Source organism: Coturnix japonica, chromosome 1 (genome assembly GCF_054131305.1).
Source record: "Coturnix japonica strain WE chromosome 1, WE-NBRP24, whole genome shotgun sequence".
Lineage (NCBI taxonomy): Eukaryota > Metazoa > Chordata > Aves > Galliformes > Phasianidae > Coturnix > Coturnix japonica.
In genome coordinates this window covers 165,743,256-166,029,915 of record NC_140663.1, presented here as the reverse complement: position 1 = coordinate 166,029,915, position 286,660 = coordinate 165,743,256, and the positions used below count along the sequence as shown (strand labels likewise).

Here is a 286,660-nt window from a genome sequence, read left to right as displayed (position 1 = left end):
CTTCACCAAAACCCAGAGTCCATTGGCTGAACAAGTTTACTAAGTACCAACTACAGTAGCACAGACATCTGGTTTTGTTTCATCCTTCCTTATTTTATTACCCATGCCAGTACCAGAACATACACATGCTCTGTATTCACCAAGTCAAATTAATTTAATACCTCCTCTAAAGACTTTACAGTTTTTCCACACGTGGTTTCTTTAGAATGAATCAATGTGTTTGCTCAGTGATTTTAACAGCTGTAATAATATTGCATTAATTTGGCATCCTTATTTTATAAGCTCAGTAGGTGTGAGCTGATTGTAAGATACAGAGGTTAGAATTTCCCAGAAAGTTTTTCTTGGAAAAGTTGTGGATTTTTATTTTATTTGATTTTTTAATTTTCTTTTGGAGTAATTGCATCTTTCAGCAACTCTCAATACTGTTTCTTTTTCTCCTTTACTTTGGAAAAGGAAAAAAAATCCCAGAATTACTCACACATATCAGAAAAAAAAAAAAAAAAAAAAAGCAATATATATATTGGACAGGAGAAAAAAAAATAATCAATATTCTTTAGGCAGACAAATACAGAAAAAACTTTTTTTTTTTTTTTTTTTTTTTTTTTCCTTTCATTCAGCAATGTTAAGATATTTTTATTCTTTGTTTCCTTGGCCATGGTAATTATTTCAAATTACACTTCTGCTCAAAGAAAACCAGAAAATTTGAAGGATGATTTATTCTATTTTAAATGCAGGTTTGATTGGATGGATCTAAGGACTGTGCGTATGTCTCCAGAACATCTTCCTGGAGAGAAGACAAAGAGTGATTAAGGTGGAAGAGGTGCTCATGGTAAGGAAAGGAAAGCTGTTATACCAAAATTGTTGGCTTCTTTGCACTGCTGTTGCAGATACTGTCCTTGAACATGAATTTAAGGGAAAAAGATGCCACTGCTATAATTCTGTACAAGTGGAAAAAAGAGTGCTATATGATGCAACTGATGATGTATTTCCTTGGGATATAAGTGCCACCAGTGCAGAGGGTTTTTCTGCATAGCTTTGGGATCTGACTGATGGTATCTAAAGCCATAAGTTCTTGGATTTTATTAAAGATGCTGTACCTTTCCATCCACATTAACAGAAAATAGTTCAAATACTAAAACACCTCGTTTAATGTTTGGAAATTCTTCATCACTTGACATATTTCAGGAAAGTTTGGACCCACATTTTAAAAACGTTAGTCAACTATAAGGCCTTTTGAATGGAAAATAAGAACTACTGGAGATGTTAGTAGTCTCTGAGATGCAAGAGGTGAAAAGAAATAATGGAATAGCATCTAAATGCAGATATGTTAGTAAACAGCTCCTTTCTTAAGAAATATTGGTATATTTACTTCTACTTAGTGTTCAGTAGTGCTCAGTTATCATCAGTAAGTGTTCTACTCTGCAGAAACAACTTCTCCATACAGAGTTAGAACTTATGTACAGCACTTGTAGTTCTAGCTCATATAGAATTATACCAGAGACCCTCAGGAAACTGGTATATTGCCATGAATTAGCAAATTCCAGACTACGTGGCTAAAAGGTAGCTTAGGAGTAGATAGAATTTGGCTTAATTTGCTGTTGTGATTACCAAATTCAGCCTCATCTTTCAGATGTCTCTCTATCTCCAGCTACCCGATATATATAAACTGACAGTCTTCCAACATGGGTCATTCTGTGATTCTTTGGTTCTGTGGCAGCTAACTTCAGAGATTCTCATCCTCAGTACTGTGTCTGCATTGCAGTGACCAAACCTTATGTTGTAAGTTCCATATAGATTATGCATATAATATAGATTATGCCATACTGTCAGAAAAAGTTTGGATGTCAAGCATGGATTCATCTCTTCTGACTTCAGAATGAAACATCTCACTCCTCGAAAATACTTGTTTCTCTTAGCTGGTGCTAGCATGTATATGTGCTACTGGAATGATCTAGCTCAAGATTATTCACTACAGAGAGCCTAGGGCAGAAAGGAGTTATGGCTGAGAAAGTGTCTTCTTCCATATTTCTATCTGAACATGTAATATAAGAGGGATATACATAAAAGGCTAACTTTGTAGATCTTTCATCCAGCAAGTAGAAAAACAGTTTTACTCTATGGAGAATCTGTTGAAAGAAGCCCATAGGAAATCTGCACTTTATTTACTGCAACCATGACCTCTGCCTTGCTCATAGTAAACCCACAGCTATGAGACTGTAGGCTGTATGTAACAGGACCAATAGTAGAAAACAGTCAAAGCACTTCATGTCTACTGAGCCATTTGCAGCCACTACACACCCATGCAGCACTTCAGAACTATGTTGGCTGAGTCTTCAAATATTTAGTAACATGTTGTGTCCAACACTTGTTTACATACCTATGGGTACCACATATCTATATATGGATTCATAGATAAGCCTCTGCTCTTTAATACATACATACATACAATGCTTATGTTCATCTGTGTGTGAATGTATGCATGCCTAAAAATATTCTGTGTAAGTTTAGTGGGCCAGCTCTCTAAGATAATCTTGTATCTGCTCATCCTTCCACTAGACCAATGTATTTCACATCTGTTTTGAATGAGTAGTAGCAGTCTCCAAACCATATCCTGCTTTATCTTTCCTTCTCTGTTGTGGTCTTGTGGCTTCCTATGAGACACTCTTATGCTGTCTCTTGTGAAATGATCGCAGCAGCTGCCACTCTGATTGAAGTTTTTGTTGAAGCAATATAAATTCTCAGACTACCAAGAATGAAATTAAATGGGTACTAATTAAATGCTCATAAAATTAAAAGGAAAGAGAAGAACATGAAGCATTTTGTTTTGGCCTTACTGGAAGCTGCTACACTAGAATCTGTGAGCTTGACGTTAGCAGAAGTTTGAGAGAGATGGGTGGACGTTCAGGCTATGGACAGTAATTTAAAACATTATACAGAATATAAGTATTTAAAGTATATAAAGCATTCCCAGGCACAAAGTCTGTTCTGCTTTGTTGCTGGAGCATCTTCTGGGTGGTTCCATTTTATCTCACCCTTCTGAATGACTCCCGGGATCTATTCAGGATATGTCATGACCCAAGGAGTATTTTCAGCAACTGGTTTGGATGTATCCAACCTACTCTGGACAGTGAGCAAGTTAAACAGTGCGGGCATGAGCAATTTTAAACTTGTTGGCCTCCATGTCCCAAGCATATCTCATTTCCTGCCACAGAGGTAGCCTTAGGTTTCAGTCTCCATCTGAAAAGCTGTCTCATGCACTTCAGTTTTGTAGCTCATCGTATCACTCCTATGGTTTCATTTTGATTTAATCATATAGGTTACATCTGTAGCTGAAGATTACTCCCCGGCACCGAATAATGCATAATGCATGATGCTTCTGGTCCGTCAGGTGTCTTCACAGGCAATACCTCCTCCATGAGACTCAGAACGAGAGACCAAATGATAGTAAAAGCTGTTAGTTCTTTAAATTCTCCTTTCTTAAGATCTAGGCAATGACTCAGAGGCCACAAAAGACACAGCAACCAGTTTTGAGATCTCGGGCCTTTTTCAGTTTTCTGATGAGAAGAAGAAATAAAAAGGTGAAATTACACTGAATTTCAGAAAGTTTTCTGTGTTTTCTGAAATAGTTTTTCATGGCACTATGGCATTTCAAAAAGACATTTTGCTGACACTGCTTTTTGTGCCTAGGCAGCTGGAAGGCCAGCTGGTCTAAAGAAGTGACTGTCCTGATCTACACTGCACTGGTGTGGCCTCACCTTGAGTACTGTGTGCAGTTTCGGGCACCACAACACACACAAAAAAAAGGTACAGAACTATTAGAGAGGATTCAGACAAGGGCTACAGAGACAGGGAAGGGTCTGGAGGGGAAGACATACAAAGATCAGGTGAGGCACCTAGATGTACTCAGCCCAGAGCTAAGTAACAATATGTTATTGGACACAGTATATTATGCTTGGATGCCTTTCATATTGTCCTCTGGCAAACAAAGTTCAAAAGGAGACTGCTGTTTGTAAATAGGGTCTATCAAAGCAGAGGGGGCAGTGGAATGGTCAAGGCCTGGAGTGTGTCCAAATTCATGAGTTGCAACAGTGAAAAATATTATATATTAAATAATTATAAAAACAAAAAGACAAAGAAAAATAAAACCAACAACAAAAATACCATAACAAAAAAATACCCACATGTACTTCCATCACATGCAAACAGTTCTATTTCTTACCACTTGACAGCTGGAGTTCACGATTCTGAGTTTACACAGACTTATAGAGAAGTTAAACATTTCCCAAATGCTAAAATATCTCAGAAAAACAAAATTAGTGATCATACCTAGAAACTCAGAAGAGATACTTGAAATCTGTTTTGTCCCTGGGGATGCTTTCACCTGACCTGGAGCCAGGCAGATGAAAGCTGGGACTTTGGAACAGATTGGGAAAAAGACCAGATTTTGAAGAGCCTGAAATGTCGATAAACTGTACTGACTTCTGAATCATGTCCAGACTTCAATCTGTCCAGGGGAAAACAGTACCAGGAACCAAGGCAATAATGTAATGGCATATATTAATGTTTCTGTGACGCTGAATAATTTACTCAAGAATAGATAAGGGACCACTACGATCCACGCATATTTCTGGAGGCTTTTCCTCTAACACTACAAGCAGATAAATGCTTCAGAACTCATCTGTCTGGTGATTTCACATTGAGGGGATGCTAAACTCCACCATGCCATACTCTCATTCCTTGTCCTCAAAAGAATGGGGGAAGAAAATACGGGGGAAAAAAGGCTCATGGATTGAGATAAGGATGGGGTTATTTCTGTCACAGGCAAAACAGCACAGGGAGACTAATTTATTGCTAACAGACTGGAGCACTGTGAACAAAAAGCACTCTACAAACACTTTCCCATGTGGTAAATCCTAAGAGCTCCTGTCATGAATCAGGATCCATTCTGAAAGATGCTTTAAAAAACATTGTAAAAGCCCAAAGGAATGAGGTGGTTTCATGGCCTTTCCTACAGTCTTATGCTGTTACAGTGGAGTCTTCAGGGAAAACCAATAGTTTCTACTGCTGAAAGTTAAAAATCAATGGTTAGATGTGTAGTACTTTACTTCAGCTTTTAACTACATTGATGAATTTGTGGGGATGAATGTGATGTGTTTTATAATGTGACATCTAGTGGTGGTGTTGTGTAATAGCAATGAGATAGCCGGTGAAAATGTTGCTGATAAGCATGTAGTAACAGCATTTCATTTAGTGACATCCAACCTATGTTTTTAAATGTTTTCCCAAGTCTTCATAACATATTGCAAAGTACTTGGTGGTACAGTAGCAAGCGTGTTTCTCACTAAAACAGAAGAAAAATCTGAATTTACACTCTGCCTTTTATTATAATAGATCCTTTCTGTAATTTCAACTACTGGTACCTTACTGCAAAACTGCACTATGGATTTTTTGGGCTAAATTCAGAATGAAGGTAAGAGATCTGAGTCCTCAAAATAATGCCTGCTCATTTCCAATGCCTGAAAATCCAGAACTCAGAGCTTCTAGGAAAAAAAGCTGGTAGTTTGCTGTCAGGAACCTCATGTCATGGTCTCTGGTGCATGGCCATAGTGATGTGGGCCGGTTTCCACTGCCCCTGGACAATAAGCATGCCTACATGTCTCTAGCTGTCTTGTCAGGGGGAGCAGCAAACAGCCAGGGAATGCGAGAGGGATATATGAAAACCCAGATAGGTTTTGAATGCAGGTTCTGGCTCATCACTGCTCTTCAGCTCTGTTCCTTTTTGTGTAAAACTAAACTCAATCCTTTGATATTTTTTCAGCAGGATTGTTGAATTCAGCTCGCATTGTAACACTTGGATATAGACAGGGCGCTCTGCATTGTTCATAGGACTTTAATTTCTTACATGACCTTTCAAAGTGAAGCCCTGAAATGAAGCTGTAAGATTTTGGATAGCTGCAGACCAACTCTGCACCAACAGCTACATCTCTGACTGCACTCAGCCATCAGTTCCACTGACTTCTTCCTGCACAAATTTGTTTTACCTGTTTAGCACCTGAGTTACTCTAGATATTTACCCCTGCCATAGACCTTACAGTTATATTTCTGATGAAAGGAATGATTTTGCAATTTCTAAGCAAAAAGTATTAAATGGAGGCTTATATATGATGTCAGTGTAGGTGATTGTGGTTACCACCAGCAAACATTAACACAGTTTTGTCAGGGAGACTTGCCCAGACCGTGTACTCATCTGCTTGCCTTGAACACCACAAACGTATTCCAGCACAATCCCAGTCATGCATAATTGCAGTTCTATAACAGTTGCTGATAGAAACATTACCAGATGGCTCAATTCATCTACTCTATAACTCCCTGCTGTTAGCTACCCACAGGCAAAGCATTCAGTAGGAGACTTGGGAACTGATTTCTGGTGCTGAAGCGCTTTCCTCTGGCCATATCATTGGATAGTACCCAAAGGACCATTCTTTGGTTTGAATCCTGATCTCTGTCAGTAAATGGGCAGCTGTGACAAATTGTCCTCCACCAGTAGTCTGATTTCTGTGGCCCCAAACTGCTCTGCAAACTGAAACTATGCATGGCAAGTGAGGATGAGAAAAAGACTGACTTCAAAACTGCACTGGTACTCTGAAACAAAATGCTAACGCAGATTCAGCCTTTCTAGGCTGAATCCTAGCTGTCCTAGTTTATTAAAATCCCTGGTCTCCTGTCACTAGTAGATGCTGTAAGAGATAGAATCCTTCTTTTGTTCCTTAGTATCACCATTCTTAGTTAATGTTCAGAGTGAGTGTGTCATGAGTGTGTCATTTCTTTTAAAGCAAATGTGTTCTGTCACCTGCATAACACACAACTGCTTTGGGTGGTCACAAATATCCATAAATCATATAGAATGATAGAATGGCCTGGGTTGAAAAGGACCACAATGATCATCTGGTTGCAACCCCCTGCTATGTGCAGGGTCACCAACCACCAGACCAGGCTGCCCAGAGCCACATCCAGCCTGGCCCTGAATACTTCCTGTACTGGGGTCCCAGGCCTGGATGCAGTACTGCAGACGGGGCCACACAAGAGCTGAGCAGAGTGGGACAATCACCTCCTTCAATGAAACATAATAAAAAATAAATAAAATAATGTCTGCTGTGTTTTCTGTTCTACAATTAGCATTTTATTTAGTCTTTTTCCCTTCATTAGCAATAGTTCTCAAAATTGTGACTTTCAATAATCTGCATATGAGGATCACTTGTGCAAATCCAGAGGCAGAGATAGAAAGGTCAGTGTGGTGTGGGGTTAAGCTACGGGGATGAGAACTGACGGGACTATACAGGAAATGAGAATGGTGAGATCCAGTCTTGTTTCATGCACAACTGAATAATCAACACTGTTAAATTGTGGGATTTTATCTATTTTCCACACGCTTCTGTGAGTTAATTCAGTCCCACGAGTCCATTTGGTATTTGTTTTCCAGCTGCTTTCACTCACCCTTCTGGTAGAAATTAACCCTCATGTTTAGCCTTGAATTAAACTTATTTTCTTTATATGAAGGTTTCTGCAGAATTTGTTAACTTCATTTGGAATGTAACATGTAACATACTTTGATGCTTGTCTAACCTGGCAAAAGAACCTGTTTGGTTGTAATGGCTTGTGAACACAAGGACTCTGACAGAGCAAAAGGTTTCAAAATAGTGTTACTTATAGATATCTTTGAATTTGATATGAATTTTCTCTAGTTAAAGCCTATTTTCTTGCTGCACTGTGATCCTGGAAAAGAAGGTAGGGTTTATAACTCCTGGAAATGAAAAGGGTTTCTTTAATTATAACCACTCTGTTTCTATATTCTAAGCTCGTTAAAGCAGACAACCAGGTGATGTTTATGTATGTCTGTACACAAACACTGTACTTGTTAACCCAGTTAACAACTTGTTCCAGACCAGAGCAGATGCCAGAAGATCTGTCACCACTGGGTGGCAGCTGTGCACCTCCTGTCCCAGCCCTTGAGGGACCTCTGCGCTGGTGAGGGCCCACAGCTCTGTGTGGTCTCCTACCACCGTCCCTCACAACTGCTTTAATTAAAGGAGGTAAGCAGACCAGGGAAAAGTCTCACAGCCAGAACCACAGAATCCACATCACAAATCTTCAGGTCCTGTTTATGAAGTAGGAGTACCAGACACACTTGGCTGTACCACTGAGATGGCTGTTGTTAAGAGTGGTCTTTCTGCAGAGGTCTCTGTCCCTGTTTGTAACCCTCAGGGATGTGTTTAGCCCTGTTTTAGGCACCTGAACATGGTGCAACCCATCTGTGTTTCCTGCTGATCTCTTATCTTGGTACCTGCAATGGCAGCACTGAGCACCAGTGCTGTGCCTTGGATGTAGTTCTGATACAATGAAGGTTAAGAGTTCAGAAGGGTTAATGTAATTAAACTGTTCCAAGTGTCTATTGGTTCCCAGTGCTTAAATACTGGCCACGAACCCTCCTATTCTGTTATAACAGTTTGGGCAACTAACAGCAAGAGGCATGAAATTACCACTGAATGCACATCCAGGTAGCAATATTTTTCTTCAGAGACTAGCTCCAACGCATATGTTTTTGTTTTTTTTCTCCTTTTAAGATCCTGCAGTATCAGTTTTCTTGAGGCTTTAGGAAAACAGGGGTATCTGTGTTGCCCAGAAGTGCTGCAGGTGGCAGCACTGAAAAGGGAAGAGGAAGAATTGGGTTTGTAAGCTCTGCTCTTGTCAGTATTCAACTGCACATAGAATCACAGAATCACAAGGTTGGAAAGGACCTACAAGATCATCTAGTCCAACTGTCCTCCCTTTACCATACCTACAGAAAACCCCTAAATCATGTCTCCTAGCTCCTTATCCAGTGGCTTCTTGAACACTGCTAGGGATGGCTACTGCACCACCTCCCTGGGCAGGCTATTCCAGTGCCTGACCACTCTCTGAGAGAAGCATAGCCCTCACCCTGCTCTGGTAGCTAAAGCACTTTATAATGAATACTAGAAATCCACGTGCTCACAGTCAGAGGAATGAGCAGGAGCTCTTCATGTTAACCCACCACAGACAGTATATTTTGTGTGTTTCAGGAATATATTGCATCAGGATACTTACATTTCTCACTTCCTAATCCAGTCTCATAGAATCATAGAATGGCTTATGTTGAAAGAGACCTTAAAGATCACCAAGCTCCAACCCTCTGCCGTGGGGGGCAGATCATCAGACCACTAGATTTTTGCTTGCCTTGTTTGCTCTTCCAAAATCCTCTGGTCAACAGTAGGAGGAATATAATGTTACAAAACCAAATGGAAATGTGCCATGGAAAGCAAGAAGGATGTTCAGTGAAAACACTGACTGAATTATTCCAGCTGACCAGATGGGATCTTGTCCTGTGTGTGCTGAGCCGCTCCCACAGTAACTGTTGAGTGTGCCCACCAACGACTGGATTGAGTCGTTGAAGTTCCTGGGGGTTTTGTGGGAAATGGCAGCTGATTAGAGGAGAAAAACTCTTCTACTAGATGAGGAAAGGATGATAACTGATTCCTTGTTTGGGTTGTAGGGCCAGCTGGCCAATCAGCTCGTGGGTAACCACACAGCATTACGAGCCTGGTAACCTACATGTGGGATGAGGATGTGATAAGGAATTATACACATTATGAGGAGTTATAGGTGGTGTAAGATAATGGTGTTGGCAGCTCACAAGGACTGTGGGAAGGCACAATGAGGTACAAGACATAATCCCATGTTAGCCAAGCTCCTGACAGAGACTGGGGGAGAAGGACAACCTCACTGGATTTCTACTGTGATGTTCCTGTTCCAATTCCACCACAGAAGCAATACATGAAGAGGATAATCAGAGCAATCATGCCACTATCTCTAAGCAAAAGTCCAGCCCTTTTGTGTCAGGTGTGACTTTTCAGACCTTCTTTGTGAATGCAGGAAGAGCAGTACTCATTGCTTTATTTATTTTTGCAGATGACCTATGAACATGCACCCTACGCTGCTTTAACACAATGCCTAAGCTGCCAGTCAGAGAACCTTAACAGCATTTCAAAGTTAAAAATTAACTTTCCTGAAGACAAGAGTTATTCAAGTTGTGAAACAATGAAACACATGACAAAACAAGGGAGTACAGAACAGCTATGATGTTTATGTATTTGAAGTAGAGGAACTTGGCCATGTATTATGAAACACTGAGTAACCTTAATGACTCAGTGATTAAACTTTTCTTGCAGCTAAGATTACAATTGTGTTACACACCAAGCAGAGTGTATGAATAAACTTGCCTCTGGGTATAAATATTTGGGTGTAACTGGCTCAGTACCTCCTTCGAAGCCACTCCACTGGCAGTGTTGGTCCAAGTATATGCCTTCAACTTTATCATTGACTTTCAGTGATAAAAGAAGTGGTGTGTCTCACCAACAGGTGAGCATAAGAAAAGATAAAAATTGGAAGCCCTTCTGTTTGGGGTCCCATAAAAAGTAAAAAATTGCTCAGCAATGACAATGTACATTTCAACAAACTTCAGCTGTCTGAAAACTTGTTACTCTAGGTTAGTTGACTGGCTGCCCTCTGAAAATAGATGTTTCCTCCAGGAAGTGGAGGTACTGATTTGTCCTAACAGTCTTTGTATGAGATAAGTAACACTGTGGAGAACTTCCCTCTTCTTTTGATCTTCCCTAACTCACGTAGACTATGAATACAGAGAGACAGAAAGCTGAAGTTGTCAGATGAATCTCTCTCAAATGTCTGTTGATCCATTCCAGTTGAAATTTTGTTAGGGTTCTAGTGTGTGCTACTGTTCACCATGATTACTTCTGTACATCAGTGAGATAGCATATCTGATCCTACATTATGTTTTCCCATTGGGAACCAAGCCAGACGGTTTCATAGCAATTGCAGCAACGTAAAGACAACATCCTTTAGACCAAAACAAGCACTTAAGGTCTGGGTTGGAACCATTACATTGTTGCATCTAGCATGGTAGAAGCACATAGCAAAAACAAACTTTTTATTTAAACATGCAACAAGTGTTTAAAATGGCCAGACACAGGAGAACTACGGAGCTCGGCAAGTCAGTATCGGTGACACCTGGTTCTCGGATATTCCCAGCTGCGCACATGATATGACAGACATTTGGCAGTGTGCTCTGGGCCTCTTTCCAGAATTAAATGTAAAGGAAATGCTTGAAGAAGTTACAGCTGTCGTTTTATAGGTTTTTCTTGGTTTTGTGAGGGATCTGCCCTGAGTGCAGTGGAAGCACACAGTAAATGTCAGATGTATTTCTACTTGGAGCACAGATTTTGTACTATTAGAGCAAAGGTAGCGCAGTACAGAATGACAGAAGAATGTATTTCTTAAATAGGATTTGATTAGGATATCTTTTGTAGGCTTACAAAGGTTTGTGAATCGATCCTAAGTGGCTGCTGATGAAATAACTGTTATGCTAGAAAGACAGACTGGGGTGAGTAAATGTATTTGGACAATGTGGCAGGGAAATGGCTTTGGTGGCAATGATTCTGATTTTGTGTGAAAGGTGCAAAGTTGCTATAGTCAAAGAGGTACAGGACAATATGACAGGAGATGAGGCAGCAGAATAAGTGAGTAACAAAAAGGCTGGGTCATGAAGATGTCTGGGGAGAAAAGAAAGAAAATACAAATTTTCCATGTTGGAAGAATATTTTACAACTTTAATAGTCATGTTAATATGAAGTATTTCACTCTACCTTAGAAAGACAAAATGCCTTCAACTTACAGAGCTGAAAATACATCAGACTTAAAATGATTTATTGCCAAAATATTTGACCCCTTCGTCCCATATCATAAAATGATAAATTATGTTGGACATTTTGCACCTAATCAGGGGGAAAATTACCAGCTGGCACGCTGGTTCATTTAAATAGTAGACACACATGAAAACTAGTCCAGCTATTTCTTCCATATAACAGTGCATAAATGAACAACTGTAGAGAAATCTAGAATGACTTTTTTTTTTTTTTTCTTTTTCATTTGCTGTGTATAACAAAGATTGATGGTATTAGCAGTTAAACCAGCTGTTACTCTTTGTTTCGCTGATAACTCTTTTAGCAGTAGGGTCAAACTTCAACTGCCTTGATCCATGGAAGAAGTAGAATAATCCTAGGAATGAAAAATAAATTGTTACATTATGCAAACCAGAAGTAGTTTCATTATAACAAACTGGGAAATGCTATCTTTGTGCACACAGGAGAGCATCTGTTGAGTTCTGTCTCTTGCAAAATTCAGAAGTACGGCATCTGCAATAACTCCTGACCTTATACTCCTAAGAAGTAAACTGATCTTAATTAAAAGCTCATTTCACAGAATCACAGAATCAGTGGCGTTAGAAGGGACCTCAAGAGATCGTCTAACCCCCCTGCTAAAACAGGTACCCAAACTTCCTGTACCTTTATGTTGGAAAACAGCATCAATCCTCTGGCTAATTCCTGGAAAGTCATTGACTGTCCTCCTTGGGTAACCCTTCTCCATGGACTGGGTGTTTTCATCATACCTACATCATATAAGCAGAGACATGGAATTTTACAGAATTTAGACACCAGTTCTGTAAAGGATGAAACAGACTTTGTGTGCTATTCACTGTCTGTATAGAGTTAGCTGCACAAATTACATGAATTTTAAATTGCTCTTGGACTATGATATAATACTTTATTGCTTTATCAGCAGATAGATTGAAATGGAAGACAGGAAAATGAAGTTGTTCCTAATCGAGACAGGGCAATTTTTATAAGATGACTGAATTCGAGAACTGAAAGGAGGAACCAAGATTCCTGAAGATTTGAGGAAACAAATTTGAGGAATTTGAAGGAAAAAATAATCTAAGCAAGCAAGCCTTTGTTTTTCTTCTCCTTGAATACAAGTAATAATTGTCACGGGATCTTGAGACTCAGAGAATGAGTGTTCCTAGGTAAGATAACTTTTCTATTGTGGTTTTCTTATTTTCTTATCTTGTGACCAAGGCAGTAAAATATCAGTGCAAGATATTGTAAACATTCTTTCCAAAACTATCCAAAACAAAGGACAGGAAACCACATACAGCCAAAAATTCAGCTGATAAATTATGTCTCACCGTGGAGCCCCACAGTTAGTCATAACAAAGTAAATTTGACCCATGTATGCTCCTGGTTGCCTGAAGAAGCCTTTGCAGCAGTCGCCCTTGCATGAAGAAGGAATCTGATAGCTTCTTGAAGCTGATTTTATTTCTATTTGCCTGGTGGTCAAGAATTGACAATCATGTGTACAGAGAGTGATTAGGATTTTACTGACTCACAGAATGGCTCAGGTCAGAAGGAACCTCAAAGATAATGAATTTCCAACCTTCCCAACCACAGGCAGGGACACCAACCTCCACATCTGATACTAGATGTAAAAGAAGTGTGCTGTAAATCTAATGCTAACCAGTCAAACAAGGGAAAATGAACTGTCATTTGTATCTTTCTAAAAGAGGTAAAGTAATCTAGGACTTTTCAGAACCAAAATCAGAGGAATTCTGATCAGGCAGCTTTCCTCTGAAGTAGGTTACCTCTTGATTCTTTATTTTCCAGAGATAATTTTGTCTACTTTATTTGTAAATACAGTCTACATGTGGTTGTTTGTTTGTTTTTTTTTTTTTTGTTTTGTTTTTTTTTTTTTGTTTTTTTTTGTTTTGGTTTTTTTGTTTTTAGCTTCCATTTATAACACATCAAAATGATTCTATGATCCTGGGTGCCTGTTTCAGCACACTGTTAAGCTCTCAAAAGTGGGAGCTTTATTCTTTTCCCTGCAGGAAGAAGTTATCTACAGATCTAATTTCTCTTTCATCATACAGATGATTTCAATAGTGTAATTATGTTGGAATTAATCATAAGAAAGTATTTGTCTATTTTTCTTACCTCCAGTACTTGTCACCTGTGAAGAAGTCTGTCTTCCCTGTATTTTTGTTACAAACAGCCGCGTCGATTTTCTTAACACCTTTAGGGAAGCCTAGTGTGTTGATGTTCTTTGGATAACCAAGCAGCACCTTATATCCGCTGACAACCCAGAAGTTATTGCCTATTGAAAGAAATAATTCTACACTTCTACTCTAGATTTTGAGAAACTAAATTAATAATAATAATAATAATAATAATAATAATAATAATAATAATAATAGAATCCCTCAGTGTACATTGCAGGAAAACTTGATGAAACCCTCCCAACCTCCCTTTTTATGCTAATAAGGTTTTCAAATTCAAGCATAGCTACCACTGTCCCTCATATTTTCCCTCAAAATTAAAGGTAAGAAAAATTTAAAGAAACTCTCATAATTCACCTTTGAAAAACAAGATCTGATCTTTCATGTTCTCATACGCAGCTTGAATACCAGATGGCAGAGATGGCCAGAAGGCAGAAATTAATTCAAGTTCAACTTCTGAGTTATCAGGATAGGCTCGCCATAAGCGTCTGATTTAAATATGAAACAGGTTTAGTAGTAAATAATAAACCACTGATGTTTCTATGCATGCACAAGAATGTGAACAACATTGTAACTTACAAGTTCCTTCATGTCAGTGGCACTACCTGGCTTGGTGTGTCAGAAAGGAAAATTCCCTTGTTTGGGATATGAGTTTTTTGTGATTCTGATTTACTTCTGGAATTACCCTTCTCATTAGTATTGTTTGATTTATGATATCACCTATAAGAAGCTGACAAATGCAGGTTGATATTGTATTGTACAATGTGAGAGGCACTGGGTCTCACACAAGCTGGCTTTTCTCTGTGTGCCCAGATACAAGGCTTGTATAGGTAGCTAGAAGAGGTAGTGGTCCAACTATATTGTAGAATGTACTTATCCCTTAAGAAATGGTTGCAGCAGAAATTCCTTTCACTGCTTGGTGTAACTGTCTGTACATTTGGAAGGAAATCTATTAGGATCAAGATGTTTTCTGAAACAAACAAGTGGGCTACTTTGTTCAAGGATCCTGCAAAAAGATTGGCGTAATTCCTATCTATCTACTAGCAGTCTTCACTTCAATATACTGTTAATTCTGAATTCTACCCATTTGTGTCATTATAAATCCCATAAGTATAGTCATGGTATCCATGTAGGCACTCAGTCTGTATAGAAAACAAACATGAGAACATAAACTCTGCAGAGACAAAAGCCGCATCAGTTTTTACCTTCCCTTTAGAAATATGACTTCTCGTCGGAGAGTAGTTACAGCATCAAAAGATATCTGGGGGCCACAGGCGTTAGGTAATGTAGGGGTGGTTGGCCTTTTACTTGGGGTTTTTGTTGCAGAACCTAGAGGGATGTTTTAGGAAACACAGAATTTGTAGAAACATTGAGCTTTCCATATATAAATGAATTTTGATATTATGTGAATACAATAATTTTATGTTGAAAAGTTGTGAAAGAAATTATTCCCCTGTTGATTAGTTTTGTTTTTATTTTTGTTTTTGTTTTTTAGGAAGTGGATTTTACTTACCATAAATAGACTGAATGCCATGTATGTCATCTGGAGAGAGAGGAAATTCACTGGGGCTGATATAGGCGTAATTAGGGAACATCAAGGCCCTCTGGTCATTAGAATGGGAGAGACCCAGTGCATGGCCAACCTCATGAGCAGCAACCAGGAACAAATTGAATCCTTAAGAAATGGATAGAGAGATTGGTCTGATTTTGAACTACAAATCACTAATGCATTTTGAACACAACGCAGCTATTGCTGAGATTTTCACATTAAAATTCACTAGGGTATGCATATACAAGTACGTGTACCTATACATATATTTGTGTGTATATTTTATATGTGTGCATACATTTTATATGTAGGTAGGTTTCACTCTTCCACCATTCAGAGGGAGAGACTCTTGGCTCTCTTTCTGGCTGTTCTTTCTATTAGCTGCTGAAAGTATGTGTGTGGCATGAATGGACGTCTGGAGATGAGTGTGGGTGCAGCCCTGAGGAGTGGCCTGGCAGGGTTTCCCAGCTGAGCTTGAGCAGATTAGATCATGAGTCAGGTCAAACTGACTGCACTCCAGGGAATGAGGAGGGTGCTCAGCTGGGACACCAAAGTGTAATTGTGTGTCACTTTCCTACATGTGAGAAACAAAGCTGAGGTCATGAACAGACAAAGAAAAACATTCAGTTTTACCTGAATGATTTACCTTCTTATCTAAGAGTTTTAAGCATACAGCTTCTTTATAGCCTTGCCAAATAAAATATCTTTAAAAAATTATGCATATGCATGCTTATTACTAGTGAAATATTAACACAATAAGCAGATAAGAATGGGACTTCTTTCAACGTGCACTTAATTACTTGAATTCCTCCAAGTAATACGCCTTTCTGAATTTGGGAAGAAAAATCATCTGCCCTGCTGCCTGGGAGCCAGCAACATAACAGTGGAGATCACAAGCCTGTGGCAGAGCAGAGGACTGGTCATCGATTGCCCAAGACAGGCAGGCTGAAGCCAATATTTCCATTTCTCAAAAAGACAAGCAGATCCTGAAGTTTCCACATACATTTCCTGTTCTTCCTTCTCATGAGCTTTCCGAGCTGGCCAACAAATTCTGGAGCACATTATTACTGGTGCTGTGCTGCTGAGGAATAGCAGCAAAACTGGGGCTGACCCATTTATTCCCATGAATTTTGTCCATGTGACAAGCCCACCCACCATGCCTCAGCTCTTTTCTGCCGCAATGAGCCCACATCTCTCCTCGTGCAGTGCTCTTGCAACACCTTCCTGTTTGTTAGTTCTTTGTATTTCCTGCAACATGACCCCAAGTCTATTGCAGTTCTCCTTTGCTGTTTCCCATCCCCAAAATAAGATGAGAAAAGAGTGTAAAATAAAAGACAGCAGTGTGCCCATACACTGACAGGGCTGTCAGAGGCAGCAGGTGCTGTATGGCCTGCTGGGCACAGAACAGGCAGGACCCAAGAGGAGGGTTGAACCCCTGGTGTTCCTCTTTCATCAGGCCTGGTGGCACACATTAGCAGTCATTTCCTCACTCTGTACCTCAGCCCATGGGTGGTCCAAACAGTATGTTCTGATCCCCAGCTGTGGCAGGAACCTGAAATTGCTGGGAGAACACTTAAACACATTGACCCATCCTAGACTGAATACAAAGTAAAGCTATGACAAACTACTGAGGAACATATTTAGTGTTACTGCTGAGGACGGGCAGTGTGTGGTGATGAAAGCTTGGAGTCAATATGTGCACTGGGAGGTGAGACAGAGCCAGCTTTCAGCATGGATTGTGGTAATATGGTCTAGAGTAGATCAGGCTGGTTTTCACATCAGTAGCATGTAACACCCTCCAACTGCTAGTGTTCTGTCTCACTTTATCCTTTGCCTAATAAAATCAGAAAGCAATTTACTATTTGCATAGCATTTCATAAACCTTTTGTTACCCACCATCTGAGCCCATGGTCCAATCTTCATCCTCATCAAAGTGAACATCACCTCCAAAACCACTGCCAGGTGGGAAGGCATGAGCGAGGACACCAAGGGGGCCATCAAAATAGCGAGGGCAATGTCCATGAACTAAGTAGAGTCATAGAATTGTGGAATCATTAAGGCTGGAAAAGACCTCTAAGATCATTCAGTCCAAGCATCAACCCACCATACTCACTAAACCATGTTGCCCAGTGCTATATCTCCACTTTTCTTGGTCACCTCCAGGGACAGTGACTCCACCCTGGACAGCCCATTCCAGTGCCTCACCACTGTTTCTGAGAAGATATTTTTCCTGATAAACAACCTGAATCTCTTCTGATGAAACTTAAGGCCATTACCTCTTGTTCTTTGATATTGTCCCATAATATGATATTGAAATAACTTTGAGTTTATGTCATGACTTCAGGAAAATCTTTAGATTAGTCTTACCATCGATTTTTAGTCATTGAATTACCTTTTGTCCCAAAAGCAACCATTATATCTGCTATTCCCTCTTGGACGCGAGTAAAAATCAGTGGGGTGACAGTACTCCACACTTTAAATGCCTTCTGGATTGCTTTATCCACATCTTCTTTGCTCATATCTGGTGTGTAGTTCACAGTTCTACAGTTATGAGGGTTCAAGCAATAATACTTAGTGCTTGCATAAAGAATTTCTCTGATATTTTTAAGATGATAAACAGAGATACATAAGAAGCAATTTACACTGTAACCCAATAGCTCCCCAAACTCATCTGGAACTAAATGAGTTTAAGGGATGTGATGACTGTCCAATATGTCTTTTTCAGAAAAATGTGTACACGGTAACAGTTTTTCTCAAAATGGACCTTATCCAGGGATCGGTCTCTTGAGCATAAAGAAAATTGTTTCCTTGTGACTATGTTATCAGTCACAGCTGATTTTTAAGATGGAGTGGGGGGGGGGGGGGGGGGGAGGGCTTGTGTTGGGTACAACTGATATTTCTATTTGGCTCACAACATACATATTAGGGATGATACATAACAGGCAAGATTCTGTAGCTGACTCATAAAATGTAAAATACCCAGCTTGACTCTCAGAGATTGCTCTCAGGGATACGCTCAGCTAACAGCTGGAGAAAGAAAAATGTTTTTGTCTTCCCAGATGGAAACTGTTGCTATGGAAGTTATATTTAAATATATCAAAAGTGGATACCCACAAGACCACAATTTAAGCTCAGAAAATTAATTATGGAAATACTACCTGTATGTCAGATTGGTTTTTTTCCATCCAGGCAGAGTAACACCATAGAGACCTACATCAGGAATGCCACACCTAGGTTTCTTCATCATTTCTAATGTCTCGGTGTCTGGTTTTCCTGTCACTTTCAAACCAAAAAATCTTTGCATTTTCTGGAGTTTCTCAGCTGTAGATTCAACATTTGTTTTCCATCCACGCTGATTCGAGTCTGTCTCAATGGTATAGAATTTACTTAAGTAATCCTAATGAAAAAGCAAAGTGAACACATTTCATGTTTTGATCCGTTTCTTAAATAAATACCTTAGTACTGACATTGTCTGTGTATTGTGCTAGCAGAATCATCTGACTTTGATTTCAGAGGAAAGCAGATGTTTTCCTGAGGAACATGGCTAAACAGAAACAGGATTCTTATTTACTTGACATTTCAAGTTTTTACTGATTATACTACTTAAATAAAGTTTGGACCACAGAGTTCTGTATAACAGCAGTTTCTCAGAAAGACAACAAACTGCTGAGCAGCAGGAACAAGCAGATTAAATCTAAGAGAAGAGGCTATAGACTCAGATACAGACAATAAAGTTACCTCCATGAGCTTTGTATCTTCTTTGTTGTCTTTCTCGGGGTGGACAGGAAGAGCATTAGAAACAACTGCATATGTTAAGAGAAGCAGCAAATTACTCCTCATTCTTACACTCCTTTCCATCCTCATACGAAGTGTGCATCGTTTCTCAGATTGCAGTTGTATGGTTATAGAGTGAATTGTAGAGTCAGCTGTAAAATGACTCAAAATTTGCCATGCCCTGATTACATCCAGACATCCTATAACACTCTGCTGGCTGACACAGGAACAGTTTATTAAAGCCATCCGATTTCACAGACATCTGAACTCAGTTAGTGTTTGAATACTTCTAAGTAGCCTGGCTGCCATTTAGAACCTGACACTTAATTTTAAATATTTTACACTGAATTTTAGAGAACCCGAGCAATTTCATGATGATACAGTGGTGGACAATGGTTGTCTCAGCCCAGCTGTGTGAAATGAGGCTTCCAAATGTAGAGGGACTCGTGTCCACTCTCAGTCTGGAGAACAGAAGTCATACACCAGATATGAATCCCATACTAAAAATTAAAATTTGGGGATGAATGCAGAGGTACAGAATTTACTTTTTGGATTATGTGAGAATGACTGTTTTGGAAACTGGAGGAAAAGTTCAACTCCAGGATGTCTGTACGCAAAATTTCTTTCCCCATAAATCCAGCCCATAGAATGTGAATGATCTTATACTTTTCTTTCTTCTTTCTTTCCTTCCTTCCTATTTATCCATCAACCATCTGTTTATCTTTCTATCCATGCATCAGTCATCTACTTATCTATTAATCCATCTATTTATCTATCTTCCTTTTCATCAAGAAAGACTACTTCAGTTTAACCACAAAAACCGCAGGGGATACGATTATTTCCTGTCTTAAGTAGTTCAGAGTAAAGGAAGTTTGAAGTCACACAAACTGTGACAAATTATAGGATTTCATACTGTGCTGGCCAAGCACCTTCCTCTTTCACCAACAGGAATGGGAGCTGAAGGTGTTCAGCACCTCTGAGGAGCTCTGGCAGTATTTGCTCAAAATTTATGAAAGAGCTGTAAGAAATGTTGGACTGTGGCTTTTAAAGGAAATCCTTGTTTCCATGATGTTGGTTTATTGCTGCCACTTTTCTCCAGCTGGAGGCGTTAATGACAAACTTTCTATCCCAAATTTCACAATACATCCTTGTTTGTTAAGCTTTCTTTTTAATAGCATTTCTCAGTTATAATAACAAAAACCTCCACCTCTCTTAATTTGTCATTACAGTCATTTTCTTGTGATAAGGTAAAAGATCCAAAGGACCAGGATACCATTCAATTCTCTTACTGGGGTACAAACTAGGGCAACAAATTTTCTGAGACAGGGAGTATGACTGAACTGATACAAAAAATGACGTGCATTTATTCAGAAATGGAGAATGTTTTTTTGAGCTCTGTTTTACATTTTAAAACTGAAATGTTTGGTTGTCTCAATAGCTTTAAGACTAGAAGGCGTTGCTCTCTGATTACATACATAGCATAGGGTATAAAATACAAACCCCAGTTAAGTGGCTTTTGCACTGTGCACAATTCTTGGTGAAATGCGAAGATTCTTTTCAAAAGTGTTTTGTCTGATTTGAATATAATTTTGTAAAAAATCAAGGCAACACTGTGAGGAGGTTTGGTTTTTTCCTTCTGTTGTTGCTTGCTGCATAGCAGTGAAAGGACAAAGACAACAGAAGCAGCTGGGTAAAGACTAGTTGCACCTAACTTTATGCATTTGTTAGTTGAGCATCTGTGTGTAGAAAATGGAGAAATATGTCTCTCTGGAAAGTAACTCAACCAGCTATCTTAGGATAGGATGAATTGTCTCGATAGGTACCCTATTTTTGCCTTTAGCGAGAGTAGAGATTAAACAACTGATTTAGAATATATCTCTAGTTTCAAGCTACATTCCTTTTTGCTTAAAAGAGACTTGTATGCCAGCTTGTGGAGTCCTACATTACTCAAATCTGGTGTAAGGTTTTTGCTTCTTGACCGCTTGCACAACACAGCAGCCAGTTCCCACTGCTCATGGGAGGGAGGCACAAGTGGAGTTTCTCACAGACAGTGTTTCACAAATACATCTGTACCAAGCCTCGAGGCCTGAGAAAAGAAGTAGCTGTAGGGCAGCTGCTGGTTGCAGTTTCCTTCTTATCTTTAGCATCGGTTAAAGGATGCTGATCTACCTCGTGACTTCCTTTGTAGTCTTAGAATAGGTTTTATCCAAATTGCTGTAAGGTGACCCAAGTTTTAGGAAGTCACTGTCTTTCCTCACCACATCAGCAGTGCCAAGTGACACTACAAAGAGCTATAGCAATCTTCAGTACTTCTGCAGCATGGTCATCTTAACATGATACCATCAGGGATTCAGCTCTCCAGACTGTTCTCTCTACTGGTGTCTATATGTGATTTAACTGTCTAGATTTGTGTGATATCAACAGAAATCTAACCAGTACGGTCAAATGGCATTTATTCTGACCACATGTAGGATGTGAACTTAGGATGATCTGTGCAGTTTCCAGGAGCTCACCAAATGTCTTGACCAAAACCTTTGACTACCATGTGTCATGGTTTTGTAATTTTGTAATTTTGCTATCAGTATTCCACATAATAACATCATGTAAAGCATGGATACTTTTATTGAATGTGCAGTTCACAGAAGAAGACTACATATCCCAGAGAACATCACGGTCAAGGATAAGTCACGGGACCAGGACGCTGTATAATCTTCTTCCCAGGCTGGAGTGCTCGCTTTCTCGGACTTCTCAGAGAGTGGGAAGTGTTCCAGCCGTGTTGCCTAGAGTTCACAGTAGGCCTCTTGGTTTTCAGGGACTCTCTCTGTTTCGTTCAATTTATTAGCCTCAATTATATTATATTGTGTTATCTTGTATTCTGATATCATATTTAGTAAAATAAGTTTTTCCTCCTTAGATTGCCGCTGTTTTTATCCCATTTCCCTTTTTCCCCCTCCTTTCTGGGCCCTAGGGTGGGGGGGCCCTACGGGGTGGCTTCCCCCTGTCACGGGCATAGGTAAATCTAGGTAACCCGTGACACATGAGAGTGTATGGCTGAGATCACATGAAAACACTTTTGCTGCATTTCAGCTGCCTAAACAGGGTCATAAATTATCTTTTCTCCCTTTCTTTCCTTTAAAACATACCTACCTCCTTACCCTTTGTCTCATGTTAAACATTTTTTTCTGTTCCATATTTACCCTTAATTTTTATTTCTAGAGGGGTATTAGTGGTTGGGACCACTCCCATTAGTGGAGTGCTACCTTGGAGGGCTACAAACTCTTCGGGAAGGATAGGCAAGGAAGGAGGATTGGCAGTGTGGCTCTCTATGTTAGAGAGTGCTTTGATGTTACTGATCTTGTGGCTGGGGATGATAAGGTTGTGGCTGGGGATGATAAGGTTGAATCCTTTTGGGTAAAAATCACGGGAAGGGCTGACAAGGCAGACATCATGATGGGCGTTTGCTATAGACCGCCAAACAAGGATGAAGAGACAGATGAGGTGTTCTACGATTAGCTGTTGGAAGCTGCATGATTGCCAGCCCTTGTCCTCATGGGGGATTTCAGCTTCCCTGACATATGCTGGGAGAATAGCACAGTGCAGAAGCAGCAGTCTAGGAGGTTTCTGGAGTGTATGGAAGATAATTTTCTGAGGAAGCTGGTAAGAAAGCCTGCAAGAAGAGCTGCCCCGCTAGACCTGCTGTTCACAAACAGAGAAGGTCTGGTGGGAGATGTGCAGGTTGGGGGCTGTCTTGGACAGAGTGACCATGAAATGGTAGAGTTCTCAATTCTTGTTGGAGCCAGGAGGTGTAGCAGCAAGGCCACTACCTTGGATTCTGGAGGGCGGACTTTGAATTGTTCAGAAGACAGGGGAGTCCCCTGGGGTTCAGTCTTAGAGAGTAAAGGGGTCCAAGATGGTTGGTTGCTCTTCAAGAACAAAGTCTTAAAGGCACAGGAACAGGTGGTCCCCCTGTGCTGCAAAATGAGCCAGCAGGGAAGACCAGCGTGGATGAATAGGGAGCTATTCTTGAGGCTCTGGGAGAAAAAAAGAGAATCTACTTCCTGTAATAGAAGGGACAGGCAACTCAGAAAGAGTACAGAGAAGTTGTTAAGATGCGTAGAGAGAAAATCAGAAAGGCAAAAGCCTAGCTTGAAGTCAACCAGGCTGCTGGGGTAAAAGGGAACAATAAACTCTTTTACAAATCCATCAACAGTAAGAGGAGGACTAAGGAGAGTCTCCAGTCTTTACTGGATGAGGCAGGGAATGTGTTCACTGAGGATAAGGAAAAGGCAGAGGTTCTGAATGTCTTCTTTGCATCTGTCTTTAAAGATCAGACCAGTTATCCTCAGGGTACTCCACTCTCTGACCTGGTAGTCTTGGCTGGTGATAGGACTAGAGGAAATGGCTTCAAGCTACACCAGTGGAGGTTCAGGCTGGACGTTTGGAAATATTACTCTGAAAGTGTGGTCAGGCAGTGGAATGGGCTGCCCAGGGAGGTGGTGGAGTCACTGACCCTGGAGGTGTTCAAGACGTTTGGATGTTGTGTTGAGGGACATGGATTAGTGAGAACTATTGGTGATGGGTGGATGGTTGGACTGGGTGATCTTGCGGTCTTTTCCAACCTTGGTGATTCTGTGATTCTGTGGTTCTGCTGTAACTCGGAGGATCTGTTCACATCTGAAGGGAATATATAGCCCAATTTTCGATTTTTTAATTTAATCTTGGTCTAGAAAGAAGTATTATCTTTCCTTCCAATCTTCTGCTGATACGCCTGGAGACAATCTCCAGTAAAGCCACACAATCAATTTAGATTTATGTACTTTTGAAACAATTGTTGGATTAATTATCCAACAGTTCGAGCTTATGCAAGAAAAAAAAATTAAAAAGGATTGCCACTGATGTTTTGAATTAACCAACTGGTACCTGAATGACTCTGAGAGAACAAGATTCATAGAAATTAACTTAATTAAATTTTTTTACTTACTATAATTTAATTACTATTCTTTTTTTGTGCATGACATTCCTTATAAAACCTAATCTCCATTTTTCAGTTATGCAGTTTTTTATCTTTTAACACTATTTAGACTAATTTGTACTCTTGAATTTAATGGAGGTGAGAATTACTAAACCTGTTCTTTATTTACAAAGGATGTAATTTAACAGACTTCCAGTACAGACAGATAAGTAATAAAAAAAATTATGAGGTTATATGAACTTTTCTCGGAATCCTATTATTTCTTTTGCAGTAACCCAGAATCCTCCTCTGAAGGTTTTTGGCTACTGTATTGCACCATGCAGAAGAAGTATGAGAAAATTAGCTTTGTTATCTCCACATGGCTTTTAAAGTTATCATCTGAGCTACAAAAATAAAGTGAATAACCCATCAAAGACCATTTTAATTGAGGATATTTGAAGAAAACTGTGGTAAAGCTGGATGCAAAGCTGTATTTTTAGTGAATTTCTTGTTTGGCCAAGGACTGTAGTTTTTAAAGTGAGCTTCATCCTTTATTCCAGTGAAATTAGGAAGGATTTAGTAGCTACTGAAATGGTAAGCAATTGACAGAGCCATGAATGAGGAGGCTTCTTAACCACCCTTTGTATAATGTGACCTATCAGATCAGGGTAGAGGTTTCAGCAGTCTCCTGTGCAATATTACAGTTTTCAGTTTTAAATTTGGCTTTTAAATTTAAAGTCATTAGGGGAAAAAATGCCTGTGTTTGCAAAGACCTGTGCTCTGGAGGAAAGGCTCAGACTGGAAGGTGTGGAAGAAAAGAGAGAGGAAAAAGGGGAAGTGGGATTTATGGACTGAAGTTCATGAGTCCCAGCTGTCCTAATTACCCATAATATTTTCACCAGAGCTTTTGTGGAGCAATGGAGCTCAGAGCCTGCTAGTTGCTCCTCTGCCTCACTTGGGAAGATTTGCCTTTTCATGCCAGAGTAAAATTTTTAGTGTTGAAACTAGAGTTTGCTCTTGAATATTAGTGCAAATAAGGAAGCAAGGACAAAAAGATACAACAAATGCAATTTATTAGGAATATTTAATGCAGCAGGTAAAAGTGTAATAAGTTATATAAACACATTTTTTATTACAGTTAATAATTATTAAAAATATACTTCTGTGGAATCTAGGCAGAAATCCATTCTGACCTTTTAGTCAAGAAATGCTGAAAAATTCAGCATGTAAAAAATATACATATAAAATATACACATAAAAATATACAGTGTGCACGTGGAAAAGAAAAACAATCATTGCAATTAACAATTAAACCAGCTAATGCTCTTCATTTGATTGACAATCCGTTTGGCACGAGGATCAAACTGGAACTGAGTTGTTCCATGGAAGAAGTAGACATAGCCTGGAAACAAAATTAAATCCAATTATATTTCATAGATTACTTCTTTTTAGCATTCTGGGGTAAAAAATCAGCAAAACCACTCCATGCATACTTGCTATTTTTCATTTCCATCTCAGCTGCTTTGTTTCAGGGCTAATAACAGGTTTTTGAAAATAAACGATTCTGTCTTTAGAAGGCCAGATATTTGAATAAACTCAGGTTAAAGATATTTTTACGTACCATCTTTCTGGAAAACAGCATCAACTCTGCCAATTTTTCCAAAGTCCTGGATTATTTTCCTGGGATAGCCATGATCCATGGATTTTTTGTTTTCATCATATCTGAGCACACAAGAAAGCCATAATTACCACTTGTAGTGAAGCAGATAGATAGTATTTTAAAACTTCAAAGCAAATTCATACACGTATGCAACTCTGCTCTTAGACTGAAGTCTCATAAGGATAAACTAAAATAGATTTTGATTTTTTCCTGTTATGCAGTAAGGTACTGATGAGTGTTTGGAAACCCTTCTTTCTCAAGGATCCTGGGAATGGAGCCCAGGAACATACTAATGATTTTCAGGCTGAGCTAACACCTTGGCCATCATTGCATCTAAAATGTGTTTCTATGTCTTGCTGCTGGATATCCCATTTAGTCTAAAATCCTAGCATAGGAGGGCAATAGAAAAGCTGTAGCACAGACCTGAAATGTAATTGTGTTACTGTCAATCACGTACTTCTGAAACAAAATTACTCTCTGAAATTTCTCATGAGCTACACTTAAGTTACAAACGATGATAACTGTACAACAGCTGATGATCCACAGCTTGATTATTCAAAGGAAAATTCAGTTACAACACTTCTAATAAATAGTTCATTTTTGCTTGAAATGTGACTGAAAAGTGTACACTATCATAACATTACACAGAAAAGCAATGCTACTTTGATTAAAAAGTGAATAATTTTGCTGTATAATAGCTGTTTCAATGGACAGATACTTCATCTGGTAGCAAGTAATTGTGTTGTCACTACAGGAATGTAATGAATGGCAAACAAAGCTTTAGAAGTATTGACATTTGATAGCAAATGCTTTAGTTCTTTAAACTTTAAGACAAACCTGCTTGAATTTCCAGAGTATACTTGAACATCGTAGCTTACTTTTTATTAATTATATGAATTTTCAGATAGAAGTCAAAATATTCTTTCTGATAAATATTAAACCTTACCTCCAGTATCTGTCAGCTACAAAGAAATATGTTTTTCCTGTGGTCTCATCACTGTAAGCTGCATTAACTCTTTTAACAGTCTTTGGGAATCCCAAACGATAGATTGGTTTGGGATAGCCATATGCGATGTCATATCCTCTGACAACCCAGTATTTATCCTCTGAAAAATATAAGCATGTCTCATTTAATTGCATTTTATATGGTAAGCACTTAAATTGAGGTTCATTATATAATTTCTAAAGAATACATTTTGAAATATATTTCCAGAATTTTTCTTTTAATAGTCTAATAAATAATCCTCTTGCTCTGTTTTAAACTAGGCTTCAGACTTTTTTGGTTAGGAATCCTATTAGACCATCTTGTAACAATATATTCCAAGCTGACAGTGGGAAGAGTAACAATGATGTGCAAATTCCTCTATCTACCAGCTGAATTACTTGATAGAACTTAGCAAAAAATCTTCTGCATAAGTGAAACGCTATTATCTAAAGAGAACTAGATCTGAAGAAGGGAAGCTATTTTCATGCCTTCTTTTTCAGAGCACTAAATAAAGCAGAATGAGAATGTTTTTTAGGATTATGGTCTCTGGAGATCTCTTCCAGAATTATAGCTCTGTCAGGCACAGGTTCAATGCTTTGCAGCTTTGTAAGAGACCCTGTTTCTCTGAGCTGTGTTAAAGAACCACATTTAGCCTCTGAAATTGCATAGTTTGCAAAGGTTGTGGGAGGAACTGATCAGAAAAAGTAAAGGATTTCAGATGCCATTACCTTTAAAGAGCAAAATTTCATCTCTTTCAATGTTCTCATAAGCAGCTTGAATTCCTGATGGCAAATTTGGCCAGAACAGTGAGATAAAATTGAGCTCTGTCTCTGACCTCTCAGGATGTTTGCGCAGCATGTATCTGGTTTGAACAAAATTTATAGATTAAAATAGTTCCACTCTTCACAGATGTCAGACAATGATTATAGCTCCTGGAGTATAACAGGAGAGAGATGAGTACCTACACTTAGCGATGTATTCTGTCTAATGTCATTATCACCCTCTGGGTATGCATCCCACTCCAGTGAATGTAAAAGAAGTCTAGAGTGGTTGAAATCTGAGCTTCAGTGCCTCTATACCAAAAATCAGGCAAGATAAATATAAGTCCTTCTGTTTCTCTGTAGGACAGAAAGGCTGATCATTGGTGTCAGTGAGCACCTAGTATGCCTTTCTATGTACTAGTACGTTCAGTTGTGGCTTTGCTCTTTTATGTGTGCAGTAGTAGGCTTACACTGTGGGACACATGAGCACACCATCAAGGAATAGATGAATACTGTTGCTTTGCTATTAGTTGAATCTAGTTCAGAGCCAAGTCTAGCACAGCAATGACCACAATGGCATAATAGTTAGAAAAAAAGGCTACCGTTCTTGATCTCCTTCACTTCTCTTGTCAATTATGACTCTTGATATTAATGAGTTAAGAATGCTGTCTTGGATAAATAGATACATAATGGTTTTATACCCTTTCTCTTCGTACTACATTTCAAAATGATAATTTTCCCTCATGGATTACTTTTTTTTTTAAAGCTATTGGATACTTTTAAGAGATGATGTATGTGCTTATTGGTATTACCTGCCCTTAAAGAACATCATTTCTCCACGCAAAGTTGTAATGGCATCAAATGTCAAGTTAGGGTCACAAGCTTGTGGGGTTGTGGGCCCTGTAGGCTGCACAGCATCATTAGACTGTCCTAAACAAAGAAAAATCAAATAAAAATCTTTCAGTTTGTATTTAGGGAAATACACAATAAAGGCAGCGTTCAGAAGGTGTCCATGGTTGTTGAGGATCTTTAAAGAAAATGAAAGGGCATATCATTCTAAACTGAATGTCTGTCACAAAAACCCAAACTTTTAATATCGTTAAGGGAGTTGAGTTCATCTTTTCCAAGGTTTTTTCCAGGGCAGGTCTTTAGCTGAAGGCAGCCTCCAGGTTTTTCCTTATTCTGTTATCCATTATTTATAACACTTAGACTTTTCATGTAGGTGAAATAAACATATTTTAAAATATATTATTATCACTGTTAGCCAGCCTTCAAATAGAAATATTAAACAAAAAAATATTTATTTCTTACCATAAATGGCTTGAATGCCATCAATGTCATCCTGAGGAAGACGGAATTCTTTGGGGTCTGTGTAGGCATAATTTGGATACATCAGTGCTCCAGGATCATTTGAATGGGACAGACCCAGTGAATGGCCAAGCTCATGGGCAACAACAATGAACAAGTTGTAGCCTGTGCAATAAATAGGAAACAGATAAAGTCTGTTTTTGTATTTACCACAAAATTTACTACATTATTTATAATGGAAAAGAGTTTTATGCAATTTACCACAACGTGTTACAGCTACAAGATAAGTTGTAAGTAATTCGACCCACGTTATAATTAAAAAAATGTTGTAGCAGAAGATCTATATGAGTGTTTGACGAACATTGGACATTCTAATTATGATCTCTTTATCCTATCTCCAGTATTGTTGTATCTTAAACACAATCCTTATTTCTCCTGCTATTGCATAAACTGCTCAGGATCAAAAATCATTCCAATGATTTTGAAAGTTCAGTGATTCAGCAGAACACTGTTTCACAACGCGAGATTTGATGGCATTCGAATTGACTAGTTTGAAACACTGAAGTGCTAAGTGAAGAAAGATTTCTACCAATGAATCACAGGCAAAAAAAAAATAAAAAAAGAAATTAAAACGACAAGCTGTGCCACCCTTACACACTTTTTATCTGCAATTAGTCCTGTGAGCTTACTACCTCATGAGAAAAATTGTACAAGGTAAAACTGTGTAAATTGATTCGATCTTAGCCTTTACCTCTTCCATCTTTTGTCCAGGCTTCCTCGTCATCGAGATGCACATCTCCACCAAGACCTTCTCCTGGTTGAAAAGCATGAGCCAGCTGCCCATCAGGGCCATCAAAAGGAGAGTTGTCTTTGTGATCTAAAATGAAGAGTAAAAAATCACTTAGAATCCCAAGTTATTTCTATGATTTCAGCTGTCTACTCAATATGTAAAGATATCAGTTTTACCTCTATATTCGAACGAGATCATTATGTCTGCTATTTTGTCCTTAGTCTTTTGAAATGTCAATGGTGTCACACTGCTCCAGACATTCAGAGCTTTTTGAATTGCTGCATCTACATCAGTTTGTCTCATCTTTCTGGTGTAATTCACAATCCTTCAAATGAAAATGAACACATTACATAATGCTAAAAATACAGAGCTTCAATTGAAAAATATTCATTTGTACAAAAGTAATATCTATTAAGTATTTATTTCATAAGTACAAATCAATAATGACTTAACTTTAGGTAATGCCTTCCAGAATGCTTATTTCTTTCTAGAAATCAGTTATCATTTTGCATGTCATTCTGCATAGGTCATAATCTACCTCAGGACCCCAAAACTGAAATGCTAGGTTTACATCTACATGAAGCAGATTAGGAAATGTTACCTGTATGTCAGATTATTTTTCTTCCATTTTGGATTCCCTGTTGTGAAGACGTATTGCTCTACATCAGGAACACCACACCTGGGTTTATTCATCATCTCCAAAGTGTCATGATCAGGTTTCCCAGTCACTTGTAGTCCAAAGAATTCCTGCATTTCTTTGAGCTTTTCAGCAAGATGATTTTTACCTCCCTTCCTTAAATGAGGCCGATGATCTTTTTCAAGATTGTAGAAATTCTGTAGATAAGTCTGAACCAGAATTTTTATAAAGAAGAGTATTCTGATGTATCAGTATTGTCATCAGTCACATTTATATTTCCTAAGTTATCTTGAACTGTTCTATCATGAAGCCTTGTGTCTATCAAGGGCTAGAGCCACCTATTTTTTTCAAAAATCAGTGTGAAAAGGTAGATATGATTTACAGTTTTCACAGTTAACTAGATTTCTTTCTTCACTGATGGACTATATGGAGACCATGTATTAGAAATCGAATATTTGCTATTAATAATTAATTCCCCATTTATTTATTATAACCTGTTATTTTAGTAGCAGACCTTTTAAAGGAAGCTTATAACTTCACATGTCTCATTCAAGGAAATAGAAATTGGCAGTGAAGCTCCAGACACAGGACTCCTGACAAAGTCAGTGAATAGAGTAGAGCCAGCACTTGGCAAATCATGACATTTATTTTTAGCTATGAAATGTGACTTGACAAAACCGGGTATTCCTATTAAATTTCATCAACTTTTTTTCTCCAGTGCTCAAATATCTATATAATTGTTGCATTTCTTGAAGAATTAAAAAAAAACAAACCACAAACAAAACATCCCATAAAAGATCAATTCAACCAAATATTGAAATACATACATGATTCAAATGAGTTTCTTTCCCTATGTTACCAAGGCTGATCATGTCACAGTTTTCAGAGCACGTTTGAAATATAGCTTGTTCCTGATTTTGACTAATTCTGCACAGCCTTGTGACTAGAACTTATGTTTCTGTATTATTTTTAACATCTTACTGACAACATCAGATTTAAGCTATGCAATTTTAGATAAGTAAGCAACTTCATGAAAATTCTCACAAAAAGTTCAGATTAATAGGAAAAGCTTTCTCTTCAAGCCTCTGCAAAATGAAATGCCTTTATTTTCAAGTAACATTTGCTCAAAATAATTCTAGTTATCTCTCAGACTAATTTCTGTTTCATTTAGAAATGAAGTAGAAAATATTTACCTCCACAAGATCTATATTTTTTCCTTCATCTTCTTTTTCAGGATCCACAGGGAAAGCAGAGGAGATCCCCACATACAGCAACAGGAGAAGAGAAAGGACCTTCATTCTTGTCAAAGCTTCTCTGCTTCAGCTACACTGTGAAGTCTTGACCTATTGAACACGTTTCTCAGCTCTGTTTATATAGCTAAATTGTAAATCAGTGACAGTCTGACTCATGCTGCATAATATCCTCTGATTAGTAAAAATGATGCATAAATGTTTCGTCATTAGGGAGTGATGAAATGAGTTTAACTAATGTTACCATTCCTTTTTTTTTTTTTTCTGTCGTTCTTTTTTTTTTTTTTTTTTTTTTTTCCTGAGCCTTCTGTTTTGGGCAATTTCACCATGCTTTTAATAAATAAGGGGAAACTCTTCAGATAAAAGGTAGAATTGCATTTCAAATGTATAAAATATATATGAAATGTATATATGAAATTTGTGGATAAAGTTCTTGATATACTGGAGCAATAATATGAAATAACAATAACATAATATTGCACTGTACTATAATCAGTAACGATGTATGTTTTCTTAAAATACATATAGTCAAAGTAAGTATCAGTAACATATAAAAGAAAATGCAAAGAACTGATCTGGGAATAATTAGAGTCATAAATCCAGGAGAGCTGCCATGAGGTAATTAGCAGTTCTGTCTGAAACAACCCTCTGCTTTTCCTAAAATGGAGAGCTAAAATGGTTCGTTTTTGACTGATATTAAAAAAATCAGGTTACCAGGATGCATAAGGTATGTTTCCCTATGTATGATGAATAGAATACTGTTTATGCTCTTGCCAAAAGTAGTGCAGTGGGGTGTCTGGACCCATGCACAGAGATGAGCTTTGATTAGGAAGACTGCACAAAAATCAAAAGAAGCATTTGTGTATTTTGAAAATAAATATTGTAAACTATACTGTAACACTGTTCCCTGTTTAATTAAGGTGAGATAGGTGTTGTTAAATAAATGAAGAACTGCTCCTAAAAGACAGACTATGAATGTTTACCAAGACTCTACAGTGGCCTTAAACAGGAGTGATTATATGTAGACACAAGGTTTGGGATTTAGCTGAGTATTTGTGCAATTTCAGATCTTCTAGGAAATCCCACCTGACCTCCAGCTACCCTGCAAGGATGTAGGTCTCCATACTTCCCAAGTTGTGGCAATAAGCCTCAGGTGTGTGTCTCAGGTATGGCCAAATGAATGATCCTCTGATGTAGAATCAACTTCGTTTTGATGCACAGATATCTCTATATGTAATGTAGAATTACCTCCCTTTTTGAAAATTGATTCTAGGGAGTCATTCTATTGACCACATGGAATGGATTTTAAGATCAACAGAAGCTGACTATATTGGCTAAGTTTTTGTGGAGATAAGAGAATTTTACTCATGTGGGGTATGTGGGCACCTATAGTATAGACTCCCAATTTGAGGAAAGCATTTCTAACTGCAAGGACAGCTAAGTACCAAAGTAGATTGCCTGAATGGGCTGCAAGCTTGCTACTGCTAGGAGTTGTAAGGCTGAATTTGGTGTTGCTCTCCATGCCAGAGACACTGCAGAAACCTCTGTAGGTTTCTCCCAGTACAGTTTTCTGTGTGTCATTCAATGTCATAAAATGGAAAAATAAAGACTGGAGTGAGATGGGAAAAGGCAAATATGTACCACTCTCCTTTATTTCTGATACCTTGTGAGGGTTTGATCTGAAGAGATATAATGCAGGTTGAAAATTTTATTGTTCTAGAATGATTGAATTACAGAATACCCCAAACTGGAAAAGACTCACAAGGATCACTGAGTTCAGCTCCAAAGAAGTTGAAAGTACCCTTCAGGAAGTACTCAAAGTAGTTTCTCAAGTATCAAGGCAATATGTCTACTATATAATTCTACTATCACAATGGTGCAGCATTTAGCAGAGCAAATACTAATCCTGGATAAGAACATTTCTTTATACTTTCTAATGCTCATCATATATTTTTGTGGAGTTATTGAATAAAAATAATACCAAACATTTCAAAGCAATAACACAGTGCTGGTCACTGAAATAACTAGGAAGATGATTCTGGAAAACAGCTTTTACAGGCATAAGAGGCATGTTTAAACACATACAAACAAAGAAGGCATGCAGATTAATTGGAAGGATCCAGGGGCTGCAATGGGAACATCAGGAAATCACAAGTTACAGATTGTACTGGAAGGTTCTTCTGCCATGCACATTTCTGCAAAAGGTCTTTTGCCAAATTTTAACGTGACCAGAGGATAGTGAGTCAGGCAGAGGGTGGGAGGGGACATCTGGTTATCTTCCTGGAAACTTTAAATAACTTATTTTTTAGGACAGCCAGTGACAGAATTAGGGAGTCCTGGATTCCAGCACTGGCTGTGGGAGCCACTTATGTGCTCACATAGTCATCGAATGAAAATCATAAACAACATCAGGAAGAGGAAGCAGAAGCAGTGTCTTCCCTCTGTCTAGGGAATTTCCATCATGTTGGGCCACAAAGTCATGCCCCATTTCACCATCTGCATTGGCGTCCCACTGCGTGTCCTATGGCACATCCCCTTCTTTCAGTCATCTGTTCTTCCCATCACACAGCAGTTAGCATCTCGCCATACTATCCTTTTCAAGGAAATTTGAAAGTGCCAAAATGAATTTACTGAGTGCTAACTGGTGTCTACACAGTCCCTCAATTTGCTTGTGGGCCCATTTGTGTTAGACTGAATGACTAAAGGCTCATGGAATCATTGGATATCCCAAGTTGGAAAGGGACCCATGAGGATCATAAAGTCTAACTCCTGGCTCCACACAGGGACACCCAATAAACAAACCCAATGTCTGATGTCTTTATATAACCAATGGAGAGAGAGGAATCTGGCACTTACCTAACTGTAACTGTTGGTGAGAGTCAGCCCTTGCCCAGACAACAAGCATCCATACTATACTCAGTTTACCTTGAATCACCCACCAGGTGCTGGACCCATCTGTTTAGCACAGATAAACCCAAATGTGATGTCTAAGAAAGGGAGGAGTGATGCTGTTGTGAATAAAAGGCCATTGTTTTCAGGAGGGGTTTCCATTCTTCCCCCAGGCAGTACAGCCTTATGACTCTGTATTAGCAATAACTGTACTTAATATTCATGCACTTTTTTCTTGACAAAACAGCACCTTTTTTGCTTGTCATGAGTCAGGAGACCTCTAAGTATTCCTTTTCTAGGCACCCTACTCACTCATTCTACTAATTAATTCCACATAGGAGTACAAGCATTGCATGGGCCTGTCTAGCACATTGATCTTCCAGGTTTATCCACTTTTCAGCACTGACTGAAAATGATCTTTAGGCAGAAGGATAAAAGAACAAGTATTTTCCCAGGATTGTTTTTAAGCCTCCAACAGTTTTCTGTCCCAGTGATTTCCACTGACCTTGTGTACAACTTACCTATAGCTTAAATGCGATTCCTCAGGATAATGCCCTTTTTCCCCATTTATATACGAAACATTTTAAAATCCTCTAATGGCTTTAACTCTTGTCTTGCTAAGGTGAAACTTCAATGTTCACTACTGACTAAACAATGAAAAAATAAACTCACTGTGTGAATCATAGTGGGGTTTCCCTAAATCAAAGTCCCTCACAACAGAATTACTATAGAAAAAGGAACTTTGATTGGTAGTTCCATATTTTGAACATTGCAAAAAGGAAATAATTCATAGCTCACAGTTCAAAGAATTGTTTGTTAACATAATTTGTCACATTTATACTTGCCATTTTTTCCCCATTAACAGGTGGCACTAAAAAGTACAGTCGTCATTCTTCCAGGAAGTACTTCTCTGTCCTTTCTGCGCTGTTATGCATACCCTAATCTCTTCACATGTTTCCAATATATTTCAAGGGAACAAAATAAAAATCATTTTACACAGCCAGAATGTTATTCTGAAACAAGTTCTTGTCCTTGGAGGATGTCACTTTTTCTGGGAAGACTGAAATATCAGGGATATAAATCACATCATTGTGTAGCGCAGTACAGCTGGTTGCCAGATATTTTCCTCAAGTTAGAAAATTAATTAGGACTTTTCTCTTAGTGAGCCATGTACATTTTAATACTGATACGAAAAAGCCGAAGGCAACCATCCAACTCATTTGTTTTGAAGTTTGCACAATCTTGTGATTTACAATCAGCCAATATTGTACATGCCCCAAGAGTGTATCAGTCATGCCATTTTTGTACCAGGATGTTGGGCTAGTCAGTGGCTGGAGTACAAGCGTATAGTTCAAACCACACTGAAGTCCAAAGGCCACTGAGATAAGGCTCAGGGTATTAGGTCCTGAATCAGCTCAAATTATGCTACTGTAGAAGAGCAATTCAGTGTGGTGGCTCATCAACTGGGGTAGTGTCTGAGTTACACCTCAGTGACTTGCACAACTGTCAGACAGGGCATCATCATTGAAATCAGTAGCACTTCAAGTAGATGGGAAGGAGTGCCACTTTTCATGCCAAGTACCTGTTTCCCAAACACATTGGAAATCTAATCAGATTCTTCCGCCCTGCAGGAATTGCTGCCGGGGCTAAGAAGCTGTTCTGTCCTGTCCTGGGCAGGATTTCCCTGCTGGCAGGCAGGTCTTGGGATGCCTTCAGAACTGACCTCACCAGCTTGAAATCCTTCACCTCTAAACATTGCAAGTGTCTTAGAAGACGTAAAGTTGTGAAAGTTAGCCTGAAAGAGACAAAAATAAGAGATAAAATTCCCTCCACTAATCTGAATATTCAATCTGCACATACCTAGTGGCTCTGCCCCATTTGGGATGTACTGGAATTGCTACAGGCTCATAGACTCCTGTCTGGAGGCATGGCACTAATGTTAAAGCATCCCACTGTGAGCTACCGCTAGTGAACATGCAGGGTCAGTTGTTATGCTGACAGGGAGCAAGGGATTGTTTTCAGTCAGCACCATTTTTATCATCTTTGTCTATTTTACTTATGTGGTACTTTGGGGTCATCTAGTTATGAATTTCCAAGTCATTGCACAGTGAGGTTTTGTTCACTACCACACCTTAGCTATTTTGATAATACATAATCATATCAAGAACAGTATCAAAGGAGATTTGTGCCTACCGGTGAGGATGACTTTGTTAAACCAAGAAAACCAATACAAGGTATGAAAAATAGCCCCCTGAACAAACTGTTTTTCTTGGAGCACATACTGTTGGGCCTTCCAGGTTGGGCATCCTGGATTATGTTTGATCAAAGTAATAGGTAGTAGGTAATAGTCTCGTGCGGGTTGGAAGGGACCTTAGAGATCATCGAGTCCAACCCCCGGGATTTGAGCCTCTGTGCTGCAGAGCGGCACTTCTACCACTTGCGCCACAGGGGGATTCGAACACTCGGGCCCTGGTGTTGCAACGCGGCATTCCTACCACTGAGCCACCGGGGCACACAGTACTATGGAGTCCTTGGTGAACAGAAAACAGATACATTCAAATATAGAAAAAAATATCTTCCAGAACAAGACAGCGACAACAAAAACAAATGAAATGTTTGGAGAAAAATACACTATTAAAGAAAATGAATTCAGTAGGAGAAAGAATCAGTTGATAGTTTTGTTCCTTGGGAAGAGAATTTCATCTTTGGCCAATCTTGATGCAAACAGGCTGGAAATCTGGCATACATAGAAATACACAAGAAACTGAGGTAAGGATTTACTGAAACCCTTGGTCCAAGTGTGCCACAAACAATGAATGTATCAGCTAGGAGTCTGGGTCTCAAAGTATACCTCAGAGAGTACAACATCTGAAACACAGGTCAATAATCTTTGGTGAAAAATTCTGTTTTCACAAAAATAATGAGGCTGACTTGCCAGTAGTGCTTGAGATTTTCAAACTAAGGATTGGGAAGAAAAATAAGACACCAACATACTACAGTTAAACTAATAAACAAACAAACACCAAACACTGAAATTATTTAAAGACAGATAATAGTGGAGTCAGTGAAACTCTACTTCTGCCATGTATCAATTTCCTAAGCAGTAATTTGCATGATCCTCTGTGCATGTAATAGGTAAAAAGGAAGCCCCATAAATCATCAAAAAAAAAGAAACAGGAAATATTTAGGAGTCAGAACAATCATGACAGTTCTATGACAGGCCTGCATTGCTTTAAGAATTACAATCTCACATGAAAGAGAATATTTCAAAAACATCTAAAAAATCAGAGCCAGAAGCCATTATCACAGTTAAAGTAACATGACCTAGTGAAGTTAGCCCCAGTGGCAGTGGTATGGAGTGCACAGCTAGGAAGAGAGTGGTAGGGAGAGCTGAAGGAAATCACTGAAATCCAGAGGCAGAGAATTCATCGAGAAAATAAAAACATATAAAATATGAGCCAAACCATCCATGCATATTTTTGGCTTTTCCTATTGTAGCTGATGAACTGATTAAGACATTAAAATATCTTGTGGTTACAGGACCGCTCAGAAAACTGCACCAGAAACATGAAGAAAAAACAGAATTAAGAACAGCATGAGTCAAATAACAAGGAACAAGCTGTCATCACTGAAAGATTTCTTATTCAATTCCAACTAACATTAAAGTTAGAAGTTTTGAACCTATTTCTCTGACTTTGTCAATGTCAGACACCAATTAGACCTATTCATTTCTTATTTTTGGAGGTGATACAACTCAAATGCAGGTATGGCAGCATCATTTGCACTGTTTGCTTCAGGAAAAAATAGCAGTTCTTTTCTCCTGCAAGACTGAGTGTGTCTTACTGTGTTTCGGACTTTGATGAAATGCAGACTAAAGGCTTATAGTCTAAATTCCCTCTGGAGCGTTCCATTTGAACAGTGGCCCTGCTACTAGGGGCTTTAAAAATACGTGAGCCATTCTGATGTTAATTATGTACACATATATACATATCAGTATGCTAAACATTGTTCTTCAGTTATTTACAGAAGCACAGAATGAATATGCAGGGCATGACGTATGATGTCTGAGTCTGAAGCACTTATATGTTCCATATAATTATAAAAGAAATAGTGTTTACAGTGCAAAAACACCGCATTCTTTCCTACACCAGTGTAGATTTCCTTTTCTTAACAAGGAAACCAGAAGTCTGTCGTTAGCAGGCGTGTTACTCTCTTCTTATGGGGGTCAAACTCAAATTGCTTTCTTCCTTGAAAGAAATAAAGGCATTCTAGGGGAAAAAAAAAAAAAAGGGAGGCAGGTTAATTGCATTATTGTAGCTGTAAAGCTTAATACACTTTAACAACAGCTGGAAAGAGTTCCAGAAACTTTGCATATTTTGCATACACTCACACTGCCAACATGCCAACAGTATATGCTCCCAGGGATAATGTTTGCAAAGTGGTGCAATGCAGCTTGGGATCACTGCTCTTCAGTCTGTCCCATCATCTCTCTATTGAAATCACATCCTCTGTCATGCAGGAGAAGCTAGTGCTAATTATTATTCTCAAGGTAATGACATGTCAGGATGTGATAGCCTTGCTCACAGCAGGTAGACCTTATGCTGCTGAGACCTCAGTGTCTTAACTGGTACTCCTTATGACATGAGGTACATATCAACATGAATGCAGATATTTCAGTCTGTCTGTTAGGGATGGGTATTTCAACTGTGAAGCAATTTTCAACCCTACATCAAATGTTATTTTTCAGGGGGGAAAAGTGAAGCATGCAAGAGCTACATGACTGTTCTGGGATATCAGGGGTCAGCCTCAGGGCTGCAAGGAGCCTGCAGAAGAGCCTCTATCTGTCCAAGCACTTTCAGTCCTATGAACCCAAGAGTCCCTGGGTCCTTTAATTCAGGTTCACTTGTGAACAGAGACTCACTTTCATGTTGAAAAACAGCATCAACTTTCGCATTAATTCCTGGAAACGCATCTTTTATCAGTCTTGGCTTCCTGTCCATGGACTGATTTCTTTTATCATAGCTGAGAAAAACAAGAAACAACCTGATGTCAATTAAAAGTGCAAACAATTATGATTACTTCAACCCACGTCACTACTTCCTACCCAGGGAGCCAAGTTCACTGAGGACTTTCAACAGTATTCAGATAACCTTGAAATCGGAGGTTCATAAACAATTATTTACTCTATGGCCACACAGGAAGAATTACTTCTGTTTACATCATCTCAAAATGTGACTAAGAATACTTAATATTTAAGCCATCGTCACAAATCTGCCCTTTTTTGTATTGTTTTATTGTTAAGAAACTGTAGATAAGTGCTAGATGGAAAATCTTATTTCAAACGTAAGTTACGTTTGTAAGATTATTAAGAGATTGTTTTTGTGTTCCTTCTCTGTAAGAAATTTTTATTAGAAAAAATCTGATTTTTTCTTAAGTTATAAGATATTTTAAGTTATTTTACCTAAACTACCTACAGCAGGCTTTGAATTTTAAGTGAAATTCAACTTGTCTGTCAATGCTGGAATACTACAGCATACTTAATAACAGGGTTGAAAGCATTTTATTTCTGATTCGTTTATTCAGCAAGAGCAGATACATCAAACAGTATCAGGAAAATGACTCAAATGAAGCTATTCAGGCTGAGATTTTTAGTGAAAATGTGGAATTGTAACCTCCTGCTCAAATCAGTGGTTTGTAGCTGGTTAGTCACTCTGGGATGCACTCTGTATGTATGATGTACATGGAAGACAGATGTTGTGTCATTCACCTTCAAAAGCTGAGGTTACCTGCTGCTTCTGATATAGGAGCATCTCCTTCAGCTGTTAGAAATATAGGACTGCAACACAGATCTGAGCAGCTGAAGACCATTAGTCTGCAGCTTCATGAGCTTTCTGTTGGTAACTGGCAAGAGGGGGGAATTCTCCTTCTTAACCTACAGGAGTGGCTTTGATAATAAGACACATGTCATTATTGTTCTGTCAGATTCCATGACATGATTTCTGGAGCTGTAAGATGGCTTTTTTTCCAAGGCAAGTAAATTTATATAAATAAATGAATACATAACATGATTAAATAGCTAAAGCACTTGAAAGCTAAAAAACATTGTTTCATTTCTCTTGCAAATATTTCTGATCCATTTTAGGAAAGTAATAGATAGTATCACCTCCAAAATTTGTTCTCTGTGAAGTAATATGCTTTCCCCTTATTTCTGTCATAAAAAGCAGCATCAATTTTGACAACATCCTTTGAAAATCCAAGGATTTGGAGTTTTTGTGGGTATCCTGGTGATACGGTTTCTCCTCTCACAACCCAGAATTCATTCCCTATTAAGAAAAGTCAATGAAAACGTGTTATCAGGATCTTCTAGGAATTATGTAAACCTTTTCATGAAAGCTTATCTTTTAATGAAAAAAAATAACCAATACAGAGAGATAATACTGATAACTTGAAAATATTTTACATATTGTTCTGCAATCCAAAAAACTCAAGAATTGTAAAGTGCACCATATTTTACAAGAATGAAAACTTCAGTCTCCTTCTCTATTCATCTTAGTTTTTCACGAGCTGGAAGCAGACATGCTATCATTTTTAAATTCAATACTTATATCTCCAGGGAAAAAAAAAAAAAAAAAAGAAAAAGACACATAACTAATCTTGGTTAATGTTCTTGTTATCTGTGTGACTGAATTACAACAATTCATTGGACTAAATTAAAATTCGTGGAGTGCTACAGACAAGAGTGTGTTTTTCAATCCAGACATGATTTCTTAAGCTACTAGGAGAGACAGCATTGGAATGTAGAATACATTTTACCTTTAAAGAGGAGAATTTTGTCTTCCTCAGGAATCTCATATGCAGCGTCAACACCAGATGGCAGCCGTGGCCAGAGTAAAGATACCAAATCAAAATCAACTTCTCTGACTGCAGGATGCTTGCGCCAAAAATGCCTGATGTAAATATAGCACAGGCTTTGTATACAATCAAACATTTATACACACTAATGAAACCACATCATGGCAATCAGGACAGGATTTAGCTGACTAAATGCAGTTGTGTCTCCTGTGTTAGTCACCCTAAACTGCTTCTAACAGTGGTGGAAAGAATGTCATTTCCATGGTGAGGATTCCTTTCTTCTTGATGCAGACATCCAAAAGAGGTCAGATTAACCGTTCCTCTAAAACAGACATTATTTTCCCATTATGGAGAAGATGACTAGAGGGACCCAGTTCATGTCTAAAAGGCAGTTTGGAGTACAGTTCCGGGAACAAATCTCTACTCCAGGATTATCGGCACCAGCTGAGAGAAATGATTGCAAATATCTTCTGCAAAATAACACAGTTTCTGGGTTTGTGAACTCAAATCCTTGAAGTTAAATCTCCCTTTAATGCTGACTTTGAGGGGAGCCTGAAGCAAGGGGAAGCACAGCCCTACCTCTTGCAAAGGAAAGGAATCACCTTGCTTGTGGTAGCAGTGATAATGGGAGGACAGTTGGACTAGATAATCTTGTAGGTCCTCTCCAGCCTTGTGACTCTATGATTCTATGACCCCTTCTCTCAACTTTTTGGGCTGACATGCCTTTGAAGATGGGCAACTTACCTGACCTTAGCACTGAATTAATTACCTTTGCCTTTTATTATTGTACTAAGTCACCAGTGCAGGGACTCTACAAAAAGGTGTAATGTCAGGACTGGTAGAACCTCAGATATTTCAATGCAAGGATAGAATGAAGCTGCTGACAGTATCAGAGCTGGCAGTGCCTTTCTCTGATACTGAATGAATTGGATGACAACTATGGAGACTTGCTCCAGCCTAAAATAAAAGCTCCCAGTAGTTTCATAACAGACATTTTTTGCTCATCCTGTTCATCCTATTTCATCTTCCTTCTCTTCTTGTTTCTCCACCACTTTCTTCCTTTTTGCCTCCAATCTCTTACTCAGAATTCTTGTTCTTCACTAGAATTTTAATATTTTGATGTGGGAGAGGTTTCTAATTCTTGAGGATAATTCTTTGGTTGTTTAAATCAATGAGTAATCTTGAAACACTGGCAAACCCAAATAAGATTCACCAATTCTAGCTTTTATTATAGATTCCACTATTAAAGATTATTGAAGAGGTGAAAGAATTACCAGCAGAGGGTAAAGTAAGACTTAAAAGTTAACAGTTAATACAACCTTCTGTAATAAGTAAGAATACTGTGCATGTTTCAATTGCAACAGCCAGAATCAATGCCTCCCGCTCTTTGGACTGTGAATTGCAGCTTGCAGCCACTCAGGTGGATTTTTCTGCAAATAGTAAATGATTCTAATCCACAAATATCCCCTGTGAGATCTAGGCACATCTCTTCAGCTGTATGGTATTGCCCAAATGGTAAAGTACTGACAAGACCATGATCAGCATCACTGAGGTATTACAAGCTGTGGTTCGTGCAACAGTTCTCAAATTAGCCCTTTACCTGAAAGCTCAGATATCAATTTTACCTTAACTCCTTTCAAGTCACAGTGAGAAATCCTAGCATAAGAATGTTCTGGATAAAGTTGTTTCTTCTGTGCTGTAGGGCATAATTTATAAATGATACATGGCTATTTTGGTTTCTGAAAGCTGACTTACTTGTCTTTAAAGAATATTATCTCCCCACGGAAAGTGGTGACAGCATCAAAAGTCACATCAGGGCCACAGGAGTTTGGCAGAACAGGTTCTTTTGACTCAGTTTGGTCTTTTATCTCAGCAGAATCTCTTTGGTAATTCGAGGTGTTAGAAGGTCCTAAAAGAATCAGTTAATGGAAACATTAAAATGCAAATTTGTTCACATAAATCCAGTACCCAAAGTTACTGAAAGGTATTCCAAAGGGTTTGAAATTGCAAACTGATAAATACTTTTAAATACAGTAGCTGATAAATAATTGGGAATTACCATAGAGGGACTGAATGCCATTAATATCATCTTGATGAAGAGGGAAGACTGAAGGGTCAAATTTCCTATAAATTGGGTACATTAGAGCATTGGGGTCTTTGGAATGGAAAAGTCCAAGTGAATGTCCAAACTCATGGGCAGCCACATAGAACAAGTTTGCACCTGAAAACAAGAAACAAAAAGTATAAAAGGAGATACATTTCTTTTCATTTATAACTCAAAACGTGCAGGCTTTAAGAACTGCTGTCAGAACTGCTTGCCTGCAAAAGCTGGAAAAATCAGTTGGAAACAAAATTCATGTCAGAAAGAATCGTAATGAAATTGTTAGAGTAGAACCCGAGGAAGCAGTACTGCAGAAGTTAGCATGGAAGAAGAACCCTAGAACCATACATGTGACATAAATGTGTGGGGAGAGGGTGGAGGGTTGGGGAGAAGTTCTCTGAGTTCCCCCCCGAGTAAATCTCCACCCAGACCAGGGCAAAAGTTGTACTGATGCCATAACTTTTTAAATCAGAATGCTCAGGGACTGAGCTGAGGGACAGAAAGCAGCTGCTCAATCATCACCTTCAGATCAGCCCCATTTTAAAGCACTTGAGCGGAATGGAGAGACAGACTTTGTGTTCTTGATTTCATGTACACCCTCCTTCTGGTTGGGCTATGAGAACTGAATTTCTCACCTTCTGTGCTTTTGGTCCAGGTTTCATCCTCATCAAAGTGTGCATCTCCACCAAAGTCCTTACCAGGTGCATAGGCATGAGCAACAGACCCTCCTGGTCCATCAAAAGGGATGAAATCGTTGTGACCTGAGGAGTGAGTCCCACAGACAGCTGACTGAAGGCTACAGCAGGTGAGGTAACAGGCTTCAGTTATGCACAGAGCTTTCTAGTCTGCTGATTTCATAAACTTTCGAGATTCCTTTCTAAAGTTTACCAAAAGATCAATTTTCCAAGGTGAAAACGGATGTCTCAGGAATGAAATCTTGGCCTCCTCAAGAGATGGTTGGACATTTATGTATTTACTCCATGAGGGAAGAGGAGGGGGGACATGGTTTTTCTTGAAATACATTCTCTTATTTGCTCTTAAATTAAAATTTTCTCAAGCTCTGTGCCAGCAGCCCTCAGCTGGTTGCCACCTGACCCTGATCTAAGCAGTAACTGAAGAGCTGATGGCAGAAAGAAGGTTGTAGGGAGACTGTAATCCCTACTCTGGAGAACCCTTGAAGGTCAACTCCAGAGCAGGACTTATGAGCATAGACTTAATGGTTATATGCAGTGCCTAGATGTATGAATAGGTACATTTGGGTGGGAAGAGAAGAGCTGACTAGGAAGCATGTGTGCACAGCTGTACATGAAAGGAGAGAAGGTAAACATTCCCTGAGGGCAGTGCCAAAAATACAAGCCTTGAGTATGTCTAGAACTTACTTAACTCACATAAAGCCCATGACTAATCCTGGCAGTGTACTAGAGCTACCCATGCCATGGTGCTCTGAGTATGATTATACTCCACAAGTCCTGAGCCTCCTATGGTTCATGCATGCATTGGCATCATATGCTAGGTATAGATTCAGTGAACTACAGTAACTCACTACATTTACTTTCTCCCTCCTTCTTCTCATCTCCCCCAGACACCTTCAAGAATCATCACTATGACAACTTGGGCAAAGTCTGTGTTTTTCTGTGCACTACATGAGAATAAATCAGAATTATTTCAGGTGAACTGCCTCACACTGGCAGTAGTTGGGAATAATTCATTATGATTATGTAGACTTTTACCTCTGGTTGCAAAGGAGATCATTATGTCTGCATCGCCTCTGTCCTTCTTGACGAATTTCAGTGGGGTCACACGGCTCCAAATGCTGAATGCTTTCTTGATGGCTGCATTGACATCTGCTGGGCGTAAGTCTGGTGTGTAGTTTAATATCCTTTAAAATACAAAATAGAAAAACAACTGCATTCAACTTAGCTACAAAACATGCTGTCTTTACATTAAGGATTCCATTATAATTACCTGTATGTCAGAACTTGTTTTGCCCATTTTGGCTCTCCTGCAAAGGTGGAGAACCCAGCTACATCAGGGAATCCACAGCGATGTTTCTGCACTAGGTCCAAAATGCTGGAATCTGGTCTTCCTGTCACCTCCATCCCAAAGAATTCCTGCATTTCTTTTATTTTTTTGGCCATAGCACTGTTACTTTTCCAAATTAAAGATTCTCCATCTTTCTCAAAGCCGTAGTAATTTTCCAAGTACTTCTAATGGAAACAAAATATTTTAGGACAGCCATATAGACAGACAATATATTAATACTGCTTCAGACCTGTTTGATAATTTTTTTGATATTTTATGTTCCTTGAGAACATGGATAACAGAGCTTGTTAAAGACTGTATGGATGTCTTTCTCTTCATGAGTTCTTTTCAGAAATGCTTTGTGTTTTACTCAGAATACATTCTAATTCGTTATTTGTCTAATAAATTGAATCTTATCTGGTAGTGTTCCCTCTACCTCCCCTGTGCTCCAGGGTTACCTACAGTCCTTTAAAGCCAGCAGTGAAAAAACTGAAACATATGACCAACTACCAAATTTAAGTAGCAGTATCCAACACACCCATAATTTGGAAAAAAATGAAATCTACATCTTATGAAAAACTGCATCTCATAATACCAGAACTCACATAAATAACTACATTTCCACCTGACTACAAATCAAGCGTACACTGACTCAGTTGTTTCATTATTTGTAGAATCAATTAATCACCGATGTAGTGAATGCATCATCCATTTACATGGTTCTCTGCAAAAAATAAAGATGAGTCAAGATTAAAGAAACTTTTGCTATCACAGTACACAATGGAGGTCCACTATGAGAAATAACTTGTTATTCATTCCAATGGAATGTGCAGTATGTAAAGCATTGTAGAGTAGCTCCACAGTTGCTATATACTAGCGTTATTCCAGATACTATAATGGATGATCGATAGTTTCTAGAGACCTCAGCCCCAAAGGTGTACCATCCTCACCTGGATAAGCTGCATGCTTTCTTCTTTCTTTTGCCTTGTGTGTGCAGGAAAAGCATGAGAAAGTGCTGCGTATAATAGCAGGAGAAATTGAAGGTTCTTCATTGTTTTTTTTCTCTTTTCCCTAGGAAATGTTTCTTTGGAGTATGTCGCACACCTGCTTCACCATTATATAGTTCTCATTTGCTTTACGAAGCTTCCAGTCACTCACTGCTTCTCACAACCTTCAGTTAGCAACAGAATATATGCAAAACAATAGTTTTAATATAAAAGGTTGGCACTGTCTTCCATCTAGTTCCACCCTCTTGGAGGTTTCGCAACAAGGAAATATTATTAATGAGGTGATAATAGACATGTAGATCTTTATAACAAGATCATTAATCTTTTAGTTGTTAAACTGTAGCCTTTCTTTCCAAAACCTTAATGCATGTCACTTCTACATTTTCCATCTAAAGTTCTCATTGGAAAGTTCCAACTGAGTTGTTGAAGCACATAAACAAAGAACAAACACAATGTTACACAACTGTAGATAGCAAATTTTTATTTGTTTAATTTTATTTATTTATAAACTTTTCACGTTGTCTGTATAGGAGAATGTAATTTTGGAGATTATTGTAGTACCATCATTTCCCCCTGGGGAAGTCTTTCAGAATTAGAAGTTTAGTGCTGTAATGCACTGTTTACAGAAGCAGTGCTTTGTGCAGTTTTTCTTTGATATATTTCTCACCTGGATTGAACTTCTGTTTGTCTGCAAGAAAACATGAAACCCCCACAAGGAAATGAAAATACCTTTTTCAGCATAATCAAGGTAAAAAATCAGGCTAACGTCTGTATGCCACTGTTCTCAGGAGTGTTCAGCATCAGAACGTTGCCAGATGACTTCCTATTTCATAGTCTCTTACCTGTCCACTGATTTTCAGATTTAAAAAGCACTGAGGTTTTGTAGTGTGAGCTCTCTGATGTTTTTTTCCCTTCAGAGGAGGATTTTCTCTGTTCTCTGTGCCTCCTACTGCTGGTAAGAAAGGATGAAACTCAAATGTGTCCATTTCCTCCATGTGGAAAAAATGGCACCCATTACAATCATCAACACTTGAAATATGCTAATGCAGACCAAAAAGTAGATGTGAGCACAGTGGGGTGGGGGTGGCATGTTTCAGCAGCAGTGACGTGAAAGACAAGCTACATTCTGGACAGCTACGCAGATAGTTAATGAGCGTGGCATGCGGGCTCTTCTTCATTGCTGGTGAAAGTGCATGGCTAATGGTGGTGACTGTGCTGAAAAGCAGTGTTTTGTAGCTAAGAATTTTACTCTATCAAATAGTGTTATTACATTCTTTGTATGTGTTGCAATTTCCATGAAAAAAAAAAAATAGGAGACATAATTTTCAGAGCAACCTATGTGTTTCCAGCATTTACTGAACTCATCTTTTCCTGCAGGGCATTGTGAAAAGCATTTTGAAGAACAGAATGCAAGGTCTTCAGATGGAATGCAGACCGGTCCTGGACTAGCTGGTGGAGCTCAGCAGCGGAGGCTGGTTGCCAAGAGCTGAATTCCTCCTCTGAGAGCAAACACCTAACTGAAACATTTACATCAGGGGCAAAAACCTCCTCCTCAGTCCTGGTAGGAGATGGACATACTCAGGGAATTATGCTGAACAGGGATAACTGAGCTGTTTTCAGGAAGAGAACCACAAGAGAGCTCATATGGGCAGCTTTTGATAACTCTGCTCATATTCTGCTAGGTGTGTCACACTGGGTGGGTGAGATGAATCTATAAACTGAATGTGATGTTCTCCCCATGCAGCTTACACACCCACAGTATCACTTGTAGAAATAACTTCTAGTACTTGCAAACTAACCCACTGAAACATTACAACTTTTTTCACTTCCCACACGCGACACAACTTCTCACCAAGTGTTCAGTGTGTCTCTATGTGTACGGTGTCTCCGTGGTTCTAGTGCACAGAAGTTACTTTCTGACCTGTAAAACTTGGTACACAAATACTCCAAATACTCCTCACTATTCTTTCTATCTAATGGGATGGCCACTAGAGGAGGTTGAGATGATATAGAGGGATATTTGTGAAATTTATGTGATCTTCTGATTGGCATCTTTCTTAAATGCATCCTGTTGCTACTCTGACAACACTTTCCCACTGTTCACCATTGCCCAAAAGAGATCAATCACCAAATTGAACATCTTTCAATTATCTAGAATAGGTCTTATGAAGAAAAATCCACACTACTCTCCTTTGAAGTTGTCTTTTGAGGAGATTTCATCCAGAAGTAGTACAAAATATAAAGAAAATAATGTGTTCTAGCTTGAAGAAGTGAGTGTGAAAGTTATGTTCTCTTCCTTTCAGCCCTTCAAAAAGGACAATCTTTCAAGACTTGCCCTTTCTTCCCCTCTTTCACAGTCAATTTTCTGCCTAGTATGGTTCTGAGCAGCCTCAGCCTGTGCTGCTGTTGAGCAGTGCTTACTTCCTGCCTAGTTCTGCTGCAAACCCTATGACGTCTCAAAAATAAAATATTATTGATAAAGATGAATGTGAGAACAGCTGCTTTTTGTTTTTTTATTTTACAGTCACCTGTTTCCATCACAGTAATGCTAACTCAACAGCAGGACTCCTCTTACCAACGCCAGCTTTCACACCGGTCACCCTTCCTGTCCAGTGTTGAGTCAGTGCCTACTTACAGCTTAATTCATCTTCATTTTCTCCATGATTGTAGCAGTGCTGTCTGACTGTGAGTGGACACTTGCTTTATATGGAAAACCTCCCCAGGAAGATCTTAAATCCTAGCCACAGAGAACAGCATTAGACAGATATTTCCATAATCTCTTCTACAACCACAACAACACTGTTGAAAATCGTACTTCCTCAAGAAGAGGAAGTGCAGTTCTGCCGTGGGAAGATCCTTGTCACAACATCTCCAAAGATTTCTGTGTGACACAGTCTTTCTCCTTCCCCAAAAGCAACATATGATGACTACTGCTGGTAGCACTAAACCAATCCTCCAGCTGTAGACTGAGTGCCTGTGAGAGAGCTGCCTGATGTCTGGATCTGGAGCCTGCTGCTTTGCTGTAGCATTTACAACTTGTGACATTTTTGTGTCAGCATGCATGGTTATTAGATCATCCACCTAATACTCTTTAAGAGCCTTATAAAGCTGTCAATAAAGTCATTAAGACATTTTTGTATGAGTTTTGATGTACAATAGGTTGTGTTTGGGATGATAGTTGTACTGTCAAGAATTTAAGAGGTGATGTTTCCATGCACCTCTACTTTTACATGCCTGGTCTCAGATTCCAGAGTAAGTCCACACACTTAGAAATTCTTATTGAAGTTATATTTATGAGCAAATTTCATATGCTGGTATTTAATGCCCTTTATTCCAGCAACCGTTTATGAGTTATAAAGAAATCATAGCAACAAGAAACTTCCACTTGCTCACTAAGTGCCAACAAGCAGCTCCAGCACTCCTGTTTCCAAAACAACTGGAGTTACTTACTGTTATATCATTTTCCAGGAATTTTCTTGCTTTTCTCAATTCATTTTTTTGGCCAAAATTTAGGACATGGAGAAAGCAGAAGTGCAAATGGAAAGTCCACGGTTAACACTACTCACCAGCTCCTCAGTAAGGGTAAAATTTATTCTTTGTCTTTCTTCCATTTATGGTTCTGATGAGATGAAAAAACAGAGAACTTTCTGGATTATTATTTACAGCAAGGTAACTACCATTCATTTTTCAGATGCAAGCAGTTTAAGCTAGCTAACAAACATCTGGGGGTGAGGCCAATATTTTACTTTCAGTTAGCTGTCTTGTTGGGGTGATAACAGTACCAGTCTTATCTTAAAGAAAAGCATTTTCTTATGCCATATATTATATATATATACAACGTCAATGGCAAGTCATCAACACTATCAGTGTTCTGTGCCTCCATTGCTGATGTGTTCTTTTAGGTTTCCCTTTTACCGTTTTCAATACTCAGCCAACAAATAAGGCCTAAAGGCCTGATTCCTGAAGGTAAACCCGGGCATGCAAGTAGGTGTCCCATTAGGATATCAAAGTGTGTAGGCACTTTCAAAATGAAAGGAAGTTAACTCCACTCTATGCACAAGAAGCACTCACAGAGCCCTGCTTCACCCTGGAGGTACCTAATGTCCTTGGACAGAAATTCTTCTGTGTAGGCTACATATGCAGCACAGACATTTAAGGATGGTAATGGGAGATGTTGAGGCAACACCAGCTGCACTGTGTCTCTGCCCTCCCTGGGCTCCTGCCAGGTGAGCTCACCCACTTGTCAGCTCATGACTTCACTCTGGTGCACCACAGCCCTTGTGGCAATGCTGAGACAGTCAGTCCCTAACAGGCTTCTAAAGCAGGCTGAGGTTAACAGCTCAGATTCTCCCCTAGCTCATTTTATCATCCTGTTTCAGTAATGCTCACTTAGCATCACACATTGCTCACACAGGGAGCAGAACATGGCAGATAAGAGATTTTGAACAGCAGCAACTGGATTACTGACCTCATCAGCCATTCCCATCCACTCCTGCTGCCTTTGCAGAGAAAAAGAAATGGTTCAGAAGAGTTGACTTCCTCACACAATCACACTATCAGATCAGTGCTGTAGGAGATGAGATCAAATCCGTTCAAGAGGAAGATGAATATTAGCCAAGCTTACAGTTGAACAGGTATTCTAGCCACTGAGATATCACTCAGTAGCAATGCATATGCTTTGACAAAGCAGAGCTCAGAGATTATATATATAAGGAAAGTTATATAACTGAGGCCTTTAGCATGGCTCTGCTTAATGTGTGCCAGGGGCATCCTTCAGCAAGCTGGATTTTCACAGCTCTTTTCAATGATGCAGAGGAATCAGGCTGACCTGATGGCTCTTCACACAGTGCAGACTCAGGACAAGAGGGGAAAATGGTGCAACCGCACTGGCTTTTGACTGGCTGATTGAACAGCCTGGCACCTGGCTAGTTTGTACTAGCAGAGGGTGTGTTATGACTCTGCTCACTCTGTAGCATTGCAGTCTGACTTTTGACTGTTTTATTTGTACATACACTGCAAATTAATCACAGCACTTGTTAATGGGTGTTAGTGTATTTGCCAAGGGAATGCATGTCACGACATGATGGACTGCATAGTGGATGAGACTACAAGGAGGTTCATGCTGCAACCCAAATGAGACAAGAAGAGGAAGTGTGCGTGCTTTTGTTATTGCCTTACTGCTCTTCTTCCAGAGGAGTCATCTCCAGTGGTTACATGAAAATCCTGTTTTTTGTCTTATAACTTCATCTTTTTTGCAAAGGGATGTGGTTCTTGCAGTAGTTCCTGCCCAGCACTGGGAGCATGGCACATGGTTGCAACTCAGTAGGAATAATCCCCTTGCTCTCTGGTGGTTACCCTGTGACCATGCTACCATCACTTCTCATCCTGTCTGCAGGCTGTCTCTATCCCCACATGAGTTACTCAGCTCTTCTCTACAGTCACTTTAATCCTGCCATACCAATCTCCCAACTCTGCCCACCCCAAAGCGGCACAAAACTATGTGTCCTCTTAACCCATTGTCATGTTTCCCCTTCACCAGTAGGGATCCATCTCCTTTCCTGCCCTCACCCCTCTTCCTTCATGCCGTGAGGGCAAGGTAGGTGAGGACATAGCTACCAGACCCCTTATCTATGCTGCCATTCAAATTCTCCTGTAGGATCTGTTTCTACTTCATCTGTCCTCTCACAGCTTTCCTGAGTGCAGTCCTTTCCCCAGACTGCCCCTCAGGTCATTTCTCACTGTGCCTCAAATCAGCCCAGAAGCTTCAGATTCTCTTTAACTTCCCTGAGCACTTTTGAAAATGGCAATGGGATGCTGGCTCCATTCAGGCTTGTTTGCAGTTACCCTGGGAGCACTGTCACTAGAGAAGTGAACCAGAATGAACAAGCATTGCTATTCTCCAGCAAAATACTTTTATTACTCAAAACAAGTTTGATTAATAAATACTTGGAAAAATAAATTAAAACTGTACATTAAGTTTTACATTATTAAAATTTTAAATTAGATTCTTCATAGACCGTAATTGCAGACAATAACATTTGAATGATGCTGGTTATAGCCAAGGAACATGAGAGGAACATTTCTGGAGCAAATGCAAACTACCATTATTGTTGGAGATTTCTAGCAATCAAACCAGCTGTTGCTCTTCATTTTACGGACAAATTTCTTGTTCTTGATGTCAACCTCATACTGGTTTGATCCATGGAAAAAGTAGAAATGTCCTGGAATTAGAAGGACAAAGCAATAGCAAATTAATATATAATTTTTGCTTACTTATTTTCTATTTTCCTGGGTGATTAAAAAAAAATGTTTCATATTTGAAACACACATACAGTTTTTTTTTTTTTTCATTGTTTTCATCAGTTAATGGTCTTGTATTTTGCTTTCACTTTCATTTTAATTTACTTACCGTTGTTTTGAAGGGCAGCATCAACAGTGTGGCCAATTCCGTGGAAGTCAGCTGCTATTTTCCTTGGATATCCTCTTTCCATTGATTGGGTATTTTCATCAAAACTGCATAAAGAAATTAATGAAAAGAAGAAAGAATGTAATATTTAATGATAAAACCAGGTGATTTTTTTTTATTAAATAAACCTACTCTGATAGGGAATTAATCAAACACATCTCTATAGGGAACTCACTGAACTGTATAAACCCTGTGTAAAATTGATATCTTTACTGTCATGAGCAAGGCTGTTTTCAGAGCATCAGCTCTATTCCCTGAGCTTGATAACAAGGCTGGACAGTGCCTGTGCTGAGCAATAAGCTTAACTCTTTATTTAAATTGATTAATTCACTTTGACAGTATCCAACCTATGAACTGACTTCATGTTTGGATGTCAGTTTTGGTGTAACAGGATAAGATTTTCCCAGTTGTATTATTAGGGTAAATATTACTGCTTCACTGAACTGTTTATTTAAAAGTTCAATATTTTGATCTCCTTTCAGAGCTTTCTTGATAGGTCCTTCACTTAAAAATCTCAGAGGTGTTTCTGCCCCGTAAGCAATCCTGAATGAAAGAAAGTAGAATGAAGGAATTAGCCTTACCTCCAGTACTTGTTGCCTACAAAGATATAGGTTTTCTTGGTATTTTGATCATGAACAGCAGCATCTATTTTCCTAACGCTTCTGGGAAAGCCCAGGTTCTGAATAGGTTTGGGGAAACCTGGCTCTATTTTGTAGCCGCTGACAGCCCAGTACTGGTTATCTATCAAGAAAAACAGAAAATATTAGTAGGGATCCATGAAGAGGCTGAACTTTTCATCAAAGCCCCAGAACTTTCCACCAAAGCTTTCTGTGTGGTAAAGATCCCTAAGTAGAGCATATATATGGATGAGAAGATGTCCCTTTAGAACACACACAACTTTGATATATTCAAATACTGGACGTTGGGTTTTTCAGTTTTAACATTCATTGTGATATTACAATACTCAATAAAGTTCAGTGTGCTTTTTAGGCATATTTGGAACCTTTAATAACAATGCAGGTAATGAGTTTTATCTCAGTTCTGATCTCTCTCTCCAGCAAGAGTAACATCATATTGTAAAGTACTGCTGGGATCAGCATTAATTGATGACAATAATAGCATTTTGAAAGTTAAAATGGGTTTAAATATTAAGAATATATGCTGTCGTTATTATGTTCCTTCCATTATTATCAGATAACATATGCAAACATATACAGGCTAGTAGTTCTACCATGGCTTTATTAATTCTTAATAAGGACAGATGCAAATGTAAGAGAAATACCTTTAAAAAAGATCACTCGATCCTTCTTGTCAATCTCATAAGCAGCGTCAAATCCAGCTGCCAGTGATGGCCAGAATGTGGAGATGGTGTCATGCTCGATTTCTGAGAAGTAGGGACTTTTGCGCCAGACGTAGCTGATAGAAACAAAATCAGCAGTTTTTCAGTGTTCATATTTCACTATGAGATCATTGGCACAAAAATATACTTAAAATGCTACTGTTCGGATGCTGAAGCCAGTTCTCAATACTGGACAAAGCCATCACCCCTTCTTGTATGGAGTGCTTTACTTAGACCTGCTGTCTTGTAGACATTTTCCCTTTACTACTGGTTACTCTAGTAACACAGAATGGTTGAGATTGAAGGAATCTCTGCAGGTGATCTTGCACAACACCTTTGCTCAAGCAGTGCCATTTAGAGCTAATTGCCTATGGACTACTCCACCAAGGCTCTGATGGCTTGCCCATCAACATGTGATGCCTGTGCTAATGCTGATGACTAGAGCTTTGTCTTCTCTGTGTATCACATGGGCTGGCACAGCTCTGATCTTAATTTCAATTTGGTTACAAAGATTCACTATACATCCTTGGAAAATATATTAAAACTCAAAGTAAGGAGGAATTCTTTCTTCCTTTCCTTTCCTATGTTTTTACGTTACAGTTCTTCATCACATGCTTTAGAAGATGAATCAGGCCCACTTCATCAGGGGAAGTTTATTCAATTGAAACACAGTCACCAACCCAAGAAGTGAATGAAGCCCTAGGCCTGACATGCTGTCCCCTTTCTCCAGAGTGGAAGCACACTGCCAACCCCTGTTACAGTGCTCAGTGTCACAACATACAGAAAAAGCAAGGCCATCTAATGGCAGGGACTCTCAATGAGCAGGTCTGGGCACTAGTTTACTGTGCACCCCTTGGTCAGAGTGCTGCCAAAAGACACCAGTGGCACTTCCCACAGCTCCATGACCCACACCTGGACTGGTGTGATGAGGAAAGTGCTGTGTATAAACTAGCTGCAGGCTGAGGAGTGATGCTGAGATTATTCAGCCTTGCACAACTGTAACAGTGATGATGGATGATGGCTTGCAAGAGTTTACTCACCTGTCAGTAAACCATGTTACTCACCCAGCTCTTGCTGGACTAGTAAAAATTAGCAAAGCTGCCTTACTACTTTCAGAAAGAAATATTTTCCCAAAGGAAAATAACCAAAGGAAGATGAATTACTTGAAATGAACATTATGTTCTACCTTTGTGAGCCTCAGAAGCAGGTGCTGGTAGAAATGAAATCACTTACCTGCCTTTGAAGAACAGAATTTCCCCACGGAGAGTAGTGATAGCATCAAAAGTCAAATGAGGGTCACAGTCCTCTGGTCTTTCTGTGGGTGCCATTTCTGTTGGTTCTTCCCAGGGTGAAATTTGAGTTGGTGCTTCTGTAGGTGCCATTTCCGTTGGTTCTTGTGGGGGAAATGCTTTTGTTGGAAATAGAGGGGATTCCCTCGGTTGTCCTTTGGGAAACAGATAAATGTGAAATTGGATGGTGAAATAGAGTTTTGCATTGCAGAGCTTCAGAGTGTACCCTACTGAGACTAATGCACAGTTGAGTTTATAAATCAGCTAGTAAGCTAATGCCAGTGGAAACTGTGCAACTTAAGTTGGCCATCTGTGTTGATAACTATTATAACAGTCTCTTGCATGGTTTTACTTTGACAAGTTATTGCTAGCTCAAACTGCATTTGCTCAGGGATTAATGTAGAGCAAAACCAATTTCAAGTAGCAGTTGTGCATATGAACATCCCTTTATGGATGGCAAGAGAGTTAATACTGCACTTATAGGCTGTAATTATTTCTTCTAGTAGCTTTGAAGAAAGCTTAAACATTTTGTTTTACTGGCATGGACACAGCCCCACGGATTTCACATTGCAAATATTGACTTTTAGCCACAAAGAGTCAGAGATTTGCACAAAATGTAATCGGGAAATTAAACCTCAATATCCTTCCTGCAGTAGAAATAAATACTTTTTAGCTGTTGAGAGAAATTCATTGTAAATGCTTATCCATTGACCAACAAAAATTATGCCTCTTGCTTACCATAGAGGGCCTGAATGCCATTGATATCATCCTGATGAAGCCTGTAGTTTCTTGTATCCTTGGCCATATATATGGGATACATCAAGGCACCAAAGACATTGGAATGACCAAGACCCAGTGAGTGACCCAACTCATGAGCAGCAACAAGAAATAAATTGTACCCTAGAAAAAAATCCAGCACAGATAACAAACACTAAACAAAATTTCTTCATGACAGTGGGATACACATTCTAACTTCTCATTCGTGGTGTTGATAGAACAGGACATTTTAACTGTCCCAGTTAAGAGATTCTCTAAAATCTTGGAAAAGAAATGAGTTTCCAATTATGAATGTTTGTTGCTCACAGGGGAGCCAGTTGGGGAACATGGCCTTCTCATGCTGCAGTAACGTTCTTGCCAGCAAAGAATCAAAGACTTTTAATGTTAACAAGGACTGAAAATTGGATGAGAATGTTTCAATAATGTGGTCATATTTTAGGCATTGTAAGGTGCATGGAATTCAGTTGGTGACTACTGCAGGAAGGCCAGTAGCATGTGAGCTCTGATATCACCCCTGAACATTGCTGGACACCAGAAAATCTCAAAATTATGCTTACCAACAAATCTGTGGCCCTTTTATTCCTTTGCAGAATTTAAAGGTTTAAATAATTTTATCTTTTTTAAATTGAGAGCTCACTATTACAAATTTTAAGGTCATTCCTGATGGCCAAAATTTCCTGCCTTGCAATGTAATGATAATCCAATTACTGTTGCATGTTAATCTCGTTTTATTCACAAGTGCTGCAGTTATAGTTTATGAATTAACTTCAGAGAACTGTCATGACTGCAGCACAGGTCAGAATATGCACAATCATTTTACTAAGTTACACTGACATTTCACATCTCAGCAAATGTGGGAATTTCTGCCATAGTACCTTTTATTTCGCCGTGTCTTCAAGACAAACACTATCTAATAAAAGACAAGCAATGCAATTTTTAAGGCAACTTACCACTATAGGTGGTAAACTTGGTCCAGTTTTCATCTTCATCAAAGTGGGCATCTCCTCCTATCCCACTGTTGGGGGGATAGGCATGAGCCAGCGTTCCTCCTGGACCATCAAAGGGATAGAAGTCACGATGAACTAAAATAAAAAAAGTAAAAGCAAGTGAAATTTTCCATCAGCTCGTCAAGAAAAAGTGACAATTAGTTATCATTCCCCAGCAAGGGGGGCCCTTACATCCAGAAGCAAAGGAGATCATTATGTCTGCTTCACCACTGTAGAGCCTGGTGAACCTCAAAGGGGTGACGCTGCTCCAGAGCTGGAAGGCTCTTGCAATCGCTTCGTCCACATCAGCTTGCAGCATGTCAGGAGTGTAATTCCAAATCCTGTAAAACAAAACAGAAGGAATTAAAAGCAACCAGAACTATGTCTAGGGCACACAGTACCGAGGTCAAATTTTTAAGCACTGATTGTTATTATTTGTTTGTTGGGTTGTTTATTTTCCAGTTATCTGCTTATGTAATAGGGATTTCAAAGTTTTCTTTCAGAGCTTTCAGAAATCCCAACCGTTACTCTCAGTTGCAACCCTTCCATCCACTAATTAAATTATTTAGTAAGCTCTTAATAAACCAATGTCGCTACTATTCTTGTCTCTTTTATCAGTATTTGGAAGTCTAATGTAAAAGCCACAAATGTTCCCCATGTTCTTGGCCGTGCCACCCTGAATGAGGTTCTTGCAAGAATGCAAGAGTAAATAGTAAAGAACCTGCTGGCATAAATAACCTGACAGACACAAAACTGATGTACAGGGAAACAAGCTTTAATGTATGTTACCTATATGTCACATCTTCCTTATTCCACCTAGGGTTCTGTGGGAAGGTGGTGTATGAGCGGACGTCTGGGATTCCACATCTGGGCTGCTTCATCATGTCCATCGTCTTACGGTTCAGCTCCCCGGTCACCTCCAGCCCAAAGAACGACTGCATTTCTCGGATTTTGTCAGCCATGTGGTTGAGATTCGTTGATTTAAATAGAGAACTTTTATCTTCCTTAAAATCATAGAAGTTTTCCAGATATTTCTGTTGGGAAGAAAATGCAACAGTTTAGAACATAAATATTTCTTTTCAAAGGCAAAGAGTTGTTAGTGAAATATTCCACATCATTAACACAGCATCATTATATTCATTTTTTCTCAGTAAATCATTTTCTATGTTTTGTCTATAGAATTTACCCGAGCAAATTGCATATCTTCATTTTCAGTTTCTGGAGCCACTGGCAAAGCATAAGAGCATGAAATGCACAGTAACCCCAGGAAAGCAAGCATCTTCAGTTCCATCTCTGCCTCTCTGTCCTTGGACAGAGCCCTCTCAAGAAGACCTCTCAACCACTTCTTCTGTCCAAGGCTTACTGGTGCTTCTCTATTTATATCAGTTGCCTGCTGGCTAAAGTCAACAGCTGCATGACTCAGTTAATAACATCCTCTGATTTCCCACAGAAACACAGAAAACAAATTTCATTTTAGAAGCAGGCTAACACATGACCGTTTACCTTCCCTGAAAACCCATGATTTTGCAATCACATTACCGGACAGTAATCTTTGTGCCCCGTCATTCCTAAGCTGGACCGGTATTTTAAGTCTGCAAGTATCTAACTCTATAACTGATCACCTGGATAAAAGGTACCTCGTTTGTCAGAGGTGCTGAAGGGACCTGGTCTTTGTGAGGAACAGCAGTCTGTGATTCCTTGGGGCACCTGGCAGACCTACAATAAACAGCTTTCACCTTTCACAAGGTGGGACTTGTGCCATACCTCAGCACCTCAGGAATGAACTCCTTCCTTCAGTCTGATAGTTTCAATGATATAGACCATAAAACAAATAATCCATTTATTTTCACCTCTTGAGCAGCCCAAGAACCCCAGAGCAGTAGCAGAACCACCATCTGTGCTGCTGCCTCTCCCATAGAATCACAGATTTATGGCTGTATCTTCTTTTTCTCCCGTATTTCCCCCCTGGAAACCCACACACAACACTGTAAAGATCTCAGTAAAGCAGCCCAGATCGTATCTGGGTCTACACAGAACATCAGCCAAAGGTATTTTCACAGCTAAAGAAGTTAGAAATTGCCTTAGAGACATTTGGGGGTATAGAGTCTTCCAAAAATTTTTTAATGCATCTCCAAAATTAGGTGGAAGATGACAATGATTTTAGTTGTAGATTTCAAGTTCTCAGATTTGCTGGAAGTTCTACTCCCCCCCCCCCACCCCCCCAATTCCTTTTCTGAATGTGCTGCATTATGCTTTTTACAGCTGCTGCAGAACAGCCATCTCACAACAACTTCTTTCTCACTGTCTTTTGAAGCAGAAGTCGCATGTGTTGACTTTTAGTGCCCAAATGTAAGTTCAAAAGGAGAAAACTCACCTAAAAATAATCTGCTTGGTTTTGATCATGAGAAAAAGAAGGTAAAAAAAACCCCAACAAAAACACTTTTCCAGCAAAAACAAATTTATTGGAAGCTTCAAAAAACAACCCTGGCACCACAGCAGCTGAGCTCTGCAGTCTGCAAGGTGGCCTGGGGAAAGGGCATGGTCTCCTTCCAAAGGCAACTGGAGCTGAGCTGCTGGGCTGGAGAAGGTTGCACTGTGTGCCTGACCCAGGTCACAGCCCAGGTCCTGAACTACTGAGCCAAGGTACCGATGTTTGTGTCTGAGGCTGCAGTGGGATGAGGGTGGCTCTGCCAAGAGCTCACCACTGTTGTAAAGGAGTGCTCCTGCTCTTCCCGTCCTGGCCAGCATTCCTGCTTTTTCCCCGTGCCCTCTAATATCAAGTGAACCCTCAGGGCATCTGGTTCAAGGGGCTGAAGCCACAGAAATGCACCCCACAAAAATGAACTGTAATTGTTTTCTTCTGGTTCCCTATGGCATGAGCAGAGCACCAGTACAAAGGAGGAGTGTGACAGCACAGATGGGAATAGGAGTCAGCCAGGCATGAAGATGGGATACTGGGCCCTCTCCTTTTGGCAGCAGCAAAGTAAACATTTGCCTGTTTGTCATGGGGCAGCACCCCAAACTGCATTTGTAGCGTGTGGTGTTTGTATTTCTGAAAAGAAATTCAGATGTGAAGCATGAACATTTAAAATACAATGTTTGTATCTCTCTCTACTTAGTAGCAGCAGTTAGCATATGGAAGTTATCCTCTTTGATTTCAGCTACATCTTTTGTCAATGTTCTGCTTGCTGCACGCGAGAGATCTGAGATGAAGCAGTTAGATGGAGCAAACCCAGTTGGTAAACCTTTTAGCAAACCCTCTCTAAGATTCAGAAAACTGTGACTTCTTGCTGACTTTTGCAGAGCTGCCGATAGGTTGATTTGCTACAGCTCCTCCTGTTGTGCTGTTTCCATGTCTATGCTGACACTTATGGAACGGCAGTTGAGTGCTGGGGAAGGGCTGGCTGTTGCCTTCTCAGTGTGTTTGGCAGCACAAGTGGGGAAAATTCACAGTGAGGCATCCTGCATGACTGAGGCGTGTGAGCAAGCCTTTGCTTTTCCCCTGCGTGCAGATCCAGGAAAGGACTTGCCTTCTTTCTGCTGGCCGCAAAGACTTTTGTAGCTTTTAGCGGTCAAATGTAGGAGTGCTCTTTAGGTACCACATAATGTGAGCAGGAACGGTTTTCTGGCTTTAATCAAAGGTTTAGTATGCTTGACAATCATACGGCCAGTGGACATGGGGGAGATCCATCAACAAAGGCACATCTGCAATTTACATGGGGTGATCTGAATAAATGACTTCCCATAGTGCTTTCTGCCTTGCATAGGTTGTTGTGTACCCAGAAGTACTTTACTCTTGACAAGAGCTTTTTCATGCCCTGAACCTACAGGTAAAACCCAACGAGTCACGGATCTTGCCCTCCGCCCTCAAAGGCAGATTCCCTTGGTGAGCCTGGGGGTGGCTGTTGCCCACTGACTGCCCTGGAGATCACACAGTGGTGATGCTTACACAGCAGCAAAGCATCCAGGATGAATTCAGCAACACTGTTCATTTCTTCCCTCACCCCATCTGCTCTCAGACTCATACGTCCCCTATCACCAGCGCGTGCCTTAATCACTGCATTAAGGGACTTGTGTGGGTACTTTCCCAGGAAGACCACTGCAGCGGGACTGAGCATTTGCCACCACAGAACCACCACTGCTTGTTCTCTGACAGCATAATTCACATCATCTTATGAGGGCCAGCCCAAGTGCTAGGATTTCAGTAGATCTGTCAAAATTTTAGCTGGGAATTTTGCCACTTATTTTTATGTGGTCGAAATTCCACTCAGAGGTGTCAGGCCAGTTTTGTTTGGCAGTTTTTACTTGTGGAAAGAAGTGGAAGCACACATAAAGTACTCATACAAACAGTTGCCATTAACTGTATAAACAATGGCTCATTAAGTCAAAGGAAGCTTGAAGAAACTAGACATATATACCCTATGATTTCACCTCTTAAATTTATTGAAGGAACTGTAGATACCTTTTCTCCCATCTCTTCCTCCCTCATAGTGCTTCTAAACTCTCCCCAGCTACTGCCAAAGAAGCGGGATAGATTATGAAGTCTTGGATGTATTCAGGCATAAAAGAAAGATTTTCCTTCTTTCAGGATGCTGCTTTTTTCCACTTGATGAAATCTGCAAGATAAATTTACAGGAGAGGTTCTGAGGTTTGAGGAGCAGTAACTTAGCAGTAAATGACAAAAGCCCTTTGTATCATTATATGAGCCAATTTTGGCTGGATAACAACTTGAAAAAAGCAAGGAAGTGATTGGGGTTGGTACACAAACAGAAAATTCAACAGAACCTTGCATGTTCATTTGGATATTCTCAAAGAATAATTGCTTGTGTTGTGAATGAGGTTCAGTAAATTAGCATTACAGAAATGGAATACATTCGGAATAACTCTAGGGTGTTACGCTCTACCCTCTGGCTTTTCTAACTTACCTGTTGGGTTTGTGTTATTTTACTTTTTAAAACAGTTTGGGGAATTTCATTTTAGGAATCACTGGGATTTCTACCTTTGTCACAAGGAAATAGGTTTGCTATTAAAAGTCAATGAAATCAAAGAATATTGACTGAAAAGTGAAACACTTTTTTTCTGGATGACAGTATTCTGAGACTATTGAAAATAAGCCTGAAGTAACTATTGAGTTGAAGAGCACAGTTTTGTCTGGTACTTGTTTGTCTCCTATACTTCTGTTCATTAGTGGAGATTTTTAATCCTAGTTTTATTATATAAAACTGCTGCTAATAAACTCATTTTTTTCTACTTCAGCTGGGCATTTTTTCCAGATTTCCTTGCAAACTGAGAGGCAGCATGTAAAGATAAGCACAGTGTCTGACTTTAATTAACTAGGAATTCAGATATTTTTTTTTGTATTGGCATACTGTCCTTCAGTATTACCTACAATAACAATACTGGAATCATTTACGCATTTCTATTTAACTGATTTATATAAACAAGTTTCATAAGCTGCATGTCATTTCCTCCCACTGAATTCTGGCTTATTTTCTTATGAAGATGTTCATGAAGTGATTGGGATTAGCTGATCATTAAACAAGAAGTTCAGAATGCCGCATAATTTTGAAGTTTGCAGTAAAGAAACTGGAATACCAAATCTTGAAATTTAGCACCTTTTATGTGACCTCTCATTTCATAATTGGCAGTTTACTGGGGCTACAATCTGAAGTTAAATGTGGCCTTGAGCAATGGGTGAGGCAGGAAGCACTGTGGTTGTGAGGCACAATTAATTCACTGTTTCCTCTTTACCATCCTGGCAGCTACTAGCTTCAGACTATGCCAGTGTCCCAACATGGCAAGCCGTGGAAGAAACTGAAATGTGGTCATGATCCAACTTTTCATACTGAAAAGGTCGATAAATGTGCACCCCTTTCCTCTCCCACTGCACTCACTTTCATGGATAAGGACCCAGCTTGTTTGATTCTTATTCCATTATTAAGTCCATCAACAAGTTACCACGCCTTTAGGGTGGCAGCTAGGGTGATGATCATTTAGCCCCTAGAAAGTATACGGAAGCTTCTTGGTTTTGTAGGACAGAAAAAAAGTCTATATATATCATCATACGTCTTAACTACAGCTTAAGTATTTGACTTGTTTCATTAGGTCATTAATATTATGCTGCTATTTCATTGTAATGCACATCATTACCATGAAGTGATTAAGAAGAGGTAGAGAAGAGGAAGTGGTGAAGAACTTAGTCCTTCCGAGATTCTCTAACAAGTTCTAAGTTCTTTTTTTGTGCTGACAGGAAAAAGCATACGGCTTTGATAATTTGACTTAGATATACAGCAAAGATACTATACCATACTGAGGCTCAAGACACCTCTTTCAGAAGTCTGAACTTTCTGACTCCTTTGGACATGAACAGAGAGAGCAGGGATGTACACTGGGAAGCTGCTTGCCATTCTGATGGTGTATGTAATTGCTACCATTTGAAAATTTAGGCAACCAGCTGTTGGCAATCTTGGTCTTCAGTTCATGTTGTGTTTTAATAGTGGAAGCTTATAAAATATTTGCTATCCTTCATGTGTAGATCACATGAGAGACATGGTTTCTGAATCAGTACTTCTAAAGAAGAAAATCTTTTGGATACAGATGACCTGCAGTAGGTTCAACATATTTAGGTATTCAGGTACAGAGACTCGAATAACCATTTTAAACACCAAGTAATGTACTTGGCCAGTGACTGATGCAGCCTTAAGCTCTATGTGACTATGATGGTAGCAGTCCATTTTTTGAGGTGTATGACATTAATAAACTTGGAATTCTTTAACATCTTTGTATTTTCCTGTAATTTTTTTTTTTAATTATTATTATTTTTAATCTATATGACCACCACTTTTTGTAGTGATCTACAATGAAACTTAGACAGCCAGTATGACTTGACTAAGGAAAAACAGTGTCTGAAAACTTTGTTGGCCTTTACAACTTGATTATATCAAAGGAACACAAGGGTGCTCTGAATGAAGCATGCCAGGGAGGCATCAGCTATAACGCAGTGGGACTGGTGAGCTGCAGTTTCTTCAGCTGGCACTACCAGTTCAAGACCCAATCTTGCATGTGCAGTAATAAGAATTAACAGTTTGGTTTTTTTGTTTTTTTTTTTCCCAGGTATTAAATTATTTTTTCATGCTAACTTTCAGGCTCGTGACTTGTTTGGAAGGGATTATCCGGTGCTTTATTTACTTATAGTAGCCTACAGCTAATTGAAAAAGTATGAAGCAAGCTCATCAGGATGTTGCTTCACTATAGTTTTGTAAGATTTGATCACAGTATTTTCTCATCAAAATCTTTTAGGGATGATGCTTCAGATATTAAATACCTCACTCATAATTAAGCTCTGATTAAACAGTCTTAACTTTTATTTGATTCTGAAGCCCTCTGCTTCTCCTTTGAGCTGAAAGAAAAGCCTAGAAGTTTGACAATAAATTTTGTTCTATCTCTTGTATGTAGTAAATGAATGCCTGCAACAAAAAAAAGTAATTGGATTAGTTTAATAGTATTAAAAATATCACATGTCCACAGGAAATAAGTCATGATCTATCTTATTTACATATTTTGCATAATTTTTCACATTGTTGATGTTTATTGAAGGATTTGATGATCTTTGGATTTACAGTGCAAAGCATGGGTTTATAACTGTCTCAGGCAGTACAGGAATATCCTGTAAAATATACTTTCCTTTGGACTATTTGTGTGAACTTTAGATTCACTCAGAGAAGGTCTCTGGAGCACAATTTGATATGTTGCTATATTGGTATACCATCTTATTACTGACTTACACAAAGGAATTGAAATATATTTGAAGCCAAAAGTAAATGGAAATGGATTACTTTGATAAAAGTTACTACATTAATTATAGGTAGAAATAATGACATTGTGTTCAAGAAACATTTAGATTTTGTACTGAGGGACATGGTTTAGTATAAAATATTGGTGATAGGTGGACAGTTGGACTGGATCGTCTTGGACGTCTTTTCCAACCTTGGTGACTCTATAATTCTATGATTCTTTGATCCACTAGAGCAGGGGAGCAATGTATAAACCTTAGTGCTTGTGGTTTCGTCTATAATAGGTAGCAGAAAGAACTTAATCTGCGTAGAGAAAGGCAGACTGTGAAGAAGATACCCACTTACATAGCATGGCTTATTCTGTCTCTCCTAAATCTTCCTCAAAAAATTTAATGGGATTGCTGGATGTTCAACTGACTTTGGAGAGGAGATAATTTTGATATTTTCCAGATGAAGGGAGCAGTAGGAGGAGATTCCTCCAATACAGTAGTAGAACCTGAAGGGAGAACACAAGGGGATATCTACATGCACTCAAACTCCTTTAGAGGACTAAGACATTGTCATTACAGCCGTGCATTAGTGCTAAAAACTCAGAAGGTTAAGGATGGAATTAACCTAAAAGCTATTATTTCTGTAAAGACTATTTTGTCAGTAGTTTAGTGCCCATTGCTGTAATAAGAGGAATCTAGGGAGAGCAATTTAATGAAACTGTCTGATTTAACTCCTTTAACAAGGAACTAAACAACTCTTGGTTTCTTCAGCTTTTCCATTATGGTGTAGAGAAATCCTTCAGCAAGAGGCAACATTTTAGTGCAGCTGAACAAATATTTCTGTATTTTTCCTCTTAGTAAAAGTGCCAAAACCAACTGGCTGTCGTGTTAACTACTGAATCGTTGGCATGGAGAATGGCAAACACGGACAGTAGCATGTTCTGCTTACAAGCACTTTAGGGGAGACTCAATCTGCTGAATTAAAATTAATGATTTTTTATTGTTACAAGAAAAGGCAAAGACTGTTGGATGGTGCTGTTTAACAAAGATATTTGCATAAACAACAAAGATATATGCAGAAAGTGCAATGGGATTTTCATCATCCTATGACATCTAATTCCCGTGACAGTAAAAGAAACCTATTTAGTTAATTTCTCTGGGAAGTTTTCGAGAAAAAATCTCCACTATAACCATGGCTACTGAACTGGGCAGAGTATGCCAACACAGCAGTCATTTCAGGATTAGAAAACTTATGCTTAGCAGGAAAATGAGCTTGACTCAGTAATTCATATCAGTTTTCTTCAAGTTATTTCTTTCTTAAGAGCATCAAAATGATGCGTGACTCAAGTGTTTACAGATTATTTAGCAGAATGATTCAATTATTGGTGTCTGCTTGAGGCTTAATTCTTGAGCAAAGAGTGCTGGAAGTATTTGCATTTCACTGCAGCAGTCACGTACCCACTTACGTACCTGCAGAATTATTCTGATAAGGTCTGAACATACATGTCCAGAATATATAAGTCTATAAAGTCCTTCCTGATAAATCCTTCCTGAAATACTTCCTGAGTAGTATCTGAGACCGATAGTGGTTCCAAGGAATTTCCTTGAAAAATCCCTCAAGTCGGAGGTACATCACATTTAAACATTGGTACCAGTGCAGGTGGGACAGCACAGACCTTACTGGCTGAAAACCACTTGGTGTGTCATTTAGACAAACTCTTTGACACTCAGTACATAAAGATGTTCAAGAACTGGTCCTGCAGAGCATGGTGCGACTCATACTCCCCTGCAGCCAAGCTATCTTGCCCTCCTTACCCCCAAACAGTCATGTCTTTTCTTGATGCTGTTGACAGGGTTGCCTGGACATTCACAGAAGCTTTGCTTGGAGGATGCTAAGTAGCACAGACCTGAACCCCAGGAAAACATCCCACCTGCCCAGCAGCTGCTAGTCCATACTGGCCCCACACACACCATCCTCTTCTATCCCCAGGCCATGCCTGAACATGGGAGTTAGACCCAGAAGCTAATGTGGAGTTTACTGATGTCTCATTTTCTGGCACAGAATATTTTACCATTGGATTCAAACTTTTTTATTTTTATTTAAAAGGCACTTCAGTAGAAGAGGTACCAATCCTAAGGCCAACTAATGTAACAAACACAAAATAAAAGCTTTCAGTTACCTATCTGTAAATCTGAATTTATTCTACATGCAGCACCTATCTGTCTTAGCTGTTTCACAGTTTTGTAACAGCAATAGCTATCATGATACAGAGACAACTGAATAATCCCACTCCAAGACCTGCCTTTCCTTTTCAACTCCTTGGATACTAAACGCAAGCAAGAATTTGGCCTTTTTCTGTCTTTTCTCACACTCTTACATTATTTGTCCAAGTGTGTTAGTGACCTCAGAGGCTTCCTGACTCTGCATCAACCTTTTTATGTGCTCAAATACAGTTTGAAAACATATGTACAAGGGAGATTCTCTTACTCAAACAATCACTTACAAGTAAACATATCACTTCTCTTCCTTTTGATTATTTTACTTTGTTTATCTTATTCTTTCTCACCAACTCTTCTGTTTTTTTCTTTTCTTTTTATTTTTTTTAATTTATTTTTATTTTTTTGGTGGAGCACTTCTGAATTTAACTCTGAATCTTGTAACTGAGTTCATCTTTAATTCTGGCTATAAGGAGCAGCATTTAAATGCTGAACACTTTAAAATATATTGTATAGTATCTCAGAACAAGAATCCAAGGACAACCAGCAATAGCATGACAGAACAGTAAGGGTGAGTAGAACATAATTACTGAAGCATGTGCATTGTGGGTGGAAGGGAAGAGGAGGAAAAGGAGGTCATTTAGACTTAAGCATTATGATTATATCAGGTGAGAAGTTATTTCAAATAAAAGACTATCTTTCTGAATGAAAATTGTATGCAGCTGAATACCTGACTGAGATCCCTGGGTATATTCAGAAGATACTATTTGTAATGTTTTTAAAGAAATGAAAGCTATGAAAACCATCATTATGCAAAACAGGAGATCCATTTCTCATAATGCTGGATGTCTGTCTTTAAAGGATATCTGTATGGAGAATGTGGTTCATTTCATCCAAAGTAGACACTTTTATAGATCACATTTATAAGGCTTAAAAAGAAAAGTGTGTTTCTTTGCTTGAACTAAAACATGAGACTAAAAATGATGATCACAGGTTTAAACTATTTTTTTTTTTTTTTTCCACCAGCTGGGTCTCAACTTCCTAACAAATACTATTAGCAGTTTCATGTACCAGATGAACATAATATTATAGTTGACTGTGTTTACTCATAGTCATTGGCTCCATATTAAGTACTGCTATTTTGGCCTTGGCTTTGCTAAGAACAAGGATATTATGGAAAAGCTGACTACAGAAAGGGAATTGCACTGACAGACCAGAAATAGTGTCAAGACTTACACTGGACAAAATCAAGGAACCAGATAGAAGGCAGCTGGATTAAAAAGTGAAGTTACTTGGATGAGAAGAGATCCACATTTTCTGTGGGTCAATGGTGGGAAAAAAAGATATTTCACCAAGCAAAAAACAAAATCCCAGAGAAGCTTTTTAGCATATTAGAGTAATAATTTAATTAAAAATAAATTAAAAAAAAAAAAAAAGTTAGGTAATAAATGCAAGGACTAGAAAACAGGTCAAATCTAAGATAAATCTGTCATAAATATAGATCCTTAATTAATTTATCTAAGTTAAGAACATAGTCATTCAGTTTTGCTATTATGGTAAAGGGAGAAAAACAGAAGGCTTTACACAAAAATTAAGATAATAGTGGGTCATGGCCCATTCTGGTAGTGCCTGTCTCTGTCTGTTGTGGTTATGAGAAACAGAGAATAATTGTACATCTAACTTAGCATGTCTTTTGGAAGCCTGAAGCTCAGGAAAAGAATACAGGGATTAAAAAAGGCTCCAATTTAGAGATTAGGAAATGTAGGGATAAAGTAAAAGCTGTCAAGCCAAATTAGAACACGGAATGAAAACTTAATAGCAAGAAAGCTGTCAATTGCACACAGAGATTGAAGAAAAAATAGAAGAGAGCAAGACATTGTGTATAGATGGGTTGAGTTTTAAGATATTCTAGGAATGGCTTGGAAGTAAAATTGTTGCCTTGCTTTTCATAGGAACACTGGCACAGAATGTGTGACCAAACACCAGATGAAAACCACATTTTTAAGAGCTGAAGTGTAATACAGAGCAAAATATATTAACTAAAATCTCTGAAAAAGTCAGTAAGCGCATGCTGGAAGAAGTTTGTTGAAAAGGAATGGCATAAAATTGCTGAAATTAAGTAAATGTAAGACCCATATTGGACATGGTGTGTTGGAAGTAACCGCGGGAGACAAGTCTCATGCTATCATGGTCAACAAGCCTCGTTTATTAGGTGTTACAGCATCTCATTTATACAATCAGTAATAAGTTCATGCATATTGCAAAAGTTAAGCTCAGGATTGGTGAATTAGACATTACTTCATCTGACCTTTGTGGTTAGTCTTATAGATACTTTTTCTTTGCAGCTTTGTCTACACCTTGCTACACATCTTGCTTTTCCCTCAGGCCGTCCTTGCTTCTAGATACATATTTCATCTTTAGCTACATACCCTGTCTTTTCACATCCTGATTTCTTCTCAGCTGCTTAGCCCGTGATCGGCCCTAGAATAGACCGTCTTTGTCTTTAATCACGTTCATTCTTTTACAATTTAACTAGTGAAATCTCTTCATGTCCTTTCTCATGAAGCCATTCTGCATAAACACTCTCCACATTTCCCCCGTTTTCTTTTAAAATGAAAAGGCTCAGTTCAACGACCGATTAATCATATTTAACAAGCAATTCAGTTCAATTGTTCAATCAGTTCTCATGTAGTTTTATCCTGCTCCATAGCTGCTGCTCTGTGAACTTCTCATCTCGATCCATGGCTGCTGCTCCATAAAATTCTTCTTGTATTACAACAATTCCAAGATACTGCCTATAGAATAACAACACTACTTATATTAATGACATAACTATTACAACTCAATCAAGACCTCGATTGACAATACTCTAAAAGTGAAAAAAGAGACAAGTCAAATACAACACAACATTACTGTTAAACCTACTAAAAAGAACAAACATGTTTGTACTGCAACCTAAGTTTCTTCAACCTAAAAATAAATCCATGAGGGTCCCATTGTGTTAATCTGTAATTGATCAGGAAAAGTCTTCAATTTTTATATACTCTGATATATTGATTTTAATGACCACTAAAATTTGTGCAATAAATGCTTTTAGGATGCTCATAACCATGCTCTACCAACTGAGTTATCCGGGCTAATAATTGATTAATGATCGTGCAATTTTATGAAGTAGCATGTCAAATAGAACCAATTTTTAGAGGACAAATGTACTAGAGTATCACTAGGGGCATTAATACTTATTGATCCTTGAGAAACAGCAAGCTGTGTTGGTGGTGGATGCGACAGGTAGTGCCGGCAGGGCGTCCCCTGCTTCAAGGTGCACCTTTCCTCTCTCACCCATCACAGATTCTCTCCTGCATTCAGGGTCTGAAGGATTTCTTCCAGTTGTACACCATATCCGCATGGCCAGTGCGTGATATAGAGCCCAAGTGGAACACCTGCTTGGAAAACAGAATAAACCATCAAATTTAGTTCTATTAGCGTGCACTTTTGTCTAAAATGATGCATGGTTATATTTTCAGATCCCAATTAATTGGATGTAAAAGAGGTATCCGTTCTATGATACAGGGTCATCTCTTTGTCTAGAATTCCTTTCCAGGTTTTGTCTTTGCAAATTAAGAAAAGCTAATTAATAGGCTAATAATATCATAACCAAACAGTACTAAAACATTAAAAGAGCTATTCCTGTAGATTCTAGCATTGATTACATCAAATCCTGTTTAATACACATCTGATCTATTACTAAAATAGAAGAAGCACACAACATCCTAGCTAATGCCTTAAACTCCAAATCTTGAGACTGCATTGGTAAAACAGAAAATCACACACTACGTCAAACTATTAGTAACATTATCTATAACACAGCAAGTTACAAAGCAATACCACTAAGTAAGAAACACACAATCACAATTACTATAAAGGCTGGATGCTATTTTCTGCCTTCAGATAAGACCGAAGATATCATGCTGGAACCCACATAGGGCCAGTCCCTGTGGAAATATGAGCATATTCATGACCCCAAGTTGTCAGTGATAGGGGACAGTCCCAAAGTCCTGTGGCCATATTCCAAACATTAACCATAGGCTGTTCCTTTAGCACCGGGGAAGCCTCAAAATGATGATCCACATAAGCTGTATCTCTATGAACATGATTCAAAAAATTCAGCACAAACAAAACAAGCAAAACCTTACATAATATTTCTTGCAGTGTGCCTCCCATATTCCCCCTTTTTTGTTTATTAATAAGAATGGATTTCAATGTTTGATAAATGTGATCAGTGATAGCTTGTCCAGTGGGAGAATGAGCAATGGCTGTAGTATGTTTAACACACCCTTCTTGGAGGAAAGTTTGAGTGGCCTTAGAGGTATATGCAGGCCCATTATCTGTTTTTGTAGTATGTGGGATTCCCATAGCAGCATAAGCAGATAACCAGTGTTTACGGGTGTCATGACTGAGTTCACCTATATGTGCTGTGGCAAATATGTAAGAAGAATGAATATCTATTGTTACATGTGCATATTTTAGACGGCCAAATTCAGGAATGTGAGTGACATTTGTCTGACACAGTTGAAGAGGTGCTGTGCCACATGGATTTGTCCGAGTCTGAGGCAAAGAGCTATCAGTCAAATTATGTAGCTGATATTCAGTCACAAACACGGTGTATTGCATAGGAGAGAGGATCATTCCTAACACAGTTTTCCAGTCGTGAGGGGTCATAGCGTAAGTGTCACTGTTTGTAACCAAAAGATTGTATGTAAAGGCTGACTGAACTCTGTATGTTCTCACTGACTCCCTTAGCTCCTTCACTGCCTCATAAGGCAGGGATTCCAAATGGGAGACCTGATTAGGAAAGCTTTGCAACGTGTCAGCATCACCCCTTAATATTGTTTCTTCTCTGCAATGCTCTAAGACATCACAGTACGCTGTAGGGAAAATTGTCATTCCTGCTTCCTTCAAAGTATCATCAGGAGGAAATGCGTCCGATTCTCTTTCTGGATCTACTGGACCTGGGTCATAACAATCCCCTGGTTTCAGTCCATCCGTGTCTTTAACCACGTTACACGCGGGCTGCAGAGACACAGCCGCGCAGGACGAGGGACGGGTGGCATGGCGAGGTGCAGAGAACGACGTGGGCGAAGCAGAGGGCGGGGGTGCTGTAGAGACCGACAACGCGGCGAGCGACGTGTGCGGGGGGGCAGGCGGCCGCTGGCTGGGAACGGCAGCTTGTATCGGAGCGCGGCCGCTGTTCTTTCTTGCGCTGCTTCTCACGTTTCCCGACTTCCTATAGCATACAGCAGCGTTGTGGGTGTTGGATTGGCACTTGCTGCACCAAATCCCAGTGGCTTGGCACTCGTGACGGATGTGGCCAGTTTTTTCACAACGGAAACATTTCATGCGGGAGCTGTTCTGCGAGCGTGGGCTTGTAGCGACTGCAGCTTGGAGGGGTGCAAGGGCTGCTAACACTTGATTCTGAGAAGCCTCAGCCTGTGCCTTTAATCCTGCCCCTAGCTCTTTAATAGCCTCAACTATGAAAGCCTGAGCCCCCGTGGGCACGCTCGATAGTCTGTCTAACGCCTCCTCTATTGTCCAGTTACTCCTCAAAGTACTTAGAATGCCACGAGCTGTAGCATTACAATTCTGAAGTGCACAATGTTTTAGCATTATTTCCCTCATGTACTCTAGTACTCCAGCCTTCTCTATGGCTCCAGCTACCTTATCTATGAACGCTCCAAAATCCTTATTTCTTCCCTGCCGGATTCCCATATAAGACGACAGCCCACCTGGTGCCTTGATCTTATCCATAGCCTGTCTGGCCAGATACATTGACTCCCTACATTTAACTGGTCCTAATAAAGCCTGGGCCTCCGTCCGGATGAAAGGACCCACCCCTAAAAGTTCTTCAACGGTGACATTATACAAGGGATCTCCGGGCTGCCTAACTATCGCAACTCTCTGTTGGCACATCTCTTCCCAATAAGCATTAAATAGCAGTTGTTTGTGCTGCGAAAAAATCAACCTAGCTATAGCCCGACAATCAGATGGCAACAAAACCTGAGTACTCCAGATATAATCCAGTATCTGTCTCACTGGCTCACTTTTTACTCCAAACTGACTGACCGTAGACCGCAATTGTAACAACAACTTCCAATCTAAAGCACTGATAGCAGCCTGTGTTCCACCTGCAGCATTAGGCGAATACCCCACCGACAGCACCGTCTGTTGCACCGCTTCCAACGCCTCACCGTCTCCCGCCTCTAAACAAGCCCGCGCCAGCGCAGCCCAAGCCCCCCCCCGCTCCCGCGCGATGGCCTCCGCCAGGTCACTCTGTGCCCCAGGGAGCGGCTCATTGCAAAGGGGGGTCGAGGGGGCCGGCTGTAGCGCCATGGTCGATGCAGGCGGCTCGTCTGATACAGACGTGCAGGGAGACGGAGACGGGGCACTCGGCTCCACAACCGCTGGCAATGCAGGCTCGGTGGCCGGCGGCAACTTTACGGTGGACACAGCAGGGGGCCCCGGGCAATCTGACCATTCATTATAATTCTTATTCCTCCCCTGCACAGCACTAGCTTTCTCTACCGCTTCCTTTTCTGCCTGATATTGCAACAAATCATTATAAACAACACGCCACCACTTCCCGCATTTTTTAGCCATTTTCTCCCCATCTATCATTCCCTGAAAAATTGCATCTCCAAATTTACACCATTCAGCAAGATCATGCACTAAATGCAGATTCTGAAATAACCCTTTAGCATAACCATACACTAATAACTTAGGGAGTTCCTTTTCCAAGTCTACCCCCTTAAACTGTCTCCGCTTAAGAAAAGCGGAAAATAAATTATATGCTGCTTGCCTGTCCATTTTTACTCACGTCGGTACCGTTGCAGCCCTCCAGGCTTCGGCAGCACGTGTCGGTCGAGCCCACCTGTGTGGTCACTCGAGACGCGGAGCTCCAATTTTAGCTCTTTCGTCGTCCGTCGGGCTGTGAAATCCGGACCCGAACCCAACGCAGTTCTTCACCCGTGGCACCCTTTTTTCCTTATCACGTCGAGGGTCACCATTTGTTGGAAGTAACCGCGGGAGACAAGTCTCATGCTATCATGGTCAACAAGCCTCGTTTATTAGGTGTTACAGCATCTCATTTATACAATCAGTAATAAGTTCATGCATATTGCAAAAGTTAAGCTCAGGATTGGTGAATTAGACATTACTTCATCTGACCTTTGTGGTTAGTCTTATAGATACTTTTTCTTTGCAGCTTTGTCTACACCTTGCTACACATCTTGCTTTTCCCTCAGGCCGTCCTTGCTTCTAGATACATATTTCATCTTTAGCTACATACCCTGTCTTTTCACATCCTGATTTCTTCTCAGCTGCTTAGCCCGTGATCGGCCCTAGAATAGACCGTCTTTGTCTTTAATCACGTTCATTCTTTTACAATTTAACTAGTGAAATCTCTTCATGTCCTTTCTCATGAAGCCATTCTGCATAAACACTCTCCACAATGGTGGGATACTGATTCAGAGAAGAAAAAGCCTGTTAATCCAAGCATAGTAAGTGCTAGTAAAACATTACGTGAATTTGAAGATAACGAAATCCAGCATGGAATCAACTAAAATATGAGGTAAATATGGCACAAACTAAACAAATTAATATGATAGATGAACTTACTGTCTACCTTTGGCTGAGGAAATGCTTTATAGGCAATGAAAATGTGTTAGATCAAAAGCTTTTAAAGCAATATCAAAGGAAAATTAGTTAAACATATAGAATATGATGATTAGAAGTAAAGCAATATAGAGAACAAGGAACTAACTATAAAGAAAATAGCTACATAATATGCTTAGAGAGGAATGGAAAAGCTTCAGAGACCTACTTCAGAAATTTATCTAAAAGTTTGAACACAAAAAAATAACATTGAGTTTGGAGGAGAATCAACCTGGTATTTCACAGACCTCATAAAAATGATCACACAAACATCCTTTGTGAATCAAAAATATTTTCTTGCTATTTTTCCAAACTGGCCACTGAACAGAACAAGACGTTCTGGTCAAAATGATAATGCCTGGGGAAACAGTAAAGTAAATCTCCCTTCCTAACAATCCAGCTAACTTCTACTTCCAGTAACTGGTTGCTAAGCCTCTGAATTTTTCATGCAGATTAACAATTATCATAAAGCAGCACATCCTTTAACCAAAATTGCTTTTTAAAACAGAGTAATTTATTTTTTTCCAAACTCAGTTGGGTCTACTTGCAAGACTCATCACATCTTAAACATAGACTGAAAAGTGGTGCATGACATCTCTGCTATTTGCACTTAAGTAAACCCTGATTCAATAAATACAAGAAGAGAGATGACATTAATTCAAAATTGATTAGAGGGACATAAGAATTATTCACTATTAATAAAGAAGTAATCACTCTATTACTATTATGTGCTGCCTCTGCCATTTGTCTCACATTTGAGCTTGTAAAAAGGAGTTCTACAATTCACCTTGCAGTTCTGTGGCACAGATGGATTTGCTTATCCTATTACAAACTTATGTTATTTGATTAATTTTTCCATAACACAACAGAAGCATTTCATCTGTTCTACAAAAACAATTTTCTTATGTAAGTGCATGTTGTTTTCTGTGTTTGTATTTTCTCTTACAGCCCTGAAGGTTATCCTGTACCTTCCTTCATTGAACAAATTCTGTTTTGCAACCATTTGTTCCAAGAAATGATTGTCTACTGCTCAGTCATCTGCCGTCACCTGTTTTAACCTGTTCACTGTCAGGTAGTTTGGAGCCAAGAACTGTAAATGAGAAATGCTTGATAACATCCCAGGACATTGTGCGATATCTCCTTACCTGCAGGGTGTTTTCCATTGGATAATACTTGAAAAATATAGACTCTGAAATTGAAGGACGTGAAAGATTCCAAGGCTTCAGGGCTGTGAGGAAGGGAAAGAAGAATTAAATGAAATGCCTGATTTATGTTTCTGATGTGATGGCAGTTCCCCGGGGGATTCAGTCAGGATGGAGGTCCTGCTTGTTTGGATGACATCACAATTTAGACATGGCTACAGAAGTCTTATACAAGCACGTTAGTGGGATGTGGAGTGGAGCTGTTCTTTCAACTCTAAATTAAACCCTATTAACCTTCACACAAGTCCTAGCAAGCACAATTTCCTGTCACATAACACACCACAGCCTTGCACATTTGTTATTTACAGAGTGTATGAAGGCTCTCCATGTCTCAGCTCTCTGAATGCCTGACACAAAAAACAAGAAGAGACTGTGGGTTAACACAAGGACCTGAGAGCCAAAATTAAACTGTGCAAGATGTTTGATGGAAATATCTAATGATTCAAAGTGAGGAAGTAGACTAGTCGCCTGAATCGTTCTAGACAAGTACTACACCCACACACCAGATCCGGGATATTCCCAATTAAAAAAAGAGTAATAAGAGTGGCTTATGATGATCTCCAGTATCAGAAACAACCTGGATGTCTTGCCTGAGCAACGTAGAGCTATAAGTCACTTTCTCAGGTCTCCCCAGAAAATTATTTTGAATTTGAATATGTTCAATGAAACTAAGAATGGATCCATTGGTCCTCACTGAAAGGTGATACCCCTAAACTTATCCCATGATTATCATTATCTTTTTGCTGACTTCTTTACTTATACTACTGATATAGTGGAATTTCCCAAGAAAATACCTTTATGATAAACTCAGGAATATGGTAATTACAGGTCTCTCTCTCTAGGAAATAGGTTGTAGGTGTTCAGATCTCCTAGGGAAACAAAAAAGGATTTTGAACCTAGATGCTTTGTATTCTGCCTAAGTGACCTGATAAAAATTAAGTGAGATAAATACTGTCCCTCATCAGCCTTTATGGGTTTTCTCTGAGGACTGACTTGTCTAGACCACAGCTACCATGTAAGGAGACAAAGTCAACTGTGTTGAGGAATGTGTGGTATAACTGGCGAGTGTCATAATGTGCAGTAAGCTGCTTGCATGGCTCACTCCTTGTGCCGTTCTGGCTGTGCTTGGCATCAGAAATATCAAGTGCCTTGGACTTGGAGAGTGAGCTGGGAGCATTAAAAGTACAGCTGACATTTAAATGCACAACCAGACCAGTTAAAATCACTTAGCTACCACTTGAACGTAGTCCCAGATGCTTTAGAAATGTAATATTTTTGTGTCATTAAAAGTTGTGGGTGTAGCTGCAGTGACTCTGCCAGTAAGCACACATCTCTGGCATTCCTGCACTATGTATTCTCTCTTTGCTCACGTATCACAGCAATTGGAAGGGCAGAAAATAGTTTGTCAACCCCAAGCAACTTCGTAGTTAATCGTACTTGAGGGATCCCTAGACGTTACTGAGTAGCAAAAAATTTATTTTATTTTTTTTTTTTTTTGTAGAAAGATACGTCATTTCAAACTTAACGCAAAGTCTCAGTAAATCTCCCCCTTTAATAAAACAGGGAATGCAGGATTTGGTAAAACAACTCATGGAAAATATTTACTGTTTACACAAAAACAAACCATCCCTCTGACTCTTCAAACAGGAAGAGTTCAGCATGACTACAAAACAGTCAAGAGTGGATAAACAGGCAGGCTTGATGGGCCTCAGTGTGCTCCCTGGCATCATTTTAGTTCCCTATGGGAAGAAGGTCAAGAAAAAGCTATCAACCCGATGGTTTGGATTCCACAGAATGAAAACAGATTGCAAAGCCCACCAGTGTATCCCCACTGAGTTACAGCACTGATCTGCCCCACAGGCCAGAGCTTGTCTGCAACAATCATTCCAGATACCCTTTGCATTTCCACTACCCATCTCTCTCATCTTCTTTGCTCCTTTCCAGGTCCCCTCTGCAGCTGTCCTTCTCCTTATTAATGCTGTTTAATGGCTTATCTGGCAGGAAAAACATCAGCTGAACATGGGAGAACAAACCAACCATGGAGAGCTCTGGCACCCTCAGGGAAGGACTCTGCTCACACATGGCCACCATTATACCTTCCCACTTGTGTGCATTGTACATACCTGATGCATAAGCTCTTTGGAGGAGGAGCTGATCCTCATCCCAAAAAGGAGTTATGAAGACTACTCTAATCTGATCCACAAGCAATACTTGTACCAAAACAAAACATTTCACCTTAAGTTATTTCACCTCCTACATCTTGTCTGTGTTTCTCTCCTAGTATTTCAGAAGTGTGAATCCCCTTGGGTCATTCCCAGTGTGAGTAAGTAGTGGCACAGTAAGTCTCATCATATAACCTTACAGTTTCTGTCCTGACTAGGTAGACATGCAGCATGTTGTAGTTTAGTCATCAAAGAGGAAGTGAGGCTAATTTTGTCACTGCAGTATTTTTAAAAATAGTCAGTTTACATGTGCACTATTTTCAGTAACGAGTTACATTTTTGGAAGTACAATAATTGTTTTGGTTATATCATCTCACCAAAACCTAGTCTACCTGATCTGAGCCTAAACACATCTGTGCTTCCTCTACAGCTGCAGCTGTGGTAAGGTCAGGGGAAAGTGGGTGTAACTACACCTCCACAAACTTGTAGCCTGGTCTGCAATGATATGAGATTTAATCTGCCTGTGTATTTCCATATATGATCCAATGTCTGGGTTTCACATATTTATCAAAGTTGGCTTGACAGCTCTTGCATATGGAAGTTTTGCCTTTATGCATGTTGCCTTTTAAGGACTGCAGCATTGGCAGAATTTACCAGTAATGACAAACTTCCCCTTTTCCTGATATCTGTTTGTTCTTGTTTTGTACCCCAAAGTTTGTGCTTCACACATTTATTAGAGTTGTCTCCTTTCATAAACTAGATCTTACACTTCTGAAAAGTGTTTTGTTGGGTTGAATTTCCTTTCTTTTGATGTTTTGTTTGTTTGTGTGTGTGTTTGGTTTGTTTTGTTTTTTCGAACTTACTCTCTAAAACATGGCATCATAAGATTGGCTCAATAATCTGAGCTCTAAGCACCCTGATCAGGAGTTCATCCATAGTTTGTCTTGCATCAGAGGAAGTAAAACAAACTGTGGTTTCATACAAGTTCCTGATGCTGTCTAAGGCTAACATCTATCCATTACTATAGTCCTGAGTGGTTCCATTATAACAGGATGGCTGTTTTTTTGTTTTTGTTTTTTTTTTTTTGTGATTCATTATTCGCAGTAGCCATTGACCCATACTGTTTGTTTGTGATCCTTTTGAGTAGCTTACACAAATCCTCTTATCTTTAACAAGCACAGAGTAAATGGTAAATAGTAGATAGCTAATCACTGATTATGCCCTTGGAGTTTTTGCAGTTTAAAGACAGACACTAGAGAAAGAGATTAATTCACTTTGACCGGAGCATTGTGCCTAGTTCTGGTCATATGAAATTACAAAGCCGTTAACAAGAATAAAATCTCTGCCAAGATGTCATGGTTTTGTAATTTTGTAATTTTGCTATCAGTATTCCACATCATAACATCATGTAAAGTATGGATACTTCTATTGAATGTGCAGTCCACAGAAGAAGACTACATATCCCAGAGAACAACAGGGTTAATGATAAGTCACGGGACCAGGACGCTGTATAATCTCGTTCCCAGGCTGGAGTGCCCTCCTTCTTCTCTCGAACTTCTCGGAGAGTGGGAAGCGTTCCAGCCGTGTCGCCTAGAGTTCACAGTAGGCCTCTCGGTTTTCGGGGACTCTCTCTCTCTGTTTCGTTCAATCTGTTAGCCTCAATTATATTATATTGTGTTATCTTGTATTTCGATATCATATTTAGTAAAATAAGTTTTTCCTCCTTAGATTGTCGCTGTTCTATCCCACTCCCCTTTTCCTCCTCCTTTCCGGGCCCCAAGGGGGGGGGCCCACGGGGTAGCTTCCCCTGTCACGGGCATAGGTAAATCTAAGTAACCCGTGACACAAGACTGTCAGGAGAATTAAACACACTGTTCACATCAAAGGGCAGAAAATGGAAACAATGTTTTATCAACTGGAATAAAATCTCTGCTAAGGACACATAGAGAAGCATTTTACAGAAAGTAGGTTGTCTTGCTTATTTTTCCTCAATTTAAGAACAATGACATGTTCAGTGACATAGGACAATAGTTTACAATTAGGTAGTAGGGAACTACTCTTTCATATGGAGTGCAAAAAAATCTCTGAGGTTTAATGTGTTATTTTAAATTTGAGATTTTAGTGAGAACACAGATATTAAAACATCTGTATCTATGTAAGACAGAATTAAAGAAAAGCAATGTAAAAATCAGCAAACAGGAACAGAGACCTTTCTTATGACTAACAGCCCCTGAAATAGTCCATGATGGTATTTTGTTTACTTCTCATTGCCATTAAGGATAGACAGAAATAGGACAGTCCAAAAGGATGTCTGATTTGGTCAGCTGAGCAATTCTGATGTTCTGCAACTGTCATCATTACATCTAAGGAGAAACTTCACACTTTAAGCATGCAGCAATATTGCGCAAGTCATTCCTTGAAGTGCCATGAAAAATCCAAGGCAGAGAGCTGTGAGCGGAGCAAGAGGATCCATAAAAAATAACATTTCCAGTGTTTACTTAAGGCTGCATGCACAGTACTGCGTGTGTGATCCTGAACGTTCTACAAGTGTTCACCCTCCGGAGTTGATTCTTGTGCAGCCCAACTCAGAGGCAGTAAGCCCACATCCGATATTTACTTTGTGCATCAAGTGACTCAGTTTCAGAGCTTGTAACTCATACTCTAAGTCCCATGAACATAACTTGGGAAAATTCCCAAATGTGAAGCCCTGAGCAGTGTGCTTCCTGCTTGGCACCCAGAAGAAAGCTGCCACAGGGCTTTGGCTTCCAACTGGCAGAAACGTTTGCATGGCTCCAGGGTCAGGTGCTCATCCAACGCCATGCACAGATGTTCACTTTTTCTTTCAAGTCACTGAGAATGCTTGTCCAGAAGGAATATATCTCCCACGTAGTGCCTGCACAACAGCTGTTATCTGAGCAATTGCCTCCTGAAACAAAGCCAAGTGAAGTCAATGTTGAGACTTCTGTTACATTTATTGAATTGAATTTGATTAATTGAACTAGATGAGGAACTAGATGATCTTTGAGTTCCCTTCCAACTCAAGCCTCTCTATTATTCTATGAATTTTGATTAAAATCTCTATGATTCTATGAACTTTGATTCCGATCCTAGCAACTCTACTTACTAATTCTGTTCTCACACTTTACATACTCATAGTAGTTGTAGAAATTAAGTAATTGTAAATAAAATGATGTTATCACTTCCTTTGCATTTCCTAACACATCATGATTCTACTGTTATACCTCTTCCTTTTATATTACTACACTGTTGTTTCACCATTTGGTGTCACTGTGGACAGAGTTGGTTGCATATGATTTTAAAAAAATTGCTGGGATCCCATCTTTTACTAATGGTAGGAGAGACTTTGCACCAATATTTCCAACCAAGTTATAAACAGGATACTTTCGGGCTGCAAATAACAGTTTCACTTAATTTTGCTTCTCCTCATTTGGAAATCCATCCACATAAATGTAATAGTTTTTGGACAGATGAACATATCTAAGCTTTTCCTTTATTTTGGAGCAGAATCTCCACACTGAAGCTTAGAAACATTCTCAAAGCATTTTGTCAATAAAACTTTCAGCAAAATAAATAATTAATTAATTTTCCATGAGAAAGATTCCACAGATGATTCTAGGAAACTGCAGCTGGATTCATGATTGGAATTTGAAAACTGAAAACTATTGACTTTAGTGAAGCAGGAAAAATGCCATACCATGAAAGAACATGATCTTATAGTTAAGAAATCCACACTCATTTTCTTGCTTTCTCATGGATGTTCTGGATTACTTGGGTTAAATATTTGTGTGCTAAAATCATCTGAGGGACTGAAATTGGTCATCCAGATGAGCTCCTTAAAGCATTCATCAGCACAGTTAAAGCCTAAAGGTATTTGTGCCCTACCTTGTCATCAGCTAAGTTCCTGCTGCAATGGACTTTGGGGCACAAACTAACCTACCACCTTGTGTCTAAGCTTTGTCAGAGTCATAAAAATACAGATTTTCTTTACAGCTTTGTCTGTAGGATCTAATGTAGTAAACTAATAGATCAAAGCATGTAGCTGGAAGGTGAACATGCATTTTACCAAAGAAATGTGATCACAGAGGATAAGGAAAAGGCAGAGGTTCTGAATGCTTTCCTTACGTCTGTCTTTAAAAGTCAGCTCGGTTATCCTCAGGGCTCACCACGCTCTGACCTGGTAGTCTTGGCTGGGGAGTGGACTGAACCCCCTGTGATTCTGGAACAAGCAGTCAGGGAATTGCTACTCCAGCTGGACTGCCACAAGTCCATAGGACCAGATGAGATTCACTCAAGAGTGCTGAGGGAACTGGAGGAGGTGATAGCCGAGCCACTTTCCATCATCTATCAGTGCTCCTTGTTGACTGGTGCAGTCCCAGAAGACTGGAGGCTTGCCAACGTGACTCCCATTTAGAAAAAAGGTTGTAAGGAGGATCCAGGGAACTACAGGCCTGTTAGCTTGACCACGGTGCCAGGGAAGGTTATGGAACAGATTGTCTTGAGGGAGATTATGCGGCAGGTGTGGGATGATCAGGGGATCAGGTCTACCCAGCATGGGTTCGTGAAGCGCAGGTCCTGCTTGACCAACTTGATCTCCTTCTATGATCCTGTGACCCATCTGGTGGATGAAGGAAAGGCTGTTGATGTGGTCTACTTAGACTTCAGCAAAGCCTTCAGCACTGTCTCCCATGCTGTTCTCCTGCAAAAGCTGGCAGCCCGTGGCTTGGATGGGTACACTCTTGGCTGGGTAAGAAGTGGTGGTGAATGGAGTTAAATCCAGTTGGAGACCGGTCACGAGTGGTGTTCCCCAGGGGTCGGTGCTGGGGCCTGTCCTCTTTGATATCTTTATTGATGACCTGGATGAGGGCATCAAGTGCGCCCTCAGTAAGTTTGCAGATAACACCAAATTGGCGGGGAGTGTCGATCTGCCTGGGGGTAGAGAGGCCCTACAAGAGGAGTCTGGACAGGCTGCAGAGCTGGGCCAAATCCAATGGGATGAGGTTCAACAAGACCAAATACCGGATCCTGCACTTTGGCCACAGCAACCCCAGGCAGCACTATAGGCTTGGGGCAGAGTGGCTGGAGGACTGTGTGGAGGAAACGGACCTGGGGGTACTGATTGATGCTTGGCTGAACATGAGCTGACAGTGTGCCCGGGTGGCCAAGAAGGTCAACGGCATCCTGGCTTGCATCATAGTAAGTGTTACTCGAAGTGTTACTAGAAGGAATAGGGAGTTAATTGTTCCCCTGTACTCAGCACTGTTGAGGCCGCACCGCAATTACTGTGTTCAGTTTTGGGCCCCTCACTTCAAGAAAGACATTGAGGCCCTGGAATGTGTTCAGAGGAGGGCTACAAAACTGGTGAGGGGTCTGGAGCACAGGCCATATGAGGAGCGGCTGAGGGAGTTGGGATTGTTCAGCCTGGAGAAGAGGAGGCTCAGGGGAGACCTTATAGCTCTCTATAACTTCCTGAAGGGAGGTTGTAGTGAGCTGGGGGTTGGCTTCTTTTCTCATGTAATCAGTGATAGAACTAGAGGGAATTGTGTCAAGCTGCTCCAGGTCAGATTCAGGCTGGACATTAGGAAATATTACTTCTCGGAAAGGGTGGTGAGGCACTTGAATGCACTGCCCAGGGAGGTGGTGGAGTAGCCGACCATGGGGGTGTTTAAGAAACGTTTGGATGTTGTGTTGAGGGATATGATTTAACTGGAAAGTATTGGTGATGGTTGGACTGGATGATCTTTTAGGTCTTTTCCAACCTTGATAATTCTGTGATTTTGTGATTCTGTGAAATGGGTTGGTTATTCCAGTTGCTTGACCACATCCTCACTGTCTCAATGAGTCACATCATTGTGTGATTCCTTGTTTGAAGCTGCACTCCACAGCACTGCAGACATGTTTTGTTGTTTTGGGGTACCTGTACTGCAGTCTGCTTACTGCACCCTCAGGTATCTTATTTCTTAGGCATTTGCAACTTTTCATGACAAAATTTTTTGTCAGTTGTCTTACTGCACATTATCCACACATGTACTATAGCAGAATAACAAAACATCTGGACCAGAAGTAAGATTTCTGATTTACCAGCTTTCTATGGGGAAGACATGGTGTTGTGCCAGAACATGGAGGCCTGCCTCTCAGACTAGGTCTCTGTGAGTGGTGACATCTCCTTTCCAGTACACTGTGGCCCAAGATACATGGTGAGCTTCAGTTCTTCTGTTATATTTCTATGACCCTTGCCTAAAGGCCTGCATACCTTCTTTTACTGAAGTACTCTGTAGGTCAAAATCAGCTGAGCTCAAGAATACTCATTGGCAACAGCCAATGGTAAACGTGCGAAGAAAGACTATTCTCTGTCTAGAATGAAAGAAGAAGAGAAGCCTTTTGGAACTAAGCCCTGTGGATCAGTAGTCATAATGCAAGCAGCACACTTTCGATGATATTCATTTCAAACCTGACAATAACTAAACTGTACCAGTAATGTTAACATTGCTCTTAGTGTGAGTAAAGAATAAGCCCCAGTCAGGTACATAAGGAAGAGCACTACCTGCATGCTATGCCTTGCCTGCTGAGGTCTCCAATATGACTGTCTACTGAATCCACCTTCATAAGCTTGATTTCCCCACTGACTTCACTGAATCTAGTAGTCAAAGCTACAGACACCAGTACCCCTGGTTCCTCTGAGGACTACAGGTCACCACAGTCATTTTATTTTCCTCTGAAAACTCTATTCAGATGACACAAGTTGTGGTTAGAAAAGGAAGTTTTATTCCTTTAAAAGCAGAACAAGACCATGTGATGACCATTGCAGACTACACAGTCTGAATGAGACCATTCTCAGGACACGACCCCATAAACCAGTCCTACCACTTGGCAGCAGGATCTCAGAGTAGATCATACAAAGTAAAGATACAACCTGAGAGGTTCACTCACATACACACAGAACTGCATCATGCTTTGCTACTATGGCAGTGGCATGTTTATTATGAAAGTGAGAAGGAAATATCTGCTAGAAAGATAATGCTCCCTATTCTAGTTTATCTGAGGAAGACAGAGAGGGGCAGACAGCACAATGCACAGGAGATAATGGCACATGGCATTATAGAGGTAGCTATTGCGAGTGCCAGAGACACCCCTGAACAGCGCTGGCTGGAAGTACATACTGTAGTACAGAGTCAAAGAACTGTGATCAAAAAGGATGTTCAAGCCACAGAACAATGGTGTTGTGTGGGAAAGGGGAAGTTGCCAGACCAGAATGCAGCATCTGTGAGCTTTGAACCTCCTGCTCCATGTCAGGGAGAACTGCTGAGGTCATCTCTTGAAATGCTGTTTTCCCCTAGAAACAGTAGAATCATCTCATACACCCCAAAATTTGTGCAGACTCACAGTGTGTGTAGTCACAGCACCTTGTACAAACAAAAGAATCCTGATTGACATCATGGCTTGATCTTACATTCCATGAGCTTTCTGATCAGTGGCAGCTGTTCTTTCCAAAGAGTGCTGTTTAACTGTATTTGAAGAGCAAACACCTTAAGCAGAAGGATGGAAATAAACTCACCACATCATAAGTGAATGTGCAGCTCTTTCATCTAGACTGAAGATTGAGGTCCAGACCTTGTTTTAAATTAGGCTGAGAAAAAACAAACACTGAAACAGTATACAGCTACACATTATTCCCGAGGACAAACACTGCAGCCTCCTTATGTTTTGTTTTGGCCTGTTTTGTTTCCTGTTTCTCATAGTAAAAGTTTTCAAGTTTTTCATTTTTCTTTCTACTGCAAACATTAAGATGTCTGAAAGTCTACAAAATTTCTTCAGCATAGGAAAATCAATTTCTGTCAGGCTTTCAGTGCTCACTAATCTTAATGACCTTGCCAGTAGTAGGGATTCACAGACCATATTCTCCATCTGTCAAGTATCTGCCAGCCCAGCAGATATGCTGATAGGTTCTCATGTCCTAAGGATGGAATATGTGTCTGTGTCTATGTGTGTTAAACTTTAAATGAAATTAAACTAATAGATTGCATTATTCCTAGGACTGCCTACAGAATAATGTGTCTGAGGAACAGCCACGATCAGGTCAATATCCTCACCTCTGTGCCTGGGAAGATCATGGAGCAGAACCTCCTAGAAGCTATGTTTAGGCACATACGAGGCAAAGAGGTTATTTGAGACAGCCAGCATGGCTTCATCATGAGCAGACTGTGCCTGACCAATCTGGTGGCCTTCTGTGATGGAGTGATGGCTTTGGTGGATGGGGGAAGAGTGATGGATGTCATCTACTTGGACTTCTGCAAAGCCTTTGACATGGTCCCTCACAACATCCTTCTCTAGGCTGAAATGGTAGTGGTCTTAACAGTGACTATATCCATAAGTTTTCTAAACATTTCAGTGTCATAACTATCCTGAACTCATCCCTTAGAGATCCATACATCAAGAAAATGTAATCATTTTAATCTATTTATTGGTGCTGTTTGTTTGATATTTTCAATAACTGTAGGAATCTGCCATAAGTAGCTGTAGCTTCCTCACCCATTCTATTATTTTTGTTCTCCCCTCCGTGGCTGGGGTTTTCTCTACTGGTCTTGCAGGGAGTAAAGTTGTCACTGCCATCTAGTGTCCTTGGAGGTTTCTGGAGGTGATCCCAAAACCAAAATTGAACACTAACATGTAATTTCTTTGTCATTTTCTCAGCTAGTAGCAAATCTTATGTAGTTCACAGCCCCTCTTACAGTGTTTGTTACCTGTCCAGTGTACCGTTGAGTTTTGTGGGCAGCTGCCTTGTTTCTCACTTTGCAAAGTTCACAGCCCCTCTTACAGCGTTTGTTACCTATCCAGTGTACCACTGAGTTTTGCTTAAGACATGCAAGGAAAAGGAACTGAAAAATTACTAACAGGAGTTTTGTGGGCAGCTGCCTTGTTTCTCACTTTGCAAAGTTTAGAATTCTTTTCTTAGTTTTGTCTCTTCTGAGAGACATTGTGTAAGCCCTGCTTCCTAAGGATCACGTAGCAAGCACAGAAACCTCTACTGAGGAGCATGCAGCAGATTCTTGTGGCCCTTTCCTCACACACAACATCTTAGGGAGAGCAGTCAGTTCAGGCCAGTTCTTGGGTAAGAGATTCATTTCTTTTTAATACCTGATGGTCTTGGACAGTACCCTGTAGGACCAGAGGAGCTCATTGGTGTGCATCCAGCGCTGCTACCACAGACTTGTGCAATGTTTTTCTCATGAGATGGCAGCAGATCCAAAGACATCAAGCCCCACAGAGAGCTTTCCTTTCTGACATGGATGCATAGCACCAGGGTTGGGCTGGCTCTGACCTCAACCTTCCACATCCATAGCACACGCAGTTTTGTTGTTTTGTTTTTCATTTTTTTCTTAACAAAATGCCAGGAACTGACAAGCTGGTATTTCTCTCAGCTGGGGTAGAGCTGACCGCAGAGTGTCTCTCACCGGGGATGCAGACACATGAGCTGGAGCTGCGTTGGACATATGCCGAAGTCTGCTTCGCAGCCAAGCAGCGAACAGGAATCTGAGTGTTTGGGCTGGGGAGCAGCTGGATACAATCATGTTGAAGCATCTCGAAGGCCCAGCTTCCTATGCAGTACCTGTTCCACTGCCAAATGTTCAGAAATACGCAGTTATGTGAATCAACTGACGCCTCTTTACTATTTTGACCATAGAAAAAAATTTGCTGAGTATTTGTACTAAAAATAACGAGAACTAAGGTTAAATGTTCAGGCCCTTACTTCCCCGAAGAGAGATTAAACTTAACTGCATTCCAGTATCAAGCACTGCTCAGGCAAACACTGTCTATCAACAATTACACTCATAAAGAAATTAATGATTTTCTGTTTATTAGATATAGAAATCATACTGACAGTTAATTTTCTAGCATTATCAGTACCAATATTATATTGTATAATGGGATTCTGATTTTAGTTTAGGTAAGTTTTCCTATTAGTAATTTTTCAGTTCTTTTTCCTTGCATGTCTTTTAAGCATTTCAAGGTCTGGCATTCACTTCACCATTTTACAGTCAGAGTAGGCAGCTATATCTGATAGCCAATCTCATCTGACCATTTGTGTTACATAAATTACAGAATCAAACTCATCTCACCTGTTCCTGTGTAAGCCTGACTATTAGTGCTGGTTCAAAAGCGCTCAGTACCAATGGGCTTTGCTTGGGATGCTGTTGTACTGAGCTGGGGGCTGGTTTTGAGGATGAAAAATATGACAAGGCAGTTAGTTTCAATTAGTTATTTATGTTCAAATTAGCATGGATTTGAATTTCACATTTTTAGTCATTTGTGATACTTTCTGCAACAATAAGGACTAATTACAACTTCATTCTTATTCTGGGAATTTATCATAGAATCATGGAATGGTTTGGGTTGGAAGGGACCTTTAAGATCATCCAGTTCCAACCCCCCTGCTGGATGCAGACACCTCCCTCTAGACTAGGTTGATCACATCCCCATCCAGCCAGGCCTTGAGTGCTTCCAAGATACTTGTAACCATTCTGGGCAACCTGTTCCAGTGTCTCACCACTCCCGCAGTGAAGAACTTCTTCCTTATTTCTAGTCTAATCTATCTATCTAATTCCAATTTAAAACCATTTCCTCTTGTCCTGTCACTACCTGCCCTCACAAAAAGTTCCTCCCCAGCTTTTCTGTAGGCCCCCTTCAGGTACTGGAAGGCCACTATAAGGTCCCCAAGAGCCTTCTCTTCTCCAGGCTGAAGGGCCCCAAAATCTCAGCCTATCCTCATATGGGAGGTGCTCCAGCCCTCTGATTATCTTTGTGGCTCTCCTCTGGACCTGTTCCGGCAGTTCCAAGTCCTTCTTGTGTTGAGGGCTTCAGAACTGGACACAGTACTCCAAGTGGGGTTACACAAGAGCATGGTAGTGGGGCAGAACCACCTCCCTTGGCCTGCTGGTCACACTTCTCTTGATGCAACCCAGGATACAGTTGGTCTTCTGGGCTGCGAGCACACATTGCTGGTTCATGTTGAGTCTTTCATCAACTAACACTACCAAATTCTTCTCCTCAGGGCTGCTCTCAAGCCATTCTCTGCCCAAATTTTACCTGTGCTGGTGATTGCCCCTACCCAGGTACAAAACCTTGTATTTGGTCTTGCTGAACTTCATGAGGTCGGCTTGGGTTATTTTGTATTTTCTCTCTTCCTGTCTTTTCTATAAAATCAATTAAGTAAAACAAACAAACAAACAAAAAACATAACAGAATCCCTCAAGATAAGAATGTACTAGTATTTTACTTGAGGTGAAAATATTGATGAATAAAATTTCTCATTTTTTCATTCCGTAGCTCTGTCTTGCTTTTATGGCACACAGTGTAGATATCTTAACTGAAATAATTTCACAGTGTCATTTAATTCCTCTAGTTTATTTAATACTACTTTCTTAAACTGAGAAATAATCACAGTCCCACATCATTTTCAGTGATTGGAAACAAAACAAAACAAAGCAACAAACAACAACAACACATACAAAAAAAAAAACCAACGAAAAACCAACAACAAAAAAAAAAACCAACAAAAAAAAACCAAACAGAATTTGTAACGTACCAAAACAATTGCTATAAATACTGAAAGAGTCACAAACATGAAATGGCATTATTTTGAATATTTTGATTTGAAGTTTGAGTTCTCTGCCAGCACAGATAGGCATAAGCTCTACGAATGTCATTTGAATCACTTCACAGCAGCTGGAAACATGGGCTTTGTTACCAGGTGCAGTTTCTTGAAAGGCTTCAGCCTGTGTGATTCCCATGCTATTGCTGCTTTTGGCTACCCCAGTGTTGTATAAGCTGAGGGCTTCTGCAGAGAATACTGTTCCTTTTTCCTGCTTTTCTGTCTGCTCTGAGATGCTGCCTCGCTGCCTCTATACATTCAGCTTCTTTCACATATAACATGGACACCTCTTTCTAGGTTTACATTCTCATTCAGATGGGGATACGTTTAAGTAACTTTGGGTTCCCTAACTTCAGTGTTGCAGCCTGCTGTTATCCTGCTCAGGGAAACACCATGCAGTCCTGACTTGTTCCTTACAGGTCTGGATCCCCAGTACTTTAGCAATAATTTTGCAAAGAACAGAAGGGTTAGTTTTAAAATAAAACACTCCAGGGAGCTCTATTTCTTCAGAAATACTACACGGTTCTAAGATGATAGATTGCTGGGACTTAGTCGTGCTTATGGTCATGATGAATGTATCCATCTCCTCACTTTAATGCTTGACAAACTTTAAATGGTGTAATGCCCCTTAAAATGAGTATCATTTCCTTCCTTTTTTCCTATTAATTTAATGCAGTTCCAGACTGACATACAGCTGTATAGTTCCATATATACAGTATATGAGTATACATTTGTTTGTAGGTAGCCAGTGCTTGTTCACAGAACTCTGCTTTCCTCTAAGAAGCTTGCATGCCCAAATTATTATTTCCATGTACTAAAAGCTGCTCTGCAGCTTGTAACATGGCACTCATCTGTACTCAGCACCAAAATAAGGAGTTAGTATGCAGGATTCGGACAATTCTTTTGCTCCAGATGCTGTACTCAAACTGCAGTGGTCCATTGAAGAAGTAGAGGTAGCCTAAGGAAAAAGAATTAAAATTGAAAAATCTATTACATTAAAACTAATTTTCAAATAAAAATCATGTGGTTTGTTTTCATTTCTTAGTAAATTTTAAGAGCAGTATTTTAGTCTTTAAAATGATGAGCTAAACTTTTGATTATTACATTTTCTAGACTTAGATCATTGTTTTAAAACAAACAGTATCTTAACCTGGTGCAAAGCTCTGCACTTCACTATTACAGAGAGCTTCCTTAGGAGAAATGAGGTTTTGCTCATAAATATTTAAGCCTCTGACTTGGAAACTCCTGGAAAAATTGGATATGAGTTGTCTAGATTTCAAGGAATAGTCACGTTATAGTAATCATATGTAAAAAACACATCACTCTGAGCAAGCAAGGAAGTCTATTTTGACTCTGAAGATATACATCTCCATAATTTATATTAATATAATTGTCAGAGAGTAATTGAGTTCAGAAACCTGATCTAGGCAAGAACAGAAGAGTTGATGTAAAAAAAGAGTCAGAATTACAAATGACAGAAAATCCTACAGGACATTAATATCAAGTTTCAGCCACAACTCACTGTAATAAAGCTTTGCTGTTGGGCTACGTACCATTTCTTTGGTAGACTGCATCCACTCTATCACCAATTCCTGCAAATTCATCTTCTATAAACTTGGGGTAGCCTGTGTCCATAACCTCTGTCTCTTCATCATAACTACATTAAGCATAAAAGAAAATAAAAATTCAGAGAACTTGGCCTGCTGTGTTCCCTTGCATGCTTTGAAGTCACCCACACCAAGAGAAGCCAGCAGCCTTTACGCTTAGTGCAATAATAAAACTCAAGGCAATAAGTAGGGCACTGTTACACCAGAGCACAATCTCAATAATCACAAAACCAGTAAAGTCATAATTTCAGAAGTACATAAACTACCCATTATAGGGAAATGATTGTACATCAACTTAGCAGCCACATGACTCTGCTCTGAGGCTGCTTGACATAGAGATGATTGGAAGGGATGGTAACATCTTCCTTAGTTATGTGAAAGATCTGGCTGCAGGCCCCACTCCTGGCCAAGAAAAACAGCCATTGTTATGATGCTTATGAGCAGGGCATCTATGATGTTAGATGCCCTGCTCTCTCATAGGGGCCACACAAACCACTCTAGGAAGCAAGATAATAATTTTGTCTAGTAGACTTGTCCATGTTATAAATTCTCATGGATAGGGCAATTTGTTCTTTCTTTCACTCTTCCAGTTTTTACAAACTGTGCCCATATATTTATAAAAATCCTGCATATACTTTCATGATATATTCCAGCCAAATGTTACACCTATGAAAACCATAGACTGACAACATCTGAAGCATAATGGGAAATATTTACTGATCTTTTGACACTTCTTCACATTTTATGAAAAGGGCATTGAAAAGAAGCACCAGTCTGTTAGCAGCTTACCTCCAGTACTTATTCCCTGTAAAAAAGAGGGTCTTGCCAGTGTCATCAATATGGACGACTGCATCTATTCTTTTCATTTCTTTTGGGAATCCCATTTCATATATCTTTTTAGGAAAGCCTTCAACTATGTCATAGCCATTCATAGCCCAAACCTTCTTTCCTGAAAATAGGAATAAAGCATGTATTATTCTTTTATAAAGGCTGAGTTTTGAGAGAATGATAAAATGAAGATGCTACAATCCTTATTTTCATATATCTAACAGATTCTTTGGCCACATACTCTGTAGATATTAAATTATTCATGCTAAAAGTAATCCTAGGCATAGGAGCTTAATTGTAAATCACCTAACTTACTGAAAGGTAGGTTTGCCTGGGGTGGAGCCTGCATTCATTGTATTTTGTGTAGGGAAGATAGAACGTTGTGTACTTTCATTCATTACCTCTCCATCTCTCACTGACCTTGACTAAATATGTAGATTTTCCTGCCTACAACAAAAGAAAAAACTCACCTTTAAACATGAAGACAAGATCTTTAATGGGATTTTCATAAGCTGCATCTATTTTGTTTGGGAGCTCTGGCCAAAAGGATTTAATTAAAACAAGTTCTGCTTCAACCATTTGAGGGTGCAATCGCCAGAAAAACCTAGTTCAGAAAAAAAGAATAACAGAGAAGTTGGGGTGCTGTTTGATTGGTTTTGTCTGTTTTTGGTTTTTTGTTTTTGTTTATTTATTTATTTGCTTTTCCATTCAGAATAAGAGAAACAATTGCACTCCATGTAAGGTTTCTGAATCTAGTATAAATGTTGGTAGATTGATGTGCATTTACAAAAGCCCTGTGAAGTGAAAAATGTGAAGAAACAGTGGCAGCCTTCACCCATATAAGCTTCACTTTACATTGTTGGGAAGTCTGGGATGTAATTGCATTGCAAGTCTTGTCTAAAAACACATGTGATGTAACTTCTTAAAAACATCTATGTTGATATGGGAATTTTTATATTTACACAGATCTTTAGTGAAAAATAGAACTGGCTTTCTTTCACTCAAATTTTACCAAGTAGCCACCATCCATCACACAGCAGACTCTTTACCTGTCCTTGAAAACCAGCATTTCTCCACGAAGTTTTGTTATGGCATCAATTGATAAATCTTCAGCACATTTCTCTGGTGTTTTGGGATGTTTGGGGTGGGGATCTCTGCCTCCAGCACCTGAAACCATATAGTGTGATAAACGTTTGCCAACATTTATTCCTGTTCAGTGGCTTATAATATTAAGTAGGTATGGAAATGTCCCCACATGTCATGAAGAATACAAGCAGATGTGCAAATGATTTGTACCAGAGAAAGTCTGTTCTCTCTTTCTCTCCTTTAGCCACATACACTAAAGGACTTTGTAGTTCAGCTGTGGAGATATTAAATGGACTAATTTCCTTTACCCTTATTCTGAAGGTCCTCTAAAAGTTTTATTCTTTCCACGATGAAACACTGAAACCTGGATGTTTCTGTTTCTCTCTTCTATATCTGCCTGTTTCACCTTCTCTTTTCAGGTAAGAAAATAAAAGGACTGTGTGTGCTCTCTTTTCCTACCTCATCAAAGGAACAGCACAGCTACCAACAGTCCTCTGCAGTATTACTTCCTTTTTTATCCTCCTGAGCTATTACATCTGAGCATCTTTTCTCCTTTATTCTGCTTGCCAAGAGCTCACTTATTAGGACTTAATCATGACTGCTGCTGCTGAACATCTGAAGGCCTTTAGGAACTGTGCAGTGTATCTGTAAGAGGTTATGATAACACAGGCGATACATATCTTATACAATACAGACTTACCATAGAGCTCTTGGATCCCTTGCACATCATCATCAGGAAGCACAAAACCAGATTTTCCAGTATATGTGTAAATTGGGAACATCAGTGCTCCAGGGTCTCTGGAGTGTTCAAGTCCAAGTGAATGGCCAAATTCATGAGCAGCAACAAGAAACAAGTTATACCCTATAACAAATGACAACAGAAGTAAGCGTATACTTCCCACATAGCCAAATTGCACTGGATTACTCAATTAGCATTAACACTGTGATTTAATGAGAGGTAATGAAGGAGAGAGAAATGGAAGAATGATGTATAATTTCTTGACTTTTTCCATCTACTAGAATATTTGTTTTAAGAAGGGCTTAATTGACTGTCCCATAGCTGGTCTTCAAGCTATGTTTTATCTGACACAGCTGCAGATTCTTAGATATCTGTATACAGCTCTAGATTCCTTGAAATTTCTTAGCAATGCTGAAAGGTCTAAGGTGAAGTCTTAGTGCTACTTAAGTCAAGAAAAAATTTTGTTGGGAATTCACTTCCAGTGGAAAATACTCATTGTTTTGGTATGGCAATAATTCTAGAAAGGTGAACTAACACTGTGAAAAAATAATGTTTTGTTTTATTAAAGATCTCTGCTGAATAGGCAAGGTGAGGAATTCTCAAGTTAGTTATAATTAGCTGACTTCCAGCTGAGTGAAGCATATGCTTTTTCTAAAAGATTCAGTGAGGCCATTCCTGACTAGCTGTCCACGAGCTGTAAGTGAAATGCCAAGCTGACAGAGCACATTAAATATGGCATTTTAAAAAACTGGTCCACTTAAGATGTGTATATCTTAACATCTATGGTATGCATATGTTACATTCCCATTTATGATTAGCAATTAAAACCAGTTTCCAATGAGTAGACAGTGAACATATTACCTAAAGAACAGTAAACAGAAAAAAAAAAAACAAAAAAAAACTCGAAACCATTTACAAACATAAAAAACTGGAAATTGTCCATCACCATCTGAAATAATCTCAGGAATCTCTCACCTCTGGAATCATTTGACCAAGTTTCATCATCATCAAAATGGGCATCTCCTCCATAGTCTGGACCAGGAGGGAAGGCATGAGCCAGTAATCCAGAAGGTCCATCAAAGGGGTAAAAGTCACCATGTTCTATAAAATAACACTCAGACCAATGAAATCAATTATATCTCATCAAACTGGCAACAATATAACTATAATGTAAGAAAAATGTGTTTTGTCTTACCTTTAGTGCCAAAGGAGATCATGATATCAGCAGTGCCACTTCGTATTCTGGTGAAGTTAAGGGGTGTCACATCAGACCAAACCTTGAATGCTTTTTTGAAAGCTCTCTCTACATCAGCACGTCTTAGATCTGAAGTGTAACTCACAATTCTATCAAACAGAATAATATCTCTCGTTAAATTATGCAGATGTAAGAAAGCATTTAATACACTTTTATCTGACTGGGCACTTCATTAAAAAGTTTTGCTTGTTACCATCCTCTGTTCTTATCTGAACATATAGAGCTGAACAGTTGCATATAATACTCCAAGAAATAAAAATAACCTTTTACATTTTCATTGTGGTTATAAAGAGGTATCTAAAATGATTCAATAGATCTCTATAATTAGTTTTACAGGTACCTGAGGATTTAGGAAAATGACAGTTTTTCATTAAGCCAAATAATTAACTTAAAACTATTTTAATGCCATTTAAAATATCTAATGACCCTCACTCTGGAGAGACAAAACATGATCCAAAGAGATTCTTGTGGGACAGAATCACTGGCATTAAAGTAATACTTTTTTTTTTTACCAGGTACTGGACTGATATCTCTGAAAGAGTTCAAATTTTATATTTGGAATCTGTTAAAGAAACTCAGGCTGCAGCTCACTGAAACACCCTATTGATGACACTGTGTTATTATTAAAGAGAAGCCGTCTTGCTGTGGGAGAGCTCCCTCTCTGGCAGATTAGTCCAGGACAGATGCAGGTGCAGCAGATGCCGAACCAGAGCCAAGAGAGATTAAATGACCGTGCTCTGCGAGGATTGAAGGTGAGATGTGTGATTCCTACCCCTTTTTCATTTGGAACCATGGATGTACTCAGAGTGTCTACATGGAGGCCAGCTCAGGAGTAACTGGCTTACACCACACCAGCTCTACTACATGAAAAAGCACAATGGAAGAAAATCAGGATTTCCTTCCTTGGACTGTAAGACAAGTCTAGGGGACCTTTCTAAAACTCTCCAAGGGGCTCCAAGGATTTTAAATTGCAATATAAATTCTGTCAAACTTGAACACACTCTTTTCACGTTAACTTCATTTAGTTGATAACTAAGCGACAAGTTACCTGGAAAGACGGAACACTCAAAATGCCATGCATTTACCTGTATGTTAAATTAGTTTTTGACCATTTGAGTTTTCGAGGGAAAAAGTTATATTCCCCCACATCTGGGACACCACATCTTGGTTTCTGCATCAGCTCGTATGTTTCTTCATCTAATTTTCCTGTCACCTCCAAGCCAAAAAAAGCTTGCATTTCTCGAAGTTTAGAGGCCATTGTGTTGGCACTCTTCCTCATAATGCCAGTGGGATTTGGACGGAGATCATAGTGAGTCCTGAGGTAGCGCTAAGAAGGGGAAAAAAAAGTCATAAGCCTAGTTTCCATGCAGTTATAACGACACAACTATTTATAAAACATGCAGATTCATTTATACTGTACCTCTGCAAACCGGATATCTTCCTCAGTGAATTCATGGCTATCATCAAGAGGAACAGGGACTGTCAGACAAAGTGACAGACCCAGCAAGAAGAAGAAGACAGCTGAAAGTCTTGGTTGCATTGTGTTGGATTTCTGAAGTCTGAAGCCCTGATGTGTTAGAGAGCAGTTACCTTCACATTTATAGCCCTGCTACGATGAGTCACCAGTTATGGACAAGTTAGAACTTCCTTGTCCCTGAAAGTAAACATGCTTAGACGGCCACTTTTTCTTTCCTGCCCAGCTCTGTGGTTTAGGCATCTGTTGTTCCACTGAACACTCTGAAACTGCATCTTCATGTAAACACAGTCTGAGAATATTTACAAAGGTTGTGGGAAGAAATCAGGAGAAGAAAATGGCACTTTCTGATTATTTTGCAAGAACTTACACTGGCTTATTTCTCATCTCCCCAGAGTAAGTATTTGTTTCCTACTTGACAAAAAATAAAAATATATACTCAGATTTTTTTACTTTTAAAATAAATTCTACAATTTTTCACAACTTAGATGCTCAGCAACAATTAATCGTTGAAATAGACCAGAAATGGTTCAGTTATTTTTAAATGCAGCTTTGGGTAATAAGAAATAATGTTATGGAGTATGTAACAGGACATGACCTGTTCTTGTCTCTGTAAAGAAACACAACACTAAAGCACTGACACAGATTTTACTTCAAGGATCCCTAAAATCACTTTCTGTCAATCTTTCAGACTAAGTTACAACTTGAGATGACCCTAAAAGCAGAAATGTTAAATATCAGGAAACAGTTTTGAATACCTAACAGTGTTTTTACTAGAGCTAAGCAGATCATGTAGAGTGACCTCTTCATACAATCTCCCTTAATATAAATTTACATTGTAAGAATTGCTACAGATCAGTGAAACACCTACTGCTCCAAGAGAGGCAAACTGCTACAGGCAGGCAATGAATTTGTGTATCTAGAATACAGAAACATGTGGTTTTCTTATGGGGTGGAAAATAATAGGATGAATCCAGTGTTACAACAGACACAGGCATTACTATGTTTGAAAGCTGAGCAGTGACTTTTGCCTCCCCAGGGTCACTCCAACCTCAGCTGCTGCCCAGGGTTGTATCACTTACCATGACCAGAACTCTGGGTCCTGTTTTGTCTGAATTCACCTTCCTCTTCTGTGGAGTCTATTCCCACATGGAAAACCTCAAGCAGCTTTCTGGTATAAACCAGTACATGCTTTCTAATACACACGCCCTTGCAGCTGGTGTTGCCTTGTTGACAAAACAGGAAGCAGACAAAAATCAGTGTAGGTGAGTGTGACAAAGCTCAATTTTATGTAAGCAGTATTAGCCTTTTATCTTACATTGGAAAACAGTTAAAGAAAACAAACCTGTGAGGAATTTGGTATTTAGGCTATTTTTACCTCTCCACCCACCTCATCCAGTGCTAAATACGACTAAATCAATTAGGCATAGACAACCTTTGTTCAGACTGTGTATCCTCCTTTATGTTGCCCATCACCACTGCTGAGACTGTTTCATTCAGCAGTGGTGGCATAAGGACTATTAATTACCTCATCTTCTTTAGTAGTGTTTCATTGACAGCATATTGATTATGTAATCATTGTTCTGCTTTCCTTGCAGGCGTTGCCATTCTTACCAGTCATCACTAGAAGATATGCATACACCTTACTTCTTTCTTTCCAGCACCTCTGTATTGATGTTTGCTGCATTGCTTTCATTGGTGCAGATGTATTTGGTCATGAGATCTGTTCTTGGCTCTGGTGAGGCTATGCCTCTAGTACTGTGTTCAGTTTTGGACCCTCTTCACTACAAGAAAGACACTGAGGCCATGAATTGTGTTCAGAGAAGGGCAGTGAAGCTGTGAAAGGTCTGGAGCACAAGTCATAAAGAGCAGCTGAGGGAACTGGGGTTGTTCTGTTTGGAGAAATGGAGCCTCAGGGGAGACCTTATGACTTGCTACAACTGCCTGAAAGGAGGTTGTAGTGATGTGGGGGGTCGGTCTCTTCTCCCACATAACTGATAGGACAAGAAGTGATGGTATTTTGTTCTGCCATGGGAGATTCTGGTTGGATGTTAGGAAAAATTTCTTCTCAGAAAAAGAATGGTAATGCACTGGGGGTCTTCAAGATATGTGTTGATGTGGTACTGAAGGACATGCTTTAGTGGGTATGGTGGTGATGGGTTGATGGTCAGACTAGATGGCCTTACGGTTTTTCTTCCTACCTTAATGATTGAGTGATTGTGGGATTCTATATGGAATCGTTGCTCACATTAAAGTGATGGCAGAGCAAAAAAAGAAAGAGTTAAAAACTGTAAAGAGAAACATAAATGAAGATAAAAGCAGTCAGCAGTGGTTTGTAGACATTGTGCTGATCCCACTGCAAACAAGCAAGATTGGAAAGCTACATTTCATAAGCCCTGACACTCGCAGAACTGCTGAATAGTGGGAATTCAATAAGCACTGCAAAATTTCTGCAGTTCTGGTGTCTTGTGAGTGTGGGCAAACTTAGCTGGACAGGCACAACAGAGACTGGAATAAGCATGTTGGTTTTTTCCCCTCGGGTAAATAAATACAGGAGAACGGGAGAAGTGGTGAAAAGCATCTGAAACCAGAATTATTTGAAAACAAGAACTGTGCCAACAGTATGGCTTCAACATACATTCTGTGACCGCAGATAGTGGAAAGGTGTCGTGTTTTGATTTACTCCCTGTGTGTGGTGCCCAAAATAGCACTGCACAGAGAATGTGGTGAATGCTCTTTAACTCCCAGACTGCACACACTTTACTTAAGGCAAATAAAGTCAGTGAGTCAATTCGTAAATGCACCTTACCACAAGTTGTATTTCCAGTTGGACCATCTCCAGCACCTACAGTCACTGAATCACATTTAGGTTGGCTTCCTGCAGGATGCTAACCTATCTGTGATCCTTTGTCAGATGTGACCTTTAGTTTTTGCATGTATGCACTGGTATGTCACTGACCTGCTCAAGAAACGGTCCATTTGTTGTGCTTCTCTTTGCAATCAGAATAGCACTCCCATATCCAAGGTGTACTAAGAATTTGAGGAAGATATTTACAGCATTTGATGTAACTGAATTGTATTGATTCTATAAATAAATAAATGGAGACTGTGAAAAAAAAAATATTATTTTGAAGAATGATTGCAGTTATTGAGTTCTATGATTGTAAAATTATTTTATTACTTCCGTTTAGTTACTTTATTACTTCATAAAATGTGGCACCCACTTGTCAAAGTCCAATAGTCTCTGACCAGGTTCTTTTAGATATTTCACACATGAACGATTTAATGTGTAATACAGAGTTTACCTGCTTGAAGATATTTGATGGCACACAGAATTTTGAGTTAGCAGAGTGATGGAGCAATGCGCTTAATTTGCAGTGCAAACACAATACATTTAGCAGAGTGCAATTGCAAGATACAGCTGAATCACAGTACATTTGTGATCCTTATTACCAGTCTGTTATGTGCTTGCTGTAATGACACTGGGTGTCCCCAGTCCCCAGATAGTAACATACAGGTTGAAACCAGGTCTAGCTCTTTGCCTTCTCCACAGCTCTTATTTATTTTGTTTCACTGCAAATATACACATGTTACACTCCCCACATCCATCTGAGTAACTCAGGAATACACCTTGAACTCTTGATTTACTCGGAGGCAGTCATTTACACAGCTGGTTGGGCCACTGATTTAGTTATCTCATCCAGTGTGGTGGATGTCACCTCCAGTCCTACTTGTGTTAAGTTTATAATTCTTCGCAACACCTTGGTCAGTCATTCACACCTTGAGTTCCTCATGAGCACACTGCCCTTACCCATGTCCTCAGAGCCTTCTTCCACTGTAAAGGTTCATTGACTCATTGACTTGTCACACCAATATGCAAGTACTAAATATCCCGTTATCCCTATTGCTAACAAACTGTGAGGCATACTTTTTGTCTAGCCAACATAATTTTGCTCTTAATGTGATGAAATTTGTTAGTAGTAGAAAAACAGTGGAAAACAAAAAGCCATTTAAAAAGCAAAAAATCAATTTTTTTTTTTGAGACATCAACAACCTTATATTTCTATTTTTTAAATCCTGATGTTTACGTTTGCAAATGCTTACAAAATCTATTTAAAGATTACCTTACCACCATGGCTCCCTGACATACATGATTGGATCTTTGTATGTACTGAGATATTTTTTTCCTTGTGTCAACCAAGAAATATAAATAATATATATTTGAAACATTTTAATTTTAGCTCTTCCATCATGGCAAAATATTTTCCCTGACTGCAAGCTGTTTTATGTGTGGTCTAATATGCAGTATTACTCTTCAATCTTAACAAATCCATACACAGTGTCATAAAACCATGACACACAGATACCTGTTGCCCATAAAAATACATGCTTCACTGTAGGTGTAAAAATTAACATAAGGAAGAAACAAATGACTTCCTTTGTTTATGTAGTGACTCAACATTTCCTTCCAGAAGCTTAGACACTTCAGGATTAAACAGAAATTTTGCATGTTTGATGTCTGTACAGAGTTTGAACTTCCAGACGACTTCTATGCCTTCAGGAGGGACTGATTCTTTAAAGGATATGAAATTAAAAGTAATGTTAACAGCTTCTGAAACGTTTTTATTCAGCATACTTATCTGTAAAAGTTGGAGATGGGAGCTTAACAGAAGCATACATATTCTTCTGCCTTTATATGCTCTTTACTCTGGTGTGTTACTATTAGCAATGAGGACTCCTTGTGATTTCTGTTTTAATTTTCTATTGATTTCCAATTAAGAAGAGCACTGTACTTTCTACACCTTGCAAGTAATAACAAATCAGAATACGTGCAAACACTAATGATTGTGGATATTTCAAACTAGTACTGCCTATAGCATCTAACACTGTGGACACCTTTGTCATCCTTGGTACTCTATGAAGAAATGTCAGAGGTAGTGATTTGAATTTTTTTTATTATTATTTTTTATCTGTAAGCAGTTGTAAGAGTGAAACCATATGTTTCAAAAACACTTAGGAAAGGAAGTATGATTTCAGAGCCTTTGCCTACCACACTCATGTTATTTGTGCAGCTGGGCTCGTTAAAAAGCATTTTCTCGACTCTATTGCAACAAGTCTTGAGAAGTGGGAAAATCTAGATGTGTGATCCATACAGTTTTGTAGGGAGTGCTACTACCAAGTGATAAGATTGGCATTAAGTTTTGAATTACCAGTAAAATTACTAGAAGTGGATTTCAAGAACATCATCTTAGTGAAGCCTAGCAACGTGCATCTTTTCCAATGTAGAAGTGAGTGGCACAGAAACAAACATCTCATTTTTCTGTTTCAAAGAAATACAGAGTAAAAATGTCTTGCAAAAAGTTAGTCCTCTATATGCATTGAAGCCATGAGAGCTGGAACACTTGCCCTCTAAGGAGAAGCTTGGGGATCTGGAGCAGAGATAGCTCTGGGAGGAACTACCGTCAGCTACCAATGCCTATGGAGAGGTCATTGAGGAGCTGGAGCTATGCTTCTCACTGCAGTGGAGGTCAGGAAGGAAAAGACAATGGGTATTAACTGGAACAAGAGAGGATCAGACTGAATATAAGGAAAAACATGTTTTTCCCATGAAGATAGAGAGGCAGTACCACAGGCTTCCTAGGTTGTGCAGTCTCTTTCCTTAGGGGTTTTCAGTCTCAAAAGGGTGAAGCCCTAAACAGCTGAGTCTGATCTCATTTCAAATCTGTCTTTAGTGCATTGTCATGCATTTACTTTGGATTTTCTCAATCATGTTCAAATTTATTGATGACTATTTTCGCAGTATTAGTTGATTTTCAGTTCTAACCAGAAACTGATACACAAATATTAACCAGACAATACATTTGGCAAAGGCAAAAAAAAATTTAAGGGGGTTCAGACTTAACATCTCTGGGTAATTTTAACCATTCAAACATACAGTATATATACTATTCAGTACCATAATATATCTTACAGCTATTGTGCTCTATTTGAATGCTTAACAGCATTTTCAGCAGTTACTACGGATATCAGTTCTTCTGACATTCTTTGTCATTCTGATGCTTTCATGCCTGCTTCTGCTGTATAGATGCCCTCTTGTACCCACTTCCACAAAAGCATAACAGCTTCTATTCCTCTTTCCCACAAGACCTACAGACACAGTAATACAAGTACATGAGGACCAGCATTCAATTGCAAATACATAGGACAGGTAAAAAATTACAAAGATTACTCCCACAGGATCCCTGGTAAAAGTACTCAGTCTGACTTTAAGCACCAAGCCCTGTTAACATGGTAGCTGTGGGAAGAAATGAGAATGAAACGGAGGAATTACTGTAGTATTTTTTACAAATCTTTAGAGATTAATTTCTCAATATATTTATCTCTGCTCTTATATCTGCTGGAAATCATGTTTTTCCTAGCCCTGGTATTCAACATTTACTGTACCAGTAAATATTGAGAAGTGACATTTTTCTCTTAATTCTTCTTTTTTTCCTCTGCAGGCAGCATGCATTAGAAATGCATCAGTTAACAGGAGAAGGTTGACCAGGGTTGTGATTTTGATTAAAAATTCTTTCTCATTTTGCTCATCTGCAAACTTACCTAGTGTGTACTCAATCCACTCACCAAGATCACCAACAAAAATGTTAAACAAGCCTGGACCCAATATGAAGACCTGGTGAACCACATTTAAATCTACTCATGACTCCCTAGGCCAGGCCATTCAGACGGCTTTTTGCCTAACAAATAGTACATTAGTTCAAGCTATAAACAGCCAGTTTATCCAAGAGGAAGCTGTGGGAAGTAGAGATGCTGAGAAAACTGACAGAGTAACTTGACACGCCAGTGAGTTTTGTCAAGCAAGTATTCCCTTTATTACAGTGCTGGGTGCATGGCGGATGTTTCCCACCAACATGCACACTGAGAGAAGCACTGACTACATATTTAAAGACAAAGTGTGTACATATTCATTACATTCTAAGGACATGGGCAGAAAGAACATACCTGGTGGTTGTTGGATTAAGAATGAAGTCGTTCTTGCTGTAAATTTCCAACCTTTTAAATGGGGTAGCCCAGACTGGTTGTTACATTGAGCTGAGGCTCTTGTTTTGCCATCCTATATTCAACAGCAGGACATCGATCCTGCTTCCTTATCTTCTCCTGACCACAAGCTTCGCGGCCTCTTCTGCATTCTGTTCTTGAGCTTACATTCACACAAGCCTCTGTCATTTAGTTTATATCTATTCACACGATGCAGAAGGCTGTTCTCACAGTATAGAAAAGCTGCTCTCACTATTCAATAGAACGAAAGTAAAAGTTAATGACATGGACGGCCTTTCCATTATCCTCTCTGTGGGTCACCTTATCACAGGGAAAAAACAGGTTTGTAAAGGTATAAACAGAAGGGATGAATCAATTCCTTTTGCCTTTGTTTCTATGAGAAGGAATTAGTCTAGTTTTTAACTGTCTTCTGGATTACCTAACTCCCAGAGCAAAAACTCTGAATGTATTATTAAGCATGCTTTCATTTGGTTTTGGTGAATTGCTTCATTTTCTCCATTTAATATATAAATGCATAAAGGAACAATCCAGCTCAGTATTATGTCTTTTGGAAATGGTAATAGGAGATAACATCTAGGGAGAACATGAGTCTGATGAAGTTTTGACTGATGGTATCTGCTTTAATGATCTTCTGCAATAGAGCAAGTTCCAGATGTTCACTAATCACTCTGTCAGAGATGTTTTCATTTCCATGTTTTAGATCAGACTCCTACAATCCTGACCGAATGCCCTTTAGTTCTAATACTGTACAGTTTGGTACATAACAGTTATGCATGATTCACCTTGAAGATATTGCAAATTTTAATTGTATCTCATTCTTGATCTACTGTTCTCCAAATCTCTCATTTGATAGCTGGCCATTTATTTAATCATTTTGACTGCCCTTCTTCTTACTTTCCTCAGTGACATTGCATTCTTTCTGAAATGTGGAGTATAGTGCCAAAATTATGTCTTCCATTGTGTTCTCAGCCATCATCTGCTGATAATGCCTAGCACTCTGTTGACTTCTTTCAGCTGCCAGAGTATGCTGAGCCAGTGATTTAAGATCTATCCTTGTATATTCACTCTTGCTCTTATAAAATATTCTGTTTACCTTGAAATCCAAAAGGCAAAAGAATGTGTAATTACAAAAATAAATCTGAAGTGTTTGTAGATTTTTGCTACCACTGTCTTAATGGTAGTGAAAAAAAAAAACTCTAGAAATGCATACTAACATTATCAAAATACAAGGATTGTTTTACCTTATTGTGCAATTTTAGTTGCACTGTTTCTTTTTCACTTACAGGAAAAGAATAATAACAGGGAGATCAATTTCCCATTCAAAGCTGACATGACAAAAAAACCACAACCATGTGGCTAAATAAGATACAAGTTAAATTATAGTATATACAATGTGCTGTCCACCAGATAGATATGTGGATTTTTTTTATAAAGCTGTGTGAATAACTGATACTTCTGTTTAGTCAGAACAAGAAAAATATGGAAAAAAAAAAAAATTGACCTAAATATTTCTGTGTTTGCCTTTCTTGCCAAAGAAACAAAACAAAACAAAACAAAAACAAACAAACAAACAAAACAACAACAAACAACAAAACCACAACATATTCAGGTACTTTTAAAAGAGAGCCAAGGTCTAAACAAATCCATTTTAAAACCTATGGTTTGTGTAAGTAAGCATAGCATCAGGTCCAGGGAAGTGATTCCTCCCCTCTTCTGTTTGGCACTTGTGAGAGCATATGTGGAATGGTGTGTCCAGTTGTGGGCTCAGGTAGGTTGGAGAACGATCTTCAACTTCCCTTCCAACTCGAACTATAATATGGTTCTATGATTCTTCTTCCTGGAGAAAAGAAGTTGAAGGGGAGATCTTATTGCTATCATCTAACTAAAAAGAAAACACAGGATATGGAGACGGATTCTTCTTTGTAACCTACAGAGAGGCAATGAACACAAAGTAGAACACTGGGAAATCCAGTTAGACATTAGAAAATCTTCTTTACCTCAGAGGTAAAATATTTGAACAGGATGTCAAGAGAGGTTTTGGATTTCCATCCAAGAAGATGCTCAAGATTTGACTGGTGAAATCCCTAGGACACAGGCTAATTAAATTTATTCTGAATAAGGAGGTACCTATATGATCTCTGGAAGGCCAAGTCCCTTCCAACCTAAATTAACTTATGCTTATGCGATAATTGGCAAGACGATTATTATCAGCCCAGTAGATCCTTGGACAATCTTTCAGAAGGAATTTATTATTTTATGCTCTGAGGTTCTGACAATGCAGTGCAGTGCTCTTCTTTAGTTAGAATTATATTTCCTCTGCTCACTTCAGATCTGTGAATATTTTTAGATGAACTGAAACTGTATTTTTCATTGAACAAAATATTTGTCTAAACATTAGTTTAGCACTGAGTTTTCTCAGATTTCACATTAATAAGTCAAGAAGAAAATTAGTCTTCTAGGTTCAAAGTGCTTCGAAAGCAAAGTGAATTACTACTTATATATTTATAGTATCTAACTAAGCAGTTTTGCTTGCAGGGTTTGTAGTAACATTCTCAGACATTGGTCCCAAATTTAGAAGTCATTTTTCAGTTTCAGTACATTCATTTCCAGTAGTTTGTTAAGCATAATAATTTAGTGCTCAAGTCCCCTGCAATGAAAAATCTATGGTATCAGTATAAAGGAATATAAAGTTATTAGTAAAATCCAGTCAATACTAAAGGTCAGTAATGTCAGCAAGCTCATTAAAATAGCCACAAGAAAGACCAAATTATCTTTCAATATTTCTGAAGTATGATGCTCAACTGAAGTTTTTAAATTAATTCTTCAGACAACATATCTGACAAAATAGTAACCACTGTGAATTGTCTCCCAATCCAATCTCTATGTAATCACAGTTGGTATCTCTGCGCCAATCAAATATCAAGTTGACCACCCAAAAGACATACAACAATAGTAGCTTTCTGCCTTTTAAATTCTGTGCCAGACACTATTGATTAAAAGTGTGAATGAGTGAGCACAAGGTTTATAAGAGATATCTGTGAAAATAAAATGAGTAGTTTTGTTGGAATTGTGCAGCAATAATTATTATCTCACCCACTACATTCTTAGTGAATTGAAACCAGTTGATGGCTATTGACTAAAGTCTATGACTCAAGCCTGGGTCTGAAACTCAGACAGTGTTTTTAGGTTATTAAAAAGCTGGGAGGCAATTGAGACAGGGAACTCCCATGTCTTGTTTACCTAAGAGCAAGGTGTTTCTCAGAGATTCGAAAGCAGAAGTCTTTTCAATGAGTCATGGGTGGATTTTCCACTTCTAATAAACAATAATTTGAAGCACACCAGCAACCTGCAGAATTCTCAAATGAGGTGTATGCCAAAGGAGGTTCAAATCAAGTTATTTTAAGTTCACAGTCCTTCTGTTTGAAGCATACAAAGCTAAACTTTGCACAGATGAAACACTGTTGGTAATTTCTCACTGTAAATCCCTTAGCCAAGTGATCTATTTGACATGATGCTACATTATGTTGAATCTTCTTTATCAAGGGTCTGTATGCAGGTAGACACTTCTCTGAACAACTAAATTTCTTTGAAAAGAGTCATTAAATGGATTAAAAAAAAAAAAAAGTCTGGAGGAGATTGTTCATTTCTTTATGTTAGTATTTTCAAACAATGTATATTGGATGTATTCAAACATGTTAAAAATGCAACCACCTCACTCCCTGTTTACCAGAATTGCTACAGAGTGCCAAGACTAGCTACAAAGATTTTTCTGATTAAATAAAAAATGTGTTCTCAAATACAGTTCTATGCTGAGTTTATCAGTATGATTAGATACACTGTCAGAGCTATCTTGATAAGAACGTTGGATATTTCTCTTTCTCTCATTGGACCAAGCTGTGCAGACATTGTGTGTCGGGGAAAATCCAGCTCAGTTAGCCACAACCCCCCCTTTTTTCACTTGAAGAATTCTGTTTACAAATAACATTTTCTGTTTCTATAACAGGTTATTACTGTAATCTGGTGATTCATCAGATTACATTAATCCAGATCATCTAATTTGTAGGTAACACCACAGAATTAGCATTCTTTGCTGATAGTAATGAAGCCACAGAGATGCTAGTAGTCTCAAGTAGGTGCTACGTATCAGAAGATATTTGTTAAAAATGTTTGAGTACTGTCTGACTCAGACTGAAAGCACACCAAACCAGACCAAATAAAACAAAGTCCTCACATGGGGCAACTTTACTTGTCAGTCAGCTTTGTAGAACAGGCTGTTGAATGTCTATATTCTTGATTAACAAGGGACAGTCTTCAGTGTTAAAATATTGAACCTCTACAGATCTAGGTTACATCCAAATTTGAGCTGGCAGAACAGATCCACCTACACAAACAAAAAAGAAAACATTGACTTATTTATTCTAACTCAACCTGGTTTTGTTAAGTTTTCAACAGCAGTATCAGAGAGGGAGATCAGTCTTGCTTTCTTTATAAGAGTCATTAACACAACAGATGTTAACAGTTGCAGAGAAGGGATTGCAAAATAAAGAAATTTGTTGGATTGTCCTCCTTAATGTCTCACTTCTATGATCAGTGCAGACACGGTCTTTACCCTTCCTATGATACACCCGAGCCTCAGGATTTCTAGTATGAATGATGTATTTTTTTCTGTAAAAGCACTCCTTGATTTTATCATTTGTATTTGTATTCTTCAATCAACTTCTAAATCAAATCAGTCCCTACCTCAAATCAGTTTATTATGCTGTCAGTAATCTAGTCACCAAATGCTAAAATACTGAGAACTTTCATGCCTTCTCTAAGTTAATGCTCTTGATTACAATAATCTTCATATACATGAATGAAAGTTTCATTTATCTTCATAATTCCCTTTGCTGTGGCACTGTGAATCATGAGAACAGCTTTTCTATCTTGTGAGAACAGCTATTTGCATAACACGAGCAGATATAAACTGCTTGTATAAATCTCAATAATGAGAGCATTCTGGGTACAAAAGTAGATCAATATGAAATGAGTACTTTCACCCTAGGTTCCAATGCTTTTTATTCAAATTATTTTTAGACTTCTTATAAAAACTGTCAGGAAAGTTTTGGTAAAGTGCAGAGAGATAAGCTAGTGCAGAAACAGGATAGGAAAGAACTGCCTTTCCAACCTAGGAAAAGAACTGAAAGAGATAATGAAACACAGTTAAGGTCAGCCTTTGAAAAAGTGACCATTAAAAAAAGAGACTAAGCCATCTATTAAATAGAATTATTCAGAATGCACATTTTTTTAATAGAAAAAAAGTCTTTAGACCGTAAGGTCTGACTAAACAGTCAGTTGAGGGGACAAGGACATTTCTATTATACATTCATCTGCCTTCCACATAACGTCTGTAAACATAAAAAGCTCTCTAACATAGAACAAAAATTTTCAAGTTTAACACATTTTACATATGATGAGATGCTAGAAAGGCCTGAGGTAAGAAATGTGCAGATATGGAACAGGAGAGAGTATGTTTTCAAACTAGGCAATATCCTATGATCTGGGCATTAAGAACAAAGAGCAAAGAGAAGATGAAATACTGTAAAATAATGACAGGATAACAACATGCTCCACTCATAAATGGGATTTGAGTAATTCATATGGGAGAATGATTCTCTTGAGGCTAAGAGAGAAAGATCTGGTGGAATTAATTCTTATTCCCCTTACTGGAACAGTGCTAGAAGGTGTCACAGAGCACTCCCAAGCACAGCCACATTGCTGCTCTAGCAGAATCGATAGAGCAGCAGTCTTGCTAGTGGATGTATTTAGTTAGTTAGTTATATTTCTCTTTCCCACAAATGGAACATGAAGAAGGAAAGTTGATTTGTTGCATGAAATCTTTTCCTCGTGTGTTTATAGTTTCCCCTCTGCATTTCTCTAGAAGGACTGGTTCTAGCTATATGGAATCATGTATGTTCTAATTATAATTCATGCAGAGGAGCATGTTAAAAGCAAGACTTTCATTCAGAAATATATGTCTCAAGAAAGTCTGCTTAGTTAGACTATTAGAATAGCTTCCTAATTTATTCTTGGCATAAAATAGCTTCATAACAGACATAAATAAAACTATCTGGACAAAATACAATGTAATTATATTTTCTATTTGCAGCCTCCATCAACCGTAACAAATGAAGTTTAAGAGTGGGAAACCATTACAATTAAAGAAGAAGAAAAATGATAGGAGACTACAGCCCCAAATTTGGAAAGGTGATATATCTATAATCCCAGATGTTCTGGAGCTGGTCTGTATCATGTCACAAAATGAAATAAAAAGTCTGGTAAGCACAACACATGATTCATATCCTGGTACTGGACTCAAAACACACATAAATAAATAGAATAAACAAAACCAATTCATGAAACGTTGGACCCTGCTTTATGAGATTCCTTGAATTTACTTTGTTTTGTCCTCCACTGGAATGAGGTTTTGCATTCCAAGGACAAACATTTTTACTGTCTGTTGGAAAGCATGAACATTTTTGATAGATGAATATGAAAACTCTTTATCTCATACACGTCACCAGCTGTCGCAAATTAATGATGAAGAAAGGAAGAATAGCAGCCAATTTTTAAGCAGCAGAGCAGCTACTAAACTCTACACAGCAGTTCCTATATTGTCAAGTTAGCTACTTACCTCAGCACGCACTGGGAACAGTCATAAGTCCAGTCAGTGCTCTCTTCAGGTCTTCAGTTTGTCAGTAAGCTTGGAAAACAAGCACAGAGGATTCAAGTCAGTGCAGAGCTCATAGTTCAAATCCAAGTATCCAAGATTAGATGCTCATGGAAAACTATTTACCTATATAGGCATTTGAGCAGTGTAAATACTGCCTGCAGGGATGAGAACATGTGGCCAGAGGTAATATAAAACTACTGACTCAGGGCTGTATGCTGTGCTCTGCCTGTGGGAACTGGGCCACGAGTGCAGGTTAATCATCCCACAGTGACTTTAGCTAACAGAAACGTACATGTCTGATAAGTCAGAACTTCTTCTCTGAAGTTACAAAGGTTCCAGAATGAACCTCATGGCCAGTCACCAGCTCACAGATATGGTGTCTCAAAAATCTGTTCCAAATACAAAATCCAAAATTTGATGGAGTTGAAAAACTACATTAAATACTAATAACTATTGCAATACCTTAGAATGATTGATACTAGAAATAGCAAAGATTACAAAGTTTTCTTTTTTCTCTGATTACTTGATGATATAAAAACCATGTTATAGTTTTATTTTGAGCCATCATAGTATAAATAATGGTGGTGACAGATAACATTGAAACGTTCTGGATAAAAGAGGCAATATTTCTTTTAAGAGAAAACTAACACGTGAATATAATATTGCTGATATTTTTGCTGTTCTTAATCAGTCATGAACAGAAGGCCATAAAGAAGTAAACAGATCTAATGTTAACATTAATTCTCCCATACATCGGCATTACAGGGTAAGATCTGGATGATTTCAAAGGGTACCATGAAAATTCAAAAGTGGAAAAGGATGAAAACCTGAAACAGGAGGAAGATTAGTCAGTTTTAGAAGTTATATAGAGAGCGAGAGTTCACAGCTGCACAGGAGGGCTTTTATTGGCTATTAAATACTTTTTCTTTAGTCAGTATTCTGCCTCTTGAACTTCAAAAATATTTATATAAATAGATGCTTTATATAGGAATAATCCTAAATTTGTGTCATATCACAGTTCACAACTATAAGAAATATATGTAGTTACTAGATAAACATAATCTTTCTTTTCTAACACAGTTTATCAATCATTAATTTTCCACTTCAATTATTTGAAATGGGATTGAGAACTACATTTGCTGGATGGAAAAGATACAAGAATAACAGATCACATACAAACTTGTTTGCATGAATTTATGTGTAAGTACTACTTTGGAATTATATCAGAATCTTTCCTATTGCAGACTGGAGACTTGTTTTTCTAGAACAAAGAGAATGACTGACTGTTAACCCTGAAGAAAGGGATTATAAGATTGTTAGGGCACATTCACTCCCATGGGTTGCCAAGTGGGACCACTGAGGGTTTTCTCATCTCTGCTGATGGTTTTACTGTTTACGGATGTGGAGTGTGGTGAGAATGGAAAGCAGATTTCTGGCTTTCCCATTAATTCAGGCTTCATTTAGGGCAAGGAAGAAATGAGCAAACTTCATTTCTAAAGTTTCTTGGTAAGGCGTAGGAAGGAAGGATGCAAAGTTTAGACACATATATACATTTTTAAACCTTAATAATAATATTAATAATATTAATAGTCTTGTTCTGACTGGAAGGAGACAATTCAGCAGCTATGTGGCCTTAGCAGAAAACAAGGATAAAGTTATGTCCAGTTGCAGGGAAACTCAGGCCTGTGCATCCAGAAGGCTTTCATCTGGATCAAACTCTCTTTTCGGTCTTGTCAGCTCTATGGGCTGCCTGGAGAGGAGGGTTGGGATGGCTCAGCTCCTGGCAGGCCCCAAAGGAACTCAGAGAAGCTTCCAGAAGGTGCTGCAGCCAAACCCAAACCAAACCACAGCTATGTGAACTGCTTCCCAGCTGGCCTGTGTGGAAGGAAGTCTGTGACCTACTTACAACACCAGGGCACAGAAATGCACCTCCCTACCTGATTTATTTCCAAGAATCATGTCTTACTGCTTTTTTCTTTGTTTTCCCTTTTCTTTCCTGTCTGGTGCTATTTTGTCTGAAGACCAGTCTGAGGTGAGCCCTCTCTCCAGCCCCTTTCTTCTCCAGACCATCTGATTTCCATCTCAAACACAAAGTAGATAAGTCAGCTTTCTCTTAATATATTCATCTCCAAGCTCAAATGCACTTTGATAGGTATAATCGAACACTTCTCCCAGTAGAACTGTCCACCAAACACCAAAAGTCTTCCTGAACAACCCAACTCCCCGCAACAGGATCCATCAGGATTTCTTTATGGGGGCCTTGACAATTTACTTCTTGTAAGGAGTGAGACAGCTCATGTCCTGGACAAACTGTGACTGAGGGAGAAGTTTGGAGCTGGGACACAGCTCAGTATTGGGTCTGTAGAAAAGCCCCATATCTGAAGTTCCTAAGCTGCAGCCCTTTATGGAGAGGTGCATTTTGAAACAAAACTTTATCAGCTGCAGTGAGAACACTGTCTGAAGATCTGAGCCTATAGCATGGCAAAGCATGAGCCCCACTACCCAAGTGTAGTGAAAGCCATGCAAAATAATATGAAAGCATGAGCATTAATTTTTCTTGTAAAGAAACAGGGAAAAGATAGTAAAGGAAGGAAGTCAATTTCCCATGCAGTCTTAGTATGTTCTTTTTTATTTTCTCTCTCTTTATATATTTTTAAATATCTTCTGATGTTGAATATAGGTTGCTTTCTGCTGAAAGTACAGATGCAGATGAGGGATGGTGAAGCTGACTGTGGGCGCACCAGTGTTGTGTGCTGCTCAGTAGCAGAGCAGCAGACATGCCATTCTAGGCTGTGTTAGTGGAGGAGGATGTATTTTCACTGTCTTATAGAAGCAGACTTCAGAGGGCTGCTCCAAAAGTAAAGCCTCCGATTTTATTATGTTGGCCTACAATGTCATGATATTGGTGGCATGACAATAGAGGCGAAACCTTCCTACCAATATCCCATTACATTTTCTTGCCATGTGATAGAGGGCTGTAGAGGGGTAGTCTGACAAGATGGTGACTGACACTGACACCTGATCTAGTACTTGATGTAGTGTTTGGCAATAATGTCCATGGCAGGGGGATGGAACTTGATGATCTTTGAGGTACCTTGCAACCCAACACTATCTATGATTATGTTTCTGTGATTCTATGATTCTATAGATGTGGAAGTGTTCAGGAAGGAAAGGTGTTCATTCCTCCACCTGGAAGAAGTTGCACCCTTTGACATTCACTAACACTTGGTGAACATTAATGGAGACCAAACAAGGGATGATGGCACATTGAAAGTTGGACAGTATGGGCAACATTTCCCCAGCAATAATGCCATCCTAAAAGCTGTGAAAAACCTTAACCCTAACCCTAACCCTAACCCTAACCCTAACCCTAACCCTAACCCTAACCCTAACCCTAACCTTAACCCTAACCTTAACCCTAACCCTAACCTCCACGTGTGCAGATTTTTATGAGCACAGCATCCAGGCTAAAACACATAGTTAATGGTGGGGACTAAGTTGAAAAACACTGCTTTATAGCTGAAAATTTGCTCTATTCTATCAAATAGTGTTATGTTCTTTCTATCTTTCGTAGTTTCTTCTGAAAAGAATGGGAGGGGTAGAGAAAACTGTAATGACTGCAGCTTTGAGAAGACTGGCTTGTAGAAAAGAGCATGGGATGGAAGGAAATGCAGTGGCAGTAATGAGAAGAAATGCAGTTTCAGAGTGCTTTGGCCTGATACCAGTGACATCTTTCCTAATCTGCTGTCTCACAGGAGTTTCACATCATGTTCTAAGTCATCTGCCTGTCCTGAGCCCAGGCCATAACTCCCCAAGGAATAAAACATTTGAGAATCCTATCCCATGCCCCTTCGTTGACTCACTTCTAACTGAACTTTCAAAATGTTGTTCCATGCTCTTCAGTCAGTACTACAGCTCACTGCAAGATCAGTTCCTGGTCTGTACAGAGTAGCTAAAAACTCATTTTTATGCTGAGTTGGCAGAGAGGGGGACAGAGCAGAGTCCTGGCACTTAAGCTGCATAAATATTTTTCTCTTACATTAGGCCCCATAAATCTTGTTTGTCTTCTTAGGAATTGCATAATGCATCAGCAGATTTTTGAGGGACAGTATTTCTTCCCTGGTCTAAAATCTATACAGTATGGAAGTCTGAGCTGCTGCCACCGCTGTTTCCCATTTTCCAAGCAAAGAGGATTTTGTTCCTGGAAGCACTGTGTTTTGCTAAGTATGATAACCACAAAATTGCTGTTTACATCACAGATTTGCAGGGAACAGACAGCAAGTCTCTTTCTTGTTAGTGTAAAGAAGAAAAGAAGCTTGAGGCTCCAGGTTACTTCAGTGGGAGATGGCTGGCGGTCTGAGCTGGCGTGGGACGTGTCAGCCAATGGAATATGACACCAGCAGTGGTTTTGCTGTACCAGGAAGGGATGCAGAGTGCCACAGAAGACTGAATTTCTTGGCCTTCTTTTGTTATACGTTAAGCTTTGCCTGAACTGTGTGCTTTCCTCTGCTGCCTCCCAACAAGCTTTTCCAGTTTGAGCACCAGAGATTAGAAAGAACAGAACTGACAGTGCTGACAGTAATCAAAACCAATAAAGAAGCTTTGTGGGAAGGAAAAGCCAGACGCCTACGTTCCAAGAAGTTCCGTGTGTGTGGATTTTGTCCTTTTAATATTTTGCATCTGCTATTTAGCACTCAGTAGAAGCATTAGAGCTCTGTAAAAGGAATTCAGTTATTTAATATAAATCACTAGTGTGTTTTCAAATGAGGTAGAAAGTGTCCCTCTTTGCTTTTCTTGTGGATTTAAGTAAATACATATTTGTCTGCATCTCAAATGCATTAATTCCACACAACTCTCATGGTTTTATCCCTGCTAAATTTTAAAGGGCTCTTGTGTGCTGAAGAGTGATGAAGTAGGAATGCAAAGTATCAGCAGTACCATGTGGACATCGGACAAGAAATATTAAACCATGTAATTGCTTTTAATTTTTGAAGGGCGCACAGAGCAATAAGCACATTTTGGCTTTCCAGTGATTGTACATGTTCTGAATAGCTTCATCTATCAAAGCTTTTAAATCTGGTAACACCTAATAAGCAAAGATGAGCAGGCCATAGGAGCACTAGTGTTGTTACTTCTGCTCTTGGAAAACACTGCATTTCTGTTTTTATATGATAGAACCTAAAATACGTTTGATACAATTTTCATTAATATAGATGTAAACGTAGGCAAGGTACTGTATGATCACTGGCCAACAACTGACAGCACATATCTAATGAGAAAAAGCAATCATCAAATAAGTCTTAACTTTAAAGGTGACTGAATGTGTCAAACACCAGCTCAGTTGGGCTCAAAAAGTACGTTTATTCAGATGAGAAAAAATGAGTTAGATATAAAGTACAGAGCCACTGAACTGAGAAGAGGTCTGTAGGTCACTCAGATTAAGGACAGCACTGGAACTCTGAAGGGTGGCCATAGACAGGAGGGTGTTCTCTGGGCACTACTCCCACCACAAATGAGAAGCCAAAGCCAGTGTCACTGACAGAGCAGAGATGTGCTGAGTGCCTTCCAGCCAGGGGGACTGCTGTTTAACTAGTAAGCAGCTGCTAGTCCCTCTCCTTCAGTACACTGCAGATGATGAAAATTTCCCTTATTTTGCAATTCGTGAATATTCCAAAAAGGGATTTTGAGGGAGTATTTGGAAATAATGTGCAGATAGACTTTGATTCCTTGGACTTCTCACTTCTTTAACCATCTAGAGTGCTGCACATGTTCCTTAAGATCATAAAACTCTCCCTTTAGTCAGTAAGATGTGGTTACTTATTGTGCCAGAACAAACTAATGACTGCATTAGGTGGTTGCTCTCAGAAAGTCCCAGTCAAACGGATGAAATGAAGACATGTTGTATCCATGTTTGTAAAAGCAGCTGCGGGCTTCTGTATTCTGGCATGTGGAGTAGCATTTGCAAGTCAGCTCTATTACATGATGATTTCAGCTTTCTCTCATTGTGCTATGGAAGTTGCTCATGCTTTTTTCTTTTTTAGTTCTGTAGATATTATATCATAACTAGTGTACGAGAAAGAAATAGTGAACCTTCCTTTCAGAATCAATCTCTTTGCCTGGATGAAACAGAAAAGGAATCACAGAATCACACAGAATCACAGAATGACCCGTGTTGGAAGGGACCTCAAGGATCATGTAGTTCCAACCCCCTGCCTGGCAGGGCCACCAAACATACACATTTACTAGATCAGGTTGCCCAGGGCCCTGTCCAACCTGGTCTTGAACACCTCCAAGGACGGGGCATCCACAACCTCCCTGGGCAGCCTGTTCCAGGGCCTAACCACTCTCCTAGTGAAGAACTTCCCCCTAACATCCAACCTAAATCTTCCCTCTTTTAACTTAAAACCATTTCCCCTAGTCCTGCTATTGTCAGCCCTTTCGAAGAGTTTATTCCCCTCCTGGGAGTAAGTATAAGGACTTATACTTACTATAATAAGGGAAAATATTTATATGATTCTAACTACTAGTACTAATATTCTGATTTTCTTACATGTTCTGGGTCAAAAAAATATCACTAAGAAAAATGCTGACTGAGTGTAGGATTTCAGATCATTTGGTACTCATAATTCATAGGCACTAGTTCATAATTATGGGATAATCAAACTGACAAATGTTCTGCTCAGAGGAAGGACTGAGAAGGCACACTGATTTATGTAGTAGCTTTGCCTCTTATCCTTATGGTGTCTGTAGGGTTACCTTATTTTGGATCAAGTGGGTAGAGCTTGACACAACATCACCCTCTGAAGAACGGTAAACATTAATGTGTTTCCTGGAATGAGTGTCATCATCACTGTGTGGTCATGCAGAAGGACGTGCTCCCTCTTTCCAAGCTTCACAGATTCAACATCTGATCTGGCCATTCGTGGCCATACTTGGAGAACCCACACTGGTATTACTCACAGTTCCAGGTCCCAAAAGGATAAATGGGCAAAGGATGAGGAGACAGGATATACTGAAAAGAAGTGAAGGAGTTAAATAAATAGTTTATTTTCTACATCCAATTCAGGTAATAAGGAAAGTGATGTCATATCCCAGAATAAAAGGGAATGAGGAGTCAGATGAGCAGTAAATCTTGAATTCTAACTGCTGATCTCTAAACATAGAGCTGTGACGTTGTTAGTCCTCAGAACTCAGAAGTGTTATTCCAGTCAGACAGCCAAACCAGTTACTGAGCACTGCTATAAATGTTCTGAAATGAGTTTAGTTTAACTGCTAAACACCAACTACCTTTAAAACTGAAAAGTTACTACATGGCTATGTGCCAAATTGAAAAATAGAAAGCGAGAACTGTTTTTACCCAAATAATTGATTAGGCCTCAATACTTAACACAGAATTGTAACAGAAAAATTTGACCATAGCTCTTCAGCAGTATAGAGCTAATGTCAACTGTTTGTTGCTTTGTTCTGTTCTCCAGATTGCCACCGGCTCTAACAGCAGAAAGAAACCATGATCTGCAGTGGTTGCAGTTCAGGGGAGCTCCAGGCTGAGTGGCTATGAGTAGTAAACATGGGGCCAGACAGAAACTCCCTGGCTGCAGACCAAACCCAGCGCTGCTCCTGCCAGCAGTGGGTGAGCAGTTTTGGTTTTACTTCTCTTTGCTCTTGCCAAGCCATTCTGTTCAAAAAAAAGTACCTGGAGGTACAGGAATTTTGAGCTGGTATTCTGCACTTGAGTCAGTGCTCCTCTATGCCAACAAAAACAGTGCAAGAGAAACAATGAAAAACACAAAAATACAATACAGGGAGGTCTATTTGTCACAAGTAATCTGATCACTGTTCCTGCCAACACAAGATTATTAATTACTGGGCCCAAACTAGAGTTTTCTGACAAGTAATTTTTTGGAAGCCTGAGCTTCAGGTTTATATTTATCTCTGGAAAAATGCCATACATGTTTACCTTTTGAACTTAAGTTTTCGATATCGCAATTCCTATGTATATTCATCCTAGGCTGATTGTTTGTGGAATGACCAAATATCTGCCATCTTCTCAACACTATTAAAATAAGCTTCTAAAGAAGTGATTATCCAGATCTGGACAAAGCTTGTGCTCCTGGTTGGATGTTCCAGGCCCCAAGGTACGCAGCTAAGAAGATTAAGAGTAAGCAGTAGTATTTGTATTAAGAACTTCTATTTCTTGGGAAGTATAGGACTTACAGCTCAATTTCCTCTGTTTGCTTGTTCAGGGAATTAACCACCTTTGCTGGCTAATCTAGTAATAGCTCTTGTAATCAGAAGCTTTGATATGTTTTTTAATTGCATGTGTTTAGGTCACATTTCAAAATGAGACTTACTCCAGCAGTTCACTTAAGTGTTGTTGTAGCAGTGCTTATCCAAGAGATAAATATTACTTAAAGGTCTGGTTTTATTCATTTTGGTTTTGTGCTGAAATAAATATCCCAAGAAATATTAACACAAATAAGTAGGCTTGCAGTCTTGCTGTGCCTAGGTTTGCTATGATTGTTTCCTGTGTTTTCTGGAATTAGAAGGAAAAAAAAACTATTGGCTTGCTAAGAAATGAGGTTACTCGGGCTCACTGACGCCATCTCCAGGCGCTGAAAGAGTTCAATTTGGGCCGAGTTACGTGGTAGTCGAATTTGAGATGCTCTCTGCGCTCGTGTTTGAACTCTGAAGTCAAGGAGACCCCTAGTGGTAACATATTTTTTAGAATGATTGTTAACGAAACAATTTGCCAGTCTGAGCTCCTCGCGCACATCTTGACTTTACGGTGGGAAGAATAAGGCTGATTTGTTTCTTTCGTAGAGCAGGAATTTTCCACTGTTATAAAAATGGAAAAGTTAATTTCTTGAAAGTGTTCACAGGACATCAACACTGCTCCAGTATCAAAAGCCTGACATCACTTAGTGCTCTTGGAGAAATAAGTAAAACAATAATTACTGTTACCAGAACCATTAAGTTAATGTTTAGCAAAGTTTCACTGCATCCTGGTGTAGTAGACAAGGTATGGCTATTTCTATGCTTAAACAAGATCCTGAGGGCATACAAGCTTACCAATTAGTCTGTATTCTTTGGGTTCCGTGGAAGAGTTTCATATAGGTTCAGTCTTTCTTGATTCAAATAGGAATTTATAACAGATGAAAGCAGACAGGAGATGATTTTACATGAATGTAAAAATGTTCACATGTTACATTGTGACTTCTGAATCAAAGTTTCAATTCATAACAAGTAATAAAAAAACATGGTTTTCTTACAGGGAGTGTGTATATTACATAACAGAGAACACAGATTAGAAAACTAATAGAACATATTTTTAAACAGCATTTGCTATTGATGTCTCTGTTCACAGTCCTGAAGTTATTTCTCAAGACCTGTAGCCTTACCCTGTAGTTGGCACAATAACTCTGACCGAACTGTGCAGAGATGCTGACCTACCTGGATGCAACCTACGGCCCATTCACAACAGTTCCTTTAACAACGCGAAAAACTCATATTCCAAACATAAAAGGACTTTCTGCTAACAATGTTCCTTTGGAAAGAGAAATCTGCATGAGATGGTTATTTTAGAAGGCAAATTTTTATGTACTGGGGAGCCTCAGAAGTGAAATGTTCCTTACATTTCTCAGCGGACATTGGGAGAAGCAATGAATGTGAAATCAGGATTTTCACAAAATGAGCTCTTTTCATAGAAATCAGATGGAACTATAAGAACGCTTTGTCCTACATAGACAGCAAGTAAAATTCACACTTAAGTAACATACATACTGCAGCAAAGAGTTATTGAGACTGCTCAAAATAGGGCAGTCTCAATAGCAAAAGCGGGCTAGCTGTGGAGGTGTGATTCTTCAGGAGCAGTAATACAAGGGGCAAAAATTATTAATGGAAAAGGAAATGTGTTTGATCACACTCTTTTTACTGCTCTTAAAAGCATCGTGTCCTCCTTGCTGATGGCCTAACTTATTCTCCTGTTTTATGGCCAGCTTATTCTCTTGCCTTTACAGTTCCTCTATTCTACTAATTCCATCTTTATTGCAGTCTGATTTCTTAACCAGACTTGGGCGCTTCCTTTGTGAGCATCATTGATTTGAGATGGTCTGGGCCGGATCTCCAGGGAAATTCCAACTGCTGAAGAAATCAGTTGTATTAACACTTCCTTCTGTATCAAATGTAGCTGATCCTGTATCTCCTGCTTAGTTTTGGAAGCAGAATAGTTACAATGCCACCTTACACAGGAAATCATCATCCTACCTGCTGGAGCTTCCAATAGTCTGATAAACTCCTTTAATGTCTCTGACTCACTATCAGCCTCTCCATTCAACTGGTAGACTACACTGGAAGCAATCAGTACTTCTGTTGAACTGGGCTTGTTATGAGTCAGAGTTAAAAGTGATTTGAAGAGATTTGGAGAGCTGATTTACATGGTGCCCGTATTTCCTGTGTCCATCAAATGAAACCCATGTCCTACTAAATTAAAATACTTCAGTTTAAAATGTTTACCGGAGCTTTCCTAAAAGACATTTAAGTTTTAGCACTGCAGAGCAGTCTCTGACTTTGGCAGGTTTGATTTTGTAGCAAGATTATATTAGCCATCACCTGTTTTCTAGGAAGTTTTTTGCAAAGAGTCGATCCTAAGGGCTCTTGTCCCTTAAAGAGATGATGTGTGTCAGGATTTAGTTGTGAATCTGCTTGTGAAAGAAATTAACTTTGGTTTAAAAAATGGAGACAGATAAATTCTGATGCTGCACTGCAGCAAGTGCAGGCTGTGTGTTAAATGTACATTTAGTCAGCAGACAAGTATTTACCGCAACTTCTCTGGCTAGAATTACCTAGAAGTCAGTTTGCTAAGTTGCAGTATTTAAAAGTTCCAAATCCTCCCTCATGGTTAAAACTGAAAGGAACCTGCTGTATTTTAGTGTTCCAAAGCACAGCACATTTTTCTGGGAAGTAAAAAATAGGAGAGAGTAGGGAGATGATGACTTCTAATTTTGTCACAAAAGTGGGTTGCACTTATCTCAGAAATAATAAAACCTGTTGTAGAAGGCTGGACCTGCTTAGGCTCCCTTTTAATATGTTGAGATAAAAAACAACACAACAGCTTTCTTTGCACAATTGTTGCACTCATAGGTTAAAAAGAAAGAAAATCATTATTTCAGAACAAAAGTTTCAACATCTCTCATTTCATTTTTTGAAAATTATTTTATAAAGACTGCCAAAGTCAAATTAATGCCACAGGTGGAAGCAAGAAATACTCTAAAACATTTATAATTTGGAGTATTAATTTAAAATAATAATAATAATAAAAAAAGTGGGATTTATTTTTACTACTTGCTTTAACTAGAAGCCAATTGCTTCAGTATTCCTCCAAATGCTAATTAATACTGCCTCTGGTCTAAGGCTCCTGAATGAACTAACTTAACTTGAATTGTGTCAATGAGATTTGCATGCTTAGATTTAATCATGCTACTAAATGTAGTGGTTGCTCATCTGTTCTTGTCAAGACATTTTTCTTGGATTCCTAATGCAGGGAGGAATTGGGAAAGAACGGGTGCCAAGCTAATGGAACAGAACCACTCATTTCTAATTGGATTACAGAATTAAAACATTTTGAAAGATGATCGATCCACAGATGTCTTTTACTAGGAGGAAAATATGTTTTTCATGTTAACTGTGAGCAGTCTGATCCAGTGGAAGATGCCCCTTTCCACAGCAGGTGTGCTGGACTTGATGATCTCTGAGGTTCTTTCCTGCCCAAACCTTTCTAACTAAAAGATCAGCTTCTCCAAGATGTTTATAACGCTCCACAATGATATGTAGTGAAATACTATAGCTCTAGTTCATTGCACAGCAAACGTTGACAATGTTCGTACCAATAACAAACAGTATTTGGTACTTATGGTAACAGTACATAGATATTTGACAATGTGTTTTGAAATGCAAAGGCTCCCTCGGCTTGTTGAAAAGGTAAGTAAGTCAACAAACACAAATTTCTAATGAAATAATGCTTCTCCATTATGTTCCCTTAGGTACATTTATATGGAACGGTGATGAAAGCTATGGAATTAATTAGTATATATACATACGTGGAACTAACTCTGCCAGTGCAGCTGGATCAAAGTCCATCCACTTCTTCCTGCAAGCACAAAGCCAACAGAAGCTTTGGCAGGATTGTAAAGGTCAGTAAAGCAGGTGAGAGTCACAGATCCTGATACATCAGTGACTTGCCCTGTGACTTCTGGCAGAGCAATCTGTTGAAAGGAAAATAATTTTCTATGTACATTACTGCTAATGGTGAAGTTAAACTCACTGCTTAAAGAAAGCAGAGAGGTTCCAGATCACTCCATGACAGCCATTCACAGGCTGCCTCTCTGCATACTGCACAGCCTGCCCTAGTTGCTGGAAGCACAGCGCCATTGCTCAGTCTGCAGTCAGCTTTCCACTGCTCACACTGTGCTACCAGGAGTGCTGGTAATACATTAACAATAGAAAGGCGGGGCAAAACATCTATGAATTCCTATGTATGTCCATTTGTATACTGCTGCTCTAAATTTTTAGTTATTATCAATTGTTCACCCCCCATGCATTGGTAGAATATGAAGCATTGACTCACTGATTTCATAGAACACTCTCATGCACCTGATGTCCATTCTTATGAGCAATACTAAATTGAATATGCTGTTGTATGAAAAGCATTCTAAAATCAAATTAGCAGCGTTCAATAAAGCAATCACATAATCTGCCTTCTGACAGCAGAAGTTCTGGACATAAAAGACAATTCATCTCTTCTCCAACAACTCAGTTTTATTGGCAGCACAGCACTATGGAGAGCCATGATGAATCTCTTGTTTATGAGATGTGCTATATTTTGAATGGGATTATCTCCACTTGAAATCCTATGGAGCTAACTCTGCAAAAACACAGAAATTTGTGGCTTGCTGGGCTGAAAAAATGCCAAAAAGGCAAAGCTTGACCAATAAATTTGTAGCACTTAACTGGACTCGTTGGTAGGTTTGAACTATGCTAATATCAATGACAGCTTTCAGAAGCAAAGAATTCTGAAAATCTGTAAACAAAGTGATAAATTTGAATGGGAGGATTTTCAGTCTTGAAATGATAAAGCTAATACTGCAAAATAAGTTCTTGGTTTTATGCTTATATTTTTAAGGAGTATTGAGCAATTATAGAGGAAAAAAGTTAATATTAAGTCCTTATATGGAAAAAAAAGTTAATATTATGAGGTCCTGGAACAGGCTGCCCAGGAAGGTTGTGGATGCCCCATCCCTGGAGGTGTTTAAGGCCAGGTGGGATGGGGCCCTGGGCAACCTGATCTAATAATTGTGGAAGTTTGGTGGCCCTACCAGGCAGGAGGGTTGGAATTTCATGATCCTTGAGATCCCTTCCAACCCAGGTCATTCTGTGATTCTGTGATTTCAAGAACATTCCATTTAAAAGACAAACACCATGCAAAGCATGATCACAGCCGTTATTTGTAAGATGGTGATGTCCTTAGATCAGAAACACAGCTTTAACAATACAGTACCTAGTGTAATGAAACTAAAGCCTTATCCTCTGGTATGCTAGCTGTCCCCCAGACTATCAAAGTAATAGAAACATGATAATCTTTTATGAAACAAGGATTTGGAACATGTTCCTTAACCAAGGAAGATATTTCAGAAAATTACAATGAATATCAAGAAATAAAGTAGCAAGTGAAAATATATTTTGAAGCTTAAGCACTGGTTACTAACAGTGACTGAGCCTTCAGATTCTTCCCTTTGGTTTTAGATATCAGTGGTTCATTGAGCTATGGATCATGTTCACTATATGGCAAAAGTACATGAAAAAGCTCAACAAACTGTCATCCTGTTAGGCAATGAGCATTCCATTTAAAATTGTACATCCTAATTAACCTCAGTATACAGTAAACTCAGTTTGTAGGTCACAGGCACAACAATAACCTTGCAAAATGTAATATGTGGCCCCAAATCACAGTTCCATAAACAATCTAAACCAGAAAAACTGGCTAAGGGCAGGTCTTGGCACATAAGCATCCTGGTAGTTCACTCACGTGTCAGTAACAATTGCAACAAACTCTGTTAGGTTTGGCATCTCCCATTCTATGGGGATGTTTCCACAGCAGAGTATCCACTCCTTATGTCAGTAATCACCATCACAGGTGATGGTGAACTGCAGTGGGAACAATGCATCACACAGCTTAAACAAACAGAAATGGAAATGATTAGAAAATGGACAGAATTTGATGATGCTACATTATCAAATCTCTCCTTTTCTGACTTGTTGGGAAGATCCACTTTTTACATCAAAAGTCAGTGCAATGACTCATGCCCAGCCCACAGCACTCCAGCACCAGTGTGTTTTGTATTACTACTACACTGCTTATGCAAAAGTGAAATGCATGTGAGGAAACAAGCTGTGCCTTTTGCTTCATAAATCTATGAACACAAAACTAGTACCTCAAATCCCTTGCAACAGAATTACTCAGAAGAAAGTGCCAGATCCACTGAGGACCTACTCCTTACATAATTAGCGTTACTCTTTCTATTATGACTATAATCTATAATTTCCTTAAGTGACCACATTCCTCATAGATTAATAATATTTCAGATGTGTTCTGAATTTGTTGCCTTGGCCAACAATTTAACATGTTCACATTGGAGTATTTTGGCCAAATAGAGGAGGGCATAATTTTTGCTGTTAATCCTATTTGTTTTAAAACTAATTATTTAGGGGCGTTTCATCATACAATATTTCATTGTTTGTAAACTGATTTGGAGATAAATTTGAATGTAAAAAAGAATTCCACAATTAGTCCATAATTGCTGGGTCACAAAAATCATAATTACCATTTCATTTTACTTCAGTAGGTTCAGTAAACCTTTATGGAACAATCCAATGTTTAGAAAGAAAATGAAAAAGAATAACCTTATTACTAAATCAGAATTAACTTAAACTAGTTGGAATACTATATTGAAGCCCTTTAATTCATTATCATAAGATGCACAATGAAAACAAAACTCATCTGAAAACCACACAGGAAGAATGAACTTCTATGTTATATAGAATTCATGTAAGCCACAAACACTTTCAAGTGGTTTTATTATCAGCATTAATTTACTATGAAGCTGATAAAAATACATAGGCCAGTAAGAATCCTGAAATGCACAGCAATTTCTTCTTAAGTTGACGAAACGAAGGAGGAAGTTTAAGATGAAAAATAGTGGTTTAGAACATCTTTATTAAAGCTATAGTTTCTAGAAGAACAGGACACAATCACAGTATTTTAATAAACTAAAAAATAGTAAGGTTATTCAACAGAAACATTGTTGGAACCACTGCGGGTCAAGAAATAGTAGCCAGATCTTTGAGATTATGTTCTGTCCAATGTAATGTATAAAAGATTCATGAATGTGTGTCTTCTGCCGTTGTCATGATGGTGAGTTACTATTGAAGATCGATGCCATACTCTGCTTAATTAGGACAAAACCAGAAGCAAGATTAAAGTGTGTTCACTGGATGAAGTGATGGATACACAAATGTGAGAGACTAGCATAATTTTGATAGAAAGCCCAGCAGAGGTTTAAAAAAATAAAACAAAGGTAACAGTAGCATCATCTTAAAGTACAACAGCTGTCTTTAACATGCTTATCTAACTCCAAATTGTCCTTTCTCACAGAAAAGAAATGCAGAGTGCACAGTACAGAAGGATAAAGAGAGAAGTGATGGAAGCATTGCCATCTCTTCTAGCTACAGATGAGATAGCGGGACTGCATGCACTCAGACACCCCTTTGACTCAGGAGGAACTTCAGTGTCAAAAGTGGATGGAAGTGGATCTGTAGAGACAACAAAGTGGACTTCCCTAAGGTTAGAGACAAACTGATGATCCTCAAGGAAGGAAAGGTGCCGTAGGGCAGGAATGGTATGGAGGCTCAATAATGAGAAAGCACCAGTAAAAGAGCAAGTGCTATGTGCAAGGAAACAGTGGCAACTAACCCAAACACGAACATGACAGGACACTACCTTTCATCCTTTTGTAACGTGCTCTAAAAATCCCTATGGAAGAATATTCTAAGAAACAGGCAGATAAATCACAGAACGGTTGAGGATGGAAGGCATCTCTGTGTCTCTCAGTCCCAAGCCCTGCTCCAGCAGGGACACCCAGAGCAGAGTGCCCAGGGCAACCTCCAGGTGACTTGAGGAGATCTCCAAGGAGGAAACCCCACAGCCTCTGTGCAGCCTGTGCCAGTGCTCCGTCACCTGCACAGCAAGCAGTGCTCCTGGTGGTCAGAGGGAACCTCCTGTGTGCCAGTTTGTGCCCAGTGTATCTTGTGGTAACGGGCACAAATCATAAATGCATAATTGCCTAAAATCAAACACTTGAGGGGGAAGAAAGAGCTTGAATCTCTCTCCATTCATATGCTTTGCAACAGGTTGTTGGAACAAGGCTGACTGAACGTATAATTCAGGACAGTTAACTACCAGGTTTACTGCCTTCCATCAACACCCACCAACATGACTGTGATCAAAGATGATGTTTGCTGTAGCTCTCGGTTAAGATCAGGTTCTATTACCGGCAGGAGCACAGAGCAGTAAAGAAATCATTGAGGCTTAGGCTAGAAATTAGATAGACCCATTTTGCTGAAAGTTATGTCCTTCAGCGATTACCAACAGTCATACATTCACACACACACAAAAACAAACCAAAAAAACCCCAAAGCTAAAAAAGGCAGCATGACAGAAAAGATTTGATCTGCCCTATTCGATAACACTTTTATTCGTCATACTCAACAAAGCTAAACCTGTACAAGTTTGTACACATTGCATTGAAAGAACTGTTCACCAGCTATAAGAAAAATGAGCAAAACATCAGAAACATTCAACTTATGGTCCCTTGCAAGTTTTTTTTTTTCCTTTCCTTTTGTTTTTTGCAGTCAATATCAAAGTATCAGCTCAAAGCTCTCCAAAGATAGGAAGAAATACCTTAACAACCAAACTGTAGACTGCAGCGTCTCCTTTAGGGGAAGGAAAAGCTGTGATCGGTACCAAATTTGTATCTAAATGCAAAATTCAAGTTCCACTATATAGAAATGTGAAATTACAGCCATCAGTAAAGAATTATATGGTTAAACAGTGAAGATAAATGTGATCAGAAGTACACATACAGTTAAAGGACAGAGGTAAATATACATGACTGTTTAATTCAAAATCACATTTTTACATAGAAGAAATATTACATTCCGATCTACCAGTATGGCTTTTTCCATGAACAGCTGCGTGTTTTCAGATTAAAAACCCAAAACTTTCCTGTTTAGGAACTGAGAAAAATTTAGCTGTGTAACAGAGAACTCATGTGAAGAAATTAAAAATGAGACTAAAGCAAAGCTTATAATATCAAGAGAGACATCACTGCGATTTAGTTTTGGAAGACATTTCACCCTTGCTTTTATTACTTCTTGTAGCTATGGCAGCAGGTTTCACTTGTGAACTTTCATCATAAGATATGGCAAAAACTGGGTCGCTTCCTTATTTGAGACATTGAAATGCACCTGAGCAAAGCAAAACTACAACGTGAAGACTAATGGAAGCATTCAGCTGGACTCAGATTTGGCTTGTGGATGTGCACAAAATAGAAGGAAAAATAAATAAACAGCTTTTGGCACTTATCCACAGGAAGATGTAGGGTGATTTAATAAAAAGCAGACAGCTAAGAAAAGTGACCAGCTCACAATGAAACTGTACAAGCCATCAGTTCACATTTAAACAATAAATCTGATTGCAGTTTAGAGCACAGAAACATAACTTAAAATCCTATTTTATTCAAATTTGAAAAACTATATTGATTTTAAGTCGTTTAAATACATTCATTCCCAGTCCAAGTTTTACAGTAACTGATGATTTTCCATTACACGCAAGACCAAGTTATAAATCCCTGAAATGTGGATTTATTAGAGGAATACTGATAAAACCTTAACAGAGATGCGAATGATACAGCATAAAGCATCTTACACCTTGACTGTAAGTACTTGACCGTCTTGGATGGCAGATGCATCATTCCTACTGTTAGACACTAACACCAGCCTCTAAGACCAACTGGTTTAACTTGAATTCAGAACAGCTTGCAATTATCTAAAAAAAAAAAGGTGTTTTTTTGTTTGTTTGTTTCCCAACCACACTAGAAAATGTTCAACTTCTACCTGCATTTCAGAACTCTTGGAAAGAGAATTCTCCAGTTATAACTGGGTCTAAATATACTAAGCTAGGAGAGTCATTGAAGTGAATTTTAGAAAGTCATTTCAGAATCAGTGCCCTTGCAGAGATTTAGTATACAGCAGTACATCCCCAGATCTAATTGGTGTATATTTATTCTGTGCATCTCAGAAACTCAACGAGTGGCTCTTGGGACTCTTGAAGTTACTTTCATTCTGGCACCGAGTTTCTGTATGGAAGGGCAATTTCCAAACAAAAGGCACTCTGTTATGGGAGAAATCAGAATTGTCAGCACTGCAAACAGACAACCTGAAACCTGTTTATTAGAACTGCTGAAGTCTTTGCAAGGTCTGAAAAATAGATCAGCTATAGTGCACGTGTCTGCATGCACATAGATACTAGCCACCATACGAGCACAGTGACCTGCCAGTACCTCAGCTTTTTCGTCTTCCAAAGCTTTTTTGGCTTGGGCAGAGCCATACTTCTAATGCTCAGCTGTACTATCAGGTGACTTGCAGAAAGGCCCAGGGAACACCACTGACTGCCCCACCAGCTGCAGTCCCAACAGCAAGCAGCTCCAGAGAGTGCCAAGTAGCAAAGGTATTCCTTTAATAGAATGACAGCACGGGCACACCTCTATTTTGTCCCACTTCCTACTATTTCTTCCTTCCTCTTCACCCCTCCCTTCCACTCTTCTCCCATCTCTGAATAAAACGAAAAAAACAAATCCATTTTCTTGGGAATGAAGCTTTCCCTTAATGATAGGGAAACTCCCACTTGTTAGTCTGAATAAGGGATGTGCAAAACAGAAGTAATTTCCCTGAGGCAAAGATCTTCAAGTCATGCCTAGCTTACATTACCTATTCTTTTTTCAAGCTGTTGAAGTATTCGGCACAGTGAGGCCTTGATCACTGACTGGAGTCTCATGGCATTATCACAGTCTAAATGATATAATTATATAATAAAGCAGAAGTTACAAATGCTTCATTCTCTCCTTCTGTTTTGTTTTCTTGTATTTACACATTAAAATCCTGTTCCTTCTCAAGGATGGCATTCACATTCCTGGGCAGAAAGGCGGACTGACAAACTTCTACTTTATTTAAAGGCTGTCACACAAACTGCCTAAACTGGCAATCGCAGTAACTCAACTCACGAATAACAGGGTAAACATTAATAGCCTGTTATGTACAGGTCAATAGCAGATGATTTAAGTCTTTCTGACACCATAGAAAAACTTCAAGAGAGAGTTTAAAAAAAAAAAAAAAAAAAAGTCATGCTGTGAATGCTTCCAGTCCAAAACAGGTAAGAGGCAAAGCTTGAAGCCAAGTCTTTCCAGCTTTCCCCTTTAATATATAAATTGCACTTCTTGTCCAGAGCAACTCAAAGTCTAAGTTGCAGTAAAAATTTGAAGCTGCAGTACTGTATCAAAGTATCTGTTTGACATCTGAAGTATAGGCAACTAGTTTTCAGCTACCCTGCATGCGCAGCCACACGTGTGCTCTACACCTTTCTGCTTAGGAAAGCATCTGCCATTAAATGCCATGCCACTGGGTGAGCACAGAACAGAACAAAGTAGAGCTTAAGGCCTTTATCTCCAAAAGGAGCTGAAAACTGTGGCACAACCCATGACCGATACTTAATATGCAAGTTAACACACCCCCACCCAGGGCTCAAATAATTAGTCACACTTTCTAACGTTTCTTGCACAAGACAATCATACCGCCAGCAAGCAACAGTGCCAGGTAAGCATTTTTAAGGTCTCAGTAAATCATAACAAAGGGCACTTCTGAGAAAGGTAATTTTAAAGATTTGGTTTTAGAAATAGACACCACACTCACATTCAAGGGACATTCTTCACTTTTAGGCCTTTGTCACAAATCTGAATCTTTATTGTTCTGAAAGAAATGCTATAAACATAAGACTCAAAACAAGAACTCCAACTTTCAGTCTCAGAAGAGGTGTGGTTCAAATGCCCATATCACATGTAACAAGAAAACTTCCTTAAAAAAGGAAAAAAATTACTGTAAAGTCTTTCATAAAAATGAAAATGCAATCCTCTGTTTTTCTTATTAGTTTGTGTACAGGCGGGCACCAAAAAAACTTGCATTTTCTTTTGAATTCTTGCTATGATGCTTGACGAACTTTCTGCCATTCAACAAATTCATCCAGAAGTACAGGCCCTGCAAAAGGAAGAAACTCAGTTATATCTGCCAGTGTCTTTCAAACATTTTTTCTTAACATATGGAGGTTAAAACTGAGCGTAGGCAACGTCCGTGTTAACCCTTACAGCCAAACACTTATGAAGACATGACTACAGTCACTTCAGTCCAAGGCTGGTATGAATAACACTATACACTGAAATAAGAAAAAAGGTGTTCACAACACACGTAACAGGTGTACTGAACTGAATGGAAAGCTTCAATATAAGAGTATATTCTAAAATGGGGCAAGTAACTCCTTCTTGTTGGAGCTTCTAGAATTATACAATTAGATATGCAGAATAAAATGGGATAATCATTGCAATTCAGCCATAGTAGGCTTGACTATCAGCTCATAAATCATTTCTTAAGTACCAGCAGATAGGTTACTTTATAGTTTAGCTAAAATTCATCATGTCTAAGTGTAAAATAAGAGTTTTCCGTTAACAGTTTAGCTTGCAAATAGTGTTCTCATGTAGCAAGCAGCTTTACTAGATCCTTAACTGGATATAAATTGGCTTAAGTACACTGCCATGCCAGAGATCTGCTTCTAAAATTAGTATCTGCTGTTTGAAAGTGAGTGGCTGTTAGGACAGTTTATCTACGTGTTTCTGGAAAACAATTAGTTTTTCCCTTAAAGTTTTGCTTCTGCTACTTAATGTACTCACATTTTACGGCAAATAAAAATGCTGACATTAATAGCTGAATAAAGAAAATACTGTTATGATTACTTACATGCACCATCTTCATCATAGTTGCTAAGATCTGCATGGACAGTTCTGCTGAACTCTAACACGTTGTACCACTGATCCTTGTTCATGACTCTATACTTCGATTGCTAGGAAAAAGAATTCAATTTCAAAACATTGCAATGCCAATTGATATGACACTGCTGCTGCACATTCTTCCCAGTTTCTCTCATTTATAATCCTCATTTGGTTCCTAAAAACCAATTCAACGGGCTACAGCTGCTATTTCTCCCTTGGTTCCCCAGTTTTTAGAAGACTATGCAGCACATATTCCATAGCCCTAAAATTACAAAATAGTTTCTTGAAAGAAGATCAGAGTAAAACTGAAATCACTTCATTCTAAAGCCTCAAAAACTGTTACGTTTTTATCTTGCCCTGAAGTGAGGCATGCTTAGCACAGGTGCATTTCCATAATGAACAGCTACAGGAACCTTTTCTCCAGGACATAAAATAGCAAGGACATGTACTTTCCTCCAACTTATCACTGATTCTGCGTCCCAAGGCCATTATGCTGTGCAGTGCATACACATCCACACTACTGCTGAGAAGAATCTTCCAGAGGCAGTCAGAGTTTAAGGCACCTACACATCGTATCCAAACAGGGCAAATCTGAAATTAGCACGTGTAGCTAAAGAGACAGACTTTACTAATTTTATCTTTATTGCCTAATTAAGATGGAATTTTGCTGCTTTTGATTAGAGAAGGGGAGTGAGGAAAAGTGATCTGTGATGCATATAAGAACATCGCTGTTTCAGAAGGAGCCTGAAGAAAGGAAAAGGAGAAACATTCTTGACTCAAACAACACAAAACCTGAAATCTCTTCCAGAAACAGCCCAACTAGCACACCATCATTCTAACAGTCAAGGAAATGCCTACCTCCAGGTACTGATAAAATACTGAAAACAGTGGCCAAGTTCTTCCAAGCAGAAGCGCTAACATGGATTTTGCAGTATCGATATCAAGACTTCGCTGGTCTTTATCCTAGAGTTAAAGGAAGCACAAGAACACTGAAGCACAAGCTCACTGAACAACTAAAATTATAACTTCCCTAAGATTCCAGTAGCCTTACCCTTGCAAAATCAAAGGCATATCTGTAGATATTCTTAAAGGATGAGATGTCATTCAGCTGTGACCGCAAGAAGTCAAATTTACTCTGTAACTTTTCTGTACAGTCACACCTTAAAATAAAGGAGAAGAAACAATGTTAGAAGGTCAAAACAAAACATTTGGACCATGAAAAATGCCAGGAAGTGTAAAACAAACAAATAAATAAATATTTGCATTAGAAATACTGTGAAGGTGATGTGAGCACTGGACATGCTCAGTATTTGCAGCTTATTGAAATGATGACTGCTGGGATTCTGTAAACAAGCTTGTTTGTTTGCTTCTTTTAAGTGTCAACAATACCAGCTTTTTAAAATCCATCGACTCTACTTTTACCAAGTCTTTCTGTGCCATAGCCATCACTGCCTTATCTTTCAATCATTCTGAAAGCTTGCAGACAACAGTACTCAACATGCACTAAGGTGATAAAGCCTTTACCTACAGCTGGATTCTGCTCCATAAACCTTTGGGAAAAAACCCAAAAACAAATTTAAGGATTCCAGCTAGTAGAGCCTTTTTGCTCAGTGGAACCTCTTCGTTATTGTCTCTAGTAACATCTAGGTAAAGGAGGACAAAGTCCAAGCTAAGATCAGTGCTAAATAAACTGTTACCTAATTATGTTCTGTATTTAAACTATAAGAACCTATGATGCGTATATTGCTAACAAACAACTCTGAACTCACCTGAAATTATTTATCATAAAATACATACAAATGTCAGCATACCAACATTTTCTATAAAACTCTTTGTTAAAGTTGCTCAAATATAAGTGTAAATACAAAGTGAAACAGCTATTATTGTCCACTCTGTTAATGGTAATATCAGTCAGTATTGGTACCAGCACTAACTGACATCTTTGTAAGCAACATGGACAGTGGGTTTGAATGTGCCCTCAGCAAGTCTGCCAACAACACAGAGCTGAGCGGTTCTGTTATCACACTGGGGGAAAGGAACACCATACAGTGAGACCTGGACAGGCTGGAGAGAGATGCCCATGTGAACCCCATGCAGTTCAGAACTACCAAACTCAAGGTTTTGCACCTAATTTGGGGCAATTCTAAGCACAAACTCAGGCTGGAAAGAGAATGGACTGAGAGCAGCCTTAGTAAGAAAAGTTTTGGGATGCTGGTTGATGAGAAGCTCAGCAAAAGCTGGCAATTTGCATTTGCAGCTCAGAAAAACATATCACAGCTACATCAAAGGAAGCACAACCAGTAGATCAAGAGAGGTGATTCAACCCCCCTACTTCGCTCTTGTGAGCAATCACCTGCAGTGTCCCAAGTGGGCCCCCATCCCAAGGACACAGACCTGTTAGAGGAGGTTCAGAGGAAGGCCACAAGGATGCTTAAAGGGTGGAGCACTTCTCCTATGCAGACAGGCTGAGAGCTGTGGTTACTGAGCCTAGAGAAGTTCTGAGGATACCTTACAGAGGCCTTCCAGTACCTAAAAGTGGCTTGCAGGGAAAGCTGGGGAAGAACTCTTTGTCATGGTGTATAGGGGTAAGAGTTTAAAACTTGAAGAGGGGAGATTATGGTTAGATATTAGAAAGAAATTCTTTACTCAGAGAGTAGTGAGGCACTATCACAGCCTGCCCAGAGACATTATGGTTGCCCCATCCCTGGAGATGATCAAGGCCAGGTTGGATGAGGCCCTGGGCAGCCTGATCTAGCAGGTGGCAGAACTGCCCACAGCAGGGGAGTTGGAGCTATGAGGTCGTCAACATTCCTCCCTGTAAGAACCACCCCATGATTCTATCATACATAATAGTAATAGTCTCATGAGGGTTGGAAGGGACCTTAGAGATCATCGAGTCCAACCCCCGGGATTCGAGCCCCTGTATAGCAGAGCAGCACTTCTACCACTTGTGCCACAGCGGGGATTCGAACCCGGGCCCTCCGGTGTTGCAACACAGCATTCCTACCACTGTGCCACTGGGGCACACTGTAACACAAAAGTAATTTCCTTAACAAAACTAGGATGAAAGCAAGCTAAATCTCAAGATTGCTGAGTTTTGTCAACCTATTTGCCAACTGACATTCAGACACACACTACCCTGAGGTCTGATACAGGGATGTGTCATGTAAAGCCACTTCCAGACCCAGCCAATGACTGTTCACACTGGTGCACTAAGGAGTTTCCAAACCATTACTTTATATACACAGCTGTTTCTGTGTCTGCACCATGAACAAGATGACTAAGATCAATGGGAATCAAGTTTTTATTAAAAAAGAACAAACAAACAAAAACCAAAACACAACAGAAGCACCAGGACAGTCTTTTATTAATATTAAGTGCAGTGACAGCCTTCACACTGCAACTATATATTTTGCTTTGTGGGCATGTGAAGTGCACAGCTGACACGAATCTCCTTTTCCACTATCTGTCACATACCCAGAGTTCAATGCTCAAGTTATTTAGCCTCCAATGACATGAAAGCAAAACCTAAGTAAACAGTCACTTGCTAAGGGCTATTCATTTCACCCTAACAAGGCATCTAAAGAGCTGAAATAAACTGCACAGCTGAGGCGCTCTGCTGACAATGCGAAGAACTTCAGACATTCAAATGATTACTTTAGATTCAGGGAACCAGCTTTCTTCACTAGGAGAGTGGTTAGGCCCTGGAACAGGCTGCCCAGGGAGGTTGTGGATGCCCCGTCCCTGGAGGTGTTCAAGACCAGGTTGGATGGGGCCCTGGGCAACCTGATCTAGTAAAGGTGTATGTTTGGTGGCCCTGCCAGGCAGGGGGGTTGGAACTACATGATCCTTCAGGTCCCTTCCAACCCAGGTCATTCTGTGATTCTGTGACCAGAGACTAAGTTTTGGTGTACATGGAATGCCACCTTATGTTCCAAAGCATTGACCACATATAGAGAAACTGCAGTAAGAGCTTAAGAAATTCAGCTGTTGCACATTAGCCACACATTCAAATGTTTAACCTCAAGCTGAATTCCACCCAGTGCTGACGATGCAATTACATGACACTGTTTTCTATGCATTTTGAAGTAAAAATTCTGTAGTATCAATCACACTTATAATACATGCTGGGCTTTTAATAATTGCAACATAATTTCTCCATGCAAAAGTGTAATAATGCTATGCAAGAATCAAGTGATCCTGCTGCTCTAATAGTGTAAATCCTTCTCTTTCAAAATTTGTGTCAAGCCTCTAATTAGAACCTAGAGTCTCTCAACCCCTGCAGTCTTATTATGATCCCCTATTCCCAGTGAGCACAAAGAACACAATTCTACAGATTCATGCTTTTCGAAGTCATTGAGTCTTCAGCTCCTTTATGAGTGTCACATATGAGTGACCAGATGCTTAGTCTACAGCCTGGTACTAGCACAGATTGCACTGTTTTGCTTCCTCTGAGTAACTGTTTTAGGCTTAGGTAGGTGCTTTGATTACATCTGTTTATGTAGAAATGCACAAAAGTAAAGCATACACTTTTTGTCTTAAATGCATTACATCTATAGCAGGTTGAACTCTATTCTTAAAATGAAGATTTGGTCCTAACTACACTAGATTAGTGCAGACAGAAAAGTCTACAGTATTCAGAGTATCTCTAAAGAGCTGCCGTACTCAATACATATCTGTATTGGCTCTGAAGTGGTGCCATACTCCAGTGCTTGCTTTCTGCTAGACTGGTTGACTTTGAAGCCTTTTAGTTGATATAAAAATTAAGGTCTTCATAGAACTGACTTGTAGTCATTTACACAGTACATTTAAAAATGTATACAGTTTAACTGAACGTGGTATCACAACAAGTCACCCTTGAAAACATTAATGAATTGCAAGGTTCATAAATAACAAAACAACAGCTGAGTCAAGCCTCACCAAAAGCTCAGTAGTTACACAAATGAACATCTCTTCAGCATTAACAAAAATAACCCTAGTCACAGAAGGATTTGGGAAATCTACTTACAAACTGAAAAAGCATCATTCAACCTAAGCAATTAAGAATGGCTTCTAACCTGTACCTAGCAGACAACAACAATAACCAACAGATTATCAAAAATAGTTCTCATCTATGAAGCTTGGATATCAGTAACCAGCTTCTCAAAATACCGGTGCTGAGACAGAAGCATATCTGAGGTCTCCATGAACATGTGTATGATAACTGATACTTTAACACGCCATCAAGACCTGATTACGATAGACAAAACTTTTAGTGAAGTCATCAGATTCCCAATCTGATGAAATACAAAGTTACCTCCAGCTGGTGACTGAAACCAGACCTAAAAACCAAGAGTTTCTGTGTCTTTCTGCCAATGTGTAAGAAATAGTGGGCAAGATTCATTAAGCTACAGGTACAAAAATTTAATAGAATGTTCAAATTTGATATGTAAAAAACAAACAAAAACCCTCTTACTGTAATGAGGTCATCCCCTTTAACCATTCTTCCTTGGTAAAAAATCCCATGCTTTCAGCCTCTAGCTTCCAGGCTAAAACTAACATAATAATCTGGTGGAAACAAACAAGGGGAAAAAAACGGAGTTAGTATGTGAGAAAAAATTGATTTCCAGATTTCTAGTTTTCTATGAAGAAAACTCCAAGCATTCAAACAAGATACGCAACTCTTTGCTTACTGAACTGAAGAGACATACACAGAACTAAGTCTAATCCGGTAAAAGTGTGATTAGTATTGTGAAAGAAACCTACATTTTCAGGCTCAACACCAATGTCTTCGCAGAACTTTTCCATTCCTTCAGGCCCCACAACATCATCAGGACCTTCAGAACCAAAAACAACAAACCAAATTGAAACAGAAGTAATATTCAGTGAAATGTATATTACATTTGAATTACCACACTTCAAGGAAGAATTATACAATATTTTATACAAGCTATTTTTAAAAACACCGCATTACTTTATCGATTAGATTTTGTATTAGAGCCATTCTATCAGCTGCAACATGCAGACAGGTATGAAATACTTGTCAATGACATAACCATGAGGACCAAAAGAAAAATGCATATGGAATTGCTGTGAGCTGCCCTCCTAGAACGGCGCACAAACTATTTTACTTCACTTATGTGGGTTTTCAGAAGCATCCACTGAGCTTCACATAGACAAAGCTAAACTCAGCGAGTATCGTCTCTGCCCTATGAATAATGTTCTTCAAATAGTACTTCACAAGCACAAAAACACTACATCTGTCTGACTTACCATTACACATCCTACCCCTTCAATAGTGTTGCCATTATGGGTTTGCACTAACATAGTTATTATAAGAATTGTTATCTGCCATTAACCCTTTATGAATGAAACAGTATAATAAATCTGAAAAAAAAAAAAAAATGCTAGGCAAAAAGCAGTAAAAGCTTTGACTACAATGAAAGTAATGTAGCTGAGGCCAGAACAGACGATATTATGCTGTTACCTTTCGCTTTTAATATGAAGAAAGTCTAAAAAGGCAGCAATAGAGTGTATTTAAAGAGCACATATGGACACACTGCAAAATGTATCATTTCCCCGAATCCCTCTGGTTCCAGCTATTTCTGCTAAGCCTGTTCCAAAAACTACTACTTGTAGGCTGCCCAATATTATCAAAGGACTTGCTAGCATGCTATTTTGTGCACCATTGGGACCTTGACATTAACACTGTTTTAATGGATATAAGCCCATGTAAAAGGCAAAGGCTGTGTACCCCAAAACAAAATACCACAGAACATTTTGGGCAAATGCTGCTACTTCAGAAATCAGTAAATAATAAAAGGCTGCTCTGTCTCTCTGTTTAAATTACAAAAAGATACAAGGTGTGGCATATTTCGATTACTGGTTAACTAACAATTATGTTTCCATACAATGAATTCTTGATTCAACAACAATACAATGTATAAGCCTTAGCAAATTAAAGGCATTTGATTTACTTGCACATAAGAAAATTAAAAGCACAGAGAGGAAATCTTCCACAGGAAAGAGTTCAAAACAGTATGCCTCAAATCTAATGGAGAAAGCAATTACTAGAATCAAGACTAGTTCATTACTCTGGAAACAATGTCAGTACGGTATTGGCTTTGAATCATATATACTAAACCAATCCCTGGATGACAAAACACCACCTCATTTCACATTGAGAACTGAGCCAATAAACAGTTTTAGTCACCAATTAGTTACAGTGGACTTCAGTGACTACGTCAGAAAAGATACTGATCACAGTTTACAGATACAGAATTTCTAGTCACATGATTAGTAAACAAGCTGCAACAATTGTTTAGTAAGTGCTGCAATATACATTAGACATTTACTAAGGCAGCTACTACTTGGGTAGCGAGTTAATTTTTTCACAAGAGGGTACTTCTAGTGTTTGTGAATGAGACACTGGTTATTTATGACACCAAATATGTTAGCACAGATTCTCAGCACAACCAGTACAAGCACCTACCAGCCTTTACTAAAAGATGAGAACACAGAGCTTAAATCATTAACTGTTATTCCATTATCATTCTGATCTGGTTACAAACAAGATCACTGGAGAAATAAATTTCTATCTAAATGCCCACAGTCCCAACTTCTACTTGTCCTTTTCTAATCAGCAGTAGAATCCCTCAGTTCAACACTGTATACCATGCAGCATCAGTTATTTTATTTTGAAGAATGCCATGGAAAATTATAAAGCACAGAGAAAGAGGAGAAAAACAAAGTCAGATAATCCCCGAGAAAGTGTTAGTAAGAGCCATATGAATTCATGTGTATATGGACATACCTATATTTCCATGAGGACATAAAGCAAAACACAAATAATATTTGACACATTGATTTGTTTTAAACATTTTAAGTATGTATACAGTGCATATTACCTGCATATTCATGAAACCATGCTAGGCACTTCTTGCTTGAAAAATGCTCCTCTCCACTTATTACTTTACCAGGGGTTTGTGACCTGCAATAGCTTATAGAAACAGAAGGACACGAAGTGTTATTTTAATATGAGAAATGGGAAACCAGTTATATTCTGTTTATTTTTACTTGCAATTAAGTCAACTGATTCATGAAAAAAGCTTAATTTAAGAGGCAATTGTCAGTCGTGCTATTGCAACACTCACTGGAACAAGAAATTACCTTGAAATGCAACCTTACCTTAGTCTGACTTATCCCAGCTGTTACTTTTGCTGAGATGCTGAAATACTGTTACCTGGTAGATATTAAACCAAAAATCCACATGCAGATGTCTGAACCATCACTGCTCAGTAATTCAAATGCCTTATCTACTTATATAAGACTTTAACATTGGTTTCTACTAAGCAGCATGATCTTCAGTCAAGGGTGCTGAAGATGCACAGATCCAATTTAGGTCATCAAAAGCTGTAGAGTTTGACATATTTAAAAGTCAGACCATTTATATTTAGGCACCCAAATCTGGGAAGAAAACTCGGTCAGATTGTTTATATTAAGCATGTAACTAAATCTCTAAGTTCTATGGCTGTTTGGCACAGACCAGAATAGTAATATACAAGCTTTGGAAAGACTCCAACTGCAGTGCACAGACAGCTCCCACCCCCTACATTACCTTCCTTACATGGCACAATTTCCTGTTCACCTAGGAGGTCAATTTTTGTAACTCGCCTTTCTTTGAAGGAATGTACAACATAACTGATTGTTTCCAGTAAAAACACGACACGAAAACATGAAGACAGGATGGAGTTATGGCACCTTTACAGTGCATTCTTCTCTCACACACCGAGTGCTTCTAGAACGTGCAAAGATTACTTCCAAGAATGAGGCAATAGTAAATGGTGCTGCATAATTTTAAATCCTCTCATACCAAGACTGCCATTTTAAAAAGAAAAATGTCAAACAGGAAAAGAATGGTTCAGTTCTAAAGACACTGAACAATTTCAGCTCTTATGTATTGCTTTAAGCTTCCTTAGCAGAAAAAGCAGTGCTAAGATGAAGCCTTGTGTTCTGAAAACTACAATTCAAGACATACAACACAAATACCCAAATGCTTTTAATAGCACAGGTCACTAGAAAGAAGAAGAGCCATACTATCACGTGCTGGTTTCAACCACATTAGTTTATAGCTATTTGTAATTACATGTTTCATTAAATAATATTAGCAATATAAAGCTACATTTAAACACTCCGTTAGAAACGCTCCTATCTTCACCATTTTGTGAGCAGCTAATATGAATGTTCATTTTTGGTTATCAGTGTTCAAGAACTGAAACTGGAACAGCTGCAGAGAAAGGCTGTGATGGGCAAGGAAACTGAAAATCTGTCATACAAACCAGAAGAATTTAGGTTGCTTCACAAAGTAGAGCATCAGAAAACACAAGTGCTCACTCTGAGTACACTAAGAGGTGGAATCATGAGAAAGAAGCACTGGGTAAAGCATGACTCAACCATCCCTTCCAACTCAGGCTGTTCTATGATTCCATGACAATGCTAGCAGAAGAACGGCTATTAAATAGTGGCTGTGAATAAATATAGACTGAAAATAAAAGATCATCAACACCCGCAATAAGCAGCCTCTGGAGCAGTTACCCACAGTGAATGGTCATAACAAAATAGAAGCCGAGGTGCTTCTGCTCTAAGTTCAAATTTGGTCAACCTAAGAGGAAGAGCGTATGCTGCAGTTTCTTGCAATAGCCATCCATTCCCGTAGAACTGATTTCGTAAGTCTGTTGTATTCTGATGTCTGCAGGATGTTTACTGTAACCACTGTGTTACTGTTATGCTTGGAAAGTTCTAAGAGATGGAGAAGACATTTGGTTTCTTCCAGAACACCACATGGGATGCTCCTGCTGCTCTGCTGTAGCATTCTAATGGCCATTTTCAGGCACCATGACTCACGTGGCCTCTTTATGCACATCAATCAACAAAACCATTTTGGACCCAGACAGTGATAGCACATCTGGAATACTGTACCCAGTTCTGGGCTCCTCAGTTCAAGATATGGAACTTCCAGCATGAGTCCAGTGGAAGACCACAAAGATGATGAGGGGCCTGGAGCATCTCCACCATGACAAAAGGCTTAGTGACCTGGGATCGCTGAGCCTGGAGAAGACTTATGAGGATCTTATCACTGTTTATAAATAACTGAAGCACTGGGCTCAAGTCAATAGGACTAAGCTCTACCCAGTGACATGCAGCAACAGAACTAGGGACAATGAGCAACAACACCTGGAACACATGAAGTTCCATACAAATGTGAGGAAGAACTTTACTGTCAGTGACAGAGCACTGAAACAGGCTGCCCAGAGAGACTGGGGAGTATCTTTCTCCAGGGACAGTCAAAGCTCCACTGGGTGCCTTCCTGCAACCCTACTGCAGGGAACCTGCTTTAGCAGGAGATGGGACTAGGTGACCTCCAGAGGTCCCTTCCGAACCCTACTGACTCTGTGATCCTTCAGAGTACCGCCTTTATCAATGAAACCGTTCCCGATTTTGCTTTGTGCCATGCTGCCTATTTCACTAAGAGAACGAGACTGTTTGCCACGGGCCGTCTGAGTACAGCCAACAGCACGACACAGGAGCGCAGCCCGCAGCAGGCGTGAGCTTATGGTGAGGCAGCAGACGGGCTGCACTGGAAGCGGCAGGCGAAGCCCGCAGGGGACGCGAGCAGCTCCGCACGCTCCTCCCGCTGTTCTCAGCGGCCGCACTCAGCACAAAGGGGCGGCCGCTCCCCGCCCGCACGAGACCCACAACCGGCGACAGGCGCCGGAGGCCCGGCCCGCCGGCCGCAGACGCTACCTGCCGAGTTTACACTTCTTCAGCCCGGCCTCGTCCGCCGCCGGCGCCGGCCCCGAGGATTTTCTCTTCTTCTTCACCGGCATCGTTCCGCTCCGGCCGGGGGCCGCCCCGCCGGGGCTCGCCGCCTGGGCCCCCGGGCTCAGCGCTCCGGCTGCCGCTGTTCGGCGAGAGCGAAGGCGCGAGCAGCCCCGTCTCGCCCCGCCGCTGCTTCTGCTGGTCCCCGCCCCGCTGGGCCGGGCCGGGCCCGCCGCCGCCGCGCCGGTGCGAGCGGTGAGAGTCGAGCCCCGAGCGGGAACGGGGAACCGGGCGGCAGCGGCTCCAGAGGAAACGGAGGCGACCCGGAGGCAGACGGAGGGACACGGAAGTGAAGCGCAGCGCGGGGCGGGGCTGCGGCCGAGACCGCGCCCAGGGGGAGGAGCGGGGCCGGCAGAGCGCCTCCCGCATCTCGAGGGGGCGGCCGTGATTTGCAGTCGCCATAGAAACGGGGCCTGGAGACGCCGGGACTTAACGCGGGTCCGGAGCCATGGCCGCGGACACGGACCCGAGGAAGCGCTTTATAGCGGCTACGGCTGCCAACTACTTCGGGCTGGACCCAGCCGCGGCTCCCGCTGCCCTCCGGGCCCGACCCGAGCTCAACAGTTTCCTCGACGACGGCGGCGAGTTCCTGCTGGTTGTGCAGTGCGCGGGCGGCCGGCTCAGCGCCTCCAACAAGGTACCGTGGCCTTGGTGGGCTGTGTGGACCAGGATCTTCGTAGAATCGTACCTTGCCTTGGCTTGGAAGGACCCTTAAATACCATCCAGTTTACAAACCCCTGCCATAGGCAGGTTGCCACCCACCAGGTCTAGTGCCCCATCCAACCTGGCCTTAAGCCCCTCCAGAGATAAGGCACTACGGCTTGTCTGGGCAGCCTGTGCCAGGGCCTCACCACTCTCTGAATGTAAAAATTTCTTCCTATTATCTAAATCTCCCCTCTTTTTAGTTTAAAGCCATTTCCCTTTATCCCGTTGGTGTCAGTCTCCTTTCTGTTTATAAGCTCCCCTCAAGTAATGGAAGGCCATAATGAGGTCTCCCCAGAGCCTTGTCTTCTCTTCGCTGAGCAAGACCAGCTCCCTCAGCCTTTTCTCCTAAGGGAATGATCAGAGGATCATCTTGACCCTCCTCTGGACCTGATCAACACCTTTGTCTTTCCCAAGCTGGGTGCTTTAGGTCTGGATGCAGGGCCTGGGGCCTCATGAGTGCAGAGTAGGGGGGAACCATCACCTCCCTCTCCCTTCTGACCACCCCTCTGTTGATACAACCCAGGATACAGTTGTCCTTCCAGGCTGCAGGAGCTCACTGCTGGCTCATGTCCAGCTTCTCCTACACCAGGACCCCCAAGTCTCTCTATTGGACATTTCAATGAGTTCTTCACCACATCTGTTGGTACAATGTGTCAAGCCCAGTGTGTGTGTATAGAGGCCATTATGCTCACCCTTAGACTCAGTGAAACAATGTAGAAAATGGGGGAAATTCATAGCAATAGACTTAACAAGAAGAAATTAAATGTAATACTGCCAGGTAAAACTGAAAGCTGTTCTTACTGACCTTCCATTTCTTTTAAGAGAGGAGAGTTCACAACTGCCCAGGGAGGTGGTGGAATCACCCACCCTGGGGGTGTTCAAGGGAAGACTGGATGTTGTGTTGAGGGACATAGTTTAGTGGGAGCTATTCGTAATAGGCGAATGGTTGGACTGGATGATCTTTTAGGTCTTTTCCAACCTTGATGATTCTATAATTCTATGATGCTGTGATTCTATGATGTTTGTAAATGCATAAAATTTGAGATTTCAGCTGGCATATCTTTCAGTATTATTTATTAAATGTTTGAAAACATTCTTTTATTTTGTGAATGATTCTTTGCCACAGATTTCAGTACATGGTTTTGAGATAATGTTTGGGACTGTGGCTGTAAGTGGGACTGTGAAGGTGATAAGAGCTGTGGAACAACTTAACAAAATTTTACTCTTTCTTTGAATGATCCATAAATCACAGCAGAACTCTGTATCTTCAAACTTGGATAGACAGTACTGGGTATTTAGAACAGTGTTTTCAAAGTTATGTGTAAAAATGTGACACTCCCAGAAAATAAATAAATAATAATAAAAAAAGAGAAAGGTTTAAATCCTTCTTATTCAATCTTCTCTACACACAAACCAGAGTGACTTTCTGTTTTGTCCCCAGAAAATGGTAAGTGAAGCTTTCAAAATGAAAAATAGATGTTTGGGGATGTTTAATGATGAAAAGTGTATCATGTGCTCAGTGTTGGAAATTACATTTCATGTTCTTGTCCAATCAGGAGGGACTGCAATAAAAGTTTTGATTTTTTTGGTACAAATTAGATACTACCAGCTGGAACAGCAGCTGCTGGAACAGGCTGCTCAGAGAGGCTGTGGATGCTCCATCCCTGGAGGTGTTCAAGGCCAGGTTGGAGGGGAGCCTGGGCAGCCTGGTCTGTTATTAAGTGTGGAGGTTGGTGGCCCTCCACAACAGGGGGTTGGAGATCCATGATCCTTGAGGTTCCTTCCAACTGTTCTGTGATTCTGTGTGTGATTATGTTATCAAAGCTTGTATGGAATAAAGTGGTATTTTATGTTTTATTTTATTATTATTATTTTTTTCCTTGATGTAAAACATTTATTTAAAGAGTTATCTAGTATAACATACAATCAGGGGTTTTTCTAAACAAAACTTTTTTCTGTGTGTGTGTGTTTTCCCTTCATTATTACAGATTGAAACTACCAATTCAAAGAATAATGTGCTGGTGTTCTTTAAGCTGCGACCTGATGTAATTACAGAAGATAATCTTCACAGTAATATCCTTGTGTCATCTATGCTAGATTCTCCACTTAACAGCCTTTATCAAGCTGTTCGACAAGTTTTTGCACCAGTATTGCTAAAGGTGAACAATATATTGATTTAAATAGTCTGTAGATTATATTGAAAGATCAGAAATCTGCAGCATATCTCAACTATTCTGACATATGTTTTTGACTTGTAAAATATTGATATATATTAAGAGATTAAGCAGTGAAATGAGTTAAGCTCTAATGAGTTAAAAAAGACACTTTTCCTGTAGCAGTCTGGGTAATAGGAGGATTATTTCTGGTCACGTGTGTGCCTGACTAGAAATGTGGAATCCACAGGGCTGTGGTTACCGCAGAAGAAGGCATGAGAAGCAGAAGATGCTGTTCCTTGACATTAAGTAAAATAAATTGTAGTGTCTCATTACGTGGGCAGCTGAGTCACCATCCTCGGGTGTGTTTAAAAACCATTTGGATGTGGTGCTCAGGGACAAGCTTTAGTGGAGGGCTGTTAGACTTAGGGTAGTATGATCATGTTGTGGTTGGACTCGATGATCTTTATGGTCTTTTCCAATCTGAGTGGTTCTATGATTCTATGATTCTGTTTTGATTAAGGGGAAATAGCAATAGCTCTACCATCTAAGTCACATATTGTGACATTTTTATTGTAGGATGAAAAATGGAGTAAAACATTGGATCCCAAACTCCAGAAACTTCTAAGTGAGCTTGAAGCTGGTTTGAGTACCGTGCTCAGAAGATCAAATTCTAATTGTACAGGAACAGGATTCACTGAAGATGATGTACAAGGTTTGTTTGTTAATTATGCTTTTTATAGTTAATTATCAAACATTAATACCCCAGATTTTGTTTTAATCAACATTACTAATTACATTGCTGTAATAAACACAACTGATTTCAAACTGGGAGTAAATAATTGTTCAATTGATCGAATTTTCAGTCTTCGTAATCCCACTGTGTTCTGAACTGTGGAGCAGCTTATCCTCTGTAGTTTGGAATTCGTGGTGGTCAGCTCTTGTCTCTTGGTATGAACTTGATGCTACGTTTCATTTGAGTCAGAAGTTGAAGGGTAATCAGAGAATTTTAAGGCAAAAATTTGCTTTATAAGTATATTCTGACTAGTGAAAGTTAATTTATTCTGTATTTAAACACTCTTTGTTCTTATTTGCAGCTATCCTTACACCAACAGATGAATTTCAGTTCTGGAATGAATATGCTCAGCATGGAAATAAATTGCGTGGTAAAGAGAGAGCTTCTCACTTCAAAGACCTATTTGAGGACATTGCAAAAGTATGTTTTCTTTTGTATAATCAGTGATATATTTGTAGACATAGTAAAAAAAGCAATCTCCTTGTGAAATGCAAATCAGTATATATCTATATGTACTCTATTCAGAGATATGACTACGTGGCTGTTTAGTTAAATTGTAGGCACCTGCAGAGCACTTGGTTGAACTGCAGTGCTGTTATCAAACCGTTCCTTACATGAGTAAGCTTCAACTAATATTTAATGTTTTTTGAGAGGATTCTTCCATATCCTATAATGCAATAGACCACAGGCAGTTATAGCAATTACTGCAAATTGCTGTAAAGTATATTTGCAAAGTGATTATATTTGTTTCTGTTTTTGTTTTTCCTAGCATTATTACAACTTAGATAGTCTCTCATTACTTGAAGTTGTGGATTTAGTGGAAACTACCAAGGATACGGTTGATAATGTGTGGAGACAAACAGAATATGATCCTTATCCACAGCCACGCATGCATAATCTCCTGGATGTAATAGGTAAATCCTTATGTAGTTTTTATTAAATAATCATTCGAGGAATAAGTAAAACGAATCTTTTAGCAGATGTCTTCCTCCATTTAAAGACCCCACTGGTAGCTTACAGTGTTAAGGTGTTTGCTTATTGTAATTATGATCCATCAATATCACTTGCTTTGTGGTGTCAGTAATTAAGCCAGTTGTGGTTGATATTTTCAAGTATGCTTGGGAAGACAATAATACCAACATGGAGTTTTATACCTTTAAGCTTGTGGATTAGATTTGTCTTGCTTCTGTTAGGGTTAGGAGGCAAACTACTGGAGAGGAGCTCTTCAGAGGAGAGCCTTGGTGTTCTGGTGGACTACAGGCTGGCTGTGATCCATCAGTGTGCCCCTGTGGCCAGGAAGGCCAGTGATGTCCTGGGGCACATTATGAAGAACATGTCCAGCATGTTCAAGGAGGTGATCCTCCCCCTCTACTCTGCCCTGGTGAGGCCACACGCGAAGTACTGTGTCCAGTGTTGGGCTTCTCAAGATCAAGAAAGACAGGGAACTTCTAAGAGAGAGTCCAGCGCAATGCCACAAAGATGATGAGAAGCCTGGAGCATCTCTGTTAAAAGGAGAGGCTGAAAGAGCTGGGACTGTTCAGCCTGGAGAAGTCTGAGAGGGCATCTTAACAATTGTGCATTCTCCTCTGGAGATATTCAAAACCCACTTGTATGCTTTCCTGTGTAACCTACTCTAGGTCATAGAATCATTGCAGTTGAAGGGACCATTAAAGGTCATCAAGTCCAACTTCCCTGTGATAAACATGTACATGCACAGCTAGCAGAGGGTGAAATGTGGTGGTCTTCAGAGATCCTTTCCAGCCCCTATGATTCTATGTTTGACTCCTTGTCTTTTTTCCCAGAGGGTAAAATTTAATTGCTTAAAAACCCAATTTAAAAATGGACTCAATTTGTATGGAAGTGCAGGCAGGACATGCAGAAAGGTTGCTTTCCTCATTCTCATTCCATTCCAAGTCCTGCATCTTTGGACTGCTGTAAGATACTGAACTTTCTTGATGGTGTTTGTGTGCATGGGGAGGAGTTACTGTAGTTGGAGCTTGTTGTGAAGTTTAAAGGAATTATTTTGAACAAACAGCATATTGCTTTTGTCTCCTTCTTTGTGTTACAGGTAGCTCTCTAGGTAGATTTGTTCAGAGAAAATTAGCAGCTTTGAATCTGTGGGAGGATGCTTTCCACATTGTTAAAGAAAATATAAAGGCTGGCATTTTAATTTGTGAGCAGTGGGTGTCAGCTTGTGAGTACTTAACTGGACAGCTATGGCAACGTTATACTCTGCATCAATGGAAAAATGAGAAGTATATACCTGAATCATTAATCAAACTCTGCAAGCGTCTTGAGGAGGTAATGTTCATTCTGTTTATCATTTATTATCATGTAAGACTTATTATTAATCTGTTTCATTGGGTACAATTCAATGCCATGGTTTAAGTTATAAAATGAAGGTAAACCATTTCTTATAGCCTTTTTAGAGCAAGCATTCTGTAATTCATAAGCTTTCGTAAGCCTTTAGAAACTTATTACAAAAGGTAGAGAGATGTCATGCTGCTTGTGTGCTTTTGCTTTTGAATGTAAAATTTTTGTAAAAGTATGCTGGATGTTTTTGTTTTTTTTTTTCCTGTTACAGGTGTTAATTGTTAGAACTCTGCATGAAAAACTTACATACTTTTTGCCATCTGGAGAACAGAATGATCTACGCCTTGCTCAGGTGTTTGAGCCCTTTGCTGGCCTAAATCCTGTACACTGCAATCCTTACACAGAGGTATGTTGCTTGTTTTTAATATATAATCAAACTTTGTCTTTTTTTATGGTTTATATGAATGGTTGTAAACTAACATGTGTACTTGTTACCTCTAGCCATTATGGAAAGCTGCCGTCTCTCAGTTTGAAAGAATTATTGCACCAGCAGAACAAAAAATGGCAATTAAACTAAAGAAATTTATTTCAGAAATTCAAGACAGTCCTCAACAGGTACAGTTATTTTTGCCATCTGAAAAGTTCCCTACAGATAAAGTTGCTGTATTCTGAAGCAGCGAGTTTTGAGCAGAGGAATAAATAATTACAGCGAAAGGTTGTGTTTATAGACAGCCATAAACCAACTTTTTAAAATTTCATATTCCAGCTTCTTCAAACATTTCAGAAATATAAGGAACTTATAAAGCATCCAAATACAAGCAAAGAATTGCTTTTTGAAAGGGAAACATTGCTGGCAAGACTTCAAGATTATGTCAAAGGTAAAAGCTGTCTAACAGTCTTAAATTGTGTTGATATTTTTGCAAATAGTAGAATTATTTACTAATAAATTATGTAAATATATTTAATATGTAACTGCAGTAATAAATTCAAGCTTGTTCTATTAAGTTTCTGGTTTAACGTGAATCTTCTGCTTGTGTTAGACTATCAGACAGACTTTGAAACTCGATGCCATGGTGCTCCTGGTGATGTTTCTGGACCTCTGTCAGGCAAAAATCTTTCTGAAGTTGTCAATAACATTGTATGGGTACGGCAACTGGAGATGAAGGTAATGGCTTTCATTGCTATCAGATTTCATTAGAATTTAGGTACAGTATTATGGTATGAACATATAATGTAGGAGATTGTGAAGAAAACAGCATTAAAAGCTTGTGAAAAAAGTGGAAGTCCCCGGTGCTGTGTACAGTCTTATTAACTGACACAGATAACAGTCTTTCTGTAATACACCAACCAACTTGTTTTTATGAGTTAATATTTTTTGGCAAAAATAGACAAAAACTCTGAGAGGAGGTGTTTTTGCTATACTTTATTCTCCAGTTTGCATTTTGAATTTCTGTCATAAGACTTATATGTAGCTAGATTCTGAGATCTTAATTCTCAATGATCTGTATGGTGTTCACTTGAAGCCAAAGGGATTTCTTGGTATTACTCTTCTGAGTCAGAAACTAACAGGGAATTTACATTGCTAAATTAGGAATGCATTTTATTTCAGTGTAGTAGTATTAAATGGTAAGTAATTCTATGTTCTCTTACAACTAGATGAGTTCAAGTCAGACTTGACTCTGTTTAACTTCTGTTATTTTTGTTGGTTTGTTTTTATGAAAACAAAAAAACTGAAAAGTATAAATTTGATAAAAGCAAAGTATTTTTTGTGAGCTGAAGTGTCAATGTCGTATTTTAATGGGAATTATAGATATATCCATCCCAAAATAATGGTTAGCCCAGATTTGTGGATTCATTTGAGATTTGTGGGACAAATTTCAGCTAAATATGACGAAGAACGGAAGTCTGAAAGATGTTAATTTTTGGTTCGTCCTCCAGAGGGCTGATGAGATTTCACAATGATTTCTCCTGCTTGCCCTGCTGATATCCAGAAAATCACTGCAAGTGATATGTGTCAGTTCTATGTTTACTTCAGGCTGAGCTGAACTTTTGAGTTCCTCTCAAATCTTTACAGATGGTGTTGACTAAAGTCTTGATTAATCTGTCCATGCAAAGGTATGGAATCTCATTTGAAGGGCTCTTGAGTATTAGCATGGACTTTATAAATACAATAAAGAAGGACATGGGAGATTTGTACTTTTGTGGAACATGAACAAACGATCAGGTGGGATATCCTAGGGTATCTTAACAATAGTAGACTTCTTTTGTGGGTGACTTAGTCAAACCACCTGTCTCAATTCACTCTAACTGGAATTTGAACACCCAGGACACAATTCAGGATTCACACTTTTTTTTTTGTAATCTTTTTCTGACTCTTAGTTGGATGTTTCCTAATACTAATTTGTATTGTGGTGATTCCTATTTTCTAATTTAATACCATGAAATTAAGCTACCATGATATCAAGCTTTCTTTCTTTGTGATTGTGTTCAAGGTGGATGATGCTATAAAGCTGGCAGAGGCTCTTCTGTCTGACTTGTCTGGGTTTCAGACTTTTCATCGGAGTGCGGGTTCCTTTCTGGAACAGTTAAAAGCATATGAACAAGAACAATTTGATGATTGGTCTAGGAATATCCAGTCAGAAGTATCAAATCCCAAATCAGGACTTTGGTAAATACATTTTCATTACAATGATGCTAACATTGGTAGTGATATGTAACTAACAATACCTGCTTTAGGAATTACAAGCTTCATAGAAATAAAAATGAACTGAGAAACAAAATGGAAAAGTTAGTTATCATTTTATCATTCAACCAGGGTACATTCTGCCCTTGATGAAGCCATGCTGGCTGTCTCTGATCACCTTCTCATCTCATATGGTCCTTAACATCTCTTCCAGGATGTTCTGTCTCATGATCATCTTCACAGGCTTTGAATTAAGAGAAAGGTTACTAGAATAATGTCTGAGTAATTTAAAATGCTGATAAGTGAAGAAAAATATAATAGAATTATATCAAGCTTTTCCGAATTACTACTTTATTATAAAAAGTGCCTAAGGAACTAATATGACATTTTGTTCACTGATGCATTTAATTTGATTTTGTTTTAGCATCCAAGCTAATAGTCCAGTAATGGAGTTGGATCACGTTTTTGGAACATTAAATATACTTTATTCAGACCGTTTGGTGACTCTCCTAAGAGAAGTACGTCAACTGTCAGCACTTGGTTTTGTCATACCAGCTAAAATACAGCATGTTGCAAACACTGCACAGAAGTTTTCTAAGCAAGCGGTCATCCTCAAACAGGTAAAAGATTAAATGCCATAATAACTTTCTATTCTGATTTTCCATTTTTAGTAGTAGAACATTTCTAGATTATTATCTTTTCTTCTTGAATACATGGTTAAGCTTTCTGCTTCTTGTAGGGGATCCCTCTTAGTCCAGCTGCCAATTTAGGAGGCAGTAGGTTCTTTTAAGGTCTTGTGTCATGTCCTGGAAGATGTGTTGGACACTTGACAGCACCTGAAGTGCTACTTGATGTAATTAAGGTGATGTATAATCATCTCAAGTGTGTAAGTGGCATTCTTTTTTACTATCAGAATTCATCACTAGAAGAACATATAACTTTACCACAGAACATATAGTTTATTCTTATAAATATTATATTATTCCAGTTAATTCTAATTTCTGAGTAGCGTTGATTGCACAATACATTCAGAAATATTCTGTAAATATTAGGAGCACTGAGATAAAAGTAATCTGTTCTTGGTAATTTAATCTCTGCATTTTTACAGGTGGCACATTTTTATAATTCCATTGATCAGCAAATGATTGAGAGCCAGAAGCCAATGATGTTACAGTCTGCCCTAGCATTTGAACAGATAATTAAGGTGAGAGAACTCTTCTCTCTTGTACTTACAATTTCAGTGTAATCTTCCTACTTGTGGTACTTTTCCTCTGTTTCTACTGGACATTTTAAGTTCAGTCCTCCACTGAACTATCTTCTTTATTAGCATTTATTTAAATTAGCAGGGCATCTTTTTTTTTTGATATTTGTATTTACTTACTGACAAGTGAATTATAACATGCCCATAAACAGTACTTTTAGTCTGGCATTAATCTTCCCCACTGCATTACTGTGGCTATAATGGTATGTCCATGTTTTTGTGGTTTGCCATCTTGTTAATTCTGTGGCACAGTGGTGTGGTGGAGTTCCTGAATTTTTTACTAAAAGTAAAGAGATCTTTCTCATCTTGTTACTCTCTGTATACTAAGTGATAATCTAGTTTTGTATTTATTGTTAAACATAATGTTTGTGTGGTTTTAAGCATTCAAAGTCTGGTCCTGGAGGAAATGCTCAAATAACGTGGGATAATCCCAGAGAATTGGAAGCTTACATACAAAAACTCCAAGCTGCTGCTGAGCGACTTTCCACTGAAAACAGAAAACTGAGAAAGTGGCACACAAACTTCATTGAAAAGGTACATTTTCAGGTGAAATTGAAATGGTGTTTTTTTAAGCATTACTTTACTCTTTCTGTCATTTATATATAGTTATACTTATCTTCTACAATTCTTTTAACAGGTTATATCTCTTATGAATATTGATCTACTTCGTCAGCAACAGCGTTGGAAAGATGGACTCCAAGAGCTCAGAACTGGTTTTGCAACCCTTGAGTCACAGGCAGGGCTTCATAATCATATTGCAAGGGTTGAACGTTTGACTTTTGATGCTAATCAAATTTAAAACTCAAATATACTCTGATTTAATTAATTTTGATTAGCAATTTAATTGCTTAATAATGAGGACAGTTTTTTGTTGTTTTTCTTTCCCAATTGTGCTAATAATGGGAGAAGTAAAACACTTGTTCATTTAATTGATCTTAGATGGATAAATGGGAAGAACTCAGTCATCTGCAACAGTTGTGTCTGCACCATTTAACATGTTGAAATACAGAAATTGCTAGAGCAGTGAAGGATCTCAAGGCAGAACAGGATGAATGCATAAGATTTAGATTGAGAATGCAATTAGAATACATTTTTGACTGAAATAATGAAGAAGTTACATTTTTATTTGTTCATCTATCAATTGCCAGTTCTTGGTTAAGAATATTGTACTAGTGAACTGTAAACGATGTCACCTAAGCTACTTTGAGGTACCCTTAATTAGTTTCTTATTTCCTGTTGCCTTTAACAATAGTAGGTCTATAATGCTAGATGGATGGATGTGGTGTTCTAATACAAATGTGAATCATTTTACTTGGTACATATTAATTAGAAAAGATAAAAGTGACCATAAATATATCCTGTTTTACAAATTATAAGTCTTACCATACCTTGCCAATATACTTGATTGGTCTTGTCATCAAGTTGTTAAAATTCTGTAGTAGCTGACAAGGATTTCAGAGCTCTGTCTGCAGAATAGCAACTGGAAAATCAGTGCCTGGATTTAGTAATATAAGAATTATTAAGAGGTTTGTGTTTGCTCTTTAGGAGCATAATTTTGAAGAAAGGAGCTAGAAGTAAATAAGTGATTTATAGTCATCCATAAGGGAACATTACAACGTAGGTGGGTCTCCTTGAAGGTAGTGTCTCCTATTTATTTCTGTGAAAGCTACAACAGATACAGAGAGCACAGTAATACTACTTCCTAGAGAAAATTATCAGCCACAAAACATTATTTTTCATCTCAGTCATTAACAGTAAGTTATGCATTTTCACCAGCAATGAGCAAGACTCTGCATGCTGCACTCATAGAAGTCTGCACGGATGTCTGGAATGTGGCTTGTCTTTCACATCAGTGTCACCACTGCTAAAATGTACCACCACTGCCTCAGTTTGCTCACAGGCACTTTTTAGATCCCATAAATGTTCAACAAGTGTCAGTGAATGTCAGTGGGTGCCATTTTTTCCACATGGAGGAATTCAATTCTACAGCTTTACTTCATAGGCACTTCCATGTCAGGTGCCATTTGTCAGAGTGTTCCTCTGCTGCCATCTGTCCCACTGCAATAAAATATAATGGAATATTGATGGGAAGGTTCATCCTTCACTACCACCCCACCACTATCTGTTTCTGATGTTGCTGGTCAACATAATAAAACTGGAGGCATTACTTTTGGAGCAGCCATTGCATTATCTGACATAGTCCATGAACTTGTTGAGGTGTCAATTTCCAACAGCTTTACGTTTTCCTTTAAATCTTTATCATTGTCTTAAAATTTAATTGAGAAATCTTCATTTTTCTTCATCTCTGGAATGCACCTTTTTGGAAGATTTTGTGTGTGCTGCCTTGAATTTTAGGACAGACCTTAACTGTGTAGCTTTTTGTAGCAGCCTTAGACTGCCCCTAAAGCCCTGACTGAAAATCAATATCCAGTTAAATGAGACAGGAAGCTATTAAGCTGCAAGAAGTTTTTCATTTCTCTTTTGACTTGTATTGCCCTTCTGAAAATGCTTGGATGGCTTGCAAGTGACCATTTACATACTTCAGTGTTTTAAATATTCCATGGCTTATGTTCCAATGAAATTTTTAGTTCTTTAATGCAAAATCTTATATCTGCTTATTAGTTGGTACCAATTAGACAAGAAATTTTTGAAATACAGTATAAGAGATAGGTTATGTATTATAGGAGGGTAAAAGCTGTGTCAGCAATCCCCATATCTTAGAGCAGAATCCTCTATTTTAGAACAGCCATGTGAAATTCTTAACCTGAAGTGCAGCAGTGACTGTTTTGACTTGGATTTTGTTTCTTATTCCGATGTTCATTTTGAATAAGAAGATCTAAAGTTATTACATGTAATATTGAATCATGCAGTATTTTTTTGAGCTTTTTCCAAGATCGATACCTTCAGGCATTCCACTGTGCTGAGCTTTGCATAATAATGTTTTGAGGTGACAAATGGAGTAAAATAACAACAAAAAAATCATTTTTACATTTTAGGGTTTCAAATCAAATGACATGAAGGCTTGGAGACAGCACTGGAATCATCAGCTTTACAAAGCTCTGGAGCATCAGTATCAAATAGGCTTAGAAGCGCTTAATGAGAATTTACCAGAAATAAATGTTGATCTAACATTCAAGTAAGATTTTGGTTTTTTTTTTCCTACAAAGAAAATGTTCTGGCTCAAATTGCATTAAAAAACTTAGGTTTTGTATTTTGTATTTGTTTCACTTTTTAGGCAAGGCCGGCTGCAATTCAGACCTCCTTTTGAAGAAGTACGAGCTAGATATTATAGAGAAATGAAGAGATTCATTTCCATTCCAAATCAGTTCAGGGGCGTAAGTGAAACAGAGGAAGAGTCAATCTTCACTGTTATGACAGAGAGAAATGCAAAGGGATTTCTGACTGCTTTTAGTAAAGCAGAAGATTTGTTCAGAAGGCTGGCGGAAGTTTGTAATCAATTCAAGGTATTTTCAGTATTTGACTGATTCATGCTTTTTGATTTGTATCTCTTTGTGCTTTAGACCTTCTAGAATTAACTGCACTATGAAATTTTTGTCCTTTTCTACAGTGTAAACCAGCCACTTAAGCACGCGTAGCTTGAAGCATGTGTACAGTTCCCATTGAATTATCTATTATAGCAATTTTTCTAGTCTTGCTCAAGATCTGTTGTATCATCCTTTCAGTACATAAAGGGAGCTTATAAATTGGAAAGAGACTGATTTATTTATTTATTTATTTATGTTCCCAAAGAACAAGGGGAGATGACTTCAAACTAAAAGAAGGGACATCTAGTTTAGAGATTAGGAGGAAATTCTTTAGTCAGCGAATGGTGAGACTGTGGCACAGACTGCCCAGAGAAGTTGTGGATGCCCCATCACTGAAGGCATTCAAGGTCAGGTTGGATGGGGGCCTGGGCAGCCAGATGTAGTGGTTAGCAGCCCTGTCTGTGTTAGAGGGGGCTGTAACTGCATGTTCTCTAAAGTTCCCTGTCAACGCAAGCCATTCTGTGATTCTCTAATCCTTAAAAGTGTGGACATTGCAAACCATTCTGTACCTCCTGATTTTTGCACAAAGAGAATCAGTATGTAATTGAAGGAGCACAAAGGTTAAAGAAAACATAGGTTTAAATTGTTACTGAAATATTGTAATATTTAGAATCGGGGTATACTTACTCTACTAAATATTTGTTTTCCATGAAATTTAAAAAAACTAAAAGGACTGGATTGTAATTGGCCAAGTAGATATGGAAACTCTGGCGAAGACGCATCTTTCTAGCAAACAGGACTGGGAAAAAAACTTCAAAGCGTTGAAAGTGAGAGGCAAGGAAGCAGAACGTCTTCCCAGGTATAGTGCTACTCTGTTCCTTTGTTTGAATCATGAATTTCTTCAGGTTTGGAGTAGGAGTAAAGGAGTAAAATAGGAATATTTTTTTCATGTGGAGTTATAAATACAATTTCAAGTGTTTTGTCAATGCTACCGTACTTGTTACAGATTTAGATTTTGTTTTTCAGTTTTATCTTTAGACACTTACTCCCTTTTCTCCATCGAACCCTCTAAGAATGCTTTTAATGACTTCATATGATGGGAGCCTTTCTCAACATTTAGGGCTGATTCTGGGATAGTAAAAGACACAGCAGTGTTTTAGCAATTATTTTATCTAAATTGTGTACACCTGGATTATATATGGCCATTGGAAATAGGCTTAAAATTATTTATATGTTAAATAATTCATATAGTTAAGCACTTGGTTACATCCTTAAAATTATATTTTAGAATATTATTAGTTTAGGCTTTTATTCTTGCAGGCGTTCATGTATGCTTCTGTGTATTGCATGGTTAGAGTTATCAAATGAAATTAGTGGGAACCACCTTCAGAGCAATTAGAAGGAGGTCAAATTTCATGCATGAGGATGGACGATGGAATTTGGTGGCTAAACTGTCAGTAGTAGAGATTTCCATGTGTTTGAGAGAGCGGAATAGAATTCAGCTGTTGGATCTTGAAGCCAGAAACCACGTGTGGATACAGTGTCACAAATTGAAAATAATTGGTTTTGAGGCAGGATACTCAGGAAGATTGTTAAATAGGGTAGCCCTTCTCAGAGCATTCTTTAGGCTTTTCATTAAAGTCACTGTCAGAAATAGGGATAGGGGCCTTTATATGATTCACTGTGGTTTTTTGATGTTCTTAGCACTATGAAAGCCTGGATTGGTAAATTCTCATGGAATTTTGAGACCCAAGGATGATACTGCACAAATAATATTTTTCTTCTTGAGTATGAAAATATTCATTTTCAATTCAGTGTCATTAAGTGTATAAAATCAAATTATTTACTCACTACTGGAAAATCAGAGTATTAGACTTTAGACTCCATAATGTTGAGTATATATGCTTGACATTTGTTATATGCCTTTCAGTGCTACAAGTAGCTGAGATTTTTTCTTGTTAGGCTACAAAATCAGAGTAAATTACAGATATACCTATATCGTAGAACTATATTGGAACTTGTACATATTACCGAATACTTGCTATTTTTGATATTTTTCTTGAAGCACCATCAAGATAGATTGCTTAACAGTCAACTGCAACCCTGTGAAAACTGCAATTGATGATTTTATCCAGAAGTTGTATGATGTTCTTGTCATTTCTTTGAGAAAATCTATACAAGGTAAATAATTCTAATGAATAATAATTGTTTGTATTTCTCTTGTACTTGTTTGCACTAATATTACTGTATTTGTTAAATATGCCTTTTATTTAACAAATATTTTACTTTCAGACATAGCAAATTGCAGAAATCACTGTGAAGCAAAAATAATCTGTTACTTGATTTTCACTATGGGCCTAAGCTATGACCTCTTGATCTCATTGTGCATCTTTTTCATTCACTAGTTTTGGCAACATCTGTTCCAAATGTAACAGAATACACCTAGACAAAAAACTCAGAACAAGGATCATGCAGAGGGTGAATTACTTCCATAGCCTGGAAGCTGAATTGCTTTCTGGAAGATGCATTATTTGCTGGAGTTGTAAAGAAAATACATTAAAAAATAGCCATACATAGATAGCATAGCATGATTATTGTGCTTGATAGCATAGCTGTGCTTTTCTTTGTGAATATTTTCACTGTGCAAGGTGGCTTGATTTAGTTAGTTTCTTCTAAAACAAAATGAAACAAAACTCCCACACCACCTCCAAAAATTTTCACATCTGTTTCTTCAATTACCATAAAAAGACATACAGATATTGAAAATGTACAAATAAATGCACTGGGTCTGTATGTTTAATTCTTAGTAGAGATTGATACTTGCATTTTAAGTAACACACTGCAAGTAGTGTATTAAATTTAAAAATATATATGTAAACATAAGCATCCAGCCTTTGTTGAAACAGCATGTAATATTGAGTCTGCAATTTTTTAGTAAATACCTTGTATGCAAAGCTATGCTTATGTCTTATGCTTGTGTTGTACCTCAGCACATTTGTCTGACTTCGTTATTTATAACTACAAATAGTTATAAATGATAGTTCTTTTTTCCATCTTTATGTAGCTCACCTTTCTGACGTTTCTTCATTTCTTAACGATGCCATGGAAACATTAGTTGTTAGACCCCAAACTGTAGAAGAAATATCAGAAGACAATGTAAAATATTTAAAATTACATGAACAAAAAGGAGAGGTAAGATACTATTTTATCATATCCAAGACAAAAGCTATATATAAAAAAAAATGTAACTGTGTTTTGGTTTCAAAAGCTACGTTTAATGTAACTAATTTAGAATATGCAGCAGCCTTATAAAGTTGGGGCAGAGGTCCATGTAACACAGTATTTTCTCTCCACCAGTGGAAAAAAGCATCTGCATAGAGCATAAAATCATGATGTTGTATTTGATGTTTTCCCACACTTCTAACCTCTAACCAAACCTTTTTGATAGGATTACAGAATGCTAGAATAGCCTGGGTTGAGCTTTATGTAGAAGAAATGAGGAGTAAAAGCACAAAAACTTGTGGATTAAAATAGTTAAGTGAAGGAAAAGTGGAAGAAACAAAACCAAACAAGAGGTGCAAAGGCAATCACTTAGCATCTCCTTGGGTAGAGTAGTGCCCAATTAGTTGTCCAGCAAAACATAGCAGTCCTCCTTAAGCCTCCAACTGCTCAGTTTATTGCTGCTCAGGATGTTATATGGTATGGAATATTCTGTGGTTTGTTTGAGTCATCTGCCTGGTTGTGTCCCCTCTGAGCTGCTTTGACACTCCCAGGATATTAAACAGGGAGGCAGTTAGCAACATCTTGATACTGTGCAAACACTGTTCTGCCCTGACTGAAACATCAGTGTGTTGTCAGCATTGGTTTGGTGACATAACATAAACACGACACAGCTGCTGTAGTGAAGATTAACTCCTTCTCAGCTAGGCCATTACACGTATAGGTAAATAAATATAATGAACTTCTGTTGCTCTGATACTGTTTCAGAATGTGGTTGATTGGGTATCTAAAATAAGAGGCATTTACCTGTTTCACTATAAGCATTAACTTCTGTATATTTCATTTCAGGATCAAGATGTAGAATTTCTCTAAATACCTCAGGTGCTATTTTTCTAGTGTTTTACTTTTCATGTAAACAATATTAAAAATGCAAATGCATATAGACACAATCTATGGATACAACAATGGTGATTCTTACATATTTATTCATTGTTTGGATAAACAAGATGTACTGAATTTGTACATACACATGTGTTTTTAATCCACTTGAATTTAGATTGTTCTCCTGTTTCAAGAAGCTGAGGATAAAAACAAACTTCTGCGAACTGTGGCTGGTGCGGGTTTGGACACAATTAGTAACCTGAGAGCTACATGGGATAAATTTGAATTAATGATGGAAAGCCACCAGCTAATGATAACAGAGCAGGTAACAGTCAATGTTTAATCATGGAATCATAGAATGGTTTGGGTTGGAAGAGATTTTTATACATCATCTAATTCCAACCCCCCTGCCATGATGGGTGTTTCTACCCACAAGATCCGGCTGGCCAGGGTCCTTTCAGAGAATTCCAGAAACATAGGTCTTGAAAAGGACCTCTCAAGATCATTGAGTCAAAGGTGCTATAGCAACACCTCCAGGGGTGGGGCACTGATGGCATCTTTGGGCAGCCCGTTTCAGTACCTTATAGCCCTCTAAAATCCTCCAACTGTAAAATCCAAATCTCCTCTCTTTTATTTTAAAACCATTCCCCCTTGACCTGTCACTATCTGCCTGTGTAAAAAGTAGGTCTCCCTTCTGTTTATAAGCTCACTGTAAGAGCTGGAGTGCTACAATGAGGTCTCCCTGGAGCCTTCTTCAACCAACTTTTCTTTGTAGGAGAGGTGCTCCAGCCTTCTCATCATCTTTGTGGCTTGCCTCTGGAATGGCTTCAGCAGCTTGTAAAACACTGAAGTCTGGAGAAATTATTTTTCATGAATAATATAAAATCCATACATTTTTCTTGTTCAGTATTAACACGATTTTAATGACAGCCTGTGAGGAGATACTGCTATTTAAACAGTAGCTGGGTGAAGTAGCTGTAGAACTGATTCTGAAATTAATGTTGTTATTCTTCTGTCTCAGAGACTTACCTAAAGACAGAGATGGCTTAATATAAATCAGCGGTTCCCTGAAGGAAACAGAACAGTTAAAATATATTGTTTATTTTATTGTGTTCTTAGTACTGATGCTGGGTTTTTTGTTTCTGTTTGTTTGCACAACTTGGCTAAACTGTGTGCAGTCCTCTAATTGCCAGGCCACTGAAATATTGCTGAATTCATTTTTATTATTACTGAAGATACTAATGTGTCATACAAATAGCACTTCTGTGTGCAGGCTGAATGGGTAGCATAGGCCAAAAATAGATCTTACCTACCAAGCATAAAGTTGGAACCCCTTGTTTTGAAATGAAACCGGAAGACTAAAGATCAACAATTTCTTAGGGTGTGACATGTGAAGTTGGAACAACACGGTTACTTTGATTTTGTTCCAGTTGTAACTCACTAAAGTAATCTAATTTTTAACTCTTTCTTTACAGATTGAAATGATGAAGGGAAATGTGATGTCACGTATTAATATGTATCTTCAAGACCTGGAAAAATTTAAAGCTCGTTGGGATCAGCTGAAGCCAAGTGATGATGTAATTGAGACAGGTGATCAAGATGCACTTGAGAAAAGTGCCCAGATCATAAAGGAAAAAAAGGAAGAATTTGTTGAACTTGAAACCATGAAGGAAAAACTTATGTATGTTTATTTCCATGTATATTGTAGTCATTAATGCATAGCCCTTTTGCAGTAATAATATCTCAGAAAATATTAAATTTTATCTCATGGATAATATTGGTAATTCAGTTTTCTTCATATTAAGTGATTTTAATACGTTATTTTTCAAGTTTATTTTTGTTCATTTTACACTACATGAATTTCTTGTGCTGAAATTTTTTTGAAGTGGAAAGTTCAAGGACTCAGGCCAGTAAGGAAAAGAATGCATGAAAGGAAGGCTAGATATTCTGACTTTTGAACTTATCACCAAAATGAAGTTTGGAGTACCGGTCCAAGGAAGGGTGCTTATTGGTTCAGTCATCTGGTAACTTACATGGGCTAGAGCTCACCTCTTGCATTTCCTGAATAAGTCTTATCTGTTAGACTGTTGTGTTGAAGGAAATATTTTTTTCTCTGAATGCCTACTTTAGGTAAAGTCATTACTGCATATCCTGAGCAGACAAAATTTTTAATTTCAGTTCTTAGGATGGCATGTAATTATGGTAGTAAAAAAAAGCCAGCATGTTTTTTCTACCTGTAGTGAAGAAACACATCAATGTGAACTTATTTTAAGCTTTATTTCGGGTAATACCAAGTTCAAAATTTAAAAAAAAAAAAAAAAAAAAAAAAAAAAAAGAGAGAGATGAAAGGATAGTTTTTCCTTTCATTCCTTTATTATTTCTGCTTGGGAAGGAGGCAGTGATGAAATTGCAGTTGGCAAAAATGTTCATCAGTGAAGCCAGTGGCTTTTCTTAATGAAAGGAGGTCTATTTTAGTATGATTTCTTCTCTTAAATCATTAACGTATAGTTGAATAACATAGTGTATAATGCAATTATCTTTTTATTCAGTGAAGAATGCCATCATTTTAAATTGGAAGAGCCCGACTTCTCATTGTCACAAGTTGTATCTCAGGATATTAAGTGTTGTGCAGAAATCTGGGCATTGTATGAGGAGTTTAATCAGGGTTTTCAGGAGAAAGCCAAAGAAGACTGGATTACTTTTAGGTATGTTTTTTTTTGCTTTATTTTTTCATGGACACGTATGTATGGTTATAGGTTTGTGTTATTATGACCTTTTTTATATTTGATTTTCATACAGGAGTAAAACATACCTATTTGAAGAATTTTTGTATAACTGGCATGATAAAATTAGGAAGATGGAAGGACACACTGTAATGACAGTAAAGTTGCAAAAAGAAGTGGACAAATACAAAGTAAGATGCTACTTATAGAAAGGTGTATGAAATAAAAAATCCAGTAGTATTATTGGATTATATACTTTACTATGTTACTTGTTGTTCATTTATCATAAAAAAAATGTGTTAGAAGTTAAGAAAGTATCTCCTGCTGCTGTTTTGAATTAATGAGAATTTTTTAGTGCCTTATAGGAGAAGATTACAATTTACTTAAATGTGCTTCACAGTGAGTTTTCCTGAGGAAGTCCTTAAACATTAAATCCTGGATTTTTTTTTAAAAAGTGCTTTATTTTAAGAATGTTATTTTTTTAAATAGCTTCTCTATAAACAAACAGATACAATTTGAATAAGTACTAGGTAGTTTCTTATGATTTTTTTTCCCGTAGATGATACTTCCACTCCTAAAATATGTTAGAGGGGAACATCTTTCTCCAGACCACTGGCTTGATCTCTTTCGTCTTCTGGGTCTTCCCCGAGGCACTACTCTTCAGGGTTTGGTGTTTGGAGACTTGCTTAAAGTGACTGATGCCATTATAGAAAAAGCCACAGAACTCAAGGTATGAATAATGACATGTAAAGTTACTGTATTTTTATTCTATTATTTATCTTATGTTCTTTTGGAAATGCAATGGTGTTTGCCGTAGAATATTTTGTTTTGCATGCATATTTATATTTTTTTCCTAATAGAGAAATACAATTGGTCTTTGATTCTTGAAGAAAAAGTATTTCTACAAGGCCTGTAGTTTTAAGTGAAGTGTGTTTCTGCTTTTAAATAGGATTTGAATTGTCGGGCTCATGGTGAAGTTACAATCAGAGAAGCATTACGTGAACTTGAACTCTGGGGAGTTGGGGCTGTCTTTACATTAACAGATTATGAAGATAGCCAAGGCAAGACTGTCAAGCTTATTAAAGACTGGAAAGACATAGTCAACCAAGTTGGAGATCATCGTTGTCTTCTACAGTCCCTCAAAGATTCTCCATATTATAAAGGTTTTGAAGATAAAGTGTCCATTTGGGAAAAAAAACTCGCCGAGTTGGATGAGTTTTTGCAACATTTAAACCTAATACAGAGGAAATGGGTCTATTTAGAACCCATATTTGGTCGTGGAGCTCTGCCCAAAGATCATGCACGTTTTACCAGAGTCGATGAAGATTTTAGGTTAGTGATATGGAATATAACATATTTTCTGTACCATCCTTGAACTGTGTACTACAATGTTATTAATAGTGGAATTATGAGGAACAACTGTTCCAAAAAGTTCTTAAATTATATTGGAGATATGTTGTTGTAAATTCTGAAATGTTTCATCACAGATTTTTTTAAAACTGAAAGTTATAGATCAGATACTTATACAGCCTATGGGTGCTTTAATTTTTAATTAAACAGCTACAAATATATAACACTCAGATTAAAACTGTAACGGTAACTTTATGAATTATTCAATTGTTCCTTTTTCTGCTTTCTTTTTTTTTGTTTTGTTTGTTTTTTGTTTATTTTTTTTCTATCAAGATCTGTTTTGTCAGATATCAGAAGGGATAATAGAATAACTTCACTGAATGCCCGTGCAGGAATAAGAAGTACCTTAGTTGCCATACTTGATCAGCTTCAGAGGTGTCAGAGATCTCTGAATGAGTTTTTGGAGGTACAACTGAAATCAATCCTGTTTTCTATAAAGAAAGTCAATAAGTTTGAATTAAAATAAATAATAAAAAAATCTTTTGTTTTTATACAGGAAAAGCGCTCAGCATTTCCAAGATTCTATTTCATTGGAGATGATGACTTATTAGAAATTTTAGGACAATCCACAAATCCTTTGGTTATCCAGACTCATCTTAAGAAACTTTTTGCTGGTAATGCATTAGTTTTCATTTCTGAAGTGTATTTATTCAGAAATAAGTATATTTAAAGCTAAATTGTCTGTTGCAGATTCTTTTTTTTTTCTCCCTTTCTGCTTCTAGAAATGGGGGAATTCATGTGTAAGCCTAACAGTATCTGACTTTATAGTTGTTTTCTGGTTAATAGGCATTCATAGTGTGAGCTTTGATGAAGATTTTAAATACATAATTGCCATGAAGTCAGTAGAAGGAGAAACTGTGCCACTTAGGAATAAAGTTCTTCTGTCCAGTAATGTGGAGGTAAGAAAATCATATCCAAATATATTTCCAAAGAGTTTTGAGAAAATAATTTGTAACTTAGCTGAAGTTTTTAAATCTTTTTGGCAGGTGTGGCTAAACAGTTTGGCTTTGGAGATGAAGGAGACTCTGAAGAAGTTGTTAATTGATTGTGTTGATGCTGGAAAAAAATCAAGAGGTTCCATTGATCCATCACTATTTCCTTCCCAGGTTGTAGATGATGATTCAGTAGCACCCCTGTGTAGTTTTAAATACATCAAATAAGTTATCTTTAAAGTCTCACAAACTATACATGTGAATCTGCAAGAAAGCTCCAGGCAAATCCCAGAAAAACCCTCTTTATGTAGTATAGAGAAATACTTTAAAATGTTCTTTTTCTTGTAATTCTTATGTAAACATTTGAAATACTGGGGTATTTTACATATCACCTAATCTTACATAAAGTGTAAGCAGAAAGCAGAATACAAAATGCTATGGTTAGCAGGTCAGTAGCGAAAAAAAGTAAAAGATGTGATCAGAGCTCTTTGGCTTCAGACTCTGTGTGCCTAAAATGTTTCTGTATTACGTGTCTGTTAATAAGAAAAACTGCTTCTAACAGTTTTGGTACCACCAACAGTGATAGAACAATTGATGTAATTGCTTTATTGGATTGCATTACAAGTTTTTGCTAAATTTTATCTTTTTAAAAGGTAACTGTAATTGTTCTTAAGTGTGTGGCAAATGTTTGATGTCATTTACATTTAAAATTACATATATGTATACATGTATATATGTGTATAATAATTTAAACACTGATAACATTTTCTTTATGACCAATTGCAAATGTTTCTTTGCCTTTATCTAATGTATTTTTAAAATGTAATTTGAACTTCTTTCTTTTTAAGATTCTTTCTTTGGCAGAACAAATTCAGTTCACTGAAGATGTTGAAAATGCTATCAAAAACCATAACCTGCAACAGTTAGAATTAGAACTCATGGCTAAATTGGAACGTTATACTGGCATTGATATCAGCATGGAAGATACTGGCAGTACAGGTACAAAAATGAGCTCTAATATGTAAGACCTCATAATGATTTTGTAACTGTGTAGTATTTAACATTCACTTTGTTTAAGTAGGAAATTACAAATTAGCTAACTTTTACTGCCAACATTAGTGTATTTAATGTTTCAGTGAATAACTGACTTTTGTTTAGGTTAAAAAGCAGTCTTGTAGAGCTTATATATTCGGAAATGTACATAATTCATATATATATATAAAATAAATGTATATGTATGTATCACCACGTAGTTTTATATGAAATGTCTGTAACTGTATATTGAAAAATCTTCCCCTAATCCCTTTCTTCAGAGTTAAAATCTCCAGAACATATACAGTGTGGTTTTCAGACCCTCATTACATCACTCAAGAATTTGTGCCTCACTTATTGAGTGGATGTAGCTGTAAACATTTTTGGAATAATTTGTTTCTGGAAAAACCTCTATCTCACTCTCTTGAATGTAGGGGCAGAAAACATCACACATATTAGGCTGGTTGCTCATCTTTCAAATGGCTGAAATTGCATGAGGGCTTGCTGCCTCTGTGAGGATCTCATTTTATGCTGATTAGTAAATATATATAGTTGAAACAAGATCACAGTAATGTCAAATAGTAATAGAAAGCAACCCAGTGAATGTCAGAATTGCTAACATTGTGATTTTTAAAATTTTTTTATTGTATGCAGAATCAGGAATTCTTGAGCTCAAGCTTAAAGCTTTGATTCTAGATATTATTCATAACATTGATATAGTGAAGCAGCTAAATCAAGCTCAAATTCACAGTGCTGAAGACTGGGCTTGGAAGAAACAGTTGAGATTTTATATGAAAGACCAACAATGTTACGTTCAGATGGTAGATGCTGAACTTCAATATACTTATGAATATCAGGTATGTTATTTTTAATTTGTGCTTGGTGGCTTTCAAATGTGTCAAACACTTTCATTCCTCACATGCTGCTAGTTGACTTCCAAACATTGCAGAAGTTTTCCAAATTTGTTCTGTCCTTTTTGTTCTATTTCATAGAAAATATTAAAAAGTAGGATGCTTATTTTTATGTCTTGATTGTGGTAATATAAAAATAATGCTTGTATGGAAAGCAGATACAATATGGATACATAATACTTTCTGACATGAACACAGATTGATCTTATTTCAGTGCTTTTTTCATTTCCTTTGAAAGTTTTTTTTTGTAATTCTAAAAAAAAATTAGGGAACTTTCATTATGTTGAACATAATCACATACTTAAAAGAGATAATACTCTTAGTCATTGCTTTATCATCTCTTTTTAAATATATTAATTTATGAATGCAAGTAATGAAATTATATCTTAACTTATTTTTTGTGTACTAAACCATATAACTTGTTTTCTTTCTGCAGGGTAATTCCCCCAAACTTGTTTATACACCTTTGACAGATAAGTGTTACCTAACTCTTACTCAGGCTATGAAGATGGGTCTTGGAGGAAATCCCTATGGTCCAGCGGGCACTGGGAAGACTGAATCAGTAAAGGCCTTGGGTGCACTTCTTGGAAGACAAGTATTAGTCTTTAATTGTGATGAGGTGTGTATAGTTCCTCATAATTTATCTTTAAAAATTCAGAAATATTTTTTCACATTGTTCATAGAGAAGTATTACATTCTAAAAATAGTCTTAATTATTTGTCAGGTTCCCTATGATTGTTTCTTAGACATTTGTGGTTATTTAAAGTAATGTATTTTTTCAGTAGGTAGGTAGGTAGACTTCTGTTACTTCCTTGTTATTTGTATTTCTTTTTAATTTTAAGGGCATTGATGTGAAGTCAATGGGACGCATATTTGTGGGCTTAGTGAAATGTGGAGCCTGGGGCTGCTTTGATGAATTTAATAGACTTGAGGAAGCTGTGCTGTCTGCAGTGTCCATGCAGATTCAGACTATTCAACATGCTTTGAAGAAACATAGTTCTTCATGTGAATTGCTTGGCAAAAAGGTAAGACAAAATGGTCTTAATGTTTTCATATACAAATAGTTCTGAAAGAACTGGATCTTTACTAATTTAAAGACTGGTTACTGTAACTTAACACTATACAGCTCCCCATATTTTCGAATGATGATATACTATTGCTTTTGCATTTCTATTTCCAGGTTGAAATGGATCATAATTCTGGGATTTTTATCACTATGAATCCTGCTGGAAAAGATTATGGAGGAAGACAAAAACTGCCTGATAACCTCAAACAACTTTTTAGGCCAGTTGCTATGACTCATCCAGACAATGACCTTATTGCAGAAGTCATTTTGTATTCAGAAGGCTTTAAGTATGCTAAAACACTTGGTCGAAAATTAGTCGCTATTTTCAATCTGGCAAGGTATGCTAAGAATTTTGTTTTAAAATATGCTTGTTTCTGTCTTTGTGGAAGGTTACGTTGATCCTTGTGGTTATCTCACATTATTTTTATCTATGTAGTATTTACCATGTACTTTTTGTTAATTTTTGGTAATATTGAAAATTATAGAAAGCTTTGTGTTGGAAACCAAACTAGTCATAAACAGTACGTTTGGAATCATCTGGACTTTTATTTTCAGTATAGCCCTTGAATCAGATATTGGTGTACCCTTCAAATTTCTGTAGCGGCTAATTTAAAACACATTAAAAATAAAAATATTGCAATATAATTGGGAGCTTCAGGTATGAAAGCAGGTGGGATGCAGTTAAAATCTTAAGGCGGCAAAGTACTGCACCCCATTCATTAAATATGAATGTAAGCATATGTCTGTGTGATTAAATGTGTATTTTGACTCCCAAACTAGTTTAAATGGAAATGGCTGTTTGGTTATAAATATGCCAGATAGAAAAACACAGTTATAATCTGTCAGAGATTTTAGTTAATGTCACTAATGACGATAATATAAATATTTCCTGTTGTTTATACTTCCTCTGAAAATTTTAGAGTATCATAGCTTATACCTCTGAAATGCATTATAGATGCTATTACAGGATCTCTTCCACTTCCCCAAACCATATTGTAAGCATAGTCATTCATTGGCTGAAAAGTAGAAAACCTGGCAATGTTGCCTAAAATTGTTTTCAACAATTTTTTTGTTTTGTTTGTTTGTTCCTTTAATTTAGGGAGCTTTTAACACCACAGCAGCACTATGATTGGGGTTTACGAGCATTAAAGACTGTTTTGAGAGGCTGTGGCAGTCTTCTTCGTCAGCTGAAGAGAAGTGCAGAAAAGCAAGAAAGTAAGATTGATCATTTCAGACTTTTGATTATTTAGAGTACTATGCAGATAACATTCTCTACATCTTCTTCAGCAGAGTTTTGAGAAGCCATACCTTGGGCTAGAGACCACTTGGCAAAGAAAAAGTTATCCAAGATAGCTCTTTATCGGTCACAAAAGACTGATGTCATATATATATTTGTTTGTCATATTTATTTGTTTGTTTCTAAATGATTCCCAAAGACTATTGTTTTCACTTTGCTTAGGCCTGGAGTGTAGATCCTCTGATGCTGTCATTATTCATCAATCATCAACATTTTGATTCATTTGAAGTTGGCTAAAGTGATCACTGCTGTGGGTTAATTCAGCAGGCAGCTAAGTATCACACAGCCGTTCATTCATTCCCTGCCCTCCCAGTGGGATGAGAGGGAGAACTGGGGAAGAAAAAAACCTGGAACTCATGGGTTGAAATAAAAGCTATTTACTAACATAGAAAAGGAAGAGTATTAATAGTAATGATAATGATCTCTTGTCTATTTATCTATGTGTCTGTATCTGTATTAACTCTGTCTCAGCTGAAACTAGGACAGTCACATGATAGACATGATAGATAAGGGCCATGTTAAACACAGATTGGTAGGCAGAGGTAAGCATAAGAACAGATAGAAAGGATGGAAAATATTATATCATATTAGACTGGAGCATTATGCATGTTTTAGATTATTTTTAATGTTTTTTTCTAGTTTAGATTTTAAATGCGTGGAAATTGATACCAGGGAAGATGAGCATTTACATCCGTAGTGAACATAGTAGCTCATGTCCTGAACAGCAGATATCTGTCCAGATGATACTGTTTGTTATTAGAGACAGATTTGGTTTGCAAATCTGGATGTTGCAAATATTTTGTTAATGGTAAACAATTTGTAACTGAGTTATGTTTGGATCCATCAAAGCACTGCCAACAGTGTGTTTTACAATGTGTTCCTATCAGTGTTTTTTTCTATGACTTTTTTGGCTTTTTGTTTAGGTATGTGAAACTTCCTGAAATTTTGTCAGTCTTGTTTTAATTCTAACTTCCGGTAATCCTTGTGGTAGGCTAGATAGGTGGATCAAGTGTATGATTTTGACCCAGATTTTTTCTGTGTGTGTTTATATGTGTATCTCTTAGCTTGAGGTACATAAGGTACATAAGGACTGTTGCTTGAATACTGCTTGCTCTGCCTTGTAAAACAAGTTCCTTAATGTAAACATTTTCCCTCTTTATGATTTATCACATTATTTAGAAAAATAGCCTATAGTAACATTTACATTTAAAACATTGCTCAGAATGATGAAGCTGAGCATTTTCCTAATCCTGGAAGGATGTACTAATTCTCATGCTCCAGAACATGTGGGGAAAACATGCAGAGGAAGGGCAAGTTAGAGAATGGAGGCTTTCTGTCCTTAGGGTTGAATTTGGGCTACAGTGCATTCTGATTTTAGGCAATCATGCATTTGTGATGAAACAATGATTTTTCACCCACTCTCTGAAAAATTGCATGTTTTACATAAGAAAACTGTTTGATTAAAAAAGCAAAAATAGGGATCAGATCCCTGTGCCTTGCCCATTAGTTCTTCATTTCTTACACAAGCAATTTATAAAGAAGATAATTATACACTGCTACTCTTAGTCCTGCTTTAATCATTATGCTAGTGTGTATCATCTCCAGCATGACTATCTATATATACATTAAAACAGTCTGTAATAGAATTCACCTGTCAGAATATATGATATTTAGTCACTTGAGTAACTTCCAGGCAGTGTTAGAAAAACTGGACTGTAGTTTCCCTTACAATTCTGCTTCCTGTGTCTTACAGTATGGATTCAAGCACTGGTATATTCTGAGCTAAAAACAAATAAACCAAAAAACAACAACAACAAAAACCCAAAACAAAAAAACAACCCAAACCAGAATACAAATTAATTTGGCTTCTTTGTTTTTACTTCCAGTTAAGGAAAGTCACTTGGTGGTTCAAGCTTTGCGGCTTAATACCATGTCAAAGCTTACATTTGCAGACTGTGCAAGATTTGATGCACTGGTTAAAGATGTCTTCCCTGGCACTGACTTCAAAGATGTGGAGTACACCAAGTTAACTACAGCTTTACAGGAAGCCTTTGAAGAGGCACGCTTGGAAATTATAAACACCCAGGTAAACATTGTCTAGAACAACAAAACAAAATGAATTGTTCTTAATTAGGGCTAGTTGATAATACGTTTGAGTAATTTCTTTCTACTTTTGAGTGAAATGTTTTATAAAAAAAGTGAAAAAATGACTAAATGTTAGATTATGATTATTGGTATAAAAACAGATGTGTATGGTGGAAGCGTGGGAGACTGATCATTTAATTGAATGAAAAATAGTGCAAGAAGGCTTGAGATGAGAGCATGTGATATGCAATTTTTTTCAAGCTGGGTACAAATTCCTATGAATGTTTTGGACAGTGAAAGAATTAACATGTAAACATTAACTTTTATTGAGCAATTCTATGTCTTGAGCATATTCATTTATTTTTGAGCTAAAGTTTTTTAACTTATTAATTTTTCAGGAAAAGTCTATGTCTAGAGATCAATGGTGCAAAATAAGTTTCTTGCTACTCTTTCATATCTGAATTTTAACTGATCCTCTAAATGCCTGTTATTCCATAATTATAGAAGAAAGGGTACTGCATGCAAAGTAGATTGGAAAAGCATTAAAAAAGAGAACATGATTAATTTAGCTCCACAACTTCACCTATCCTTTGTTTCTTTTATTATCTAGGTCAAGAAAGCTTTGGAATTGTATGAACAACTACGTCAAAGAATGGGTGTAGTTATTGTGGGTCCAAGTGGTGCAGGGAAATCAACACTTTGGCAGATGTTAAAGGCAGCACTTGGTAAAACTGGCAAAGTAGTGAAACAGTACGCTATGAATCCCAAAGCAATGCCTCGTCATCAGTTGCTTGGCCATATTGACATGGATACCAGAGAATGGTCTGATGGTGTGCTTACAAATAGTGCTCGGCAAGTGGTACGAGAACCCCAAGGTATGTTTAAGAGGGAGTAGATGTACTGTTTTGTTTAATTTACTGAAATTGTTTATTTTTAGTTTCGTTTTTACAGTGTGTTGTTATTAGTTTGTGGTTAGCATAAGGTATATAAAACTTCTGGTGCCAGTCATGTTGAAGAACACTGATTGGCACTTTCCAGCTTTTCTGGACTTATGAAAACAAAAGTAGACATCAGAAGATAAAACATGAAGAATGTCCCTAAAGAGCTTATATTAAAGTTATGATGAAAGAAGAGTAAGAAATAGTGTTCAATTAGTTGAGAGGTATATCCTTTAAGTGTTTTTCTTGGGTTTGATATTTTATATTTTTGTCTGGAAATAGATACTACGTCTTGGATAATTTGTGATGGTGATATTGACCCTGAATGGATTGAATCCTTGAACTCTGTTTTGGATGACAACAGACTGTTAACTATGCCTAGTGGAGAGAGAATTCAATTTGGCTCAAATGTCAACTTTATTTTTGAAACTCATGACCTTAGCTGTGCGTCTCCCGCTACGATATCTCGAATGGGAATGATCTTTCTGAGGTAAGTCAGAGAGTATTATCATTTCTTAAACTAAGCACTTCATAAATTTTCTAGAAAGGTGGTCTGAAGTGTGCAGAGTGGTTACATTACTCGAGCACGCTTGAAAAGCAAATCATTGAGAGAATCTAGTTTAGGTTTTATTTGTTTTCAGAGCTGTCTTGCCATAATCTTTTGGCTTATACATTTCCTATTTTTTTCACATACATACTACATTATTTTGTGTATGACCAGTAGAGCCAAAATATTGGTAAGAAATTGTTATGTAACATATTTTCATAAAATTTTGTTCCACTTTAACTCATCTGTGTGAAGATGTGGAATTCTGTTAGTTTCAATCTTCTTTTCTTTTGCTTTGGCTTAGTGATGAAGATACAGATCTTAACTCTCTGATAAAATCTTGGCTAAGAAGTCAGCCTGAAGAATGCAGAGAGAACCTTGAAAATTGGATTGGGGACTATTTTGAAAAGGCTTTAAACTGGGTTGTCAAGCAGGTTGGTAACTGAATACTTGATCACTTTTCAGTTTCTATTAAGGTGATACATTTTTCTTGTTTATAACTGAAAATATTTATATTAATTTAAATAAAAAGAAATCACAATGCTTTTTTGGAAAATGTTCTTTTTAATAAGAGTAATGCTGGAACCATTCTAGTCACTGTGAGTTTCTAAAACTTGATCACTGTATTTAAAGTTTTGAAACATACTACAAATCTCCACTGCTGTAGCCAATAAACTAATATTGGAACACCTGCATTACCTCCCCTTTGGGAAGGTCCCCCATAGATAGTCCCTTTTTGTTTTTAATGCTATTTCCCCCCTTGTTTCTTCCACCCATGGATATTTTTCTACTTTGAATTATTTTCATCTGGATGCTAAAGAAAGGCATGACATTGGTGTTGAACATCATCCTTTAGTGGTAAAGAGCAAAATTCATAAATGATCTGTTCCTGAGAGAGATTCCCAGTACATAGTTATGTTGGTTTCTTCTGGATTCTCAGAATACTCAAGAAAAGTTCTGATTACTACATTACCTCAGTTCATAATTAAACACGGAATTAAATCAATGTTTTAAAATAATTTCACATCAAGTGGGAGGGACGAAGAATACGCTGCTAGCAATGCATAGCATTTATTATTAGGTATATGATTAAATGTCTTCTGACTTACAATTTACAGAATGATTTTGTGGTAGAAACAAGTTTAGTTGGGACTGTGATGAATGGACTTTCTCATCTTCGTGGGTGTACTGACCGTGGACAGTTTGTCATTAATTTGCTCCGGGGTCTTGGTGGCAATCTTAACATGAGCTCACGACTGGAGTTTGCAAAGCAGGTAATCCTCTTCATCAAGTTCATAAAACATTTCTCAGTACTTAGAAGGTGATTTTCTCTCTTCTCTCAGTGAAGATTCAAAGTTGCAGAATATCTGTGCTCTAATTTATTTGCAATCTGTGCTGCATAGAGGGAGGTAGCTAAAGTAGCTTGGAAGTAAATAAATGTTTCACATGTCCCTGAAACTGTGCTGTGTTCATCCAGCACAGGCAGCAATTCTTTTGTACTGCACCAGGTGACAGAGAACAGCCTCTGTTCATGCTGTTTTATGCAATGAGCATCTACAGCAGATATTTTGTAATTACTGCATCTCTTGGGTTTTCTGTTGAGAAGGTAACAGTTCCTTTCGAAAGACAGTCTGGAGTTCTAACATATTCAGGGTAGAACTATAACTAACTCAGGGTAGATGATCAAGATTCAAACTCAACTTCTGCATATTAGCTACCAATGAAATAGAATGTGTTACGTTACCCTTATTATTATTGTAAATGTTGTCTAATATAAAAAAGTTTATATAAAGATGTACTAAATGCAGTTTTTTCTTATTCCTTGATTTCTTTGTGTTTAATTCTTTATATTTCTAAAAAAAAAATATCTGGAAGAGTAATATGCTGTATAATTCAGGACTTTATCTTAAGGCATATGCATAACATGATCAAATTTGATTTCAAAGGAAGCTGCAAAATTATAAAGTGGAGGAATTAAATGCTTCTTTTTACAAAGTTACTCTGAACAGTCTTTATACGTAGTTAAATTGTAGGTCTTGTCATTGAAGATATGTATTTAACAGAAACATTATTTTTTTTTTTTAAGATCTTCACTTGGGCACAGGAATCTCCACCAGATCCAAGGAAGCCCCTGGACACATATTATGACACTGACAGTGGACAGTTAATGCTGTATCGGCTGAAAAAACCTGAAAATCTGACAGCTGATAACTTCAGCAATCTGCAGACACTCCCTGTCATCCAAACCCCTGACATGCAGAGAGGCTTAGATTACTTCAGACCCTGGCTAGACTTCAACAATAAGGAGCCATTTCTTCTTGTGGGTCCTGAAGGTTGCGGAAAGGGGTAAAAAAATTACATTTTCTTTTTTAAGCAAAACATTCTTCTGTCTGTTTGAAAAAGTTAATAATGTTTTATATTAATGATTTTATTATGTGATTTTTCTCATTTTTAATTATAGAATATGTTTACGTTACTAAAAAGCAAGCCTTCTATAGAGGCAAGTAAGAAAATGTAGGGAAAGCTTAAGCTGACACTGTGCATCTGAGACATATGTATGAGGCTTTTAGATGTGAAACATGATGTTTGAAGCACCTGTACTATCACTGAGGCAACAGCTGAAAGGCACTTGAGATACCTGGTCTTGGTCTCATCTTGGATCCCTTTGTTCAGACAGCTGAATTATAATCATACTGTTGCTTATTTTAGGTTCTTATTTATGTGGGTTTGTGCAATATATATAAGGTATTGAAGACGGGTCTTTATTTTATGTAGATGTACACTACACTTTAATTGAATGTCTTGAATGGAAAGTGGTAAATTCAGCAAGCCTCATGCAACACCTCATATTACTACAGTCTGCAGTATGTGCATTTTAATTCAAAAGCTATAAAATATCTTAGGATACTCAGAATTTGAATGTGTTTTTATCTTGTGTATATTTACATATGTGTACACTTTTGCTTTTATAGGATGCTACTTCGATATGCATTTTCTCAACTTCGATCCACTCAGATTGCTGCCATTCACTGCAGTGCGCAAACTACCTCTCAGCACCTTATACAGAAATTAAATCAAACTTGCATTGTAATAAGTACAAACACTGGGCGAGTATTCAGACCAAAAGACTGTGAAAGACTTGTTTTGTACTTAAAGGATATAAATCTACCCAAACCTGATAAATGGGGAACAAGCACTCTCGTGGCTTTTCTGCAGCAGGTAAACACCTGTTTACTAATACCCTGGAAATACTTCAGTGTCTGTACATTTTTAAATGATAAAGACAGTACTTGACAGTGTAAGTTAATGATGTGACACACCGCTCCTTTCAGTGTAGATGTGATGTAGTATTCTTCTTAGTGTAGACTGGAATTCAAAATGAAATACTTAAAAACAATTTTCTCTAGATTTTTATACCTCTTCCTGCTAATGATATATTCTTTCTCTGTATTTATTTGAATGACTGCTATGGAGTAATTCATATATGTCATCTTTTTTCCCTTATGGATTTGTTCCTTTTTAATACGCTTTTAGACACAAAGCCTCCTAATACTAATCATATGCCCGGAGTAAGGTATCACTGACGAAATGTCAAACCTACTTAATGTTAGATGCTTTTCTCAAGGAAGAATTACCAGCTAGTTATGGACAATTCTATCCAACTGTCCTTTCCCTTGATTTCTCATCATGTAATATTGACTTCTCTTTACTGGATTTTATAATTTTTTAAGAATTTACTTTTGAGACTATTAGGGAAAAAGACACCATTACTGAGCATCCCACTGACAGTCAAGGAAATAGTGATAATGCTGTATCTCTCACTAATAATTTTTTGTAAAATATACTGACAACTTTCATTTAATAAAATGTTTATGCAATTATAAAAGGTTCTGACATACCAAGGATTCTATGATGAAAATCTGGAGTGGGTTGGTTTAGAAAATATCCAGATTGTGGCATCCATGACTGCTGGAGGAACATTAGGAAGACATAAACTTACCTCCAGACTTACTTCTATTGTTCGTCTTTGTGCAGTTGAGTAAGTATGTGAAAGTGAGGTTTTACATTCAGAACTCAGAGTCAGCTTGTTTATAGAGCCCTCACTGAATATACTGGTTATGAAGATGCAGCTGTTCTCATCCTGTTTTCTAACGGTTTTGGGATGTTCACATTTCAAAATCACACCTTCTCCCTCCCCAACTCCCGCCCTCATTCTGCTCTCTTGAGACCCTGGGTCCAGAGGAGAGCCCAGAGGATAATCAAAGGGCTGGAGCAACTCTCCTGCGGGGACAGGCTGAGACAACAAGGAAATGTAGTGACAGGACAAGGGGTGATGATTTTAAACTGAAAAATGTTAGGTTCTGATGAGATACTATGAGGATGATGATGTCCTGGGAGATTGTGGATGTTGTGTCCCTGAAAGTACTCAAGGCCAGGTGGATGGCATTATTGCCTATGGCAGCAGAGTTGCAACTAAATGGTCTTTAAGGGCCCTTTCAACCCAAACCATTCTATTATTCTACTATTTGGTATTGTTTGGTACCTCTTGGCACTGGAAACCACTTAAGTAATCTGCAGGTGTTGGCAGTGTTGTTTTGTTGTTTGTGTGTTTGCTTTTTTTTTTTTTTTTTTTAATTTTAGAACACATTTACAAGTGATGACAGACTTTCAAAAGGTGGCCTCAGAAAGTAAAACAATAATGGCAGTAATACAGTGATGATACTTAGCTGCTAGATGGAAATGTCATTGACATTGTGTGCCCCGGTGGTGCAGTGGTAGGAATGCCGCTTTGCAACACTGGGGCCCAGGTTTGAATCCCCCCTGTGGCGCAAGTGGTAGAAGTGCCGCTCTGCTACACAGAGGCTCGAATCCTGGGAGTTGGACTCGATGATCTCTAAGGTCCCTTCCAACCTGCATGAGACTATGATACTGATACTAGGATGACATTTCTCAATAGTTGTCAGTATAACTTAGTATAACTTAGATTCTTTTAAATAGAGCAATTAAGAACGATAATCCATAATAATTCCTTTTTTTTTTTTTTTTTTTTTTTTTTTTAAATCTGTGTAGCTATCCAGATAGAGACCAACTACAAACTATTTATAGTGCCTACTTGGAACCTGTACTGCAGAAAAACCTCAAAAATCACCCCGTTTGGGGTTCTTTACCAAAAATACATCAGCTAGCAGGATCTATGGTTCAAGTATATGAGCAGGTATGGAAATGTAATTTATTGTTTTCAGGGAGATGGAAAGTACAGAAATATATATATCTTAATAATCTGCTTTTGATATTAACAAGAAAATAAAAAGGTTTGCCAGTATTAAAATTTATATTTGTATATTTTTCATAATGTTGGTATCTGATTCGAAAAGATTTCTAGATATCAGAAGTAAACCCAATAAATAGTGTATCGTACTTCGATACAGGTTTAGTGTATGATTTCAGCAATCATCTTAAACTGTCTGTACCTCAAGTTCCCAATTGATAAAATGTGGGTAGTAGTATTTTCCAGCTTACTGAATCAGGAGATAGTGGACATCATCACTTGAGCAGATAGTAACCTGTGGATATTGTAAAGAAGAGAGATGGGAGGGTAGAGTTCTTTGCACACATTAGGTGTGTGTCTATTAAAATTTTACACAGTTAAAATAGATGCTTAGACACACAATCTCATTTTTATCCTCCCACTTAAAATTTAAGAAACCTCTGCCTAGAAAGTGAAATATTTTAATTATGAGAAAATCACATTCACAAAAGAGGACAATTAATCAGTGCACTTTTGACAACAACTAAGGATGTGTGTAAGTAATATCTAAATTTCCAGCCTTAATTAATGGCATTTTAGAGAAGATGGAAGCTGTATTTCTATTTTTGAACATCTCTTGTTTTTTTATTATCTCCTTTTTTGAAGGTACGAGCAAAATTCACAGTTGATGATCATGGTCATTACCTTTTTACACCATGTATTCTTACTCAGTGGGTTCTTGGTTTATTCAGATACAATTTATCTGGTGGTAAGTCACTTGGTTTTCATTGATAAAACAGTTCTGAAATGACATAAAATATTACTTCATGTGCAACTTGCTGTTCCATCCTGTGGTACTTTTTCTGAGATGCAAACTCTCTGTTACTCAGTTGAGGAAAAAATTATCATTTTATGCTATACCACATAGTAAATTAAAAAAGCTGTATGATGTTTTCAAATACATTCAGGATCTATTTGTAGTTTAAGGGAAGCAAGTTGTCTTGAATTGTGTTCTTTTTTGTTTGTTTATTTATTTATCTATTTTGAGAATATATCTTGTCTTTTGGGATTCCAAAAGTTTGCTTCAGATAGATTTCTATCTAATCTACATAGAAGTTTACAAATATCTATGTAATGGAATGTTTGATGATCGCAGTCCAGTCTCAAGAGTTCTTTTTTAATTTGCAAGGGTGAAATTTGGAAGGATGTTCAATTTTGTATACTTACAAAATTACTAGGTCGTGAACAATTACCCCTTATTGCACTTTCAGCTCTTAGATTAATTAGAGAAAATGTTTACATAAAGGGCTTACATAAGTAATACTGAAACATTAAGAATATGAGATTCGTATTCTGTTTATTTTCTTGGATCATCAGATGGTATAAAATTAGGTCGAATGAGGTCAGAAAAGCTATACTGACAGTCAATGAATGGGTAATCTCAGCATATTTAAAAAATCAATTTTTGTATCTAATGGTGACATATAAAGTTAGTCTTTTTTAGTGACGAACAGTATGGCATGTCATTTACTACCCCCTGAAACTCATCTCCCCTCTCTTACATCTGTGTAGATTATTGTGTCTTTGTATTCTCCAGTGGCATTTTTGCACTAAACTGTAGAACTGCTTTTCATAGAATATTTTTTACTTTCTCTTGTTGTGACATATGAAGATACTTAAGAGCACTTCATAACATGTTTACTTTTTCTCTTCTTCCTTACTGATGCTCTCCTGCTGGTATGTAACTTCCCTTACTTATTTTCAGTCTCATATTTTAAATGAGAAATTCTGGAAAAGTAGGGCTAATTGGAAAATATAAAATTTAAAATTTAATCTCTCCTTTTTTTCAGGAACATCATCACAAACTTCAGACCACGTATTGGAAGTAGTTGCTTACGAAGCATGTCGTTTGTTCCGTGATAAAATTGTTGGCATGAAGGATCTCCATGTATTTGATAATATTTTGATAAAAGTGTTTCAGAGTGACTGGGGCTCAGATGTTCTGGACAATATGGAAGGTAAAGCATTTGGGGCATATTACATAAATTTTGAAATACTTGAATAGGAATTGCCTAATACCATCAAATTAATCAAGCCAGATAGTGCATCAGGACCTAAACTTCTAAATATTTTGTTTTATTGTTGCAGATATCTTCTATGTAACTTGGGGAGCTTGTCAAGAGGCATTTACTGCTCCAGGACAAGCATTACCATCACATGGGAAGCCACTTGGCAAGCTAAACTCAACAGACTTGATAGATACTATTAAAAAGGTAAGACAGGATTAATTCAAGAATATACATAGCAAGAATTCATACCAGTGGTTTCAAGACCTTTTTTTGTTTGTTTGAGTAAGTGACATACAAGCGCCTGATTTAGAGCACGGTCTGCTGCTAGATTAAGGAATCATCTCCTACATCTGGTCAAGCGAAGATCTGTAGTGCTATATGGCATATAGTAGGAAGTACTGTGTAGAGAGTTACTTTCATTAAAAGCACGACAGTTACATTTGTGGCTGGTGTATAACATCCCATTGGGCTGTGTTTTGAGAAACACTGATGTACATCTATTGTGAAATATGAGAAATGAAACTTAGGAGTAAATGCAAATGCTAACTCTTCTAGGCACATTACTTGATGAGAACCTTGAGGTCTGCCTTGTGATAGCACTGTTTGGTGGACTGGTGATCTTAATGGTTGACTGTGCTCTATCCTCAGTTGTTTAGTAGCCTCAGCCTTGCTTTTTTTTTTTTTTTTTTTTTTTTTTTAATCTGACTGCAACTGTCTTGGAACTCAAATTCAAGGTTTTGTCAAATATAATAAGTTAGAATTTAATCTTGATCTATTCTTGTGTGTATTTGAATAGAAAAGTCCATAATGTGCAATTACACAGCAGTTAACTACCTGAAACACTGTTCAACACTGTGCCAATATTAATTAATCTGCAGTCAGAGACATAGATCAGACTTTGATCTGGCTCATTATTTAATTTTGATTATTTCAGTGGTATATTGCTATTCCAATAAATGAAAGAATACCAGTATAATGGAGTGCTGAGGATACTGCTTGATGCCTTTGCTAAGAAAATGTGATTTATTCATTACTGGTAAAAGACAAGCAGGGTATCTAAATTTTGTCACATAAATAATTTGTTTCTAATGAAGACCAGGGTGGCCTCTTGGACTTTCATTTCTAAACTTTTAAGTGTTGGAGGCTTCCATATCTTACTAGTTGTTTTTGTTATCAATGAATGTATTGGTTATTGTTTTTTTCTTGTTGTTGTTGTTTTCGTTTTTCAATAGGGTCTTATTCATTATGGACGAGACAAAAAAGAGATAGAGATGTTACTGTTCCAGGAAGTCCTCAATTATGTGTCTAGAGTGGACAGAGTACTAAGTTTTCCTGGAGGATCACTTCTTTTGGCAGGACGGAGTGGTGTAGGTCGGCGTACAGTTACCTCCTTAGTTAGTCATATGCATGGAGCTTTTCTAATTACTCTCAAAATTTCCAGAGGCTATGAGCTGAAGCAGTTCAGAAATGATCTTAAACGTGTAAGTAACTGAGTGTTCTGCAATCTCAAGCACTGTGCTTGTGTATCTAAAAAAGAATGGGAATTTTGAAGGACAGTAGTATTGTGTGAAAGGGATTTTAAGAAGAGCATAATGTCATTGGTCCGAATGAAACGATTTTTAGTAGTTCCTGTGTAGATCTATATACTGTTCTTTATTTTCACCAAACTTTACTTTTTTGGGGTATTTTGAGCTTTTTTTTCAGAGTATTGAGGATTTAATATTCATTTTGAGCTTATAGGAATGTTGGAAACTTTTTTTCTTATGCATGTTTTCATATTCTGTCTCAACTATTGTCTGCTTGCTCATAGGATAGTAGTTCAAGCCAATTAAATTTTAGTGACTGGTGAAATAATACATTTTATTTAAAAATGCCAGCTTTAAGTCAGCAGCTCTCTGTACCTTCAGAAGTGCTAATGAAAATTTTACAGCTGCGTCCCCAGAAGGAGTGATGCAACACCAGCACAAAGTCACATCTGGTGCATAAATGCACTCTACAAAATCGTCTGCTGTAATTATTTTCTGATTACCAACTTGTACATCTAGGTAGAATGTTCTTTATTTGTTGTCTTGTATAACTGGTAATCTTTCAAATTGTACCACAGACCATATGCTGCAGGAAAAAAAATGCAGTGTATATTCATGAGAAGATTATTGTTCTCTTATAAACAACATGCATTCATTCTATATTTAGATTAAAATGTCTTAACTCCTTCTAGGTGATGGAGCTTGCTGGCATTGAAGCACAGCAGGTGGTACTGCTGCTTGAAGATTATCAGTTTGTTCATCCTACTTTCCTCGAGATGATCAATAGCTTACTGTCTTCAGGTGAGATGAATCTAAAAAGATTATGGTACTACTTCTATGATACAGAAGTGGTTCAGAATTAGATGGTTACTAAGTTTATTTCCATACCAGAACTCCTGATTACCTCTCTGTACTTTTTTTTTTTGCTCAAGTACCTGTATATGACACAATCTGTTTTGATTTGTTCCATGCATAGTATTGGATCACTATCTTTGTATATGTTAGAATGAGTTGTTAAAGTCTATTTCTGTAATGCAAACAAAGTAGATTGTTTATTTTAAATGGAAGCACTAACATGGAGGGAAGTACTGCTCTACTCAAAATGTATAAACAGGCTACACAAATTAGTCTGAATAACTGTGGTGGGTGTATTTGTTCAGAAATTTTAAATTCACCTTTCAAATAGGAGAAGTTCCTGGACTATATAAAGCAGAAGAATTAGAACCACTGCTGTCTCCTCTAAAGGATCAAGCTTCACAAGATGGATTTACTGGACCAACTTTCAACTATTTCACATACAGTAAGTAAAGAAATTCTAAGTTAAAGGATACAGAAGTGGAAAAATAATTTTAAGTCCTTTCCTGTGTATAATTTGAACACTACTGTATCATAGTATATTAGTATCTTTTCTCAAAAATTATTTTCAGATAAGTATTTAAAGTGACAGTAACTTATGTTGTATCTGTAGTATATCTATTATTGTACAGACTGATTGTTATCTACAGTGTATATTGCAATTCCTTAGGGATCCAACAGAATCTGCATGTTGTCTTGATCATGGATTCCACCAATGTAAATTTCACAATAAATTGTGAAAGTAATCCAGCACTGTACAAGAAATGTCAGGTCTTGTGGATGGAAACCTGGTCTGAAAACAGTATGAAAAAGGTAAATGGCTTTAATTAAAAGATACGATGTGCTTAAATAATTGCCTGTTTAAATAACTGAATTTTGAAGAATAAAATCTGAGTAATGAAAAAATAATTGTCATTATGCTTACCTAACCCATTTCTGCAGTGTCACAATGACTGAAAATTCTATGAAACAGTTAAATTATATTAATATTTTTATTTGTCCGGTAACTCTGTTTTGCTTTTTTTTGTGTTCTGTGTTGAACAAAATACTACCTACTCTGACTCTGATCTAACACAGTCTTTGTGAACACAATACTTTTAGACTAAAAGCAAAGTGATAAAGTAAACTATGGTTGATGATGGCACCAATTTTCTTGGTATGTTCAGTGGCTAGTTTAAAAGTACCTTTGTTAAAATTAGCTGCTACTGATCCGTGTTTGCCCTGTAAACCTTATGTTATTCTGGAATCTTTGTGAAGCATTTTGCTTGATGGAACAGAAAATGTTTTCTTTGTAGGATCAAAATCTTCAGTCTCAGTATAAGAAAGATCTATATTCTTTTCATGTGTCAGGTGATTTGCAAATCCAGTTCCCTAGCAGGGTAAGGCTGCTGGAGATGCGCATCTCCAGCTTGATCCAGTGGTGAGGCTGAGGGTGTGTTTCCAGTAGGTGCATGAACATCCATATACAGTACACATACACACATGACTGGCCACACACAATACTGCCAGCAGAAGGACACACAACAAACAACACCAATGGCCTTGTTCTCTTTCCCTTTGTCAGTGATTGTAACAAAGTGTGTAATAATGCAAAATACATACATATGCCTGATGTGGATCTCCTATTGGCTTTCTACTAGTTGGGTCTGGATCCCTTATATTCCCAGTTACTGGCATGCAGACATACGACGTTCAGAGACCACCACTCCACTCCAGCTGTGGCCTCATTTACACACACACATGCTTATGTACACTCTCACACTCTCTGTATGGATCCTACTGGTAACTAGACTTAAGCTTCAGACTAGTTACTAAATTATTTTAGTAGCTCAAATTTGAGTTTTTACTGTTTTGATTTGTTTTAGATACCTGAAATGCTTTTTTATGATGATGAAGAAGAGAAGACTGGAAAAACACACAAGGGATTTAAGAAAAAACATTCAGGTAATATTTTGGTGGACCAGATAGTTTGATACAACTTTCCATTAAACACTGTGTTGGGCACAGATTATGGCATGGGTAATTTCAGTAGGCCTTTGCTAGCATGTTCATGAACTTAAGTATTTTTCACTTGGGAGCATTCGTCTGGAAAATGTATTTTGGGTTACCAAACCCAATCTGCTGACGATATTGGTGATTCCTTTGATACTCCCATGTCTTCCCTTCATTGAAGGGAAGCATCAGGAGTGCTTCATTTTCATCAACTGAACTTTGGGTTGTTTGATCCCATTTAGACACTGTCTGAAAAAATGATATTAAGGGCCAGGTTACAATCAACAGACATATAATAGGTTTATCAGTGTCCTTCCCATAAGAAAGTCCCAGCTTCCTGATAGAATGTGAAGTTTGTCCTATAACTAGGACAAGCCTTTCCTTCAATCATAGCCTGCATTTTATCTGGATATTCAAATTAAGAGAGCTATCAGATTACTTACATCCTTTGCTACAGGAATAGAAAGCAGTTATATTCCTTATGCTTACATTTGCTTATATGTGGTTTCATGGATAGGATTTGCTCATTCACAAATCAGATTTTTCCCCAAAGTCTCCCTCAGTTTCACTGAAGTCAATCTGTGCTTTTTTCCTTAAGGCTTGTAAGTCTAACACTGCCATCAAGAATGATTTCCTACTTTTATCTGCAAAATGAGGCTGTACTGGGATACCTTCAACTGATGTCTTTTGTGCTAACAACTGAGATATAGTTATGCAAAGTATCTTTCATGCAGAGATTTTCAGATGGTATTCCATGTCATGTCAAATACTACATGACTACAACGCATGATTTTAGCTTCTGTTGTAGGTTTATACTCTGTTAACATTTGAGACCTGAGATTTTATTGAGAAAATTCCATATTTATTCTGCAGAACGTATTTCTGGAATTCTAACATGGTAAATCAGACTCCACAGTACAAGGGGAGCATCCCAAAATGCTGCTATGCTTGTCGGAATAGTTCCAGAGTTGCTTTGAAAGTCCCTAAGAGACATCACCAGATGGATCAGATCCATAGCATTACTTTTTGAGTTTGCTTTTCTACATCAGTGCATAGATGGATTACCAGGAAAGAGACAAAAAATAAGTTACCTCATAGTTCTTTGACAAATGCAATTTACTCACATTATTATTACTGAATTGAGGTAGTCCACCTTACATATCTAATATTGTGCTAAGCAAGAGGAAAGACAGAATGTGAATGTACCTATGTTTGATACTTAATAGAAGGAAGTTTGCTTTTCATGCTAAAGTAGTTGTGACTACCAAATAACTTCAATTTCTTGTAAGTAAAAGCTTATTTTCAAAACGAGTTCATAATAAAACTTAAATTATAACCATTTTAAAAATAAGGAGCAGAGCATAACTAAGAGACCCATTCAACTTGATAACAGCTTTTTAGCAACATTTTAGAAAATATTAGTCTAATTATCACTGTGAAGTTCCGGAGCCAACAGGAATATAAAATGATAAGTTGTTTGCTTGTGGTTTCATTTTTTCTAAACAATTTTCCAATATGATTTTATTATCTGTGTAACAAATTTTATTGTATAGGTGATTCAGATTTTTGGAAGTCATTTCTGGTAATCCATGAATCATGTAAAATGTATGGAGCAACGCCTAGCAGATATATGACATTCCTTAATGTGTATAATTCAATTAACAACAGTAAAAGAACAGAGCTGATAAAAAGACAGAACCACTTGCAGGTATGTATTTAAAAAAAAATTTAACACATATCTTTTCAAAATGCTCTCACATTTGGAAATGCCTTGTATGTTATTTCAAGCTCAAAGAGGGTAGATGTAGGATAGATATAAGGAAAAAATCTTTTACAGTGAGGAGGTGAGGCACTGGCACAGGCTGCCAAGAGATGTGGTGGATGCCCCGTCCCTGGAGATATTCAAGGGGAGGCTGGATCAGGCCGTGGGCAATCTGGTTTAGGTTCTCCCTGTTCATTGCAGGGGAGCTGGACTAGATGTCCTTCAAAAGTCTCTTCCAGCTCCAAGGATTCTTTTAATCTGTTAGGGCCTGTAGCTGCTAACATGTCTGTGTAGGATATCCTCTGCCTGCATATACTAATGCTGTGATATCGTATCAGGGATAGTATGAATCTTAACATAAATCTCCATTTAAAAACCTTAGAGCTAAGCGTGGTACCTTCTTTTTCAATAAGATTTTATTAATTTTATTATTTTACGGGCACATCTTCTTGTAAAAGTAAAAAGTATTTGCAAAGACTTTAGATTTTTTTTATTTTATTTTTATTTTTTACATTATTCATTGAATGGAATTGTGTTGCAAACAAAGCAGCATCTTTTGTTTAGTTTAAGTTCTGCCTCTGATTGTGTATTTATATAAAAATATTTTATTTATATCAATACAGCAACTTCCTATTTTTTGTGATTCTTCCATACAGTTTAACAAGCTGTGAACTCTTGAGCTTCATGGTTACTTCTGTTGCCTTGCTCAGAATTCCCTTTTTAGTGGCTTTGCCTCACTTAGTGTTTCAGACCTTTTCGCACATTAAACCTTTAGGCAAATACAGACCTAATGTGATTATTCTCTCAGATATGGCTTTTTTTCCTGTTCTGTATGTGTACCACACTTATTTTTGAAACATGCTATCATTCCACGAGTACCTCCTTCCCCTCACAATGTATTTTTCATAAAGACCCATATGACCCGTAGGTCAGTGATTCTCCCTTTTCCCTTTTGTCTTTTCATTTTCGCCTCCTTTTTCTCAGTCACTCCTGCTATTGTTCTGAAAGCACTTTTTCGATGCTGTGTGCTTTTTCTTCTCTCTCTGAAGCAAATTACCTCCTTGCCTTAAATTCTGTATTCTTTCTATTCATCCTCTTAATAGCTTTCCATCTCTGTATTAAGCAATTTGCAAAGTATTTAAGTTTGCAATGACAGAAGTTGCTTGCTTACTTAAGTAGTAGCTCTGATTTGTTTGTGACGAATGCTCATTTACTTCTTGAATTCTCTGGGTAAAGAATAGTAAACATTTACAAGAAAATTAGGTATATGTATCCTAGTTAAAACATTAATTTTGTCTTCAATACATTTTTCAGAAGTGTTGAAGTAATTCTGTTTTCTTGATAAAATGAATAATTTAGAAATTGTGAATAAAGAAATAGAAAAGATAATTGAGGCTTTGTTTTATGGACATTCAGATTCTTTAGCGAATGCACAAATATGTAGAAATAAGATAATCTAGTTTGCTTCCACCATATATTTAATTTTTGCTGATTTGCTATTAAAGGAAATAGAATTACATGGAATTAATATCAGTTAACTGAAATGTTATTGAATTAAATGGAAAAAGGATTATGAGGATTTCATATTCAGCTTTTTGATGTAGTGAAACACCTCATACCACCACATAAAGAGGTTTCAGCTCTTGTTTTTGAGTGGAAATATACAGGGGAGTGGTAAGAAATATGCATTTTGAAAAATAAATTAAAAATGACTGGTATTAGTTTGCATCACTGTTAGTCCGTGTGTACTGTTTGTAGCCATTCTTCATTTAAATCTATCTAAAAATTCCATGCTAAGCAATTGCTTCCTACAAACTTTTTTAGGCAGGTGTTTCAAAGCTGAATGAAGCTAAAGCTCTTGTGGATGAACTGAACAAAAAGGCTGGAGAACAAAGCATTCTACTCAAAACTAAGCAAGATGAAGCTGATGCTGCCCTTCAGGAAATTACAATATCTATGCAGGTACTGTACATTATCATATAGAAATGAAAAAAACAAAAACAAAAACAAAAACAACAAAAAGCTCCATGGCTGCCTGTGCTTAGTGTTGGTTTCAAGGAGTGCTAAACCTGATGATTTTACAAGCATTTGTCTAAGGAAGCACATGAGTTTTGGAGCTTGAATAAATATGTTGTAGAACAGAGGATTCAGTAACTTAAACCATGCCTGAACTGATTAGGAAGAGATCAGAAGCACTTTGGTACTGGGTACTTCGGATTAGTCTGTACGTTTTCCTAGAAGGACATAATCTAAATTGATCTGGTTTTACATTTAACAATATGAAGAAAATACTAACAAGTAGCAGAATTTTAGATTATAAATCCTACTAATTGAATTTGTGGACTCTTAAAAAACATGTGAAAATATATATTTAATCCTCTGAAGTTGACTTCAGATAAAACGGGTGGTTCAGTGTTCCTCACTCCCTGAAATATCTGTCTTTCAGCTCAGAACTGTTTCTTTGAAGAAGTAATTTTCTTTAGTAGTATTTTCTCAGTTGACTAAAATAACTGTTCAGAACATAGACATCTGCAGAAGTCATTAATATGGGATAAATTATAATTAATCTGCTTTTATTGCACTGTTTGTTTTAGCACTGTGTTGTTTTGACCAGTCTGAACAGAACTTAAATGAATAATCTAGAAGAAGAGAAAATTTCTCTATGCATTAAAGTATGTTCTTTCTAACCATTTGATTCACCATGCTGCTACCGTGCCTTGGTGCATTACTTTCCAATTTTATAATCCTACTTGGTATTAGCAATTTATTTTTTTTTTTAATTTTTATTTTTAGTGTCTATCTCCTTACTTTATATGTATTCGAATAATTATAATAGGCTTGATATATTCACTGCTGGCTTCAAAGATTTTTTTGTGTCATTTCCCTCGATTCATCTTTTAAATCTGTGCCTGCTATTGTCCAGTAGCTAACTGTTACCAATGTCTTACACTGTAGGACAGGGGCAAAGAGTAGGTAAAAAAAAAAAGTGGAAACATGTTGAGTCTGAGTATCAGAAAGATTATGATAGAATTCTGATTTAGATTAGCATAAAGGGCAGGTGCCCTCTAACATTTTAATATCACTTAAGATGTTCCAGTTTATGTAAGAGAGGAGTTTGTAATGCATGGACCTCTTTAATCTTCCTTCTGAGCAAGACTTTTGACCTACAGCTGAACTTTGAGGTTTTCTTATTCAGAGCTATCAGACAGTACTCATACATTGCCATGAAATATCTAAGCTAATTTTATGTAGTTAATATTTTATACATTTGAGTGACATACTTTTATGAATTTGACACACTGAATTAGAGCTTAGGTTAATTACTCGGAAAGATTATTAAGATTTCCTTTGCTTTTATACTTTTATTTTTGCTACGGGTTCAACTCAGCTCAACAATTGCTGATTATAATCATGTGTTGTATACTGGGAAATATATAAAAATATAAACTTTGTTATCTTGCATCTTTTAGATGAACTGAGCCTAGAATATTACACACTTATTTTTAACATTTATCCTCCATTATTTGTTTTGTGACTGCTTTTCATGGTTTCTACTTTTTCCATTAGCTTCAGGCAGTATGGCATCTGTCTTATTGTAATTGTATATGTCACCTATTTATCATTGTATTGAAGTGCTTAGGAGATGTCCCCTCTGTAGCAGGCAGAATAAAAACTCAGGGAAAGAAAAAAAAGTGAAGCCACACAGCTTGCATTCTGTGTGTGGGTTGTTAGAGAGGTGGATGCAGCTTTATAGGAAAATCTTGTAGTAGTATTTTTAGGATAATAGGTTGTAATTTAAACACAACAACTGTAGGTTTTAGAATCACAGTATCATAGTCTCGTGCGGGTTGGAAGGGACCTTAGAGATCATCGAGTCCAACCCCCGGGATTTGAGCCTCCTGTGCAGCAGAGCGGCACTTCTACCACTTGGGCCACAGGGAGGATTTGAATCCGGGCCTCCGGTGTTGCAATGCGGCATTCCTACCACTGCGCCACCGTCATGGAAATCCATTTCCATGGAATCATGGAAAAGGTGTTTTTCAGTGCTAACATGAAATAAAATGTGAGCAGCTTATATTTCAAAAAGACAAAGGTAGGGATATATTGCATTCAAGTGTGTTAGTAACAGCCTCTAACATCTGTTAGCTATCTTCATAACAGGGAGTATCAGTCATAGGTAAGGACAGAAGAGTTCATCATGAGCATAGAAAATGGAGATGCTGATCTTGTTTACAATACACCAAGCAGGAGACACAATAATACAAAAAGATGCTTATGCCACATAATTTAATTACATGAATATAAACTTAACACTAATGCTTATGTATTTTTTCTTTTTTCAAATGACCTGTAGTATGAGAAGTTTTTTGGTGCTTGGTGTCAACAAGTTATATTATAATGAAGACTGTAAGAAATAAAGGACCTGAAAATAAAATTGATGTAAATTTAAAAATGAAAGCTGTTGATTGTTTTACAGAGTGCTAGTGAGCAAAAAACAGAAATGGAAAAAATACAACAAAGAATAGCAGAAGAAGCTGCAGAAATAGAAGAAAGAAAAAGAAAAATTGAGGATGAACTGAAGGAGGTTCAGGTAAAAGCTACCATGGAAAACTTGTCTTTTGTGCCCTTTTCTGCCATGCAAAATGTTTTCTTAGAATCTATCCCATTATTTCTTATTTTTTCTTTAAAATTGTTTAACTATTAAAACCATATTGTGTTAGAAAACAGTTAATTCTGTTTCCCAGATTTAGGTTGGCATTTGGGCATTCAGTTTGTATTCTGTTTGATCTTCATTGCAGAAAGGCTTTTCAGATAACATCCACCCTCCAGTTGCTAATTCTCTGCTGTTGTGGTCTGCAGCTGAGTTCCACAGAATTTGTGGAATATTTTTGGGTTGCTAATAACTTCTGTAGACCAACTACAGTATTCCTTGATGAAACTGGAGTAGAGTTTTGCACTGTAAGCTGGAGGGAAATAGTTTAAGAAGAAATGACTTCCAGTTATTGCTTAATTCTGAAAGCTGTGTATCCTAATGGTGCTATGGCATACTACTCTGTTTGAGACAATTTAAAGCCTTTAAGCATCATTTTTGGGGGGCAGGAGGTATGTACTGAGTCATTTATTTTGTAGTCTGTATTTTTCATCCTGTTCCTTTCAGAATTTTACTGAAGAATACAGCAAATTAATTTGTGCGTATGAATACACATCAATAGTGGCTGTTTAGACAATAAAGTATTTAATGCTGAAAGGAAGAAGATACATGACAGCCAAAATGGCAGATTTTCAGTTTCTAATATACTCATGTCTATTTTGATTATGTTTTTATGTTCTAAGCCACTGGTTAATGAAGCTAAACTAGCAGTTGGAAATATAAAACCAGAGTCATTGTCAGAAATTCGGTCCCTACGGATGCCCCCTGACATAATCAGAGACATCCTAGAAGGAGTTTTACGGCTCATGGGGATTTTTGATACATCATGGGTGAGCATGAAGAGGTGAGGATTTTGTTTAAGATCTGATCTTAAGACAATAATTTACAGTATGAAATACTTTCTGCTATCTTCAGGAATTATGTGTCTGCAGAATTCTTTCATTTCATATGGGAATAACTTCTAACATTTGTATTTTCTTTCTTTCTTTTTTTTTTTTTTCTTTTAATAGTTTCTTGGCCAAAAGAGGAGTGAAGGAGGACATTGCAACCTTTGATGCCTGTAACATTCCAAAAGAAATACGAGAGAGTGTTGAAGAACTTCTTTCAAGAAACAGAACATCTTTTGATCCTAAAGTAATTAATGATGCTATTACATAAAATAAATGAAAAATAACATATTAAAAGCAGCAACAAAAGAACCACACATGAATATAAGAGGCAGCATTACATGTAATTAAAAAAGTGGGAACTAATGATTATTAAATACACTAGTGATCTTTGAGACCTAACTTGGCAGTAGCTAGTAGAATTAGTGTCTGGATAGGGAGCAAGTTTATGGGGTTTTCTGTAGGTATGGTGGAGGGAGGACGGTTGGACTAGATGATCTTATAGGTCCTTTCCAACCTTGTGATTCTGTGATTTTGTAATTCTTAGGTACTAGTTTGTTAGTTTTAAAGGGAAATTTGTGACTGTCTGGACAAATTTGCAGATTTGTGACATTTGTTTAGAACTTTATAACACCCATAGAGCTTCATAGTTGTAAACCCACTATTTTCTTTGTTACCCTACAATATAAACTCTTAGTAACACTATAAAAAGATCATTTCATTGGAGATTTTGGCTAATTAATAAATTTGATAACTGGCAAATCTGTTGCAGTTAGCTTACCCTGTATTCATCTCATTTGCATTACATTTCAAGGATTTTGCTTGTAACTGTTACTGTTTTCTCAGAATGCTAAACGAGCCAGTGCTGCAGCTGCTCCATTGGCCGCTTGGGTAAATGCTAATGTCCAGTATTCCCACGTCCTAGAACGAATTCAACCTTTGGAAAAAGAAAAGGCTGTCTTGGAAGCGTAAGTTAGACACTGTTATAAAATAAACATGCTTAACTCCAACGATATCAGAAGAGACTGAGGAAACTTGAAGATTTTTGAGAACAGAATAAATAAGAAGCTGTAGCTCATTACAAAGTATTCTTATTAAGTATTTCTGTCTCATGTTGAGGCAGAATCTTGTCTTTATGTAAAACTGTGCCAGTATGTAAGAAAAAAAAAAAGTAATTTTTTTTTTTTTTCTACCTGGAAGCTATTGCTTTCAATATCTTTCAGCCTATCACCAGTTCCCAGTCTAGGAGCACTGAACATCACAGACAAGCTTAAAATGTATTCTGTTGGTGATTAACCCATGCAAGTACATAGGAAGTGTGATTTCTCTTTTTTTTTTTAGACATATACCACGTATTATCACTTTCTCACAATGATATGAAATAGTCTTATGACCGCCCATAATCCAAGAAATATATACTGGTTGTTTTGCTAGATCTTAAAATAGTATATTGGAAGAATTTTATTTGATCTTGAAGAATAAACTTCAATGTGATGCATTTGTTCTGCATTTTTAAAGATGTGTGATGGGAAGTACTAAAAGATTTTAAATGTGAAAATGAATTTTTGCTGATACAGATCACAAGAATGAATTCCATATAAATTATTTTTATGTTACAGTGACTATTTTTTTTTCCTTTGGATCCATAGTCTTAAAATAAGTCTTACATTTTTTAGTAATCTCAAGAAAACTGAGGGCAGAAAACGGAAGTTAGAAGATCTTGTGAACTCTGTTGGTCAAAAAGTATCAGAACTGAAAGATAAGTATGTTGGTTTTGTTTATTTCAAGATATAAATAAAAACATTGATGAACAGTATTAGTAATAAAATTAACATGACCAAGAGTAACTCCCTGCACTATGAGACTTGTACATCATTAGAAGCCATAACTGGCTATCTATACAATCAGTAGTACGTAATAGATACTATTATCATGCTTTTCATCTCACTGATCAGATTAAATGCTTCTTCATGTACCTTCTCACTAATGAATGACTGAGTTGGAAACCTTCATTGTAGAAGATAGCAGATGTTAAAAACAAAGAGTGTGTATCTCACTGTATAAGTCTAAGAAGACTTCAGTGTCTTGTAAGGGATAGACTAGTTAGTCTAGAACGTAAGAGGCTGTAGGGAGGCCTTATAGAATCTTTGCAGTACTTAAAGAGAGCCTACAAGAAAGCTGGGGAGAGACTGCATATCAGGGAGTGCTGTGACAGGACAAGGGATCAGGACTTCAGATTTTACAGGTATTAAACATTATTCAATTATATCTAAAATTTGTAGTGTGGGGCATATTTCTATTTTGCAGTAGTTCACTAAGCAGAATACTGTGTATTGTATTCTAAATTTAATAGTTATAGCTTAACTTAGAAATATTCTTCTTTAAAGGTTTTATAGATAAAATTTACCAAAAAGAATTATGACTTCATAGCATGGTGCTGAACTTACTGTTGGCTTGACTAGGTGCAGAACAAAACATCAACCACTAAAATGAAGTCAGGCTGAATAAGTATGGAGAGGAACGATATTCAGACATATTATATTTGTATATTGCAAATGTGTTTTTCATTCTCATTTGTGTTTCTTAATTTTGTTAATGGCTCATCCATCATGAGAAGCAGAATGTATAAAAGGGAATTGTTACTGTGTTCTTCATGAATAATAAATATGACAATTTCAGTCAGTTAAGCTACCTTTCAAGTAACTGTCCATAATTTTAGTAGTTCATAATAGCAATTATAAACAATCATTGTTTTACAGGTTTCAGAGCAGAACAACAGAAGCAGCAAAGCTTGAAGCAGAACTAAGTAAAGCTCAGGAAACACTGAAAGCTGCAGAGATACTTATTAGTCAACTTGACAGGGAACACAAAAGATGGAGCACACAGGTTAGTGAAAATTTTCACAAAATACGTCTTATTGCTGATACTTTGAAAGTCAATTTTTTCACTGTTTTGAGGATATGAGTTAAGAAGCCAGTCTGTTAAATATACATTTGTTTGATTTCTCATGAGAAAAAAATTAAAGTTTTTAAACTAAGGCGCATCAAGTACAGCATTGCCAGCTGGTCTCACTCTACACTGCACTGCTGTAGCCTCACTTTGAGTACTGTGTGCAGTTTTGAGTACCACAGTACAAAAAGTGGTTATCGGGAAAACAGTCTTCACCAAGAGGGCGGTCAGTTACTGGAACAGGCTCTGCAGGGAAGTGGTCACGGCAATGTGCTTGCCAGAGTTCAAGAAGCTTCTGGAGAAGGCACTCAGATACATGGTGTGATTTCTGAGTGGTCCTGTGTGGACTCAGGAGTTGGACTTGATTATCCTTATGGGTCTCTTCCAAATCAAGATATTCTGTGATTCTTAAGTTAGGATTGATATAATGGAAAGAAATGGAGGATTTTCCTTTGCAAGTGGCTTTTCAGGTACACAATCTGAAATAGTAGGTAGGGCTGGGCAGATTTGAACCTTTGTGTAAAGACCTCTAAGAATGACTGTTCATGGTTATTTACCCTGGTGCGTTACCTCTCCCTTTAGAAAGTTACACTGCTGTTAATGGTATGGGGTAAATAGATATATTAGCATCCGTAGGAAACTAGCAGATATATTAGGAACTCACAGTCTTTTGAGGATAGCTTTTAACTTAGACATTAAAAAGCTGTATTCATTTCCCTTTTAAGTAAAGAGGAAATAGTAAAATGTTGATTTGAGTATGTCAGCTTTTTTTTAATCAGTTTGAAATGCAGGTAGATTGTTCAAGTATATGTGATAAATGTATTTTATTTTTGTGACTTTAGTGAATCACATTTCTGATTACAATAAATACCTACAGTGTTTATAGTTTTTTAGAAGCCAAATTCTCAGAATCATCTGTTCATGCTATAGCTCAGAGTTTAAAACAAATGAACAAACGAAAATCTGCATTTTCAGATATGTTTTGTTGTGAGCCTCATATAGGTATATGAAATTTAATTCAGGCTATTCGGTAACTTATGAGAAATATTAACATAGTTTTTTTTATTTATGCATTCATTATGTCATACACCTATCCATTCTGTGCTCTTCTTTTTTTTAAAGGTGTCAGAGATGAGAGATGAACTGGCCACGCTGCCTAAAAGAGCTCAGTTAGCAGCTGCATTTATTACCTATCTGTCTGCTGCTCCAGAGGATCAGAGGAAAATGAGACTGGATGAATGGACCAAATCAGCAGGCCTTGAAAGTAATTTATGTGGGTGGGAGTAATTAGGCTTGATCAAGGAAATGACCGTATTCATTCTTATTCAAATGTATATAGTGATGGATTATTTAATGGGATTATTCTGTTAGTTCTTAAGAGTATAAATATATATATATATTTAACCCCATAGTCATTTCTTAGAATGTAAAATTTACATGGATGAATGTATTCACACTGACTGTTAGAAACTTGTCTCTGGGTTCTGAATGCTTCTGTTTTTATGGTAAGCATTTTTATCTGTCTGTGTTAACAGCACCATTTTTTTAATAACATCATCTGGATATTAGGATTAAGTTCAAAAAATAAAATAAGGGAAATCTACAGACTTGCACTTCCATAAGATAGAATCTCCACTGCATACAAAGTAGTGAAGACTTTAAAATGTGCGGACTATAAATATTAACAGAGACCTACAATCTTTCTTTTATCAGAGTTTGATTTACGGCGGTTCCTGTGTACAGAAAGTGAGGAGTTAGTCTGGAAAAGTGAAGGCTTACCTTCAGATGACCTTTCAATAGAAAATGCTCTTGTTATCTTGCAGGTAAATTTATTTTTGAATGTTGAAAGTGTTTCAGTTTGTGCAGATTTCAGTAACATGATATCTTACTGGGATTATGAACAATTTTATTTTCATAGTTTCATTAGCATAAAGCATGCAAAGAAAAAAAGAGAAACAAATATTCATGTATCTTAATATACTCAAAAGGGGAAAAAAAAGCATTTGAGGGACATGCTTCTGTATTAGTTTTCTTCCAGATGTCAAAGAGATGAAACCTTCTATCAGTCTATTAGTCATCATTAACAACAACATAAGTGGAAGGCTATGGCCTATACATTTGGCGTGTTCTAATACTGCTTTTTTTTTTGAAAACAGGAAAGGATATATGCAGACATTGTTCAAAGTATCTAGATGTGAAATCCTTAAGTGTTCATCAGATATGTGATATAGGTTATAAAATATCATTCACTTAAAACCATTAGATAATACCTGAGAAAAGAATTATAACAAATTGTATTTAGGTCACCGTGAAAGTAGTGCCTCCTATTTATTTCCATGGAAACTATAACAGATGCAAAGAGAAAATAAAAACAAAAGCTGCACCAGTAGAGGTGATCTGTTCTTGCTGTCACCACTGCTGAAGCACACCACTGTGTTACATCCACTGTTTTGTCCCCATAAATGTTCAGCAAGCATTAATGAATGTCAGTAGATGCAATTTTTTTCCACAAGGAGGAATTCAGTTCCACACCTTTGCTTCATATGCACTTCCATGTCAGATGTCATTTTGTTATGCGACCTCTCTGCTGCCATCTGTCCCAGGGCAACAAAATGTAGTGGAATATTGGTGGGAGGGTTCACCCTTTCTTGCCATACCACCAAAATCTGCTCCCTTATAGTGTGGGCAAATGTTAGAAAAAGCATTACTTTCAGAGCAACCCACATAGTAATATATTTGTATTCATGATTCATTATTATAATTGCATATGAATAGAGACAATAAATGTACATTGCAAATGCACACTCATAATTCTGCACTTATAATGTAGTTACTAGATCTGCTAGAAAATAAAGATTTAATGCCATTTAAGAGAGGAGAATTTACATTTGCCACACGTACTTTGCTTGGATGATTGATGGTTTTCAGAAACCATTTACAGCTTCTTCTCCAATTTAATTCTGCTTTATCATCTTCATATTAGATCTAGCTATTCCTTTCTCACTTTGATAACAAAGTTCTTCAACAAATATGATTTTATACTCTCAAATGTACTTAAATGTTGTAACTGAATTTTATTTTCATTTCATCTTTTTTAGTTAATTTAGTCTGTCTGTGACTAAAGAGCTTTTATCGAGCCATTCCTCAGCTCTAATCATTTTCTTGTGCATGTGTTTTATTCAGCATCCTTTTAGAACTGTTAATGAATGTGATATTTTAGTTGTTTCATCCACAGGACAGTTATCAAACTATTCAAAAAAACTCGAAAGAATAACAGTATTCTCCTTCTACTGTTGCTTGATTTCATTTTTTTATTAGGTTATTATTGTTAATGAAAACTGTATTAAAATATCCTTAATATCACTGTAGAAAAATAAAAGGAGACTTAATTTGATGTTTTTTGTTTGTTTTTCCCATTCAATTTAATTCTTAAATCAGGTGTTCTCATTTTTTATTTTTATTTTTTCTTTCTCAGAGTAAAGTTTGCCCATTTTTGATCGACCCTTCATTCCGGGCTACAGAATGGTTGAAGACACATTTGAAGGAAGCACGTCTAGAAGTTGTTAACCAGCAGGTTCATAATTTTCTCCTGGTCTTACAATTCTGTTCTGCTTGAGAGCACTCACTTCTATACCTTAGAGAGAAATTTATTAAGGGTTGTGACAGAGGTCAACAATAAACAGGTCATATTTTCATGTAATTTGTTGTAGATAAGAGGAATTCTTACTTGGTACTGATGATTTCTTTACGTAGGGAGAATATCAGAATATTTAACCCAACATTATTGTAGTATTACTTAAGAAATTTGTCTATTCTTGGAAAAGACACACTATGATAGTATTTCCTGCTAAGAAGGAGGGAGATGGTAAAAGATTTTAAAAAGGAGAGCATTTCTTCTTGGTATTCTTGTTTGCTCTTCTTTGGATTTCAGGAATACATATACACTTCTTCCCTTGTATTTCTATGTTGTGTTGTCTACATTGTCCATAGTAGGCTGAATTTCAGTCCAAGATTAAGACACCATGTCAGTTTACATGGGTGGATAAGCTTGTTAGCAGGCTTGTGGTGCGATTCAGAAGTCTCTTGTTGGACTGCACCTGGCCTCAGAGTATTGCTTCAAAAGAATGGTAAGTATTATAGAGATCCCTGCCAGCCACATGCAGACACCTTGGTTGCTTTCAAATGGTACTATATTAGCAACTGGATACTTAACCTGCTATCAGATTGGCTTAGTTACCTTTAGGATTCTGCATTGTCTTGGATCTCCAGTAACTGGAGATGGAATGGAATCTTAAAAACCAAGTGTGTGTTTAGACTCCTGCAGACCAAAGCCTATGATTTGATATCTTAAGATGAATGTGAATCCTTGCTTGAAGTCTTGATTCAGTTTGGAGACGTAGCTATCTGGTGATACTCTAACTAGTCAGATCTTCCACACAAACTGGACAGGCATGACACAAGACCTGTGCTATGTCTGTGGTAGTTAGGCGTGTTAAATAGATTGATTGTATATCAGTAGCTGAATCATTCATTTTCTAAAGATGTATTTAAATGATATACTTGTGGCTGCCATATGATGCTTGTTGTAGAACTGCATAGGTCTACAATTGATGCTTAGATTTGGATCCCTGATATAGTGCCTTTCTATTCGTTCCTAAAGTGTTTTAAAAGCATCAATAAAATGTTCACTGCTTAACACTGTCATCAACGTTCTAAAAACAACATTACTCAAAGGAATTTGATTTCATTTGCTCAGGACGCCAACTTCCTTACAACTCTTGAGCTTGCAGTGAGGTTTGGGAAAACTCTTATTATACAGGAAATGGATGGAATGGAACCTGTACTTTACCCATTGCTAAGAAAAGATCTTGTTGTCCAAGGTAAGTGACTGAGGTCTTTAAAAATTATTGTTCAAAGCTGCTGAAAGCTAAATCCGTGTAGATCTTATAAAAACTGGCTTATTTTATTTTATTTATTTGAAACCCTGTGTATTGCCTTTTTAATGTGCTGCTAAGATTACCTGCTGCTAGTATATGAAATACATTGGAGGTATGCTCTTGTTTCCTAAATTGAAAAATACTGGGAAATATTTAAAGGTTTTTTCTGCTGGAATTAGCGTGGATTATTGATATAAACTCTTGTACACTTTAATTTTTAGGTTAATTTCTAGTGGTAATTTCAAACACATGGTTTTGGTGAGTCTGTGCAAGTCCATGCTAGGGAGTTCTTTTTGAAAAGGGAGAAATAGTCGCTTTTTGAGTCATTTCCATCACTTGACTATCAATTACACATCTCCTGTTTGTCAGAATGTGGAGATGGTAGTGAGGTCTTGTCTGCATCAGTTGCTCGTAATGACTGTACATCTCTTCGCTGCATGGAATGAAATGAATTTAGGAAAAATGTGAATTTATATGCTATAGTAACTATGTCCTTGTATGGATTCTGTTTTCAACTAGACATTTTTACAACATAAGCCTACAGTTCATTCTGGTCCTTGGCACAGAAACAATACTGATACGTGATTCTCATCTGTACCAGAGATTTATACTTGGAGTGTTCTTTCACTCCTATTGCTAATAACAGAGGAGCAACTAACTGTGCCACTTTAGAAAATTCTCTGGAAGAGAAGTTTTTACTTTGAGACTTTTCCTTCTTTTTTATTATCAGAAGGCAAAAATCTTTGTCATGGTTTGGTGGTGTTGCTGTCAATATTCTACATCATAACGTCATGTGCAGTATATGGATTATTGGAAGGTTCATGCTCTGGTTCCGTGGAATGGCAGTGTCCTGAGTGCTTAGCTCTCGGAGGAGAACTACGTATCCCAGAGGACTTCGCAGAGGATGGTTCCCTGACCATGACATTTCCTGATCGGGAATCGAACCCGGGCCACGGGGGTGAGAGCGCCAGATCCTAACCACTAGACCACCTGGGATATGTAGTTATGCACATGATGTTATGATGTGGAATATTGACAGCAACACCACCAAACCATGACAATCTTTCTGTAGTTGTACCTGTTAGAGTCTTTTCTGACAAGGCTAGAATGGAAGCCAGCCTTTATACAGTTGACAGTTTGATAGAAAAAAAATGGTGAGAGGCTATAAATGTGGTCTGATTCTGTGAGAAGCATATTGAGAAGTGTAAAAGAAGTATCAGTATAAATATAGATTGAAACTGTGATGACTGGAATTAAATTATTTCCTCCTGTGATTATATGGAATGTGTTTACAGTAAGTCAAAATTATGAGATATTTCTTAATGGAATATTTCTCTTTTCATCCAATAAGCATATATTCAAGGATCTGTAGTTTTATATTTTTTCTCCATAACAGTGTCACAGAAAATAATATTTGAATGGAATTATGATTGTGCAGCAGCATCAAGCTCGTAAAATAAATGTAACATTGAGTTTATAGCCTAATGCTTTGATATCACATTCAGAATATATTGAACCTTCTTATTTAGCCAGTGTGTGTTTATGGCTGAAGTGATTTTATGGAGTGTTATACTTGTGCGGGAAAGTAAATATGTTCAAATTATGACAGGATTCTTAAAGATAATAATAATTAAAGGAACCTGGTCATTTAAATATTTCCATCACACAACTTTTACATGCTATGCTACGCTATTCCATTTTTCTGTCTAACAATGCAGAATAGGTTGATGATGGATGTTCCATCAGTTTTTATTTATTATTCGTTATAAAATTCATTTATAAATTGTTTATAAAGTATCTTTAAATCTACTGGTCATAATGAATAACACAAATGCATACATTTACTCAGTGAACAATTTGTAATTATCTGAAAATAATAAGTATTTCAATTTACAGGACCCCGCTATGCTATACAGCTAGGTGAAAAAATGATAGATTATAATGAAGAGTTCCGTCTTTTTCTATCAACAAGGAACCCAAATCCCTTCATCCCACCTGATGCTTCTTCTATTGTTATGGAAGTCAACTTTACCACAACAGGAAGTGGCTTAAGAGGACAGGTAGGCAATGAAAACAGTATGTATGAATCTTTATGTATGTAGATAATGGGCATTCACAGGTAGCTCTAGCTTCTGGTAGAAGCTGCATGGTGCCGTTTGTGTTAATGGTTGTGGAGATATTTTCTAGCACATAAGTAGAACTGGTAAAATCAATGCTGATATTAAATTGAAGGTTTAGAATCTTCTTTTTATACCCTTTGGGATCAAGCAGTAAGTCCAATAAAGAAAACAGAAACTACTTCGCTGACTTCAGTTACAAGAGAGTAACCACTCAGTTCCTGTTTTCTTTCAACTCTTGGAAATTTGCGTTCAAAAGTATAGATTATACACTGCTATACAGCTGATGTGTATATATTATGCTATATTTCCATTAACATATATGATGAAATGTTAGAATACTTCCTACCACATTAAATAACCTCCTTTCTTTTTAGCTTTTGGCTTTAACCATTCAGCATGAAAAGCCTGATTTGGAAGAGCAGAAGACAAAGCTATTACAACAAGAAGAAGATAAGAAGATACAACTAGCTAAGCTTGAAGAATCTCTTTTGGAGGTAAAATAAAGTTATCTGCTGTATCTGCTGGAATGATAAGATAGTTTTGAAATTTTATATGTTTAAATGAAGAAGGTAGAAGTATTGGAATAAAGCTCTCTCTGAATTTTTTATTTGATAATATAAAACATCATTTGACTGGGATAAAAAAGATTATAATTATGTATGTCTGTCATGAAACTGTAATTTTTCAGAACATTAAATGTCATCAAAAGTTGCCAAATTTCAGGAAGTAACAGTCTAAGGAGTTTGCAATAAAAAGTGCAAGGTATTAACACCAGGTTTAGTTTCAGATTTTGCATTCATAATAGCACTGAAATCAGAATGTCCTTTGATACTGAAGAGAGTAACCTAAAGCTCAGTAGAAACAGACTGGCACTTCATTGATTTTTTTTTTTGAAAAGAAATCAATGGTTAAGGTCATTGAGCTGAATTCCCATAATCCTAAAGCAACATAAAAAGTCTTATCTGAAGTATGGTAATGGTTTTCTTACCAAAACCATGGGGTAGCAGCATGCATGCTGTGGTATCTTTTAACTTATTCTATGATTCCTCAGTGAAAAATCAAACACTACGCAGAAACAAATAGTCGTCTGACTCTCCAGCTAGATAACTACATGAAACTTTACATCCAAATTTCCTTATGTGCTCTTACAGGAAATACTGACGTGGCTTCTATGACTTGCCAGTGTATAAGACCTGCAAGCAGGCTACAAAAAAACAGGCTATCATATTTTGGTTAATACTATTTTTTAATTAAAATACAGAATACAGTCTTCATTCAGTTAAGCAGATCTGAACCTCTGAAGCATTGTTAGCATTGTTGCTGGATTATTTGTTCATGACTGAGACAAACACTTGAAAAGGAAAAATGATTATTTATTCCTTGAGTATTGCAAGTAATTGCAAGTAGCCAATTTCAGTTTATATTGGTAGTTAAATAGAGATCTATATGTTTCTGATTTGTGTTTATTTAGAGAGGCTGGTGCAGAAAAATCTGATTTTCTCAGAAGCTTACTGGCAGTTTGTGTTCTAAATCTGGTGGTCTGGATTTTGAGAATTTGGTCTTAGGTTGTATTTTCTGTCCTTCGTTGGTACAAAACATCAGTTGTATTCTTAGTGCATTCAGTGCTTCAGAAGTATATACATCAGCTTTCAAAATGGTTACCTTACAGGCTTTACAGGTGTTTTTATTTTTAGGTGTGTGTAACGTAGGGAGCTTTTTTTGTTTACAGACACTTGCAACATCACAAGGAAATATATTAGAAAATAAAGATCTGATTGAATCTTTGAATCAGACTAAAGCAAGCAGTGCACTCATCCAAGAATCACTTGCTGAATCTCACAGACTTCAGAGTTCCCTTGATCAGGTAGAAAAAAATTTACAATCTTTTAATTGCTTTTTTCTCCCTCTGCTATAAAATAGCAATGTTGTGTATATATAGATTACAGGAGAATAAAATCAGTTCATATTTAATTAATCTCTCAGTACTGCAAAAATGTTGTTAACTGGTGGTGCTGATCATTTGGCATGCTGTTTTTTGTAACACACTACAAGTTTTTCTCTTGTTACCTTTTTCTCCTACGCTCTGTTATGAATTAATTACTGAGATTTGGGATGGGCTTCGTGGTGGGTGGGGACCTCAGTGCCCTTAGAATTAATTTCCAAGATGTTCATTGCAGCTGAGAGGACTTCACAGAATAATGTTTTTTGACATGTTTAAAAGCTAAAGACAGTGTGGAAGTCTTGAGTGCGTGTGCCTCAGCTTGAAAATCAGCAAGTATTCTGTTTTCTCAAGCAGTGCAAGTCATGTGGATGTTTTTTCAATAGCACCAATATGTAATAGCCAATAGATGGCAGTAATGTACTATTTTATTTATATCTACTTCTTTTATTCACAGGAGAGGAATGCGTATCTCCCTTTAGCTGAGAGTGCTAGCAAGATGTACTTTATTATCTCTGACTTGTCCAAAATTAATAATATGTACCGTTTTAGTTTGGCGGCGTTCCTACGGCTCTTCCAGAGAGCACTGCAAAGTGAACAGGTATGTTCTCTTCTCCTAAAGCTCTGTGTGCTGCAGGTACATCGATCTGCTTTGATCTGTAGAATCTTTTAGTTGAACAGTTTTAGAGAATAACGTATAATAAGTAGAGATGCTGAACTGTTATGCTTTACATATTCAGAATAGATGCACAGGAATTTTTTCTATGATTATAATTTTATGATTTTTAATGTAATTTATGTTACATATGAATTGTAAATTTGCTGAGCCTTCTGAGAACGAGATCTTATTTTTAATTTCAGACTTGCTTTTCGTCTGAGGTAAGTTAGGACTTGATAATAACTTCATTAAAACAAAGCTTTCGGTAATGAACTAATATCCAAATAAAGCTAGTTCTGTCAACAAGGGGTAGAATAAGTAAAAAATTTATGTTTCTATATAATCAAGTAATTTGAAGGAAGATCTAAACTTTGTGTGTTTTTATATAGTTTTTAAGCATGCATGCTTCTCAAAGCCATTACATTTTTCTTACAGAAGTGCGGAGTTGTGGATTTATCCCTCATCACCTCACACTTTAGGCCTAAAAATGCACACTGATTAATGATATGCTTTATTTTTATTCAGCATCTCCAATATCATGTAACTTTTAGGTTCCACTTTACTCTGATGTCTCTGCGTACTTCAGCTCCAATCATGAGCAGAGGCACACTTCCAGTGATGCACTCTTGCTTTCATTAAAACTCTTCACAACCATGAGTTTTCTAATTCCTTGTTCTTTTTTTCACATTTGTGTAATTTCTTTCTTTTCTGCTTCTTATGTTTACCTTTTTAAAGCTTAGCTTCTGTCTTTGTCAGTCACATCTACCTCTGCTTCCTTCTTGTTTTCTTTGCCTCTGTCCACTTCTGCGTTTTCCCATACAGTCTTCTAGAAACTGGGCAGATGCTAGTCAAAGCAGCTCGTAAATACACATTGCCCTTCTTTTTGTACGTCCATCTCTTCCAGTTTCAGCAAGGAAGAAATGAGCTTGTTTCAGATGAACCTCATAGTACCTGTAACACCACTGTCCCTTTTTTTCTTTGCTTCTTCTTTCTTCTATCCTGTCTTTCTTTTAGTTTTCTCCTCTTGTAGTTGGTGTTTTAGTCTCTAAGTTTTTAGAGAGAGATTATATTTACTGTTTTCTACACTGCTTAGTTTATTTGAGCCAAATATTGGCTGCAGGTCTAGATAATACATTTAATATCAACATACTTGTATAGAAATTGTTTAAAAATTTAATGCGAAAGCAATTTTTTTACCAAGTGAAAACCATGAAACATCAAAGATATTTCTAAATTAAGAAAATATTATCTTTTTGTATGTTTACCTTAGACATAGTGTAGAATGACATCTACAGCCAGAGTTTCAAAGCCAAGTTATACACTACTTGATGCCTCATCTTGAATTTCTCATTTTGCCATGTATGTTTTTTGCAATAATGAGTGTCAAAGATAATTTGTGTCATTCCACCTGAAAGTCACTTGGTTGTTGTTTTTTTTTTACTTCCACATAAATTTTAAAAATCAAAACTTTGTTTTTAGGACTCAGGCAATACTGATGAAAGAATCGAGTCGCTTATTTACACATTGAAACATGCAGTGTATGAATATGTTTGCCGCTGTTTGTTTAAGGTAAGACTGTATTTTTCTGAGACCTCTTCATTCTGTTTGGTCTTATTTCAAGTGCTTCCTAAGTATGAGTGTTTGACCTTCTTATCATTGTGATTGTTTTTATGTTTGTTAGTTTGGAAGAAAACAAAACACCCAAACAACAGACATTTTAATATTCTATTTCCTCTTTTCATCTCTTCCCCAAATCTCTACTTATTAGCTTGTTTGTTTCCATCTGTTTTCCTTTTTGTCTGTGTAGCTTGAAGTCTTGTTTGCGCAGTATCTGCGTCAGATGGCTTTTCTTCTTGGAGAAAACCTAGGATTTCCTAAAAAAAAAAAAAATCTAGGTGAAAACCTAGGAAAACCTAAAACACCTCTCACTTTCAGATTTCATTTATACTCTCAAGTGGAGCAGTCATAACAAGAGGTGTTTGTGTTATAGTCCTAGGCTGACAGAAACATAAGAAGTCTGCACAGACCATCTGACCAGTAGTATAAATATTGCAAGTCTGAAGTTTGATTGGTGAGAATAGAGAGATCTTGGAAGATTTTACCTCTAAAAATCTAGCAAGCCTACACTGAGGATGCATAAGTAGCAGTATTTCTAAGGTTTTTGATTTTCAAAGTTCAAGTGGAATCTTATGGAATACTGATAATAATTTGAAGTCTTTATTTGAAATCATGACTGTGAAGCCTTCTATTAACTCATCAGATCTTTTGGGTGCTGAAAGGCACACTATTTGTATATGTCAGAAAAGATGGAATATTTCAAAGCCTGAGTACAGATTGGAGATATATAGTACGGATTTTCACCCTGGGTGATTGGGATGGAGGTTGGAAGATTTTAACAGTTATCATGCAGCTTGATTAATGATCCATCCGCCTTAGTATCCTGTTCTGATAGTGGTCCTAGAGAACAAATAAAAGTGATCAGCAGTCTGCTGCTAATTCTACCTCTTATCTGTGTGAGATTTTTAAAGACTACTGAGGCATAAAGGTGACTAATGATGAGATTGCAAAGGCAATTTATTTATTTATTTATTGCTTTTATTTCAGGCTGATCAGTTAATGTTTGCTCTACATTTTGTGCGAGGGATGCACCCTGAACTCTTCCAAGAGAATGTAAGTGCTAGAGAAGAAAATCTGCAAGTGATTAACATGATGAAACACTGATGTTATCTAACATTAAGTAGATGAAAGGTTTTTGTCAGTAGGCATACGACTCAGGATTTTAGTTTTCCATGTTTCTATTTCTCTATTATAATTACTTTTAAAAACATCTTGTATGTCAACATTAAATTTATTGGGTTCAAAGTGATGGTTACCATTAGAAAGGTAGGTGAAGAGTTGCTACTTATATAAGAGACTGAAGAAGATGTTTATGGAGGGCTGTTGCAGCTTTTTGTGAGTACTATATCAGTGGTTCTTCCATCACATGGCTATACGTTTATGTCAGAGGAATTTTTCATGGAGAGGGTGATGAGGTGCTGGAACAGACTGTCCAAAGCAGCTGTGGATGCTTTGTCCCTGGAGATATTGAAGGCCGGGTTGGATGTATCAACCTGAACTGGTGCTTGTTTTTGTGGATGGCAACCCTTCTTACAGTAGGGGGATTGGAACTAGATGATTTTTGAGGTTCCTTCCACCCTAAGCTGTTCTATGATTCAGTGATTCTTAGAGAGAAATGATGCTACATCTCAGAATGTTTTATATTTTTGATAGCATACTGGGATTCATTTGGTAAAAAGTCAAACTACATGCACTGAAAATGTCTGTCTATTCAGTTTTTAGACAAAGAAAGTATTATTAGCATACCGTCAAAAAGATTAGGGATGTCGTATGATGTTTTTATTTGAGAGCTGTCGGAAAGAGACCTAATGGAGTTCCTCATTTGTGGGGAAGTTGTTTAGAGGGTACCCTTCTCCCATGAAAGCTGCAGAAGAGTTTAGGTACTGCTAATTCGTATTTCCGTAGAGCAGCCTATTTCGCATTTCTAGAATCTTCCTCTGCTAGGGTGATAAATTAATGCTGAAGGCTGATTAGTGTGAGTCACCATTAAATTATCCAAAATACCTACAGAATGGCCTGCAAGGACACCCATGCTTTCTGAAGTATGAGCCAGAGGATTATCAGATTTCAGGAGATGTCAGTTTGTTGGAGGACAGTCCAGTAAAGGGAAAAAGATGAAAATCACATAATGAATTTGATGGAAGTAACAGAACTTCACTGTTTAAAAAATGTGAGTTTAGTGAACAAGCTTGAAACTTTTTGATGCTATGAATGCAGTGCAGTTTGGTTGGAGGTGTATAGATTGACCAAGTGAAATCCCATTGTCCTTTTCTTTTCTGCAATGACAATACCTGGTAAAAGTAACTAATTTATCTTCTTTATTAGTAAACAAGTTCCTTTTTATTACTAGAACTTCCCTAACTCATCTACATTACTTTTTCATCTGAATAAAACCTGTTTTATCTTTCTAATCCTTGAGAGTTACAGAAAGGGTAGTTAAGCACTGGAATAGGCTCCCCAGGGAGGTAGTTGAGTCACTACACCTGGATGTGTTTAAAAACCATTTGGATAAGGTGCTAAGGGACAAGACTTAGCAGAGGGTTGTTAGTGTAGTGTGGTTAAGTTGTGGTTGGATGTGGTGATCTTTAAGGTCTTTTCCAGCCTGAGCAACTCTGTGATTCTATGATAAACTCATGAAGGTGGCAGTATACAAATAATTTTCTAAACTAAATTGGCTAGACTTCTTAAGCATTTCTGAGTATTGATTTCTTTGTTGTTTGTTGTTGTTTAGCATACATTTCCACTAGCTGTTAGAGTTGTTATCTAACTTAACCTAACTAGGTTACATACAAGAAACTTTACTGCTTACTCACGTGCTACTCAAGAATCAAATAATATCAATAATCCTCTTACCTGACTAAAAGTTTTGTTTTTGTTAAATTGCCTTGAAAAGGGTGTGTCCTTACCACCGATGTTACTTCATTCTAGTCTGTATGTGGATGATATGGTTGGAAGCTGTGGGAGTTCAAAACAAAAACAAAAACAATATGGCTTTTTCTTTTTTTTTTTATTTTCTTGTAAAGCACTGTAATTGCTTAACTTGGATTCCGTGAAAGGTAAATACTGTTAATATTATGTGGAGTTTTATAACTGTTGTATAATTCTTTCAGAATTGAGGCTTTAGTTTGTTTATCCTCTAAATTTCTGTTTTGCCTACATTGTGCTGCACACTAATTTTTATTCTTAAAGATGTCTGATGACTGATCTGAGGTGTTCATTTATTCTTTGTAGGAATGGGAGACTTTTACAGGTGTGATCATTGGAGATCCCGTAAGAAAATCAGTAAGCTACTTTAATTTGTGTATTTTCAAATAAGGAACATTTAATCTTGTTGGAAAACATGAAAAGAACAGGGAAATTTTCACATGAATATTATACAGGTTTTTTTTTTTAATGGTAATTAGTTTTCTGTGCATTTTTTTTGCCTTTTTTCTTCTTTTCCTGTTAGCACAATTAGAGTTCTACTGTCACGAAAATAAGTGTTTCTTAATCTCTTCCCCCCAAAAAAAGAAATAAAATAAAATAAAATGATGTAACTTATATGTCACATTTAATTTGTTTCAATAAGGATTCAAAAAGAAGCCTTCATGACCAGATTCCTTCTTGGATAGAACAGGAGCGAGTCTATGCAGTAGCATCTTTGAAGGTATGTACCACATGGCAGTTTACATTAAACTTAAAAGTGTTTGTAATATGGACTCAAGTACCATCAGGAGGAAATATTTTGTTATTGTAAAATGTTTACTATCTGTTCCAGAAAATGTGGTCTCTTATAGACCCATTTGAAACTAAATTCCAAGTTATGAATGTATCATCCTAGATTAGTATATTTTAACCCTACCCAAAGAATTACAATCTGTATGAATAGAAAATTTTAGAAAAGAAAAAATGCAAAGAATACAATGTTACAGGTTTCTCTTCTACTGTTGCATTTCAGAAACCACTTTATATTGTATTAAAATGGGCCTTTAATTGTGAAACTAGTTTTTTACTTAACAGATTTTCATGGAAACTGAAGTATTTCAGAGATTTTAGTTGCATAAATCAAGTAAATTCATATTAAAAAGCCACAACACTTAATTGCTTTGATTAATCCTGTCACAGTCATAACGGAAGTCTTTTCATTTAAAGAAAACTTAATGAAAATAATGATCCTAGAAATGCTAGTTTAGATTCTTCTTCTCCTCTTGTCAGCTCAGCAGCAAGAAGGAGAACACTGAGCAGTCTTTGGCAAGGATTTTTGTTATTGCTGGACTGACAGTTGTTTATTTTTAGTTTCTCTTCACCAGGAATTGTGAGCAATTGCAACAGTGGTGTGGCAAACGTGTTTGTTAGGGTTTAAAAAAGAAAAAGTTTAACAGTTTCAGTTGGTGGACAGAAGAAAAACTGGATCATGATTTGAGGAAAAGTATAACACTGAGTTAAGCCTAAAGTTTAAAAACAAAGAGCATTAAAGTTTAAAAACAAAGCTATTGTAAATACTGACTTAGCATTTGAGGAAGTAGAAAAACAAGTTTTAAATTCTAACCTTTTATTCTTGAACTCCAAGATGAAAAACTTCCAAGATGAAAGGGATTTTTATGAAATGCACAAATATTTTACAGGTTTTAAAGCCATCATGGTATTCATAGATTCCAGAAAATATACAATGCCCAAATAATTATTCTTCTTTATTGTTCACTATGCTTTTTTTGTTTGTTTGTTTGTTTTGTAGACTTCTCTCCCATGTCTCTATCAGACTCTTGGATTTGAAGATGAAAGTTTGTGGCACACTTTCTCTCAGAGCTCTGTGTGTGAGCAAGACTTCCCATCTACTATTGTAAAAAGAATTTCTTTATTTCAACAGGTAACATTCTGTATTAAATTAAAATTAGTTGTGGTTTCAGCATAGCAAATAAGTCTTACATTTAAAGAATTTAAACTGAAAACCTGGTTAGACTGTAAGCAGGGACAAAATCTATTTTGTCTTTGTCTTATAGCTCAGCTAGTTTATTATGGATTTTTTTTTTTCTCTGCAGTATGTATATAGTTCTCTCTCATCTGAGTCTTTTTTGTGGCACTGTATTGGTTGCAGCTGAGAATGGCAAAGTAACAGGTTCTTTATTAATATTCATAGAATAAATTTTATGAATAGGTATCAAAATTCTTTCATGCTTGCTTTGTTATTGCCAAATTTCCTTCCTCCAAATACTTTGTGAGCAAAGTATTGCCATAAAAAAAAATACCTGTAGGAGTATAACTGTAATAATCAGCATATTACATACCTAATTCCTTGCAGAGGAAGCATTAGGAGTGTTTCACAGAATGGTAGAATTTCAGAGGCTTGCAAAATATGTACAAAATATGTACAATGTTTATAAATACCTGAGGTGTGGGGGCCATAGTGGTGAGGCTGGTCTCTTTTCAGTAGTGCGTAGGGATAGGACTAGGGGTAATGGGATGAAAGTACAGTATAGGAAGCTCCGCACGAATGTGCGGAAGAACTTCTTTACGGTAAGAGTGATGGAGCACTGGAACAGGCTGCTGAGGGAGGTGGTGCAGTCTCCTTCTCTGGAGATAATTCAAGACCCGCCTGGATGCCGACCTATGCGATGTGTGTAGGGAGCCTGCTTTGGCAGGGGGGTTGGACTCGATGATCTCTAGAAGTCCCTTCCAACCCCTACAATTCTGTGATTCTGTGAAAATCATATATTGACATAGCAGTATAAAGCTAGGTTTATTTTCTGTTATTCTGGCTATCCATGTGAAATATTCATTTATTCTGAAATATGGTAGAACATATTCTACCTTAAAAATAGACGTTAGGTGTAGAACTATCCTCCCAGTTCTTCTCAATGAAAAAAAAGTACTTTAAAAAGAATAATTATATTAGTTTATCTTGGGACGGAATGGTCAGTTAGCTGTATATATTTAGGGAAAATTGCTGATGAGCATAGTTAAAAAAAAAAAAATGTTTTCTTCAAAGAGTTTTGCTTTGTTGGTTTTTACATTATACTTTTATAAATTTATTTCCCTTGAATGTATTTTCTTCTAAGGTACTTGTGGTTCAGGCTCTTAGACCAGACAGGCTGCAGAGTGCCATGGCGCTTTTTGCATGTAGAGCCCTAGGTAAGTTCATTTTTCACCAGAGTGCTTCCACACAACAATTACATCACTAAATCTTTTAAAGTGTCAAATATATATTTCTTTATGGTTTATATGGAATTTCTGTGTTTTAGAATTTAAACTCTGTTGGAAATGGATTGTCTGATCTTGTTTTCATAAAGTATTATTTCAAAGTGCTTTTCCTGTCTTATGAAGCAGTGATTTTAAAATCCTGACATATTCTTTGAAGGGATTCTTGAACACTGCACTTTCTCAAAAAACTGTGCTCAGCTTTCTAAAATCCAAACTGCTAATAATACTTGCACTGTATTTATTTTCTTAAGTGATGCATCTCACGAGTACTGTAATATATTTGGCTAAGCAGTTACTCATTTGGAATGGCTTTTCTTTCAACTTAGTATAGTTAACATTATCAAATGTATTACTATAATAACTGAAGTTGCACATGAACATATTCCAATCTGTTGTCCAATAGATTTTATTTTATTATAGCTTTTTATTGTATTTCTCTGTTAATGGGAGGCCAAGATGTAGTTGCCAGTTAACATCATTTAAATTATTTAAAATATCAAAGCCAGACAGTGTAGCTTCTCAGGAACCTGTGTGCATCTGTTTGCACTGCTGAAGAGCAACAACATTGCCATAAGACTTTGGTTTATTTTGACTGTTTTATTTTACACATCTGTCAGTAGGAGCTAAGCAGTCTTATGAATAGGAGCATAAGAATGACTGAACAAGTGAAAAAGAGATGTTTGCCTAGCATCTTTCTGTTTTCAGCAATGACAAATGATATGTCAGGAAAAGATATGAAAACATCACAAATCTGCACTGAAACAGTGTTTTCTGAAAATGCGTCAAAGTTTCTTAAATGAGGACATATTGCAGAAGTTTGTTTATTTAATTCATTTGTATTGCAAGTTTCACAGTTCCTCAACTTAAAGGTTTAGGTGTGATATATTTTGAAGTTTTTGGTTTTTATGTTTTCCTAACTCAGATCCCGACATTTGAATTGTCACATGCACACGTGCACGTGACAGTTGTACTATACTTTACTTATATAATATATTACTGACAGAATTTTTTTGTCTGCTGACGCATAGTATGCCAGGATCAATAATAATGCATACTGCCGTGTTGAACTGCAGTTAAAGTTTTTCATTATCCATTTATTGTGCTGATTTGTATACCAAAAATGGCTTTTTCTATGAATCAGGCCAAATTAAAACAAGAGCAAAAACAGTATCAGTTTTAATGCTTTGAAGAAATCTTACTTTATCCCACCAGTTTGATTGTTGATTTTATTTGAATAATAGGAAAAATCTTCTGAAGAGCACTTCATTCTATGTAGTCACTTTATTTCCATAATGTTTCTAATTACAGGAATAAAAGAATTGTCTCCATCACCTCTGAATCTGAAACGTCTGTATAAAGAGACTCTGGAAACTGAGCCCATATTGATAATTATTTCTCCTGGTGCTGACCCTTCTCAAGAATTGCAAGAACTCGCCAGTGTTGAAGGAAATACTGAGTGCTATCATCAGGTCAGCCTTAGATGAGCATAATTATTAAAACCCAACATTTATTATGTACAATTTTACATATTTTTTACTACATTACACTAGTAAAAACTAGAACTGACAGTTATAAGTATTACTGCTTTTAGGGTGGAGTAATGAAAGTATGAAACAAAACCCAGTGTAAACTGGACTTTGTTCAAACATTTAAGAATATAAATATCTTAATCTGCCATATAACTTTTTATCTCTCAGAATCCTTTACATTTTGGACATATGAAATGTAACATGGTATGGTATTTGATTAAAGGGCAGTACTTGAAGGTAATTCATCTGAAAATTCCCACTAATGAGAATATTTTGGTGTTAATTTTATTCTGAAATTTCTATGCTTTTTGAACAGACCACAAAATAACTTCTCTGTGAAATCATATCTCTTCAGGAATAAAGAACAGATCACTATGTTTGTGCGTTATACTTAGATTTTCTGATGACTTCATTCTTTTTCAGTTATCTGGAGGCTATTTCACGTTATTTCAAGATATACTTTTGTTTAGGCAGAGGGTGTACTTGTGTCATCATATAAAGCTAGGGCCCCAAACTACTTTGGTTCAATGGAATTTTAACATAAGAGGACATTATGTATTTCTTATTGAGAGATATTTGGTGAAGTTGTATTAGTCATAATGATCCTGTTTTCTTATAGTATTAATGTAAATTCAAGAATTATCGTAGCCCTTAAAACCACTTTCATTTTAGCCTATTTGGTACAGGATTTTTATGTAACATTTTCAAGTAGGTTCCAGGGTTGAGCTGTGGTGAATGGATGGTTAGTCCAACATCAGTTGTAGTAATTGTGCTACTTTCCTTATTTCCAGTTTTCACTGATTTCTCTGTACATTCAGTTTTGTCTCTGTCTCTCAATTTGATTTCCACATTTATTTTGGTTATAATCTGATACCCTAAAAAGAAGTCTTCTTAAGTTATTCGTATCTCCCAGCTGAAAATAGAAAAATCTTAGTTTTTCACTCCCATCAATATGAAATTAATTGTTTCTCTTCAAGGGAACCACTCCTAGCTCAAAAGAAATTCCCATTTAGCTTTTATTTTTATTGTATCAGCAGTTCTACAGTAATATAGCTCAGTCACTGATATTTAATTACTCCTGGGTTCCCAGGGATCACCATCACTACACCAAGTATTGTATGGTTTTTTTGGTTTTAGTATGAAAAGACTCTGGGTGTTATTTCTTAAGATGTTCAGGTTACATCTGTTGCAAAGAAAAATGTTATTTTCATGATTTTTTCCAATTTTGTATTTAAATGGGGCGTGATGAATTCCTGATTCAAAGAGTTGGTTTGCTTTTCAGATTGCAATGGGCCAAGGTCAGGCTGACCTAGCTATTCAGACATTGAAAGAATGTGCACGCAATGGAGAATGGCTGTGTTTAAAGAACCTGCATCTCGTCATACCTTGGCTTCCTGTATTGGAAAAGGTGAGAGTAATTAGTCCAACACTCTGTGTGTTCGAAACTTAACAGGCAGTTCTGAAGCATCATGCGTTTAAACGGTGATGCTTTAAATTCTGACAGTTGAAAAATAAGCCTTGACAGATTTCTGTGTCATGAATAAGATCATAGGATCATAGAATTACTCAGGTTGGAAAAGCCCTCAAAGATCATCAAGTCCAACCACAGCCTAACCATAATTCCCTAACTCTAACAACACTCTGCTAAATCATATCTATGAGTAATGCATCCAAACGGCTCTTAAACACATCCAGGGATGGTGACTCAATCACCTCCCTGGGGAGACTATGAAGACCTTCACATCTAAGCAATCTTTTCCTTTGTGTAGTTGCTTTGATTTTCATACAGTGTCGAGTATTTCTGCCACTATGACTGAGCAAATGCTGCTGTTAGAATTTCCCATACATTATGGGATACTGTGCACGTTTGCTGAACTATCAATGCCAGAATGCTTTTTTTTTTTTTTCTTTTTCTTTAAATAACAACATTTTAAAATAAGAGTTTAATTTTTATTTATTTTTTTGGTTCTGCAACTGTGTTGTTAGTTATTGTTATTTGTAAGGATAGCTTGTGTTTCAGTCACTAAAAGTTTTATGCTAATTTGAAATTAGAATGACTACTTTGAAAGAAACATACCATGTCTGAAATAATTGACTTGCTAGGTAAATCAAAACAACTTCACTTGTATATCACTATGGTATCCATAAAACAAGCTAACTTGGAACAAAGAGAAGAAATTCTTATCAACAGTTACTTCAGTTGGGCCCCTCACTGCAAGAAAGACACTTTGGCCCTGGAACGTGTTCAAAGGAGGGCAACAAAGCTGGTGAGGGGCCTGGAGCACAGGCTGTATCGGGAGAGGCTGAAGGAGCTGGGAATGTTCAGCCTGGAGGAGGCTCAGAGGAGACCTTATTGCTCTCTATAACTACCTGAAGGGAGGCTGTAGTAAGCTGGGGGTCGGCCTTTTCTCTCGTGTCATTAGTGATAGGACTAGAGGGAATGGTTTCAAGCTGCGGCAGGTGAGATTCAAGCTGGACATTAGGAAATATTACTTCTCGGAAAGGGTGGTCAGGCACTGGAATGCACTGCCCAGGGAGGTGGTGGAGTCATCGACCCTGGGGGTATTCAAGGAATGAATGGATGTTATACTGAGGGACATGGTTTAGTGGGAGCTATTGGTAATAGGTGAATGGTTGGACTGGATGATCTTGTAGGTTTTTTCCAGCCTTGGTGATTCTGTGATTCTGTGATTCTGTTTCTTAGAATAGTTCAAGAAGCATGTTCCACACACATAAGCTTGGAGTCTATTTCTGTCATAAGGACCATATTGCATAGATATACCTTTAAGGTTCCTATAATGTGTTTTAAAAAAATAGAAAGACAAAGCAAGATAACACTGATATATTTCATCTAGCTTTGAACATGGTAGTGAACTGTTTGTAAGCTTCTAACTAACTATAACAATAAAACATCAAACCTTGTAAGTGCATGTGGATATGTATCAGAAATTTCTTATTATTAAGTTTTAGAAATTATAAAAATTAATGGATTTTAAGGAAAGCTGCAAGAGTTTCTTGAGGTATGGGTTTCTCAAATCTCATATGTAGAACAGCTAGTTGCAGTTGTTCTCAAGGCAATAGTAAATCAGCCTTGCCAACTTCAAACATAAAACATATGAAAATGTATGCTTTGATACATCAGTAATTACATGTTGTTTTGTGAAATCTTTGTTTTTGAAAAAGCATTTAACAATATTTTCTTAAAAGTCTGTTTTTCTATTCAGAGTTTTCTCTGAATCATGATACAGGAAGGAAGCATGTAACACATAAAAAATAATAATAATAATAATAATAAAACAGAAACAATAAAAAGAAACCAGAGATTGACATAGATGTGCAGGTGCTGAAATTCATTGAGTTCTGTTGTTGATACACAACTCATGGTCCAAGCTTTCTCCTTTTGAGATCCTGCCTTCTCTTGTTTTTTACTTCAGAAAAGTAAAGAGATGCTGTATACTGTTATGCAATAGTTTAGAATATGGGAGAGAGCTGTAAATATTTTGACACATTCAGGATGGAGCTGAGCACAAGAGGCATAAAGAAAGTACAGAAACAACATGTATTTTGAAAAACTTCCTTATAAAAAAATGACAAAAAAAATTTAGACAGGCATAGGTTTTCAATTCATGGTATGATTTTGTAAATACTGTTCAGTGTATTAAATAAAAAACAAAATGCAAAATGTACCTCAATGTGTAACATCTCTTTGGCAGGAACTGAATACACTACAGCCTAAACCAAACTTTCGCCTTTGGCTTACTACTGAAGTTCATCCGAAATTTACTCCAATTTTGCTTCAGTCAAGTCTGAAAATAACCTGTGAAGTAAGATTTGTTTTGAAAGCTGAGTGTTTTAAAAGAATAAATTTTGACATTTAGTCAACTATTTATTTAGATAGACTAATGTGTGGATAATGTGGAATATTTAAATAACTGTTTTGATTTACGTTTCAATCAGATGTGAAATATAAATGCAAGATTTAAGATTTCCTTCATTTTTTTAAATTTTTTTGATTTTTTTTAATTTTCCTGTTGAAAGTCTCATTAGCAAAGTAATTCAAATTCTTTTATGAATTTAATCAGTGTTTCATAAAAACAAAGTCCTACATGGATCCTGGGACATGGTTGAATTTCTGCTATCTTGATGAAAGTCCTCTTCTGCAGAGCAGTATCAGACTCTTCTTTATTTTCCTTTTTGACCACATAACATTACATATATTGAAATCTCTCAGTAGAAAATATAGTTAAAGGTGTTTACTAAAAATTTAGAGTTTTGCTTTCAAGATAGTTAAACCTAATTAATAACTGGGACTATCAGATTTTTGGAAAGAGGTCTGATCGTCAGTAGATGACTCTTTATTGGTTGCTGACTATGGAGATTTTGCCTACAGCTAGACTGAGGTGCTTTGACCAATTGCTGACCTGATGCTGACTTTCAAGATCAAGATGTAGATCGTTATTTAAAATAAAATAAATGATTATAATATTTTGTAACTTTTTGCCATAATATATGCAACTATTTTAAGACTTTTACAAGTCTTGTTTTATTTACAGTAATCTTATTAGCAAACAGAATTTTAAAAAATCTTTGAGAAATGAAAAAATTATATCAATATCTTTAGAACTTTATGTGACATTTGTATTGCATCGTGAAATGTCTGGATATCTAATTAGTTGTTTTGACTTTTAAATATTGTAATCTTCATTATTATATACAGGTTACCTATTGCTATTTTTACTAGTTGTTAACACTACTTAATAAGTCAGAGGACTGATGTTTTATCATATGCATTTGCCCTACACCAGCTAAGAAGGCTGCCATGGCATAAGGCCAGATGGCTCAGATTACAGAAATAGTAATTGGTAGTTGAGCTAAGAACAGGAGATGCTCTTGTACATGGGGGAAAAAATAAAAATAAATAAATAAATAAATAAAATTATATTTACTTATTGATCAATTAATATTCATTTTACTGACTTGTTTTCCTGTAGTTCAGTCCTCCTAACAATTGATTCTAAGAATAAGTTAGGCACATTTTTTGCATGTTAAATATTATTTGCTTAATTACTACTTATAAACTATAAATTATGTGATGACCTGGAACTGAAGAAAATAGAACTTCAGTGTATTAGTTCTTTACCACAAAGTGATGTTTTTCTCCTATGCAGGCACCTCCAGGCCTCAAAAAGAACCTCCTTAGAACCTATGAATCTTGGACACCTGAACAAATTAATAAAAAGGGAAATTTGTCTAGAGCCCACTCTCTTTTTTGTTTAGCATGGTTTCATGCTGTATGCCAAGAAAGAAGGAATTATATACCTCAGGTAATTCTTTTTTGCTGACTTTTAAGAATTTGTCTCCATTTATTCTTAGCTGTTATACTTAAATTGTTTTTCATCAGATATATATTAGATCACATTCAGAGATGAGAAAAATGTTGATACTTCTGGTAGGCATACCCTTATAACTTTCTTTGAATTAATTTAAAAATAAAATCTTGGTAGCCTAAATTCTTGTATCCCTGAAAATTGACTGTGTCTGTGTGGAGGTACTGTGTGATGTCTGCTAATGATGCAGGAGTGAGGTCCCCTGGAGAATAATATCCTTTGAATCCTTTTTTATTTAGGATAGGGAAAAAGTCCTATTTAGGACTGTGTGGAAATCATAAAGAAGCACTTCAGTAAAAAGGAGGGTGCAATATTTACTATTCTTTCTGCACAGCAATCCTATTCAGAGAGAAGGAAGAACAAGGGAATTTACTTGTTTCTTGAGAGGATTATAATGTTTTTCAGAGAATGTAACACGTTTTTTTCATAGATAAGTTTTTGTTTAAAGAAAATGTTTTTTTCTGGCTATGGATGCTCAAGCTAAGCAGGAAAAAGAAAACAGATGCAAGAAACTATTCTGTGTCTGGTGTATTTTAATTAGACTTGTGATGAAATTGAACTGTCATCCAAGAGATTTCTTTTGACAGAGCCTGGAATGTTTAAGACTTCTTTTGTTGGTTTTGACTTTATGAATTACAGAATTGTCTGGCTTTGGCTGGAACAAACTTTGAATATGCTGTTCAGGAAGAAAAATAGTTGAAAATCATTGAAATACAAATTAAGTGTATGATCTCTCATTTGCCTTTGTTCAAATTACTGTTAATTTGCCAATAATTTTCCAACAGGCCGAGGACCTCCTTATTTCTACTATAACTCTGTTTATCTCACATGGAGTTAGTGGTGATTATATGATCCTGATATTGCTGAACTGCAGTTAATCCCAGCCAATAAGCTCTTCAGTCTATATGCAGATCTGTCAAAACAGGCATATTAAAACTACTGAGAGACTGCAGCATTTTGCCAGTTTATGAACTTCAAGGTGACTGATACCTTGATTGTGGAGCAGCTGCAGTCTTAATCTGAAAATATCTCATCTCACATGCACTTGTTATTAAGATTTCATCCATATGCAAAGATACAGCCATAATAAGTCTGTCACTGGGAGACTGAGGTCTGGATTTCCGTTATGGTGTACCAATATTTATTTGAACTTCCCTATTTACATTGAAAGACTTCTGAGACCTGCACAGTATGCTTTCATGCTGTGCTAAGAATAATACCACCAAGAACAGAATGGAAATAAGAAATGACAGTGATCAAAATATGCATGTTTTGTCAGCATTCTGCTGAAATAGTAGCAGTAATAGTTTTTATATTTTTTCTGACAGTGGAGAAGCGACATGAAATAAGGAGTAAGATGATATTAAGTCAAAAGTAGGCTGTATTTGGGTGATCAAACCTATTTATTAAAATCTTATGACTAATTGAGTTCTTGGCATTTCTTTTAAAATATCAGGGTTGGACCAAGTTCTATGAATTTTCTTTATCTGATCTCCGTGCTGGTTTTGACATTATTGACAGACTCTTTGAGGGTAAGTCACTTCTGGAGGCAAGCTCTTTATTTCTGTAGCTTAACCCTTCTTAAGATTTATCATTTAGATTTTTTATTTTTTTTTTTATTGTATTAAAACCTTTCACAGTAATTTTTATAGATCGGTTATTTTGCATGATTGTTTGCAGTGGGGTCACTCTGCTTAAAGTATCCTTTGTACATATTGAAATTTTACATTTGAATCTTCATTGGAACAGTTGTGGACCCTTTTCACAAATATAAACACATGACTGCCAAAACTATTCTGCTTTACTTCCCAAGTTAAGAGGAAATATGAGAAGTATACCTGGAAGATGCAATCATCTGCCTCCATCCCTTCCCAGTATGAACTCTTCCATTTGTTGAATGAGTTAATGGAGCATGTGCTCTTTTGTTATAAAATTCTTAGTCATAGAGTTGTCTGAGTTGTAAGGGACCTTAAAAAGTCATCTAATCCAACCAACCTGCAATGAACCTATAGCTAGCCCAGGTTGCTCAGTGCTCCATTCAGCCTGGACTTCGCTGTCTCAGGGAATGCCTCTCTGGGCATTGTAAAGATGTAACACACTCCACTGTTCTGTTGTGTAGCTTAGTACTTTCTTAATCATACTTGATAGAAAAAAAATATACAATTATTTGCATTTTATATAATTTCAAGGTAAAGTTAGGAACTGATGTTTAGAAACTATTTATGATCTTTGACTTAAATGAGATTTAATGCTTCCAGAACCGGACCTTAGTTAGACAGACTTGAAACATACAGTGACACAGAGAGCTTGAGCCATTACCTGTCTGTTAAAATTATTAACCTATTTATACCTGTTGCTGTGAAGATACCACTTCTTATGAGGGAATGTTCAATTACATGTAGTATGCTAATCACTACTAAACTAATGGTGGACTTTTAAGAATTACTTTTTGATCAAGCTTTTACTTGCACTAGAAAGCTACAGTGTATCAGTATAGTTATTTAGGTCAGCTGTTATGGAAAGGCGATAATATAAGTTAATTCAAATTAAAGAATATTGCTAAGCCAGAAAAATGTAATTTGAAAAGCAACTTGATCAGGAAGCACAACTGTAACATGCTTAATCTTAAGTACTGTGTGATGTGCTATTTATAATTCTTTACAAAGTACCCATCTTAAACCTTTTCTGTTTGGAAGCGGCTGTTTCCAGTAAAGTGTTCAGTGCATGATGTGATTTTGGTTCAATCAGTTTATTTTATGTGTCCAATGAGACTGTGAGAAATGATCAGAAATGAATTATTAGATTGTTTTGTAATTTTCCACTTAAGAACTGTGGTGATTGGAAGAAATGCTTATAATGCAGTGGTAATTGATAGAAAACTAATACTGATATATTTATAGGTTCCAAAGATTTTCAGTGGGAATTTGTGCATGGCTTGTTTGAAAGCGCAATTTATGGAGGCCGCATCGATAATTACTTTGATATGAAGGTTCTTAGGTCCTACTTGGAGCAGCTTTTCAATTCAAATGTCATTGGCAGTTTAAATGCTAGAGGCAGGAAGATGACCAGTTTCCTGCATTCAATCTCTTTACCAAATTCTTGCAGTATTTTGGTAAGTATACATCTTCAGTTATATGATACATAAACTGAAGTACATTATTTGGAAGGATAGTTATATCCACAAAGAAATCCAGAGATACAGTGTAAAGATATCTTTCTGTTGCATGGGACAGGTGATTCCTAAGTTGTCAGAAATTTTCTGTCTCATTTTCTTAAGATATTTGGGTGGACTATGGTGCAAAGCTATGAAGAACTGAATAAAAGAAATTGTGTTGTCTTATGACAAGAACTTTAATAAATTTTTACATTATTTAGTATATTAATATAATAACAGAATGTAGATATATCTCCTAATTTTGAAAATTTGCCAGGGCTCTCACATAATTTGTTACCATGCTGAGGAGGCTGTATGACATTTTATTTGGAGATAAAAATAAATTCTAATTCTCATTTAGGAATCAGGAGGGCAAATAAAAGGGAATTCAATAGATTCTGAAGAGCTGATATCTCTCTGTCCTTTCACTTACTGATGTTATTGTTTTAAGATTCCTTTGCATTTTAATGTTGAACTCCATACTGGACCAATATATAGTATGATTTGGTATAAACAGCCTTATTCTGGTTAAAATAAATTACTATTGTTTGACATTCTCTTCCTGGATTCTGACTGCTTAGATTTTGAGGGTTTTTTATTTGTTTATTTTAAATGCTATATCTTCTATGGAAGTGCTGATTTAATATCGTAGAGAGCAAAGAAGTAAATAGGGCTGGTCTCTGTTTTGGTAGGTAATATGATCAAACAGATGAATGTTTCTTTTTACCTTTACTGCAGCTAATAGTTCTAAATTTTTATATTATAATTTGTGTAAGAGTTGTATACTTAACTATCTTAACTATCTTAATGTATTTAAATATGTTAAATAATTTTCTCTAAGTAGCTTTGATTAATAGAATAATAATAATAAGGCTGAGTTTGATTACTTCAGATAATTGGAATCATATATCTTACTAAATAGTGGTTCCTGGGTGTTCAGTGGATAGATCTACCTCCATTGTTATCTCTAAACTGCGAATTCATGTCCTAGTAAATCACACACACGTTAGAATTGATGCTGCAAGCACTCACTAAAATTACTTGCAGTGATAAAGAAGAGCATATGTTTGGATGCGCTCAGTATCCAGTACAAATGCAGATGATACAAAGCAGTGGGATATAGGCAGACTTTAAACACCAAATATTTTTTTGCCTTCAGGGTCACAGTGAGAGACATCTGCCATCATTAGTCTACCTTTGTCTACAAGGCCTCTTTCTGTTTTGTATGAGAAGTGTCTCTAGTGATTATGAGTGTAGAACCACTGCAGACACTATTCTTCATCCCCAGTGATCATGCAAACCTATTTTTATCTTAATTATTTCACTTTTTATGAGCAATAATAAAATCTTCATAGAGCTTTATATAAAAGTGTGTTCTCTACTATATAAATCTGTTTGCTGTCTAGTATTAACATTAAAAATGCTGAAATCTTTTTTCTGCTTTATAGTGCTGTGATCATGCTTTTAATTGTTCTTTGTTCTTTTAGAGTGGAAACATTAAGAAAACATTTTTACTAAATAAAAAGAAAAAAAATACATATGAAATTACTAAGATAGCCTGTACTATATATATACCATATATATTTTAATCATTGTCATACAGTGCACTTAATTAAATTCTTGTGTACTTAACAAATGTTTTCTCAGTTATGTGTACTGTGTGTTTTCTTTAAATGTAGGATTATCGGCATATTATTGAAAGCCTTCCAGAAGATGATAAACCTGACTTTTTTGGTCTACCTGCTAATATTGCTCGTTCATCACAACGTATGATCAGTTCCCAGGTAAAAATATATCTTTCATTTACTTGTGGATATTTTCTGTCACTAATATAAGCTGTAGAATCCAGTCATCTTTCAATATTCATTTCAATACATGTGAATTTCCATTTTTCGGGCTAAACAGAAGCATTTTTTGACTGTGTTGACTCTTTTCTGTAGAATATTTTTTTATAGTAACCACTACAATTTTATAACATAAAAGAAACTTCCAAAATAAACCCTATAGGTATCTCGTATATAGATTAAAATTTATGGAACTATCAATAGTGAAACATTTTTAAGTATTTATTTCAGATAAAATTGTTTGCTTATTTATTGTACATCTGTATTATTATACAGACATTATGAGCCTACATATGAATACATCAAAGACGACTCTGTAGAAACTCTTTTGTCATGATGGAAAAATCCTTTCATTTTGACTTCAAGCAGTCTGCAAGGCATAAATACTTACCTTTATAAAGTTGTTTTATGGTTATGATATGGATTTTATGCTTCTTATATATTTATAATAAATATGTTTTTTATCATAAAGTGATTTTTAAAAAAAAAAAAAAAGAACACACAGAAAAAAACATATCGTTCAGACATTTTCTTGTCAATGAGATTGCTCCATTCCAGCATATTTCACTATCCTTTGTTTATGCTTAAACCCACGATACATCTCTGGGAGATACTGAGCTTCAGAACAGAATGTATTTGATAATTAAGTTCTTGGTTGACACTTCTGCAGTTTTACATTTCTGGGGCATCTTTGTTAGTAAAGAGATGTTTTATTTATATATCTTTGACTTACAAGCCAGTTTTTGGCTTAACCTTGGGTTTATTAAGCTTCATTGTGAGTGCGTTGACCTAAATCTTCAGAGAGAAAAATGTAACCATACATGAGCTTTATAACTCACATATAGAGTGTAGTACCTGAAAAGAAATTATGACTTTAGATCTGTCAAAAAAATGATCAAGTGGATTTTGATTTGATCTTGGACTTTTAAATAATTTATATATTTATATATTTATATATTTATATATTTAATCGAAAACACATGAAATAGGAGTATTTCAATGAACTTTTAGGCTTTTCCTCCTAGAATACGTTTGCTGACTTGTGAATATGATACATACTTTCCAGCTATTTATCTCTATTTTATGTTTAGGATCTGTGTATGGATGTATGTAACCCAGCACCTTGTCAAGCAGCCTTGTTTACAGCTTAGCCAAGATTTTAGCATTATTACTGAAATAGTCTGACCAGTTTTCAGATGCTTATTTTCAAAGCAAATGGTTTAAGACTTAAATATAAGAACAAATTCTTGAAGGAGTTTACAATGATTTAATTCAGTTCATGTTCAGTTCAGCATTCACTTACATAAAGAATTTCACTGGTTTTATATATATTGTTAATTTAGTTCATGTCAGTGACATAGTTCCTACAACCAACTGCTGTTCAGCATCAGTTAAGGTTTTAGTTTTAGTCAGCAAGTTCCAAGGCAATCGTTGAGCAGAAAGAATATGGATAATGATTTGATTCTTCTGACAGCACTTATAAAGAGTTCTGCCAGTAGTCAGAAGTCTATCTATCTGATTAGAAATATGAAATTTTAAGGGGACGCGGGGGAGGTGTGGGGAGAGAAGCATAGTGAAAAGTACGTCCCAGGGACTTCTCAGGTCTTCATTTCTATCTCTACTATTGCTGTAGCAGTAAAATAAAGATGTCTCTATATCATATTCATGAGCTGTCAGCTATCATTTAATTTCAGTCTAGTCCAGATATGAATAGTAGTGAAAATGTGAGAGTCAAATTATCTTAGTGTCTGAATGATAGGCAGTGATGATCAAACATTTTTCAGGTATGTTTTAGAATGTAGATCTCCAGCTTGGGTGAATATGCCGGGTCATCCATGTTGCTGGCTGGTATTAATGAAATGCTGAACAAATACTCTTGGACATCTACTCTTTCCAACCTTTGTAGACCATGAAAATATTTAGTGTCTCTTTTGTTCTCATCATAACTTCTCAGTCAAGGAATGGAAAATGAAGTGATCTTTATTTAGGACATCTACTAGGAGCTCCCAGATATGACATAGGACCTAAGGGAATGCATTTTTTTGTAGCAGCAGCAGGAAGTGAGACCCAAAATGACAATAGTGGGGATTCAAGCAGCTGATTCCCATTGCTAGCATACCCTAATGCAGCAGAATATTGATCTCCTGGAGGTCTTATTTTGTATCTGCCTCTATAACATTAAGTTGTTTAGCCTTTAGGCTTGGCAGAGTTTGATGGAGAAGTGACTTTACCTCAGCCTGAGTGAAAATTAGGATGCTGAAAGAAAGTTATCCACCGCTTGTTGTTTTTTTTTTTTTCCCAGTAATTTTAGCTCTAGTATTTTGCTCTAAATTGCCCTATTCATTTTTTGTTCTATAATTTTTGATTTCATCGCTTTTCTATTGAAGAAAGTGTGTCTGAGAGCACACAGTTACTCTATAAGTGCAGTTAAGCAGTACAAATCTTTAGTGATCAGAACAATTTATTTCACTGGTGAATTAATTGTGTCAGGTAACATAAAAATTGATCGCATTGTGAAACTAATGTTTGAGCTGTGAAGTGACCCAGTCTGTATATCAAGAATCCTGTTAATTTTCTGAAAAGCTCTAGTACTCTGTCTTTTATAGGGGAAAGTTATAAGGAAATTAATAAGAATTAAGTAAATTGGAATGGCCATTCCATTTCTAACATTTAGGTAGTTTTAGATCCAGAGGTGATTCCATGATCCGTAATGTGAAATAATAGGAATGCCTTCCACATGTTGAGTTTGTTTTCTATTTCTGGTCATATACCCTGTAGCAAGACAAAGCAGAAAAGTGTTGAATGAATAAGGAAGCAAGAAAAAACTTGCAACCACCCCAGTCACTAACAGCAGAAATACCAAATCTGATAACTTGTGTCTGTTGGTTCACAGTCTGTGCTAAATATTTGGTGTATTCTCTTATAAATGCTTATCTACTATCCCACATGTTTTTCTTCTACTAGACATTATTCTTTCTCAGTCTATATTTTTACTGACATCTTATTTCTTATGCAAAGCTGTACTGTCTACTCCTCCAAGTTCAGGATTAGAGGAAGTAGTTTTCTTAAAACATGCATAATTTGAAGTCACTTTCTTTAGACCAACTGATAGAAATTATTATTTTCCTTATCTGAGAGATTATTTCAAACCTCGGAAACCATTCATATATCCATTGATCTTAAGTCTATTCTGAAACCTGTTACTGTTTGTCTTTCAAGATGAATATTAAAAATAGATAAACACTGTGATCTATTTTACTAACTGTGAAGTTACACTTATGTAATTATTTTAAAATAAATCTCATTTTATCAATTTATTCCACTACTTAAGGCTGAACACTTAGGTAATAGAAATGTATGTTTCTTACAGACTTTCCATCATCTAGTTTCAATGCCTCTGCTATGTGCAGGGTTGCCAATCACCAGACCAGGCTGCCCAGAGCCACATCCAGCCTGGCCTTGAATACCTTCTGGGATGGGGCATCCATAACCGCTCTTCATGTATAGGAATGATAGTTTATGTTGCTGTAGCATCACCTTTTTCTGCTGCAGTAGAAATTTGCTGCAGCACAGTGCAGCATTCTGCAGTTATGCAGAGTTCTCTTCTGTAACCTTCTACTGCACTGTTAGTGGTGTTTGGGTAAGACTGAAACACAGCACTGAAAAGAACTAGACTGAACGTATTCACAGCTTGATTTTTTTTAGTTTTTTATTTTTTTACTTTTTTTCCTTCCCCAGCAGGGATCTTCAATTCTAATTTAAGAGCTGAGTAGGTCTAACTGTATGATTTTAATATTAGTTATTACTAATAATATTGTTTGAAGCTACATTTTATGATGTTCTCTAGTACAATTCATTGTTAATGGTGTATGCGTACTGCTAACAGCAATCTTTTTAAGGAAGTATTTGACTTAAGTATGCATATGATCTTTCCAACATACAGTATTTTTCTGGGTTTAATTTTCAGTTGCTTTGTTAAGGAGTTTGCTGTGGTTCTGCCTCACCTACTATTACAACATGCCTTCAACATAACTTCTCTTAGGTTGAATATGACTTTGAATGATCTCACGTTTCTTTCCATGTTCCCACTGCAAAACAGTGCAGTCAAAGTAGAAGACAACTCAGCTGACAGTTCAGCTGCAAGTCATCGTAGCTCATTCTGTTTGTTTTATGCCAGGTAGAGATTGTCTGCACAGACTGCAACTCCACTTTCCTCACGCTCAACAAATGTCCCTACCACGAGGTTACTGTCATACTCCTTTCTTGTGATCTGATAAACGCTGTGGTTTTGCTTGCATATTGGTCTATATTCTGATGGTTTAATGTCCCTGTATAACCTATATCAGTGATTAGAAAAGTGTGTTGGACTGTGTGATGCTGTCCCGTCGATGGGAAGGGCCTACAATTTGGATCTTTCTCTAGTCACCATTCTAAGGAGAAGTCTCTTGATTCCATGGTGTTCTCTTATTTTCAGGACTATGTTTGTCTTTATTATGGATATTTACAAACTTTTGTCATCCTTTATTGTAATTTTAATAGAATACTAATGAAATGTCCTCAACAAAACAGTGTTTATCATATTTCCGTAATGAAGTGTTCAGGCCCCTCTGTATATATTTTACACCTTGGAAAAGCAATTAAGAGTTGTCTTGTTCAGTGCAAGACTTGCAGCGTGCCTGCAAACTTTTGTGAATTGTTGCTAGTAATCACCCTAGGAAGATAAACTGAAAATGCAGAAACGTTGGAATAATCTCATGTGATCTATATTTATTATTTTTCTTAATGTCTAGATTCTTTGATAGGAAACTATGATAACTCTGATCCTAAGTCAGTTCTTCAGTTGTTATTTGTTCTGTTTCTCTAAAAAAGCACATGTTCAATTCATCTCACTGACCTTGAATCATATCAATAATATTAGCCACCTCATCTTAATTTGTGTGTGTTTGTGTGTGCCCCTGGAGAAAGACAAGCAGGTATAGGAAATAGTTTGTGCCATTCTAGATAAGGGCCTAAAATAAAGCTGTGAATCATTGTTTGTTTGGAAGTATGTGTTTCTTTAGAGGAAGCTCTGTGGTAATGTCAACAGTATTTGTAAAAGTAGTATAATAAGCATTTTAATGGCCATTTCAGAGGACTGCTGTAACTAGCAGGGTGTTTGTTATGCAGAAATGGGATGCTGGACTGTTTGAAGAACAAGATGATATTAATCAGACATAAATTGGAACATAGTTGTTTCTCCATTTCTCCACTGAGAGTTGTAACAATCAGAGTATAGTTATCATAATTTCATTTCATATGTGAGTGTTTAATTTAAAATGGAAGTGTTTATGATGAGAAAGTGAAAAGTCAGTCATCTTAAAGCATGTGTTTGTCTTGGCAGTGGCAATTTTCTTAATAAAAGCTAAAAAATTTAAAAGGAATTTTATTAATCACCTCCTGCCCTCTTCCTTCACTGACCTTGGGGGCTGCAGGGCCACTTCTCCCCCCTCTCTCCCAGCTGCAGTTGCACAGCACTGTTTCCTTCCCTCCTATCCACTCTCCGAGATGTGCACCCAGCGTTGCTCATGGCTCAGCTCTGCCCAGTGGGTCCCTATATGAGCAGCTGGGGCTGCTCTTCTCTGGCATGGGTCAATGCTGGCTGCTGCGCACAGAACCAACCCTGCAGCCTCTGCACTGCTACTTCAACCTTACCACATAAACTTAATACAAGTTTACATTGTACCTTAGCATCACAGATAAATATAGTGCTTATTTAAGATAATTACAATTGCTCTTTTGCCTGTGCTTGAAAATTGGATATTTTTGTGGAAAAAGCTCTATTACCATTTTTTGCTGCTCTTTTTTATTTTTTGTGGAGTATACTTTTGGAGTTAAAATGAAAAGGAGACTACTAATGGAAAACAGAAGTAATCAAGTAAGGCAAGCAAATGTGAACCAAGGTCAGAAAACATGAACTGTATCTTGCCTCGTTAAATGTAATTGCAGTAATCCTATTGACTTCAGTAAAACAGCATCTTATCCTTTGCTTCTTATATTCAGTTTTTTTTGAAGAAAACCTTTAACCATTTCCATTTTCAGCAAGTCACTGCTGAATTCCATACTTCTTCTCCCCAATTTCTTGCATACCTTGTTTGCAATCTAATTGCACAGTTCCAATTCTGGCTTTTACCTTACAAATGACAGCAACAGAGACAACATGTTCCAGGTGTACAGGGACACCTGCAACTGTGAGACTGCCAAAGCATACCTGAGATTATACACCTCCACTGCTTGTATTACCCAAGTTAGCTAATACCAAATCATATCTATAACTGCAGTATTTTACTATATAAAGAATAGTGGGTCTGTGGTTTGTAACTATTTATTGAAGTGCATCTGTAATACAATAGCGGTAGCTTCTTGTCCTTTCCTCAACAGATTTTCCTTTTCATTATAGTACCTGATTTTATATCTGCCACTTCCCCATAATTCTAATCACGGTGCATAGAGTAATATGGGCATGATTACTGAAAAGTATGCAGTTGAAATTCTTCTGAAATTATGTTATTATTGCACTTGATGTCAGGTTGACCATAAAGCAATTTTTTTAAAGTAATTTAAATTTTTTCTCTTGTGTTAGCTGTGCAGAACACATAATTACTGACATTTATTAAATGCATCTCACATCACAAATATATGACTAATAGGCTCTAGCAGAAATAGATGAGTAAGGCCGGATTGTATTTATTATTACCCTGTAATGGAGCAATTTGAGTACCAAACAAGAATTTTTAAAATATGCGAAGCACTTTGCATGTACCTGTGGTGCTGCATGAAAGTACATTCATTCTTTGCCACAGAACAAAATGGAACCCACAGTGGAAAACAACAGAAGTATCTTCTGGACGTTTAAAGTATATGGTCCTCTTCTATTTAAAACAAGATGTCAGTTACTCTCTTTTTCACTTTGTATTTTGATCAGAAGAAATGTAGCTCTGAAAATCATCCAATCTTAATTCAGATAATTTTTGGTGAATTAACAATATTGAGGTGACCTAAAGGGAACAACAGAAGACTGGTCATGTACCTATGGTGTTCCTAATGCATCCACATGCAGTTTGAACGATATGCCTCTGAATGCTGTTAAAGGATCCTCATCTTAACTACCTCTGGGGGCCATGCAGAGAAGCAAGCAGCACTCCGAATCTGAAAATTGGGAAGGCTTTATTGGTAGCTCAGTCTTAGGCTACTTACACAGTGCTGTGGGTAACTGCAGTTGGATTACAGCGAACATTGTGGAAGTGTTAAGTTCTGTCAGGAGGCGTATCAGACTGAAATTTCTTCCCTGCTTTGCCACACTGTGGTCAAGGATGAAATAGTCACAGTGCCCTGAGTTACTACTTTGCCAGTGTTTACAAAGGTGACTGCATTACCACTTCCATTTTTTGGTTTAAACTTTAAAATGTTATAAAAATAGAAATATTTCTTTGAACGGCTCTTAAAAGGAATATGTTCTTTCAGTCAGAGAAATGAAATACAGAAGTGGTTTCTGTGCTAAGACCAAATCCTTTCAAAACTGGTAGATGGCAGTAGTGTATCTGCTTTGATGTTTCCTATAGTTCTACTGAGAAAAGTTTGTTAGCTTTCTGTTCAGAAATAAAAATCCTTTTATCTGCTTCATTGTCATGAAGAAAAAAGAACAGAAATTAGATCTTGGCAAATCTGTTCTGTTTTTTATTCTTAGAACAGTTATGATTCTTAGTTCAGTCTGTTTTTGTTATATATTGAGTTTGTGAAGTACCAGTTTTTCTTCTGGCTGTGAGTTACCAAAGGTAAGACTTTTTCTCAATGCTCTAGGTGAGTAAAGAACAGAAATTGATTTTGTGGTGCTGGAATTCTGTTTTTATCAAACTTCCAGAAGAGGAAATGTTAAAATCTTGGCATTTCCTGTTTTTATTTTTAATTTTTTTTTTCTTCTTTTCTTCCATTTTCAAGTCTAACGTGACTTTCTCGTCATTCCATACAAAGCCACATGGGATCACTCATCTTTTCTGTTTTCCATAGTTTTCATTCATTTATTTCTCTAAATATGTTTTCTTGTACTATAATGAAGTAGTCAATAATATAACAGCATATATCCAGAGAAACCCATGAAGCATGAAATAGATGAAAGAGCTGAGGAACTCAATTAATTTTAATAGCAAAGCAAACAAATATCGACATTTTAATCTCGAAAACCCCACCTTTACTAATATATACAATTTGCATTCTTCTAAGTTGACAGCACAAGAAAAGCATATAATATATGAATTTTCCACTAAAGAGGAACAAAAATACTTGAGTTTCCGTATATTGTTGATAGTTTTTGATGCTCTGTTCACAAATTAGTTATCAATTTTTCTTTAAATAGTTCAGTGATTATTTTCTTGTACATAAAACAGGCAGTTTCTACGAAGATTAGTGGTTCTGAATAACCTTCTTACCCATCCATGACCAAACCATTATGTGATTGCTTTAATATTTTGATAGCTTTTATTTTACTTTTGTTGTATACATATACTTTTTTATGGCAAATTTTCTCCAACTTATCATATATTCATAATATTTAGATGTGTGTTCAGACTGTACCTATAAAGCATATAAGGGCTTCTAAGACTAATTATAATAATATATATATATAATTATATAATGTATCATTATATATATAATAATACATTGAGATTTCGAAGATAAGCATTCAAAGGTTAGGTGCTGTAAAAATATTGTGATTTTGATTATCCTCATTGATACAAATATGATTAGATTTTCAGATTGCTTAGTATTGTAACTATATCTGTGTCTGCTTCATACCTTTCTACAACAGACTCCAAAAGATCTGTATGTCTGCCTCTGGGTCTGGTCATTTCCAAGGCTCTCCTTGTGGTCACAGAACCATCATGTTTATGGCATGATGGATCTCACTGTAGAGTAGGTATCTGATTGTAAGCTGACCTGCTGATATCTCACATATTGTAATATAGTGAGTGGAGCTGACTGCTCCTTGAGGTGTAAAATTAAGTTTTCAGGAAACAGAAAACTTCAATCTAAATTCTGCAACATAGACCTGTCTATATGAGGTGCTTGCACAATAGGAAGGAGTTCTCAAGAACAGTGTAGCCTGTTTAAGATCTGTCTGTTGGATATGTAGGAAGGAAAAGGTAGCAATCTTGGTGATTTACATGCTTTAAGTAAATGCTTAAAGGGAATTAGAAGAGCTTCAGTGAATTTGCACTTGTCTTTGGTAAGGTCAATTTTAGTGACTATGCACAGTGGCCTCCTTCAACCAAAAGTTATTTTTTATCCTGAAATACAGAAGGTTAATCACATTCCCTTTTTCATCTGTGACAGGGTCTCACTCAAGGTACTCAACCACTGTGCGCACGTTTCTGCCCTGCCATGTCGTAGGCCCATTTTTGTCCTTTGTATGACTCCCATGAAAATCATATATGTTATATATAAACTTATTTGTTTTGCCTAGGGATGAGTAGAGCTCCCATGGAGGGAACTGTTCAGCTTCTCTGAGATCTGGAAGAATCACAGAGTATGCAGAATTCTCTGGGGGAACAGATGATATTTTCATTAGTGATGGAACTAAAAAATGCTTTTTTTTTTTTTTTTTTTCCAGAATTGACCATATTATTTATCAGTATCATTTTAGCTTAACTAAGGGTATCTTTAAACTTATTATTCAAAAAATAGTTTTATGTATTATAGAATGTATTTATATACATACTTGTAGTTTATAAAATATTCATCTTAAGATCTGGATTTGTGTCTTGTGTGATGTTTAACATAAGTATAAACTATAGTAATTGTTATAAACATTAGAGTAACATTAGAGTTCAGTGTAGTACCATCTTGTAGTGCTTCATACTCCCTATTGAGGCTGGTAAAAACAAACAAACAAAAAAGCTGAATAAAATTTATCAGGAAAACAAAAGGATGCATTACTTCATTATACTCAATTCTTCATTACTACACATTGTATGTTTCAACAAAAGAAATTCAAAACTCAGCAGAAAAAGTTTGATTTAAAATTATACAATTAAATAATCCAATCCTTTTGAACAGTTAACAAAATGTGTATTATCAAGCTGAGTACTTTGAAGTTGACTGAAGAGAGAAAGTCTTTCTATAGCATGTCTTGCAAAAACATTCTGTGAAAAATCACTGAAATTCACTTAACGTTGTAAAAATATCTCTGCTTAACGGGCAAACTGCTTATACTTCTCTGTATAAGTTTAATTGCAGTATCTCTTTATAAACATATGCATATATTTGATCAATTTGTTTGGAGTTTCCAGGATTGCTAACCCAGGGAATCAGCTGGATCTGATAAACTGAGAGCTCCCATTCTTTCTGAGAGTTCAGTAGTTATTATTTTAATTGCTTTAATGTGTACTTGTTTAAAAAGAGAAAGAATGTTTTTCTAAGTGAGTAAATACACATTTAACTAATCTGAGCTAGCAAGAAGAGCTAAGAAAGAGATCCATGGGAGGAGAGAATGAATTTATTACAATTCTCATGAAGTTTTGTTGCCTGATACATACTGTATATGTTTAGTATATACTCTGTTGTGTTCCTGATTTTTTTTTTTTTTTGTAGCTCAAGCTTTTTTTTAGATCATGTGGAAAAGAGGATTTTGATTGAATTATACACTTCATTAGTTTTTAAATTATAGTTGAACACAGGCAATATGATAAGAAAAATAAAAGGAAGTTTTTGGTTTTGAGCTTAATCTGAATGAGGCTCAGGTATGTGTTTGTATATGGATATTGCTTGTGTTTTAATAGATGATGATTAATCATTAAGTATGCAGAAGAGTATAGTCCATAGATAAATCAGAAAGTATTCACTACTTGCATTTTTGTACTTTTTTATTTATCCTTCTTCATGATCTGCCTTTGTTTTCAGGTCATTTCACAACTTCGGATCCTTAGCAGGTCAGTAAGTGCTGGCTGCAAATTTGACAGAGAAATATGGTCAGCTGAACTTTCACCTATACTCAGCCTATGGAAGAAACTTAATCAGGTAGGAAAGTAGTTTTTAAAAAGAAACATTTTTTTTTTCTTCCCAGTGACTACATTAAAAGCAAGGTTTAATGGATACTTGGATACTGAAACATAAGGAGTTTAGAAGTGAAAGAAATGCAGTTGAGGTGGGAAGTGTAGTATTACATCTGTGTAATTAACTATGAAGTCTGCATGTGGTATAGTAGCCTATATCTTTCTCCTTCATATGGAAGTGAGACCACTCTCATAAGACGTGATTAACATCTTGTATTTGTATTTACAAAATGTTTTTCTTCTATGTTACTGAAATATGCTCACTAGCTTTAAGCTGATGATTCATTTAAATCCTTTCCACAACACTTGCAATATCCAGTATCACTTCCTTTTTGTTTGACTGGGCTCAGTTTTGTGGCTGCTTTTTCAAGTATGATATAAAGTCTGGTTTCCAGCCATTTTTGCTGGTCTCCATTTAAGTGTAATGTGTGCATGTTGTCTTTGAAATGAAGGTACTAGGCATGCTAGGGAAAGATTTTTCTCACCAAATGTCAGTTGCCTACTTAGACATGAGGCCATATTTTCTCCTCAGTGATAAGAAATAGAGCAGAGACATTGCATCCTAAAAATATGTCTTGTACATATGAACATTGGAATGAGAAAAATCTTTCCCTTAGATAATAGCATACGAAAGAGTGACATGAGGTATACATTAGAATTCACAGTTACATTTTGAAATGTCTCAAATCTTTTTCTTATACATACTAAGTATATGATAAATCAATTTTTTGTCAAAATAATCTTTTACTACTAAATAATTCATGATGAAATCTGCCACCCCTGAAACGGGCTGTTGTTAATCAGGTCTGTAGTCCTATAAAGAACAGCAGTATATTTCAGTTTGACACCTTCCATTATACCTTGCTAACAGGAGGTTGGTTCTTTACGTACCTTTATGCCTGCAATCCTATTTGAGTTCTGATGAAACAGTTTCATTTATACATATGTACCCACACACAGTCAGAAAATTAGAGATTTCGATATTAATGTTTGGTAGACTGGTAAATGAAACCAGTTTTAAACTCTTCTACATCAATACTTACTAACAGCACCCATTGCTAGCAATTAGTTATTTTGCATCATCACCATTAGAACTACATATTCAAAGCACTTATTCTTTAGAACTTCTATCATAAATTAGTTGTGTCTATACAGCAGCATCATTAAGGAAGCCATTTATCTTTTTGCTGTGGGCCTTGATGATCTTAGTTACCCAGATGAAGGTAATCAAGCCTTAGAGTTCCATATCAGGAAAAGGTGGATTCAAATGAGGTCTTACCTATCGCCCTCAGATTATCTTTGGTAAGAGTTTTCAGTTGTAAAATGTGTCTTAATCCTTTTTCCCCATTCCTTAACTACAGACTGTGCAATGCTTTGGTAGAGTTTTTTTGTGATGCAGCAGGTACCTTACTAATCACTTAGCTATTTTTCTTTCTTGTTGGCCTCCATCATCATGTCATAGAGCAGAAGCAGTCTTTCCAGATCTTAGCATTGCCCTTCACCAATGACCAGCAGATGACCACTGGCTAGTTTTGTTCATAGTTAACACAGTTCTCTTGTTAGCCTGAAACTTTCAAAGCCTTCACTACTGTCCCATACTTAACACCAGGAGACACCTGGTGAATTCCTTGTCAAAAAGCAAGTTGTTGTCACAGATCGATTGCAAGCTTAGTAGGTCTTTACTGCAACCTCATAGTAATGACCTAGTAAGTATAGGCTTTTCCTAGCAGTAGCAGTTTTAGTTTGGTAGGACCACTGTGTACAAAAATGCTATACTATATATTGTTTGCTGTGTTTACTATATTATATTTAAATTCAAAAACCACAGATATTATTTAAAACTTGTGCTCTGTGTGTATTACTTTTGTGGATGCAGGAGACCTTTGTTTAACTACAAAACTGTTCTCTCTGCTATAGATTAGAATCAGCCTTACTGGTTTATACAGTCTGTGGTTTGAGTGATCTCTGACCACTGACCATCCTTTGTTTTCCCCATCTGAGTTACCATATAGTTTGCATAGTTCAGAGAACTGAGCAGCTAGTTTCTTTCAGAAGTTTTGGTATGTGGATGTGAAAGTAGATATTCTTGGTGCACTGTACCTGAAAACTTCCTTAGATGTGAAAAGTGCTCTTTTTGATCTGTGTTGTAATAAGGGCTCAGTTTAGTCACCTTAAACAAAGCTTTGTTCACTGTATCAGAAATTATCAAATATTCATGGCCAGGCGGATATAACACAGTAGCTGCAGGAGACCTGTGATCTGCTGGGTAGGATGTAGAGGCGAAGTGAGAAATTTATTTGGTTTACTCTAGGTTCTGGAAGTGTATCATTTTTATGTAGCTGCAGACTATTGTTATCTTTTTTTCCTTTATCTGTTGGATACAGATATTAGTAAAGTAGAAGCAGATGGGATGGATGCTAACAAGATCTCCTGTATCTCTTACAGGAAGTATCTTCCTGTCAAATGTACTTTCTGTCAGTGGTAGTTGGACATAATGGTTAACTGTTTCAAACTGTCTGAAACTCAGGAAGTATAGATCAATATAGATCTATAACCTACTACAGATCTTAACTGATTCTAGTTAACATAATTTTAAAGCTGTTTTTAAAATCACTCGTTTTTTATTCCAAAGGCAGAAGTGCAACATAGGCTCATTATAGAGCCTCATATGTAGAGAAGGATTAACTGTGTTTTTTAAACATTTTAAACATTAAACATTTTAAACATTCTGAGTATGTAAATCAAGGATTAAGTCAAGAAAGATTAACTTACAAGTGTCATGAAAATAGTTATTCAGCATCTAAGCGCTGATGATTCTGAAGCATGAGAAAATTTACAGCTTTACTTAGATGCAACGTATATAATTTCTACTGAAATCATTTATCATAATATTTAAATGTGCATTTATGTTTGTCAGTACTTTGTTAATACTGTGAAATGAAATGTTAATACTCCCATGCTCTCTCCTGCCATAACAGCATAGATCAGGATGTAATTGTTGCATAGTTGTGTATGGCACTGTCCAAAATAATGCGGGCATTGCTCATCATATGATAGTTTTCAGGGAAGTGCAAACATTCCAGGCTGCAACTGGGGCTGCATGAGTGTTCTGTCACGTCTAGATCTTGGTCTGCTGCAAACAGGGACAAGAGTAAGGGCTGTATTTTGTTTGCAGGATGGATGCATTTTTTGCCTCGCTTCAGGGAAACTCTTTAATATCTTTATGAAAGTTGAAAGATCCACTCGTACTAAAAATTCCGAAACTGTTTCAAAGCAGACTTTGCAGAATGTAAGATCATAAGCTGTCATAGCTGCCAAAACCATGTGCTCCATCTTCTGTTGTATTTGTGAACTGAAGGTTAACTAATTGTTTTTATAATGTTACATAATGCTGCAAGACAATTTGGTTGTTGCTCCTTCATCTAAAAGATAGAAACCTCAGCTTTTAGAGAAGAGTATTACTTTTATAACCAAGGAAAATCAATGAAACAGGAATAGACGATCATTCTTTCATGTATCTTCAGCAAACAAATAATTGTAGAATGCACAGTAAAGCTTTATATCTAAAAAAAAAAAACACAAAAAAAACCAAAAACTAGCCAGAGAAACAGGAGGGCAGAATAAGTACATCAAAAGATCCATTGAAAATTCTAAAAAAACACCACAAATGAAACTGAATTTAGAATCAAATGCAGAACCGATCAAATACAGGAAGTATATTTTTCTTACAGCTGTTACATTTCTGAGGGTATGGCTTTCAGAACATACTGGAGTTTGAAAAAGCTGAGTTTCAGAAGATTGTGCAGGAAAGCTTAGAGCAGGTTAGGTGAGACTGTGAAAAAATCTTACATTGTACAGGGATAGGAACATGTACAGAATGAAAATAGGGAAAAAGATCAAAGTCTCAAAATACATCTAATGTAATATTGTTAGTACAATATAGTATTTAATGGTAAAGATTAGAACCTATCTTCAAATTTCTTATGATTAGGAAAGAGCACTCAGTGCTTCAGAAGTTTTTCATCTTAATTTCCAAGCAGGTCATGAGAATATTTTTAAAGCTGATGTGAGTTATATACATAATAGATTTTAAGGGAATGTAATATAACATTAAACGTATAAGCTGATATTGGCATTCACATTTAATTTTGCTATAAAAGTGACAGATTGGTTCCTTTAACAAATTCCCAGGAGAAGGCATTAAAGTGTTATGAAATGGATATGTGGTTCATAGGAGATGGTTACATAATGGACAGCATGGAGGAATGTGGAGGCCTCCTACTTCAGTAAGTTTGTCATGAATGGAGATAGGATATGTAAAAGACTGAGCAAAACAATGTATTTTTTTCTATCCTTTTTTACAATTAAATACTCCAGCAAGATATGATCAACTGGTCTGTGCTGCAGAACCAAGAAGCAATTTATATCAAATATGATCTGGAGCACATTATGTTTTCTGTATTCAAAGAACTATGATAAGAAAAAGAGATGTATAGAATAGCATATATACAGTCATACAGTACTTTATTTTAGGCATATATCTTGTACTTAAGAGATACAGTGATCCTGATAGCCAATTTTGGGATGAAGTGTATGAATTCTCTGCTTTGTCTGTCATAATTTATGAAATAAGTGTGTAGTCTTATCAGAGCAAAGGCTATATCTGTAACATAGTGCACATTGACCAATGCAGTCTTGTTATGCAAAATACACTACTGATTATTATATTGGCATATTAACATAAATAACACTAGCGGTCACTTAGATAAATAATTGTAAGGAATCCCAGTGCTTTTAAAGTAATAAAGTGAAGAGAGTTGTCTGAGAAGGTTGGTGCCTTTACTGAACATCACAGAGATAACAGTGAAAGTGTTGTAGTTTTGATTCAGTCTCCAAAATAACAGGATGTCTGAACTACTTCACAGATACCAAGGTCTTTTGAGGAATCACAAATAAAAGAAAGAATACTTGTTATAACATCATAATTTCCCTGTTTATTAACTGGTTGTCACATGTACTATTTTAGAATTCTAACCTGATTCATCAGAAGGTGACTCCTCCTGTGGAGCGACAAGGATCTCCAATCTTATCGTTCATTACTCTTGAGCAATTTAGTGCTATTCGCCTTGTGCAAAGTGTCCATCAGTCACTTGCTTCTTTAAGTAAAGTCATTAGAGGTACCTCATTACTGAGTCCTGAAGTACAAAGGCTGGCAAGTGCTCTGATAAATCAGAAGGTAAGTAATATTTCATAAATTTATATTAAAAGCAATGAAAATAAAAACTCGATGATATTCTGGTACATATATTTATGTCACCACTTATTCTAAGCTTTTTTTATTAACAGTTACTCTAAAATGCATTAGTGAGTTCCTGAGGTTCCTAAACATTCAAGGACCTTTTAGGTGGTGATTAAACTTAAGAGTTCAAAATGGATTCTCAGATGTATCATGAAGGTTCAATACTGTTCAAAGGTCTTGAGTAGAGCAGGTTATTTCTCTCCTTTAACAAATGGATGTTTATGTTACAAACAACTATTTTTAAGCAATCATGAACAACTTCCAGTATTAAAACAAAGCCTTTTTACATCTTGGAGTTTAGGCACATTTGTGCAGCTCTTATGGTTAACAAATTGCTGCTGAATAAGCTGCATGTGGTTTGGAGAGAAGTAAATTCATTATCTGGAAACCTTCCAGATGGCCTTCAGTTTTCAGCATGCTTTTTTGATGTTAGGAAGAAAGGATTATCTGTTGAAAAAGCCTCTAGTTAGCTGTATGTATAAAGGTTGCATAAATGTATGCGTTATCTATATAAATATTTAATTTACTAATATTTATGATCTTTAATAACTAACAGAAATATTATTTTTGTAGTGTGAAACCCGGAAAAGTGTTACTTTGTAGGTTTGCAGAAGGTTCTGAGTATATTATACTTTCATTAAGCTTTATCTTATGGACAAATTTGATAAGATTAGAAGTTGTTTAATAGCATTTCCATTCCAAATATGAAATCATTCTATATAAGTCAAATATATTAGCCACTAAAACATGTAAATCTGTCCCCATTCTCCATTTTTAGATTTTTTGTAAACCTTAAGTTTTACTGTAGTCATAATCTCAGTTTGCATTCTGTAGTTATTCATCATGGATTACTGCCATACCACACTAGACATGTACCTACCAGATCAACCTATCATATTGCCCTATATCCCTGATTTATGAGAAAAGTAACTGAAATTGATACATCTGCTTTATCCATGTTTTCTGGCATCAAACTGGGATTGTTTATAAACTATTAAAATTAATGTGTGCAAATTGCCACACTCTGTCAGTAACAGCTTCATAATTGGATTCCAAAGATAGTCAAACATTCATGTGAAACTCAGTGTTTGTATCCACCTGTAGCAATTTATCAATTGTCTTGATGATAATGTGCAGATACTGAGACTCTGCAATGAAAAGTAATTCCCAAATATTTGGTTTATCTGCATGTGTTGAACAGCTCCTATTTCAAATCATGTTATTTATTGATCTGCCGCATTTGTAAATAAAACGAAAATTAAATTGTTTGTCTTTTTAGATTAACAAAGGCGCATTTGTGAGCAAAATTGCAATACAATTAGGATAAATGTGCATTTTTATCTAGCAGTCTCATTGTCTTTTTAAACATATTTTGCATGGTTGAAACTGCTGCTGAAGTACAAGTCATAGTAAATGCAAAGGATACATGCAAATGCAAATGTAATGTGTAATGGCTATTTTTTACTATTTATAGTTAAATTTCTTCTCATTGAGCAAGAGTTTGGGTTCCTTGTGTGCTTGAGCTGCACCCTTAAATTGGAAGCAGCAGGAGCTATGAAGCCAGTCACTGTCACAAAAATGAACTGAACCATTCTGTGCATTTTTATCACTCCCAAGCATCAGTTCAGTGCTTCCTGATCTGCTGAATGAAGTATTTCTGGCATTTCATATGCGTACTTAACCATTTACCTTGACACAGATCACTTTATTGGATTGCAACCATAAAGCAATCTTTTCAGCAGCTCTCCAGAGAGACTAATAGCAGTCTCTTGTAACCACAGCAGCAAGATCTCTGCATATTTGTCATCTAAAGTGATTCGCTTAATGCTTTTTCTCTACACTGCTTTTGTTTATTTTAATGTTGTTGTGAATTAGATAATAAAGGAGCATTTAAAAAGAAACATGTTTAGAAAGAACAAATATTTTATTTCTTTTAAAATTAAAGCAGAAGCTGCTAGAATACAAACAGAAATGTGAAAATAAATGTATGTTTATTCTATTCAAAAATTATGCAGTAAAGCATGCAGCTTTATACAAAGTGTAAGTATATAAACTACTTTATATACTTCTTCTATAGATATCTTACTGAATTCGTCCTGCAGAATTTGTGTTCAAAGATCTAAAATCTTTTTTATCTATAAAGTAGAGATGACAGATACTTTGAAAGATACCATTTTGTAAGAAGTTCTGTGATCAAAATGTGAAAATCTGTTTAATGCATATGCAGTTAGATCAGGAACTTCAATGAAAACGCACCTGCAAATGTTAAACAGTGTAAACTGAGATATTCAACTCTAATACTAAATGTATGTAGTATTATGCAGCGTTTACCAGGTAATGTTTTACGTCAATTCTTTCTAAAGTTTTTGTGGAACCTGCTGATGTTTCTTGATTGAATAGTAGAGGTTCTTGCAAGTTCTCCATCTATATGATTACCATAAAGAATTTACAAAACTTAGACCTTCCTATTAGTAGTTATATGCTTTCACCATTATATTACTTGTACTGCCTTCTTTTGTAGAAATATTTTACTTGCAGGTTATTTCACTTCATTCAGGTTACTAGATTAAAATGAAGTTGTTTATAAAATAGTTTCAGTAAGTATTCCTTTTTTTCAGTGTCCCCTCACATGGCAAAGCAAGTGGGAAGGTCCAGAAGATCCTTTACATTATATTAGAAGTCTTGTAGCTCGAGCACTTGCCATACAGGTAATTTTAAAGAGTCATTTAACGCAATATTTTGGTATTTTGAAACAGAAATCATTTATTTTTGACAGTCGTGCCTGGTGGTGTATGACATGTATTTCTGTGAACGTTTGTGTTGACTTATATTCGGAAAGGAGATTTGAGGGGAACATGATTTCTAGTCATTAGTTTTTCTAGAGAAACTACCCAATGGAAGATTCTGAAGTATTCATAAGATTCTTGTTATGCAAATCGTTTATTTTGGTTAGTACTTAATTTTACTTAATTCTTTCCTGCAGAAGTTCAAACTATGTTCAAACTATGAACAAGTCTGAAAATATGAAATCTGAAAAAGCAAGTGATGATGCATATTCAGATGTTATTTGGTCATATTACTAGGGTTGGACTTCGTTCCCTGGGTCTTTTCACTGATAATTACAGTCATTAATAAAGAGCGTAACTTACAGCTTACTCTGACTGTGTGTCAGCTGTGCTGGTGACTTGTAGCGTTTATTTGGTTGTATGAATTTCCTTACTTCTGTGTTTTTCTTAAATAAGAACTTAAGATTTGAGTACAAGCCTCCTTATTGGGTACACCTGCTATACAAAGTGGAAATACTGTAACAGATGAAATTACTGTTAAGTAATATATGGTTTTTAACTTAGCATATTCAAATAACTTTTATTTCCGTATATTTCTCCAGCTAACTATTGACAAATGTACTGTCACCGTGATTGTAATCTTCTTCTTCATTGTTCAAACTGCTGACAGTGTTGTGCATTTGATTTATGATTAAATTGTTTACAATGTAGAAAAAAAATTACTGTCCAAGAGGGACGGCTTATTAAAGCAGAGCTTTGCAGTAGAAATTTAACTGTGTTCATAAGTTGTAACTTATGTGTTGCTTTTATTTTATTTTTTTTTTTTGCTGTCAGCAAAAACAGAAATCTGTCACAGATGACTGGATAATAATTATTACCTTTTTGATATAATTTTATGATGTGAAATATACTGTTTTGTTCAAAGAAATTCTTGATCAGGCTGTTCTGCTTCTCATGGTGTTCTGGTCAGATCTCAACTGAAACAAATCTTCTGCTTTTATTTTACTAGGAATTTTACCAGAAAACATGCATTATTTCTTATTATGCACTTAAGTTGAATCCTCTTTTTTCCTTAAATGTGATTCCAATTTATTTTTACTTTTATTACACAAAGATTTTGATTTGCCTTAATCATTTTTTAATTAGTTTTCATTTTCCTCTGACTTTTCATTATTATTTTATAAATGTATTTTATCATTCATTAAATATATCTTTGGTTTCTCAGGAATTTAATGAAGGCAAATAGATATTCTCATCATTCTGAAAATTACCTTGAAATTTATATTACAGTGAAGGCCCTATGATCTTTTGATCGGTTTAGTTTTATATGAACTCTGTCGTGTTTTCCGTGGTTAATTGCACCTCCCTCTGTTTCCAAAACTGTAAGGTAATGACTCCTACCTTCACCATCTGGGAAACTTTGGTTTAGGTACCTCAAGAGGAAAAAAAATAATACATTGAAACTTGAAAGAGGTAAAGAAAGATTGCTTCTACTAAGGATGCAGTAGGCCTGTACTTAGGCTATTAGTTAAAGGCTGCCTTTTCAAAATGTTTACTGCCAGTGTAGAAAATGAAAGCAACCTCTTTGTGACAGGAATTGAATGGTATTATATTAAAATCTGGGACAGTGTATGGAGAGGCTTCCTAGAAAGCCTTAATTTATTTAGAAAAAAGAAAAAAAAAAGAGATTAAAGTGAACATGTTGGAGGCTTTATTGAAACTCAGTCTGATATAGAGATTCCCTGTGGAAGATCTTTTGAAATCATCATTTGTAGTATTTGATACTGTTGGATCCATTGCTTTCTTTCAAATCTTACAAAAACATTAGGAACCTAGTATTTACTAAACAGCTAAATTACGATTAAAATGTGTACTGTCCCCATATCTTGCAAATTACCAGTTGGTCTTTGTGTAGATATTACAGCCATAAGCTAAAATGCATGGAATGAGATTCTTCAGTTAACAGCGTTTTTTTGGTTGTATTTCAGTGTCTTACCCATCTATTTTTTCTTGTGATTTGCTATCTCAGACATTTCTATAGCACAGTTTTACACTGTTCACAGTGGTGGCATGTGGGCTGGGCTGATAATATTCTTGTTCATTATGTATACTAGTCTTGCATTTCAGTTCCGGATGACTTAGATTTCTGTGTGACCTAATGAAAAAAATGAGAGAAAAACGTGGGCCTGTTTGAACAACTGTTGCCATAACAGCAAAGCAAAAGTAAGAGAAGGCAAAGCAAGGAAACGCTGCTTCAAAAATGAAAACCTATGGCTGAACAGCAATTCATTGCACACAAACATTATTTCTCTTAAAACTCTGTATTGTGAGGAGAGACCATGTCTTTAAAAATGTCACTGAGCTGGAGCCCTAGCAGTGGTCCTGGATGTTTCTAGGGATAGAAGAATCCTTTAAGCATTTGCTCAAGAAGCCTTTATCCAGTGGACTGAAGGATGTAGGGGATTCCTCCCCACCTGAGCCTGCTGAGATTACAGGCTGGTGTTTGTCTCCATTTTCCATGTCCTGCAGAGCTAAGGCTGAATCCCAGAAGAAGCAGCAGACACATTCCACACAGACATGCAGACTGACAGAGTGAAGTACCTTCACAGGCAACTACATAAGCACTGGCAGCATGAATAACCCTATCATGTTGCTTTGGTTTGCTGCTCAAGGAAAACAATCTCCACGATTCTCTGATTTTTGATCTCTCTACTGTCTGGTTTCCAGTCCCTCAGCCTGCAGCACACAGCCCAGACCTCTGGCTGGTATGGCATGAGGTTTCTTAGTGGATTCCCTCTCCCCATTCCCCCCAGACAGGGAACACGTGTGCACAGAAGGTAAGTAAAGATTAAAGGACAGGACAGACTCTGCTGATGCCATTCTTACTCATCACTGATCTATTCTGAATCCCCCCTTTTCCCACCCTTTGGTACTACCCCATAAATATCCTGTTATATTCACCCACTCTGGCACACCATGAAAAGTCTTGTACCCCTTAAAATATCCCACCTTGCTTGCACAGCTTTCCAGTTTCTTTTGATAGATTGCTGTAGTGGATTTTGGAGCATGAGCAAAAACAGCTTGATATGTCTTCCATGGTCTCAAGAGTAGCTGATGTCTCTATTTGGACAGGTGTCGTCCAGGTATGTGGACAGCACAGAATAACTCAGATTTAGTGTTCTAATTAAACACAAGGAAATTTAGATGTTTTCTTTCTCTCGTGGAGCAGGCAAACTTGAAGATTTAATAGATCTTTCTGCTGTGTCTCCATTTAATCACTTATTCACTTAAATTAAGTAGTGGCTGTATAGAACAGTAGTAACTTGAAAAGACACACTATCCAAATAGGAGTTCTGAAGGCTATGTTGTAAAATAAAAATATCATACTATTGCAGGTCACTGTCTTCTGTCCACTGAAATACAGTCTGTTTTCCACGGAAGCTAAAGCAGAAGGTGATGCTTTTTTATGTTCAGAAGATTCATGTCCTTTTGTGACTTATCAGGACACGGTGTTCACATGGTGGGGCCTGAGTTGGAAGGATTCCTTAAGTTGTTGAGTTGTTTTGTTGTTTCTCTCTCCATTTTTTTTTTTCTTTAAGCACAAGCTGAAGACTTTACATTCCAAAGATATTGAAATCATTATTCTTTGAATGCAATGAGACTTACAGACTCCAATGAGCTTCCACGACAAGTCTGCAAGCTCTGCATTTTTAGGTGGTAGTAATGTCAGCGTAGAGGGATTATCCCTCGTTTGGGAAAATAATTGGTTTTATGTGTGGGAAAACAGGTTTTAAGATGCAGCACTGCGAAAGGAAAGTTAGCTTTACTTGCATTTGGTTTGGTTTCACTGTGAATTATTGAAGCTCAATTCCAATGAAATTTAGATCCTCTGTTATGGGAGGCATCCACAGGTTATGGGTTTTTCTGTAAACTTCAGCCTTAAATCTTTTGAAATGTAATCTATTTCAACAGAAGTCAACTCCTGTTGATTACATTCTCAATTCTAAGCATGTTTTATGAGTATAGGTATTTTTTTCATTATTAAATGCTACCTTGTAAGCAGAAGTTTGAAGAGCATCCTTCATCATACCACTAAGCAGCTGATGTTCTATATGATTGTAGAAAATTGATAGCAGAAGGCAATCACTCATAAAGACTTGTGTGGTTCATAAAAAAGAAACAAGTCTTTACAGTGCATATTCTAAAATACTAAAGAAAGTGATCATTTTTCTTAAAAAGTTCAATTTGTTAATTTGTTGTTGCTTTTTTTTAAGCAGATTTATTTATTTTTTAATGTCTGGATGCAAGTTACTCCCTGTGTACTCCATAACTGAGAGGAAACTGGGTCATATGTTTAGTGTGTGTATGATTTAATGCTGTGGTTTTACACCTTATTAAATCTAATAAAATAAATATCATTCATTGATCTTTAAGATTCAAGATGCATTTTCAGAATGCAGAGAGAAAGATGAGCAGATACAGTGGTAAATATAAATGAACTGTATATATTTAAATTTTTAAAACGTATAATGTGTATTGCCTAATTTTAAAGAACTCATTTTTCATTCTGTCTTTATCATGGAATGAAACTGTGCAGCAAAAGATAAAGCAGAGGGTAAAATGGATAGTCTAGTCTGAATTTTTAATTTAAAAGCTTTATGTATTTTTCAAATGTCAAATCTGTTCTAATGAATATATACTGGATTTGTACCACTTCATCGTAGTATCTCTCTCACATAAATGTTCAATATTTAATGCTAATATGTCTAGTTATGCACCCTGAAAGTTTGAAATTTTGCCTGTGTTTCTTTGTGTCGCTTAGTAAGATCAGCCAAGAGAGAACATGCACATGCTGCAAAAATTCCCCACTGAATTAAAAGGAGAAATTAAATGGTGGTGAAAATGGTCAGGCACCAGACAAATGTGTATTCCTTAGGAAAGTCTGAGATATTTTCCCTATGTTGTTCCATCTGTCTATCCAGGATACTTCCTGAGGACAGGCTTGAATGTGGCATCATGCCGTTAGATCACCAAGATTGGAAAAGACCTCTGAGGTCATCCAGTGCAACTGTCCACTTACCACAGATATTTCCTGGCTAAACTATGTCTCTTAGAACAACAGCTAAATGTTTCCTGTCCATTTCCTCTGCACAGTCTGGTAGCCACACTGCCCCAAGTCTGCAGCATTGCCTGGGGTTGTGGCCAAAGTGCAGGACCCAGCACTTGATCTTGTTGAGCTTCATCCCATTGGCCTCAGCCCAACCTGTCCACAGTCCTCTGTAGGGCCTTCCTACCCCCAGGCGGATTGCTGCTTCCTTCCAACTTGGTGTCATCTGTGAACTTAATGAGAGTGCACTCAATGCCCTCACCCAGGTCATCAATAAAGATACTGAACAGGACAGAGCTCAATAGCAGCCCCTAGGGAACAGCATTCCTAATGGATCACCAGCTGGATGTAGCTCCATTCACCATCACTCTCTGGGCCTGGTCATCCAGTTAGTTCTTTACCCAGAAAAATTGTATCTTACTCTGTTTGTGGGAAAATATTAACATCTGAGTAAGGGCGGGAAAGTACAGTCCTTTTTGTGAGCCATCTTCATCCAGTCCACAGTAAGACTAACAGATGTTTTATGATCCCTGGACTCTAGTAACATCCAGCTTAAAAAGACTAAAGAGTTTTCTAGGACAAGATAGAAGTATGCCACGGGGTTTGGCCCACAGATGAAACAATATCAGAATCTCTTGTTCAGCCAGCAGACTCAATGATGAGCTGTTTCATCAGGATGTCACCAAAAAAAATTCCCTTGCAGGCTTTAACAAAGGTTTTGTATGCTACAAAAAGCTACACTTGAGTTATCTTTAATCTGAATGCTTTACCGTGTAGAAACAAGCATTTAATCATATCAGTTCATTACACCAATTAAAAAAAAGAATCTTGATTCTGTGTCTACACAAGGCTATTCTTGGTTGAACAAATTTTTAGATAGTCTGAGCAGTTCTGCTCTGCCCAGTGCTGAGTAAGTAGCATTAGCATGAGTCAGCGTGGTGTGTTCCTGGATGCTGTGTTCCAGGACAGGACCAGGCAGTCATATATTTGCTTTGTTCCAGTGAGGCTGCATCAGCCAGAGTTTGTTCTGTGATCTCTTTTTTCCTTGTAGAAAAGTAGAGTTTTTTGTTTTCTTTTTGGCTGTCATGATTTTTGGGATGTGTACCCCATACAGTTAAGCAGTTTCTGATTAGATTGCTATAGTATGTTTGAGAAGCTGCGTACATACATGAGAGTTAGTATGAGGCTTAATAGTTGCTGATAGACAAGAGTTCTGTTAAGCAGGCATGGTTAAGAAATTTTCTTTGAATTTTGGCAGTCTCAAAAGAGGATGTTAGCAGAAAACTGCTAAACAGATTAAAGAAACCAAATCCAACAGGTTTTGACTGATGAATGCAGCACAAGCGGTCATTATCTCTGAAGAGGAATAAGGAGTGTGAGAGATATGCTTAATTGGAAATCTGTATCTTGTGAGATGTTCACCAGAGAAAATAAACCAAGGTAAAGGAAGCAGTTCTCTGTTGGCTCCCTTTACCACAATACAGCATTCAGGGTGGTACAACAGTAAACTGTTTCATCATTAATCGTGCCTGGAATTCTGAGTGTTCTTTACCCTTGTTCAGCCATGCTGGCTTTATCACAGCTGCATCCCTGCTCCAGAGGTCCACAAAGGAATTGAAACTCACTTTGTCCAAGGATTAGGGTCAGCAGTTTTGTCTGTGACCTGTAAGTAAATATTATACCATTATTTTCTGTGCCCTGCGACTTCTTATCAGTGGAAGTTGGAAGTGGGACCATAATCTATGTTTGCCTCGATTGTCGAGAAAATATCTGAAAGTAGATATTTTTGACATATGTTAATCATAAGCTTATTAAAATTTTGTTATGACTCTTACTTAGTCATCATTTTGATATCCTTATTAAATATAGGAACCAGCAACTTAGAAAAGTTCAGTTACCGTTTTGATAAAACTGAATGCAGTAACGAGAATGAAATCACATTTGTTAATGCTTCCCTCAGCTGCGCCTTAGTGCACAACTGCTTCTGGCACATTGTTAGCTGGCATGTTGATGCTAATAGACTCAGAATTTGTATGCTCTAACAACGTGGCATTGCATTAACATTCAGACTCCCCAACAAATACAGAACTTCTGAGGCATATCAAACTGAAATGAAAAAGTAGTATTGTATTGAAAGTACTGAACAGCAGTTTTGGTTTGTATATTCTAAAATAACAGAATGAAATGCAAAACCAAAAATAAACTAAGACTCTAAATACCTTTGTCATTTATCACTTAAAATATAGTGTGTGCTGCCATCATACCACATATCTGAAATATGGTTGTATTCATGTGTTCGTTTTATGTAGAGTATCTATAATAGCTCAAGAGTTAAACATCAGAAAAAATTACCCAGAGGGAGCCAGTTGCCTTATGACAGTCACTTGTGGGGGACCACACTCAGTGCCATCATGAATACCTCTATCATTTCCTTGCGGTGTAACACAGTTACTTCAGCTGATGTTTTCCGCCAGGTACCACAGCCTGAGAGTACCCCTGTGCTGGTCAACTGAATGCTTCCTCTCCTATCACTCTCCTATCAGTGTTTGTTACTTGCTGCTCAGACTTTTCTATTGTCTTGCTTTTTTTTTTTTTTTTTTGTTTAGTAACTTTGAATGCCTCTGAAACAAGTGTAAAGACAGAACTGTGCTACATATGTTTTCAGGCAATGCATATTCGTATAATACTGAATACAATTTTATGCCCAGGCACAAAAGTGAAACAATTTCTGTAGTGATTTAAATGATTTGCTCTTTCAATAAAAGATTTCTTCTGGGATTGCAGCAAGGGGAAAACATTATAGAAGAGAATATAATCAGGATGAATTAAAACCGGTGAAGGAAAAGTATTTGATTCATTGTAGAGGAGTTTTGTGATCAGCTTAAAATTGTATAAATGATAATGGGAAAATCTGGCAGCCACTTTATTCCTTCCACTGTTCGATATGAGATGCTGAGTTTGCTTTGGGTTTATAAAAGATAAGGAAAGCTTCAGAATGGAGGAGATGCTTCTTGGATGTTAAGATACGTGAAAAAAAAAAAAAATATTTGAACCACCTGAGACTGTACTTCCAGATTTATTGTGGTAAAAAAATAATTGTTTCATTATACAAAATAGAAACTCACCTTAATTGGAGCACTGAAATATTCTGCTAGGAATTGCTGTACAAAGCTTTTTGCATATTACTGATAAGCTTAGGTATGGTGCATATAAACATCTGATGCTATATTAATCTACCAGGGACAGTTCAAATTTAAATTTATAACCTTAGTTTAACAGTAAGCATTCTGGAAATATTACATAATTTAACAGTTAAGGAGTGTATATTAAAAACTTTTTTGTATACGTGTGCAATGTAAATGTTTTCAGGGTTAAAATCCTCAGTCTGAGGATTCATTTAATTTTGTTTCACAGCTAAATGCTATTTATCAATAGCGCTATGATTTCAGCCTTCGTATGCATTTTCCCAGCTATTATTCACTGTCATAACTAACACAGGGAACTTAAGCTGTATTGTTAATAATACGCTGAGAACTGAGCTTAGTGAAATTGGGTCTTGACTATTAGTTGTTCTGAAGATGTGAACCTTTGTGTTGCAGCAAACACACCAAGGGCTGTATTATTCATGGTGGGAGTGAGGAGGTAGCTGGCAGAAGACTGATCAGGCTTCTGACCCGACCCACAAGGGGATGATTAGATAGGTCTTACACCATCTTAGTGATTTGATGGACCTGTCATTGTAATCCAGATGTCAATAACAAATGAATGGATTATTTTTGCCTACCTAGAAAGAGAAAGGTTTCTACTAAGCTAGTGGTGAAGAAGTCACTTCAAAGTAAGGTGCTGCATGGCCATCCGAGATCAATAAGTCAAACAACTCTGCATTGTTTTGACAAATGACATCAGTGTGTACTTCTATCGAAGCTAGGGTCGGAGTGGGAAAAAAGATATCACAGCTAATCTGTTGAAAGATTTCTCCTTTTCAAGAAACATCAGTCTTTCCATGGCTCAGCCTGAGGTTCCCCCCCTTCTAGACATGACCTTTCCTAGGCATCCAGGGCAGTGGTGGGGGGTGTACTAGTGACAAATGATCCATGTAGGAGAGTGTTGTCACTTTTTGAGACCATAGCAATTGGCTAACATGCTGTTATATGATGATTTAAGCTGGAAAGGAGAATAACTTCAGTTTTTACACTTCTATTTTAATATATATTTTATTATCATTTTTAATGGCATTTTGCACAGTTTGTGGCTTATAGAGTCAGTTTTCTTCATAGTACAAGCTGGTGTAGCACCATGTTTCAGATTTATGATGTAAACAGCGATAATACACCAGTGCCTTAGTTCTTTGTTTCTCATACTGCCCTGCCAATGAGTAGATGGGATGGGAAAAGAGCTGGGACAGCTGGCCCACACTAACCATACTATATGACATTGTGCTCAGCAATAAAAGCTAAAGGAAGGAATAAGCATTCCAAGATACATTCATATATACATTCAGTGTATACATTCATATATATATTCAAAGAACGTTCAGAGTTACGGTTTTTATTTTCCTAACTAACTGTTAAGTGTAATGAGCCCTACTTGGCCGGAAGTGGCTGAACATCTGCCTACTGTTGGGAGGCAGTGAATTAATGCCTTACTTTGCGCTTCCTGCATAGGCAGCTTTTGCTTTACCTGTTAAAATGCCTTTATGTCACTCAGCCCATGACTTTTCTCACTTTTACCTTTCTGATTCTCTGTTCTTTCTCACTTGGAAGGGAGAGAGTGAAGGGCTACGTGAGGTTGTGCTGTCTTCAGGAGTTAACTTGCAACACATTTAAATCTTAAATATTTTAATATATAAAACTGAATATTTATTAAAAAGCGTGAATGAGTTATGTCTTCTATTTTATTTAGACCAATACAAGTAGCAATTACAAAAGGGGCTTTTGTGATCTAATGAAAGTTTTTGCTATTGTGTTTCCTAGTGCAATTTAATTATATGAGTTTAGAATTAATATCACCCATACTGATCTTTTAATTGGATGGAACATAAGCATCTATGTTCCTGACGGTGTTTCTCTTTAGCAATTACATTAAAAGTTTATTTGATGACAGCAGTAGAATGATTATATTAAGTGCAAGTTGAGATGTTTGTGTCTGCTTGTATTATAGAATACAATTTACAAAATCTGCCCTAACCTGATTGCAGATTTACTACAAATATTGTTGTTATGCAAAGTCATTAAAAATTCAGGCAGACAAAAACCATTAACTGTGTACATTTAGTTAATGAAAATGGAAAGTGAAAATCTCCTAACTAATTCATTATCATTTGGGTTGAGAGCTCATAGTCTGTGATGTGACAGACAAAAAAGGTCACTGATTCAGTTTTTGTGCATGCTGGAAACATTATGGAGATATATTTGACACGTTGACAAAGAAAACTGCTCCTCAACAGCAAAAAAAGCACACGCAAAAAAGAGATGATATTTACTTGTGTTTTGGATATTTTTTTTTTCCACTTTGAGATGCTTCTATGAAATTAGGTGATCAGCATGTCAAAGAATACGCTAATGTACTTTAAAGGTGAAGTAGAGATGCCTGCTGGATGCTTTATGTGACTAAACTAAGATATTTGAAAATACTCATCGAGCTGAAATGTAATGATTTGTCTATGCATAATGGTATTTTTAGACACTCTTGTTGTTTGCATTTACACAGGTAGCATGCCTTTAATGCAAACCCAGACAAACCTTGCAAGTTCCTTCACATGAGAGTCAAACATGTAGCCCACCCTGATGAGGAGACATTCATTTATGTATAGTGGTACATTCATCCTAGCTTTCTGGATCTGGGAAAGAATTTCAGGTCTGTCTAAAGTGAGGGTAGATCTACATCCCAATTGGTCCAAAAGAAGGCTTCAAAAAGGAGTGTAGCAACCATTGATTCTTCAGTTTTGACATCAGTAGATTCATACAAGGCTTTTAGGAACACAGTGTGCACCCTTGATAAAATGATAGAAAAAAAGTAGGAGTTACTTTTACATGTTTCTTTGCTTAATACATGTGGTTTATCAAGACTGTAAATCAGGCTTCATTGTGCTTATCTCTTCTCTTGATGGCAAATATCGCTTGGTGTCAATGGGAAGTTCTAGGGGTGCTGCTAGTAGAGACATGCTTCACTGCTGTGAGAAAAAGTAGGTTGGGAAAACAGGATAAATGAAAATAATTATTCCCTCCACTCCTGTAATTTTGTTCTTTTGGCTCTAAAACACTTCAGTTTTTATCTTATCAGAAATTCTGTGAATTTATGTCTTAAGCCTTGCTTGAAGGAAATTCATTTGTCTGAATTCAGCAAAGCAAAGGCAGTGATGCTAACCGTTTTGACAAAGAAAAAGTGAAATTTCATTTTTGTAAAGATGAAATAGGATTTCAGCAGAGCATTAGGAATTTGGTTTGAGCTTCATCCTACAAAGTGAGCTGCAGTGTGCAAGGAGTGAAACAAAAGCTTGTTTGTATGGAATGAGTGAGTCGCATTACATAAACTGCTGGCTTCTTTGCTTTTAAGTTGTGTTGACTTTGTTTGCCAGTGTGAAGTAACTGAATATTCAACTTTGAGCTTACAATATATTTACACAATCTTTCTTCATTAATTGTATGCATTGACAAATCCACATCAACTTAAATTGTTGAAAAATCCAACAGTAACTTCAGGATTAATTTTCCTCTTTTTTTCTCGTCTAGAACTGGGTAGAAAAAGCAGAGAAGCAGCAACTACTGTCAGACACCCTGGACCTTTCAGAGCTATTTCATCCAGATACATTTCTCAATGCCTTACGCCAGGAGACTGCAAGGTAAGGGAAAAATAATCTACCTATTCACGTGTGTTAATGTGCCTTTATTCTCTATTTATAATGATGATTACTTCAGTTTCAGATCCAACAAATCATGTCAGTTATTGTCATGAGTGGTATGAGTGGTCTCAGTTTTGTTACTTTTACTGAAGTAGAATAGTTACAAAGTGCTTGTTTGAATACTGATGTAGGAAAAAAAAAAAAAAAAAGGATAAAATTAATAATGTATCTTACTTCAAAGTTAGACTGTGATATAGTACACATCAATTTACATTGTTCTAGGGTGTGCATTTCATTTATTGTTGTTATATGTCTCTAAGTATATGTGTTTCCCTTGCAGAGTAATGGGCTGTTCAGTAGACAGTCTTAAATTTACAGCATCATGGAAAGGACGAATTCAGGAGGGTAAACTCCAAGTTAAGGTATTCTGCTTAGCAGTATTTGTCTGTTCTTCTTGAGTTTCTGTGATAAAAAACATAGTAGTTATCATAGAATTTTACTGAGATGTCGAATTACCTTTCTACAAACTTTCTGGAAGAGTGAATTATAAATATATAGGAGTACTGGAGATAGAAATGCTGGTTAAATGGATTCAGCTGCAAAATAAATAAATAAATAAATAAAAATCTGCAGAGTGCTGATTTAAATTTCAAATTCTTCCATTACCTTCAACTGCCTCTTAGATAAAATTGAAGCTGCCATTTCATGAGGTAATACGTAACCATTGTCCAGAAGGTCATTAAAAGACTTGTGGCTTATAGAAAGAAGATATACATATAGAAGGCCATCTCTTAGAAACACTAATCTCAAAATGAGATTTTTAGGACCTAAGTAAACTATAATAGGATTTGTTTTAGATATGACAAAGACACAACAGTTTGTTAATAGGTGCTTAGGGCTACATCCAACAGCTACAAAATTACATGAATTTACACATAAAAATCACAACCAAAATGTCCTGTTACAAAACTCTTTCCTCTAATTAAAATCTAATTCTCTAGTTTGCAAGTAGACATTTAAATCTAACAACTGTAAAGTATTTTTTTAGAAATATTTGTATGGGGAAAATACTGCCAAGGTTACACACTTGATTTGAGTATTTTCCTTTCCTCAGTAAAAGCAGTATTAAGTGAATCTGCATCATTAAGTATTCATTGGTATCTTCAGTTCTGCATTGAAGCTTTGATGCGCAGCAAGGCTTTGGAACACTTTGCCATGCTGAACACTTAGGTTCCTTTCTATGAATCCTTTCTCACATTATAATGAAAAATCGGGGAAGAACTTTGTATTAGTAAAGTTTAACACAAAGCATCTTACTAATTTAAAGTGTACTTTAACCAAATCATAAAAATATCAGTGATACAGAAAAATCATCCTTCAGACTATAGTTTAGAGGTATGATCTAGAGCTAGATCCTTCCTAGAAGAATGTGGTGGATATTTGATTTAGAATCAGCTGTATAAAATTTAACATCACTTTGGGTTGCCTTAACAAACGATACCTAAAATGCACATCTGTGCATCTTTTGATATGCAGATAGTTCTCTTATTTGCTGTGTGCACTGGTTGTTTGTCATGCAAAATCAGGTATTGCTTTTGATGCTAGAATCTCATTTTCTGTTGAAGAAGAAAGGAAGAAACGTGAGAGACTTTTTGATAGCAAATGCTATGAGCTTGGATGGAGATTGATATAAATAAAGAAAAAATGTACTGCAAGATTAATGTATTCAAATGCATGACATCAATATCAAACCTGTGCCTTTTGTAATTGACAGAAGTACTACTGTAAGGTGTTTGTTTGTTTGTTTTAGCACAGTATACCTCCATCCTGGAATATTAGTAAATTGATGATGAAGGCCCGTGGTGGTAGTGAAGTACATATATATCATTTTATATATTGTATAAATATATATATATATATATTTATATATTATATATTTTAAAGAGATGTCACCTGTATCATATAACAACAGTTCGGTTTGAAAGTAAACCTAGGGCTGAGACCTGAAATGACAAATACTTTCTCTTTGTAAGAACTGAAACTCCAAGCAGTACTGTGACCTGAGCTGCAAAAATACTATATAAGCGATGCACATACTGTAAATTTCATGTAATGCGTAGTTCATAGTAGTTGTAATTTCTCTGTAATATTTATTGTAGAAAAGAGAATAGGACTATGGGTGTATTTCCAACCACTATCTGAAAGTGCATTGTTCCAGTAGGATGTATTTTTCAGTGGTTTTTAATACTGAATCAAAGTTTTGGTCTCCATCTTCAAAGGAGATCCTGTGATTGGTTGACATTTTCCAGAAGTTCGGTTGATTTTATTTTACATAAATACAGTGTCAAAGGAAGTACAAATATCAAAAGAAAAAACCTATGTGCTGTAGAAATTGACAGGGTCACCTGTCAATAGGTGACCCACTTCTATAGAACTGTCTTTTAGAAACATTCAGGTTGGCCAGACCTTTCAACACGCAGCAGTACATTTTAAAAGCTCTTTGTCAGACCAGTTTTCCCTCAATAACTGTTTCAAACATCCAACTCCACAACAAAACTGCCTGCAGAGAGTGGAAAGAGCAAAAGGAAAAACAAGATATGAATCTTTCTAATATTTTTATGACAAGGATAAACAAGAGGTTTAAAAGGTTTCAGAAATGTGGTGGGATAAAGTGTGTGTGACAGGACCTGTGTGTATAACAAAGTGAAGCCTTAAGTATAAAGGTTAAAAACAGGGAGCAGAAGGTAGTCTGTGGCAAAGCATCAGTATGACCATTAATAAGACTTATTTCCTTTTGTGCCTTTTATGGTATTTTCTTCTGTGCAAGATAGAAAAAGTGGTACTGAAATGTACATAGGTTATTATTAAGTATCCATTAAGAGTGGATTAGAAAATGGTTGTTTTCTTCATTTCTTGTCTGATGTTTTGGTTATGCAGTTGCTCATCCAGTTTCCAATAACATTTTCCAACATTGCCTAGTTCCAGCACTTAGTGCTTTGGTATTTCATTAACTCCTGCCTCAGTTTGTTATAGTTAATACAATAGTAGTAGTAATGCGATCATAATTTAATATGATAGTAGAGCAGATAGATGATTTTCACATTGTTCCATTAGACGCGTGCTCCAGTTTCAGAGGTAGCCTTTTGAAAAGCTGTATGGAAGTTGTTATTGAGTTAAATTTTATTATTACTAACATTAAATTTACCACTTCAGCAGGCCATATTGACTACTATTACCATTTTTACTGGTAAACCATTATTAATTGTACCGGCAAAATGGTCAGCAGATACTGAATTTTACTTGTGGAAGACATACAAGGTCGATATTGTTGTTAAGTCATTCAGGACTTCAATTAAAAGAAACAACAAAAAAAAAAAGGTTTTTTTTTTCAGAGTCTGACAGTACTGGTTTATTAAAAGTTAGCACTTGAAGTGTTAAATTTAAAGCATTGTGAAGTTATTTATATAAGTATGTATGTGGTTCTTACTTATTTTTTTCCAATTAGCACTTTAACTAAGAAATGTTGAGTTGTGCTAAATAACATTTTCTCTGATATTATATCAGTATAATTGATATTTGCTTCTCTAGAAATGGTGTAATTGTGAATTCAGTTCTTTGAAAGAAAACAAAAAAAAAAAAAAAGTTGTTCTTTTAAATCTTGTTTCCTATTCACTGTTACTTAAAAACTTGGTCACAGTAAAAAGGAATGTTATTTGTCAAAGTATAATATAAGTATTTCTAACATTTCAAGTCTTCAGAATGTTTCAATATTGCGTATCTCCATGGCAGATCACTGGCTTACTACTGGAAGGCTGCAGTTTTGATGGAAGCAGACTTTCAGAAAATCTGCATGACTCTCCCAGTGTGTCATCTGTTCTCCCTTGTTACATGGCCTGGATTCCACAGGTACTAAATTATTAAAAGCCTTAAACTTTCAAGACCCATAATTTGACTTTTTATCTATGTTGTAGCTTTTCAGTATGATGTTGCTGACTTGCTTTTCCCTTGGTGATTTTTTTTTTGTATGTTTGTTTGTTTGTTTGTTTTAATCTTTAATTATTAAAAATTATTGTGTATAAAACAAAGTATCTTATTTATCCCTTTTGTGGATTTGTTTATTTGTTTTTTTTGTTTTTTATTGTTTATTGTTTACATTAAGACAAGGGCTTTATTTCAGTTATACTTTTTTTCTTCTCTTTTAAAGTAATGTAAGTATTTCCAAAAATGTATTGCCCAAGTGTGTACTTGAGTTTGGGAGTTCATTCCTAGAGTGATATTTTTTTAACTTTTAAACACTAGATGAAAATGTAACAGCAGTAAGAAGACAGATAACATGGTGCTATCTGTAAGCAAAGAAAACCCTTCCCCAACACTTGGAGATGAAAATGAAGTTATTCAAACAGTAAAACCAGTTATGACTTCCACTCTCCAATTATACTAGAGATACCTGAAAAATGAATGAAAAGGTTACACAGATTTTCCTCGAGGATGTGTGGCATTACAAATTCATATAGATACATGATAGGAAACTGTCCCCGACAGGGACACGCAGAGCAGGGTGCCCAGGGCCACATCCAGGTGCCTCTAAAAGATCTCCAAGGAGGAAATTCCACCCACAATACAATGGCTATCTAAAAATTAATTGCCTAGTATGATTTTGTTACTTCATCTCCTTCTGTGGTCTCATTAAAAGGTTGGCACTAAAGGAAATTCATCCCATCAGGAAGTAGCTGGGATGAATTTCGTTAGGCAGGAAGATTGGGTTTGGTTTGAAGAATGTTAAAGAAAAAAATTCACTGGACTCAAGTAGTTGACTTCTCAGTTAGAATTATATAGTAATTATAATAAATTATGGTTATGATGAAGTTTATAGTACCTTGTGATGGATATTACCCAAGGTGCTCCTTTGCTAACACAGTGCTGTATCCCAAAATTTTTTTAGTTCTCAATGTCATTTCTAAGTCTGTAAACAAATCCTTTTATTATAGCACAGCATTGGAAATATAATCATCTAGATTTAGACAGACAAGTAGATACCAGCCAGTGTCTGTATTACTGCTTCCAGCTTTGATAGGAAAGAAGATACTGGAAATTAGAAACTGAACCAAACAACAACAACACCAGAATCTGTTGATCAGTGATAGATGAGTCCTTTCTTTGGTAGTTTACAAATGTTTGTTGGCTTCAGAGAAAGAAATAGATTTCTGATTTACTCAAAATTGGTGGTACGTGGAATAAATAAAAAATGTTCACACGTCTTAATATATGAACTCAATGACAGGAGGAAGAGAGCATGAATCTACATTATTTTAAATGGTTACATCAAATGTTTATCTTTTGCACACTGAAGATAAGGATTATAAGTGAGCCCATCTCTTTTTTAAAAAAGCATTTAGCTTCTTTTCAAGTTAAAACAGATTATTAAAGTTCTGAATGACAGCCTGTGTTCTTTAAACTTCAAAGATATTATGTGACATCAGCAGAGACATTTCTCTGTACAGAGTGTGGTAGTTCAATAATCAGTGAATTAAAACATTTCCAATGTGTTCCATACTTCAATTGAATAGGAAGGAAAATATTTCCGAATTCCCTGCCCTTCTGTTGTTTTAGTTTAGGCTTCGCTGTAGGAGTTGACCATAATCAAACGCCATGTTTTCAAACAGAAGCCAAGGTAGACCTGGGATATTCTGCACTTTCCCTGATCTCATTATCTTCTCTGTAGGAGAGCAGTATGTGCAGTAGAATATTATATTATAATTCTTTGGGGTTGAATTTGCGATTTTTTTCCCCCACATAAATATTTCTCTAGTTAACAAAAATCTGTATGTTTATAATGCAAATCTTTTAGGTCATTTTCAACCAAAAAATGTACTTTCTGGAAAAAAATAAATTAAAAAAAAAAAAAATTACCTTCTGTAGGATTTATCCAGAGTTACCTTCCCTTAACAAGGCTCAAAATTCTCATAATGGGGTGTTTTAAACTCTTAACATAGTAGTTATTAAACTGTGAAAGCACTTTCTGGTTCTAATTCGTAGAAGAATCCTGAACTGTAAAGGGTATTGCTGAAGGGGATAGAACTGTGTGTGAGGCAGAGGAGACAAAGAAAAATGGAATGCGTGTAAGGGAAGGTCATAAGGATTTGTGGTTCAAAAAGACTGTAACAGAATGGCTTTAACCCTCAAGTAATGTGATTCTGTGAAACATCAGTGGGATTGAGAACGGTGTGTGAACAGTTATTTCAACACACACACAAAAAAAGTGTACAAAGAGGTCTTTGAAGGGAAATTTGCCAACTTTGGGCTTCTTATCTTTGGCTGTACTTGAAGAGCATTGATTGATGTTTTACTCTCAAATTTGCCAGCATTTTTGTCTTCCTCAGTGGTCTTAACCAAGTGACAAATGCGTTAAGTGTAATCCTTCTGAGAACAACTGAGTTCTCTTTATGAACTTCTGAGTATTAAGTTCTTATATCTAACTCTTGCAGAGCTCACACCTTCTGCATGGATTTAAACACTGGTGTTCTAAAGACAAGGGAACTTGATTTTCAAAAAGGAACAGCAAAACTCTCTTAACAACATGCAAGGCAAAGTGCTTCGAACAGTTATTGTTGATACGTCTGCTTTTTCTGCTTTTAGCTGTATTCTAGTGAGGGAGCTTCACTAACTTGCCTTAGATGTGATTTGCATAAAGAAAAAGCTTTCTTAAAATTCCTTTAAGACACATATGCTGCTGCTTTGTTGCTTGATTCTTGAAAACCTTTGAGAGCTTCCTGTTGACAGGAAGGGAGATTTTGAGTGTGAAGAGAAACATACTTATAGTATCTCAAATGAATCAAGTTCTGAATTACTCAGTATTATCTCATGATGAAACATGAATTACATGCTGTAGAATGTCTAGTCCATCTTTAAGCTGAGTTCTGTAATCATACAGAACTCCATTGACTTATGCAAAACCCTGTGAGGAAATGACGCCCAAGGTCCACAAGATGCAACTGTTGTCACTGTTAGTACCAAAAGAATTTATCCCACTTGCAGGTAGCTCAGGAGCAGATCACAGCTGGAGCAGCATTACCAGCGTAGCAGCAAAGTCCAGACCTTATCTTAGGATCCAGTTTTGGATACCATGACTCAGGAAATTGCTCTTTTCATGTGTTATGTTGTCTGAGTGATAACTAAGTGCCATTTTATTGACAGGATGCATATGGTCCATATTCTCCAGAAGAATGCATATCTCTGCCAGTCTATACCAGCATGGAGAGAGACCGAGTGGTGACAAATATCGATGTACCTTGTGGAGGAAACCAGAACCAGTGGATTCAATGTGGAGCTGCTCTGTTTTTAAAAAATCAGTAATCTGAGAATGCATTAAATTAACGGCTGAATTTCAGAACCATTTAAACACTTCATTTGTTCCTTGTTAGAAGAGCCCTTCAGTTTCATTGCTCATATATTTTTAAAGCAGTGGCATATAAATACTTTTTTTTTTTTTTTTTAAACTATCTAAAATTAATTCTACTTAAGTGGAACTTCTGCCATGTTCCGCAAAGATAGAGAGGAGTTAATGCAGCAATGTATAGCAAACTGTTACTTTGAGTTATTCTTTCTCTGGAATGTAACACAATCTATTTCTTTCTCTATTGCAATCTGCACTGTTTTTCCCAGTGCGAGCCTATAAGTATCAAATATGAATGCAAAGCCAGTGTATTTTTTTAACAGATTTTTTCATTATACTTTTTGAACTGCTACTACTCGTAAGTAACTGTTATGACTCTGAAATCACATTTATTTAGTAAAATAAAATGATAAAACTTACCTGTTGTCATTTAAATTGAATGTTTTACTTGAACATAAAAGTCAAGATGTTTTAGTCTGTTTTAATGTTGTTTTTTCTTGAAATTACTTTTTTTTTGTATTGGCAATAAATAGTGAGAGCTTCATAAATTTCATGTGGAGTTACAAATCCAGTTAGACCACCATTGTAGTTGTTTTCTAGAAGTTAATAAAAAAAAAAAAAAAGCATTTTAGGAAGCAGTACTGTGTTCCAATTAGAATGTGTACATAATACAAGTTAGACAAATAATTTCTTAGGCCATCAAGAGAGGTTTTCACTCCGTTGCTAGGTGGTTAACAGAAAGATATAATCATGTTCTTTATTTCTGATGTGAGCTATCTGGGGAGTTTTGATTTTAGTTCAGGATAGTTGACCTTGATTTTATTGCTTAAGGATTTATCACAGGCTGCTACCATAACATTGTTGTACCCTTAGTCCCTTTACAAGGGGAATGGTTTTAAACTAAGACAGGAGGTTTAGGCTAGATATTAGAAGGAAATTTTTCACACAGAGAGTGGTGACACTCTGGAACAGGTTGCCCAAGGAGGCTGTGGATGCCCCATCCCTGGAGGCATTCGAGGCCAGGCTGGATGTGGCTCTGGGCAGCCTGGTCTGGTGGTTGGTGACCCTGCGCATGGCAGGGGGGGTTGAAAGCAGATGATCATTGTGGTCCTTTTCAACCCAGGCCATTCTGTGATTCTATAATGATCTATGATTGACAAAATCCCAGAAGAAGCAGGAAGTCCAAACTGCAGTAGGAAAAGTCTCAACCTAAGAATGGAAAGTGTAGAATTTTTAGCTACGGTTACAGACTGACATTGTGAAACACTTTTTAAAGATACTAAGATGAAAGCACTTTATTATTTTTCATAGAAAAGGAAATAGTCATCTTGGCTCTGATACCTCTAGTAGATTTTGTGTTTTAGTTTGAGGTAGCATTCAAATAAAACTGTATTTCACTTGCATTGTATTTTCATTGATGGTCTGAAGGAGAGAGATGGATGGTGGCAGAACAGTTGGCCGCATCTCTAGGTTATCTTCCTGGAGAAAGTCTTTTCTCTTTTTCATTCTGTCGTTCTCTTAAGCTTGATCTTTTTTCTCCTATTTGAAAAATTGTTAATTTTAATTCAGCTCATAAAAATACATTCAAAAATAATCTGTTACAAGAGCTCATACATTCTAAAAATTGAATGCAGTTTAACAACAGAAATTGCAGTTTTTCAGATAGTTTCTTCCTTTATCCACATGAATCCAATCTGACGAATAAAAATGTAGCAAATTTAGAAAATGCTTGTGAAGAAAATTTTGGAAGACAATGACGAGTGTTCCAACAGAAGGTGGTGTGCCTGCCCAGAAACCCTGTCATACCAATTTCTCGTGGTAGAGCATCACTACAAGAGGAAACAACTTTTACTGGGAGAAGCTGTGCTTTCAGTTCTCTTAGTTACCTGTAAAGATCACCTTTTGTCCCTCTGGTTTGGATCCACCATATTTGTGGGGGAAGATGTAACTGTGAGCAAGACACCAAAGAGCTTATCAGATTTTTTGGTAGAACTTAACACTGTGAAACCCTGGAAGACCAGAGTGTGAGATGAAGAGCAAGCAGTGTCTGTTTGAGTCTAAATGTAGACACGAGGTTCCATTGATATGCACTGTTAATCCTGTTACTCTTAAGAAACCTTTCATCCTTTATCACTGTTGTCTGGGAGAAGCTGGGACCAATTAACTGATTAGAGGAACTGTTAGAGGAACAGGAATGTCTTGCTTGTAAGTGAATGGTATATAAGATGTATGTTGAACACAGTAATTACACTATTCTGATGCTACAAGAAACTAAGAGAGCTCTCTAATTCGACTGAGCACTGACACACATTTCCTTTAAGCAGAGTGGATTTGAGGTTTCATATTTCCATAAGCTGAGGACGTATTTGCTCCTACTAGTTCCAGCTTCTCATTTTTTGGACAGATGATGACACACAGCTATTCAGATAACTAACACAGGGCGAAGATGTCTGGGAAATAAAAGTCAGTATTTTAACCTGTATTGCAGAGGGAATAGAGAGCAAAAATATACAGTAGGTGCTACACTTAGTTTCCTACAACCACTCCTTTGTATTGTAGGAAAGAAAATTTATTGTAATGAGATGTAGAAACACCGAAAGAAAAATGTTAGTATGATATTGTGAGGATTAAGGTTTTTCATTTATTTGCTTGTTCCTGTTTTGCAGGTTTCACTGATGCATTCTACCCTGCCAGGTATAACAGTAGTCTGGCTTCAAGTCTCCTTGTTATATATATTTAGTCAGGAAGCCTTTACTGATACTATTAATATACAGATATTGACTTTGTGACATAAAGCAGATAGAAGAGAGGCTCCTGCATACATACCACACTATCTTCTCTTGTATTTCAGGATCAGGAACCGATTGTATTTCTTGTCAGAAACTGGCTTGTATCCGAACTCCTTAGAACAGCCATTTCATTTCCTGCTGTATCGACAAATATCCTCTGTGAAAGGTTTAGAACTGCAGAGTGTTTCTCAGCTCACACCAAGAATTTTCAGAGACAGCTGTTGCTGCCTTTCTGTCAGTGAGCCTCCTTAATGTGAGCAGAAAGAACCATTAGTCTGCTTGATTGAATCTCCTTTTGATTGTTCTACCCCTTGTTTTAGAACCCTTCTGCATTATCCAGACTATCTATGGGCTTCTACTCTGAGTCCTTCTCACTTAAGTAAGCCTCAAGCTAATCTGGCAGCTTGAAATCTAGTACATTTCTAATATTACCATCACTAAATATTTAGATCTATATGTTATAGCTACAGTGCAATAAGCAGTAGGTTTGACTGATTTATTAATCTTTCATTCTCAGGATTCTAAATGGAATCCTGATGTTTTGGAAGTATCCCAAGTGACCCAAGGAGAAAAAAAAAGAAAAAAAAAAAGAAAAAATAAGAGAGATTATTTATGTGTGTTTTAGTTTTATTGTCCACACACATTGTATGATTACGATATTTTCTACATGATGTTGTAATATGAATGAAAGATAATTCAGATACAACTACAGTGTGAGAAGGATGGTATTCTTGTAGTAAAAGACAGAACTGTAGAATGTGTATGACTATCCCTGTGCAGCTGAATCACAAGCATAGGCCAGTAGGAGTCAGGAAACATCAGAAATAAAAACATCAGAAATGCCTTCATGATCTCACCCGTGTTTCCACCAGACTGTTCTGCTTTTCAGTTTCAAGGGTACAAGAACTTGTAAGTCTGAAACAGAGAGATCTGAGCTAACACAAATTACCGCTCTGTAAGCAATCTCTTTTGAAGACCTGAAATGGAGGCGCATCTTGAGCAAGTGCAAATTGCTATCATTAGGAAACAAAGTTATGAAATGCAAAATGAATAAACCATAAAAACCCTTTGAAAATAATGGAGATTTTTCTGTAATGTCGTCTTCAAAATAAATATTTGTTTTTCTTTTTCTTAACAGAAGCATTTCTCTTATATTTGAAAAGAAACTGTTTTCTCCTTTTACACTTCATAGCAGTCAAGTATGTGTCAAGTCGCGGTGCTGTCATCTGTCAGAAGACAAGCTGTTTGGTGCACTTAGCAAGTTAACAGCAAGGATACTGTCACGGGGCATGCTGTGTTCCCTAACAGAACGCATTTGTTGAACAGTCAAGCCGCAGTCTTTCTTTGTTGTTTTTTGTGATAGGCTGCTTTTCAGAAACAAGAAACACATTTTAGTTTCTTTCGAATACTCTGTTGTCTATAAAAGATGACAAATATCTGTTTTTTGTCATTCATTTCACAGCCCGTACATCTCAACATTGGTTATTGAATTCCCAGACGAAATGCTTTAAATCAGGAAAAACAGTTTAAGTGGATGGCCTGGCAAAAGGCGTGCATGCTAAATTTATCATCGAGTGACTTGTGGTTGTGACAGGACACCTTAAACTGCTGCAGTGCTAAAGTTAAACTGTAGCATTGATTTAAGACATTTTCCAGAATGTTTTTGGAATTGCACTGAAATGTAAAAGCTGCTGCAGAAGGGAAGTTATGTCAAGAACTGAGCATCTGAACTGGTCTTTTCCCCCTCTTTCTTTCTTTCAGCTTTTAGAGAAGAGTGCTCAAAAAAGAATCATTTTCTCCTAAATTGACTATATAATTGTTAGAGCTGACAGGAGAAAAAACTGGACTCTGTGTTCAAAAGCATCAGTTATACAGCATCTTTAGCTGATGTAATATCTTTCATCAATGCAAGTGGGTTTACATAAGGTATCCGTTATACTGGTACCATACTAAAAATACACTGGCTTGATTAGGGCTAGAAATTCTCAGACGAAGCTTTCCATTTTTATTTTCAGTCCTTATCATTTTCTATATTTTTAATCCTTTGGAAACAACCACTATGAATGAGAAACTAAGTATGGAAGGCTCTGAAGACAAAGCCTGAGTCACAGCTGGGAAAACAACTCTGAGTCCTTCAGCTGTGTTCTCCTCTGAGGGACACAACATCGTGACTCTGCTTGAGGTCTTCATAGGTAAGTAATGTTCTTGGAAACTGCCACTTGAGAGGCCAGCCTTCTTTGTCTCAGCTCCATGGTAGTCCATGGACTACCATGCATGAGGCTGCATCAGTTAGCTCCCCTTCCTCTGCTGTCATTTCATTTTGGCCTCCAAAACTGCACATTGGAGAACTCAGCTGACATGCTTGAAGGAACACTTCTCTTGAAAATCTGAGTTTATTTCCAGATCTCATGATCTTTATGTAAGATATCTAAGAAGTGACAGAACCTTCCTCCTCTCATTCTCCGGACCCCCAAACCCTCCACTCTCACCCACCCTCCCACTAGCAGCAGCTTTGATATAGAAAGCCTTTTTACTAATGTATTTCATTAAATGTTACTTATTTAGGCAGCTTCATGACATCCACAGAATCATGAAACAGTTGTGGTTGGAAGGGACCTCTAGGTCCCTCTGGCCCAACACCTGCTCCATCAGCGGGAACCCATAGCAGTGTCTAGGACCATGGCCAGGTGCCTGTGGAAGATCTCCAAGAAGGAAACCACTCTAATAACCACTGACAATAGCTACTGGTAATATTGACTGCTGTTTGCCTAAGAAATAGTTCTTACATGAGGGTTTATCTACCAATTAAATGCTTCTTCCTTTTTAAGTTATTTTATTTGGTAATACAAACAACTTACACAGAACATCCATGAAAGTTTTGCACAGTCTCATTCTAGACTGGCACGGTATGAAGATGTTATTTGAGGAGACTGGTCAGTGCAATAAATTTGTATGTTAAGTCATGTTATGTACAATGCTGCTAATCTTTTGGCTGTCAAACTATCTCATTACTGTGTTCATGTTCAATATATCGATAAACTGAGAGCACATGTAACTTGAGTATGGTGTAAAGATACTGTCTAACATTTATACTAGTCTGGAAGTTACCTAAATGGAAGTAACTGGATGCCTACACTAAGTATCAGATACAAATCCTCTGAGAGCTGTTTCTAAATGAGAACGTCTGAAGTATTTCTAGCTTTGCAACTCAGGAGGAGGCAAGTTGTCCTGTAAAAACACATCTTAGAGATGTTCATTGTGTCTTTGGCCAGTATTAGATTCACTTATTTTCAGTCATCTTTTCAGAGCAGCAAGCAACTGTCTTAATAGATCATCTCTGGGGAAAGTAATTAGTAATTGTGCTTATGAAGTGTACCAGAAGGTAATTTGATCATCAGAGCTGTCTAACTCAGTCACTGACAGGGTGACTTACTCTCCTTCTATCCTTTATGATATTATTTCCAAGCTAAAAAGAAAGCTTCACATTATCTCTATACTGAAATTGCTAAGAGATGTCAACAGTTTAGAGCTTTTTTTTTAATGATGGATATGGTCGTCGCCAGTGCCTGCCACTAGATGGTACTGTGGCATAGACCCTCATAAGAGACAGTCCGAAAAGGTTGGGGGGTGGGGGTTAGAAGAAAAAGGTAATTTATAGGATATATAGCACTGCATCAACAGTCTGTTCCAAAGGAAGATTTCTTATCAGCACTGCAGAATAAGCGGCTATGTCTTAGAAAATGCTTATAGTTAGTAGTGATGCAGTTCTTTGTACAGTAAGAAAAGAGATTCAGCACATGAATTTCTCAGTACTGAGGGATGCTTTGATTGTGAAAATAAATAAGGCACTGACCAACTACTCTGGTCTGTCGGCAGCTATTTCTGTCGGACTTCAGTATCCACATAGCAAGAAGGAACAGTGAGGAGACCTGTCTCTTTGTAGCAAGAAAGACCAGCAGCTTCTTTGTCTCTTTGAGGCAGAGCATTGCCTGCAGGCCAAGGCGGAGGGGAGGTTATCCTTCTCTGTTGTGCCCTGGGGAGACTCACCTGGAGTGCTTTGCTCAGTGCTGGGCTGCCCAATACCAGGGAGATGTGGAGATACTGGAGAGAGTCTAGAGGAAGGTCACAAACATAATGAGAAACGAGAGAATCTGACATGAGAAGAGGATGCAAGAGCTGGGAATGTTTAGGCTGGAGAAGAGAAGGCCTGGGGGGCTTCTGATGAGAGAAGTCAAACAGATGGAACCAGTCTCTTCTCACCTTCTCCACTCTATGTTTATCTGTTCTCTTTGAAATATTTTCCTAGTGATTTTCATAGCAAAACAGCATACGAAAAATAAGAAATCTTAGTGAACTTGAATTTAAAAGGATGCTTGAAATCCAGCACACTTTCAACAAAGTAAGGAGATTCAGCAAATAGCCCATTGATACTGTGAAGTGAGGACTTTTGTTATAGGTGCAACTTGTGCAACTCCATGGAAATTAGCATCTGCACTAAATAATTTCTGCAGATCATAAGAAGACAAGTCAGAAAACAGGAACTTGAAAGCCAGACTATATTTGCTCAATTCTCAGCATTTTAAAAGCGTTCCAAAGAAAACAATGTTTGTATCTGAGTTTCTTTAATTAAGAGGAATTATGTTAGGCACTGGGAAAATGGAAGTCCCTTGTAGGAGCACAGTTGATTTTCATCTGCTCACAAACAGTATTTGTTCATCATTTTGAACAAGATGCAACACACTGAGACATCTCGCCTACGTTCCCTGAAAGAAGAAACTCATGGTTACATCAACGTTGGGAAATAATCTTCTGAAAAGACAGGGAGGGTGGGATGCAGAGGGATGCACATGGAAGAGTGAAAGTCACTCCTGTCATAAGATTACTGTGATTTATTATCTTTACAGTGAAGTTTAAATGAAAACACTGGGCAAACTGTGTTGCAGTACAAGACCATCTCTACTTTTCTCTTCTTGCTTACAGTTATTTTCTCTCTCCTCTTTGTGGAGGATAAGGGAGTTTTAACACAAGCTCTTTTTCTGGGAGGTACTTCACTGGTCTTTCTGAATCAGCATCCTCCCCAGGTTCTGCCAAACAAGAGAAACTGCACTTTTCCTTTTGGCATCTGAGGTTGAGTGCTACAATTTTTTCTCAATGAAAAGGATATTTGCACTAAAGAAAGATCTTCCCTCACAGATAATCCCAGTTACCTGTTGATTGTGGTTTTTTCTGTTAAGGTTCCATGAAAACTAAACAGCAGGAAAAAGTGTGTGTGTGTGTGTGTGTAAATGTGATAATTGTTTTTGTGCCCTACATAATAAAGGGGAAGCACAAACACACTGATAACTGCCTATGGAAGATACTTCTATTCTGCTTTCGATAGTCACACTTAAAAAGAAGTACCCATGATTGAATTTTTTAATTTGGTTTAAATAAAAGCATGAAATATTTACATGCCACCCCTCAAACATTACAAGGATCCTAGTGAGTAGCTGACATCCTGTTTTGACTGCTTCGTTAGAGCTTTTGGAACTTTATTTTCAGCAACTGCAAATGGGAGATTACAGCCTCCACTCCCATTCACATCATGTGGGTTGCACCTGCACTTACCCACTAAGCTACATTATATGACAACCCCCCTGTCCAAGTTCTTAAGAATCATAGAATCATTAAGGCTGGAAAAAAACTTCTGAGATCATCTAGTCTAAACGTCACCCCATCCCCACCAAGCCCACTGACCTTGCCACACCTCCTTGTTTCTTGAACACCTCCAGGGATGGTCATGGAGTTATATGGATCAATCTATGTCCGTGATGGGGGAGCAGTAGGCCCGTGGGCCCCCTGACCCCAAAAATAGGAAGGGAAAAGGGGAAGAGTTAGGGAGATGGGAGCTTGGTGCTAGGAAACAAACAAAGCAATAGCAAAAATATAAAGAGGAAATCTTATTTTACTAACTATGATACTGGAATGCAGGATAACACAATATAATACAACCTAATTGAAATTGAGGCTAATAAATCAAGTAAAATAAGAGAGAGAGAGAGGTTTCTAAAGGCTGAGAAGCCTATTTGAAATGGAAGGCTCCACAGCTTGGAAGCACACCCACACCCACTGCCAGGCAGTCAGAGAGAGAGAGCCAGCATTACTTCCGTGACGTGTTTCCCTCTCCGACCGTGAGGTCCTTTGGGACACATAGTTCTGCTTCTCCGTGCTCCACATGATGTTATGACCTGGAATACCAATAGCAAAAGTTACAAAACCATGACACTGCACCACCTCCCTGGGCATCCTGTGCCACCGCCTCACCTTCTTTCACCCTTCAGTGCAGCCAGAGCCCACTCAGCAGCCCATGGCAGGAACACAGAGATTGTTACGTCTGATTAGGGAAGAATACTTTCATGATGTCAGGCAGTGACACAGATTGCCTAGAGAATCTGTGCAAACACCACCCTCAAACCTTGAAAACTTGACTGGATAAAAAGCTGAACAACCTGGTCTGATTTTGGATCTGGTCCTGAGTCTGGGGACTTTCCAAAGTGCCTTCCACCCTGAGTTATACTGTGCTTCTATCTCTAAAGAAAAGAGTAGTGAAGTAGCTACATGTTCATGATTCCAAGCAACGTATATAAATCACAGAAAGTAATATTGCTCTGCTCTTTCCACCTCATGCTCCATACACAAATGACCTACAAGTCCTTCAGTTTTACTGCTGCTTCATAAGCTATCAACAAGTTCAGGGTTAAGTCAATGGGAAACAAAGCAGTTCACAGAATAAATGGATGGATGAAATCTAAAACCATAACAAGGCAGGCCAAAAACAATTCAGAGAAACTGTTCACTTATGGCACAAAAGATGAATGTTCTGAACACATCTGAAGCAGAAGGTGTGCCAAGAAGAACTCTGTGTTATTGAGGTACTGAGGTGTAAAAGGAGTACTGGAGAGGAGACCAGAACATGAATTTGAAGACTTTACTTCAGTATTAGGTACAGAAAAGCTGAGAGAGAGTCCAACATTGATTTTTTATTTTTGTTTTATTTTACTTACATCTCATGTTTAATAGACATGAGATACTGAAAAGAATCCAACAGAGAGTAACTGAGATGATGAGTGAACTGGAGCACCTCTCTTGTGAGGAGATGCTGGGAGAGGTGGGACTACTCCACATTGAAAAATAGCTTTAAGTTTCTTTGATGGAGTCAAAACAATCATTCTGTAGATTATAGGATTTGCAAAATGTGGGAGATGGTTTGTGAGCTAAACTATAAAACATGGGGGGTTATAGGTGAGAGAGGGATGAAGTGGTGGTGTAGCATTTTACATCAGCTGGGGATCACAGTTACTTACTTGATATTTACTAGAACAGGAACATGCTTGTAGTTCATACAGAACAATAGCTTGGATCACACCTGCTTCTATGGGATCACTTGGAGCAGAAGAACATAATGACTAGAATTAATGTGAATAAAATTACCCTGACTGAACTTCCTGCATGGATCCTGAAGCGACAAGAAACAGACCTGAAGGTTTCTTCCTAGTGCAAAGCTGCTTATGAGAGTGAACTGATGAGATGTGAAATTTGTAGTGCTACAGGCAAGTCAGAATTACCCTGTCATGTATTTGTGATGTCGATATAATTAATTCCAGTAAAGCTCATTTTAGATAGCTTAAGATAGATATTTGAAATGTATTTTATTCTACTATTAATTTAATTCATTCTGTTTCATTGAATGGAAATAAAAAAGTCCAAATTGGTGAAAGTGGAAATAAACCCACAATGAACTGTAAGAAAGCTGATGCACCCTTCAAAAAAGCAAGTGAAAAATTATAATTAACAGAGCAGTGAAGAAATACCAGTAGAGCGGAACTGGATTAAACAAACAAACAAACAAACAAAGAGATAAAAATGAAGTGAAAAAATAAAACAGTTGAAGAATCCTGAATAAGGATCTGTCGTGCTTGTCGAGGGATGGTGGAGGGTGCCTCACTGCTTGAACCCGATGCAATAACAATCTGAAGACTCAGGCAGCCACTAGCACTGTGTCTGCTGCCCTGAAGAGTGGAATTTAATCTGCTGTGTAAAAACATCAACTTTACAACATATTTGGTGCCTTCCAACACAGAAAATACTTATGCTGTTAAATTATGCAAAGAAGGGGAAATGGTTTCAAACTAAGAGGGAGATTTGAATCATGGAATCATAGAATTGCTCAGGCTGGAAAGGATCCTAAAGATTACCAAGTCCAACCAGAACCTAACCATACTCCACTAACAGCCCTCCACTAAATCATATCCCTGAGTTCCACATCCAAACAGTTTTTAAACACATCCAGGAATGGTGACTCAGCCACCTCCCTGGGCAGCCTATTCCAGTGCTTAACAAAACCTTCTGTGAAGTTTTTCCTGATATCCAACCTAAACTTACCCTGGCACAACTTGAGGTCATTTCCCCTCGTTCTGTCACCTGTCACCAGTGAGAAGAGACCAGCCCCCCTGTCACTGTAAGCACCTTTCAGATACTGGAGCAATAAGGTCTCCCCAAGCCTGTGGGGTTGCCTGGGGTTGTTGTGACCAAAATGCAGGACCCAACACTTGGCTCTATTGAAACTCATAGAGTTTGCCATCAATTCAGTTTATCCAGATTATTTAGGTTGGATATGAAACAAAACTCTTCTACAGTTAGGGTGGTGAGTGGCACAGGTTGCCCAGAGATGTGGTGGATGTTCCATTCCTGGAGACATTCAAGACCAGGTTGAACCAGGCTCCAAGCAACATGATGGAGTCATGAATGTCCCTGTCCATCACCATGAAGCTGGACTAGATGGCCTTTCAAAAGTCCCTTCTGACTCTAAGGATTCTATAATTCTCTACGAGTCAAAATAAGGAAGATCTGGAATGGAGGGTGAAAACTGCTGCTTTAGATCACGACTGTGTTCCAACTAATCCAATATGCTGCTTCTACTGGCCAGCAGCCAATATCAAATATTATGGAAAAATTGTGGTAATTTACCCAGAAATGGGCAAAAGTTATACAGTAAACCTAAGTTTCCTTCTCTTTGCTATTAATCACAAGTTGGCTTAGGCTTTTCAGAAGAGCAGATTCCAATTTCCATTTCAAGGCTCTTTCTCTTAACTACTATGTCCCTGAATATTCTTATGTTGTGCATTTGTATGCACAAATCTTTGAGTTTTCTGAAATTGTGGGCTTATAATTGTGAAAATACAAGCATTTTTCTTTCTGTATTCTTTAGTTTATATGTCTGTGGTCTCCTTTCTTGATCATTTCTTAAGTAACCACAGACTTCTCAAAGTCTCTTGAGTTTTTATTTTCTTTCTCATCATCTCCAACTCATTTTGCAAAGTTCTGAGACATCTTTTCCCTTTCTTGAAGATGAAGTGGACACAATATTCTAGACACCACCATGTCATATTTTAATTTAATTTGATACCCACACTTTCAAGGAAATTGCCTCCATACAGGTTTCACACCTTGTTGAACAGCACTATTCCCACGCTCTCTCACTAAATTGACAAGACAAGTCAGGTATCATTAGCAGTTGCCCATCATCTTTTATTCAATTAAAGAACTTAGCCTAATTCTGTTGTGCCAATATGGATGTGGCTTCTTTTTTTAATTGTTGGTGTTTTTTTGTGGTTGTTGTTTTTATTTTTTATTTTAATTTAAAGCAACTTTGGCTTTATATTTTTCTTAAAAATACGTTTTTGTTCATTTTAAAGCTATCTTTAAGTAGATCATGTTTCCTTTCCTCCTATGGATAGAACTTATTCAGAGGTAGGTGAAGTCATCCATAGTTTGTCTGCAACAATACTCCGAATAAAAGAAACTCAAAATACTTCACTGTTTTGTGCTGGCACTGACTGGGCATCTCAAGAGAATTATCTTTCTTTCAAAACTGGAGGCTTGGGCTTCGCTCTTGGCACTTTACAGGGGCTGCCCTGTTGGTGGTGGTGCTGCAGGTTTCTTGCCCCCGTCTGCTGTCTTGTCTTGTTCTCCAGAAGGTCCAGCAGCTACAAATGTTTGGTTATTTCCAAGGCTGAGGATCCCCACCACTTTCCAGTGGACCCGGCTCCCAGAGCAGGCAGACAACTTCTCCTACTACTGCCGGGCGCAGAACTTTGAGCAGAACAGCAGAAGAGTAGCAGGGAATAAAGACAAGCAGAGGATGAAGTTTCCTGCCTGTATTTTCTGCTTTCTTAAAGTAATTTCTAATCATAATGGAAGGCATTTCCAAAGTATAGGAAGAACAGTAGCAGTTGTCTTGGAGGTCCAAGAGAGAAGAGACATCTCTTTTAAATAACCACCATCTTTGCTCTCATCTCAAAGAATCTGCTGCTGGTTTTTGCTGGGGATGGAACACTTTGAGGTGGGACTTTGACCTATTCTGGACACTGTTTAATCCATGGGGGATTTTACAGTAAATCTCATATCATAGAAATTATTTTTTTGCCATCTTCCAACATGAAAACATGTTTAGGGGAACATCAGTCACATTAACCATCAGAAGGTGTAGGCCTAGTAAAAGGTCATGGAAAAACTGAGAACAGTTTATGTGGACGCTGTCAGCAAGTAAGTGTGAATCAACATCTCTCTCTGCCTTCAGGGAGGCTGTGCTGCTTCACACCAGCTGACCAAATGCCTCGCAGAATTAATTTGACCTTGAACAGCTCTGTGTAATGGGGCTGTGGCTTTGCTGAACAGCAGAAATCATTGGTTGGGTATATTTTCATGGGGCCAGTGAAGAAATGTGTGGTTACTTTTTTTGCATTGGATAATGATGGCTCATTAGAACCAAGGCTGTTCTTTAGAAGGAAAGTATGCTGAAACTAGTCCTAAATAAAAGAAAAACAACAACAACAAAATGCTTTAGATTTCTAATAACATTGCTGCAATATTAAATATTTTATTCCTCAGTTGTAAGGAATTTTCCATTTTGGAGTCTAAATGTATTTCTTTGAAATAGCAAAATAGAGTGAGTGAAGCATCAAAAAATGAAGGGTCTTCAAGTAGATAAATTTATATGCCAAGAGAACTGATTTGCTTTGTAAATAAAGACTCAAATTTACCCAAGATACAGGAACACATTTTTGGTGGACTTTGGGGATCCACTGCTGCTGTTGGTGTGGTCAGCTTGCAGAGTCTGGGCACTTTCAGTGTATATAGCATAATCCTTCATCCAAAATGTTTCTAACATTTTATATCCCTTCTGGAAAGAATGTCTATGTGATTCCAAAGCAGGTGGTATTTGAAACTCTTTGCCCAACTAGACTAGCATGAGTAGTATCATAAAGTGAAATAGGCATATGTTAGGAGTTTAATTGTCTCACTTCATACACCTGCAGTTTACAAATTAGAAATGGACAGAGAGATCGATTTCTTTCTAACCAAATACTCCCACCCCTTCATCGGTTCTTTCATCCAATGATAAAACTAGAATGTAAAGCAAGTGGAATGAACCATCTCATGAATGTATAAATATGTTCCTCCATAGAGCTCTCTGCAAACCGGAGAGATGCCTCTTTCTCTCCAATTGCTTTCAGTAAATTCTGAATGACCAGCCACGATGTCTTGGAGCAATAATTTATGCATAATGATTCAGATCTATGTTGATTGAAGACATTTATTTCAACCGAGGCACTTTTGAAAGGACTGCTGCTCAAAGGGAGTGAGTTTTTACCATAGAGGTGTGTTGAGCCAGGTAACCAAAGCACTGAGAAATGCAGAAATTGTAGTCTTCCAATGTTTATACTCTATTAAATAAATAAATAGAACATAAAGTCACACAGAAATTGGAGAGACGCTTTAAGCAGACAAATACTCGAGCTATTTCAAACCCTCTAACAAGGGAGGAAGTTTCAAGATGAAAGTATAGCTTAAAATGATTGAAGTAGGAATGGATGATCAACAGCTGAGGAAAGCTGTCCCCAGAGCTCAGGTTCCACAACTATGGGTGGCTGGGCCCAGAAATACACTGTGCTGTAATGGAAAGCACCTTAACAACCACTGAGGTTTGTTGGAAATGCAAGGCTATGCTCAAAAGTACTGAAGCAGAGCCTTCATTAACTCAGAATGTGGGAGATTTTTTCTCTTTCTCCTTGTTTTCACTGTCTCTTAGTTCGGTTTAATTGTTAGCACACTCCAGTAAAGCCATGCTGGCTATGAAGAGCAAATGAATCATTCATTTTGCATTTTGGTTGGGGGAGACACAGACGTTTTAATGTCTGTTTAATCCCAATGTAGGCAAAATGGTTTGGTTTTGGAATGTATTTTATCAAATGTCTCAAATTTAACCCCAAACCTGGGGGATCCCCATTGCAATAAAAGAAAGATTTTAGCCATGGCTCATTGTTTTCTCCTGGCACTGCTGGGCACAGGGGAGCGTTCTACCAGAAATATCTGCAAGCACTGTCCCCATAAGGGAACGGTGGGAACTGTTTTCAAAAACCCTCAGTCATGACCAGTTCTTCCTAAAGTCCTCTTGGGGGCTTCCTCAGAAAGGACAGCTTAAGAGATACACAGAAGCAATAAACACCTGCATTTAAGCATTGTAAATACATCAGGCTGAATAACTGCACCAGCAAAGCCCCAGTAGCACTTCTGGACCATAAATTTTGATTGGAGTCCTTCATGGCTTAGGAATAGTAAATGGTACAGGAGAGGGAGCAGGCGATAAGTGCTGCCACTGCTCTGCACAGAGTGGGGGAATAAAAACAGGTTCAGGCTCCTCTGAAACATGTACAGGGAGCAACGCAGAACATGGCAGGCCAAACCCAGTGCACACTGCTCCCCTTGTACCTCCCTTTCCAGGACTATCCTTCTGTGAAAATGACTTGCCTTAACAAATTGGTTTGTTGTGATGGTTTATGTTGTATTGAGTTTGATTTTATGCTTAACTGAACTAAAATAACAGAATAGAGGTTTCCTGCACACAAAGGATAACTGAAGGAACTGGTCTTCCTACAACTAAAAGCTTCCTAACACAGGTGGACAGAGAAGTCTTGAGATACTGCAATGCAATAATAAATCAACATAATTATTAACTAACATATAGTGCTGGGTGAAATCTGTATCACTGTTATATTGGAGAAAATGTATAGCAGCTGGGGGGAGTGTGCTTAACAACAAGGCAGATCAAACCTGTTTATACCTGAGCCAGATAAATACATCCCTGCAGTTAGAAGGATGCATTAAGTCAAGCACATGGAGGTAAAAAGCTGTGGATAGAAAGGGTACCACCTCACCTGCGTGACTGTAAATAGGGTTAACTGCCACCGGCAGCGCAATTAGGCTAGAAAAATGGGATCTGACGTTGGTTCTGGGGAGTTTCAGTACAGTGCATTGAGCCATACCTGAGCTAACACGAGTCAGCTAAACACCACCAGGCTGATTCTCACCAGCATGGAATCTGACCCACTGAAAACACCATGAAAAGCAAAGGCTGTAAGAACAGGTCGAATATTTAGGAAAACAAAACTGCAACCCACAGTATGACAGCAAAACAGTTCAGCAAGGCCTTGTGGAGCCAAATTTGTGTCTTCTTATGTTGACTTTTCTGTTATATATTGTCCTCATTTGCACAACCTTGCTTTACTTTACATGTGCAGGCAGAGCAGAGCAGGAATTGGATAACCTGTTATGCTTGTCCACAATTAAATTAATGGCTGCTTAGGCATTACTCCAACAAACAGCATTGCTACAACAAGAATGGGATGCACTGTTTCTCTTCTCATGTTGGTTTGGGAATACAGAATTTGCTTTATATTTGTTTGCCTTGCTCAGGTTGCATCTATTCATCTTCGAATGCAGTCATCTAAATGCTGATCTTCCTGGAGATTGTTATGTCCTCGTCTGTGTCTGGATGATTCAATTATACTCAAGTTACCCTTTAAGGCACCAGAATTTAACTTCTTTTTGCAGAATGGAGGAAGCTGATACCTGGGACAGAAATATTCACGAGCACGGCTCCAAACTGATGTGCTTGGCAGAGAAATATTTTTATCTTGTTAAGGAAAATACATTAATGCAAATGTGAATACAAGAAGTTATAAACATTAAAGGTAATTCCATCTCAAAGCTGCTCAGAGAGACAGAAAATATTACACGGCATTTATAATGCTCTAAATTATGTCTGATTTGAACTTCATTTTAAAATGCATCGTGAAAGAGAAATCAGAATTTCCAGTTAAATACAAAAGCTTAGATGAGAATTCAGCACACAGGAGACAGCAGACTGACAATATACAATCTCACTGAAGCTTGAGTGTGCATAGACTGGCACAGTTAATCAAAAACTCCACTCATCTGCCAATCCTTTATGCATTCATCAAAGCTCAGCAGAGAGTTATCAGCATAGAAGATTCATATATCAAGGTTTCAGCTCCGGCTTCTTTGACATCCCAAGCAGATTAGTCTGTGACAGATTTCTGTAGCTCAGCAAGCATCTCAACATGAAGCTATGATGGAGATGACAAGCAAATCCTCAGCATCTAATGTCATGTCCACTTGTTCCATCAAAGCCAACAAGGCTCCACTAAGGTTACTCAAGTCATGCAGTTTTTGGACCTATGTTTTGATGTAGACTGTGTGACAAAGCAAGTCCCTGTTGGCTCGGTGCAGGAGCTACCTAGCGATTCTCTTAGAGACTGTATGAATAAATAAAGCTCATTCAGACTCCCTTCAAAACAGCAATGTCTCTTCTCCCATGCAAACAGACCAAAGGATGGCTGGCTCACAAATAAGTTCAAAAACCTTTTCTGCCCTAATAAGGTCTCCTGAAGGGAATCACACTGCACATCTCAGTTCTGTGAGGAAGCTGCGGTGCAGCAATCGTTGCCCCACATCTGTGTGCCTCACATAGCTGAAGCTATTTTGGATGGGTGTAGATATTTTGATCTGGGGTTGCAGACATCCATTAAGAGGTATGTTGCTTGGGCTGATCCCATAGTCTATCCACATAGAAGGCCAGGCAGTAGGACCTGGGTAGTATAGGACTAGGGTATGGGGTGGAAGAAAGGAGCATTTGGATTCAGGGATCTCAGGCAGGTTTTGAGAATGTGCAGGTAAGCCTATAAAGCTCAGTATGTGAAAACCCCCATTCATTTTTCTTCTCTAGGAAAAATCTTAACATTTGAGTCTGCAAAGACATAACCATACCTTGTTACACTACACCACAGGGACAGGGCATAGACAGAACACAGATCAGCTTAGACAGGCTTTTCTCTTCCATTATAGAAGTAGAGCCAGTCTGCATCCATTCACATGGTGAAGATCCCTTTTTTGTGTGTGGTTTTATTTGGATTTTCTTATCCATAGTAGTTTGGGTGCTGCTCAAAGTGACATATTAATTTGGTATTGTCTTAGAAGGCTCATAAAGAGTAATCTGTTAGATAGCTATTAGAAAAGGATGATAGATCAAGACATTATAGAAGCCTATAAAACCTTAGCTTCACTATGCAGCTGACTGACTAAGCATCAGAGATTCCCATGTCCTGTGACTCCCTGCAACACAGCAATGAAGAAATCTGGATTACTTGAACTGCAGCAGTCACATCAGCACGTCACCTCACTTAACTACGTAAGTAAATTCTCCGGAATTGATATACAACACAGAAGTCAGAAAGAAGCACTTCAATCCCAGCGAGTTTTTCATCTTCCACTGGCACAAATAAAATGATCAGTCCCTAATCAGTGAATTTAGCAACGCTTTCTGTGTATAAAATCAGATTTACTGTAAATGCTAGAAACATAAAGAGACATAGTTTCCCTTTAAAATGAAAACAGAACAGATAAACTGAAAGTCCTAGGTTGCTATGGAATATTTTTAAAGATAGCCCTAAAAAGTGTCAATTCCAGGTAGACATAAATATCCTATAAAAATTCTTTCAAGAACAGGCATAAACCCTTCAGGCTCTCAAGAGAATCTGATTCTCTATCAACCTTCTACAATGGTCTGAATGTTTGTTATGGATGTTTTTTTCCCGGAGGTGCTGTCCTTCAAGGGTCTTGGATTTGTGAAGCCTGTTCAAAATGGAATTAAAATGCACTAGTAATTAATGTAGAGAAAATGGTTTCCTGATAGTGATGAGGGTATATATATTTTAAAAAGATTTCTCCTGGAACCATCTCTATTTGCAAGGAAAAGCTAATTGCTGCACATATTAACAGGCTCACTAATTCAGTTAAAAATGGAAATGTAACAAGGTCTAGGATTACTTCAATGCCCATTAGGAATGCAAAGTGCCTTAAGAACATATTTTGCTTCCCCAGCTCACAGGAAGCTGATCCTAAGAAGAGCGGCAGCTGTTGAAGCCAGCAATAAATCACAGAAGCCAAGAGTACAACTCAACCGGACTGATAATCCGATTACTAGAAACTGCCTTTCAGTGGTCTGAGAACTCATGTAAATTTTCTCTTCGTTTAGGTTTCACTTCATACAGTAATGCGCATAGTAACCACTGCACAAAATGAGCCAGTGGTGATGCCAAGCATTTCCAAGCCTGAGAGCGTGGAGTTCTGTGAGTTGGATCCTGGTGTCAACTGACTGAAGAGAAATGAGGCCTCTGAATTTAGGGAGTTCTTGCTCTGAATATATACCTTTTATGTATTGTCACACCTCCAATGGGGAGTGGCTTGTTTCATATGGACTTAGCGCACATCTCTTGCAGGTCGGGATAAATCACAGGTGTAGGTATGGGATCTGATAGGACTGGAGAGAGGAATCAGCTTCAAGTTGCAAATGGGAGATGTAAACACCACTTGCCCTTCTAGCCAGCCTGCTTTGCCTTGGGCTTCTCACAGGGGAAGGTTAGATGCAGCTGGAGCATGGACACCTCCTGGACACCTTTGTGTACCACCTTTGGGCACATATCCCACTTTACCTCACACTTCAAGGAAAGACCAAGCACTCCTGTAACAGATATGATCTGCTCTGGGCTCTTCAGGCTCTTCTTACCACACAACCAGTGGCGATCACCTGCTGCCCTCAGGAATGGTACTGGGTACTCAAATCTTGTCTTCACCTGCCTATCCAAAAAAGCTTAACTCATTGTATTTTCTAGCCTTTTGAAAAAGCTGATCACAGGCTGTTCTCCAGTGGGATCCCAAGCTGTGCACAGGTGACCATGACTATGAAACAGCATCAAACAATTGTACAATTGGGAATATTAAAATATGATCAGCTATTATATGCAGCTGTTATTAAACAGTCATTTTTTCTGGAAATTATACTCCTGGAGGATTTGGTATCGAAGAAGCAGACTCTCAAAGAACAATCTGAGCTGTGATTTATAAAAAGATTAACCTACCAAATGCACTAAACTTGTCTTTGTTGCAGACTATCTCTGAATTCAGTGTGTTTTACTTATGGTGCAGAATTTGGTCCAGAGCATCTATCTCTGCAGTGCCAAACATCCCATCCTGACCTCATCCTGAGAAGGTAGTGTCCCACAGTATCAAGACTTCAGGAAGATGACAAGAAGTCCATTTGTCTGAAGATCTCAAGCCTCACTTTTGTACTTGATGATACAGCAATGGCTTTTATCTTGCAGAATTTTAGATCTCTACAAAGCAGGTTCCCACACCCAAGGTAGGAGGGAGCATTCAGGAGCAACAGGTGATGGAGAGACACAGCAGTTAAGGGCACAGCTAATCGGATGTATCAGACATGCTTCATTATGGTTTGGCCCTTGCCTTGTTGCTGACTGTACCTCAGCTGATTAAGAACGAGGTTCTTATGACCTTACTTTTTGTCTGTCAGACCTGGACTCTCATTCTTTTGCCCCAAAACTCAATGACAAGTTCCCAGTGGAAGCTTATAGTGTTCTTCCATGAATTTCAGTGTTTTAGCCTGGAGATTGGTAAAGATCGTAGAGGCTTTTTTGGCTCATTCAAATGTAATCTCTCTCAGGTGTAGAGGTAATGGTCTCCCATGCTAAAGCTGAAATGAGCGCACAATAGATCCTTCTCTTATTATTTAATTTTTATATGACTTCAGGAGAAATATCTAGTGCCTCCTGCTGTCTCCTTGAACTCTGCAGGAATTTTGCCTGCAAGAAAAATTCCCAGTTACTTATAGACTAGTGCAGAGCACTCAAAATAATCTGATTTCAGAGGCTGAGACTGTCTCACCTGTAGCCAGACCATGTACATGCTTTCACTGGAAGTTTTGGTTCTCTGTTCTTCTGCAGACTGTTCCATTAAGGGAGAACAATTCTCCTCCTTAATGAATATGCAAAAAAAGCAACAAATTCCATACTCATAAGTGTCTCAGCTGGTTAGTCAAAAGCCTCCACTGGTGGTATACAAGAGCAAGAGTAACAGCTTGATTAATCCCTGTCTACTGGTCTAGGCCAAAAACTGTGCCATTTTGTCACATTGCAGTGACAGAGTCGTTGTAAAACAATACAACTTGAAATGGATCTTGCAGATTCAGATAATGGCATCCCCACTGACCCAAAATATCTGGAGATATGCTAATTTTTCCTTTGCTGAAATGAGCAGGAGACTGATTTTGAGATTTCATTGTTATGGAAATATATTCTGTTCAGAACAATTACATCTGTCTTTTTTTCCCCCACTGAAGCATCAGGAATACTTAATATGCTGTCCCAAAAAAGATTGTAAATCAGTTGCTGCTGGGGTAATTTGTCTAGGCAATACATGTATAGAGGATGTGGTGGGAGAGAAACTACAGTGCTTCACTGTTGATCAAATTCATCTGAGAAAGGCCTGCTTTTCTTCTGGAAGGATCTAAAGGCATAAGTAACACTGGTTTATATAGAGCACCTTCTGGTGCTCTGTATGATGACAATGATGCTCCTCAGTTAGCCCATGATAAGAGCAGACCTCCTACTGTGGGGTAGGAGAGAGGCCTGGATGCAAGCTACTTATCTGTGGAAATCTTAAGATCCCAACCATTCCTCGTTCTTAGATCATCATAGTCAACAAAATGACTTGGGAAAGAGAACGGGATTACTCTGTGCTTGGGATTGTAAGGGAAATAGGGCTGTTACTTAACCAGTAACATATTTCTAAGATCTATATTTTGTGAGGGCTTTTGTGCAAAAAAAAACCAAAACACTAGTTAACGGCTTCCCTGACAATTATTTGTGCTTGTTTTGGCCATCTTTGGTCACAACAAACCCAGGCAACTGTACAACCTCTGTGGGGAGGTGTGGCTGGAAAGCTGCCTGACAGAAGGGACCTTGATGTGCTGATGGACAGTCAGCTGAATATGAGCCAGCAGTGTGCCCAGGTGGCCAAGAGGGCCAATGGTATCCTGGCTTGTATCAGGAATGGTGTGGTGAGCAGGACTAGAGAAGTCATCCTGCCCCTGTACTCGGCACTGGTGAGACCTCACCTCGAGTACTGTGTTCAGTTTTGGGTACCTCAGTACAAAAAAGGCATGGAGGTACTGGAGCAGGTCCAGAGAAGGGCAACGAGGTTTGTGAAGGGCTTGGAGAATCAGCCCTACGAGGAGAGGCTGAGGAAGCTGGGGCTGTTTAGTCTGGGGAAAAGGAGGCTGATGGGAGACCTTATCGCTCTCTTCCAGTATCTGAAGGGTGCTTACAGTGAGAGCGGAGCAGATCTCTTCTCACTGGTGACAGGTGACAGGTGAGAGGAAATGGCCTCAAGTTGCGCCAAGGTAAGTTTAGGTTGGATGTTAGGAAACACTTCTTTAAAGAAAGGGTAGTTAAACACTAGAATAGGCTCCCCAGGGAGGTGGTTGCGTCACTATCCCTGGATGTGTTTAAGAGCCTTTTGGATGTGATGCTCAGATATATGATTTAGCAGAGGGGTGTTAGAGTTAGGGTACTATTGTTAGGCTGCAGTTAGACTTGATGATCTTCAAGGTCTTTTGCAACCTTGGTAATTCTATGATTCTATGATTCTATGATCTTGTCCAGAAGTGCAGCTGGATTCTGCTGACTTTGCTGCAGCCATTGCTGTTCCCCAGCTCCAGGTTCCTGCTCTGTTTTCCTACTGAGTTCAGCAAGGCAGAAGCATCAGGGCACCCACAGATATTCAGAAAATAAGCTTTAGCTATTCTGAATTTATTGGTTTGGGTAATGTGTTTACTGTCTTAGGGATAAATGTGCACCACATGCATCACAAAACATGAATCAGTTTCTTTTGTGTGGCTTTACATATTCTGTGTTAAGGCTAAGTTCCATTTCTCTTTGAAAAGAACACACTGCAAATCTCTTGGGTTTCTAAACAATTTCCATAATTGTCTCTCTAAAATCATGATTGCAGAATGCATATATATGCATAGATACCATTCTCATTTTAGCTTGTGCTGAAGTTCAGAGTATACCTTTATGTGAAATACTTTTTCCATTGCCTTTCCTATTTCAAAACTGTATATTGTATTGTGTTCATCTCTTTTCCTTTGACATTGTTGTCCTCTCAAATATCTTGTTAGAAATTAAAAACCCAGTGGTCTTCCATTTAAAGAAGAGGGGAGGAGTACCCTAAAAAAGTATACACTGTTGGTTTCACATCAGCAGAATGCAAAACTTAAAACAAAAGCAAAACCAACCAACCAAGCAAGCAAAAAGCACACAAAAACTCTGCATTTTTGAATGACAACTCATTCTGAATGAGAAAAAAGCAGAACATTAGGAGTCATGGAGAAAATAGCATTGAACAAAACAGAACATGCCACAGTAAACTTACT

The 286,660-nt window shown here is 37.5% G+C and overlaps 7 protein-coding genes and 1 long non-coding RNA gene across 13 annotated transcripts; 1 reads left to right on the top strand and 7 right to left on the bottom strand.

The window, feature by feature from the left end:
* Positions 1-11,669: 11,669 nt before the first annotated feature.
* Positions 11,670-19,508, bottom strand: LOC107308407 (matrix metalloproteinase-27-like). The gene is made up of 10 exons (XM_015852275.3): positions 19,266-19,508; positions 18,686-18,924; positions 17,920-18,068; positions 17,424-17,552; positions 15,492-15,653; positions 15,184-15,307; positions 14,336-14,466; positions 13,917-14,076; positions 12,435-12,538; positions 11,670-12,147 (listed from the first exon to the last, which is right to left on the bottom strand). The coding sequence occupies exons 1-10, from the start codon at positions 19,389-19,391 to the stop codon at positions 12,047-12,049; spliced, it is 1,425 nt and encodes a 474-aa protein (XP_015707761.1). The 5' UTR covers positions 19,392-19,508; the 3' UTR covers positions 11,670-12,046.
* A 5,800-nt stretch (positions 19,509-25,308) lies between these two features.
* On the bottom strand, positions 25,309-31,753 carry LOC107308399 (interstitial collagenase-like). 2 transcript variants are annotated; one of them, XM_015852267.3, is made up of 10 exons: positions 31,587-31,752; positions 30,358-30,602; positions 29,933-30,081; positions 29,718-29,843; positions 28,970-29,131; positions 28,471-28,588; positions 27,626-27,759; positions 26,859-27,018; positions 25,874-25,974; positions 25,309-25,654 (listed from the first exon to the last, which is right to left on the bottom strand). In XM_015852267.3, exons 1-10 carry the CDS (start codon positions 31,689-31,691, stop codon positions 25,554-25,556), a joined length of 1,401 nt encoding a protein of 466 aa, XP_015707753.1. In that variant the 5' UTR covers positions 31,692-31,752; the 3' UTR covers positions 25,309-25,553. The 2 variants fall into 2 exon arrangements, with proteins under 2 accessions (XP_015707753.1, XP_085412256.1); XM_085556130.1 differs by lacking the exons at positions 27,626-27,759; positions 28,471-28,588 and having other exon boundaries at positions 31,587-31,753.
* Positions 31,754-33,336: 1,583 nt separating this feature from the next.
* On the bottom strand, positions 33,337-46,669 carry LOC107308380 (stromelysin-1-like). The gene is made up of 10 exons (XM_015852248.3): positions 46,458-46,669; positions 45,451-45,692; positions 45,216-45,364; positions 44,121-44,246; positions 43,444-43,605; positions 43,140-43,293; positions 41,346-41,479; positions 40,696-40,855; positions 39,454-39,554; positions 33,337-38,800 (listed from the first exon to the last, which is right to left on the bottom strand). Exons 1-10 carry the CDS (start codon positions 46,557-46,559, stop codon positions 38,700-38,702), a joined length of 1,431 nt encoding a protein of 476 aa, XP_015707734.1. The 5' UTR covers positions 46,560-46,669; the 3' UTR covers positions 33,337-38,699.
* A 5,738-nt stretch (positions 46,670-52,407) lies between these two features.
* LOC107308400 (interstitial collagenase-like) lies at positions 52,408-58,723 on the bottom strand. Its single transcript, XM_015852268.2, has 10 exons — positions 58,558-58,723; positions 58,161-58,405; positions 57,564-57,712; positions 57,336-57,467; positions 56,347-56,508; positions 55,553-55,763; positions 54,263-54,396; positions 53,562-53,721; positions 52,924-53,027; positions 52,408-52,735 (listed from the first exon to the last, which is right to left on the bottom strand). The coding sequence occupies exons 1-10, from the start codon at positions 58,660-58,662 to the stop codon at positions 52,635-52,637; spliced, it is 1,503 nt and encodes a 500-aa protein (XP_015707754.1). The 5' UTR covers positions 58,663-58,723; the 3' UTR covers positions 52,408-52,634.
* Positions 58,724-89,847: 31,124 nt separating this feature from the next.
* Positions 89,848-97,199, bottom strand: LOC107308401 (collagenase 3-like). Its single transcript, XM_015852269.3, has 10 exons — positions 97,046-97,199; positions 96,711-96,952; positions 95,566-95,714; positions 95,346-95,471; positions 94,332-94,493; positions 93,595-93,712; positions 93,016-93,149; positions 92,507-92,666; positions 91,664-91,767; positions 89,848-91,068 (listed from the first exon to the last, which is right to left on the bottom strand). The coding sequence occupies exons 1-10, from the start codon at positions 97,163-97,165 to the stop codon at positions 90,968-90,970; spliced, it is 1,416 nt and encodes a 471-aa protein (XP_015707755.1). The 5' UTR covers positions 97,166-97,199; the 3' UTR covers positions 89,848-90,967.
* Positions 97,200-103,947: 6,748 nt separating this feature from the next.
* LOC107308402 (uncharacterized) lies at positions 103,948-111,149 on the bottom strand. Its single transcript, XR_001552786.3, has 3 exons — positions 110,994-111,149; positions 110,832-110,900; positions 103,948-105,995 (listed from the first exon to the last, which is right to left on the bottom strand). It is a non-coding gene; the product is annotated as an uncharacterized LOC107308402 (long non-coding RNA).
* A 16,496-nt stretch (positions 111,150-127,645) lies between these two features.
* On the bottom strand, positions 127,646-143,239 carry DCUN1D5 (defective in cullin neddylation 1 domain containing 5). Of its 2 annotated transcripts, XM_015852273.3 has the most exons (8): positions 142,856-143,239; positions 139,960-140,051; positions 137,819-137,889; positions 137,529-137,620; positions 133,125-133,233; positions 132,932-133,036; positions 132,042-132,144; positions 127,646-131,288 (listed from the first exon to the last, which is right to left on the bottom strand). In XM_015852273.3, the coding sequence occupies exons 1-8, from the start codon at positions 142,936-142,938 to the stop codon at positions 131,233-131,235; spliced, it is 711 nt and encodes a 236-aa protein (XP_015707759.1). In that variant the 5' UTR covers positions 142,939-143,239; the 3' UTR covers positions 127,646-131,232. The 2 variants fall into 2 exon arrangements, with proteins under 2 accessions (XP_015707759.1, XP_085412220.1); XM_085556094.1 differs by lacking the exon at positions 137,529-137,620 and having other exon boundaries at positions 142,856-143,167.
* Positions 143,240-143,323: 84 nt separating this feature from the next.
* Positions 143,324-263,598, top strand: DYNC2H1 (dynein cytoplasmic 2 heavy chain 1). 4 transcript variants are annotated; one of them, XM_015852271.3, is made up of 89 exons: positions 143,324-143,567; positions 145,624-145,794; positions 146,368-146,503; positions 146,886-147,004; positions 147,354-147,498; positions 148,653-148,885; positions 149,169-149,303; positions 149,399-149,512; positions 149,664-149,775; positions 149,938-150,062; positions 151,390-151,565; positions 152,005-152,200; positions 152,689-152,784; positions 153,223-153,375; positions 153,479-153,577; positions 155,838-155,977; positions 156,077-156,305; positions 157,058-157,185; positions 158,392-158,507; positions 159,391-159,518; positions 160,603-160,752; positions 161,903-162,108; positions 162,977-163,132; positions 163,227-163,341; positions 163,710-163,880; positions 164,100-164,482; positions 164,834-164,966; positions 165,057-165,174; positions 165,347-165,459; positions 165,547-165,666; positions 166,341-166,491; positions 167,179-167,381; positions 167,872-168,054; positions 168,278-168,460; positions 168,616-168,839; positions 169,601-169,716; positions 171,685-171,884; positions 172,494-172,758; positions 173,104-173,311; positions 173,673-173,802; positions 174,487-174,642; positions 175,455-175,714; positions 176,341-176,587; positions 177,256-177,407; positions 178,439-178,583; positions 179,283-179,385; positions 180,488-180,634; positions 180,765-180,889; positions 181,918-182,166; positions 182,904-183,012; positions 183,398-183,511; positions 183,737-183,879; positions 184,932-185,010; positions 186,612-186,766; positions 188,645-188,782; positions 191,298-191,411; positions 192,155-192,315; positions 192,482-192,605; positions 193,205-193,326; positions 194,035-194,121; positions 195,118-195,244; positions 196,430-196,571; positions 197,021-197,130; positions 198,783-198,881; positions 200,064-200,187; positions 202,141-202,304; positions 202,739-202,858; positions 204,094-204,228; positions 204,761-204,904; positions 206,441-206,530; positions 207,566-207,631; positions 209,810-209,860; positions 210,147-210,224; positions 211,293-211,424; positions 212,614-212,686; positions 214,064-214,224; positions 215,567-215,692; positions 217,998-218,108; positions 219,453-219,608; positions 221,128-221,203; positions 222,572-222,783; positions 224,505-224,609; positions 235,602-235,718; positions 240,780-240,989; positions 243,671-243,760; positions 255,677-255,786; positions 256,127-256,208; positions 259,576-259,692; positions 262,981-263,598. In XM_015852271.3, the coding sequence occupies exons 1-89, from the start codon at positions 143,379-143,381 to the stop codon at positions 263,137-263,139; spliced, it is 12,885 nt and encodes a 4,294-aa protein (XP_015707757.1). In that variant the 5' UTR covers positions 143,324-143,378; the 3' UTR covers positions 263,140-263,598. The 4 variants fall into 4 exon arrangements, 3 of the variants coding, with proteins under 3 accessions (XP_015707757.1, XP_015707756.1, XP_085412205.1); XM_015852270.3 differs by having other exon boundaries at positions 180,467-180,634; XM_085556079.1 differs by lacking the exon at positions 160,603-160,752 and having other exon boundaries at positions 180,467-180,634.
* The last annotated feature ends 23,062 nt before the right edge of the window (positions 263,599-286,660 follow it).

Bases quoted from the DNA above. Each gene is read 5' to 3' on its own strand.
- LOC107308400 (XM_015852268.2), bottom strand. From the start codon at position 58,662: ATGGAACTGAAGATGCTTGCTTTCCTGGGGTTACTGTGCATTTCATGC. The intron at 57,468-57,563 runs GTAAGGGCCCCC...TTTTTATTTTAG, and splicing joins GATCTCCTTTGCTTCTGGAT to TTCATCGTGACTTCTATCCC. The intron at 54,397-55,552 runs GTAAGTGATTTC...TGTTTCTATCAG, and splicing joins ATTCTGTTCTTCAAAGGCAG to CTACGTCTGGCGCAAAAGTC.
- DCUN1D5 (XM_015852273.3), bottom strand. From the start codon at position 142,938: ATGCCGGTGAAGAAGAAGAGAAAATCCTCGGGGCCGGCGCCGGCGGCG. The intron at 133,037-133,124 runs GTAAGGCTACTG...CTTTAACTCTAG, and splicing joins ATGCCTTTGATTTTGCAAGG to GATAAAGACCAGCGAAGTCT. The intron at 131,289-132,041 runs GTAAGTAATCAT...TTCCTTTTGCAG, and splicing joins CTATGATGAAGATGGTGCAT to GGCCTGTACTTCTGGATGAA.
- DYNC2H1 (XM_015852270.3), top strand. From the start codon at position 143,379: ATGGCCGCGGACACGGACCCGAGGAAGCGCTTTATAGCGGCTACGGCT. The intron at 147,499-148,652 runs GTAAATCCTTAT...TTTGTGTTACAG, and splicing joins TAATCTCCTGGATGTAATAG to GTAGCTCTCTAGGTAGATTT. The intron at 193,327-194,034 runs GTAAGTTAGACA...TACATTTTTTAG, and splicing joins GAAAAGGCTGTCTTGGAAGC to TAATCTCAAGAAAACTGAGG.
- LOC107308401 (XM_015852269.3), bottom strand. From the start codon at position 97,165: ATGCAACCAAGACTTTCAGCTGTCTTCTTCTTCTTGCTGGGTCTGTCA. The intron at 95,472-95,565 runs GTAAGACAAAAC...GTTATTTTATAG, and splicing joins GATCTCCTTTGGCACTAAAG to AACATGGTGACTTTTACCCC. The intron at 93,150-93,594 runs GTAAAGAGTCTG...TTTCTGAACTAG, and splicing joins ATGCTGGTTTTCAAGGACAG to GTTTTTCTGGCGATTGCACC.
- LOC107308399 (XM_015852267.3), bottom strand. From the start codon at position 31,691: ATGAAGGTCCTTTCTCTTCTCCTGTTGCTGTATGTGGGGATCTCCTCT. The intron at 30,603-31,586 runs GTAAATATTTTC...ATTCTGGTTCAG, and splicing joins AAAATATAGATCTTGTGGAG to ACTTATCTACAGAATTTCTA. The intron at 25,655-25,873 runs GTACGTAAAAAT...TTTTGTTTCCAG, and splicing joins TGCTGTTTTCCAGAAAGATG to GCTATGTCTACTTCTTCCAT.
- LOC107308380 (XM_015852248.3), bottom strand. From the start codon at position 46,559: ATGAAGAACCTTCAATTTCTCCTGCTATTATACGCAGCACTTTCTCAT. The intron at 43,606-44,120 runs GTGAGAAATTCA...TCTTGTTTTCAG, and splicing joins CTGGACCAAAAGCACAGAAG to GTGCAAACTTGTTCTATGTG. The intron at 43,294-43,443 runs GTAATTCCCAAT...TGATTCTTTTAG, and splicing joins TGGCATTCAGTCCCTCTATG to GACCTTCTAACACCTCGAAT.
- LOC107308407 (XM_015852275.3), bottom strand. From the start codon at position 19,391: ATGAGGATGGAAAGGAGTGTAAGAATGAGGAGTAATTTGCTGCTTCTC. The intron at 18,069-18,685 runs GTAGTATTTCCA...TCATAACTGTAG, and splicing joins AAAACCAATCTGACATACAG to AACTGTGAACTACACACCAG. The intron at 15,308-15,491 runs GTAAGTAAAATC...ACATCCCTCTAG, and splicing joins TGGCATTCAGTCTATTTATG to GTTCTGCAACAAAAACCCCA.